The sequence below is a fragment of the Corythoichthys intestinalis genome, chromosome 20 (genome assembly GCF_030265065.1).
Source record: "Corythoichthys intestinalis isolate RoL2023-P3 chromosome 20, ASM3026506v1, whole genome shotgun sequence".
Classification (NCBI taxonomy): domain Eukaryota; kingdom Metazoa; phylum Chordata; class Actinopteri; order Syngnathiformes; family Syngnathidae; genus Corythoichthys; species Corythoichthys intestinalis.
In genome coordinates, this window is record NC_080414.1 from 36330442 (window position 1) to 36576187 (window position 245746).

Consider the following 245746-nt stretch of genomic DNA (forward strand, 5'->3'; position numbering starts at 1 on the left):
CTCCACCAGAGGGAAGTCATGTTCTATGGAAGAATAATGCTTCATTTATGTTTTTTTTTTTTCCTCTCGTCAGAATTCAATTTTTGTTGTTGTATTTATTTGGCTTAGTGTGGTTATGTAATGGGTTATTGTACAGTATCATTATCACAATAGTCCATACAGATACCGTAACTGTGCTCAGGAAAAAAATATCATTGTTTAAAAAAAAATAAATAAAAAAAACAAATCCAACAAAAATATAAGCAGTTACTCAGAATGTTACTCACAACTTGAGTATTCTTTTTACCAAATACTTTTTTACTTGTAGTTGAGTATTTTTTTGGGACGATTACTTTAACTTGAGTAATATTATTTTGAAGTAACACTACTCTTATTTTACTCCATTTTTGGCTACTCTACCCAACTCTGCTAATATTTCATACATCCATGTAATTGTGTGGGTCAGAAACCAAGGTGGGTACATTTACTCCGCGACATTTACTTGAGTAACTTTTTGATAAAAATGTACTTCTAAGAGTACTTAAAAAAAATGCACATGCACTATTTTAACTTTTAAATAGACGTTTTCACTGTATATACGCATTAGCTTTGTGGTTTTACAAAATACTGAATCCATTGTTGTATTTATCATGTAACGGAGTCAATTGAAACACTAATGAATAACCATCGCTTAATATATACGTAACATGAATTTAACTTATAAATACGTAGGTGTTTTTCATAGTATATACTAGTGCTGTTAAATTTATCGCATTAACGGGCAGTAATTAATTTTTTTAATTAATCACGTTAAAATATGGATGCATTTAACGCATGCGGGGAATGAACCACTCATGCATTGCCTCAAACAGGTTACAATGATGCACTTGAGAGCTCAGAGGCAGGAAAAGGTGTCTTGTTTTGTGCTTTTTCTTAACAAAGGTATACCACACGTGACGTGCTGGCACTTTGTTTCTTTATTAGCACATTCAGCTTCGACATATAATTAATATATAATATAATATTTATTTAGTTAGGCTATATATATAACATATACGTAATTAATAATAAATTGTTACTTTGCTATCAAAAGCTCTGTTTGTCTTGTTGTTTATGTTATTTCGTAGAAGGAAAACATTATTTAGGTGTTTGGGATGTCACAAAAGAAAAAAATAGCTGTGTTAAAGTCAATGTTATGTTTAAAATGTATGCTTTTACAAAAAGCTCAATTTCTCTGTTTTTTCACCAGAAATTGGAAAATTGCTCAAACTAAGCTTTTTTATAATGCTGTTTTCTAAAGAATGGAAAAAGATATGAACTTTTTTTCCTGCTGAAAGAATAGAGTCTAATCTTTTTTTGGTGGGTTCCATGTTTATATAGCAATAGAACAGAATTTTCTGTTGGCCTTGCAAAATCAGTCAAAATCCAGTAAAACGGCCAGGAGCGAAGGGGGTTGCACCGGTGAAAATGGCTGGGAGTGAATTAGTTAATGTTAGTTTTTAGCCTAGTCATGTTATTTTATATTTACTGTCATTTTCTGCCACACGTTGCCGGTCCATGAAAAAAAAAAACACCGGTCTGTGCCAAAAAGGTTGGGGAAGTTGTGCTGAGAAAAAAATATATACCATTATCTTCAGGAAAAAAAAAGACATTGTAAGCAGTTACTCACAATGTTACTCATTACTTGATTATTCTTTTCAACCAATACTTTTTTACTTGTACTTGAGTAAAATTTTTGGCTACACTACCCACCTCTGGTCAGAACAGACTTTTGGGTGACTTGAATCCTTCAGCTAATACTTCAGGTATGCGTAAGACATTACGCTGTAAATATCAACAAAATTCCAAACATCCAACCGTGTTTAGAATTTTCAAATATTTTCATTCACGACCTCGTTGCTCTTTCATTCCCAGAATGTTTGTATGAGATACTGTATTTACATACAAAATGCTTCGGTAAAACCTTGGAAGCATCTCTGCTGTATTCAAGAGAACATGGAAATGTGTCCTTCAAATTCACCGTAGTATGATGGAATACAGCAATATGCAGACTTTCAGACGTGAAAGAATTTGCATTAATAACCATGTAGCTTTTCTGTTTGTCCATTTATCCTCACACTGTTATGATTGATGTCTTTCATAAGAACATCCTGGGGTGGGGAATAAAATTGGTCAAGAAAATATTCTCGAATCAGAGGCGGGAAATGCTGCTATGATTATTAATTACTTTCCCGCGTGGGTCTTCATGTGTGTTATCCTGGATGCATCACAGTGGATGCCTGAGGCTGCAATACAAAATGGATCTCTTTTACTGTGACAAGCAGAATTCTTATGCTTTTTATGCCTGCTTTGGCTGAGTAAGTCGTATCAAAGTCCTCCAACTCCCTGGTTAGTCCAGCTCACTATCATCCACCATCTGCCAGCCATATCGTCTATTTATTGCAATCTCCTGATATTCAATTAAAAACTAATGGTTGATTCTCATGAAGCTAAACTAAACTTTGTCTTTGAAGCTTTTAGGGATATAGTCATGAAAACCTGAAATAGTTCATTTTTAGTTGAAAGATGGTTTTGACTATTATGTGTCCTATACCATGATTTGTTACTAAAGTAGTATTCTGTATGTACACATTTTTTAAAAGAAAAATCTAGTTACCTTCATATTTTAATGATAATGCATTATCTTTGTATAGAGAACACTTAATGCTACAGAAAAGAGTAAATACATATTTCCGACTCTGCCATTACCATTTTTCAATGTTGCGCTAGTCCGTTGCTATCCCAACCTTGTGTGTCTTACTAAATTTATGTTCATTGATGTGTGCCATTGTGTGCTTGGTTTAACTTAGCTCATATGTTGTGTCACAATGTAACAGCGAAAGCTGATGCTGATTCAACATAAATCTGGTATCATTTATTATTGTGGCCTATTGAATATTTTTTCAGAATGTAATATAATTACAATATATTATATACTAATAGAATACATTAAATAGTCACAGAATGTGTCAATGTTGTTTACAATTTATGGTTTTATGTTTTTAATGTAATTCATGCCCCTGTCAGTGCTTCAGCCTCCTCAAGTTTGGCTCTCACGTCTGGGATCTCCTGACGACACAGGCATACTCTTGGAAGGGTAATTACTTGATGGTTTACAGCAACACCTGGAAAATAAAATCGTTCTGTCATTTATTTTGAAAAACCAATACCATATCATTCATTTAGCCACATTTGGGCTAGCTTTACCATATTTAGATCGGTAGGAGCTGTCCCATTACTGAATATCCAGTTTTAGCTATGTGGAGAGCATGGAAAAATATACAACCATGTAATCGCATTCTCTCTAATAAAAAAATCACGATGTTGGACTTAGGCTTACCACTCACTCTCCCGTTCGTGAAGTGTCGATCTTTCAATTGGCGTCATGATGCCATCTGCTGTGTCAAGTAAATCGCCGTCATCTGACGCCTCAGGTTCAAACATGTAGGGATTAATTGTAGTTCATCTTTCCTGGGAGCCTTTGCCATCGGTAGCGTCATGAAAGAGCGATCCTGAATGGTTACCTTTGGTGGAAATATCACTGACATCGTTGTTGCTGCTATGCTAGCTAGTAGCTGTGGATAGTCTTCTCTGTTGCGTCGGGGAATCTACGTCACACTTCTGAGTTTGCGAAGGGACCATTAACGGAATGCAAAAAAAACTAAAAAAACGCAAATAATCCTTGCAATTACGTGTTGATAATGTCATGGTTGTTTTGACGAACTCGTCCAAAGTTTATATTCGTAAAATTACACCAAAATCCGGAAAAGTCTTCAGTTGCCCTTTACTTTAAGTGATTACAAAGTGTTAGCATCTGCAAATGCGGAAACAAGGTTGGACCATGCAGCAGACAACAAGCGGGGATGGCGTACAAGGGTTTATTAATCACAAACGAAAAACAACATGCGATTGTGGAAAGGTAGAAAAAAAAAAAAAAGGGTCCGTGACAGTAGGTCGACGGGGCTCTATAATACAAACTCGAGGGTAAATTAAGACAATAGGCAGAAAAAGGTAAAAAAAAATATACTCAAATACCTGCACAAGGTAGAGATTCAAAAGAGGGCAGCACACGAACAAAAATCCTGGGCAGGGGATGTGCGAATGTAATGAGACTATAGTGCGAGATGTCAAATAGCGATCAGCAAAGCAATATCTCGGCATCTTTCTTCAAGATCACTCGTGCTTAAATGCCGTGTTGATGAGCCTGCACGGTGAACAGAATGGCATACTTACTTTGTTTCGATCCAAAAACTCCATGTAGCATGTATTACCGAGTGTCAAGACACGGCTGTGAATGACCACAGCTGTATTTTTTTGGGATTTTATGGCTAAAACATGGTAATATAACAAGGGTCACGATGCAGAAATCGCAGACATCAAGGAGTGGTCGAGATTTTCTTTTTCATATATTTACCCTTTTAAACGTTTTTTTTTTTTCCCAACTTTTTTTGTTTGGATCGATTATTTATCGTCTAACATATCGGACAAAATGCGTTAGTTATGAGGTAGACATCCGTGACATTTTTACAGACGCAATTTTTTTTTTATTGTGATATAATTTGTTTAAAAGTTTAAAATATGTGAGTGAATATATATATATATATATTTTTTTTTTAACGGGGATCAGAAACAAGTGGGGCAATCCACATTAAGGAGGAAATCAGCAGTAGATGTGCCCATGATCAATTCATCAAATCCCCCATAATTTTGATTTTATATAACAAACAAAACAGAACAACCAACCCGAAAAGAAAATAACTAACAAAAAAAAAAAAAAAACATGACGAAACCCACACCCCCATCCTCCAAGGCCCCTGGCACAAATCTCCGAAAACATGTATTGTTGTTATTGTTCCCCCATTGAAGGGGAAAAGTACAAAGGCTACATAACAAAAGTGTACACATCTATTATGAGAGTTTTCAGGCATATTTCAAAAATCTACATCAAGATGATAATCTGTGCTCCTAACATATAACAAAAACGGGTTCCAAATGTTGTGAATCATTTTTTTAAGTTGTTTTCTTTTTTTTTTTTTTTTAAACGAAATATGAGACATCAATTAATGATTCTAAGCTAAAAATGACAGACATTTTGAATAATAAATATAATTAATTACCTTCGTTTTATGGCTGGGTGGGGAAAAAAAAGCGGTTGCGCGACGTCTGTAAACGGGGGTTTTCAGGGTAAAACGGACAAATTGAAAATAGTTCGGGGGCTTAATGCACCATGAATCTGCTATGGCAGCATATTGTTCTATCAACCTCAGCAGTTGTTTTAGCTTAAAATACAGCAGTTTCTTTTAAAGAGGAGTGCAAGAGCAGAAACTGCTTTTTCGGTCTTTTGTGTGTTTTCCGCCATATATATAAAAATGACTCCCTCTTGAAGCTCAGAATGACAAGAGTGTGCAAAAAGGTAATCAGAGCAAAGGTTGGTTTCTTTGAAGATCCTGGAATATTATACATGTTTTCAGTTATTTCACTTTTTTTTCGAAGTACATAATTCCACACGTGTCCATTCATAGTATTATTACTAGGGCTGTCAAACGATTAAAATTTTTAATCGAGTTAATTACAGCTTAAAAATTAATTAATCGTAATTAATCACAATTAATTGCAATTCAAACCATATCTAAAATATGCCATATTTTTCTGTAAATTATTGTTGGAATGGAAAGATAAGACACAAGACGGATATATACATACAACATACTGTACATAAGTGCTGTATTTGTTTATTATAACAATAAATCCACAAATGGCATTATTAACATTCTTTCTGTTTAAGTGATCCACGGATAGTAAGACTTTTAGTTCATAAAAGATAAATGTTATAGTTACAAGTTATAGTAATTTTATATTAAAAACCTCTCTTCATATTTTCGTTTTAATAAAATTTGGACAATTTTCAATCAAAAGTAGAGTTAATATGATATAAGAATAAAAATAACAATAATAAGAATTGAGTGACCAAACTCTGAGTAATGCCAGTTCACTTTGCATTGTTGTTTAGCTGTGTGAGAATAGGGCCTCATTACTACAGACTGAAGTGCTTTTCTTTTTGTGAACATTATTTTTTTTGACAGATAGCAATATTGTTTTTGTTGTGCTTTCACTAAATGATACTTCTGTTTGTTGTAAAGGAGTTGCAGAAGCTTATGCCAATAAACGGCGCAGCCCAAAGAACGCCTGTGTCCACTCGCCTTTATAACAGATATCTCTGTGCATATCTTACCCAAAATACAACAAGAGACACATAATTGCCACTAAAAGAAAGCAAATTTACTGAAATATGTGTGGAGCACAAAGCAACAGCATAAACGTCTCACAACTACTAATTCTCCCACTATTAGAAGGAATAACATTAGTATGGAATGGCGCTGCGCTGCCCCCAAGCGGCCAGTGGCATTCTCTTCACTCTTAATGTCCATAAACAGCGTCATTGAAATCTGTTTGAGGCAATGCGAGAGCGGCTCATTCAGTGCATGCGTTCATTGCGTCAAATATTTTAACGTGATTAATTTTAAAAATTAACACCCGTTAACGCGATAATTTTGACAGCCCTAATTATTAACTATAATGAGAATTTACAATGTAAATAGTCATGAAATAAAGACAATGCACAAAAGAGAAGGTGTGTCCAAACCTTTTGCCTGTACTGATTGTTTAAAAATAAGAAGAAAAAAAGCAAACGTCGTAAGCAGTGACTCACAATGTTACTCAGTAGTTCAGTACTTTTTTCATCAAATAATTTTTTACTTGTACTTGAGTGCATTTTTCATTTCTTGGATGACTGCTTCTACTTTTACTTGAGTAATATTACAGTATTCTCTGCACTATAAGGTGCATCGGAGTACAAGTCTCACCTTCAATGAATGGCCTATTTTAAAACGTTTTTTATATATAAGACGCACCACGTTATAAGGTGCAGTAGTAGTTGTTATACATCCATTAGATAGTGCTGCGCTAAAGGGAATGTCATGCCATGATCAACCAGTGTTGATCCCTATAAACAGTGGAATAAAAAAGTATTTGAACCTTTTGGAATTTCTCACATTTCTGCATAAAATCAACATTAAATGTGATCTGATGTTTGTCAGAATCACACAGATGAAAATCAGTGTCTGCTTTAACTAAAACCACCCAAACATTTATAGGTTTTCATATTTTAATGAGGATAGCATGCAAAAAATGGCAGAAGGGGGGAAAATACCTAAGTGAACTGCCTAAGGAGTCTAACAGAGCAATTGAAACCAATTTTTACCAAACATTTTTTTGTCAGGAGTGTGCCCAATCACTGATGAGTGGTTTAAAGCTGCCCTCACCCACTTTAAAACACACACCTGGTAAGGAACATATTGATGAGAAGCATCGTCTGATGTGCATCATGGCTCGGTCAAAAGAAGACCTGCGATCAAGCATTGTTGATTTGTTTAAAGCTGGGAAAGGATACAAAACCATCTTTAAAAGTCGATGTCCATCAATCGACTGTCAGAGAAGTTGTATACAAATTAACAAATGGCCATCCACCAAAGATGACGCCAAGAGTTCAGCGCAGAATACTCAGACAGGTAAAAACGAACCCTAGAGAGTCTACTAAAGACTTACAAAAATCACTGGCACAGCCCAATATCTATGCGCACACATCAACCACATATAAAACTATGGCCAAGAATGGTGTTCATGGGAGGACTCCATGGAGGAAGCCACTGATGTCTAAAAAAAAACATTGTTGCTCATTTAATGTTCGCAAAAAGGCACTTGGACACTCCACAGAGGTTTTGGTAAAATATTTTGTGGACTGATGAAACCAAAGTTGAATTGTTTGGGAGTAACACACAACATCATGTGTGGAGGAAAAATGGAAAAGCTGACTAACATCAACATCTCATACCCACCATGAAGCATGTTGGAGTGAGCATCATGATTTGGGGCTGTTTTGCTGCCTCAGGGCCTGGACAACTTGCAGTGATTAATGAAAGAATGAATTTAAAAGTTCATTAGGATGTTTTGCAGGAAAACCTGAGGCCGTCTCTCAGACCATTGAAGCTAAAAAGAGGATGGATGCTGCAACAAGACAGTGGTCCAAAACACAGAAGTAAATCAACTTCAGAATATTTTTAGAGGAAGAAAATACATGTTCTGGAGTGGCCAAGTCAAAGTCCAGAGTTGAACCCCATTGAGATGGTGTTGCATGACATAAAGACAGTGATTCATGCCAGACATCCCAGAAATCTGACTGAACTACAGCAGTTTTGTCGAGAAGAATGGGCCAAAATTAGTCCTGATCGATGTGCCAGACTGATATGCCGCTACAGGAAGCATCTGGCTGAAGTTACTGCTGCCGGGGGGGGCACAACATATTAAATATGACGGTTCACTTACTTATTTTTCCCTTTCTGTCATTGTTTGCATACTATAATCATTTAAATATGAAAACCTATAATTGTTTGGGTGGTTTTAGTTAAAGCAGACACTGTTTTTTCATCCGTGTAATTTTGACAAAGATAAGATCACATTTGGTGGGGATTTTATGCAGAAATGTGAGAAATTCCAAAAGGTTCAGATACATTTTCATTCCACTGTAAGACGCATTAGATTATAACGCGCACTGTCTACTTTTGAGAAAGTTACGTGCGCCTTATAGTGTGGGAAATACGGTATTTCGAAGTAACGCGACTCTTAAGTACAATTTCTGGCTACTCTAGCTACCTCTGCCATTATTAGACAGTTGGTTCTTTATCATTTAGTTTAGTTTTTTTTTTTATTATTATTCTCATTATTGTGATTGACATTTATTCCCAACTGCATTGTAATGAGCGCTTATGTTTGTGTTTTACAACTCTCATTTTAAAAACTGCAAACTCAAACAAACTCACAGAAGAAATCTTCATTTATATTTGGGTTTTATTTTTTAGAGGTGACATTGCCTACCACTAGTGTGGCATGATGTTACAGTTTTCAGTACTAGTTTTTTTGCTCCATTTTTGTCAACGTAAATAAAGTATGTAAAAGAAATGACCCTTAATAAACTCTGCACACTGTAAAATGCAAGCCTCTATGAGGACTATTTCTCAACCCCGAGCAAGTCGCTTCGTCCTGTTTCCCAAAGAATGTGCCAGTCTTCTATAAAACAACAGTATGGTGAGTAAGACATTATGCTTAGTAAAGTTCCTGCCTTTGTGCTGTAATTGTGCAGGCGAAACGGTTTCGTTTCAGAGAGCAAGTTAGGTCAAGTGTGGGTTGACTGACCCAAAGGAAAGAGCCAGGTAAATAATTAGTTTTTATAGACCCTGTCACAACACTGCGGACTAAAATGAGCCTGTGGGTTGTTATGTTCTCTTTGTATTTTTGCTGCAGGATCATTTATAACGGCCTCTCACTATTCATGTGGGTGCATAATGTGATTGGGATTTGCCCAGCTTTTCAAAGTTATCATTATGAGCTATCACTACCACTGGCGTTTGAGTATATTTTCAAGCCAGGTTTTGGTGATTTTATGTGAGATTTCAATTCTACACCACAGTAATCCTAGTGGCTTTGCAGGCACACTGTAGTGAATACCAAGTACATATGCCACGTTTAACAGATCCTTTTCCTTCTCAACCAAGCTTTGCCTTGAACAATACCATCCACCAAGTAACATCACACAAGGGCCCCAACTGACAGGACTGTAATTTACAGTCGTAACACAGGGCGACACACAATGCCTTAGGTCCGCCAGAGGTCTGTGATCTGATGGAATATATGTTTTTTTTGTTCAACTTTCCAAAGTTACTCACGTGTTTTCCTCATGGGTGTCGCAGAGCCAAAACATAATGTAATCACAGTGAATTTTAAAACACACATATTCAAATGCTAAGCTAGAAACAATCATATCAGTGAGAGTACTTTAGAGCAGCTTTTCTATAATCCATGCAAGAGCAGCTCAAACAGAGGCGCTGGAAGTCACACACAGCAGGGGGTGCTGAGGATCTTTTCTAGTTTTTCCCCATCCAAAAACCGCCGTTTCCGTCCATATTTGTCATGCTCGCGTTTGCTCCATACAAGGCGTGCAAAATGGCAGTACACATGCATGCTGGATAGTTGACGTACTACTACTAGGCTACTACAAAGACAACGTTCTATTTCACCTACAGTGTGTGTTTTTGTATTGGAAATCAAAGTGCCCGTGTATTATAATGCAAATACCCACAGCTAGACAGCGTAATGACACACGAACATATTTGAAAACTAAAAGGTCCAAAAAGCCTCAGTGTAACACCCGCTTTTCATGAAACTAAAATAAATTGCACACAAATAACTGACTGCCCTCTGCATGGCACAAGCTCAACAGCAACAGCTAATAATAATATGGCTATAATGCAAGCATGTCTTACCTATTTGAAGACACCAAAGATATATTTCCTTTCTGGACTCCACGGTCTACAACCCATAGCAAAAGGTATGGAATCACCAGTCTCGGTCGAGCACTCACTCAGACATTTAATCATGTAGAACAAACTCTGATAAAAAGCTTGAAAAAATAATGAATTAGTTCAAAAGTGCAACTCTTTAGAATTCAGAAACACTAAAAGAAATGAATAAAAAAATATTGTGGTGATCATTAAATGTTACTTTTATAGAGCAAGTGCAGGGAAATATATATGGAATCACTCCATTCTGAGGGTGGAAAAATGGATTCATGAGAAACAAAGAAATAACAATCAAAACACATCTCTGGTTTTTAGTAGCACCACCTCTGGCTTTTATGACAGCATGCAGTCTCTGAGGCATGGACTTGATGAGTATTCTTCATCAATTTGGTGCCAACTCTCTTTGATTGCAGTTGCCAGATCATCCTTGCAGGTCGGAGCCTTGCTGTGGACCATTTTTTTCCATTTCCAGAGCAGGTTTTCAATAGGGTTGAGATCTGGGCTATTTGCAGGCCATGACATTGACTGCATGAGTCTTTCTCCAAGGAATGCTTTAACAGTTTTAGTTCTGTGGCATGATGCATTGTCATCTTGCAAAATTACGTATTTTCAATTGAAGGGATGAGAATGCTGTCTAAAATTACAATGTAAACTTTTGCATTTATTGAAGATTTAACCACAGCCATCTCCCCAGTGCCTTTGCTTGACATGCAGCCCCATATCATCAAGGACTGTGGGAATTTTGATGTTTTCTTCAGGTTTTCTTCATCTTTGTAAATGTCACTGGAACAGCACCAAACAAAAGTTCCAGCATCATCACCTTGTTAAGAGTCAAGAATCTGCATTAGACAAGGTGTCAAGAGTCAAGAATCTGCATTGGAATTTCTGATGGGGTGCAACATTTGACAGAGCACCGGGCACACAAAGAGGGCAATAAGCCGAGTATAGTGCTCTCCAGGCGGGTAAGTGAAGAGGACCGAAGGGGTTGTGCGACAAGCCGCCGGTCATCGGCCGAGTGGCATTCTCTGTGGACAAGGAGCATTCTCAACTACAAAATACAAGCCACCTCCGTATTAAAACGTGTGCCTTGAGCCCAGTATTTGACCTAATACAAAACACAATCTTTACTCACTTCCTCATAAGTCCAATGGTCCCATAGTTGTCGGACTTGTTTTGGCCAATCTCTGGGTGAATGGGAACCTTTTGAAAACCAAAAAGGCTCACACGCCTCTCCCTGCTGCAGCAACAAAACCCTGCAGCACATTTGGCTGGCGTGATGTGAAAAATAAACAGATTAATCCGCAAAATCAGCTGAATCTGCAGTCTATCTGCATGCTATAAAGCAAAGCTGTATTGTGAGACGCTGACCCGGGTGACGTCACATTCGCATTCGTCCTCAACCTGAGACTGGAGCCGGAAGTCACTCATTTTCATGGCGCGGGATTTAAAAATTGAATAAATAAAACGATCGCTCCCACATATCTAAGCGGTCCATATTATTCAGGAGCATAAAATACCGCGTGAAATATGAAATAAACATGCTTTTTGATGTCATAGGCACTTTAAACCTAGTAATATCAAATAAGGGTGGTTTAATTACGCTACGTAACTAATTTGGTCAACATATCAACAATCTACTTTAAAGCTACCACAAGAAAACACAATGCTTAAAAGTATGAGAGCGAAACACATGAGAAAAAGTATTTGGAGGCAATGACAAGGTAATAAAAGACTCAATAAAAACACAAACAGTAAGTATTTTCCGCTTTTAACCGATGTGTGCATGTGTTGCACGTTTGCAGAACACCGGTAGTGTTCGTATAGTGACATTGACAAACTAAGTCATCACTTAGTCAATCAATGGCAATATTTTATATGTTTCTAATATCATATTTTAGTAAAAGAGAACAATTGTGGATTATTAGAGCCTACAAGTCTTTACCTCTGTGGTTCCCTTTAAGGTAGGATTAACAACACTGTTTAAAATATACATTTTCAAATGCTGAGCTAGAAACAATCATATCAGTGAGAGTACTTTAGAGCAGCTTCTCTATAATCCATGCAAGAACAGCTCAAGTATAATCTGCCATCAAATTTATAATAACTCTGCTTTTAATTGTGTGAATGCCGAGTAACCAGACTCCTACATACACTGCTGAGAATGAAACAGCATGCAACATTTCCAAACAGATTTATATTTGAAAATTTGAGTCAGTCCAGTCCAGCTTTGATAAACATTTAGCAATTATACAAGCATGCAGGGGAAATCTAGGAGAACGATTTGGTTCATGTGATCAGATAATGTTTTTTTTTCTGGTGAAGCACCATGTAAGTTGTATGATTTCCCGAAATAGAGGGGAAATAAATTGGTTATAAATGGCATACAGTATGCTATTAGTAGATGACTACAGCAATAGAACTTGAATGAGAAAGAAAGACTGAATGCAATGTTAAAACAGGATTCATAGCTTGGCCAGGAGCTAACAAACAGTGAAAAATAGATCAGCGAAATGCCGAGACGCACTTCAAATAAACATTTGTTTTACTGTGACACTTGAAGTTTACACTCACTCCTATAATTTTATGCCGGTAGGCCTCTTCTTCCCTGCTTTTGCCAGGTTGAGCCGCAAAAACAAATCTCATGCTTGGAAAATCGCTTCATCTACTGAACTTAGTACTATTTCAAAACATAGTTATTGATGCTTCAACTGCAGTGTTGGAACTAAAACCCTTCAAACATTAAATACTAGGGGTTTGAGAAAATATCGAAATGGTGATACACACTGCTGGCCAAAAGTATTGGCCCACTTGCAATTCGATCAGATAATGCTCAATTTCTCCCAGAAAATGATTTCAATTACAAATGCTTTAGTAGTAATGTCTTCATTTATTTTGGTTGCAATGAAAAAACATGAAAGAGAATGAAAAAAAAAATTATTATAATTTTACACAAAATTCCAAAAATGGGCTGGACAAAAGTATGGGCACCCTTTAAAAAATCATGTGATGCTTCTCTAATTTGTGTATTTAACAGCACCTGTTACTTACCTGTGGCACAAATCAGGTGGTGGCAATAACTAAATCACACTTGCAGCCAGTTAAAATGGATTAACATTGACTCAACCTCTTCCATGTGCCCTTGTGTGTACCACATTGAGTATGGAGAAAAGAAAGAAGACCAAAGAACTGTCTGAGGACTTGAGAAGCTATATTGTGAGGAAGCATGGGCAATCTCAAAGCTACAAGTCCATTATCAAAAACCTGAATGTTTCTGTGTCTGCCGTGCGCAGTCATCAGTGTCATCAGTAAGTGTAAAGCCCATGGCACTGTGGCTAACCTCCCTAGATGTGGACGGAAAAGAAAACTGACGAGAGATTTCAACAAAAGATTGTGCAGATAGTGGTTAAAGAACCCACTTCTGAACCAGAGACATAAAAAAGCCAGCCTGGAGTTGGCCAAAATTTGCCTGAGAAAGCCAAAATCGTTTTGGAAGAATATTCTCTGGTCAAATGAGACAAAAGTAGAGATTTTTGGGATAAGGCATCAACATAGAGTTTACCGGGGGAAAAACAAGGCCTTCAAAGAAAAGAACATGGTCACCACAGTCAAACATGGCGGAGGTTCTCTAATGTTTTGGGGTTGCTTTGCTGCCTCTGGCACTGGACTGCTTGACCGTGTGCATGGCATTATGAAGTCTGAAGACTACCAACAAATTTTGCAGCATAATGTAGGGCCCAGTGTGAGAAAGCCGGGAGTCCCTCAGAGGTCATGGGTCTTCCAGCAGGAGAATTACTCAAAAAAACACTACAAAAAGCGCTAGAAAATGATTTTAGATAAAGCACTGGAGACTTCTAAAGCGGCCAGCAATGAGTCCAGACCTGAATCCCATAGAACACCTGTGGAGAGATCGAAAAATGGAGAAGGCACCCTTCAAATCTCAGCGACTTTGAGCAGCTGGCCAAACAAAATTGGTCTAAAATTCTAGCAGAGCATTGTAAGAATCTCATTGAGTGGTTGTTTGCAGTTATTTTGTCTAAAGGTTGTGCTACCAAGTATTAGGCTGAGGGTGCCAATACTTTTGTCTAGCCCATTTTTGGAGTTATGAGTAAAATGATAATGATTTTTTTTTCATTCTCTCTTGTATTTTTCTCATTGCAAGCAAAATAAATGAAGATATTAAAACCGAAGCATTTCTAATGGCGTACCACACACTACACGTCACTTCCGCTCGTTAATATTCATGACGTTAGCTAATGTTTCTAAGGGGGGACACCCTACTGTTTGTCCCCAATAGTAAATGAATTGAAATAGTGTACGAAGGAAATGTTTACAGAGCTAAACCATCTGTCTGAAAATGATGTCCCTGGTGCCAAATTCACTGGTAAAGATGTGGAACATGCAAATGTTCAGTTAAAGAGATGGCTTGAGTGTCGAGGGCTGAAAAAGACTGAAAAAAAACGAGCCGACTTCAGCATAGCCTTAGCTTTTATCGACACCTGTTTCTTACGCCACTGACAATGACATTCTCCTGTTTCAACAATCTATCCTTTACCACCATATGCCCTGTCTATCTTATATATTATATCCTCTGGTTGTCTTACGTCTCTGACCGTTCTTTAGGGCAATTTACATTGCTATTTTTGTGTAGCGATCGCAAATGCTACTCGTTGACAGCCAACGAACACTTAATTTTTTCATTAATAACAAATCTTAATTTTAGAATTTATTTACACTTCCCCCTTACTAAAGTTGTTTTTTTACAACAGAAAAGGTGACAGTGTCAGTCAGATACCATTTTATTTCTTTTCAGGTCATTCATTGTCAGACAGAAGCAGCACAGCAAAACGCCACGCAAAAAATAAGTCAAAAATATCGAAATGGCTTACCTCTTTGTCCTCTGACGGACCATGCCAACCCAACAAAATGTTTACCGCATATGAAATGTGAATGGCTTAGCTAAATGTCTGCGCAAGTTGATCCATTCTTCACATTTTTTCCCTCCGAGTTTTTGGTTTCGGCAAAGGTTTCAGGAAACGTATGAAGAAAGATTTTGAAACATTACTGGAGAAAAGTAACAGAAATGTAATGATTTCTATGCGAGGGCGGGTCTATAACATCCCACTTCCGCTTTACTTCCGCTTTACGATGAGAGGTCACGGTCTAAAAATAGCATTCGTGCGGTACGCTATTGCAATCATTTTCTGGGAGAAATTGAGCATCATCTGACACAATTGCAGGGGTGCCAATACTTTTGGCCAGCACTATATATACATATATACATATATATATATATATATATATATATATATATATATATATATATATATATATATATATATATATATAAATGTTTTTTAACTACTTCAAATATACTAATTATGATACGTTTTAAACATGTTAATGTCCCACCGAATTATTTTTAAACAAGAATACAGTAGAAAAATGCTTGTCTTTATTAAATGTTTGATTGAGTGAGTCCACTCAGGCTACGTCTACACTAGGACGGATAATGGCCTTAAACGTGTAATTAGTTGGACCATATGGCATGTCGGCTACGCTAGTATGCATTTTATTTTTTCCCACTTGTTTTTTTATTCCCTTTTACAAAACCAATCACACTTACACCCAGTGTATTGAAATGACAAACAACAAACCAAGGCAAGATACACCAACAAATCAGAAAGAAAAACATGCATATATAAGTTAAATAAATAATAAATAAATAAATAAACAAATAAAAATAACACTAGTCTACAGTATCGTGGCCCAGCCTTCAATCTCTCCTGAATAATCCAGTCCACATCAAAGTTCTTGTTTATCGTTTGAAATTGGTGCCCTCTTTTATTATCTAAAGTCTCTCCATTTCTTCCATTTCTCTTCGAATTGACTTTCTTGTAGTCTTAATCTAAACGTAATTCTTTCCATTTCACATAGCTCTTCCAACGTACACATCCACTGCTCCTCAGTTGGCTGGTCCACTTTACACCACAGTCTCGTGATTGCTTTTTTACTTGCCGTCAGCAACACCTTAACAAGGTACTCATCCTCCTTTTGAATCATTTCCCGAGTTAAGTTCCCAAAATAAAGCACCTTGAATGTTTTCGGAATAGCATATCCTATTATTTTCCGCAAATCTTTCCAAATTATATTCCAATATTCTTTTATATTCTGGCAAGACCATAATATATGCAAGTGTCCCACGTCCTTATAGCCACATGCTCTCCAGCATGGTTGTTGAGTGAATATAATTTCTTTCTTTTGCATAGGACTTATAAAAAACCGTACGATATTTTTCCAATTAAATTCTCTCCAAACCTTGGAGCTAGTGGATGTGCTCTGTGTCTCACACATCTTTGACCATTCTCCCTCGGTTATTTGTGCTTTGAGTTCTTTTTCCCATTTTTCTTTAATGTACAGAGATGTGTGCGTCTGACATGACATGAGTGCTTTATAGAGTTCAGAAATAACTTTGCATTTTTTCCCATCATAAACTTTCTTGAATCCCTTGATAATCTCATTTTCAGTTTCACCCTTGACCTCTTTGTCATAGTAGTCTTTCAATTGTATATCTATAATTGTCCTCCTCTTCCGTTACCACTAGTATGCATTTTAACCGGATTAGTTGTGAGACGGATAATGTAGGTGGGTAATATTACACGCCGCTTAATATGGACTGCTGTCTCTGTACAACAATCGGATACTAAGGAAGTGACGTCATGCCGTCAGATAGATTAGTTGAATTTTTCTTTTATCCCAGACAATGTCTTTTAGGTTGTTTTAGTTACCTGACATGATTCAGAGGCGGAAGATTCGAGCTCTTTTTTTTTCCACATATTTTTCTTGAACCTTCAAACTACGTCCTAATAATATGCTTCAATTCAGTGCCCATTTGTGGTCCTCCCATCGCGGATGGCGCGGAGATGAGCATTTTTTATAGAGCTCGTCTGCCGCGTTGTCTCCAATCAGCCAACTGCGGGGCTGGCCCCTCCCATTCAATGATGACCGGACATGAACGAATACAAATGCGTAAAAGAAAATTAAACCCCGAAAAGTGATCCGCGTGGAACCCCCAGTCAAAGAGGCGCGCGATCATTTTTTTCCCATGAATTTTCTGCCTGTCAAAACTGCCTCCACTTCCAGGATTGCCACTGTTATGCACAAGCACGCCTGGTTACAGCTTCCAGGAAATATACGCAGCGCCACACCATATGCTTCTATTTGTTATTTTCCAAGTGGTGAGAGCGAAACTGAAAATCGATTGTAACATCCCAAGTAACGATGTCAGGCTTATTTCAATCACAACTCGATGACTGCTCTAAAAGCCGAGAGAGCGCTCCCTTTACTCTCTCTCCTGTATGATGCGTTCACGAAAAAAACAGTGATCACAAAATAATGACAGTCTAGATCGGTGAGCAATGAGTTTCCAGTTCAGAGGAAAACTGCGCAGGCGATGACATAACATATGAGGCTGCTCCTTTCAACTCATGCGTAGTTTGCGCAGATTGCAGGCATACCTTGCAGAAGCGGGCGGTGCTTAAACGGACTTTAGACTTAAGTGTGGACAAGTATGAAAATAGTTAGTAAAATACCCTGGAGAAAATTATCGGTCGTAGTGCAGACGTAGCCTTAAATCCGGTCAAGCTGCTCACTTTATGCACAATGAGTTGCCACTACAAGTGTTTGACAAGTTAGACGATGACTGACACTAGCCGCGCTTTGAAGTCTTGGCTTCCAGGCATCTGTGGCAAGATCAAGGTCTGTCAATCATCGTTAACTTTAATAAGAAATTCCAGCCCACTGCCTGACCAACAAAGAGCAGCAGGAGGGAGAGTGAGACTATGTGATTGGATCGGGACAGCTCATCCGTGTTTTTTTTTTTTTTTTTTTAAACAGTCTGGGATGGACTGAGGGCGGAAAGTTTGAAGCACGAAGTAGTGAGGGATCACTGTACAACCTTCCCACATAAGCTGTGCCATGAAATGTGCTGCTGTTTTAAACGGACTATAAGGAAGCCTATTTATTGTTGCGAAAGAGTCTAGGTTTTTGCACCTTTAAGTGACGTATACCACCTTCTTCCAAATCGCACCAAATGACTAAGCCTGGTCTAAAACGCCACTTCATTTAGTGCAGGCTCATAATGGTCGAGATAAAGACACCATATGAAAATGGGGCCCCAAGGCTGTAATGCTCCAACGAATCAAGTTTCCGAGAGTCTCTTTCATTTCTGCAACAGAATAGATCCATTCCATGGAACAAAGAGGTTGTTGGACGTTTGTGAGAGGGTTGCAATAATTGCACGTGTCGATTGGAAGGACGCGAGCGCTGATCTTCCTTCCTTTTGTCTCCTATGGGGTCAGACCGCGGCCAGTGCAGTTAATAGTGTTAATGTGGTAGCACTACTCAAGCGTGACTGACACAATGCAGGAAATGTTGTCATGCAGGCATCAGCAGCACTAAACAAAATGTATGGAAATTGTTTGTTTCTGATGATTTAGTTCTGCTTGACTGACAAACGGAGCCGCTATTCAGTGTGGGAATCTGCTATAGGTACTTAAATGTGCTTTCAGTCTTCACGAATAGGAGATTGGCCACATATACTGTACATTTGCATACACATTTTATATGTAATGTACATCGGCGTGATAAAATATGATCCAATGGTGAAAACCATTTATGCATTACAGTATACGTATACAGTGGTATGAAAAAGTATCTGAACCTTTTGGAATTTCTCATATTTTTGCATAAAATCACCATCAAATGTGATCTGATCTTTGTCAAAATCACACAGATGAAAAAACAGTGTCTCCTTTAAGTGAAACCACGCAAACATTTATAGGTTTTCTTATGGATGGTATGCAACCAACGAAATAAGGGAGAAAAATAAGTAAATTAACCATCACATTTAATATTTTGTGCTCCCCTCCCCCTTTGGCAGCAATAACTTCAACCAGACGCTTCCTGTAGCTGCAGATCATTCTGGCACATCGATCAGGACTCTGATCCTGGCCCATTCTTCTCTACAGATTTCTTGGATGTCTGGCATGAATCGTTGTCTTTAGGTCATGCCATAGCACCTTTATTTTGTTCTTCTGAAAACATTCTGAAGTTGATTTACTTCTGTGTTTTGGATCATTATCTTATTGCAGCATCCATCCTTCAACTGTCTGAGAGACGGCCTCAGGTTTTCCTGCAAAACATCCTGATAAACTTTTGAATTCATCCTTCCATTAATGATTGCACGTTGTCCAGGCTCTGAGGCAGAAAACAGCCCCACATCATGTTGCTCCCTCCACCATGCTTCACGGTGCGGATGAAATGTTGATGTTGGTGAGCTTTTCCAATTTTCCTCGACACATGACGTTGTGTGTTACTCCCAGACAATTCAACTTTGGTTTCATCAGTCCACAAAATATTTTGCCACAACTTCTGTGGACTGTCCAAGTGCCTTTTTGCAAACATTAAACGGGTAACAGTGTTTTTTTTAAGACAGCAGTGGCTTCGGCTGTGGAGTCCTTCCATGAACACCCTTCTTGGCCATAGTTTTACATATAGTTGATGTGTGCTCAGAGATATTGGATTGTGCCAGTGATTTCTGTAAGTCTTTAGCAGACACTCTAGGGTTCTTTTTTTTTCTTTTCTTGAGTATTCTGTGCTAAACTCTTGGCGTCGTGTTTGGTGAACGGCCACTCCTTGGGAGAGAAGAAACAGTGCCAAACTCTCTTCATTTGTAGACAACTTCTCTGAGTGTCGACTGATGAACATCTAGACCAGTAGTCTCCAAACTATTTCACATATGGCCGCAGGATTTCACTCTAACCAAACAAGACCACACCTTTTCACCAATCTGGTGTTTTATAAGTGTAATCAGTTGATTGCAGTCAGGTGCTGCTTGTTTTAGTACAAACCACATTAGTTAAAAGGTCTGTGCTTGATCGGTGTGAACAAAAACCAGACCCACAGTGACCCTCGAGGACCAATTTGGAGACCCCTGATCTTGACCTTTAGAGATGGTTTTGTATCCTTTCCTAGCTTTATACAAATCAACAATCCTTGATCGCAGGTCTTCAGACAGCTCTTTTGACCGAGCCATGATGCACATCAAACAATGCTTCTCATCAAGACAATTCTTACCAGGTGTGTGTTTTATAGTGGGCAGGGCAGCTTCAAACCACTCATCAGTGATTGGGCACACACAATAAGAATGGTTTAATTTGCTCGTTAAGTCTCCTTAGGCAGACGGTACACTTACTTATTTTTTCCCCTTCTGTCATGTGCATGCCATCCTCATTAAAATGTGAAAACCTATAAATGTTTGGTTGGTTTTAGTTAAAGCAGACACTGTATTTTTTTCATCTGTGTGATTTTGACAAAGATCGGCTCACATTTGATGGTGATTTTATGCAGGATTGTGAGAAATTCCAAAAGGTTGAGATACTTTTTCATACCACTGTATTTATTGTATCCAGAACTGTAGCAGATGCTGGATATAAAGAGTCCCGTGTAATTTTGTGACATCACTCGGTGTGCAGTTGATTTGAAGTGAAAATGGACCATTTCCAGTGGCTTAATGTCACACGAAAATGCCACGGTACAATTGTTGGAAATACCTCCTTTGAAGAAGTCTGTTTTATCTTTTTAAGAACCCCTATGATCAGTCTCAAACACACACATGAACAAAGCTGTTCCTGTGAAAGAAGATAGCGCTTTCACAGGCGTGATTTTGTTGCTGAACATTAATATTCCTTTTTCAATGCTGAAAGACCACAGCTTTCCGCGACCTTGACGAAGGCAGAATATTCTTACAAAGAAACTAATTGCTTGCTTTCCACTGCATGTATAAGCGTAATTTATGTGGAGAGGGTGAGTTGCAACCGACTCAATAATCCAAACCAGCCACCACAAGCCACTAAATATCATATCATAAATATTTAAAATGATTATTTGGCAGTGTTGTTTTCGTCAAAAAAGACGATAACAAAAATATTTCGTCGGCGAAAAGTTTTTTCATGACGATGACGTGATGAGCTAAAAACGTGGCTTGGGAGACTAGAACATAACGAGACGTCTGACGGGACGAAAATGCGACATTGTTTCAGTCATATGTTCACAATACGTGACATTTTCATATTGTAGGTGGAGTACGTCAGCTTGCTTCATGGCAGTGTTTGAGTCGTGTCACTCATGTGAGGTGCGGTGCGACACATTGAAGTTTAGGATGCTTCTCAAGCTAATCTGCGCTCCATCTTGGTTTTCTTATTTTAGAAAGAGAGAATATGCAATGTTGCTTTCGCCTTTAAAGAGCTTATGAAATTATTTTTTTTTTAAGTCTTAAATAGCATTATTATGTAAATTAGAATCATATTTTGAGACGATTCGACTATACACAACAAGTTGGCAAAGCGCAGAAGCTGAGAAATTAGTCTTTTAATCTGCCGTTTCGCCACGCCTTTCATATTAGCGCTCTAGCGCCCCCAGCTGGAAAAGGACGTAGTCAGGGTCATGATTTCAGCTGATTTAGAATTCAGCCTATTAAGAGGGAAGATTCAGAACGAGGAAAATCTGACAGAGAGCAGCAAAATGTAATCTCTCTACTCAAATATAAGATATTCTTTTTATCGAAGTATTTTCCCCAAATGGTATGGCCATGACAAATAACAGTCTTGTGTTAAATGGAATATGAAATATTAAAAATGCATTTATCTAGTATAACAGGGCAAAATTACTGCATAATGGTCAAAACTGGCAACTTTTCCTCTCCCGAATGGTATTTTATGCCACCGGAGTTAGTCCGGCTTTTGTCATTTCCCTGCACCAGCTTTGGAGATGGAGGAAAGATCGTAAACAAAATAGGAAGCGTGACAGCTAGCCGACATGCTAACCCAAACCGAGCGGCTTTTCCAAGTCTTATTCTCGCCCTTGGAAAACAAAAAAAAATCATACAAAACTACCCCAACTCATGTCACACATGGTGGCTGGGTTGATTGTCTTCACCGATTGGCCAGCCCCCTGCAGCGAGCAAGTTTCAGCTCGTCGTCCTGCTGCAGCCATGGCGGGTAGGCAGTGCTCATCACCGTCAATGAAGACCGAAAATATCCCATTCTCAGTGGACAACGACGTCAGAGCGGGGGGCTGCTCGTGGCCAAGCCGAGGATAGTGGTCTATTGGCGGCCACACGAAGAGGACCGAGGGGGTGGATGTGACCATGGTGTGTGACGAGCCGCCGTTCGTCGGCTGAGTGGCCTTCTCGGTGGACAAGAAGCATTGTCGCCCACAAAATGCAAGCCACCTCCTTATTCGCTGCTCAGCCTTCACCGCGTACAGACGCACTCTGAGCTTCTGAAGCACTCTCTTATCTTAACCGATAAGCGCTCAGGGCCAGCAAGCTCGACTCCCAGTATGGCTCCAAGAATCTGAAACCTGAAGACTTGGATGAAATAAAATCCTCCATACAGAAGTTGGAGGTCTCCTTGACTGGCTTGATTCAAAACCAGAATCAAGAAATCGTCAGAGAGCTCCAGTTACTTCGCGCTGAAAACGAGAAACTCAAGCAGGCGGTCGAGGAGAGAGATGTTCGCATCAAAAGGCTAAAAATTTTGGCTGACGATGACCAGTGCCGACACGTAGATGAGCTCATCATTTCTGGATTACAACTGACGCCTGGCCCAGGGGACACAATGGCGCAACTGGCAATTGCTAATCTGAAAGAGTATGGAATAAACATGGAACCGCTGGACATCCGTCGCTGCCTTCTGCTTCCATCTGGGGGGAGAGGACCGGGGACGGTGCTCATGAAGCTGGCAGACCACAAGACCAAGACTGCCCTGCTTAACCAGCGCCGCCACCTGAAAGGGTCGAAGATGTTTTTTGAATGACAACTTGACTCGCCGAAATGCCGAAATTGCAAGAAAAGCATGTCAACTCAAGAAAGCTGGGAAAATAGCCAACACCTGGGTCTCGGATTGCAGGATCCTTGTCAAGACGCAAGATATGAAGATAAAAGCTATCACGAGTCTTGACCAGCTAACTATAATAGCTAGATAACTGTAAATGCTACACAGCCGACCAGTATAACAACTCGTGGATGTGGACGGTAAGCTGAAACCTATCAACGGCAGGAGTCTCTACAAGAATCTCGAACACACTAAGGATTATCTACTAAAGATAACAAAGGCTCTGACTTTAATTTGCACGGACATAACATGACACGAATGAATCGGGCATCCAAGTGGAGGGTGTTGCAATTATGATTGACAATCTCCTTGAATGTATTACAATTGAGCTCCTAATCCCCAATTGTAAAAACATAATTATCTGCTGTGTCTACCGAGCTCCTGATTCAAATGTCTAGTATATGGAAAAGATACTGTATATAACGAATAATAAGCATGTTTTCATTGTGGAGACATTAATCTTGGGATAAAATATGTACAGCATGTTGTTTGATTTTATACATACAGTGCCTTGCAAAAGTATTCGGCCCCCTTGAATCTTGCAACCTTTCGCCAGATTTCAGGCTTCAAACATAAAGATATGAAATTTAATTTTTTTGTCAAGAATCAACAACAAGTGGGACACAATCGTGAAGTGGAACAACATTTATTGGATAATTTAAACTTTTTTAACAAATAAAAAACTGAAAAGTGGGGCGTGCAATATTATTCAGCCCCTTTACTTTCAGTGCAGCAAACTCACTCCAGAAGTTCAGTGAGGATCTCTGAATGATCCAATGTTGTCCTAAATGACAGATGATGATAAATAGAATCCACCTGTGTGTCATCAAGTCTCCGTATAAATGCACCTGCTCTGTGATAGTCTCAGGGTTCTGTTTAAAGTGCAGAGAGCATTATGAAAACCAAGGAACACACCAGGCAGGTCCGAGATACTGTTGTGGAGAAGTTTAAAGCCGGATTTGGATACAAAAAGATTTCCCAAGCTTTAAACATCTCAACGAGCACTGTGCAAGCCATCATATTGAAATGGAAGGAGCATCAGACCACTGCAAATCTACCAAGACCCAGCCGTCCTTCCAAACTTTCCTCTCAAACAAGGAGAAAACTGATCAGAGATGCAGCCAAGAGGCCCATGATCACTCTGGATGAACTGCAGAGATCTACAGCTGAGGTGGGAGAGTCTGTCCATAGGACAACAATCAGTCGTACGCTGCACAAATCTGGCCTTTATGGAAGAGTGGCAAGAAGAAAGCCATTTCTCAAAGATATCCATAAAAAGTCTCGTTTAAAGTTTGCCACAAGCCACCTGGGAGACACACCAAACATGTGGAAGAAGGTGCTCTGGTCAGATGAAACCAAAATTGAACTTTTTGGCCACAATGCAAAACGATATGTTTGGCGTAAAAGCAACACAGCTCATCACCCTGAACACACCATCCCCACTGTCAAACATGGTGGTGGCAGCATCATGGTTTGGGCCTGCTTTTCTTCAGCAGGGACAGGGAAGATGGTTAAAATTGACGGGAAGATGGATGCAGCCAAATACAGGAACATTCTGGAAGAAAACCTGTTGGTATCTGCACAAGACCTGAGACTGGGACGGAGATTTATCTTCCAACAGGACAATGATCTAAAACATAAAGCCAAATCTACAATGGAATGGTTCAAAAATAAACGTATCCAGGTGTTAGAATGGCCAAGTCAAAGTCCAGACCTAAATCCAATTGAGAATCTGTGGAAAGAGCTGAAGACTGCTGTTCACAAACACTCTCCATCCAACCTCACTGAGCTCGAGCTGTTTTGCAAGGAAGAATGGGCAAGAATGTCAGTCTCTCGATGTGCAAAACTGATAGAAACATACCCCAAGCGACTAGCAGCTGTAATTGGAGCAAAAGGTGGCGCTACAAAGTATTAACGCAAGGGGGCTGAATAATATTGCACGCCCCACTTTTCAGTTTTTTATTTGTTAAAAAAGTTTAAATTATCCAATAAATTTTGTTCCACTTCACAATTGTGTCCCACTTGTTGATTCTTGACAAAAAATTAAAATTGTATATCTTTATGTTTGAAGCCTGAAATGTGGCGAAAGGTTGCAAGGTTCAAGAGGGCCGAATACTTTTGCAAGGCACTGTACATGTCTGATGAAACTGTTACAGTGACCTTTGTGTGCGCCAATTGTTGCCGCTACTCTTACCAGCTGTGATAACACATAATCACTTTTACCACACACATAGCCACAACAAAATGTTCCACAGCAAACAGATGCAAAAATGTCAGGGACATGACTAAGCCATAACCTTGTACGCCCTGAAATTAATTGAGCTGCTTGACTGGATGCTAAGTTACTAAACTCAGATTGTTGATTGTGTTATTGTACAGTTTTGATGTATGTTCCATGCCTGAATGTGCGTCTTTGGTTGTATGGGGGACGGGAAACTGATAAGCATATGCTTCATCTCGTTCGCCTTTGTCTTCTTAATCGGTTCCCTCGGGCAAATCATATCACATTTTGTAATTGTCAATGATTGTCAATGATACCGATGATGATGACAATAAAATTCCATTCCATTCCATTAAAACGTGTGCCATGATCCCAGTATTTGACATAATACAGAACAAGTAGTTTACTCACTTCCTCATCTGTCCAACGGTCCCACAGTTGTCGGACCCATTTTGGGTGAACAGGATTTTTTTGAAACCCAAAAAAGGCTCACGTCTCTCCCTGGTGCAGCAATAAAAGCCTACAGCACATTGGGCTGTCGTGATGCGTAAAATAAACGAATTAATCTGCAAAATCAGCTGAATCCGCAGTCCAGCTGCATGCTATATAGCAATGGCTGTATTGTGAGATGGTGACCCGGCTGACATCACATTCGCATTCTTCCTCAATCCAGGAAGTCACTCATTTTCATAGCGCGGGATTAAAAAAGTTGGAAAAAAAAATAATAAATCGATCGCTTCCACACACATGAAAAATATATAAAATATGAAAGAAACATGCTTTTTGCTGTCTTAGGCACTTAAGCGTAATAAAACTTTTTTATTTAATTAATTTGTATATATTTGTTCTCTAATTTGTATCATAAATGATGCATTAAACATTACATGCAGTTCTCGTAGTAAAACAAATATAACTATAGTGAAATTGAACACATTAAGGTCCATCCATCCATCCATACATCCATACATCCATCATCTACCACTTAATCCGGGGTCGGGTCGGCAGGGCAGCAGCTTTAGCAGGGAAGCCCAGACATCCCGCTCCCCAGCCACTTCAACCAGCTCCTCCGGCGGGATCCCATGGCGTTCCCAGGCCAGATAGTCTCTCCAGCGTGTCCTGGGTCATCCCCGGGGCCTCCAGATAAGGTTTTATACGATTTTTTTTACTGCAATGGATGCTTGTCCCTGCTGTTTTTTTTTTTTTTTTTTTTTTTTTTTTTCATTTCTGTGGTTTTAGGAGGTTTGAAACCCCGCCCCACCAAAAAAGAGAAAAAGAAAAAAAAACTTTCAGCCAGGGAGTTCTGGCAAAAAATTCTAGCCACTTTCACCCCTGGGTACACACATGTTCGGTATGTACCTCGTGGGTCACGGTTCGATACAGGTTAGGCAAAAAAGGCTTTTTTTTATCACAGCATTTGAAAGTTTGTTATATTGGCTAAAACTAAAAAGCAGCTCCTATTAAAGTGCAAGATAAAATAGAAGAAAACATCAAACTTGTGAATTTGTGTTTTTATTGTTCTAACATTCTTTAATTCACAGTTTATGTGCAAAAATAGATCCCACACCCTTTTGTAGTAATCAACTGAGGTAACAGGTAAAGTCAGGTTGTGCTCGCCAGCTGGCAAACTTAAATAAATAAGATACAACCATTTTAAATGTTGGATTACGCAAATCAAACTGTAAACCGTTACCAGTGTGCATACACTCCCACGTAAGATATTGAAGGAATCTGACCTTTTAGCCAGATTGACGGAAAAACCCCAACCGAACTGCCGGACCCACGCTAGCGCGCTCCAACGACCCAGGCTAGCAAGAATCCGATAACCCGGCCAAAAGGCCAAACACCGCATGTTCACCTTAGTCTTAATCCATTGTACTGACTCCATTTTAAAAGCTGAATCAAGGCTTCGAAAGACCAGTTGACAATTTATTCAGGTCGACAGCGATCAAACGGCAAATCAAAACAGCAAAAGAGCCAGGCGAGGAGGCAGACTGGTTCCAGGATTCCAGTAGGGAAATTTGAAGGAGGAGGACTATCTCCGACATGATTTTTTTTTTTTTTTTTTTTTAACTCAGATGTATTGCCGTCACGAATATACTGGTGCACTCTTCATATCTATTATATACTAGTATATATGGGTTTTAAAAGACTTTTTCCCATGCAGGGTATGTCCTCAGACCTGCTAAAGATGGAAATCTCAACCCTCCCAAATTTCTACTCAAAGTTACACTCTTGACTGCATATAAAGTACAACACATGCACACATGCACATGATCATAATAAGGCCTTCATCCATCCATTCATTCTATCATGCATATCTTAGTTATAAACTAAAAATTAAGGTTAGACTGGAAGCGCCTACAACATATTATGTGTTCATAGGAAGTCAGGTTTTTCTGGAGGTCCGCCGTTTTTCGGGTTGATTGCACCAAGACACCAAATTTGCCATGACCTCATTTCCTTCTGCTAAGCGCTTATGGTTGCTAGGTTACACAATCCTCCACTAAAACTCCCATGGAAGTTAAATTTTGGTAGTGGATATGCTCGGCACGGGCTCGCAAAACTGCTATCGATCTATGTCTTGTGACCTACATCCATTTCAATTCCAGCTCCCTGCATGGAAGTGAGGGCCAAGGTTGCAAATTTTGACCTCACCTCTTCATTTTGACAGCTCAATGAAGCAGAACTGACAATGATGAGCGCTGCTGTGTCTCAGCTGACATACTATTTTTAACTAAAACTGCAGTGCCATTGAGTGCACAGTGGGGGTAAAAAAATGGGGTGTCTGCATTGCCATAATCAGCGCTTACTTTGAAATGATTTGCATGGCAAAAACAAACAGCACTTGTCAATCAACTGATATGAGAACCCGCAATGGGTTTTTACTTATATATTATGCCTTGTTACTTTTACAATGTCTTAGATCATTATTTAAGCAATCAATAGCTGCCAGTTTGACTTATTTTTTGTGCAGCAGCACTCAGTTTAAGCTAATATTGTATCTAATATTTTCTAGAAAACAAAGATTTATTGCTGGATAATGTAGTTTTTAAAACATACAGTACAGTGCATGCAGTGCAAATAAACATCGTGAAGTAGCAGCAGTTTGACAGTGAGGGATTGAATTTTGCACGTTAAAATTGCACGTGAGTAAGTATTGCACATAGAATATTGCATGTAAATGAATATTGGACATTGTGTGATGTGGTGTTACATATGGCAATTCAGGGTGGAGATGGCTTTAGCAAAGAAACTGTTCAGGCTTTCAATGGATGAGTGATAGAAGACCAGCAGCAGTTTCCTATCCAGCTTGTTCTTCCTGAGGATTCACAGAACTGCAGACTCTGCTGAGCCTTCTTTATAATAACTGTTATGTTTGCTGTCCATGAGAGGTTATCTGAGATCTGGACTCCCAGGAACCTGAAGGTGTGGACCCTCTCCACACACTCGTCATTGATGTACAGGGGCGGCGGATCGGTTCTGTTCCTCCTGAAGTCCATGATGACCTCTTTGGTTTTGGTGGTGTTCAGGGCAAGGTTGTTGTCTCAGCACCAGGCTGAGAGTTTGTGGACATCCTCTATAGACCCTACCCACGTGACGTCACAACTCCGCTCTCCTGAATGGTACCGCCCACTTGTCCGTCAAAACATAGTGTTAACCTGTTACGGCTACATACATTCCTCCTATTTACGGCGTGTTTTTCTGCTCCTTAACATTAATAATGTGTGTGTGGCTGTTGGTTGCACTAACAGAGAAGATGGAAGGAGCGACTTGAAGTTTTACCGTATTCCGAGGGATCCAAAGAGGAGAGCGAAATGGACGGCTGCAATTCGACGTGAAAACTGGGCACCAAAAAATCACCACAGACTATGTAGTAGTCATTTTATATCCGGTAAGATGCATTTAAGATATACTTAGAGGGTTTTGGGCTGACAAATAACCACAATTAAGATCATTGCGAGGCTAATCGCCGACAACATACGACGTAGTACGACATAGTTTCAAATTCAAGATGTTTGTGACTTCCCTTTCTTCCACCATCGTTATTTTTTGAATAATATTTAGCTGGTACCAAGTGAAAGAAACTGGCCTCATCTACGGGGCTGACAAATAACCACAATTAAGATCATTGCTAGGCTAATCGCCGACAACATACACGTATGTATGTAGTGAGAGTGCTATCGCTAACCCATATAAACATTAAAAGCCTTAACTCCATTGACAAACGACATGAAATACATTAGACTTGACAGTGGATGTTAGCAATAACAAAAGATTTTGAATTGAAAATTTCGTAACTCACCTTTCCAAGCACAAGATAGATTCCTGCCGAATTTTCGTGGACGAGGACCTGTTTCACCCAACCAGCAACGAAGTATTTATAAGCCTCCAAGCTCTTGAAGTTTTTCAAATTTTCGTGAGAATAGGCTGATTTTGTGTGGACAAGATAATTGTAAATATCAGCGTAGCAGATGTCAGGCAGACAGGGCGAAGACAGTGGGTCGAAAAACATCGATTTGGGCATCAAATATGGATCTGGCGACTGTATAGAACGAAGCTTTTCCACATAACGCCTTTTATGCAACACATCCAGTGAGTTTACGGCATCAGAAAGCACCGGGTCTTCAATGAAATGCATTTTAAATTCCTCGATCAATTGAAAACAATGCTAATACAGAGACAAAATGACGGACAAGTGGGCGGAACCACACAGTGAGCACGTGGTTTTGTGACGTCGGTGGGTAGGGTATATTACCCATTTCCCACTGGCCAAAAAACCTGTGTCAACCCACTAACAATGGGTTACAATACTGTCCTTGATGTGCCGGAGAACCAACCTCTCGAAGCACTCCATAATTATTGGGGTGAGGGCAACAGGGCGGTAGTCATTTGGGCTAGATGCTGGTGTCTTTTTGGGAACCGGGATAATGGTAGCAGATTTCAGGCAGGTTGAGATGGTTGGTTGGGACAGGTTGAAGATCCTGCAGAAGATATGGGACAGCTTGTCTGCACATACGCTAAGCCAGACATGTCCAAAGTCCGGCCCGGGGGACAAATCCGGCCCGTGGTCAAATTTCATCCGGCCCCCAGCCTCTGTCATGAAATCAATGACATCCGGCCCGCGCACAGACTTAATAAATTGGTCAACAGTACTGCTACCAGCATATGAAGTAGTTTACACACCAAATGCTGCTCCTCATTTACCCACTAAAAAGCAGCAGCACTCTAAGCTGTCATGTGATATATTAAAATTGTTCAGACCGTTTAGAGAATTAAATAGATTAAAAAAAAAAAACATCCTCACATGCTATTACAGATGTGACAAGAGAACATCGAGTTGTTTTTTCACCTGTCCTGCTTGGCTGCTTGCTCATGCAGTATGGTGTATGTGTGCACGATTTTCTCATGCCAGAAAAGTTTTGTTGTCCAATAGGGGAGTTCTGTATGCTCCCTCTCTATATGTATCTCAATAGTTGATCCAATAAGTGGACCAGCAGAATACAATCTGGGACTGCGTAGATGGAGTAAAAGAAGAACAGGGACAACAAACATTAACACCAGGAAACAAAATGACGTATACCTATTTGGTACAAAAGAGTACATTTTATAAAAAAAAAAAAAAAAAAAAAGAAAAATACGATTATAGCATGTCATTTATATGTGATACAACACTACAGGTTACAATGAGTTGCTATTATGACTGAATGTTGAATTTCTAGTTTCTATAAAAATTGCATAATCCTTGCAAATGTCAGTATTCACAGCATGATAATCTCCACTTTTCTGGAATGTTGCACTGTGAAACGCAACAATTTGGATCAATGGATTAACAACGCCATTACACTGAACTCACCCCGTGGGTGGAAAGGACAGCCAAGTGATGACGTTTTGGAAAAATGAATGACTGGGGGATAAAGGCTCAAAGGGCAACAAGGGAATTTTCTGAAGAATAACACAACTTCCTGGACTCCTATTCAAGATATATCTGAAAAAGTCTGTCACTTTCATTAGTGTGGTCTTGCTTTTTGCAGGTCTTTTGTTGTACTATTTTCTTAACATTGAGTGAGGTTCCCATCATCATGGATTTGGACAATATTCACTGAAATTAGCTTTAACCCTTTTTAAATGGATAAAACAAGGGGATAGTTAACAGCATAGGACCTCTGAGGAAGATCCACAGGGTTCCATTGTGTTTCTCTAGTGTAGTCCTTCAGGCAGGATGCGAGCCAGTGCTCAAAGCAAACAGCATTATCTATGTGTTTACACAACACATCTCCACAGGACCTTTCGCCCAAACATTAGATAAATCCAAACATCCTCCCCAACAACTGTAACACAGTAGTGAGAGACAAAAGGAAGTATGAACATGTACAGATAAATTTGGAATCTAGAACCAGTAAAAGCATCTGAGGAAGCATGTGGGCAGGGGCGGACTGGTAATCTGTAGCTTCTGGAGGATCACAGAACGGCTGGTGCTCTGGACGGCCGGCGGCCGCCATACATACAATACATACATCACTGTTTTTATCCCCCCATCCTCCATGATTATCTACAGTTTCTATCCAATCCGACAGGTGGCAGCAATGCGCCTGGCTGTTAACCGCCAATCTGATAGGAGGAGAACGAAGAAGAAGTGGGCTATTGCCGCAAGGCGCTGTGACTCTGAAAGACTTGTTGTGGTCCACGAAGGGGCAGGATAGAGCGATAAGAGCTTTGGCGGACTTTCTAGTTGTCACCGGGCTGAGATGGAATGAAGAGTTCCTGCTAGGTATATTGGCAATTGTTATCCACCAGGTAGCTACAATTTAAATGAAATAAATGGCAATAAATGGCTAGTGCCAGCTATTCAATGTCCCCGTTTGCAATCGTGTTAGTTACAGTATGCTAGTCCTACTATCCCTCTTCTAAGAAAAAACATTTTAGCTGTAAAATAACATATGCACATGCAGCAGCAATATTAGTTCAGAAGAAATATAACAAAATATTTTTAAAAAAGAATGGTTTTACTTTCAAGTTTAGGTAGTTAAATTGATATGATACAGTATATATTTTTAATCATTTATATATCGTTTTGTTTTCTGGTTAATACTTTCCAATGAAGGTTATGTATACAGGATTTGTCTTGAAATGTTTATTGTATTTTCATTGAAATGTATTATTTGTGTGGCAAGATTAATTATGGCATAAACAATGAAGTAATTTTATAGACACAGGGGATAGATGTTATTATAATCAATTGGATACATAAAACTTGCTTTAAAAAATAAATTCTTTCATTTGTTTATTCAGGTTGATCATAGAGCTAGGGCAGAAGATGAATCCAATTTCAGTTGAGCCTTGCATTACTTTGAGCGCCCCAAGTCAGACAGTCAAAGTCTAGACACATTTTCTTCATTTTTCCCTCAAAGTGCACGAAATTGATGCATTTTACAATAAAATGTTTTAAAAATTCTCCCGGGAGGGGCATGCCCCCGGACCCCCCTAGAGGGTCTGTGTTTCCCTTCGTACAGCCATTCTTGTGGGCTGGGCTGAGTCAAAGTTCCAGGGCTGCTTTTTAGTCCCAGTCCGCCCCTGCATGTGGGTAATAATTTTTTTAATGGAAAGTTGTTTCTGTGGCTTTCAGCACCACTTTAATCTACTTCGACAGGGTGTGACAGTCTTTTTTTACTATTCTGTTGAGATAAACATCAGTGAAACAGTTTGTGTTAAGCAAGAACAGGAATAAAGAAACGCAAAGAAAGATTAAACCATCTTCGCAGAAATCTGGCTCGGAATAAACTAGAGGACAGATGCTCCATGGATCTTGCCAGAATTTACTTGAAATGATAAAATGCACTTTGTGGCGGTGTGACGAATACACTTAGGCTGCGTTTAGATTGCAGCCATACAGTATCTGATTCCAACCTGATTCCTTCTCAAATCTGATTTTTACACTATTTTTAGCAAGTGTCCAAATCAGATCTGGGCCTGTTCAGACGGGGGCTCATTATTGACACACCATATAGGTTGCTGTGGCAACAAAGTTGTCATCCAGTGTGGAGTGACGTCACGGAAAGTCAAAAGCCATCTTGTCCATATCAGAGAGAAACTACCTTCCGTATGTGGTTTCTTTCTGGGGATTGTAGACGAGGTGGACCCAAACGCAGGGAAAATAAAAGGTGGCAAGGCAGGGTGGTGATCACCTCAAAAATGTTTTAATAACGGTTGGCAAAACTCAGAGTACAAACAAAAGCCCCAAAAGCAAAATGCAAACCAAATTCAAACAAAAGACTGGCTATGAAACTTACTGTGGGGCACAAGCACAATGGGAGCATGGACACAGACATAAGATGAGAACAGAATGACGCAACAAGGAGTGAACAAAAAATGGGAGTTTAAATACACAGACAAGTGGTAACGAGACAGTGAAGCACAGGTAGGTGATACATGGGATTTTAATGCTGCAACAATCCATAAGTTGAGTGACTGTTTGGCGCTTTTTATAGACACCATGCAATAGATAATTATTTTTTTTGGGTTACTCCAACAACACATGAATGTAGCATCAATGTTACGGTGCGTGTGCTAATTATATACAGTCGACAGTGCAAATGACATCTTCTTACCTGCAGTACAGTTTTTTGCCAGGTAAACTGCTCATCCTTGCTGTTCGTTTTTACCTCTGTGTTGATGTTTGGTCGCCTGTTCCCACGAATTTTGAATTTAAATGGCTCAACTTTACGTATCAGGCAGTTAACTGCAGTAGACTACTCTGGTCACAAACTGAAGTAGCAGATGATCTGCCGTCTGTTAGCCAACTGTCTACAAATACAGTGACGATAAAATGTGATTTAAGTGACAGGCACTCACTCAAGAGCTTTGTCTAATATTGTGTTAATATGATATAATGCATTTAGACCAGATATGTCCAAAATCCGGCCCGGGGGCCAAATGCGGCCCCTGGTCAAATTTCATCCGGCCCCCAGTCTCTGTCATAAAATCGATAATGTCTGGCCCGCACACAGACTTAATAAATTGGTCAGCAGTACTGCTACTAGCATATGAAGTAGCTTACACAATAAATGCTGCTCCTTATTTACCAACTAAAAGGTCACATTACCCCATGTGACCCTTAACTTCCAATTTTCTAATATGGTGACAATCAACACAAAAAAGAAAGTTGACTGCGACAGCAGACGCTTCAGTGATAGGTGGAAATTGGACTATTTCTTCACTAAAATACACAACAACTGTGTCTGCCTCATTTGCAAAGAGACAGTCGCTTTTTTTAAAGAGTTCAATGTGAGGCGATATTACCAAACAAGAGACGCTGACATGTACGACAAGATTACAGGGAAGATACGTAGCGAGAAATTAAAGCAACTTGAAGCTAGTTTAATTTCACAGCAGCAGTATTTCGCAAGAACCCGAGAATCGAAAGAGGACGCCACAAAGGCTGGTTGCGAGATTGTTGATATTATTAATCTAAAAAAATAATAAAGCAAATGTGACACACGGAATGGCTTGCTAAATTTTGCTTAAATATATTGTTCTACGTAAACGACGTCAACCAAGGTCGGCCCCCCAAATTTTTACCACAGCAGATCTGGCCCCCTTTGCAAAAATTGGACACCCCTGATTTAGACTGTATCAACTGATGCTATTTGTTGCTATTTGTTTATATGACAAAAATGAATAGAATCAATCTGTATGAATTAGTTGCCCAGCTTTGGGATTTAACCTCTAACAATTTTGTATGTGTGTTCATCATAATTTCCAGTTGTTTTACAAGCATTTTATTTGTTACTGCAGTCCCTGTAATCTGTAAAAAGCCCCAAACAGTATTAGTCTTGCAAATGGATATTAGAAAGTAATTTGCTCGCAGCAAGAATAAATGAGCAAGTAAGAATGATAGAGGGAAGCTAGGTAACCCACTTAGGACACAACACTCGATTGAATAACTTGTTTAACAGTTAAGCAGTGACTTCAAAATGCGATTATGACTTTCAATAAAGCACTTACCATAAAAATTTGTCGTCCACCGAGATGCTGTGTTCTCACTCTCGCGTGTTCTCCTGTTTAGTGTTGGAACACAGGTGCGTGCTGCTGTGACCTTTAAATTTCAGATTTTTGAGCGTGTCCGGTCTGCATGGGCCGCCCCGGAACAGTGCGTAACCTATCATTGGGAATGCCAGATTGATGATCTCGGCCGCATTTAGCGCACTGACGTTCAGCTGGCTTGATTTCATTGTGGATCTTGCGAGCTGAGGCCGGATCCGGCACAAAGTCATCTGCTATTGGGGCCTGGTCATGTTTTAGCTTTCACCTCTTTCTCCTGACCCGCTCGAACAACAGATGACCGGTGAAGTGGTTGGACAGTTGAGATTTGCAAGACTTTGCTGGGTGATGAATACATTGAAGGAGATGGTACCTTTTCTTGTAGGCACCGTCTAGCTGTTTTCTATATTCTAACACACTTAATATAATCAATCAGGGAATAGTATCATTTCTCGTATTTACTGTTTGACTGTTTATATTACTCTAACACACCCAATATAAAATAAATAGCACTTATACCATAGTTTAAGGAAAACAAGCACAATGTAGGGCATAAGAGATACATGACGCCTTCTTATCACGGAAGCCCAACATTTGTGTCATGCAACTGACTTAGCAAGATTGACGCTGACATCTACAAGCCCACATCTGCACTACCAACTCTCAAAATCATAACAAATGGCGGAACGTCCTGTCCCAACACAAGGAACACCGGAGAACACCCGTTATCCAACTGATAACACGACTGACAAGACTCCACGAGCGACTTTGGATGCTATGGTGGTAAAATCCACAACCCCCATTGCCCTGACAACAGTAACTCCCGAATCCTGCTGTCCAATCCACAAACAGACAATAATCCTAAACAATGCCCAAACACACCCTTCTTCCTGCCCACGGCCAAGACTGAATGTTTAACTAAGCATGGTCATTTTTTTCTCGGGATCCTTTTGTTGACTTGTGATATGGTGACTTTGGATCCTCGCCTGGATCCCTCTATGCTGTATGACTGCTGTGACCCTGATTGACCCAGAATAAATTGTGAACTTGTGTTTCGAAGCCTTTTTCCAGCTTTCAAAATGGAGTCAGTACAATGGGTTAAGACTAAGGTGAACGCACGGGGTTTGGCCTTTTCGCCGAGCTGTTGGTGTCTTGCCGACCCGGGTCGTTGGAGCTGCGCCAGCGTGGGTCCGGCAGTTTGGCTGGTGTGGTTCAGGCAGTCTGGCTAAAAGGTCAGATTCCTTCAACATGAATCAAGAAGTACCATCTTGCTTGTAAGACTAGAGGACCTGTATTACTTGCAAAAGCCAAGTTTGCACACAAGTCCTGTAATGTGAACTAATTTCTTCACATGCCAAATAGGGTCACAATTAAAGTAATTAAACATTGTCCAACAAATAAAGCATGAAAAAATAATTTATATGTTGTATATTTGACAAAATAACCGCGTTTCCGAAGTTCGCGCCTAAAAGGGGACGAACCCGGAAGTGATACGTCACACCGGGAACAGCGTTGGCAGCTCCATACATACGGCCGCCATACGAAGCCCTTCAAACAATGATTCAAACAGCGATATAAGCGATAGACCGAGCACAAGGGAGGAGATCCAAGTTTTTGAAGAGTTGGAGGAAGAAGAGGAGCTTGGAATTTTATGTTGGATCTAACATGTATTAGCCAGACGCTAATCAGAATGCAAACAATGTGCCTAGACTACTTGACATGGAATGGATACAAGACCCATCGAGATTACAACATTGGTAAGATATAGGCTGTTATTATTTTCATGATTTGAAGATGCAGGCATTTGCACATAATTTTATGTTTTTGTCTATCTGATGACATTGTTAAAAAAAATAATAATCAGACTTCATGTTCATTTTGGCAGATCCGGCAGCTCTCGTGCATATAAAATAATAATATAAAAACGTTGGAGGGAAAGAAGGAGATGAGTCTTCGATGGCTTTCTCCACTTTATTGTGGCAACAATAAGAAAACAAAATAATAGCGGACTGCCGCCACATTCGACCGCGAAGTTTTGCTTCTCGCCGATCTCCTCCTCGCCTCCCACTCCAGCGTCTCTTAAACGGATTGTGCATAGTGTCTTGTTATGAGCTTTTTGTTTACAAATGTATCGAACACACGGCGTGCTGACAACCTTGTCTCTTTATTAACACATGGAGCAGTTCTTATGGAAAAGTTAGAACACAGCTCGGCACAGCTCTCGGCAGGAATTGGCGTCTAATGGCGTGAGGAAATGTAGTTTTTTCACACAAGCGAACAGATTACAAAGCACCACTTCAGTGTTGTCCCGAGACTACATTTCCCATGATTCACTGCGTGACCTGCGCGATCGCTGATTCGCTGCGAGATTGACTCAATGGCTACACTAAACCAACACACTATTTGTCAGCTGTCACCTGTCAGCGGCTCTCATAAAACACAAACTAGAAGCCTATCATGCGATCACCGTGAACGCTGAACCGTCCAAAAGCAATGCAATGCTTGAAGCATGAAGGTGGAAATACATAATACAAATACAAATAAATGTGCACAAACTCACCAGCGGTGTGTGTCTCTTACAGCAACGTGACCGTGAATTACCGCGACGCCGACCCGTTTATATGCACATCCACACCCGTTTCCCGATTGACAGTGGATTAACCCTTTCGGACACGATGGTAGATGACGCACAATTTAAACACGCTTAACCAAGCGAACGCAACAACAACTATGATCGGGGATTGCCACGAGTTAACTTTCGGCTAACGTCGCTAGCTTATACTGTTCAATTCCATAACAGTAGGCAGCTATGCTTTGACAAAGTCATCAGTCATCTATCCAAAAATCACACTTACTTTTTGGCAAATCCTTGATCATAAGCAGACCGGTTAAGGAAGCAGGCATCTTCGAAGTGTTTGCAGCAGAGAACACTACTCGATGATGGCGTGAAATTCAGTCGCTTCGTGCCAACGAAAGATGTCCATTTACGTGCCCTGCTATCCTTTGGCCACTCAAACAACTTTTCGTTTGAGCGAGAACAAAACATCGCCACACACCGCTGTGGCATCTTACCGAGAAGCAATGTAACAAACAATACTGTTCTATGGCGGACTACCCGGTGTTTCCGAAGATTGCCGAAGAAAAGCATTTTCGTTGTCACAGGCGTTGCTATGGGTTAAACAAAGAATCTGGAAGGGTTGCGTTAAAAAAAATAATGAAAATATGCTTATAATTGTTTAGCCATTGATATTATTCAAAAACATGGTTGGCCAACCTTAGTTCAAAGTTCCCCTTTAAGCACAATCTCTGAAATAAAGCCAATGTTACATTCCGTGAGAGAACAAAATCAAGTAAAAAAATACAGCCCATGAAGCCCATCACAACAATCATCCATTAACCAGCTTTTCTACATGATACATGAGCAAGTATGCAACATAAACATGGCTATGTCACCAACGTGTCAACAGCGGTGCTGTGTGATCCCCATAGGAGAGGAGCATCTGCGTCATGCCTTTAGATGCCATTAGTCACATGCTAAGGGAAGCCGTCAAAATACTGTTAAGAAGACTCTTTGTTTACACAGCAGCACATTATTGGCCAGAGGATGAATTTTTCCACGCTTCCCGCTCACGATGCCATAAAATAGATATGTCTGACCTATTATGAGTTTGCAGTCTCTTGGGTGTTTCATAAGTTGCGAACAAGATGATGATAAACTCTGATATGTCACTGTGTGGACTCTATTTTATAACAGCCACTGAAACGGGTTTTCATGAAATAAAATAAAAATACAAACTCTTTGACATCAAAGTGGTAGTGAATTTAGCATGAAATTTGTGTTACGTGTTAAAATCTGCTGAAAAGACATTAAACTTAATGTTTCATTTTTAGACCTGGGTTAAAAAAAAAAAGGCTTCAGTGCTGTTTTGGACTGAAGAAAAGATTTCAGAAGTATATTGATGAAAGTTTTTAAATGTTTTAGCTGGAATGTTTTCAAAAGGGCAGCACTGTAGGATTGATTGGTTTTGCTATTTCGGAGTTTGAAGTTTGATATTCCTTGGAAACCTCACGAAAACGAACACAAAGCACAAACTGTGCAAAATAAGGTGCTGCAAAACAAGTGTGTTGTCAAGCCGTGCCAGCACTGTAGGATTGATTGGTTTTGCTATTTCGGAGTTTGAGGTCCGATATTCCTTGGAAACCTCACGAAAACGAACACAAAGCGCAAACTGCGCAAAATAAGGTGCTGCAAAACAAGCGTGTTGTCAAGCCATGCCAGTACCAAAACACCCAAAATTGATCCTGAAGCTGGAAAAGAGAGAATATTACCTCCCTGTTTTGTCCCCAACCACACAACCCAGGCCTGGAAACTAAAATTAGAAATTGGATACATAAGCTGCTGGCCAAAAGTATTGGCACCCCTGCAATTCTGTCAGATAATGCTAAATTTCTCTCAGAAAATGATTGCAATTACAAATGCTTTGGTAGTAATATCTTCATTTATTTTGCTTGCAGTGAAAAAACACAAAAGAAAATGGGGGGGAAAAAATCATTATCATTTTACACATAACTCCAAAAATGGGCCGGAAAAAAGTATTGGCACCCTTTGAAAAATCATGTGATGCTTCTTTAATTTGTGTAATTAACAGCACCACTTAACTGTGGCACATATCAGGTGGTGGCAATAACTAAATCACACTTGTAGCCAGTTAAAATGAATTAAATTTGACTCAACCCCTGTCCTGTGTCCTTGTGTGTGCCACATTTAGCATGGAGAAAAGAAAGAAGACCAAAGAACTGTCTGAGCACTTGAGAAGCAAAATTGTGATGAAGCATGGGCAATCTCAAGGCTACAAGTCCATCTCCAAAGATCTGAATGTTCCGGTGTCTACCGTGCGCAGTGTCATCAATAGGTGTATAGCCCATGGCACTGTGGCTAACCTCCCTAGATGTGGACGGAAAAGAAAAATTGATTAAAGATTTCAACGAAAGATTGTGTGGATGGTGGATCAAGAACCTTGACTGACATCCAAACAGGTTCAAGCTGTCCTGCAGTCCGAGGGTACAACAGTGTCAATCCGTAGGCTACTATCCGTCAGCGTCTGAATGAAAAGGGACTCCATGGTAGGATACCCAGGAAGACCCCTCTTCTGACCCAGAGACATAAAAAAGCCAGGCTCCAGCCAAAAACATTTTGGAAGAATGTTCTTTGGTCAAATGAGACAAAAGAAGAGTTTTTTTTTCTGGGAAAAGGCATCAACATAGAGTTTACAGGAAACAAACGAGGCCTTCAAAGAAACGAACACAGTCCCCACAGTCAAACATGGCGGAGATTCCCTGATGTTTTGGGGTTGCTCTGTTGCCTCTGGCACTGGACTGCTTGACCGTGTGCATGACATTATGAAGTCTGAAGACTACCAACAAATTTTACAGCATAATGTAGGGCCCAGTGTGAGAAAGGTGGGTCTCCCTCAGAGGTCATGGGTCTTCCAGCAGGACATTGACCCAAAACACAATTCAAAAGCACAAGAAAATTGTTTGAGAGAAAGAACTGGAAACTTCTAGAGTGGCCACCCATGAGTCCAGACCTGAATCCCATAGAACACCTGTGGAGAGATCTGAAAATGCCAGTTTGGAGAAGGCACCCTTCAAATCTCTGAGACCTGGAGCAGTTGGCCAAAGAAGAATGGTCTAAAATTCCAACATAGCATTGTAAGAAACTCATTGATGGATACCAGAAGTGGTTATTCGCAATTATTTTGTCTAAAGGTTGTGCTACCAGGTATTAGGCTGAGGATGCCAATACTTTTGTCCGGCCCATTTTTGGAGTTATGGCTAAAATGATAATGATTTAATTTTTTTCCATTCTCGTCTGTGTTTTTTCATTGCAAGCAAAATAAATGAAGATATTACTACCAAGCATTTGTAATTGCAATCATTTTCTGGGAGAAACTGAGCATTATCTGAGAGAATTGCAGGGGTGCCAATACTTTTGGCCAGGAGTGTAGATATAACAACTCCATTAAATGTATACATTAATTTACTTAATAATATGGTTGCATCTATCAAATATTTAAATAATCAGTGAATGTTTTGATTAGTTAGTTTGAATAATCAAGTATTCGGATTACAAATATTTAATGCCTTTCAGAATAAGTTTTAGAAGATGTAAAACGTTCAAAACAAGTGTTTCTGCATGCAATAATATTTATTTTAGCTTGCTAAGATTGCACCTTCAAAAGATCATTAAATGCATCTAAAACTAAATTAAAATACCTGAGCTTATCGTCAAATGGAATAAAAAATAAATGAGGATCGAAGTACAACAAAAGCTAAATTGGCTAATTTGCATGGAAAAACTCTGCTAGCTTAAATGCTATAAAATGCTAACTATTTTTACAAAGCTCTTAACAAAACGTTCAAACACATATTTCCACAAAAAAAACCTGCTAAATATATTTCTAAACTAAATAACGAATGCATTAACAAACATATTAGCTCAGACAAGAACATACCCTAGGTTGATCTTAACAGGGAGCAGCTGGATTCAGCCAAGTTAGATGAGTTATGGCATATTCACTGTTGCCACTAGAAGGCAGTGTCTCCACCCAAATAAGTAAAACTAAATGCATCACTTTCATAACAAATCATTAGAACGTCACTCTAATTAAACAAATACTCAAAGCAGCAAAATTTGATTCAAAGTGTTTTTGTAATCGAAATACTTGAGTTAATTGATTAATCGTTGCAGGAGTACTTGATAATATAGTACAACAGCACTATATAATTTCTTTTTATAGTCCTGTTGCACTTACTGATCAATAATTCACAGAGCTGTCACACTCTCACTGAGCATGCTTGTTGTGAACACTATCCATCCATTTAGCTTTCAGCTTTGTTCAGTGGGAAAACCCAAATGATCACACCCACACAGAGCTGTTTTTGAGTTAACATGTAGCATCATCTTTGCAGTTACATTTATTTGTATGCACTGAATGAATGCACTCCCTATCTTTGACAAAATGTCTCCAACAAGACTCTGAATGCAAGAAATGTTCCTGCTTATTATGAGGAATATACACACTGAAGAATCAGGGGCGTTACGAGACCTAATGCAATTCCTGGGGCACAAATCTATAAAAAATAAAATTTTTTTTAAAAAAGTCAGAAATAGCGTTTTAAACTACTGTATTGGCCCGAATATAAGACGGCCTTGATTATAAGACGACCCCCTCTTTTTCAAGACTCAAGTTTGAAAAAAGACTTTTTGAACACCAAATTAATTTTTATACAGAAAATAATTACAGTACATCTGAAACAAATGATTATAACAATGTATTTGAAAGAAAAAGCATGTTATTTTGCCTCATTCAAATCTTAATATATGAACATTTAAATATGTAAACTAAAGTGCAATCACATTTGTAAATGAATGGCTTCTGGTTTTTGAAATGTAAATAAACCAATCTATTGTGTTAAAACAACAAAATGGCAATAACTGCATTAACCATCAAAGTGAAGTCTAACTGTAACTGTAGTCTTGAAACAAATCTGAATAAGGAAAAACATTGTAATAAAATAATGCAAACTGGTTAAACTTGAGAGTAGCTGAGACTTGTCATGACAGAACATCGCTTCAATGATATCTGGCGCCATCTAGCTTCGTGAATGTTTATAACGTCTAGACCGTGAATATAAGATGACCCCCACTTTTTCAGTCTTATTTAAATGCAAAAAACACCGTTTTATATTCGGGCCAATACGGCATATATAACCGAACCAAAATACAAGTTTCTGTAAAAAAAAAAAAAAAAAAAAAAAAAAAGTGATGTTTTTTTTGTTTTTGTTGTTTTTTTCAGCCATCAGTATTCAAAATCAAAATTGGGACATCCCTTGTTGATAGTCAATTCACCTCAGCTCATGCTCATCAACTTCCATCTGTCCTTCACATCTTCCTACACTCTGCTGCTCTACTTTGTCTGAACAGAAATGGCCCGTCGCTGGCTGGGCTCCGGTGTATCAGCGGGGTGTTGCCTGCACCGGCGGGGGGCCCTGCCCTGCCTTGGGCTTAGTGGGCCGCTGGGGTTCCCGTGGCGTGCCGTGCCGGTTGGGGGGCTGCGACTATGGCTCGTGGTCCGGGTGGGCGGGCGGGGGTGGGGTAGACATGGGGTTGGTGGTGCGTCCCCTCCTGCCATCCCTGAAGGCCGGTTGATGGGTGCGCGGGTGGCCCAGGGGACCAACCTGGATCCCGGGGGGGGGGCGATGGCTCCTTTGCTGGGCTGCGGGAGGAGGGATGGGCTGCGCTTGACCCCCCAACCCCCCGCCCACCCTCCCTCCCCGGGCTGGCTGGGTGGGGGCCGTGGCCCTGGGTTGGTTCCTGCGCGGCTTCTGCGCCCGTCTGCGTGGCTGTCGCGCGTCCGGTGGGGCTCGCGTGCTGCTGGATGTGGTAGGGCATGCTCGGGTTGGGGGTCCTGGTGCCGGGATTGGCGATGGGGCGGCGTAGGGTTGGTCGCCAACGGGCTTACATTCATAAGAGATTCACATGATTACTGGGTTCTAGATCACAGAACTGATTTGTGTACACTCTACCTCTTTCAGTCACTTAGCTTATAGACACCCCCACCCCCGTCCCCCTCTTTCACTGGCCAATAGGCCCCCACATGGTGTAAACCGGAAATACATCTCGCTGACGATGTCACCAGCATATTAATAATTAGTCTAGAGCAGTGGTCTCAAACCGGTCCTCAAAGGGCCGCAGTGGGTACTGGATTTCATTCCAACCAAACGAGAACAATCCCTTTTCACCAATCTGGTGTCTAACAAGTGTAATCAGTTAATTGCAGTCAGGTGCTGCTTACTTTAGCAGAAACCTCATTGGTTGAACTGTCTGTTTTGGATCTGTTGGAACAAAGACCAGGACCCACTGCGGCCCTTTGTGGAATCGGTTTGAGACCCCTGGTCTAGAGGTTCTATGTATTTCTTGTTGTTGTTTGTGTATGTGTTGCTTTTCTTTCTTCTCTTGTGTTGCTTTTCTTCTGTCCCCCCATAATCCCTTCCTGTTCGCTGCTTTGTCATAATAAAAAGGTATTTTGAATGATCACAATGGGAGTATATCAGACTCTCAATGTGAAACATTAAAGCTGTTCAGACAACCGGGCACTTAGACTTCCATTCTCTGTGTCAAACAGCTGAACAGGACAGGTTAAAAAAAAAATAAATAAATAAATAAAAATAAAAAATAAAATCCATTTGCAAGAGTAATGCTGTTTTAGTCGAATCGAAATTTAAAAAACAATACATATTGTTACAGAGTACAGGGACTGCAGTAAGACATAAAATGCTTTTTAAACAGTTTTTTGTCATACAAACAAATAGCAATATATATTACATCAGTACTGATAGAGTTCAAAATTCAACATTTTTTATATAGGTATAACACAACTTAAAATGGCTATAAATGTTTCAAATTGTACACTAGATGCACAAAAATCACCAAATGCAGAGATAATCACTTATATTTTTGGGAATAATAGCAATATTTAACATATCATGTAAGTTTTTGACCAAAATAGCAAATTAATTTTTTTAAAATTTACTGCAAGGTTTCAACAGCTATTAAATCTCGCCATTTAACATCAGAGCCTTAATACTTGAGGAAAACATGCACAATCAATCATAAACAATATGTAAATCGATTATTAATCAATTCAACATACAATCAGAACTTATTATAGAATAGAATAGCCCTTTATAATCATTACACACTATAAACTGTTAGCAAACGAGCCTAGCGGCCGCCTGGTGTTTACAGAGCTTTTCTGGCGAAAATTCTTGTGACTAAATGCTTAAATCCCTGAATTCTTTATAGATATGGATGTAGAACAGTCTCAGTTCTTGGCTAAAAGCAAAAGAAACCATGCAGGTAGCATGTATTTTACGTAAATATGGTGAATATGCAGCTTGTCTTTAAGTCGCCTCCATGTTTAAAAAAGAAGAAAATTCTTGAGAATAAATGCTTCAATCACTGAATTCTTTAAAGATATGGACATAAAACTGTCTCGATTCTTTGTTGAAAGAGCTAAAAACCGGGCAGTTACGCTTCTATTGTCGAAGAATGACGCCAATGCCATAGCGGTTCTCCAATTGATTTTTTTCCACTTTTCAAAATGCATGCATGGTACGAAAAATATAATATTTGCCTTGAATCCTCGAACAAATCACTCCTGAGGCAATCCTTCCTGTTTGTATGCGGTACAGCTTTCGTAGTTCTTCCACAAACCAAGCTTAAACCCGGCTTTGACTGACTATTACTAAATGAAGATTCAAGCTCGGCCCCCTATGATAAGTGTCACGTCAATAGTAATGAAGTCTATGAGTTTACCGTATTTAACTGCTTGATTCGTAAAGAGTAAAGTTGAACCATTTAAATTTGCAATTCATAGGAATAGGCGACCAAACAAACATCAACACAAAGGTAAAAACAAACAACAAGGATGAGCAGTTTATCTGGCATTAACCTGTAAAGCCTGGGAAGATGCCATTTGCACCGTCGATTGTATGATTCGCACATGCAACAAAATATTGATGCTGCGTTTATGTGTTCGTAAGTAAGTAATCGAAAAAAATAATTCCCTATTGCATGGTGTCTATTAAAAGTGCCATACAGTCTCTCAACTTGTCTAGAAAAGTTGTAAAGAAATAAAGCAAACAACAAAAATGAATGAAATGAACAAAAAAAAAATATTTATAGAATGGGTCAAAATTATTTTTTGAACAGATCGTGTGACTAGCACCTTAGACAGTCATTTGCTTTGCTTTGCCAAAACCATCCGAGGACCGAAGAGGCAAGATGGAAGTAATTTTTTCGAGCCTAAGCTGCTGAGCAAGAACCAAGGATTGAAAATGTTGACCATGAAATGCTAGAGACCACCATCAAAATGGTGAACGGGGTTTCAATTAGCCCCAATAAAGACGCTAATTGTACAACAGAGCCACCAGCGGTGTCTTGTCAATGTAGTTACTCCCGTCAAAAAATTGTGTCACACACAAGGGCACACACAGTTAGTTATGAGTTATGTCGCCTTAAACAATTAATTGAAGCAAGAAAAGAACCACAGTTATATATTTTGGACATCGATGTTTCAGTTCACAACTGCTCTCTCCTTTCACTCTCATCCAAAACACATGGGGTGCGTTTTGTGCTCTCGGAAATTTCAGTCTCACAACCAATGACTTCGATTACGATGCAGAAACACAAAAGAAAACACAAAAATGTATTAAATCTCGTAAAATCAAATACACAGAGGGGGTGTGCATGTCAAACGGTGCATGTCCACCCAATCACTTCATTACATCGACGTTTATTAAACTGGAGAAACTCCAAACAGGGCTTGAAATACAGTAATAACAGTTATAGGCCATCATACGAGTAAAACAGTGAAACATTGCCTTTTTTACGTTCAGTACGTATGTTATGTTATACTACAGAAAAAATATATATATAATTATTTTTTTTATTTAATTTTTTTTTTTTTTTTTTAATGGACGAGCCATGTTTTAAAACCTTATCACCAAAACATGGAAATCAAGCAAATCAGTGCAGGACAGTGGCTCCACCTTGGGGTACAATTGTTGACGGGGGTAACTACATTGGCACGACACCAGCGGGCGTACCATATTCAATGAATGAAGACCTTGTATAGCTGTTCAAAGCAGCCTAAATTTAGAATTCCCTTAAAGAATGACGGGGAACAAATAACGCTCATTTTCAATTATTATTATTATAAATATTCTTGTACGTTAATTTTATTGTTGACAGTGCGTTTCAGGGTCATCAACATGTTGTGCCCCCCCTGCCCCAAATGTCAAACTCCGCCTATGGAGGTACTCTATACTATATTATACTGTATATGTCCTTTTAATGCAGATTACACATCGTGCAATCGGTTTTTGCTCTACATACAGTGACAATAACAGATTACTTGTTCTTTAACAAGATCGCGTGTTATAAAGCTTTATGGTATTTGGTACCCATGGCATACTTTTCATCATGCTTAAGAACCTTACCACGCACAATCGTGTTGTGTTGCCATGAAGCAAAAAAAAGATCTACAGAGTAAACACACTTTTAAAGGAACACAAACATGGGATCAGTTTGATTAACCTACTATATACAGTAGCAAAAACATGTCTCTCTGCTTCACATCTGCTCTGGTTGCTTGGTAACAGATGTGTAATAAGGTTTTTATTGGAGGATAAGAAGTGAAGTGACAGCTGGATGTCCATTGTATCACATTTCCATAGCAACTAAGGACACGTCCCTTCAGAGTGAGTGGTGCAGCAAGCAATTGGACAAAAAAAATTCTCGTTAAAAATGTATACTTTTTATTTTTGGTATGCGGCTGAAGTCAGCAGTGTGTAGGAAAAGTTAAACTGCAAAATCAAACCAGAGGAACCCATCGAATCTCCAAAAATGAATACAGCACAACGTAGAAGAGGCTTTGGACTTTCTATGCTTTGCGTGGTTGTGTGAACTCCTGGAAGCACCTATATAGTATATGTGGTTAGAAGTGGAATGTTTTGATCACCGACCAGCTACAAAGCGCCAGTGTGGATGTACCTCGTCATACGCCTTGAATTGAAAACAGCAGCTAACGATAAGTTAGGGATATGGCTTGCTGCCTTAAACTTAAAGGATCTACCTAAAAGATTGTATGTTTGTTCTTATCATGTCGTTGATTGTTCTTGGACAAAATTCCCACAATCTGTGAAGCCTGTGTTCATTGGCGGAGATTGAGGCGGGTCAGGAGGCAGTGTCCCACAGTTGTTGAAAAATGTCATTGCTATTAATTGACTTTCCTATAAATTTATTTTGAAGGGCAAGTTCAGAATTTTTTACATTAATCGTAATCTTCGATTTAGCGGGGAGTTAATTAGTCAGTGGAGTTGATTTCAACAAATTCCATGCAGTTTGTTAGTGATTTGTTAGTTTCAGGGCTATGTTGGACTGGCTAAGCTAGCGTGAATCATTGAGCCTGTGCTATGTCCCTTTGTGTTTCCCTACCCTAGGGTAGTTTGGAAAGGAGAATAGGTTTATGTTGAAGACATAGGCAATTGTTGATTCGCACCATCTTCTTTTTTTACCTTGTATTTCCGAGCATCCCATCCTTTATTCCACCTTTGCTAGCCAGCCCCCCCCCACCTTTGTGTTATGTTTATGCTATGTCTTATGTTTGTGTTGTGTTGTGTGTGTGTGTGCAGCTTTGTGTTAGTGGTCCAAAAACTCCCTTTGTGAGACGGTAAGCTTGTTCCATGCAAAGACTATCAAGAAAGAATGTAATAAGTGATGTAAAATATCAAAGGAAAAGCTAAATGTATGAATGTAAGGCGGTACGAAAAAGTTTCTGAACCTTTTGGAATTTCTCACATTTCTGCATAAAATCCCCATCAAATGTGATTTGATCTTTGTCAAAATCACACAGATGAAAAAACAGTGTCTGTTTTCATTAAAATAGTCAAACATTAATAGGTTTTCATATTTTAATGAGGATAGTATGCAAACAATGACAAAAGGGGGGGGGGGGGTAAGTAAGTGAACCATCACATTTAATATTTTGTGGCCCATCCTTTGGCAGCAATAACTTCAACCAGACCCTTCCTGTAGCTGCAGGTCAGTCTGGCACATCGATCAGGGCCCAGCCTGATTCCTGATTCCTTTAGGTCATGCCACACCATCTCAATGGGGTTCAAGTCTGGACTTTGACTTGGCCACTCCAAAATGTGTATTTTGTTCTTCTGAAACCATTCTGAAGTTAATTTACTTCTGTGTTTTGGATCATTGTCTTGTTGCAGCATCCATCCTCTTCTTAGCTTCAAATGTCTGACAGACGGCCTCAGGTTTTCCTGCAAAATATCCTGATAAACTTTTGAATTCATTCTTACATTAATGATCACAAGTTGTCCAGGCTCTGAGGCAGCAAAACAGCCCCAAATCATGGTGCTCCCTCCATCGTGCTTCACGGTGGGGATGTGGTGTTGTTATTGGTGAGCTGATCCATTTTTCCACCACACATAAAGTTGTGTGTTACTCCCAAACAATTCAACTTTGGTTTCATCAGTCCACAAAATATTTTGCCAAAACTTATGTGAAGTGTTTAAGTGCCTTTTTGCGAACATTTAATGAGCAACAATGTCTTTAGACAGCAGTGGCTTCCTCCGTGGAGTCCTCCCATGAACACCATTCTTGGCTATAGTTTTACATATAGTTGATGTGTGCACATAGATGTTTGGACTGTGCCAGTGATTTCAGTAAGTCTATAGCAGACACTCTAAGGTTCTTTTTTACCTCTCTGAATATTCTGCGCTGAACGCCTGGCTTCATATTTGGTGGACGGCCACTCCATGGGAGAGCAGCAACAGTGCCAAACTCTCTCCATTTGTAGACAACTTCTCTGACTGTCGTTTGATAAACATCCTGAGTGTTAGAGATGGTTTTATATCCTTTCCCAGCTTTATACAAATCAACAATCCATGATCGCAAGTCTTCAGACAGCTCTTTTGACCAAGCCATGATGCACATCAGACAATGCTTCTCATCAAGACAATTATTACCGGGTGTGTGTTTTATCGTGGGCAACACAGCTTTAAACCACTCATCAGTGACTGGGCACACACCTGAAATAAAATCCATCCATCGTCTTCCCCTTGCTCCGGGGTCGGGTCGTGGGTGCAGCAGCGTTAACGCGGAGGAGTAGCGGCTGGACGCAGAGTTCCTCCCAGATGACCGGGTTTCTCACCTTCTCTCTAAGGGAGAGCCCGCAACAATGAGTTTACATGGGTTTTGCCCCCCCCACACACACACACAAAACAACCTTGTATGAGGATAATGGTGGATTGAGATTCCACAGAGGTAGAAGAAAAAAAGGCATTCAAAAAGCATTTATTCCTCTACCCAACAATGATGCAGAAATGATGCATTGTATATTTTTTGACAAATGACAGCAGGTTTGTTCAAATAAAAAAAAAAACACATCAAGGCTAACATCGAAATGCATGGTGTGAAGGAGATGCTGTAACTGTTACGTCTCACAATACCTCTAGTGGTGTTGCAATGTGAAGAAAGAAAGTGTAAAAAATGGGTTAAGGCTTTATATTCTGCATGCGATTGATTCTCGTTGTGCTAAAGCCTTAAAGTGCCTATGACAGCGAAAAGCATGTTTATTTCATATTTTCCGCGGTATTTTATGCTCCTGAATGAAATGGACCTCTTGGATGTGTGTGGAAGCGATCGTTTTATTTATTCAATGTTTGAATCCCGCGCCATTAAAATAAATAACTTCCTGTTTTGACGCAGATTGCTAATGTGACGTCAGTGGGATAGTCATCTTCAGTATACAGCCAATACTACAGCATGCAGAACGACTGCGGATTCAGCTAGTTTTGCGGATTAATGCATCTATTTTTCGCATCATGCTGGCCACACGACTGCAGAAAAATGTTGCTACACCAAGGAGAGGCGTGTGAGCCTTTTTGGGGTTTCAAAAGATTCCCATTCACCGATGGATATTGGCCAAAACAAGCCCTACTACTGTGGGACCATTGGACTTACGAGGAAGTGAGAAAACATCGTGTTATGTGTTATGTCAAATACTCTGATCATTTTAATATGTAGATGGCTTGCAATTTGTGGCTGACATGCTCCTTGTCCAATCGACAGATGACCAGCGGCTTGTCGTACACCCCCCCCCCCGCCGGGAGAGCACTATACTCGGTTTATTGCACTCTTCATCTGCCTGGTGTTCTGTCAAATTTTCCGCCCGATCAGAAATTGCAACTTTGTGTTAAAAATGGCCATGAATACAGCGATTGCAAAGTAAAGACTGCAAACTTTCTTTAAATAAAGGACTATTTAATTATGTTTGATCATGTATGGGCATGTAGAAAAGCTCACCTCCACATTCTGTTGTGTTAGCTGCACAACAACTGCAGCCGCTCTCCTAAGACTGTGAATTTCCGCTTTGAAGACTTTTAGCATGTTTAGCATGTCGACTACCTGTCACGCCTCTAGTTATATCGTTCGGGAGGTGCGACAGTAAAGGTGAAGTCGACAGTTTTCACCATTATGGAGTAATTTTGCCATGTCGTACCGAATAAATGCATTTTTATTATTTCATATTCCATTTAGCACGAGACTTTTTTTTTGTCATGTCCATACCATTTATTTAGCTGTTGGAGAAAAATGCTTGGATAAAAAGAAAATCCTGTAAAAATATTTGAGTAGAGAAACTGAAACAATGACATTTTGCGGCTCTCTTCATCGCATTTTCCTTGTTCTGAATAATTCCCCCTCAATGGGCTGAATAGTAAAACAGACGAAACCTGTTTTACCTCTTCTCCTGCCAACGCCATCCACCTGTTGGGGACGCTAGAGCCCTATAATGGTAGGCATGGCTAACTGGCAGATCAAAATACTAATTTCTCGTCATCTGCGCTTTGCCAAATTGTTGTATATAGTCGAATCGTATCATAATATGATACTAATTCACATAATAATGCTATTTAAGACTTTTTTTCGTTGTCGTACGCACTTTAAATTCTTCTCTTAAAAGAACGAACATGAAAAATATGCGAGTAATGGCTTTGAAAGGCATGATGGACTTATTTTAGGTTTTTGTGATTCAGCTTGGTTTTGTCCCCCATTTACAGTCTAATGTAGCCTGTTCCGAGAACAATGACGGAAAGGTTCAATATGAACAACTGACTGGCTCATTTAGGCGCGAGCTGAGAAATCAAGGCCGCTTTTGCATTCCACTGGGGATGTCTTCCCGCTCAAATAATAGACTCCGAGGCGCTGAATGAGTGGATGATGTCATCGGAAATCTTGTTTATTATGCTACTTCAAGTGGTTGACTGGTACAATGTGTGAGGTCAAACGCGGTGTGTCAGTGTGCGTGTGGGATGCATGTCACGTGTGTGGGTACCCATTTCTTCTGTCAAACAGGTCCCTCTACCATATGTGAGTGGTTACATGTAAGTTGGTGTAAACAGGAAAATCCAACTGGAGGGAACTCTGCTTTTAGAAGAACAGCCTCCTTTGATTCCAGTTTTTGTACTCACTGCGGCAGGATGCAACGCACACAATACAACAAGGTGCATAATATCGACTGTAAAAGGGAAAAAAAAACGACTTCTGAGGTGAAATACTTGAATACTTATCTCCTTTAAAAGACATCAAACACTTCCCACAGACTCACCTGATGCTATTAGCTTTTCATCTTCTATTTATGTGGGAGCAAGTGCCGTAAAGATGTGAAGACACCTACACAGTAGTAGAGTTTGTTGTGGTGCTTAATGCAATAAAATATGGTCAATATCAGTGTCATTCAACAATATTTGCGTAGACTCTATGGAATTTCAGTGTTAACTTAAAATACTGAATTTTTCGCACTATAAGGCACACTTAAAAGTGTTTCATTCTCTCAAAAACCAATAGTGCGCCAACACTAGAACTACCAAAGGTGGATCAGTTGATACAAATCACTTTTATACCCAGAGAAGGGTCATCTGACTCTAATCAGCATATCTTTTGTGAGCATTGACGTCCTCATTAGTCATTCCCATTCAAACTCGCACAACCACAGGGCTGGATTGCTCTAATTTGCATCTTGAGTGTTTGCAGGGCAGGGCTACCTTGGCTTTGTCGGACAGTGGACCGCTCAGGCAGGCAATCAGGCGGACAACCATTTTACACTGCTGGCCAAAAGTATTGGCACCCCCACAATTCTTTCAGATAATGCTCAATTTTGCCCAGAAAATTATTGCAATTACAAACGATTTGGTAGTAATGTGTTAATTTATTTTGCTTGAAAAAACACTAAAGAGAATGGGAAAAAAATGTATTAAATCATGATGATTTTACTCAAAACTCCGAAAATGGGCAAAAGTATTGGCCCCCTCATCCTAGTACTTAGTAGCACAACCTTGAGACAAAATAACTGCGAACAACCACTTCCAGCGTCCATCAATGAGTTTCTTTTAATGCTGTGCTGGAATTTTAGACCATTCTTCTTTGGCCAACTGCTGCAGGTCTCTGAGATTTGAAGAGTGCCTTCTCCAAACTGCCATTTTCATATCTCTTTACAGGTGTTCTATGGAATTCAGTTCTGGACTCAATGCTGGCCACTTTAGAAGTCTCCAGTGCTTTCTCTCAAACAATTTTCTTGTGCTTTTGAAGTGTGTTTTGGGTCATTGTCCTGCTGGAAGACCCATGACCTCTGAGGGAGACCAAGCTTTCTCATACTGAGCCCTACATTATGCTGCAAAATTTGTTGGTCGTCTTCAGACTTCGAAATTCCATGCACATAGTCAAACTGTCCAGTGCCAAAGGTAGCAAAGCAACCCCAAAACATTAGGGGGACCTCCGCCATGTTTGACTGTGGGGACCGTGTTCTTTTCTTTGAAGGCCTCTCTTTTTCCTGTAAACTCTATGTTGATGCCTTTTCCCAAAAAGCTCCACTTTTGTCTCATCTGACCAGAGAACATTTCATCCAAAACGTTTTGGCTTTCTCAGGTCATTTTTGGCAAACTGCAGTCTGGATTTTTTATGTCTCTGGGTCGGAAGTGGGGTCTTCCTGGGTCTCCTACCCTTTTCATTCAGACACCAACGGATAGTTTGGGTTGACACTGTTGTACCTTCGGAATGCAGGACAGCATGAACTTGTTTGGATGTAAGTCGAGGTTCTTCATCCACTATCCGCACAATCCTTTGTTGAAATCTCTCGTCAATTTTTCTTTTCCATCCACATCTAGGGAGGTTAGCCACAGTGCCATTGGCTTAACACCTATTGATGACTGAAATGAATAAAATGATAATGATTAATTTATTTTTAATACCAAAGCATTTGTAATTGCAATCATTTTCTGGGAGAAGTTGAGCATTGTCTGATAGAAATACAGGGGTGCCAATACTTTTGGCCATCAATTAGTTAATCATAGCATGACATTCCATTTAGCGCATCTCCATCTAGTGGATGCATAATGCAACCCCCAACAACGACTACTGCGACTTATAATGCAGTGTGCCCTATACATTTTATGAGAGCATTTTTAAAATATGCCATTCGTTGAAGGTGCGCTGGTTTGATTGATTACGAAAATATTTCGTCAACGACGTCATGACGATGACGAGACGATAACAAGCTAAAAACGTGTTTTGGGGGACTAAAACATAACGAGCCTAATGCCAGTTTTTATCTGACGAGAGCGAATGAGACAAAAAAAATATGCAATGCAATACTTTCCGTCACATGTTCACAATGTGTGACATTTTATATGTAGTTAGCCTGCATCTTAGCAGTGTCTGGCTGTGTCACTCATGTGATGTGCTGTTTTTTTCGTGTTTTTCCGACTCGAGTGAGGCATTAACTTGGCGGTCTGAACGGGACACGTCACATAAAAGTGGACCATTTCAAATCCGATCTAGGTCACTTTCATATGTGGTTAAAATCAGATCTGGGCCCCATTTTTCCGGAATGTGGCTGCGGTCTGAGCTGTCAAGTCTCCTAAATAGGAATTCATGGAGCAATTACGTCAGCAAAGAGCAGGAGAGAAATCAATCCATATAAACTTTGAATATAAAACTAAACGGGGATTATTTACGTCTGTTATTTGTGTCCTCTTTTTGGAAATCAAGATATGATCACCCTAGAATAACGCAGAGTCAGCATGTGTAGTCATCAGTGTTACTGTAATCTGATTACTTTCTTCAGTAACGAGTAATCTAACGCGTTCATTTTTCCAAGCCAGTAATCTGATTAAAGTTAGTTTCACTCCTGCCTGTGCGTTACTATTTTGTTTTTGCCTCATAATGTATGTAGAATGAAGAATACTGTAGTCATGTACGAAGAGCATTTCTCATCGCGGGAAAAAAAAACAACGGGTCACGTGTCGTGTATGCTGTATGAGCGCTGTCTCCCACCGCCGTCAACAACATAGCATTCTGACGAGGCAGCGAGGCAAACAGTTAAAGGCAGGATATATACCGCAAATGGATGCCTTTGCTCACTGGAAATACAGCCATTACTTCACATTTCTGTCCAGTAAAGATGACAAAAATATCTCCGTGCGTTGCAAACTTTACGCTGGCTGAAAAAGACTGTCAGCCGCTAAAAACTCTACATCCAATTCAACAAGGATGCACTTGGAATTACAGCATAACGCGACGAAACTCGAAACCTTCAGGTAACAAGACAGCCAGCACTTCTACAGTTTGTAACCAGCCTTTATGCGCATTTTATTTTCAGTGTTTGTAACCATAGGCGGAGTTTTACTTTTGTGGGGCTGGGGGCAAAGCATGTTGATGAATGAATGAATGAATGAATGAATGAATGGTGCGTCCCAAGATGACTGAAACAAAAGTCAAAAGTTTGGACACATCTAAACATTTTTACGTTTTATATATTTTCACTACTATTGTAAATCTCTCTCTGAATACATCAAATCTATGAACGAATATGTGGAATGGCAAAAAAAAGTGAAATAACTGAAAACAGGTTTTATATTCTACATTCTTCAAAGTATACACCGTTGAGGTGTCGCCAAACTTTTGGCCAATACTGTCTATATACATAAATATAAAACTGTTCAAGCTCAGTTGTTGTTGGTTGTGTTTGAAAGCTTAGGTTTACAGAAATTCTAAATATCCATCCTGCCTCCACAGGTGTAGTTTTGGCTTAGCAAAGCAAAAGAGGTGGTAGTCACATGATCTGCTTGAAAAATGATTTTGACCCATTATGAAATACGTTGTAGGATTCTTGTTCATTTCATCAATTTTTGTTGTTTGTTTTATTGCTTTACAACTTTTATAGACAATATTTTAACAGCTAGGTCTTTATTTTAAAGGGGAAGTTCAGAATTTTTGGCATTAGGCTTTATCTTGGTGTTAGCAGGGGTTTATTTAGTTGTTGAAGTTGATTTTAACAAATTCCGTGCAGTTTGTCAGTTATCTGTTAGTTTCAGGGCTCCGGGGTGGCTAAGCTAGCGGGAGTCAATGGTAGTTGAAATCAACTCCATCGACTAATTAAACCCTCGCTAACTCAAAGATTAAGCCTTATGTGAAAAATTCAATTACATGTGATGACATTTTGTTGTTGTCATTTTTATGTTGAGGTAGCAAAAGGAGAAAAATTGGTAAAAAGTAACTGATAAGTTACTTTTAAAGTAACTTAGTTACTTTGATAATAAAGTAATCGGTAAAGTAACTAGATTACTTTTTTTAGATGTAAGAGTCATCTGTTTTGATGCTTCTGCGCATGCGGGTCAGTTAGCTCATTACGTGTCGGACTGCCAGTTACTGCGCATGCATGCTACATTTACGGGCTCAATGGAAAAAGGCAGTCTGAAAGGGCATGCCAAAAAACATGAAGAAAAATCAAAGACCTGCTGTATGAACCCAGCCTAAGACATATTAAGTATTATCGTTCAAAAGACTAAGACGAAAATTAAAATGGCTGCCAAAATCAACACTGGGGTGCGTCTAATAATCCGATGCGCAGGAGCAGCTGAGGGCAATGGGACCGCCGCATGGGACTTCTTCCCAGTCGCACATCCCACCGCCCAAAGCTGAAGCCTCCCCGGGGAGTATAATGTATGTGGTGCGTTAAAAGAGGTGCGGGAAAGCCGAGTCCTGCAGCAGGGAGGCAACTGTCACATCAGCCAACCACCCCAACCAGTCCTAGCCGGCTCACATCCTCGGTGTATGATACATTAAAATTAAAATGGTTAATTTTTCATAAATAATATTCAACTAATGATAACAAATGATATATTTCAATTGTGTATACAGTACATGTATATAGAAATGTAAACTATATAAGATCAACATATATAAAATCAAATACAAGCATTCGATTATAATTTTATTTTTCCAATGGAAACTACACAGGATCCATGCTTGAACCCTTGATCTCAAAATTGTTAGCGGACGTGCTAATCGCTCTGTGTTAAAAACTGTAATATATGATCATTTTTGCATTTAAAAAATTCAAACAAAATGCGATTAATCACAAGTTAAACATGGACTGCATGCAATTGATCTTTTTTTTTATCGCTTCATGGCGCTCGTATTAAAATTTGATGAAATAATCAAGGATTTTATTTTATTTTTTAACCAAAAAAAGGTTACCTTACCTAAAAGTTAACTATGAAAAAATGCAATTAATTGTGATTACAAATTTGTATTGCTTGAGAGCACTATGTTTAATATATATATACACAGTATGCAACATTACAGACAGGTTAGAGGAGTGCAAATGGTAGGTAAAGAAGAAGGTGGCAAAGTTCAAACAGAAGGTGGATGATAAGTACAAGAGGTTGGATTTAAATGAAACAGATTTATGGGTTGGCTGAGCACCGCGATCAAACTAGGAAGGATTTGACGAAGGTTAAAATGATTAAAAACAGACATGGGAATCTATTAAGTAAGAAAAGAGTGCTGATTAGATGGAAGAAGTTCTTGGAGGAGTTAATGAATAAGAAAAATGAAACAGAAACGTAGGCAAATGAGATGGAAATCGTGAAACTGTTGGTTTGCCAGATTAGAAAGGATGAAATGAGGAAACTAAGCATAGTAAAGAGTGTCAGTGCTGTTCGTGCTGATGAAAGAGGAATGGAACCTCATGGGAAATGGCAATAAGCATTCTTGGTAGGTTTGCTCAACAATATTTTAGTGTTTAGTCTAGTTTTAAGACAAAGTTATGGAGGTCAGATTGAAGAGGTTTGGACATTTGCAAAGACGAAAGTACTGTATAGGAGGGAGAGAGGTAGGTAGGTAGGTAGGTAGGTAGGTAGGTAGGTAGGTAGGTAGGTAGGTAGGTAGGTAGGTAGGTAGGTAGGTAGGTAGGTAGGTAGGTAGGTAGGTAGGTAGGTAGGTAGGTAGGTAGGTAGGTAGGTAGGTACCGTACGTACTGAACCGTGACATCTATATATTTTATATATAGACATCTATATATTTTATATATAGATGTATTTTTCAATATGCAGGTGAGGCTCGAGTCTCTCCTATCTTTGCTCTAGTTGTTTTGATTTTTTTTTTTTTAATCACACAATGTTTATGGATACATCATTTAAGAAAAGCTTAGGGTAAGTGACTATTTTTGGTAATAAAAATAAAAAATATTATTGTATAAATATTATTATATTGCAGCTTCTACAAGGACAATGCCCATTTGGTGATGATAATGCGTACTCAACAGGAAAACAGTCCATTATTTTCAATTAATAGTACCCACCAGAATGCCACAATCTGTATGTAAAAAAAAAAAAAGTTGCCCGAAAGTTTAAGATGACGCTCGGGGTTCTGCGCGGGAGCCAGTCCGGGGCCGCGGCCCTTCCCCGGCCGGCCGGGGCGGGGTGGACTGGGGTGGGGGCTGGGTGGTGTATGCGGCGGCCATAGTTCCCTCCCAGGTCGGCCTGGCCGGAGCCGCTTCTCCTTGCACCGGGTGCCAGGGAGGTGCCCCATGGTGTCATACCGCGCGCCCTTCCTGGCCCGAGGGTGGGTTGGATGGGGGTGCGCTTCCGTCCCCTTGGTCTGTCTTCGGCCCCGGCCCCCTCTCTGGGCCACGGCGGCCACCGCTGTGCTCCTGCCAGCGGGGTCATCGACAGGGCCTCTTGGGGCCCGCGTGGCCTTGGGTGAGGCTTGCTGTCCCTTGCTGGTGGGCTGGACGTCCCCTGGTCTCCGACGCTTGGTGTAGCGCCTGCTCAGGGTGCGGGGTGGGTGCTCGGGCAGCGTGGGAGGGGTGGGCGGTTGCGGGTGTGCAGTGGATGGTCTGGGGCGGGGGTTAATCAGGCTGCGCTGACACGGGGACGCTAACTTTCTGGAGCTAGCGATGGTCAGTGAGTCTTCTGCGGCCACGTGGTTTGCATGCGTGGAGGTGCACTCTGACCTCCATGGTATTTCAGATGATACCATTTCGCTTCTACCGCGTGGTGGCTGCGCTCAGGTACTCGACGGCAGTCAAAACTCAGCGCTTCATGGTCTTTCCGCCGAAGGGAGACTAGTATAAGGGGCTTTGGGTGCACCTTCTCAAGCTCTTTCAACCGTCATGCGCATTCACGACTTCAAAGGCATCCTCATGAGAGCCCTACTGCCGGAGGGTTCCTGCCGATGATGCCGGCGCTTCCGCTCTGGTTCCCTGCAGTCTTACTTCCATCCTAGTGCCCCTGCAGCCTCAGCTCGTTCTCGCTCCTGCTTCCCGACATTCCCATCTCATTTCTGGCACTTCTCGCCTCCGCCGCACGCATTCCTGGCCTTATCGACGATGCTCCGTCTGTTCCTTGCCCTCTTGACAACGCCCCGTCCATTCCTGGCCTTCTTGACGACACCCCATCCGTTCCTGACCTTTTCGACAACGCCTCGTCCGTTCCTGGTCTTTTCGACGGCGTCATGTCCGTTCCTGGCCTTCCCGACGGCGTCCCGTCCGTTCCTGGCTTTCTCGTCGACGCCGTATCTACTCTTGGTCTTCCTGATGACATCAATCCTGTGCCTGCATCTTTGGCCTCTGCTGACATTGCTCCAGTCCCTGGGGTCACTCCTCTGCCAGTGCCGCTGAATGCCGCCCCTAACCTCACTGCTTTGCCAGCGTCTCTTGAAGTCTCCGAGGTCGCTTCTCTGCCAGCGCTTGCGAACGGCGCTTCTAGATGACGAGGACGTCGCTTCGACTCTGGTTTCTGCCCTTCGCTCGCTCCTGTTTCTGGCCTTCTCGAAGCCGCCGTGCTCATCCCTGGCCTTCTCGACGCTGCGCCCGTCCCTGGCCTTATCAACGACGTCTCAGCCATTCCTGGCCTTCTCGAAAACGGAGCCTTCTCGAAAACGCTCCGTCTGTTCCTGGCCTTCTTGACGGTGTCCTGTCTGTTCCTGGCCTTCTCGACGGTGTCCTGTCCATTACTGGCCTTCTTGAACGGCGTCAGGTCCGTTCCTTTCTCATCGATGCCGCATCTGCTCTTGTTCATCCTGACGACATCAATCCTGTGCCTGTGTCTCTGGACACTGCTGACACCACTCCTGTGCCTGCGCCTCAGGAAGTCCCCTAGGTCACTCCTCTGCCAGCGCCGCTGAATACTGCCGTTATCCTTGCTGCTGTGCCAGCGTCTCCGAAAGTTTCCAAGGTTGCTCCTCTGCCAACGCCGCCGCCGCCGTCTCTTTTTGTTCGCCGCTTCCAGACAACGAGGACATCGCTTCGACTCCGGTTTCGGCACTTCCCTCGCTCCTGCTTCGACTTGTTTCGTTAGAAACGCTGTTATACTCCAATACCGTTATTAACAGCACTGCTCTTGAATAGATTTAACCTGAAAATGAAAAAGATGCCTCTTGCATTTTTGGAATACAAGCAGTTGCTGGCTTGTGAGAAAAAAAAAATCAAGAAAAAGAAGCAACAAAAGAAAGAATTTACAGTATCCTTGCACAAGTAAATTGCTTATAGTACTTCTATCTTTCACTTAAAGAGTGTCCATATATATATTTTTTTTTTTAAATCAAACATTTAAATTCAACTTCAGCTCCCGACATACCTGGATTTCCGTAAAAGACATTCCTGCAAACTGTAAAACTCTTACATAGCAAGGCGTGAATGACATGGAGTCAAAGCGGAAAAGAAAAAAGCTGTTGCATAACTAATGGATAGAACGCACTGACATAGCCTCAAGCCTGTTGATTCAAGCGGTAAATCATAGTAAAAGTAACCAAATTTCATAATTTGTGTCCTTGTAGGCGTGTGTGTGTGCCTGTGTATGTGAGAGACTGAGCCCAGCTGTGAGGTGAACTGGGAGTCCGACAGAGAGGGGCACTCAGGTCACTGGGGGAAAGGAGAAGGAAGGAGGAGGAGGAGGGAAAGACAAATATGAGAATAGTGAAAGTATGAAACAGAATTAAAATGGGTTCAAATTGTGCAAACATAGCTGATTGGGGGCATGAACAAACAGTATTTGTATATTTAACATGATGTGTTTACAGGGCGGAGCTTTGCAATTGACAATGGGGATATGGATATGTGTGATAATGTGTGTTAAATAGCTAAACTACTTTTTGCTGTAACTTTTTCCTTTTATTTGAAACCTTTCTGTTTAGCGGCTTGTCACGGAGAATGGGAATCTGAGTGTCCAATTGGTGTGAACAGTTTCACAGTATCACAGGGGAGTATGATATACTCTCATTGTGAGTATTCATTGTATTTTGTTTATTAAGAGAAAGCAGCGAGCAGGAAGGGGATTAAAAGGGGACAGATAGGCAAATAGAAAAGGAGAGAGAATGACAGAAGAGAAAAACAAACAACGACAAAAAATGCTTTAAACGCCTACACTAACTATGGATGTAGCAGTGCTCTCGTAAGCTAAATGAATTTCCGGTGACACCATGTGCGGGGCCTGATGACCAAGGAGAATAAGGAGGCTGAGGGGAGTCATTAAGCGATGTGACTAGGTGGGGTGGAGCGTACACAAATCAGCAGTGTGAGGTGTAGAACCCGGCATTATGTGAATCACTTGTATTATGTGAATGCTGCCTGATTGCTAATCCTGGCACCGATAGTTTCTGTACTTGAGTGTGTCTAATTGCACCAAATCATGCATAAATCCCATCAGACGTGTGATAGTCCTGCGGACAAGTGGAAATGCTACGCGGGGGCTGCCCCAAAACCCAGGCCCCTCCCCAGCCAATCAAGGGGGTGGCGAGCCAGCACAGCCCATCCCTCCTCCCGCAGCCCGGTGTGGTCCCCCGGACCATTCGCGCTCCCATAAACCGACCTTTAGCCCCCCCAAGGAAGACGTAAACATTTCGCTTCCCCCCTAACTCTGCCGCCACTGTAAATAGTATCATTTGTCTATTACTATTATAAGTACGCCTCTGCCTCACGTTGTATCCTTTTTTTCTATTAGAGAAAATAACAGAGATCAACTTATAAAGTATAACTTTATTAACATTTGTTTTGTTTGTAACAGAAAAGACTTAACACGCATCAATTTGCCTGAATTAAACAAAAAAAAAAAAAAGTCACATCCAAACTGTAAAAATACACTCGAGGTACATTTTTGAAAATTTGATACTGAAAAATAAAATCAGTAAAAATTAACAAATTCAAATTGATTAGAAACATTAACTCATGAGGACAATATGCCAAAAAAATTTGACCGAAAAAACAAAACTGAATGGAAGAAGAAGAAGAAAAAAATGTCTTTGGACAGAAGGACAGTTTTTATTTTCGCTGCTCGCTGCTCCCAGTATCACCTCCAGTTTGCAATGATGTGGGGTTATATTGCACTGAGCATGCTAACAGTGCTCACTGGTTTACTGCTATAACACTGACAAAGCGGGACGATTGTTGGCAATATTCGGCACGTTTTCGCTGAAAAACAACCAAGCAGCTTATCAATGAGATTGGGGTCTAATGTCTTTAAGTGGCGTCTTAATTGATTTGGCTTTCGGCCGTCCGCTATATTAATTTTTAGACATAGTAAACAGTGGTCTTTCCTCGTCTACCACTGTATTAAATGTCAAAGCCAAAAGGCAAACGGCCCGAAAAAAGCGCATTCTCGGCGGCCGAGGGAGAACCGTAGGTGAGGGCGGTCGTTGTGACGATCCCAAGCCGAAAATGTCACTTTTCGGGCGGACACGTGAGAAATGGAGAAGACAGTGGGTCGCTGCGTGAGTCCGGCCGGAAAACGGCTTTCGAAAACGGCGCACAGCTCTCCAGCTCTTCATTCATGAGTTTCTTCCGTGTGCTCTTGTTTACTTCAAAAATACTGCGCGCACTTTGAAAATGAGAGCGCCACTGCCACCCACTGAGTGGATGTGCAAGTACACTTTATTCTAGTACGGAAAAAAAAAAAGAAAAAAAAAAAAAAAAAAAAAGCATGTTCCCCGAGGTCACACGCGCCACCCCTGGCATCGCTCTGCGCCCCACTATTTGAGAACTACTGGATTACTGGAACCATGTCATATGGTCTGATGAGACGGGCGGGCTTTCTTGTGTACCATCTTTAAAAGAGGCTTCCTCCTGGGGTGACAGCCATGCACACCAAGTTGATGTACTGTAGAGTGCGGCGTATGGTCTTAGCACTAACAGGCTGACCCCCCCCCACCTCTTCAATCTCTGCAGCAATGCTGACAGCACTCCAGTAATGAGTCACATGACATTTTGGAGGGAAAATGACAAGCAGTACTCAATTTGGACATTTAGGGATGTACATATTTACTAAGGGGTGTACTCACTTTTGTTACCAGGGGTTTAGATAGTAATGGCTATATTTTGAGTTATTTTGAGGGGAAAATAATTTAACTCTATTATATAAACAGCACACAGACTACCGTATTTTTCGGACTACAAGTCGCACCTGAGTATAAGTCGCACCAGCCATAAAATGCCCAATGAAGAGAAAAAAAACATATATAAGTCGCACCGGAGTATAAGTCACTTTTTAGGGGGACATTTACTTGATGAAAATAGAACAGATCTGTCATCTTGAAAAGCAATTTAATATAAAAATACAATAGAGAACAACATGCTGAATAAGTGTACAGTGCATGAACAACGAAATGCGAAAATACTGTCCTCACCAGGACGCTACGGCTCGGTCCTGGCTATACAGCGAGCTAAACTCCCAAATGACGATGCTTGATGTCCGTATAATTTGCGGAATCAATTTCGTCCTCGATACCAAACAGATTCGCATCAGCGTAAATAAATGATAATTAGGTGCTGTTACAGAAATGACACGAACGGTTAGCATGCGTTCGCTAGCATTAGCAGATCGTTCAAACAACCACACAACTGGCTTTAAGTGTCTGATCGAGGGTAGAAAACACACAACAACAACAGAAAAAATGATACACAAAGGTGTTGCCTGTGTAGAGATATTTTACAAGCATAAACAATGAACGTAGGTTCGCAGCCGTGTTTCTCTCTCGCTAATTCTCCCACTCACTCAAGCTGCGTAGCTATCCGTCTTCTTCTGGCGTGGAATATATACCAAAACAAGTGCGAGTGCGCCCTCACATGGGCGTGAAAGCGCCACAAACTAAAAGCATGCATTTCAATATAAGAAAGGCAATAATACAATTGAACACACATTGCCAAAGGCAGAACGCGAACGTGGCCATAGCTATTAAGTTATTCAGATAACTATAGCATAAAGAACATGCTAACAAGTTTACCAAACCATCAGTGTCACTCCAAAACACCAAAATAATGTGTTAATAATTTCACACATAAGTCGCTCCTGAGTATAAGTCGCACCCCCAGCCATACTATGAAAAAAACTGCGACTTGTAGTCCGAAAAATACGGTACCTTTTATTGTGTCAAAATGTCATTTTGTCTGTGTTGTCCCATGAAAAGGTATACTTAAATATCTGCACAAATGCAAGGGGCGTACTCACTTTTGTGATGCACTGTATGTCATTCCTACCAATGTTAAAACCAAACCTACGCCCTTGGTATATATATGGCGGAAAACACAGACAAGACTGAAAAAGCAGTTTCTGCTCTTGCACTCCTCTTTAAAAGAAACTGCTGTATTTTAAGCCAAAACAACTGTTGTATTTGATAGAACAATATGTCTGTATGCTGCCATAGTGGATTCATGGTGCATTAAGCCCCCGAACTATTTTTAATTTGTCCGTTTTACCCTGGAAAACCCCGTTTACAGAAGTCGCGCAACTGCTTTTGTTTCAACCCAACAATAAAACGAAGGTAATTAATTATATTTATTATTCAAAATGTCATTTTTAGCTTAGAATCATTAATTGATGTCTATTTTGTTTAAAAAAAAAAAAAAAACTTTAAAAAATTATTCACTCTCATATTTTAAACTTTTAATCAAATTATGTCACAATGAAAAAAATGGAGTCTGTAAAAAAAGTCACAGACCTCTTAACTATCGCTTAAATGTTTTTTTTTTTTTTTTGTTACTGTCGCATTTTCTCTGACATGTTGGATGATAAATAATGGATCCATAATAGAAAATTTGAAAAAAAAATAAAACTTTAAAAGTGTAAATATATGAAAAAGAAAATCTCGACCACTTCTTGATGTCTGCGATTTCTGCATCGCGACCCTTGTTATATTACCATGTTTCACCCATAAAATCCCAAAGGAATCTTGACACTGGGTGATACATGCTACATAGAGTTTTTGGATCAAAAAGAGGTAAGTACGCGGTAAAATCTCGTTAAAATCGTGACCTCTTTAATTCTGCTCTCTGATGCTCTCACTTCCAGTTAGGGTTTCGATGTTTGAATTTTTTTTTTTTTTTTAAATGCCCTCCTGTTCATAAATGTTCATCCCCCAGAAAATTAAGATTTTAAGCTTTCCAATTATGTATCACGCATGCATATAGGACAATTTTGAAATGTAACCAAATTGGGGGTCTCAGAGCGGAACTTCAAGTCACCTGAGTGTTTTCTGCCATATATATATATGTAGTCCCTGGGTTCGACTTTAGTTTCGTCTGCCATTTTGTCTCCAGTCGTATTTTTTAAAAAATAATAATTTATTTATTTTAAGTCGCGTAACAGTGTCTTGTCCGCCACCTCTCAGCATTGATGGTAAGTACAGTATATTATTTGTCATTTAATTTTGTTATTTCTTCAGTCAAAATGGTTGATCTCTAATTGCTATGCATATCTGGTATTTCATAATACAATATGTATGGTCCTTTATTGGACTCGGACTTGTTTGATGCCACAACAGCGCTACTTTCTGTAGTTTTGAGCGTTGGTTTCACTTTGTGAAGCAGGGGTGAACGCCAGTTAACATTAGAAAAAGGCAGAGAAAGGGTAAACGACGTAGGCTCGGCGATGCCCCGTTAGCTCGCTATTAGCCCGCTAGCTTATTGAGCAGCGTTCTTTTCATCGCTGAACCAGTTCCACTAATAGCTGCCATTTTTCTTGTTGAATTGCCCAAGATTTGGACCTTATTTCCCTTGGTATTGTTGTGCGACCATTGAGGTATGCTTTTGTAAGCAAATATGTCTTATTGATTTATTTTATAGCATTATTGTAAGCTCTATCATGATTGTATTTCCTAAATGTGTGTTCATAGTTTGACGGTGACAAATAAAGAAATGTCAATTATAAGAAGGAGTAGGACTATTACTTTTTTGGTGGGTGGGGCTTTGGTTGTCGCTTAGTTGAAAGCCCTTGTCAACAATGCATGGCCAGCCATCGAATACATTGTGTATTATAATTAGTTAAGAGTCCAAAGGGAGGAATCAACTTGGCAGATGTCTTTGTAATCCTGTTGTAAAATTGAGGCACTGCCTTAAAATAAAGTGGCACGAGTGAGCTCATTCACCAGTCATCATTGCCTAGAATGAGGTGAAAACACTAGAATGAGAAAGATTAGGGTGGAGTAAAAGTGTGAGAGTGGGAATTTAAGCAAGTAAAAGATTGGGAGGATGTCCTGTTTGGGTCATGTGCCTAGGAGCAATGTTACTGTGGGAAACTGCGTGTTTGTGTGAGGTCTGCTAGTTGTGTGAACTGACTTTTTTAAGGGTCATTCAGGACAGCTGTCTAGGTCTTTTTTTTCAATCATTGGGGAAAGACCACCAAATTAGATTTAATATTTATTTCAGTAGATTTGTAAATATAGGACAACGATTGCAAAAAAAAAAAAAAAAAAAAAATGTAAAAACGGTAATGTATTCATTTGTATTTGGTGAATCTAAATTTTCCAGCTGACTTGAGGAAAAACTTTATTTTGTTTACATTTTGAAAGGTTTTCCTCTCACTTTCAGTGTATATTTTCATCACGATCAGATGAACACGTCCAAGGTCTCTTGACTGCAGTCACAAGAAAGCTTCAAATATGCTGTTTTTCTTTTCTATTTTAAAAGCCATGCTTTAAAGGGATCCTCGATCTTAAAGACATGTAGGCTCTAATTAACATCAATTGTTCTCTTTTACTAAAATATGTTGTTAGAAACATGTAAAATGTTAAATCAATGGCAATATTTTATAATATTTAGTACATATTTTGACTGATAGTTGGCGCCATGTTTTGCGGGCTCGGAGTGATGACGTAATTGGGACGTTTCTAATTGTGTACAACAATTGTGTATTGCTGCCTAAACTCGCTAAGTAAAATGCCACGATGTGCTGCTTTTGGATGCAATTTCCAGTCAAATGGAAACAAGGGGAGTGATGTGAGTCTCCACCAGGGCCGTGCAGAGACCGATGGAGGGGCAGGTGCTCATAGATCGAAAGGGGCACATGAACAAGTATTTAATACACCTTACTACAACATAACTTCCATTTTAACAAGCTTTACAGTTTAATTGGCAGTGACTGTGACAGACTTTAATCGGGAAGGGAGGAACAGAGAATAGAAATCAACACTGTCATCACTTTCTGGCTGTGGCTCAGTCAGTCTTTGCCTCTTTTCTTCCTTCAACCTCTACATCAAAACTTCCTTCCTCAACTTGTTGTTCATCTGAGAACAAATCGCATCAGATGGTCACTGAGCCACCTTCAGCAGTTTTTTCAAAACTACCATTTCATTATTATCCATATTAGACAACTGTGGCACATAATTAATAAAGTAATGACATTAAATGTTATCGAACAATAACATTGTAATTGTTTATAATTGTTGTATTCTATACCTGAATATCCTTGCAAACTGTTGGTCTTACAAATTGTGCTATTCACCCAGCTGATGAGGTATTCACTGCATTTAGCAGGCTCATCCAGCTTCCTGTTTTTTTAATCCCTCAACCTCCTTTCCTTACGAGGCATGCCTACAAAATGAAATATAAATCTTAAATTTAAAATATCAGATTCCCCAGTGGCTTTTATTTTTAAAGGTTTCTTAATTTCTTTCTGTCTCAATACCTATGGAGGTAGATTTGTGTCTTTATTATTCAATCAAAAAAAGTTGCTTCAATTAAAAAGTTGTTTCAATGAAAATACAGTGGTACCTCTACATACGAATTTAATTCGTTCCAGGACCTTGTTTGTAAGTCGAAATGGTCGTATGTCGAGCAGGATTTTCCCATAGGAATACATTATAATTCCATTAATTCGTTCCAAAGCCTAAAAACATACACTAAATTCTTAATAAATACTGCTGGCACTGTTACAAATGGCAATTAAACATAGAAAAACAAATAAGTTATAAATAAATAATTCAGAATAATATAATAATAAGAAGAATAATTAATAACTAGGCCTGCAAGCAGGACTGAACGGGCCCTCACAGTTTGGCGCAACTCGGACGCCACGCAAACTCGGACGGCATGCAGGTCGGGGTGGGGGCAGACAGCCCCCCTCTACATCTCCCTAGTTATGTCTGTTCAAAATATGTGGAGAGAGAAAATGATGACAGCCATAATCACTTTCCTTTTGGACCCTTCTGCTTCACCCAAACCTCAATAATTTTCATCAGCCATCTCAACACGTCTTAAGGCTTCCCTTATGCAGGTTTGAGGTTGATTGATTTTTTTTTCCCTTAGAGGAGGACTGTGTCCCGTAAAAAAGTGCATTTCCTGTTCCCACTAGGAGGCGCCAGGCACAATTGGTAATATTTTAATCCAGTCCTGTTCAGGCTGGGATACCTCACACACATGCCAGATTTAAAAGAGATTGAACGTTTTATGAGGGAGTTATCAGTCATTATCTGAATTTGGCGTTTAGCCGAAAAAATGGACGACTTTGGCACCCCGCCTAGGTCAGGCCCGTGAATGAAAACACACCATTTTGATGAATTAAGATTTCATATGTCTCATGAACAGTCTCGCCAATTTTGAGGATGATCAAACCAAGTCCATCGGTGCCAAGGTCTCGAAAGTGCACACTGTAAATCGATAAAAATTTCACATTCAATCCAAAATACCCGATTTCCTGTAGGATTTGGAATGTGTGTGCGAGAGACTTTTTGTAGCAGTTTTGAACAAGGTTTCGACTCTCCGAATTTCATCACTCTATGTTAAAAAAACCTAAATGGAGAGGCCTTTTTGAAAAATTCAAGGGGGCGCCACTGAGGCATTTTGTTACATTTTTTTGTAACATTGCAAGATTATCGAACGTTATCCAAAGCTGCATGTATGTGCAAATTTTGGTGAGTTTTTGTGCATATTCAAGCCTCCAAATGTAAACTGTTACTGTGAACCCATGAAAATTTCACATTCGATCCAAAATACCCGATTTCCCTTTGGATTTGGAATATGGGTGCAAGAGACTTTTTGGAGCAGTTTTGTATAAGGTATCTACTCCCCAAATTTCCTCGCTCTATGTTGAAAAAACCCAATAGGAAAGGCCTTTTTTAAAACTCCTTTCTGTCGCCACTAGTTGGCACTGTAGAGTTGATGCAATTGACCCCTACAAGAACCTTCAGGGTATGACTCTCAACAAATACGGGAAGTTTGGCGCAGATTTGTTGTATATCTGCCGGGTTATGACTGTTCAAAGTTTTTGGCGAGACAAATTGTTGACGGTCATTTTCACTTCCAGTTTGGACCTCTCCGCTTCAACGAAAACTCAATATTTTTCATCAGGCACCTGAACACATGTCTTGAGGCTCCCCTAAAACAGGTTTGAGGTCACCAGATTTTTTTCCCTTGGAGGAGGAGCCTGTCTCGTAAAAAAAGGCATTTCCTGTTCTCACTAGGGGGCGCTAGGCCTAATGAGTAATGTTTCAATGCACTCGTGTTAAGGGTGGGATACCGCACATACATGCCAGATACGAAAAAGATTGAACGTTGTGTCAAGGAACTATTAGTCATTTACTGAATTTGTCATTTTGCCGAAAAAATGGCCGACTTTGGCACCACGCCTAGGTCAGACCCGTGAATGAAAACGCACCATTTTCAAAACTTAAAATCTCATATGTCTCATGAACAGTCTCACCAATTTTGAAGATGATCCAACTAACTCCCTCAGCGATAAGGTCTCAAATGTGCACCCTGTAAATCGATAAAAAATTCATATTCGATCCAAAATAACTGATTTCCTGTTGGGTTTGGAATATGGGTGTAAATGCTTTTTTGGAGCGGTTTTGGACAAGGTATAGACTCCCCAAATTTCATTGCTCTACGCTGACGGACCCTAATGTTATAGGCGAATTTTAAAATTTCAAGGGGGCGCCACTGAGCCATTTTGTTACATTTTTTGGCAACGTTGTAAAATTATCGAAATTTACAATTTTCCGCACGTAGGTGCAAATTTTGGTGACTTTTCGTGCATGTTCAGGCCTCCAAATTGGCCGTTTTCATTTGCCCTGAATAAAAAAATAAAAAAAAAAATCCTTTGCAAAACAATAGGGCCTTCGCACGCTTAGTGCTCGGGCCCTAATTATTCCTGTAAATAATGTAACGAATCGGATTCTAATATGGCGGACACTTTTTACTGTCCCTGAACGCACCGCGAAGCTGACGTCTCAGTGAGATAGGTCGGTGCGGTAGAGATAATACTTTCGTTTTCTTGAGAGCAGTCAACTGCTTAAGACAATGGGCGTTTTGTGTTGGATAAGTTCTTAAATAAATGATAAAAACGTGACGAAGCTGGCGATTTCCTTGGCAATGTTACCACAATAATAATTGTCACCTTAACTTATAAATAGTGGCGAACGGTGGTCGGAAGAGGACCATGGAGCTGTATTGTTGAGCCAGTTCAGGGACGCGCACCCCAAGCTCATATTTTTCTATAACTTGCATCTTCATTTTAAAGGTAAGCATCACTTTTTTCCTTGTTTCTCGAACTGTATCAACTTTTTTTGAAAACTGTGTTGATTTCTCACACAAGAAACTCCACCGTGCGTTCGTTTGCAGTGCTGTCATGTCGTCGTATTTCGAGCAACTCGTCGGATGTAGAAACAAATGGCGGCTCAAATTTTACGTCGGATGTCGAAAAGATCGTGTGTCGAAGTGATCGTATGTAGAGGTACCACTGTATATATTTTTAATTTTAAAAAATGTCACTTCAAGCAAAAAAAGAAATGTGTTTGAATGCAAAAATAAATTTGAGACTCAAAAAGAAACAACATGGTGCTTCAATCAAAAAAATATAGTTTCAAATTTATGGCGGTGTTGCGGCACGCAGACCTTTTTTATTCATTTATTTATTTTTTTATTTTTTTGTTGTTGTTTTTTTAAAGGTGTTTTCAGTGGTCAAGTAAGTACACGTTGGCGTGCCTGCACAGTCGGCCAGCACACATATACGCACAAAAAAAAAAAAAGAAAGAAAAAAAAGCCCAGTCAAAAGGGGCACTATGGGCATGTAGGGGAAAAGGGGCAGGTGCTCAAGCACCCTCAGCCCCCCCATGCACGTGCCTGGTCTCCACAGATTTCGTACTGACAAGAAGAGGTGAAAGGTTTGGGAAAGTGCCTGTAGACTGACAAAACTTCCCATAGACCCAAGCTTTGCTCTTGCCATTTTTCTCCCACCGTGTTCGAGGCTTTTAGTCGACGACAACTTAGGAAAGACCTCACCTGAGAGGCTGGATATAAGCGGAGACTAAAATCAAATGCTGTTCCAACTATTTTCTCTCACAAGAAGTCTCAACACGCTCGGATAGCGATTGAAATGCACGCAATAAAGCGCCAAAGACAAACTGCTGGCCGCTCTCTTAAGCAGGCAAGCCGCTCCTGTCGCTACAGCGGTAGGCGAACCTTCTGGCGTACCACTAGTCACAGAGGAAGCTAATAATTCACTTCTACTGTCAGTTCATCAGGCAGTAAGTGTGTCTGTTCAGTATTCACCTAATATGAGTGATGCTGCCACTCAAACTGATCCAGACACGTCCTATGCAGCGATACAATGGCCAGCAGATGCGCTCCGAGCACTTAATATGGACCACCCTTATGTCGCTAAACGTGAGTTGGATGTACAAGACATGGAGGACACTCGATCCAAATGACGATTTTAGTTATTCTGATCCTGACTATCACACGTGTGCATTCATAGTTTTAGTACCTTCAGTGAAAGCTTATAATGTCAATAGTCATGAAAAAAAAATGCACTCATGACAAGGTGTGTTCAAACTTTTGGCCTATAGACCCTACCCACCTACGTCACAAAACCACGTGCTCGCTGTATGGTTCCGCCCACTTGTCCGTCATTTTGACTCTGTATTAGCATTGTTTTCAATTGATGGCGGAATTTAAAATGCATTTCATGGAAGACCCGGTGCTTTCTGATGCCGCAAACTCACTGGATCTGTTGCATAAAAGGCGTTATGAGGAAAAGCTTCGTTCTATACAGTCGCCAGATCCATATTTGATGCCCAAATCGATGTTTTTCGACCCACTGTCTTCGCCCTGTCTGCCTGACATCTGCTACGCAGATATTTACAATTATCTTGTCCACACTAAATCAGCCTATTCTCACGAAAATATGAAAAACTTCAAGAGCTTGGAGGCTTATAAATACTTCGTTGCTGGTTGGGTGAAACAGGTCCTCGTCCACGAAAATTTGGCAGGAATCTATCTTGTGCTTAGAAAGGTGAGTTACGAAATTTTCAATTCAAAATCTTTTGTTATTGCTAACATCCACTGTCAAGTCTAATGTATTTCATGTCGTTTGTCAATGGAGTTAAGGCTTTTAATGTTTATATGTTTTAGCGATAGCACTCTCACTACATACATACGTGTATGTTGTCGGCGATTAGCCTAGCAATGATCTTAATTGTGGTTATTTGTCAGCCCCGTAGACGAGGCCAGTTTCTTTCACTTGGTACCAGCTAAATATTATTCAAAAAATAACGATGGTGGAAGAAAGGGAAGTCACAAACATCTTGAATTTGAAACTATGTCATACTACGTCGTATGTTGTCGGCGATTAGCCTCGCAATGATCTTAATTGTGGTTATTTGTCAGCCCCGTAGACGAGGCCAGTTTCTTTCACTTGGTACCAGCTAAATATTATTCAAAAAATAACGATGGTGGAAGAAAGGGAAGTCACAAACATCTTGAATTTGAAACTATGTCGTACTACGTCGTATGTTGTCGGCGATTAGCCTCGCAATGATCTTAATTGTGGTTATTTGTCAGCCCAAAACCCTCTAAGTATATCTTAAATGCATCTTACCGGATATAAAATGACTACTACATAGTCTGTGGTGATTTTTTGGTGCCCAGTTTTCACATCGAATTGCAGCCGTCCATTTCGCTCTCTTTGGATCCCTCGGAATACGGTAAAACTTCAAGTCTCTCCTTCCATCTTCTCTGTTAGTGCAACCAACAGCCACACACGCCTTCACCATTTTGATTATTAATGTTAAGGAGCAGAAAAACACGCCGTAAATAGGAGAAATGTACGTAGCCGTAACAGGTTAACACTATGTTTTGACGGACAAGTGGGCGGTACCATTCAGGAGAGCGGAGCTGTGACGTCACGTGGGTAGGGTCTATACTGTATGCAAAGCACATGGCAGCTCTGGATGCTAACAATCTACATAATTATACTCAGGGGTGAAAGTGGCTAAAATTTCTTGCCGGAACTCCCCGACGTGAAGGTCGACACGGAGCCAGAAATTTGATGTATTTATTTTTTGTTTCTTTTTCTTTAATTTTTTTTGGGGTTGGGGGGGGGGGCTCAAACCTCTTAAACTACTGAAATGCAAAGAAAACTGTTTTAGCACAGTTATTTCTATAACACATACAGGAAATGATTTTCATTCAGAGTTGTAGTTTTTCAATGATTTGCAAAATAAAAGTTAACAAAAACGATAACAACCCAAACCTCCACCTAGTTTTTATTTTCCCTCATTTCCTCACATACTAAATGCCAAATCTAAATGTTAACTACTTACGAACATGGGATGTATATTAAAATTGAAGTTAATGTAAACATTTCCTTTTTTTTTTTAATGATAAAGATATAAGTAACATACATTCAGAAAAATAAGTACAAATGACTTATATTATGCAGAGTGAAATGGAATATATTTTGAAGATGGCGCAAACATTGACTTTTTTTTTTTTTAATCATAAGGAAATGAATAAGTAGCCTAACATAAATGAAAAATATAAGTCCAAAGTGCACACTGACAGCTAAGATGTTCTGAACCTCCCCATCAGAGGAAATAAAACTAAATATGATTAATAAGCCTCCTCAACTCTTTCATTGCTCTTAAAGATTTGATCCATTTAACCCTTGAGAGTCGAAGGACGCGCCGGCGCGTCCTCAGCGCACGTCGTCTTTGAAGCGCCCTCACGTTTTAATTACGTCACCCACATGCCGTTGGTTGGTCTCGTTTTAAAGTGCGGAAGTTGCGGTTTACTCTCGTTATTATTTGAAGTCAATCGACCAACTAGAACGTGAGATATTGTCATTTAAGTTTTATAGTTTTATTGTCCTCTCAAAAAAACATTAAAACGCTGCATGGATCATTTGTTTATGTCTATATTTCCATCATTTCTAGTCCTTTTTCAAAACGGAAGCTCCATGAAAAAAACACAAATCAAACGAACCCTTTCGAAGTCACAGTGGAAGCACAAAATGCGTTTTTTTTTTTTTTTTATACATATAACTGCGGTGCGAGGTTCAACCGAACGAGAGGGAGGAGGAGTGTTCTGAAGCAGCGAGGTGGCGAGCGACGGCCAGTTGGATACTGCTGGATCGAGCAGCGACTTTGTGTGACTTTGACAATGAACGGAAAACTAAATTTAGCGCAAGCAATTGTGCTTCTGATCAACTTGAGGAAGAGGATGGTCCAAATTCGTCATCATCGTCTTCTTCGGAAGAGTCCTCGAGTGAAGATAGTGACGGATTTGAACACGTGGGTGACGCCATCGACGAGCAGAGGTAAACCAACTCACTCTTTTTTTTCATGCTGAAAACGTTTCTTTTGAAAGTTTCTTTTGATATTGCAAGACAAAGTTAATTTTGATGCAATATAAGTGTGTGTTTGTGTATATAATAATAAAATGTGCATATCAGATCAAAGTCGTACGTGCACTGTGGGTATCCCAGGCAGGAATTTATAATTTGTGGTGTTCTTCTTTCTATATGAAGATTAGGGATGTAGCACATATTCAGCTATGGTATTCTTTCTATTGTCATACATATAGATTTCCATTATTATTTATTGCTGTATATATTTTTATTTTATACTTTATTATTTTCATAAATACAGACTTATTTTCATGTACATTTATAGTGACAATGAAAGCAAAGTGAAATGAAAATGGAAGAGGACCGACACCCCATGGAAGTGTGAGCTGTGTGATGTAGCCGTGTCTAATTCCAGGACGAAACTGCTTTTCGGAGTGGCATGACTGAAAAAAATTTAACTTGTTTATTGTAAATATTTTTGAAAATGCTTTTTTCCCCCCAATGTTATATATATATTTTTTTCCCACATCAATCTTCTCAATTTGTGTATATAAATGTGTGTTCAAGAAGCTTGATTGTGTGTACATAGTTTTCATCAGGCGATTGGCCGCAATACCTAAACTCATAAAGAGATGGCCTCTAAACACTTTTTGTGTTAGATGGTATATATTTTTTCACTGTTCTTCACTGTTAGGTCTGCTGTATATAACCTGTTATGACTGGAGCATGTATAAAGGCAAAAAACGCCTATGGCTATACCTGTTGTTTATGTTGAATTGTCAAATATAAGACTATTTATTCTAAATTTTTTTGGTTGAATGTTCATCCTAACATGTTGAATAAATATTACAAAGTTTCAAAATAGTTCGTTACGCATGTTTGGTTGTCAATTGGACATCAATATTAAAAATTTTGACAAAACGATTTTGGAATTTTTGGTCTTTTTGGGCCCAAAATGATGATTTATAATTGATCAGTGAAGGAAACAACAATTTGGACATGAAGTTCAAGGTGTCACAAAAAAAGGGACCAAACCAGGCCATCGTAAACAATTCTTTCTTTGAAATATAAAGGCAACTTCAAAGGCATGCAAAATCAGACAAAATAGGCCCAGACCTTAAAGGGTTAATGTTGCATTGCCCTCTTTTTAGTCGCATTAATTCAACGAGTCCAGGCGTTTTGCTTTGCTGCGTGCATTCGCACATTGACGTGACTCACATCGTCAAACTTAGATAACTGCAGCAACTGGGGAAACTTCCATGCCGTCCGTGGAATAAAATAAATAATAAATATTGGTGGAAACGGATTACGCTACACAAGCACTTCATTATGCTTGTTGTTAACACTTGTGTATGTAAATCTGATGTTGGTAGATTGTTTTCTTCTTGGAGATGAAATGCATGAGTGGCAGCTTAGCATTTAAAAAAAAAAAAATTTACATAGCGTTTTGACAGTTGCCGTCATATTTTCGCAATCAAAGCACCGTATACCGGAACAGCATTCCAGCCCTGAATCTTATACCGGAACTGCGTTCTGGCCCTGAATCTTACTGCGTTCCTGACCGTTCTGGCCCACTTTCACCCCTGATTATACAGGAATAAGTTTGATCACGCAATAGCTAACCTTGAAGATCTGCTAACAAAAACCAGAGTTCTCAACAGCATACACACTCTCGCTCCGTTGTCAGGCGCACTTGCCACGAGTACATCACCAGTTTAGCCCAACTCTTGTCTTATCAGGTATTTCCTGCTGTGCATTTGGCCTTTGCTGCTCATCTTGTGAACGACCGACAGTGCTGTCCTGCTCTTCACATTTCCGATCTGGTTCAAATTGGAAGGGCAGAACCGACGACTTGTTGGGGTAGCTAACGACTGACACGCTGGAAGTTCGGCAGCGAGCCCAGTGACATCACCGCACTGCGACGTCAACAAGAATGGCGACCTATCACTTAAAATAATTTTACAAATTTGATGAAAATGAAAACATTAAGAGGGGTTTTGATTTCAAATTATTATAACTCATACTAACATTTATCTTTTAAGAATTACTTGTCTTAAAGATCGAGGATCCCTTTAATTTTAATGTGGACCGTATTTCAGTATTAATTACCGTCACATTATATTGCATAACAACTGCAACAGTTGCACTATTGTCTCTATACTACAGTTATTGCACTTTAAGTCACGTTATAGTGTTGGACAACTCCAGTGTTAGGGTTATATTGTTTATATGTTGTAGAACTAAAGTGGCTGTGAATACTGTTAACAAATTCAATGTGTTTCTAACATAACACAGATTTATTCTGTGGGTTGTACAAGCACAGAAATAATCTATCAATGTTGCCAACTTAGCTCCCTTGTCGCTATATTGAGCAACTATTTTTCAAAATAGTAACTATACCAACAATGCCGGTAGCTGTCCTTGTGTTGGCAACATTATTATTTCCTGAACAGGGAATTGAAGAGAGGAATTTATAAGTGGTGAATAGCAGCTATATTTTGAGTTGTTGATGAGTCAGCTTTAAAAATATAGAGACAATCTAATGTGATTGGATACAAAAGCTGTAACATAAGTTCTGCTTGAGTAAAAATAACAGTATTTAGTTGATATTAAACTATTCAGATGAACATTTGGTTGTTTCGCGTTGGTACAGCCATTATATTGGGTCTCTTTGACCAGTGTTTTTCAACCTTTTATGAGCCACTGCACGTTTTTACATTGGAAAAAATCTTGCTGCATGCCACAAACCAAAAATGTTCCAAAATTACTTTCTGTACAGTATATTTAATGAAAAAATAATTTCTCTGTATTTACACTTACGCAGTGGGAAACTTGAGCCTGTTTAGATGAACACAAAAAGCCGATATCCTGGCAGGAATCTTCATCAACAGCTCTCAGTCTTTCTGTTTTTTTTTTTTTTTTTTTTTTACTGCAGTTAGGCTTGAAAAACTCAGATTTATCAGACAGGGGGACTTTAGCAATGTCTTTAACCGCATCAGGGCAGAGCGTCTCGCTGACAATTGCTTTGCAGGCAGGAGGTATTAATTTCTCTGCCATAGTGTGGGACTTTTTGAATTTAGCAACAAGTTCAGCAACAAAGTAACTGGCTTTGAAGGCTTTCTCATTTACCTTTGTAGTTTTTCTCAAAAAAGTTGCCTGTCTCTCTGTGTTTTCACATAGGCGAACAAAATAGTCCATCGACTTGTTTTGAAGCGACGTGTGTTTAGAGATGACGTCTAAGCTTGTTCGGCACCATAGCGCTGTTGGATAGCTGTTCGTGTGGCATTCAAGAACTGCTCTGATTTCTAGCCATCGACTAGACCTTGCTGTCCTCGACAATTTGTTGGAATAAACACGGGGAGGATTGACGGTCGTCACATATGGATAAAATAGAACACTTTCGTGTATATTGACACTTGACGAGTCTAATCCAGTGACGTACAGTAGACGTGCTGGGGTCCACATTGTCGCGGACATTAAGGTGGCTAGAAATCTGAGCAGTTCTTGAACGCGACACGAGCAATGCCACCCTTATTTGCACACAACCGAACCTTTCTACCTAGTCCTTCCTTACTTCCTTCTGCAACTCCGCCCGACAAAAAAAATGCGATACTGGGTCATTTCTTGTGGCACATCTGACAACCTCTCACGGCACGCTAGTGTGCCGCGGCACACCGGTTGAAAAACACAGTCTTAGACCCATGATCAGTCAGGTATCATCATGTATTGAATTAACACAGTAAGAGGGAAGAATCGCATGGTGACTGTGTAAAACAGTTGAAAAATGATCTAAATCGTTCCATGAATACTAAGAATGTACTTTATGGGCCTCAATTAACACATAGTGGCAATCTAGGGACTTGATGTTCTCTGAGATATTCAAACCAGTTGGTAGAGTGGCATCGCTAATATAACATAATGTATGCAAGGAAGAGAGGTCAGTTCTTATATGAAACTAGAATAATGATGTTAATAGTGTACCATAGGAAAATATCATTCAATATTTGATGAATACATGGAATCAGTGAAATTTGATGGAAATATATGTTGAATAGTATGACGGTACAAGGCACATTCTGTTTAAAAGGGTACCACAGATTGAAAGACATGTAGTTCATAAAAGATAAATGTTAGTATGAGTTATAATAATTTGATATTAAAACCCCTCTTAATGTTTTTGTTTTAATAAAATTTGTAAAATTGGTTTAACTAGTAGGTCACCATTGTTGTTGACGACGTAATGCATTCTGAGCGGTGACATCACTGGGCCATGCTGCCAGGCTTCCAGAGTGTCACTCTTTAACAACATAAACATGTCGTCGGTTTTGCCCTTTCAATTTAAACCCGAGCAGAACATTAATGGGTAGGACAGCCCTGTCGATATTTCACAAAACAACTGGCAACAGCAAAATGAACAAGACGGGATGAGACGAGAGTAGAAGTGAGAGGCCCCAAAAGCAAGACGAAAACAAATAATGCACTCAAATACTTGCACATGGTAGAGGACTCCAAAAACCAGGACGACACACAAATCAAAAAACCAAGGCCAGGATGCAACAAGCAACAAGTGGATCGAGAATACAAACTGTCAAATGGCAGCAAGTCATTATCTTGGCAAGCTGCCTAGGATCGGTTTAAAGACACTGCTGATGAGCTGAAATTGGATGCAGGTACGAGGTTGGGAACTCATCCCACAGCTCTGTAAGAAAACAATCCGACCAGCAGCAGAATTTGACAAAATCATGCCAGTCGTCATACCAGCTTTGCTTGATAGCTAGCACAGCTGTTATCCCAGTCCAGCCCAACAGCGTCATCATCCCGTGCATTGCGTGAATAAAACATGCCGCCCTCCAGAAGTCAAAACGTATTAAATATAATAGATATTTAAACCAATGCCAATAATATATGTGTTTTTAATAGCACATTTTAGAAAAAATGATCAATTGTAACTTATTAGAGCCTACAAGTCTTTAAGTCCGAGGTTCCCTTTAAGGTTTTTTTTTTTTTTTTTAGTTTCTTTCATCTGCACAGAAATGGGTTTTACAGATAGGGAAAATCAGAAACAAACTTTATAGGCTTGCAACTGAAATATATATAAAAAATGTAAAACTCTTAGGTATGCAAATGATACGTATGAAGCAAAAAAAGAAATACGGTTGTACCTCGAGATCAGAAAGCTTCAGAGAGCGCATGGATCCCGTCTACATTGGCTGGCGACCATGGTGTGCGGCAAGCTTTAAACCTAAGCTTTCAAAAGTTTCAATAACAACTGAGCTTGAACCGACGATTGAAGACGAACAATGTCAAGATGTACGATTATATATATATGTATATATACAGTAGAGGCCAAAAGTTTGGACACACCTCATTCAATGCAATACAAATGGTGTACAAATTATGTAATCCCAACCCCATTGAGAATTCCACTTAATAACCCTGATAAGGCATAACTGTGAAGCGAGAACCTTTTCAGGGTGTCTGCATCTTGAAGCTCATTAAAAGAGAGTCAAAAGTGTGCAAATAAGTAATGACAGCAAAGGGTGGATACTTTGAAGAAAGTACAATATAAAACCTGTTTTCAGTTATTTCACTTTTTTTTTTTTTTTTTTTTACATAATTTCACATGTTCATTCATACTTTTGATAAACTCAGTGAGAATTTACAATGTCCATAGTAGTGAATATATAGGAATGATGAGGTGTGACCATCACCCGTACGATCGATAAATTAACTACGTTGTCTTTCAAGAATTCATAAGCGCTCTCCTTACATGCCTAACCGTCGTTTCTCTCCCCTCACCCCGTTAAACCCTTCAGAAACCATTCACTTTAAAATCTAAAAAATATTTATATACAGTGTATCACAAAAGTGAGTACACCCCTCGCATTTCTGCAGCTATTTAAGTATATCTTTTAACAACACTGACAAAATGACACTATGACACAAAGAAAAGTAGTCTGTGTGCAGCTTATATAATAGAGTTCATGTATTTTCCCTTTAAAATACAGCCATTAATATTTAAACCACTGGCAACAAAAGTGACTACACCCCTTTGAAAAAACGTACATCCCTAAATGTCCAAATTGAGTACTGCTTGTCATTTTAGCTCCAAAATGTCATGTGACTCATTACAAGAGTGCTGTCAGCATTGCTGCAGAGATTGAAGAGGTGGTGGGGTCATTCCCCCCACCATGCTTGACTGTAGGCATGACACACTTATCTTTGTACTCCTCACCTGATCGCCGCCACACATGCTTGAGATCATTGGAGCCAAACAAATGAATCTTCGTCTCATCAGACCATAGGACATGGTTCCAGTAATCCATGTGCTTTGTTGACATGTCTTCAGCAAACTGTTTTCGGGCTTTCTTGTGTACCGTCTTCAGAAGAGGCTTCCTCCTGGGGTGACAGCCGTGCACACCAATTTGATGTTGAGTACGGCGTATGGTCTGAGCACTAACAGGCTGACCCCCCATCTCTTCAATCCTTTCAGCATTGCTGACATCACTCCTGTAGCGAGTCACATGACATTTTGGAGGGACAATGACAGGCAGTACTCAATTTGGAAATTTAGGGATGTACGTTTTTTTCTAAGGGGTGTACTCACTTTTGTTGCCAGGGGTTTAGATATTAATGGCTATATTTTGAGTTATTATGAGGGGAAAATAAATGAACTCTGTTATATAAGCTGCACACAGATTACTTTTCATTGTGTCAAAGTGTAATTTTGTCAGTGTTGTCCCATGAAAAGAAATACTTAAATATCAGCAGAAATTAGAGTGTTGTACTCACTTTTGTGACACACTGTATTTAAACGTGAAAAACTTTGTTATAACATACAAATTTTGTAGTTAGTCTTTGATCAGATCTACGTAAGAAACAGTGTTTTTGTAAAAATGCACAAAGGCTTCAGAGTCCTATATTTGCATATGTGAGTAGCTTTTATTTATTTATTTATTTATTTATTCTTAGCTGATGTTCTACACATGTAGATTACATACAATAAAAAGGTTTAATGTACTGTTCATTTGTACTGAACATTCACATTTAGATTTAAACTGAATATTTAGCTCTGGATTTAAACATTTAAGTGTAACGCTTCCTATTTATAAATAAATACTTAAGTTACTGAATATTTTTTTAAATATGCAAGAAATGAGTGATTTTCACACCACATTTTAAACACTGTACCGGCATTAAATGTGATAAAATGTTGCCGTAATCTTCGTGCCACTTTACAAACAGTCATTCGAGGTAAGGTTCCACATTTTCTTTTTGTTCTATTATCTATTAATGACAGGTATTAACAGTTTTACTTTTATTGAATAATTCAAATGTGTTTGGATCTTATTTTATTCTGGTTTTACCCTTTAATGTGGTGTTTCAGTAGAGCTTGGAACATATTGGGTAATTTACATGTAAAGTGCGATTTATTATATGAAAAATTCATAGACGTCATAATATTTTGTTGGAATGCGGGGCCGATTGATAGGGGGCCTATCTCCGACAAAGCTGACCGAGTCTCAAAAACAGTCTCAATACTTAGTTAAAAGCAAAAAAAAACGGGCAATTAGCATTTATTTTACGTAAATATGTCGAACGTGCTGCTAGTCTTTAAACCACTGTGGCGCCGCCTAATCACCACAAAGAGCTCTTTCCATTGAAAATTCCTGTGAATACATGCTTAAATCCGTGAATTCTTTATACAGGTAGATATGGATGTAAAACAGTCTAGATTCTTGGTTAAAAGCACACAAAAAATGTGCTGTTAAAATTTATTTTACGTAAATATGTTGAATGTGCTGCTTGTCTTCAAGCCACTGTGGCGCTGCCTTATCAACACAAAGAGCTTTTGACGATTAAAATTCTTGCGAATAAATGCTTAAATCTCTGAATTCTTTATAGATATGAACGTAAAACAGTCTCAATTCTTGGTTGAAAGCAAAAAAAAACAGGCAGCTATCATTTATCTTACGTAAATACGTCGAATGTGCTACTAGTCTTTAAGCCGCTGTGGCGCCGCCTCATCACCACAAAGAGCTTTTTACGTTGAAAATTCTTATGAATAAAAGCTTAAATCCCTGAATTCTTTATAGATATGGATGTAAAACAGTCTTGATTCTTGGTCAAACCCCCCCCAAAAAATGGGCAGTTAGCATTTATTTTACGTAAATATGTCGAAGTGTGATGCTAGTCTGTTAGTGAATGTGGCCTAATGTAAATAGTGCTTTTCCAGGTGAAAGTTCTTGTGAATAAATGCTTAAATCCCTGAATTCTTTATAGATATGGACGTAAAACAGTCTAGATTCTTGGTTAAAAGCAAAAGAAAAAAACGGGCAGATAGCATTTATTTTACGTAAATATTACGAGTTATGACGCCAATCCCGTAGCGGTTAATTTCTCCCATTAATTTTTTACACGTTTCAAAATGCATGCATGGTATGAAAAGTATAATAATTACCTTGAATCCTCGAGTATTCACTGCTGAGACAATCCTTCCTGTTTGTATGGGGTACAGCTTTCGTACTTGTTCAACTTAAATCCAGCGTTGCGTTGGTTTCAAGAATTACTGCGACCGACTGCGAAGCATTACTTAGCCTTAACTGAAGCTGAGTGTGGGCAGGCCCCCTACTGTAGGCATGGCGCAGGGTCTGGCAGAAGTCTCACGTCAATATACAATATAATGAAGTCTATGGAAAAATCCTGATATGAAATTTTTGTACCAATGTATAAAGTCTGGCTTGAAATCAAGTCCTTTCCTCGTAACCTTTAAAAAAAAAAAAAAAAACTGCATGGTTATGACAAGTCTTAGCCTCATAAGTGGATTTTAAGAGGGGGCCAGGCCACCCCTGGTGGCTGAAAAGTGTCATTGCATGTAACTGACTTTGCTATATCCATAAAAGTTGTAAAGCAATAAAACTGCAACAAAATATGAATGAAATGAACAAAAAAATATATTTTTACAATGAGTCAAAATTAATTTTCGAAAAGATCATGTGACTAGCAACTTAGATGGTCATTTGCTTTGCATATAATTTTCAAAACAAAAAAAAATAGGGGAGGGCAATTTTATTTTTCAAATTATTTTTTTCTTTGATTGAAAGTATTTATTTTGATTGAAGCAACTTTTTGGGGGGATTGAATGATTTATGGCGTTATGGTTATGGTGTTATACTTCAAATGTCCTACCCATAATATGGCCCATAAACAAAAAGCATTGCTTCAATCAAAGAAAACTTTTTCAATGAAAAATTAAGTGTTCAAATACAAATTTTTCAATCTCGAATATTTTTTCGCATTCAAAAACTTTTTTCTATGATTGAAAATGTTATTTTTTTGATTGAAATGATTTTTCTTTTTGAAAATATATTTTTTGAAGCAATTTATTTTTTGATTGAATAATAAAGACAAAAATATCCCAGCCAAAATGTGGCCCAAACACAAATCAACATTACATTACGTCAATCAAAAAAGTTGCTTCAATCAAAAAAAAAAAAAAAAAATAGCTTTCACGTGCTTTTTTTTTTTTTTTTTTTTTAATTGACTTTTATTGACTTTTTTTGGGGGGGGATTGAAGCGACTTTTTTGGGGGGTTGAAAATATATATTTTGATTGAAGCAACTTTTTTTTTAATTAAAGCAACTTTTTTTGATTGAATGATAAAGACACAAATCTACCTCCATATGGCTCTGCCCACGGAATACAATTTTTGACTGGGGTAACTACATTGGCACGAGACCGGCAGATGTACCATATTCAATGGATGACGATCTTGGTGAAAAGTATTGCCTAAGCAAAAATTTAGAATTCCCCTCAAGAATGATGGGAAACAAAAAGCGCTCATTGTCAACTTATTATTATAAATATTCTCGTAAGTAAATTTAATTGCTGACACTGTGTTTCAGGGTCATCAACATGTTGTGCCCCCATTGCCCCAAAAGTCAAACTTCGCCTATGCTTACCCTGTACATTGATCAAGGTCAACATGGAACACCATACACATTATCACATTAAATGTATAATAAATTGTTGCTTTAGGTCACACTGTATACCAAAGAGATGTAAACATCTGCACCATAATTCTGGAAAGCTCCATCTTCTTATTAAGCTTTGTCACTGGTTGGTTCATCAAACCTCTGCATGGATGTTGAATGGCACCCTCATACTTCCTGTGCCGCTTTTGGTCAAAAAGCACTGGGTCAACCCACTTCCCTGTATTCTTCTATCAACTCTGGGAAAAAGTTTGAATATCCTTCCTGCCTACAAGTGGCTGGGTATGGAGGCCTTGTGGAAAACCATCCTTCAGGGAACCCGCACCGCTAGGTCCAGCCTCTCGTGAACTACAGTCCCTTCAGTGTGCGTTTGTAAACATTGTTGTTTCATGTGACTGAAGAAACAAAATCTTTCCGCTTCTTTCCTGGAGTTCTAGTGGAATAAATAGTGACCGTGCATTTGTTTAGATAGTAACTTTTGATACTGGCGTTGTATTGTGCTCACTGAGTTTGTGTTTTCCGGTTTTGTCCTCTGGGTCCACTCATTCGGGATTAAAGTGGGTGTCTAAAACAAAACCAACATCATTGACTGTCGGCAGTTGCCAGTGATGATTGCATTGTTTGCCTCTGTATTTACACGATACGATGAAAAGATGTCATCAGCATTTTCTTCTTATTGTTTAAGCGGTTTACGCCTAGCAAATTTGTTATCTATTCAGATGTTTGCAGTGTTGATTTAATAACAGAAGGATGTTACTGCTTGAATACGTGAACAAATGCCTGAATAAACACTCCCAGAAAACCAATGAGCCAATACAAAACAATGTGTTTCCCAGAAGACATTCTCTGGAGGATGAAAAAATTCATCCACTCCCAAATCTACAAGGTATTGTTCACATTACAGAACAATTAATAGCAATGAAGGAAAGGATTTTATACGGTACATTTCTAAGTGAAAATCAGGGAAGTCATTGTTTGTTGGCTTCCATTTGCCATTATAAAACATTTGGAAGAGATCCATATCTCATTACCAACGACTGCATACTGCTAATGCAACACCCAGATGCTTATGATTTGATGATCTCTTTTTATTCTACACTGCAAATTTATAACGTCTTAATCAGATTATTTTTCTTAATCCGCTCAAATAATTTTCTTAAACACTAGTTAACAGTTTTTCTTAAAAAGCCCAAATATCTAAAAGTTGGTCATTATTCACTTATATCGAGAAAAAACGGCTTTCAAATAATGTTTTAAACAATATCTATTGTTCAGTTAAAAAACATTTCTGACAAACAAGCTTTTTTAAAGATTAAATATACTAATTTATTGCTTGAAATAAGTCTATTAAGCTTATTTTCAGCTTGCTATTTTTCTTATTTCAAGAAATCTAAGTGAGTGTAATTTACTTGAAGCACTAGCTTAATAATGTCTTAATAATGTCTTATTTCTAGTAGATTTACACTGAAAACAAGGGAATTTAACTAGTTTTAAGGAGGTGTGTTTTTGCTGTGGTATGAAAAAGTATCTGAACCTTTTGGAATTTCTCACATTTCTGCATAAAATCACCATCAAATGTGATCTGATCTTTGTCAAAATCACACAGATGAAAAAAACTGTCTGCTTTAACTAAAACCACCCCAAAATTTTAATAGGTTTTCATATTTTAATGAGGATAGTATGTAAACAATGACAGAAGAGGGAAGTAAGGAATAAGTAAGTGGACTATCACATTTGATATTTTGAGGCCCCCGCTTTGGCAGCAATAACTTCAACTAGACACTTCCTGTAGCTGCAGATCAGTCTGGCACATAAGATCAGGACTAATCTTGGCCCATTCTTCTCTACAAAACTGCTGTAATTCAGTCAGAGTCCTGGGATGTCTGGCATGAATCGTTGTCTTTAGGTCATGCCAATGGGGTTCAAGTCTGGACTTTGACTTGGCCACGCCAGAACGTGTAGTTTGTTCTTCTGAAACCATTCAGAATTTGATTTATTTCTGTGTTTTGGATCATTGTCTTGTTGCAGGTTGTCCAGGCCCTGAGGCATCAACCGGTAGAGGCCAGTGTATACACTGAAATCAATAAAACTAAATGCAAACACTTTCAAAACAAACTATTACAACCCCACTTTAATTAAACGAATACTTAAAGCAGCAAAATGGAATTAGAATCTTTTTTTCTAATCGAATTACTCGAGTTATTCAATTAATCGTTGCAGCACTAGCTGCCTATGGAGGACCAGGAGTGCAAAAATTCAATAAATAAATACACAATTAAATAAATAATTAAAAGTGTCATTAAAATGCTTTTATTTCAATATTTATTTATTTATTTCAATTTTTATTTCAATTTTTATTTATTTATTTCAATTTTTATTTATTTATTTCAATTTATATTTATTTATTTCAATTTTTATTTATTTATTTCAATTTATATTTACTTATTTCGATTTATATTTATTTATTTTCATTTATATTTATTTATTTCGATTTTTATTTATTTATTTCAATTTATATTTATTTATTTCAAAATTTATTTCGATTTTTATTTATTTATTTCAATTTTTATTCATTTATTTCAACTTTTAATTTATTTTAATTTTTATTTATTTCAATTTTTATGTATTTATTTCATCATTCATTTATTTATTTCAACTTGTATTTATTTCACTTTTTATTTATTTCATTCTTGCACTCTTGTTCCTCTGGAGGTGCAACCATGAAATAATTTTATCTATCAGGTTTGCTCGTCAAAGTTTCTAACGTCTGATTGGTTGCTCAGCAAAGCAAGTCTTAACTAGTCGATCTCAGACAATAGATTGACGCCTGAGGCATTGGCTAATTTTTTTGTACACCCGATACATAAGGTGGCAGTGTAGATCCGTATAATCTGAAAAATAATTGCTCCCTCAAAATCACAAAGACGACGAAGATTAGTAGCGTGGTCAGTGTAGCGGTAGTAGGCTTTGACGCATTTCGCGTGTTGTCCAAGCAAAACATACATATGTCCAAAATGTGCCCAGAGCTGCTCAGAGAAGCAGCAAATTTAATCGAGGACACTCTGAGGAGAACTCCACCAGCAGCCCATGGTGGAGTCCAGTCTGTGGCTTCTACATCGCGCGGGCCAGCGCCTTTAAACGGGCTGATGTCTGCATACGGGAAACTCTAGTATAACTCAGAAGTGGAACGGTCCTTGTATATTTACCAGATTTTATTTATTTATTTATTTTTTATCAAGTTTGGAAATAAGGCTAAATGACAGAAATAACTAGCAGTTTTCTAAGTAGTTTTACTCTGAACTCCGACATCATTTTTACATGATAATGATTTAGTTTGGGTCTAGGGGTGCTCCAGTCAAAGGCGGTTTTTGCTTTGGGCAATGTGGGCGACCGCCAAGGGCGCAATCTATTTGGGGGCGCACAAGCACCCTCGAGGAAAAAAAAAAAAAAAAAAAATCCGCTAGTTTTCTAGACTAATACCGCTCATTTCCACGTCAAGTGAGTAGAGTGGGCGCTTACTATCATGTCAACTGCTGCTGAGAGTCGTGTGTGTCAGAAGTAGAGGTTAGATCTTGTGCCCGAACCCGAACCCGACCCGACCCGACCCGGTGCCGGACTAATAAATTATATATTAAAAAAGAAATTTGAGAGAGCAGGCTCTCTGTATTGCGCTTTTGCTTGTGCATGCACGCACATGAACGCCGTGGCGCCGCCCGCTTTTTCTTCTTGTCCTCCCGCTGTAGCACTTGCACACGGCCGAGGCACCGCCCCCTTTTTCATTTTCTCCTGTTCTGGCGTCTTGCGCGTGTACACAACTCCACAACTCCTCATCCTCGTGGTACTTCTTTTTCAATATGGAGCAGTGAGAAGTTAAAAACAAACTAAAGACGGGCGAATAGAAGAGGCAAGAATGCACCGGTAGGAGTGAGGTGTGGAAAGAATTTCAATTGATCGTGGAAGATGCAACAAAAAACTGTCGGCTTCGTCGAATGCAACAAATATATACCCAAAACTTTCCAAGTTGGCAAGAAAAAGTGTTGTGCATCCCTGCAAGCACCAGCCGCAGCAGCTGCGAGAGAGTTTTCAGCGCTGCAGGCCGCACAATAGATCAGCGGAGAATGTCACTGAAACCTGCCAGTGGACGCAATCTTATTTCTGCACGACGACGACCAAAAAATATAAACAGTGTAAGTAAGCCATAATATCCTGCTTTTCAAATCGCCATTTTTAGCCCGAGCCGGTCTAGTTATTTCCCTTATTTCACAGGAATAAAGAGCAGGACATGAGGCCGCAAGTTGCAGACTGCAGTCAAGGCCAGCCCGCAGTTTAAAAGCTTTTATTTCATTTGTATTTTTTTTAATAATTTATTTTTGGTATCGTTGTCATTACAATAAAGAATGTTATTTCAAAGCATTTGTAGTTTTTTTTGTTGTTGTTGCTGCTGTTCCCTCTCGTCAGAGAGGCGCGTCCATGTGAGAACAATATCCCACACACTCAGAAATATATTTGACAAACTTTCCCAGTGTTATTTTGTTGTATAAATGCTTTTATAATTCTCATAAAAATATGTAGACTATTTAGATATTGAGTAAACTTTTTTCTTTTCTGACAACTGTGAATTCGTTACGAAAGACACATATTTATGCACACAAAGGCAACACAAATGTGATCCTTTTGAATCTTGCGTTTTTTTCTGCCAACTCGAAGAAATGAAAATAAATTGATGCGTTTTTTTTCGCGTCACTCCAACAAATTAAAAAAAAAAAAAGGGTTTTTTCGGGCTCGGGCCTGCAAATCTAGTTATTTGATCGGGTTCGGGCCGGGTCGGGCCTCAATACCAGCGGGCTGTGTCGGGTCGGGCTGGATTTTTTTAGGCCCGAACTAGGCTCTAGTCAGAAGAAAAGGCAGGGGGAGACAGGAGGTACGTAACACATTCTTGTGTTTCATGTCGCCGGGGGGGGGGGGGTGGCGGGGGGGGGGGGGGGTTAGTTTGTGGAGGCTGGCTTGACCGCAGTTCTAAACTATCGAAAACTCTTCGATCAACACCTTGATCTGACAGAGCCGAGATGATGCCAATAACGTTAATTAATCGCTCTGTTTTGTAGGACACGTACTCAGGGTCCAAATGTCCTGCTTCAATTTGTTCTGAGAAATCTAACATGTCCCAAGAGAGCTCGTGCAAAGTCTCAGATAATGCCGCCATGTTGGGAAGAAATAGGACGAAGCAATCGCATATTACTCGATCAACTCAAACCCCGCCTAGTTCACGCCCGCCCACCGAGTTTGATGAGCCAATGACAGATAAAATTATTTCATGCGGCCACACGGGGAACAAGAGTGCAAGAATGAAATAAATAAAAAGTGAAATAAATAAATGTTGAAATAAATAAATAAATGATGAAATAAATAAATAAAAATTGAAATAAATAAATAAATTGAAATAAATAAAAGTTGAAATAAATGAATAAAAATTTAAATGAATAAATAAAAATTGAAATACATTTTGAAATAAATAAATATAAAATGAAATAAATAAATAAAAATTGAAATAAATAAATAAAAGTTGAAATAAAAGAATAAAAATTGAAATAAATAAATAAAATCGAAATAAATTTTGAAATAAATATAAATTGAAATAAATAAATAAAAATTGAAATAAATAAATATGAATCGAAATAAATAAATATAAATTGAAATAAATAATTAAAAATTTAAATAAATAAATATAAATCGAAATAAATAAATAAAAATGGAAATAAATAAATATAAATTGAAATAAATAAATAGAAATTGAAATAAATATTGAAATAAATAAATAAATATTGAAATAAAAGCATTTTAATGACACTTTTAATTATTTATTTAATTGTGTATTTATTTATTGAATTTTTGCACTCCTGGTCCTCCATAGCTGCCACCCTCCCAGTTCAAATGGATTGGTGATAAACTCATTCCATTTCACAGCAGAAGGATGAAAATAGCTTGTTTTTCTGTTTATTAGTTGTTGTTTTTTTGTAAAATATGCTAGTCTGATTTCTGACCCATGTATCGATATTTGTTGTATTACCATGCTGTGAGTTCATCATTATCGTAAGCCTATTAGTGCCAATGAAGAGGCATGTACACTGCTGGCTAAAAGTATTGGCTGCCCTGCAATTATGTCAGATAATTCTCAATTTCTCTCAGAAACTGATTGCAATTACAAATGATTTGGTAGTAATATCTTCATTTATTGTGCTTGCAATGAAAAAGACAAAAGACAATGAAAAAAAATTAAAATCATTATCATTTTACACAAAACTCCAAAAATGGGCCTGACAAAAGCACTAGTATTGGCAACCTTTGAAAAATCATGTGATGCTTCTCTAATTTCTGTAATTAACAGTACCTGTTACTTACCTGCTGCACATAACAGGTGGTGGCAATAACTAAATCACACTTGCAGCCAGTTAAAATGGATTAACGTTGACTCAACCTCTGTCATGTGTCCTTGTGTGTACCACATTGAGCATGGAGAAGAGAAAAAAGACCACAGAACTGTCTGAGGGCTTGAGAAGCAAAATTGTGAGGAAGCATGGGCAATCTCAAGGCTGCAAGTCCATCTCCAAAGATCTGAATGTTCCTGTGTTCACCGTGCGCAGTGTCATCAATACGTGTAAAGCCCATGGCACTGTGGCTAACCTCCCTAGATGTTGCCTGGCACGGCCAGACTGTTCTCCCTGTATTTTTCAAACACCGTGAGAAGAGTCTGGGACCCACTGACAGCACTAGAAGAATTTCTTTTAAAGAAGATGTGCTTCTTCATGCTAGAGTTTCTTGTCGCTTTACCAACATCACGTCCACCCGTCGCTGATTGGTCCACTCCGCTGTCTGTTTGCTGTGGCTTGCTCAGCCCTGAGAATTTGATCCGCGGAATGATCGCTGGAATCGGGGTGAGTCTGGAGTTCCAGGCAACCCTAGATGTGGACGGAAAAGAACAATTGACGAGGGATTTCAACGAAAGATACTGAGGTAGGTGGATAAAGAACCTCGACTTACGTCCAAAAAAGTTCAAGCTGTCCTGCAGTCCGAGGGTACAACAGTGTCAACCCGTACTATCGGTCGGCATCTGAATGAAAAGGGACTCTATGGTAGGATACCCAGGAAGACCCCACTTCTGACGCAGAGACAGAAAAAAGCCAGGCTGGAGTTTGCCAAAACTTACTTGAGAAAGCCAAAAACGTTTTAGAAGAATATTCTCTAGTCAGATGAGACAAAAGTCGAGCTTTTGGGGAAAAAGAATCAACATAGAGTTTACAGGGGGAAAAAACGAGGCCTTCAAAGAAAAGAACATGGTCCCCACAGTTGAACATGGCGGAGGCTCCCTGATGTTTTGGGGTTGCTTTGCTACCTCTGGCACTGGACTGCTTGACCGTGTGCATGGCATTATGAAGTCTGAAGACAACCAACAAATTTTGCTGCATAATGTAGGGCCCAGTGTGAGAAAGCTGGGTCTCCCTCAGAGGTCATGGGTCTTCCAGCAGGACAATGACCCAAAACACTAGAGCTGGGAATCATTGGGCACCTAACGATTCACCCCCCTCCTTTTTTTATTTTTATTTATTTATTTATTTATTTATTTATTTTTATGTTTTGTACATTAGTTCCAAAATTGTTCAAAAATTCTCTCAGGCTAACCCAAACTACTATTTCAGTATCAAGTTAGCATATAATAGTAAACAAATATACAAAAATAACAGTAAATAAAATACTCCAGTCCCCATTCTGTATCAGCAGCTTTAAACTACATTCAATTAATTTAATGTTGTGAATTAACTGTTATAGTTGTAAGACAAGATTCGTCCGATTTAGGAGTATTTTAGATAAAAAGTTAATTAGGTTCGTTACAACAGAGCCTTCTAGAGAAGTCACTGCTTTAGTACTGCTTTAAGATGGCGGCTGTTTACTAGTCTGTCATTTCGCATCTCGGTTCAATAATACATGTTCTAACACAGCCGTCGTCTGTCATTTTGCATCTAGTTCTACATATATATGATATCTACTGTAGCCGTATGTTTGTAGCAACTAGCAACTGGACATTGTTTGTAGCGGCTGTCGGCCGCAGCCAGGTATGATTGTTTTTTTTATCTAGCTGCATGAGTTGAACATGATATTTACTCTCGGTCCGTTCTTCATTGCGTCCCAAAGACCGCGCTGACTGTGTTTTACTTCCGCTTTACCTGGTATAATTCAATAATCGGAATTTGGACGTTTGTAAATCGTTCTTGAATCTTCCACGGCCGAATCGCGAATAATCTAAGAATTGGAAATTTCGTATGCCTCTACAAAACACACCTAAAAAGCACTAGAAAAGGGTTTGAGGGAAAGCAATGGAGACTTCTAAAGTGGCCAGCAATGAGTCCAGACCCGATTCCCATAGAACACCTGTGGGGAGATCTGAAAATGGCAGTTTGGAGAAGGCACCCTTCAAACCTCAGGGACCTGCAGCAGTTGGCCGAAGAAGAATGGACTAAAATTCCAGCAGAGAATTGTAGGAAACTCATTGATGGATACCAGAAGCCGCCAAGTATTAAGCTGAGGGTGCTAATACTTTTGTTCGGCCCATTTTTGGAGTTTTGTGTAAAATGATCATGATTAGATTTTTTTCGCCCATTCTCTTTTGTGTTTTTTCATTGCAAGCAAAATACATGAAGATATTCCTACCAAAGCATTTGTAATTCTTTTCTGGGAGAAATTAAGCATTATCTGACAGAATTGCAGGGGTGCCAATACTTTTGGCCAGCTGTGTACATTAGACAAACTAATACGTACAACGTCTCAGTGTAGTAACATAATTTTATTAATCAGTATCTCATAAGTTACACTGTTATAAAACAACCACTAGAGACTCAAATAGATGAATCAGAGTGTTGTCTCATGTTTGTTTGTCTTTTCCAGTGATGACTGTCCCTTGAGTAACTCAGCAGTGAGTGGAAACTTAGAGAATCCCTTCAAGTCCCACTTTGGGGTCCTTTTCATCCTTTTGAAAATGTCGTCCACCGGGAATCTTATTTCCCATGAGTTCAAATAGTTCTATCACTGGATACTTTGGCCTTCAGCTACAATACAGTGCTTTGAATGACTAGAATGTCCAAGTTTTTCCGGCCAGTAGATTCATCCGACGAAATGCTTCCAATCAGAAGAAGTAATATTATTTCGCATAGGAAAAACACATATAACTCCAAGGCAAATACAATAAATAGACAGAAATTTTGGCAAATGTACATGAACTCTTTTCAGAGTTAGGATTTAGCAACCAGTGCCTAAAAAACAGCTTCACATAAAGCAAAAAAAAAAAAAACTCAACCTTAATGATTGGTTGGCAATCGGAATTTACCAGTTTTGATAAAGCATTTTAACATTTAGAGTTACAAAATCATTTATAATATCAAATGTCTTAATCTCGACCTTTAGCATCCCTAAAAGGCTCAAAAAGGCTTGAGACAAATCCCTTTATGGTGGTTATATTTGGGTGGGAGACCATTGTTTCTTTTATGGTTCCCGGCATGTTTTGCAACTGCAAATAAAGACAATGATCACGATGCTTTGGTATGGCATTCACACCATCAACTGTTTCTGTGGGTTTAGTCGTAAAAAAAATCACTGGGTTGATCGCAAGGTTATGTTTGAAAGGGGGAAAAAAGACTAATAATAGAGGAACATCTATCATTGCTTTTGACTGGTTTATGTTGGCATTAATTAAAAGCCCCTTGTGTCTTTTATGATGCTAAGGGACAACGGTGTCAGTGTTCTAAGATTTCCAGGATGACATACTGCTCATCAAAATGTTTTATTTGTTTCTTATTTTACGTAACTTGAGCCAAATAAATCAAAACATACAGATAAAAATCTAACGTTAACATTTTAGGATGCTTTCACACAGAAAATTTGCATTCTCTGGAAAATCTGTCTCTTCACCAATGTATTTATTTCCACAAGATAGAAAAACAATACACAAACCAAACTTGATCTCAACAAATCGTGTAAGATAACACGTTTGCATTCATAGGCGGAGATTGAGGAGAGGCAGCGAAAAACTTCATCTCATGTAGTTGACTCTCCTATAGCCTAAATAAATTTAAAGGAGCAGTTCAGAATTTTTGACATAAGGCTTCATCTTTGAGTCAGCGGGTGTTTAATTAGTCGTTGGAGTTGATTTCAACAAATTCTGTGCAGTTTGTTCGTTGTTTGTTAATTGCAGGGCTCTTGAGTGGCTAAGCTATCGCGAGTCATTGGTGCCTGTGGTATGAAAAAGTATCTGAACCTTTTGGAATTTTCACATTTCTGCATAAACTCACCATCAAATGTGATCTGAAATTTGTCAAAATCACACAGATGAAAAAACTGTGTCTGCTTGAACTAAAACCACCCAAACATTTATAGGTTTTCATATTTTAATCAGGATAATATGCAAAAAAAAAAAAAAAAAAAAAGTACAGAAGGGGGAAAAATAAGTAAGCGAACCATCACATTTAATATTTTGTGGCCCCCCGCTTTGGCAGCAATAACTTCAACCAGATGCTGCAGATCAGTCTGGTACATCGATCAGGATTAATCTTGGCCCATTCTTTTCTACAAAACTGCTGTAGTTCAGTCAGATGCTGGGATGTCTGGCATTAATCGCTGTCTTTAGGTCATGTCAATGGGGTTCAAGTCTGGACTTTGACTTGGCCACGACAGAACGTGTAGTTTGTTCTTCTGAAACCATTCTGAAGTTGATTTACTTCTGTGTTTTGGATCATTGTCTTGTTGCAGCATCCATCCTCTTTTTAGCTTCAACTGTCTGACAGACAGCCTCAGGTGTCCCTACAAAACATCCTGATAAACTTTTGAATTCATTCTTCCATTAATGATTGAAGTTGTCCAAGCCCTGAGGCAGCAAGCAGCCCTAAATCATGATGCTCCCTCCACCATGCTACACGGTGGGGATGAGGTGTTGATGTTTGTGAGCTGTTCCATTTTTCCTCCACACATGTCGTTGTGTGTTACTTCCAAGCAATTCAACTTTGGTTTAATCAGACCACGAAATATTTTGCCAAAACGTCTGTGGAGTTTCCAAGTGCCTTTTTACAAACATTAGACGAGCAACAATATATTTTTTAGACAGCAGTGGCTTCCTCCGTGGAGTCCTCCCATGGACACCATTCTTGGCCATAGGTTTATGTATAGTTGTTATGTGTCCACAGAGATACCGAACTGTGGCAGTGATTTCTATAACTTTTTAGAAAACACTCTAGGGTTCTTTTTTATCTCTCTGAGTATTCTGCACTAAACTCTCGGCGTCATCTTTGGTGGCCAAACTCTCTCCATTTTAGAGCTGTCCCGACTAGTCGACATAGTCGACGTCATCGATGACATAAATCCGTCGACGAGCACAACATCCCGTCGACGGTTAATGAAGGGTTAAAAAAATATATGCGTGGAGAGTTAGAATGTCGGATGCTCTGTTTGCAAGCGGGGAAAGTGGCACAAAGCCAAAAAAAGCGCACCAGAGTGTCCAAAACATTGCCTTATTTCAAAGAAACAAAGGAGAGTACACTCTTCTGTCCTGTCTCTTCAATGCCAAGCTTGGCTGCATGTCGGCCGTGAATAAATACCTCAAGCGCCTTCATGCAGTTTGTAATTTTTTTTTCTTTTTCATTTTTTGTACACCAGAGGGTGCTGTCGCCTTACTAAATAATAATGTTTCATTGACAATGGGCCTATAAGTGCTATTAGTATTGTTCTTCATGCTAATTGAAAGGTTTATTTCATGTTATGGTTTATTTTATGGTATAGAAAATTATATGAGGTTAAAAGGTCATAAATATATACAGTATATACAGTGATTGCACTCAAGGGAGAGATTGTCAATGATAAGGTAATAAATTAAGGTAAAGGCAATTCATATAGGCAATTCATTGGTATATAAATAAGGTTTAAAAGGAAAAAGGTGAAAAGTTTTTGTTAATTTCTAACTGTGTTGCTTTATTTGTGTGCACCGTAGCTCTTACGGTGTGTTTACATCAAGGATGGAATAAAAGTTGTAAACCATCAGTTTAAGAGACCGTCTTTTCAATCGGGATGCTACACTAGTTAATTCTATCAGCATTTGAACTCATTGTTTATTTGTGATTTATTATTGTTATTTACGTGTTTATTTGTACTTTAATAAATAATTTGAGTGTTCCAATATGTTTTTTGTGAATTGATAAGCGTCAACAAAAATGTCATTGCTAAATTAGTAAAAAAATAATAATAATAATAATTATTAGATTAGTCGACTAATCGTAAAAATAGTCGGCTGACTAATCGGGAGAAAATTAGTTGTTTGGGACAGCCCTACTCCATGACAGATGAACATCCAGACTTTTAGAGATGGTTTTGTATCCTTTCCCAGCTTTATACAAATCAACAATCCTTGATCGCAGGTCTTCAGACAGCTCTTTTGACCGAGGCATGATGCACACCAGTTTTATTGTGGGCAGGGCAGCTTTAAACCACTCATCAGTGATTGGGCACACACCTGACTTAAATTGTTTGGTAAAAATTGGTTTCAATTGCTCTTCAAGTCTCCTTAGGCAGAGGGTTCACTTACTTATTTTTCCCCTTCTGTCATTGTTTGCATGCTATCCTCATTAAAATATGAAAATCTATAAATATTTGGGTGGTTTTAGTTAAAGCAGACTGTTTTTACATCTGTTTGATTTTGACAAAGATCAGATCAGATTTGATGGTGATTTTATGCACAAATGTGAGAAACGTTCAGATACTTTTTCACACCACTGTAGTAATGTAATGCTAACGCGAATGCTATGCTAACGCTAAGTTTGTGATGATCACTCAGCATAGATCTTTAAAGGCTAAAGCAACATTGCTTATTCTCTCATGCCAAGATAAGAAAACAAATCTCACTGTGACTGTGTGTTTCAAAACAAGCAAGCCTCGAGAGGAGAGGTGAGTCGAGGGGGGGGGGGGTCGCAGCACGTCATATGAGTGACACAACCAGATACTGCTATGATGCAGGCTAACTACACACAAAAATTTCACACTTTGCGAACATGTGACGGAACTTGTGGCGCATTTTCGTCTCGTTGTCGTCTGACGGAAAATGGCACTCCTCTCATTATGCTTTAGTCTCCCAAGACACATTTTTAGCTCGTTACCGTCTCGTCATCGTCATCAAAAAAATTGTTCGTCGACGAAATATTTTCGTTATAGTCATTGTTGACAAAAACAAAACTGGTCCTGCAGAATGAAATGAATTACGTCACTTTGGTGTTGCATTGTTTTTGCCAGTATTTGGAACAATGATCTGCATTTCAGATTTATTTGACTACATTACATCTGTTAATATCGTTTTTTCATTGGCATGCTAAGCTAGGGTGACCAAGCGTCCTCTTTTGTCCGGCCATGTCCACTTTTTACATCATGTCCGGGGCGTCCGGCGGGGTTTTATAAATTCATCAAAATATCCGGATAGTTTTTCACAGGACCAATTAGCGTGTGTTGAAATTGACTGGCACTTTGCACAAAATACTACGGTACTGTGCTTCCTGTGAAGTGTTCCTAGAGAACAAAGAAAAAAAGTGTTTAAACATAAAAATAAAACAGAATTTTACTTTCCAGACGGAGGAGGCACACTCTTAATAGTGTTGTATCCGTCGTGAAAGATTCGTTCTTTTTGAACGAATTGTTTGGGTGAACGAGACCGAACTAATCACCATTTGCACTGATTCGTTCTATGAAGTTGGGGCTTGTTAGCTGCGTGGGAGGGCGTTGAGCAAGTGGCAGTGTCTTCTGACATCGCACACAACCAATCAGACACCAGCCTCATCGCGGGCAGGGGAGGGAGCGGAAACAGAATCAGGGCGTCTGTCACCCACTTCCAAGTGTGGCCAATAAGCAGCCAACATGCAAGCAATGGGCAAAACTGAGTTATGTCACTTCCCGTTCACTTACTCGCTTGCTGCTGACTTAACTTTCCAGTCATGCGGTGAACGAGTTAAAAAATCTAATTTACAGTAGTATAAAACTCTTTCGCGGGTAGCTACGAAGCAAGCAAAAGCTGAGCTGCGGTCGTGTGACGGCAGTGCAGGGGGGAGAGAACTGTGACTGTATGGATGCTTCATGGCAGCGATATTTACCTCATATGTGCACAGAAAAAAAGAATATTTAGTATGATCACCATAATACTGATTTGCAATGAAACTGTATATACATGTCAATTTTTTCCAAGTGTTTTTTTTTTTTTTTCCCGTGTCAGAGCGTGTCTGGTGTTGGTTGGTTTGACAAATTATGTCCATCCGTCCATCATGTGCTACTCAAGCGCCCAAAAACAACGCACACGGGCACGGGAGATGTCACAATATGTCTACATTTTTCTTAACAGACTAATGAGAGTAGAAAGGCGACATCGTAAAGAGCAAACAATTATTTCTCGTCAGCATTTGACGATCTGAGATGAGGGGACAACAGGGGTGCTGACCGGATTATTTTATTTATTAATACCAGTGCAAAAATTCAATACGATCATCTTAATACTGATTTGCAATGAAACCGTCAAATATCAAAATGTAGTATTGTTTTCATTTCAGAGCAACAAATTTGACAACTAGCTATTTACACTTTAGTTTTAACAATAGTTACCAAAAATAATAGTGATGAGCATAAAAACAAAACACAACAGAGCGTGAGGTAAATATGATGTGTTGGTCGTCCCAAATTTAGAAATTAAACTTTCGATTTATTTCTATTTTCGTGACAGCAAGCATGCTGCGTTGGGTGGTAGCACCAGCATTGTATATGTGATCAATATCATGCTAAAGAAAGTACGTGCGCCCCCGACCCCAAACCCCCACTCCCGCCACAAAAGGAAAATGTTTAACCGTGTCCTAAATCGAAATGCAAGCACGAGCTATGACTTTGATCCCATAGAAATACGACAGACGACGCGGAAGTTCTCCCTCGCTTCTGCAGCAGCGGGAGGGAGACGAGGCTGGGAAAGCAGAATGATATCGTCTGTCACTCATTTCTGAAACTACGACGAGCGGTCAATGAGGAGCCTGTCTGCAAGAGAGGGAGGGACCAAGCAATGACACTTCCCATTCAGTTATACTGTGAAGCGGTCTTTGGTGATTCGTTCGGCAACGTCACTTCCCGTTCACTAACCGAACGATTCATTTGGGCGGGGAGGGGGATGAGGGGGGCGAACGATTCGTTGAACCATTTGTTTGAATGAGTCTTTTTACTGAACGAACTGGAATGGATTCGTTTCCTCAAGTGAACGACAGATCCCGTCACTAACTCTTAAATATATTAACTGATAAGGCATCTTTGAGTGAACTTTAATTTAAAATTTAAGTATCCTGAGTGTTTTCTTTTTTGGATATCAAAATATGGTCACCATAGCTAAGCAAGCACCATTGACTCGCACTAGCTTAGCCACTCTGGAGCCCTGAAACTAACAAATAACTGACAAACTGCGCGGAATAGTTGAAATCAACTCCAACGACTAATTAAACCCCCACTAACCTCAAGATTAAGCCAAACGTCAAATATTCTGAACTTCATCTTTAAAATAAAGACCTAAATGTCGTCTATAAAGGTTGTGAAAGCCATAAAACAAACAACAAAAATTAATGAAATGAACAAGAATCCAAGTATTTCATAATGAGTCAGAATTATTTTTCAAACATTGCGATTTGGGGTCATCAACATGTTTGCCCCAATTCCACAAAAGTCAAACTACGTATGCATTATTGGTTGAAGAAATATGAAAATGTTTTGGCGGACAGGCAAAAACAGCACAAATGCAGGCATGGTGATTGTCGATGTAACATGCTAACTGCGAACATGCTCACTATGCCATTTGGGCCAAAAACGATTCAGAACAACATTAGATCGAGTTCTCAACACATGCCAGAGTTCATTTGGAGATCTAACCGATCAACTACCACAAAATTTCTTTAGTCACACCTGGCCAATTATTTCATACAACTTGAGTTTGATGGTAACTAATAATTATGGAAGCCCTGAAGTGTCATAATTAAATAAATAAAAACAACAATTTAAAATAAATACCCTTTTGATGAAATAGCAGACGACGAAACTTATTTAATTTTATTTTTGTTTTACTTTCAGTCTGCAAGTGTTAATGTCATGAGCAGCTGAATAAAGTCAGCAAACTACACGGTCATTTAGCTTGCTGTCTAGCTAGGACTGAGCTCCAAAGTCTTGGCGAGGACAGTACAATGTCTTATTTTACATGTTGTCGGAAAGTTTTTTTTCTAGATTTAGGGAGTATTTAGGAGTACAAAGGGCACTGTAGGAACGGAATTCTTTCATAACCCGGAGACTACCATAATTTTTGTACTATAAGGCGCACTTGACTATAAACTGGTACCCACCAAATTTGACACGAAAATGGCATTTGTTAAGAGATATGCTGCACTGGACTATAACCCGCAGCTGTCCTTGCTGTATTATGGGATATTTACTCCAAAAGATATTAACCGGTGACACTATATTTGACAGTGGCATCAAAAGACTGTCATAAGATCAAATGAACCACCATGAAGCTTTGAACCAATAGGCTGCAAAGCTTCATTGCTTCAAGAAGCTTCATTTGGGCATCACTGATCCCTTGGGGGTGAGAGTCAACTTCGGCTGCCACCTTATGTGTACACTTGTCGTCCCATATGCCTCCTAACATGCATTGCAGCGCTATAGATGCAAATAACGATCAAAATTTATGTTCTGTGCTAATTATTTCTTCAGTTACTGTTCCAGTTGTTTCATTAATTGCTCGTTATGGTATTTGGTAACACTTTATTTGACAATGGCGCCATAAGACCATCATAATTATTACATGACACCACCATGAGCATTAGTGAATGTTTATGACATATGTCATTTTGTGTCAAAGAAAATGTTTCCTACTAACCCAAATTAATCTACAAATAAGCTGCACTAGACTATAAGCCGCAGGATTCAAAATGAGAGGAAAAAAGTAGCGGCTTACAGTCAGAAAATTACGGTACTTGTATTATGAAATATATTTATTTTTCTTTAATTCCTTTGAATTTTTTCTTATTACATCTTTTTGTAATCTTTATTTTAAAAAAATGTCATCATTTTTTTCCAAGTAACTTTTTTGTTATTTTTACAAAATTTCACAAGATAAAAAGTGTTTTGTACAAAGTATTTTTTTTAAATTTCATAATATCTATCTCAATGCGCTTCAACACAATGACTCTGTCAATTAAATACATAAGGCAGAGGCAGTTAAGCAATTGAATGATTTTTGACACAGACATGGGCAGCATCAAGTTGACGGAGACGCCGCCAGGAAGGGGACATTTTTTTCATGATTGCACTAGAAAACAGTGACAAGGAGTAGGAAAGATGAGATTATATTAGCCGTGTAAAGAGTTTTACTAGTCTCGGCGAGAATGTGAATAGTTTTTTTGTTATTTGTGAACTACAGTTCCACACAAACATACATCGAGATATCAATTAGCTTAGCAAGGAGAGTTGTGTGAGCCATTTTTCGAGTGTCCCAGAGCTCACAAAAAGTGCAAGGTTTCTTCGGCCTTGACTCGTGCGTATCCGCCTGCTGAAACAGCACCTTAGCACAGATATAAGTACGCCTGCCCCTCTGCTATTGGATGAGCTCTCTCCACCTTATATATTTGATCTACAGAGACCAAGTCTTTGTGCTGAAAAAATGACATTATGAATTAAAAAGGCCATTTTGGAAAAAATTACACTATGAAAAACACTTTTTATATTGTAAAATCTTTTTTAGATAGTTATTACCTTATTTTACAATCTAAAGGCCATATTCAACATTTGTCTGCTATTTTATCAAAATGGTGTTTATTTCAAAATGCTGTTTTTATGAATTTAATTATGACTCTGTTGGGCTTCTATAGATAACTGCATGCAAGTGTGAAAGCACCCAAAATGTTTGAACTTTTTCTTGTCTGAAGATGCTTAGGTACTAGATTGCTGGAATGTGTTTGCAGATCAAATGATCGTGAAAAGCAAACTCCCACAACTTTTGAACGCTGCTTGAATTGTACAGTGATCTTCTGATGATGTCTTTTCATTCAGAGTCCATCTCTCTGCCTTCCCTTCTAAGCCAGGTTGTCGCTTCGCTTGCTGCACCACACCACCAAGGCGATCATGGCCAAGGTGAGGGAAACAGGGATTAGGATAAGGATGGTGAGAGTGTTGTCCGGGGGATCGACCCATACCACTTGCTCCAAAGTGCAGTTGGAGAAAAAGTGCTTGTGTATGCGGATGATGTAGCTCTCCACCAGGGGATTCGGCCAGTAGCAGTGGACGGTGAGAGATTTGCTCTCTGTGCAGAGCGTGAAGATATGGTACTCACTGTGGAGGACATGAGGAAGAAAAGGATTAGAAGAAAATCATGATTTTGTGTCACTATGTCTCCTATTTATGTCAACTAATTTGTTTCAGTCTTTATGGGTTCGTTGTTGTGTTTTGCCACATTCTCTCTAATTTTCCTTATCTCTTATTTTGAATGTGACATTATACCGTCTCTCCTGTTTTTCTTGTTTGGTTTTCCGTTTTTGAGTCCACCATTTTTCCACTTCCACCATAACTCGAGTTGTCCGAAAATGACTTTTAATGGTTCTCCCGATGTTGTCCAACTCCAAAATCCAATACCGCTTTACATACTATTGCTAATTGTATTGTAATGCCCCACTGGTTGCAAAATGTAAAAACTTCAAGGTGTACTAAATTTAATAAAAAATAAAAATAAAAAAAAACATTCTGTGAAAAATAAGAGAACAACTTCAACTGAAGCTAGAGAAAAAGTGTGAAAATAAATGAATATGAGCCAAAATACCCATAACTAAATAAAAGGAAGAATTGTGTAAAATTTTTACACTACACTAAAACCTCAGTTTGCGAAATTAATTGGTTCTGGAAGTAGTTTCTTAACTTGAAAATTCTGCAAATAGAGATCTGTTTTCCATGTAATGCCCTAATCTGCTCCGAGCCCCCCAAAATTCAGACATAAATCCTTTATAGACAAGTTTCCGAGGTACTTCCGCATTTTTGCTCGCGACTTCCATTTTACATTTTCTCCATCCCAAAAAAAACAGTGGAGCTAGAGTAACATTATTCATCAAAACCCCTAAAAAGACAAATTGGAAATATCACATCCATCTGCCATCATCATGACAGGGGAGGACATCATGTTCATGAAGGCAGATGTGGAACCAAGCTTGTGCCACCATGTTGCCGCTGTGTTATGGAAGGTATGTTCTTCCTATCCCGTTGAAGCTGGACGCTGTTCAAAACATTCCACTTCAAACCATACATATAGACCCCATTCACGTGACGTCACAACTCCACCCCCCTGACTTGACCCGCCATGTTGTCTGTCAGCTCATCATGTTTACATATTACCCCTACGTACATTCCTCCTATTACTGCGTGTTTTTCTCCTTGTCGAAGGAATCACCGCCTAGTAAACGAACCCAAAAACGTTCCTGACAATCGTTAACATTGGTTAATCAAAATGGTAAAGGCATGTGTGGCGGTTGGTTGCAGTAACAGAGGAGATAAACGGTCATTTGTGTGCCCATTGTTAAAAGGGCAAATCTCTAAAGTAGGGCTGTCCCAAACGACTAATTTCCTTCCGATTAGTCAGAAGACTATTTTTACGATTAGTCGACTAGTCTAATATATATATATATATATATATATATATATATATATATATATATATATATATATATATATATATATATATTTTTTTTTTTTTTACTACTTTAATAATAAAATTTTTGTTGGAGCGTATTAATTCACAAAAACATTTTTGAACACCTAAATTCTTTATTAACGTATAAGTAAATAACATAAATATCAATAATAAATCACAAACAATGAGGTCAAATGCTGCTGGCATTAAGTAGTGCGATAAAAAATGTAAACGGAAACACTAAGACTTCACCTTTTTAACAGGAGTCAAAACAATTCTTACTCTTTTTGTGGTATGTCATTGTCTATATTGTTCTAAATGTTAAAATGAATTGCAATATCCGGGACAACCATTTTCAGAATACTTTGTGTGAGTTCAGATGTTTTTTCTGGTGTGCATTCGCATTTTTGGGGGAAAGAGAAAAACTGTTCAACTTTTGTTTGTTTTAACCTGAAAATAGATCAAGTAGAAGGCACACTGAAATATTACCACAATTATTTTGAATGAGAGGCACATATACTCACAGTAACAAAAATTAAACATATAGTTTTTTTTCTTTTTTTAATATAGTGTACTACTATATGTATATACACAATGATACTTTATAATATAAAGTAACTAACATTAGTGCAGTCATGGACTACAGTTAGCAGACCAGTGCTGTTTCCATATATATTTTTATTATATTATGTATATACAGGATATATGTATATATTTTCCCCAAGTGGGAGCTTCCATGATCCTAATAAATTTCATAATAATTAAAATATATATATAATTATATAATATATATATTAATTATTTTATTAAATAAAAATGCACGTTGATACGACGCACATAAAGGTAACTTCCATTTTTAAAAAATTGTTAGAATGTTGTATGGACTTACAAACCGCTAGCTTGTTTTTTCTTGTTGTCTTCTACTTGGGTGACGGCGCTTCAAGTGTTCGTTCTTAGCCGACGTGCTACTGTGGTATGCGAGCTCAGCTTAGCAAAGAGTACACACAGTGGCACCCTCCATATTTTCCTTGAAATAATTCCAGGCTCTGGCTATTCTGGTCCGCTTTTTTGGCTTTATGCCACTTTCACGTGTCACCAATTCTGCCCTTTTTGGTAATTGGCGGTGTTTTCAACTTCTCGCCGTAGTGAAGCGTGAACCGGCGATTCACTTGGCTCGTTGTCGTCGGTTCGTCCGATTTCCTCCTCAGGAAGACAGCGGCGTGCATAAAAACACCGTGAGGCGTCGGATGGCTCTTTATAGATACTTTTATTGACCAAAACAAAAACGTGGGGTATGCAGCCACTGAACTCCGCGGTACCCACGCACTTTCTCAACTCACCGATCTCGCTCCCTCTCTCTCGCTCGCCCACTTTCTTCCTCTTTGCTCAATCTGACAATGCCGGTCACATTGAAATAACAGCGGCCCCCTTGGGGGTGCCAGTAAAAACCGCTTGCATCGCGAGCGCCCGCCATTCTAAACTTTATCCGCATGTAATTTTTTTTTCAACCCGTCATTACCCGTCGACGGTATGTTTTGCCCGTCGACGCATTTACGTCATCGATGACGTCGACTAGTCGGGACAGCTCTACTCTAAAGCAGCACGGTTTGTTTATCTCGGTCCATGATGCGTTTGGGTCGACAGCCGTCAGACAGTGGCGAAAACATTAGTAGTCGTGATGCCAACACGATCGCAGACATCATCAGACGGAGACTATGAAGCTCGTCGCCACGGTTGCACAGCAAGAAGGTGAACGCTACAACTAGGCATGTGCCGGTATGAGATTTTGACAATACGATAACCGTGGGCAAAAATACCGCGGTTTCACGGTATCACGGTATTGCAATTATAGCTCCAAAATGTGTTATTTTGAGATGTATGGGTTAAAAAAAAATTTGTTTCTATTGAACAGGATTTTTTTTTAATTTTTCAGGACATAGTTGCAAATTGGAACATGAATATATTGTTAAAATATATTATCAATAAAAAAACAACAAATATTTTAAATAAAATTAAAATAAATGTAACTTGGCGGCACGGTGGCTGAGTGGTTAGCACGTCTGCCTCACAGTTCTGAGATCAAGGGTTCAATCCCGGGCTTCGGCCTTCCTGTGTGGAGTTTGCATGTTCTCCCCGTGCCTGCGTGGGTTTCCTCCGGGAACTCCGGTTTCCTCCCACATCCCAAAAACATGCATGGTAGGCTAATTGAACACTCTAAATTGTCCATAGGTGTGAGTGTGTGCGTGAATGGTTGTGTGTCTCCTTGTGCCCTGCGATTGGCTGGCAACCAATTCAGGGTGTCCCCTGCCTACTGCCCGAAGTTAGCTGGGATAGGCTCCAGCACCTCCGCGACCCTCGTGAGGAATAAGCGGCATGGAAAATGAATGAATGAATAAATATAACTTATAGACTATACCCACAGCCACAGCTCAAGTTGCTCAAGATTAGAGCAAGAACAAAATAAGTTCCATAAAAAAGTAAAAACACTTCTGAAAAATTTTTTTTTTAAATTCTACTGCATGACTTTTTTTTGAGGGTGGAAAAGCTCAAGTGAAGTTTCGCCATTTTCAGCCACTGTGTCAGCTCTAGTCTACATGATGTCATGCCTATGTGTTAAAAAAAACAAAGAATTCATAAGTTAAAAGGTTAAAAATGCATAAGTTAGTTTAAAGTGTAAATATTGTTGTGGAAAGGTTTCATCTAAACAAAAAACAAAACAAAAAAACATTGGGAGTGAGACCTCTCCTTGATCCAGCGAACGTGGATTTGTGCTTAGGGCAAGAGCGTCTTTCACAATTAGCTATCTTTGATGGTATCCCCTTTTCCTCTTCATTCAAGCGAATCAAGCTTGTTTTCTCACTTTGCGGCTGTAACACTCGACAAAGTTGCTCTCCCAGCTAAGCCTAGGCTAACATTCGTCTTTGTAAGCTTTTAGTTAGTTTGTATATTGAATTTGAAAGGAAAATGTGTGTTTTGTTTTTGGCGAACTTTTCATGGTGCTAATCTGTCTAAGCTACTCACACATGGATAATACAATTGTACAATGTTTTAAATGTATTCATTTTGTATATTCCACTTACCATGATTTGAGAGCTCAATAAATTGAAGAAAAGTACGCCTTATGATTGGAGTATTTTGTTTTTGGGTTCACTGGCTGTCTAGCCGATAGCGTCACTTTCACACACAGCAACAAACGGGAGGGGGTGAGCGCTGCCGCGCCAAGCCACTTCTGGCTGCATTTTTGACACATGAAAAATAGCAAATACCGTACTACGGTCTGACGGAAAATTTTAGTGGTTTTGAAACCGCGACGTTTTCACACCACGGTAAACCATGAAACCTGTAACCGGCACATGCCTAGTTACAACAGGTGTTGTGCCGGAAAAAAAAAAGCCGCCGCGCGTGAAATGATCCCGTGACGGGAGCGCCTACACGGAAACGACTTTCTTGTTCCGTGAATATGTATTATTTTACTCTGCTTGAACTAATAAATCTTGTACTGTGAATATGTATTATTTTACTCTGCTTGAACTAATAAATGTCATACCTGTGTGATTGTCATTGGGATATGGTCGTGAAAACCTGTAGACTAGTACATTTCTGTTCATAGATGGTTATGTGGTCCAGTCAACAACCACGATTTGTTACTTAAATACAGTCCTAACATTTTGTGTAATTTAATTATTTATTTAAAACTGATTTTATAGTCGTAAATCCAAAACTGTAAAGCGTCCATGAAAACATTTCATGTTTTCACTTCAATAAAGCTTTATAAATAAGCGCGCCCGTTGTCGAACCGCCGATCAAATTTCATTTTACAATCGTGACAATGGTGACGCTCAGCTGCCCAAACGTCGGTATATATTCGGGCCGTTGCCGATTTTGGGTACCCGACGCCTCATCATAACATCAACTGGAGTATGACTGGAGGTTTTTGCACGGGACGGGACCGGACGGGAGGAAACATCGATTTGGGCATCAAATATGGATCTGGTGACTGGAGCGACCAAAGCTTTTCCAAATGACGGCTTTTATGCAACTCATCCAATGAGTTTACAGCATCTGAAAGCACCGGGGCTTCCATAATTTGCAAGTGAATCCACCTTTAGAAACTACGATCATTGACAATATGGACACACGATGACGGACAATATGGCGGCACAATACAGCGATCACGTGATTGTGTGATGTTGGTAATTGGGGTCTATAGGTACTTCCAGGAGTTCACGCACAGCACAGAAAGTCTCGGATTCTCATCTACGTCTTGCTAAATCCATTAGATTCCATGGGTTCCTCTGGTTTGATTTTGCAGTTTTAACTTCGTCAACACAGTGCTGCTTACTTCAACCTTCAATAATATAATAATAGTAATATTAATGCCTGCAATAATACAAAAAAACAGGTTTTAATGTGGCGAATGGGTTTTGTGTGGTATAACTGAACGCACCGTGTGGCTGTTGTGACAAAGAGAGCGAGGACTTTTTACTTTCACTTTTCACGTTCAGCTGCAGCGGACAGTAGGCACAGGTTCTGAGATATAAATGATTAAAAACCTGACGAAGCTGGTGATTTCTTTGGCGATGTTACCACAATCATAATTGTCACCTTAACTTACAAAGACTGGCGAACGGAGGTCGGAGGAGGACCGTCGAGATCTTAGACACTCTCCTATTGTCAAGCCAGCTCATGGACACGCACACAATGCTTATATTTTTCTATCATTTCCATCTTCATTTCAATAGTAAGTCTCACCTTTTCCCGTTTTTCATTCGTTTTTCACCACCTGCACTAACATCCTATGTTGATTTCTCTCACAAGAAAAACCGCCGTGCGTCTGTCTTGCGAGAAAACAAAGGAAAAAGCGGCGCTGTCATACAGTGGTATAATAAAGTATCTGAACCTTTTGGAATGTCTCACATTTCTGCATAAGATCAGCATCAGATGTGATCTGATCTTTGTCAAAATCACACAGATGTAAAAACAGTGCTGTAACGAAAACCACACAAATATTTATAGGATTTCATATTTTAATGAGGAAAGCATGAAAACAATGACAGAAGGGGGAAAAATAAGTGAACCCTCTGCCTAAGGAGACTTAAAGAGCCATTAAAACCAATTTTTACCAAGCAATTTAGGTCAAGTGTGTGCCCAGGCACTGATGAGTTGTTTAAAGCTGCCCTGCCCACTATATTGTCTGATGTGCATCGTGGCTCGGACAAAAGAGCTGTCTGAAGACCTGCGATCAAGGATTGTTGACTTGTATAAAGCTGGGAAAGGATACAAAACCATCTCGAAAAGTCTGGACGTTCATCCATCGAAAGTCTGAGAAGTTGTCTACAAATGGAGAGAGTTTGGCTCTGTCGCTTCTCTCCCAAGGAGTAGTCATCCACCAAAGATGACACCAAGAGTTCAGCGCAGGATATTCAGAGAGGTAAAAAAGAACCCTAGCACCTTGGCACAGTCCAATATCTCTGTGCACACATCAACTATATGTAAAACTATGGCCAAGAATGGTATTCATGGGAAGACTCCACGGAGAAAGCCACTCCTGTCTGAAAAAAACATTTTTGCTCATTTTATGTTCGCAAAAAGGCACTTGGACACTCCGCAGTTTTGGCAAAAAAAATTGTGAACTGATGAAACCAAAGTTGAACTCTTTAGGAGTAACACACAATGTCATGCGTGGAACAGAGCGTGCAACAAGACAATAATCCAAAACGCAGAAGTAAATAAACTTCAGAATGGTTTCAGAAGAACAAAATACACGTTCTGGAGTGGTCAAGTCAAAGTCCAGACGTTCACCCTATTGACATGTTGTGACATGACCTAAACTCAGCGTGTCATGCCATACATCCCAGGAATCTGACTGAACTACAGCAGTTTTGTAGAGAAGAATGGGCCAAGAATAGCAATGATGGATGTGCCAGACTGATCTGCAGCTACAGGAAGCGTCTGGTTGAAGTTATTGTTGCCAAAGTGGGGGCCACAAAATATTAAATGTGATTCTTCACTTATTTTTTCCTCCTTCTGTCAATGTTTGCATACTATCCTCATTAAAATATTTAAAAAAAAAAAAAAAAAAACTATAAATGCTTGGGTGTTTTTAGTTAGCTTTTTCATCCGTGCGATTTTGACGAATATCAGATCACATTTGATGGTGATTTTATGCAGAAATGTGAGAAATTCCAAAAGGTTCAGATACTTTTTGATACTACTGTACATCGTCGTATTTCGAGCATGTCATCGGATGTAGAAACAAATGGCAAGTCAAATTCTGCGTCGGATGTCAAAAAGATTGTGTGTTGCAGCGATCGTATGTCGAGTTATCACTGTACATGTTACAGTTACATTACTGCACAATAAACATAGAGAAAGGAATCAAAGTTAATACACTCATGTAAAGCTGTCTGAACACGAGGGGCGAATAAAGAGGACGCTGGGATACACACATACAATACCAGTAGAGGTCCCGCTTAGCCAGTTGGATGCCAGGAATGCTAGGCGATCGCCAATGGCAGGGCAGCTATAAGCATGTTACATTCAGTAAACTCTGGGAGCTGCAAGTACCAGCCATACTGTATTTTTGCCATTCTTATCCTGAAATTTCTTTCGTAACAAGAGGCAAGATTTTCCCGTTGAGGCCTGTCTTAACTGGAAAATTCTGTATGAAGAGACATTCGTAAGAAGTACCACTGTAGTTACCCCAAAGAGCCACTAGGGGGCGATGAAATCATTACAAATATAGGCAGGCGGTCATACGACATCCCAAAGCAACGACATTTCCGAAGATGCTTTTTGCTGGGATTTGCACGTAATTTTAGTTATGATAATGTGTTGTATTACTTTTCTTACAAACTGTTTCTTTCTGGTGACACAGTAGTTATATGTGATGTGTTTATAATTAACTGTTTTTCATTTAATTGTTTATTGAATAAGTGCACCATGAGTGATTAGGGTCTCTCCCTCCGTGAACAAATTCCAAGCATTTTAGATTAGAGATCATTCTAGCCACATCTGCTGTGCTAAACTGTGACCAGCCCATGCACAGTGGGTGCAGGCTTGCACATTAATTCATAAACCAAGCATACATATTGGCACAGAACTGATATTGATATTTTCTTATTTCAAATGCTTTAATCATAACTTGATCAATCATAACTCTAACCATAGAAAAAAATCAGGTACACGTACAGAAAATATAATTTCAAATTACTTCAATATAAAGTTTTTTCATACAAATCTAATTAACACACCAGTGATTTAGTGACTGGTATTGCGCGCAACAGACAGCTAGAAATCCATCATTGTGACATACTAAAATGTTATTGCCTTTTACTCCCCTTTTGGCTCAGCAATCCTATTTGTCGCAACGAGCTTCCTGGGGGATTCAGAGGCTTCATGGAGGCTTTGAGTTGAACTCTGATAAATTCATTATAACCACCCTAATCCCTCTGTCTCTGTCCGAAATGGCAAATCCTTCAGGTAATTTTCTTGTTCACCAGTAAATTTAGCAACAGTTGAAGTGTTTTAATTTACTCCACATGTTGGGAGTAGTGATTTACAAATCATAGTAATGTCACCAAGTAGAAGTGGATTTACTGGAAGGCTGTTGATTCATGATGAAGCAGGTATAGACGATAATCACAGCAGCCCATCTGAACTCATCACTCTATAATTAATGGGTCAAAATTTGTTGTAATTCCTTCATCGTGACCATAAATATCTGGAAAGCTAAATTATGAGAACAGTATTTTGCAAGTATTTAACAATTCATTCATGATATATTCATTTATGACAGTGGTCTTAACCTGAGGCCCAGGGGCCAATTGTGGCCCACTGACAATATTTTGCGGCCCCATATTTGACATCCAGATATTTTGTGATGGGCAGTACAAAATAAATATAAAATTTTAAATAAATGATTGAATTCATTGAAGGATCTGTTTTTTTGGGGGGGAAAAGTATATATTGTGTATGTATATCAGGGGTCGCGTTAACCGAATATTTTCCGTCGTTGACCGGTTTTTTAAAACGGTGACGGAAAAAACTGAAGTCCATCAGTCATTTTGACAGGTTGCAATTCACACCCCAGACCACAGGGTGGCGAGTGAGCATATTAATTAGCTATTGTCTCTCTTGATGCATGACGTCATTGGCCTTACTCGGAAAAATGTCGAGGCAACTGAGTGTCCAAAGTTTCTTCAAAAAGCCCCAAAACGACGATGGTGTTGATAAAAGAGGTGAAAAAAGAGGGACTGGTGCAGTGGAGGATGAAGGATGACAACGAATCAAGTGAATCGCCGGTTCACTCCTCACTGCGGCGAGCAGTTGAAAACACCGCCAATTACTAAGAAGGGCAGAATTTGTAACACGGTGAAAGCGGCATAAAGCCAAAAAAGTGGACAAGACTAGCCAGAGTCTGAAATTATTTCAAGGAAAATATCGAGGGTGCCACCACAGTGTGTACTCTTTTTGCTAAGCTGAGCTCGCATACCACAGTAGCACGTCGGCTATGAACGAACACTTGACGCGCCGTCACCCAGGTGTATTTCGGAAGACAACAGGAAACAACAAGCTAGCGGATTGTAAGTCCATACAACTTTCTAACGATTTTGTTTTTAAATTGAAGTTGCCTTTATGTGCGTCGTATCAACATGCATTTTTATTTAGTAATCATATTACATTAATATATATATATATATATATATATACAGTGCCTTGCAAAAGTATTCGGCCCCCTTGAACCTTGCAACCTTTCGCCACATTTCAGGCTTCAAACATAAAGATATAAAATTTTAATTTTTTGTCAAGAATCAACAACAAGTGGGACACAATCGTGAAGTGGAACAAAATTTATTGGATAATTTCAACTTTTTTAACAAATAAAAAACTGAAAAGTGGGGCGTGCAATATTATTCGGCCCCCTTGCGTTAATACTTTGTAGCGCCACCTTTTGCTCCAATTACAGCTGCAAGTCACTTGGGCTATGTTTCTATCAGTTTTGCACATCGAGAGACTGACATTCTTGCCCATTCTTCCTTGCAAAACAGCTCGAGCTCAGTGAGGTTGGATGGAGAGTGTTTGTGAACAGCAGTCTTCAGCTCTTTCCACAGATTCTCGATTGGATTCAGGTCTGGACTTTGACTTGGCCATTCTAACACCTGGATACGTTTATTTTTGAACCATTCCATTGTAGATTTGGCTTTATGTTTTGGATCATTGTCCTGTTGGAAGATAAATCTCCGTCCCAGTCTCAGGTCTTGTGCAGATACCAACAGGTTTTCTTCCAGAATGTTCCTGTATTTGGCTGCATCCATCTTCCCGTCAATTTTAACCATCTTCCCTGTCCCTGCTGAAGAAAAGCAGGCCCAAACCATGATGCTGCCACCATCATGTTTGACAGTGGGGATGGTGTGTTCAGGGTGATGAGCTGTGTTGCTTTTACGCCAAACATATCGTTTTGCATTGTGGCCAAAAAGTTCCATTTTGGTTTCATCTGACCAGAGCACCTTCTTCCACATGTTTGGTGCGTCTCCCAGGTGGCTTGTGGCAAACTTTAAACGAGACTTTTTATGGATATCTTTCAGAAATGGCTTTCTTCTTGCCACTCTTTCATAAAGCCCAGATTTGTGCAGTGTACGACTGATTGTTGTCCTATGGACAGACTCTCGTACCTCAGCTGTAGATCTCTGCAGTTCATCCAGAGTGATCATGGGCCTCTTGGCTGCATCTCTGATCAGTTTTCTCCTTGTTTGAGAAGAAAGTTTGGAAGGACGGCCGGGTCTTGGTAGATTTGCAGTGGTCTGATGCTCCTTCCATTTCAATATGATGGCTTGCACAGTGCTCCTTGAGATGTTTAAAGCTTGGGAAATCTTTTTATATCCAAATCCGGCTTGAAACTTCTCCACAACAGTATCTCGGACCTGCCTGGTGTGTTCCTTGGTTTTCATAATGCTCTCTGCACTTTAAACAGAACCCTGAGACTATCACAGAGCAGGTGCATTTATACGGAGACTTGATTACTCACAGGTGGATTCTATTTATCATCATCGTTCATTTAGGACAACATTGGATCATTCAGAGAACCTCACTGAACTTCTGGAGTGAGTTTGCTGCACTGAAAGTAAAGGGGCCGAATAATATTGCACGCCCCACTTTTCGGTTTTTTATTTGTTAAAAAAGTTTAAATTATCCAATAAATGTTGTTCCACTTCACGATTGTGTCCCACTTGTTGTTGATTCTTGACAAAAAAATTAAATTTCATGTCTTTATGTTTGAAGCCTGAAATGTGGCGAAAGGTTGCAAGATTCAAGGGGGCCGAATACTTTTGCAAGGCACTGTATATATATATATATATATATATATATATATATATATATATATATATATATATATATATATATATATATATATATATATATATATTCATTTATATATTTATTTATTGTATATGTATATGACTAATAAATTTTTGTAAAAAAAAAAAAAAATTTAATTAAAATCAATTTTTAAAAAATTAAAACTTAAAAAAATAAAGCAAATTCTAATCAAGTGAAAAGAAGGACGCCAATTGATGTCCAAGCCATTTAAGCTAGGAATGTGTGATGCTTACATTTGTAATACTAATACTTGTTAATGGTAATAGCTGGCTTACATACAGTGGGAGAAATAAGTATTTAGTCAACCACCAATTGTGCAAGTTCTCCCACTTAAAAAGATTAGAGAGGCCTGTAATGGTCAACATGGGTAAACCTCAACCATGAGAGACAGAATGTGGGGGGAAAAAAATAGAAAATCACATTGTTTGATTTTTCAAGAATTTATTTCCAAATTAGAGTGGAAAATAAGTATTTGGTCACCTACAAACAAGCAAGATTTCTGGCTGTCAAAGAGGTCTAACTTCTAACGAGGTCTAACGACGCTGAACTCGTTACCTGTATTAATGGCACCAGTTTTAACTCATTATCGGTATAAAGAACACCTGTCCACAACCTCAGTCATTCACACTCCAAACTCCAGTATTGGCCAAGACCAAAGAGCTGTCGAAGGACACCAAAGACAAAATTGTACACCTGCACCAGGCTGGGAAGACTGAATCTGCAATAGGAAAAAACGCTTGGTAAAGAAATCAACTGTGGAAGCAATTATTAGAAAATGGAAGACATACAAGACCACTGATAATCTCCCTCAATCTGGGGCTCTATGCAAGATCTCACCCCGTGGCGTCAAAATGATAACAAGAACGATGAGCAAAAATCCCAGAACCACACGGGGGGACCTAGTGAATGACCTACAGTGAGCTGGGACCACAGTAGCAAAGGCTACTATCAGTAACACAATGCGCCGAATCAAATCTCAAATCTTGCACTGCCAGACGATTCCCCCTGCTGAAGAAAGTAAACGTCCACGCCCATCTGCGGTTCGCTAGAGAGCATTTGGATGATCCAGAAGAGGACTGGGAGAATGTGTTATGGTCAGATGAAACCAAAATAGAACTTTTTGGTAGAAACACAGGTTCTCGTGTTTGGAGGAAAAAGAATACTGAACTGCATCCGAAGAACACCATACCCACTGTGAAGCATGGGGGTGGAAACATTATGCTTTGGGACTGTTTTTATGCAAAGGGACCAGGACGACTGATCTGTGTAAAGGAAAGAATGAATGGGGCCATGTATCAAGAGATTGTGAGTGAAAATCTCCTTCCATCAGCAAGGGCATTGAAGATGAGACAGGAATGGGTCTTTCCACATGACAATGATCCCAAACACACAGCCAGGGCAACAAAGGAGTGGCTTCGTAAAAAGCATTTCAATTTCCTGGAGTGGGCTAGCCAGTCTCCAGATCTCAACCCCATAGAAAATCTGTGAAGGGAGTTGAAAGTCCGTGTTGCCCAACAACAGCCCCAAAACATCACTGCTCTAGAGGAGATCTGCATGGGGGAATGGGCCAAAATACCAGCAACAGTGTGTGAAAAGCTTGTGAAGAGTTACAGAAAACATTTGGCCTCCGTTATTGCCAACAAAGGGTACATAACAAAGTATTGAGATGAACTTTTGGTATTGACCAAATACTTATTTTCCACCATGATTTGCAATTTTTTAAAAAATTTTATTTTTTTATTAAACAATGTGATTTTCTGTTTTTTTATCCACATTCTGTCTATCATGGTTGAGGTTTACACATGTTGACAATTACAGGCCTCTCTAATATTTTCAAGTGGGAGAACTTGCACAATTAGTGGTTGACTAAATACTTATTTGCCCCACTGTACATCTTTATGGGCCCTAGCACCAAATTGTGCTTGAGCCATAATGTAGTGCAAAGGATTATTATTGTTTATTTTTACTATTTGTACTATTCACAATTTTTTTCATGGAACATGAAACTGGACAATTTGGAGGCCTTAACAAACTCAAAAACCCACCAAAATTTGCAGATACATGTGGCTTGGCATAAATTCAGATAATTTTGTGACCTTGCGAAAAGCTGTAGCAAAATGGCTCAACATCGCCCCCTTGAATTTTCAAAAAGGCCTCTCATATTAGGTTTTTAACATTGAGCAAAACTGCACCAAAAAGTCTCTTGGACCCTTATCCCTAACCCAATAGGAAATCAGGTATTTTGGATTGAATGTGAAAAAATATGCAATTTTAGTGGTGCACATTTGAGACATTGGCTCCTAGGGAGTTAGTTGGATCCTCCTCAAAATTTGTGAGACTGTTCATGAGATATATGAGATATAAAGTTATCAAAATGTTGAGTTTTAATTAATGGCCCTGATCTGGGCGGGGTGCCAAAGCCTGGCCTATTGTTCTTTGGGCAACAATCCAAATTCAATAAATAACTTATAACTTACTAATACAAGGTTCAGTCTTTTTCATATCTGGCATGTATGAGAGGTATCCCAGCCTAAACATAACTTCATTGAAATGTTACCTGGCGCCCCCTGCGGGGAATAGTAGATGCCCTTCTTTTTTTTTTTTTTTTTTTTTTTACTAGAAAGGTTCCTCTTCCATGGAAAAAACATCAGTTGACCACAAGAAGGGGGGTCCAAACAGGAAAGTGAAAATGACCGTTTTAATAGGGATCTGGCTGCACGGCTCACCAGCGCCTCCTTTGTTATAGGACCCTCTTCAATAGGGTTTTTTTTCCACTTAAGTGCCGGAGTGTATATATACAAATACATCTCTGTCAGCTATGCCCAAAACACAAAAGAAGTTCCACGATCTGACAATCTGCCACCACCCTAAGCTGCGTGCCATCCGAATTGCGCCAAACTGCAAGGGCTTATTTAGTTCTGCTTGAAGGCCTAGTTATTATTATTTCTTATTTTTTCCATGGCAAATGAAAATGGACAATTTGGAGGCTTAAACATACTCAAAAACTCACTAAAATTCACGGCTACATGTGGCTTGGTTTAAATTTAGATAATTTTGCGACTTTGCGAAAAATAGTAACAAAATAGCTCAACATCACCTCCTTGAATTTTTCAAAAAGGCCTCTCCTACTAGTTTTTTTCCACATAGAATTTGGGAGTCGATACCTCGTGGACTAATCCCAAACCCAACTGGAAATCGGATAATTTGGATTGAATTTGAAAAACAATGCAATTTTAGTCGATTTACAGGGTACACATTTGAGACCTTGACGCCAACGGATTAAGTTGGATCTTAAAAAAATATATTTGAGACTGTACATCAGACATATAAGAGCGATGGTTATAAAAATTATGAGTGTTCATTCACGGGCCTGACCTGGGAGGGATCCCAAAGTCGGCCTTTTTTTTTTTTTTTTTTTTTGGCAACAAGCCCTGCTGGGAATAGGAAACACCCTTTTTTACAAGACAGGCTCCTCCTCCAAGGGAAAAAAAATCAATTGACCTCAAACCCGCATTAGGGAGAGCCCTAAGACATGTGTTGAGGTGGCTGATGAAAAATATTGAGTTTTCGTTAAAGCAGAAGAGTCCAAACAGGAATGTGAAAATGAAAAAAAAAAAAAAATTTTTTTGAACAGTCATAACTTGGCAGACATACAAAAAAAATTCTCACCAAAAATTATGAACAGTCACAACTTGGCAGATGTACAACATATCTGCATCAAACTTCCCGTGCTTGAGGAGAGTCATGCCCTGATGGGTCATGTAGGGGTTATTTGCATCAACACTAAAGTGTCAACTAATTTGCCTGGTATACCAGACTCACCGCTGTTCCAGTGATTGAGTCTGGCGACCGTCCGGCGGATCGAATTCTGAGGGCGGAGCAAGCCACAGCAAACAGACAGCGGAGTGGACCAACCAGCGACGGGCAGACGTGACATTGTTAAAGCGACAAGTAATTAGCGTGAGCAGAGAATGGAGAAGTTTATTCAACATGGCTAGCGCGAGCCATGTTGACTTGTTTCGATATGTTTATGGTAATTTGAAACTGGTTTTACCGTGGATTGGAACATATTCTCGGCTCTCCCCTTCGCCATTTGTTGTTGTAGAGGCGACTTTCGGCGCGCAAGAGTGACGTTACTCGTTAAGAACACGTCACGCAAATAAACGAATCTGATTGGATGATTGATTTTGTACCTTGCTCGAGCGGCCGTTAATGGGCTGGGTCCCAGACTATTTCTTACAGTGGTTGAAAAATACAGGGAGAATAGTCTGGCTGTGCCAGGCAACCAACTAATGGCAACAGAAAGTCACTAATTTTACTTATACATGTCCAGTTCTTTTCAGGTTGGTCAGTGTAGTTACGAGACCTTTTATAATACCACATTTTAAGGCCCATGTCCCCATGTCTCTGTCTGTTGCCATGACAACCCTTTGTTCACCATTAAAAGGAAGTTCCAGGTAGATTTCTTCAGGGACTTAGGCAGCTTTTAGAGCCACAAAATTTGACAAACTTGGTTGAAATGGCCCAATTAAAAGATTCATTTTGGTTTTGAATAAGGTGTAGCTGCACAGCTCAGTAGCACCTTCTTTACTGTAGGACTCTCTTCAATAGGGTTTTTTTTTTTCACCTAAGTGTGAGAAAGCATTTCTCATCTCAGAATATACAAAAAACAGCTCTGTCAGCCTTGCCCAAAACAGAAAAGAGGTTCCACACAAACAAAGAGGCGAATTTCGAGCAGAGTTAGTTTCTGAAGAAATAATGACAGGGGGACCGTCTGCCACCACATCCGAGTTGCGCCAAACTGCGAGTGACCGTTCAGTCCTGCTTGCAGGCCTAGTAATTATTATTTTGCAATAATTGTCTCCAAATAAAAACTACTACAACTACAGTACAAGGTCTACATGGCCCCAAATAAATGAGCCATCGCACACCATTTACCCAACAAGTACCAAATAAATGTGTGTCCTCTGACGTCAAGGCATCACTATTGCTTTGAAGACACTTTGCTTAACCAATGCTGATCAAATTAACTCTGTTGCCTGTAGGTTATGTGTTTCGTCCGTGTGTCTGGCGTGTGTTGTATATAGATGTACTTATATTCAGCAGAGCCTCCAGATGCCATTGATAAGAGAAGTGTTTTTCTTCCTGTCGAATCGGAAGTCAGCATTGGTGTGTGTAAACAAGGTGAGATTTATCAAATTTTAATGCATGCTGGTGCGTTGAAAAAGGAAATGCATTTGATAAGTTTTATTATTTAGAGAGGGTTTCCTTTAAGATTGGAATATAATATTTGAGGTATATCACAGTATATTACCTGTATCAGTCACATTCCTATCTTTAATGTATCACAAGTCCAGAGGCCAAAGCACTTGACCTGGTTCATGTTTGACGCAACACCCTACATGTAATGTTGAGAGTCACCGGTCGGTGAGTCTGTGTAACCCATTACGTCGTGAAATATTCAGTGTGCCCTTTAGCTTGTGCTCCCACTTACATCGAACATAAAACATGGAAGTGGGACCACTGAGGTTGAACAAAGTTCATTCTCAAATGCTCGTCGACCTCAAAAGAAAATGCCTGTTGTTCATGAATCCTTAATTACATACCACACCATTTTACAGTTTAAATGTCATTCATATGCTTAAAGGAACAATGCGGAATTTTTAGTGTTATTTAAAGTACTTTTCTACTCTATGCATGCTTCAACAATGCCCTGGTGAGTACACAGAGCCCTGACTTTTTAACTGAGACTGCCCTAAAAAGTCCTTTTTCTTCCCTTCAATAGAGAGACTTTGGGTTGAACTCACTGGGCGAGCACGCAGTTGTGCAGTGTTGTTTCACCTAGCCTTTGCCTAGTCTCCGCTTGGCAAAAACACTTTTGTAACCCACTTAAGACTTGCTAATAACCGTTAACAATCACATATGCTGTTTGGGGGGTTTTGGTGCTAAGTTGATGGCCAAACGCTCGTTCTGGGACAACCATGCATTAACTTAACACAGGCTGCACTTATGCGATAGGCCGGAGGTGGCAGAGTGGCCACAACGTAAACATCTGATGTTGCTCACAGTGTTCCTCAGTGAGCTTGTGTGTCTGCTCAGATAAATAAAAAAATAGATGGAAAATTGGATAGAAATCTTGAGTTTAGACTGTTTAACTGCATATGCTAATGTTACCAGGACAACTTGTGAATGTCCTGTCTTTTAGAAGAACAAATATAAGTTGAACAGGATGCACCTGGCAGGTGAGAATGGTGCACGTTAAAGATCACATTTGACAGATCAATACCATATTTTGTTTAACCAATAGTAACAATGCATTGTGATAATAGCCATGTAAGGTCATATATTTGTGTTTGACTCCTCCCAGGAACTAGAAGCGTATAAAAGCAAGTAACGCTCCCCACTCAGGGTAGTCGCTGTGTTACAGACATAACTGTCTGTCATATTGTTTTCTCCAAAGTGCAATTTTTAATAAAGAAATCTTATCATTGCACTGTAAATGCTAATGTGGAACTTAAATAAATATGATTAGTGAACCAAACTCAATTTTTATCAACCCTATTGTGAACACTATTTTTTTAATAAGTAAGAAGTAATTTGGGGACGGAAATCATGCCTAACTTGATGCATCTCAGTTAAATTAAATTAGAAAAAAAAATTGTTTTTTCAGACAAAGGTCAGATCTGCCTTGTCTATTTTCACCCTTTTCTGACACCAAAACATTCCCGCACACGTCCACGGTCATCCGCGCCGTCAACCAGTGCTCTCTTTAGCACCTTCACTTACGTTACTTAATTGATATCAATTCGGTAAGTATGGATTTTATCTTTTAAGGCAATGTGACAGTTGATAAAAGAGTCAAATATAGTAGTGACTATTATTTATCTGTGCCGCCGAAATGGATGATGGGAAGTTGTGACAACCATGACTGAGAGTAGTGATTGCTGTTGTGATGTCATATGAAAAATAAAGAAGAAAAATGTAACTACTAGTGTAGCCCAAACATAGACTTCATAATGTAATGACAGGACACAGGGAGCGGAGCCGATAAATACGGGGCCTGCATTGTTGGTGAGGTCATCAAAGCTGACCGAGTGGAATAACAGACAAAGAGCTTTTTCATCGTGAACTCTTGTGAACAAATGCTTAAATCCCTGAATTCTTTATAGATATGGACGTAAAACAGTCTCTTTGTTTGATTAAAAGTTAAAAAAAAAAAAAAAAAAAACGTGCAGTTATCATTTAATTTACGTAAATATGTCGAAGTACAATGCTAGTCTGTTAGTAAATGTAGCTAGCGGCCGCCTGATGAAAACAGCTTGTCAGGTAAAAATTCTTGTGAATACATGCTTACAGTGCCTTGCAAAAGTATTCGACCCCCTTGAATCTTGCAACCTTTCGCCACATTTCAGGCTTCAAACATAAAGATATGAAATTTAATTTTTTTGTCAAGAATCAACAACAAGTGGGACACAATCGTGAAGTGGAACGACATTTATTGGATAATTTAAACTTTTTTAACAAATAAAAAACTGAAAAGTGGGGCGTGCAATATTATTCGGCCCCTTTACTTTCAGTGCAGTAAACTCACTCCAGAAGTTCAGTGAGGATCTCTGAATGATTCAATGTTGTCCTAAATGACCGATGATGATAAATAGAATCCACCTGTGTGTAATCAAGTCCCCGTATTAATGCACCTGCTCTGTGATAGTCTCAGGGTTCTGTTTAAAGTGCAGAGAGCATTATGAAAACCAAGGAACAGACCAGGCAGGTCCGAGATACTGTTGCGGAGAAGTTTAAAGCCGGCTTTGGATACAAAAAGATTTCCCAAGCTTTAAACATCTCAAGGAGCACTGTGCAAGCCATCATATTGAAATGGAAGGAGCATCAGTCCACTGCAAATCTACCAAGACCCGGCCGTCCTTCCAAACTTTCTTCTCAAACAAGGAGAAAACTGATCAGAGATGCAGCCAAGAGGCCCATGATCACTCTGGATGAACTGCAGAGATCTACAGCTGAGGTGGGAGAGTCTGTCCATAGGACAACAATCAGTCGTACACTGCACAAATCTGGCCTTTATGGAAGAGTGGCAAGAAGAAAGCCATTTCTCAAAGATATCCATAAAAAGTCTCGTTTAAAGTTTGCCACAAGCCACCTGGGAGACACACCAAACATGTGGAAGAAGGTGCTCCGGTCAGATGAAACCAAAATTGAACTTTTTGGCCACAATGCAAAACGATATGTTTGGCGTAAAAGCAACACAGCTAATCACCCTGAACACACCATCCCCACTGTCAAACATGGTGGTGGCAGCATCATGGTTTGGGCCTGCTTTTCTTCAGCAGGGACAGGGAAGATGGTTAAAATTGACGGGAAGATGGATGCAGCCAAATACAGGAACATTCTGGAAGAAAACCTGTTGGTATCTGCACAAGACCTGAAACTGGGACGGAGATTTATCTTCCAACAGGACAATGATCCAAAACATAAAGCCAAATCTACAATGGAATGGTTCAAAAATAAACGTATCCAGGTGTTAGAATGGCCAAGTCAAAGTCCAGACCTGAATCCAATCGAGAATCTGTAGAAAGAGCTGAAGACTGCTGTTCACAAACACTCTCCATCCAACCTCACTGAGCTCGAGCTGTTTTGCAAGGAAGAATGGGCAAGAATGTCAGTCTCTCGATGTGCAAAACTGATAGAAACATACCCCAAGCGACTTGCAGCTGTAATTGGAGCAAAAGGTGGCGCTACAAAGTATTAACGCAAGGGAGCCGAATAATATTTCACGCCCCACTTTTCAGTTTTTTATTTGTTAAAAAAGTTTAAATTATCCAATAAATTTTGTTCCACTTCACGATTGTGTCCCATTTGTTTTTGATTCTTGACAAAAAATTAAAATTTTATATCTTTATGTTTGAAGCCTGAAATGTGGCGAAAGGTTGCAAGGTTCAAGGGGGCTGATTTTGCAAGGCATTGTATATTCACAAATTCTTTACAGATCAGGATGTAAAAAGATCTCGATTCATGGTTAAAAGCAAAACAAAAAAACAACAAAAAAACGTGCAGTTAGCATTTATTTTACGTATATTGCGAACTATGATGCCAACGCAGTAGCAGCTAATTTCTACCATTGATTTTTTTTCACAACGTTTCAAAATGCATGCATGCTACGAAAAATATAATAATTACCTTAAATCCTCGAACGGTTTATATGTGGTACAGCTCTCGTACTTTTTCAACAGAAATCCGGCGTTAGATCGCTGCATGGGTGTTTGTGAATAGCTCCTCTTGATGTGGGCGGCCCCCTACTTGAATGCGAGGCCCAGTGCATGACCGATCTGACCCGTCAATACGCTATGAAGTCTATGGCCCAAAGTAGCGGAGTAAGAGTGGCGTTTCTTCTTCACAAATCTATTCAAGTAAAAGTAAAAAGTATGGCTTAGTAACACTACTCTTCGAAGTACATTTTTCTCAAAAAAGTAGTCAAATAAATGTAATGGAGTAAATGTAACGCTTTACTACCCACCCCTGCTCCTGTATAGCAAATTATCATACAGTTGTATTAGTGGCTGCCGGAAAATGACTGCAGAATCACATCTGGCCTTCGCCAGTGCCAGACATCTTTACATTATCTCAAGTCCGGATAAGGCGGCACCACAGCTCCTCAAGACATCCTGCTCCTGTAACGTGAAGCCTCTCAGTACAACAAATCAATTCTAACAACATGATCGATTCCCATAAATGCAGGCAAAACATGGAGTCTCTCAGCATTTCATCCAATTTACAAGCTAAAAACATCCGAACATCATTTGAGCTGTTTGTGCAGCCGCAGTGCACATTTGTCAAACAGAAGATGCTCTGCAGGGGTCACTGCTGTTTAAACATGAGGTTCTTTACTCTCACAGCCTGATCCCCTCTCACAGTCTATGCTCACTTGTTTGTGGCTATCTCTGCCTTCCTCTTGATCCTCATTGCTGCGCGAGCTCACATGCATCGCCACTAAATTGCAATTGGAACGCGTCTCAGCATGGGTCGACGCTCTTGTGACGGTTCCCGTTTCCTCTCTCTGATTGCAAGCGAACACATCGGTGTGTCATTTCCCTAAGTGAGGGCATCATTGTTTTGAACTAAACTAAAGTGATGCAACAGTGTGCTTCCTGTGTCAAGTTCGCTGGAAATTAGAAGGCGAATGTCAGAGGGGACTTTAAAATAATATAAATTTGGACCACGTTCAAAACTTGCACTCTCCCACGACTGCCGAGGTCAATTCATGGCTTGTTTGAGACAAATCCTAAAATGACGAGCTTGTAAAACACATTAATATGATGTATCAATGTGGCCTCTGCTTTCCCTTGCCGGGACCACCCTTCAGAACCAAAATGGAGACCGAGACAACTTAAATTAACAACTTTTAAGTGTGTCACAGAACAGATTGTGATGAACTTCATGTCACACACTTAGAATAGAGTTGGTAAAATGATGTCTCTGTGCACATTATCTTTGAAAAGCAGTCTTGCTGACAGCTTGTCTTGGCCGTTGTGTTCCTCGCCATATTTTCAGATGCTTCAGAGCATGCCTCAAGTCAAACAGATGTCTTTGTGAAAACGCATGCCGGGGCACCAAAGTTAAAGAGGCTAATTTTAGCATGTGAACCGTCAGTCATTTTTTTCTCCTGGATTTATGCCATCATATTCAATTTGAATCAACCACAGTTGGGCGCCAAGTCAGTTCTTGTCTTTCTCCTCTCTGTCAGTTCGTTGTCACAGGAAAGTGGAGTTCAAAGGTTAAGGTGCAGGTGTCAAACTCAAGGGCTAGGGGCCAGTGCCGACCCACCACGTTATTTTCAGTGATCCATGAAAGCAAATCACGTGCATCAGCTTCATGTTTTCGCTCCCAAATGCCGAAACCAAGGTTTCGACAAGTTAAATCAAGAAATTCATCATGAAAATTATTACTTCTAAAGAGTTTATCAAAACCACGCAGCATCAGAATTTAAGGTGCCTGTGACACAAAAAAGCATGTTTATTTCATATTACACCCGATATTTTATGCACCTGAATGAAATTGACCGATTGGATGTGTGTGGAAGCAATCGATATACAGTGCCCTCCATAAGTATTGGCACCCCTGAAAAAGATGTGTTTTTTTAGCTTCTAATATTTTTTTTTTTAATTCAAATAATATGGGACCTTAATGGAAAAAAAGAGAAAAATCCAACCTTCAATACAAGTGCATTCATTCAGTGGGGGAAAAATCCCACATAAAGAAAAAATTATTTGACATCAAATAATGTGTGTCACAATTATTAGCACCCCTGGTGTTAATACTTTGTACAACCCTCTTTTGCCAACAAAACAAGGTCTGGGGACTGAGATGGCCATGGGAGGAGCTTGATTTTGTGTCTGGTGAACCATTTCTGTGTAGATTTGGCCATATGTTTAGGTTCATTGTCTTGCTGAAAGACCCAGTGACGACCCATCTTCAGCTTTCGGGCAGAAGGCAACAGATTTTGATTTAAAATGTCCTGGTATTTCAAAGCATTCATGATGCCACGCACCCTAACAAGGTTCCCAGGGCCTTTGGAAGCGAAACAGCCCCACAGCACCCACCCCCATACTTCACAGTGGGTATGAGGTGCTTTTCAGCATGCACATCATTCGTGGCACGCCAGACCTACTTAGAGTGTTTGTTGCCAAAAAGCTCAATCTTGGTCTCACACAAAAATACACACGGTCCCAGGCTTCAACTGGGACCGTGTGCTTTGGTCAGCATATGGCAATCAGTATGTCGCGTTATTGGGTATCTCTGTGTGAGTTCTCTGAAAGCTTTCATGATGGTAAAGCACTCAGCATAAAGTATAATCCAACAATGAAGCCTGTAATATGCCTGTATGTAATATGACAGTGTAATGGCCACAGCTATTTTTCTGTATGTGTTTGCTTTATTCTGCTATCATAAAATTTCATATGTTTCATTGGCATCAGAGCAATACAGCTTTAATCTGGTTGGGTCTGTGTGGGGGGTGCATGCATTAAAAAATGTTCTGGAAAAAAAAAAACTGAAACCTGACGTAAACACTTGTGTTGAATTATGTCACAGCAGCCATTACCAATAAGTTGTCTGAGTGTACTGTTAAAGCTGCAAGTCATTTGTGTTACAATGACATGTTTGCACAGTAGTCATATAGATTTTTATAATGTACATTTTTCAAGTCATACAAGCTGTTATAAATGTTCAAACTAGAATTCTTATTGTTTACAAGATTTTTTTTTATATACTTAATGTTTAGACTGCATGTGCAATTGTTAAAATAAAAGCTGGTAAATAAATTTAACGAGAAACGGTTAATTTGTATTCCATGCATTGATTCAAATTTTCAAATTATATAACAGTCCGCTTGGGCGAATTTATCGTCATTTATCGTTATCGAGGTAAATCTGCTCAATTTACCCTGATACGTACTGAAGGCCATATCGCCCAGCCCTAACTTGAGTGTGTAATTGCGCCTAGTCGTGCATGAATCCCATCAGGCGTGTGATAGTCTGCAGACGTGCAGAAATGCTGCAAGGGGGGCCAGGACTTCAAATGGATTTGACGTCTATTGCTGTCAGTGGCAGATGATTTAAAAATGTTGACATATTGCAATATTTTGTTTATCACGTTTCAGATTTCAAAACAGGAATCATTCAATTTGCTGCACATGCAATCATTTTAGGCGAGCATACATTTACATGGGTTTACAGTCATGATAGTGATCGTTTGTTGAGGTTGAAATGCTTTTTGAGTTGTGGTTGAGGGAGCGCAAAACTCATTGACACAAAAGTAGACTAGATATGGATTGTGTGTGTGCATGAAAACATATTTACTGTGAAGTAGTACCTGATAAAGTGAGTGAGGTTACACCAGTACTGAGGGTCTATGTGAGCCATGTCACGCTTGAACTCTTCACCACAAATCTCCACTTCCCACTCCAAGCGGGACTCATTGCAGGCTCTCCTTGGTCGGGCAGAAGTAGGTTCGATGTTGAAACTCTCAGTAGCTAGGATGTGCAGAGGCAAGAAAATCATTCATTGGTTAAATCCAAGGCTGCTCGAACTTTGATTAAATAGATAGACAGGGGTGTAGCGGTACACATAAATCACGGTTCGGTACGGGGGTCACGGTTCGGTACGGGTTTGGTGCAACAGAAAACCGGGAAAGCTTTTTCATCCCAGCACTTGAAAGTTTGTTCTATTGGCCAAACCCAGTGGTGGAATGTAACAAAGTAAAAATACTTCGTTACTGTACTGTACATACATTTTTGTGTATCTGTACTGTACTTGAGTACAAATATGAAGTGGTACTTTTTACTTTTTCTTCACTACATTTTACAGCACGTACAGTATTTGTACTTTTACTCCACTAGTTTTTCAAATTGTCGCCTGCATAACACGGTACTTTTGTTTGTTTTCTTTTTTTGTCATTGTGAATTGATAGTTTCGTTTTCATGCCGCCAGCACAATTGATAAGCCCCGTGCAACTATACAATAATCAAGCACTAGAGGCAACAACACATGTACAAGCAAGATTAGGCAGGGGAACAAGATAACTGACCAACAGCAAGCAGCGTGCCTTCAGGTGGGTGGGTCCTGTACACTCTTGTACAGTAGGTTTGGGTACGCATTGGACGAAAGCCTTAATTATTTCAGGAAATCTGGCAGGACATGGGATGGGAATAATAATCAACAGGAGCAGGAACAGCTAAATAGATGATAGATGATGAATTTCCCCAGTGTTAAAATACCTAGACGACCGAAGCGTCCATTTTTGTAGTTTTTATTTTCGTGGGCCAACACTGTCTCGACTTGCGTTGGCACGTCAAACGACACATTCCAAAGTCCCAAGTTTCCAACGCTTCGACTTGCGTTTAGTATATTTATGTGGACTCAACATGGCAAACGATGGAGGTGAAAACCCGAAGAGAGAACTACACATGAAACTGGGAAATAATGACCCATCGGTTAACTGGAGGAGGAAGGTCCAAGTTATTATTATTCTTGAGAGTGAAAGGCGACGATCTGCTACAAAATAAGTGGCGTGTAAAAAATGCTTGGGCATAGACTTCATAATATATTGACGGGGCGCGGGGCCGATTAATAGGGGGCCTGCATTGTTGGCGTGGCCCTCAAAGCTGACCGAGTGGAATCATGGACAAAGAGCTTTTTTCGTTGAAAAGTCTTGTGAATAAATGCTTATATCCCTGAATTCTTTATAGATATGGACGTAAAACAGTCTTGATTCTTGGTTAAAAGAAAAAAAAACCTGTAGTTAGCATTTATTTTACGTAAATATTGCGAAGTATGATGCTAGTCAGTAAGTAAATTAGCGGCCGCCATATCACAGACAAAGAGCTTTTTCCGTTGAAAATTCTTGTGAATAAATCCTTAAATCCCCGGTATATATATATACATATACATATACCTTTTACTTTTTACTTGTAAAGCAAATTCTAAAGCAAGTATTTTTGTACTTTTACTTGAGTATTTTTTCCCTCCGTCTCTGTACTTTTGATTAAATAAGAAAAAGTGAGTACTTCATCAACCACTGGCTGAAACTGAAAAGCAGCTCTTGTTAAAGTGCAAAATAAACAGAAAACATCAAACTTTTTTTTTTTTTCTAACGTTCTTTAATTCACAGATTTTTTTTTTCCTAACGCTCTTTAATTCACAGATTATTTGCAAAAATAGACAACAAACACACCCTTTTTGTAGGGATTCAGTAAGGTCACATTTAAAATGAAGTAGTACTCGACAGTTGTCAAACTATTTATAAAAGTAAAATACTACCATTTTCATTGTTGGATAACACACAGTTAACTGTAAACCATGAGCAGCAACATACAATCCTACAAAAGATATATACTGTATTTCTAATTGGCTAAAACAAAATAAAATGTGCAAATAGTTCCCAAACAGAAAAAGCATCTTTTGAAATAGTGCAAAAATAAACATACACAAAGTATTCCAATGACTTCAGTATTGGAAGATTAACTACAACATGGATTTTTTTTGTTTGTTTTTACTCAAACATATCCACAGTCTGATTGCGTGCACTGAACCGTGATGCCTGTACCGGGAACGGTACGAATACAAATGCCATTATACTCTTAATAGATGCTTACCTGTCAATTCTCCCACCATCCAGGCATTGACTGCAAAAAAAATAAATAAAGAGAAATTCATTAAAGGCTTCTGGTGAAAAAAATCAAATTTTTTAATACATTATTAGAGATAACCCATAAACGGCTTATTTCTTTTTTTCTTCTTTTTTTCATGCGCATCTGTTTTCCTAACCTTTAGCCTTACATCTTTTCATCCTCTCATCCCCCACATCTAATCATCATTATGGTTGCGTCACAGCTATTGCTGTTGGATCATTGTTCCCAAGCCAACAACAACATAAACACACCTTTTTAACAAACATCTATCACTTCTTGTAAATTGCCCAACTAAATTCCCATGAGAACGGCCTCGTGTGTTACTTGAAGAGGTGTTTCTCTGAAAGATGCCTAGCATTCTTACTTGCTGAATTCAGACAGCGATTGAGTCACCACTGAGGTTGACCTTCATTACATTACACCCAAACGCGATTGTCAAAATGTTGAATAGAGATTTGAAAAAATGACATCCTCGCTGCAGTAAAATGTAAATCATACTGTGAAAAAAGCAGTTACAAGTGACGAAAGTCAAACAAGCACGGGAAAGGTGTGTCTATCTATTTTAGGTGCCAAACTTCAAATGCAGATCTGTTATAAAGACAACCCACTGGGTAAAGACTGTATACAACGGACGTGATTGCTCTAACACTGTAAGGGAAGCTCAGCTTCCCCAAAATGTAAAAAAATAAGCAGCAGGGCCGAGAACGAAAAGTGGTATTTGCCATGTGGCAAAATGGATTTTGCCATGTGGCATTTTTTTTTTTTGCCATGTGGGAAAATTGATTTTGCCATGTGGCATTTTTTTTTTTTTTCTTGCCATGTGGCATTTTTTTTTGTCATGTGGCAAATTGGATTTTGCCATGTGGCATTCTTTTTGCTGTGTCACATATTTTTTGCCATATAGCTAAATTGATTTTGCCATGTGGCATTTTTTTGCCATCTGGCAAAATTGAATTTTCCATGTGGCATTTTCTTGCCATGTGGCATTTTTTTGCCATGTGGCAAAATTGAATATGCCATGTGGCATTTTTTTTGCCATGTGGCATTTTTTCCCATGTGGCAAAATGGATGTGCTGTAATTAGGGGTGCAACGGTTCAATTAGTCCACGGTTCGGTTTAAACCTTGGTTTTGGAATCACGGTTTCGGTTCGGTTTCGGTTTGCGGTTTGCGTTTTGCTTTTTTTTTTTTTTTTTTTTTAACTACCTTTATCTTGCTTTTAAGAAAATGAAATAAAAACTTAAATGTAAAAATTTTCGACTGTTAAAATGCCTCTTAGCTCTTTGACTGACTACTGAAATACACACACAGTAGTAAAAAACTTACTTGGCAAATGAACTGGTGTTACCTTTCATGTTTTTTTTTTTTTGTTTTGTTTTTTTTCATTTTTTCAAAAAAAAACAAAACAAAAATATAGTAACCTTTGCTATGTTTGGAGGTCATTTAATGTTGTGACTCAACCGTTAAAGTTGATAAAATTGCTCCCGTTTTTGCATTAGTTCCCCATCTGTCTACTTTCGACATGTGAAAATTTTAAATCTGTTTCGTCCTTTAAAGTTAGATTCAAGTCAAGATTTTGCCGATTTAGGAGTATTTTAGATAAAAAGTTACTTAGGTTCGCTGGGAAGGTTATCTACAACAGAGCCTATCTGAGAAGTTTACTGCTCTAAAATGGCGGCTGTTTACTAACGCTAGCGAGTCTGTCATTTCGCATGTAGTTCTATATGCATGAGTTATCTAGGCGTAGATTGTAGGCTGTCGGCTACAGTCAGAAAATATTGGAGACACCTAGCCTAGCATCGCGTTTGCTACAGCACCACAACAGTCACTATTCCCTCTCCGTGTCTCTGACTTTTCTCGCGTCATTCAACCTACGTATTAACGCACATTGTCTCGTTGCCAAAACGGTGACAAAATCCAAACGGAGGGAAAAAAACGTAATGCACGAAAAACGTAGATTTTGAACGTAACGTATGGCGTACACATTTAAAAATCAGAGCTCACTTGTACAAATTACGCAGAGACCGTACAACTTGACAGGTATGAATTATAGTGGACCGTCACAGTTAGGTAGTAGCACTCTGTAGCACGGGACGTCCAACTATCAGTGGTCAGGGGGAAACTATGTGTTTGAAATCATCTTCGATGGCTTTGCATGCCATTTCATAAATGTCGGGGATAACGTAGTTGGAGAATATGTCCGCGAGGGAACAATGTAACGCGGGTCAAGCGTTGCAAATAAAATTAACGAAGCCCGCCATGTGTTTTCACTGGTGTCATCTTCGGGGTTGTCCTGCTCTGAGAAAGTGATATCTGTGGGTGATGCCGGCTTAGGTGCCGGAATCATGTTATAAGTGTTGCCATTAGCAGAGGGAACAAGCGCTGAGCAATGCTTGCAAATTGTTGTTTTTTTTTTTTTTCAATATTTTCTCTCCCTCCGCATTGTAGTCCACGGGGAAACTGAAATGTTGCCACACCGCAGATTTGAAAGAAGCCGGTGCTTCCTCAAAATTCGTTCTCTCCACTCCTCCGCTCGTCATAGCTATTTGTTTTCTTTCTTGTTTCACTTTCACTTCGCTCCTAAGCGAGAGAGGGCGTTACTCGGCTTCTATTACACAGGTGCTTGACAGCGATCCGACATTTACTTGCGGGGCGGGAATTTTTCCACAGCGGTGCTTCACGTCACACACAGGCACACAGAGCTCGACCAATTCATTCCACAAGCGTTCAGAATAAATTAATTGCAAAACCGAAAAGGCGCGGTTAATAAAGGCGTATGGAACAGTACAGGGCGAACCGTACGGTTCAGATTTGAACCGCAAACCATTGCACTGCTAGCTGTAATGTAAGTGTATGGTCAAAAATCACAACCACATGTTTTTCTGCCATTCAAAATGAATGGAACATTTGGACGTGCAGCCGTCAAAGGCATAGCCTGACTGTGGTGCCTGTTGGATGTCAATGCACTGTAATGGTAAGTGTATTGTAAAAAATCACAGCCACACATGTTTTTTCTGCCATTTAATACGAATATAAAATTTGGACGTGCATAACAGTGAATGGCATAGCCTTACTTGTGTGCCAGTTGAATGTCAATGCGCTCTAATGGTAAGTGTATAGTCAAAAATCACAGCTACACGTTTTTCTGCCATGAAATGAAAAGGAAAATTTGGACGTGCATAAGCCGTCAATGGCATGGACGTGCATGACTTGCAACAATGCCATATACCCCAAAAAATGCTACATAGCAAAAAATATATATCTACCACAAACCAAAATCCATTTTGCCACATGGCAAAAAAATGCCACACTGCAAAATCCATTTTGCCACATTGCAAAAAAAATGCCACATGGCAAAATCTATTTTGCCACATGGCAAATAACACTTTTGTTTCTCGCTGTTTCTCAAAATAAGTGATCAAATGTTGCGTTAACTGTTGTGTGTAGGGTTGCCAATCGTTCCTTGAAAAACAGAATCATCCGGTTTTCAGAAAATAAAGTACGTGTCCTGTACATAGGCGGAGATTGAGGAGAGTCGGCTGGGCAGTGCCCCCCATAGTGCCCGAAAAATGTGTGCAATTGACTTTCCTATAAATGATTTTAATGGGGAAGTTCAGAATTTTTGACATAAGGCTTAGTATTCCAGTCTTTGTTAGTTATTTGTTAGTTTCAGGGCTCCTGTGTGGATAAGCTAGCGCGAGTCAATAGCGCCTGCTTAGCAGGCCAATAAAAAACAACATATGCATGCATGAGAATCACCGATAACCAATGCAATCAATAGTGTTGGCTATGTTTTCAGGATAAAGTTATTAAAACTTACCATTGGATGTCAATAATTGGGTATGAACAGCAACATTTGTAATCCAGTAGCTCTGCAGGGAGCAGGCTGTCTACGCAATTAGAGCGGAATGATATCACATCGTTTAACTGCAATTTTTTTGTTTTGTTTGTGGGAACGAAAGGGACTCCCCAGCAGACTGAGTACGAGTGGCTGAAGCAGTCCTCTCTATTGTGGTAGCATTACGCATCTTAAGAAATAGTCCCACTGAATGAAATTAATTATGGCAGTTTGGTGTGACATTGTTTTGGCCGCATGGGTATTTCGATCAATTAACTGTACTCTGAATTTATCTGATATGTTAGATCTGCTAATATCGTTTTTTTATTGGCATGCCAAGCAGGCACCATTGACTCGCGATAGCTTAGCCACTACGGAGCCCTCAAACAAACAAAAAATTGACAACCTGCACGGAAGTTGTTCAAATCAACTCCACCGACGAATTAACCCTACCCTAACTCGAAGATAAAAGTGTATATGACACCAAAAAGCATTTTTATTTCATATTACACGCTGTATTTTATGCTCCTGAATGAAACGGACCGCTTGAATGTGTGTGGAAGCAACTGATATATTTATTTAACATTTTGAGTCCCGCACCCGAGTCTCGCGTTGAGGAAGAAGGCGGCTGTGACATTGGTGAATGCAAGGGCCCGGTGCATCCTGTCTATCCGTCCTGGGAGTGGATCTCTCCTGACTGTGGTACTCCCCAAGGTTTCTCATTTTCTCCCAAAGAGCTTGGAGTTTTCGGAGTTTTTCCTTGCCGACATGGCGGGTCCAAGGATAGGGGATGCCCAGGACTTGAACTTTATTTATTCATCTTTGTTTACTTTATTTGCTGTTTCTGACTGTGTATCATATTGCCTCTGCAACGCCCTTTGAGACAACCTTGTTGTGATTTAGGGCTATACAAATAAAATTGAATTGAATTGAATTGAAGGGCGCAGGTATGGGCTCAACATTGGTAAGGACAATATGGCCTAACCTGCATGTACACATTTTACTGGGAACGGGACATTCTTAATGATCAATGCAAAATAAATCTGTATTGACTTATACTAACTTTTATATGTATTGGTTCAGCCTATACCGTTCAATTCAAGCCTTTGTTTTCAAAAATTACCAAAGAAACGTTTTGAAAACTTTGAAAACAAATTTAAATTGCATTATTTGAACATAAATTATATTAACATACACAATAAATACAAGCTTGTTACCAGAATTTTCGCATTATAAGGCGCACCTGACTATAAGCCGCCACCCACCAAATGTGACACGAAAACGGCATTTTTTTCATAGATAAGCCGCACCGGACTATAAACCGCACCTGTCCTCACTGCATTATTGGATGTTTGCACCAAAAGATATTAACTGGTAACACTTTTTTTGACAGCGGCATCATACGACTGTCATAAGACCAAATAAATCACCATGAAGCTTTGAAACAACTGGCTTCAATGCTTCATTGCTTCAAGAAGCTTCATTTGGCCATCACTGCTCCCTTGGGGGAGACAGTCAACCTCTTCTGCCACCTGCTGTCAACACTGTTGTTGTCCCACATACCTCCTAGCATGCATTGCAGCGCTACAGATATAAATGACAATCAAAATTCATTTTATGTTCTAATTATTTCTTCAGTTACTGTTTCGGTTGTTTCATTAATTGCTAGTTATGGTATTTGATAACACTTTATTTGACAGTGGTGCCATAAGACTGTCATTAGACAATCATTTATATGACATGACACTGTCATGAGCATTAATGAATGCTTATAACAGATGTCATTTGGTGTTATCTGGCAAATGATCACACTTTTCAGTGGATTTAAAAAGATCCAATATGGACATAAATGAAGTTCGTGACTTAATTTGCCGGATGACACTTAATGACATCTGTCATAAGCATTCAGTGATACCCATGATGGTTTCATGTCAAAATTATGACAGTCTCATGACGCTGCTGTCAAATAAAGCGTTACCTGTTAATACAAATAATAAATCAACAAATAAGCTGCACTGGACTATACACCGCAGGATTCAAAATGAAGGAAAAAAGTACCGGCTTATAGTCCAAAAATGATGGTAATTTGAAGTAAAGCTAATCTTACTTGAATAAAATTTTTGTCTACTCTACCCATCTCTGGGGGTGTGTTCCCCACACACCATTGACGTCTTTTTACAAGTCATCAGCCAATGGACAGGCACATTCAGCAAGTGAAAAGAGGTACATGTAAGTCTGAACATAATCAAAATAATTCACTTTATAATAGTGGGGTAAATTACAATAATTAAAACATATGGGAAGACAATCTAAATAATCCATATAACTGAAGTCATTATATAACGCAAATAAGGTTGCTTAAAACTTGGTGGGGACAATTTGAGCATCCTAAAAAGTTGCTAGTGTTTTGTCCCTACCGTCCCCTCGCTAAGCTACGCTCTTGGGTGAATGAGATCATCTCTACTATACAGCCATACAATTCTATGGAGAAGGACAGCGGATTCAGCTGATTTTGCGGATTAATTTGTTTATTTTTCGGGTTACGGCAGCCCAGTGTGTTGCAGGCCTTTGATGCTACACCAGGGAAAGTGGTGTGAGCCTTTTTGGGTTTCCAAAAGACAGTGTTCAGCCAAAAAATGAGCAAAACAAGTCCGACAATCGAGGGACCATTGCACGGAAGACGAAGTAAAAATAAGCGTTTCTATATTATGTCAAATACTGGGATCATGGCAGTGTTGTTTTTGTCAACGACAACGACAACAAAAACATTTCATTCAGGAACATTTTTTTCATGACGATGATGTAACGATGATGAGCTGAAAACGCGTCTTGGATGACTGTAACATGACGTAAAGATTGCCAATTTACGCCTGACGAGACGAGAACGAGATTAAAATGTGCCATTGTATCCGTCATATGTTCTCAATGCGTGACATTCGATAGTTGTGCACGTAGTTGTTTTTTTTTGTGTGTGTGTGCTCGTAGTTAGACAGTCTGCCGTGTATTGCTACTTGCACATACCCCCACCCTCCTCCGACGCAGTGCACATGAACAGTGATCTAAAATCAACAATGGCAGCCTGCAACGGAGCGAGGATTTATGGTCGCATTTTAACTATAATCTGACTGAAATAAGGACGCTATGCACTTTTCCTGTTGGAGACCAAGGTGAAAAGTGTGGCCACAATAATACTGCGAATCTGAAGCGCCACCCTTAAAGTTTGACACGCTGATATTTACGCAAAGGTAAGTTGTTACAAGTCATTTTAAGATATCATAGACCTATATTTATTTTATTCAGCAAATGGTCCGTTATCATTTCAATATGGCGGAAAACACTCAGGTGAGTTGAAGTTCCACTGTGAGACACCCAATTTGGGTGACAATTTTAAATTTGTCCTATTGTCCTATATGCATGTGTGATACATCATTTGAAAGCTTAAAATCTCAATTTTCTGGGGGATGAAAAAATTTGAACGGGAGGACATTTAAAAAAAATAAATAAAATTTTTAAACAGCAAAACCCAAACTGGAGGTGAGAGCACGCGAGAGCAGATTTAAAGACGCCACGATTTTAACAAGATATTATCGCGTACTTACCTCTTTTCGATCCAAAAACTCTATATAGCATGGAGCTGTGAATGACCACAGCCGGATTTTGGGGGGATTTTATGGGTGAAACATGGTAATATAACAAGGTTCACGATGCAGAAATGGCAGACATCAAGGAGTGTTCGAGATTTTCTTTTTTATATATTTACCATTTTAAAGGTTTTTTTTCTTTTCTTCTTTGTTTGGACCGATTATTTATCATGTAACATATCGGAGAAAATGCGACAGTAACAAAAAAAAAAAAAATACAATTAAGCAATAGTTCTGAGGTAGATATCTGTGACTTTTTTACAGACACCATTTTTTTCATTGTGACGTAATTTGTTTAAAAGTTTAAAATATGAGAGTGAATAATTTTTTTAAGTGTTTTTTTTTTTTTACAAAATATTAGACATCAATTAATGATTCTAAACTAAAAATGACAGACATTTTGAATAATAAATAATAATTAATTACCTTCGTTTTATGGCTGGGTTGAAACAAAAGCGGTTGCGCGATGTCTGTAAACAGGGGTTTCCAGGGTAAAACGGACAAATTACTACGCCATGAATCTGCTATGGGAGCATATAGACATATTGTTCAATCAAACACAACAGTCCTCATCATGTTATGGGGAGAACATTTGGCCATATTTGATCACGCAGCACGTGGTTTAACCTGTATTTGGACTATCTTGACATGTTGTACTCTGCGGCATATGTGTATAAACAATGACTGAACATCAATCTTTATTAAGCACATTGCTGTGTGCTACATGGGATTATCATAACAGTCTGTAACAGAGCCCATTTTTTTCCCCTTGATTGATAGTTATCTCATTCACTTGCATTGACGGTAATAGACGTCTAATCGTTTGACTTTTTTCATCCTTTGACTTTTTTCATCCGTCTGCTGTTAAGTTGTCAGTTTGTAGACAGTTTGTAGTTTGGGAGTTAATATTAAGATTCTTTGCCAGCCCTCACACTTTTAATGAATTTGACGTCTAGCGTTGTCAATGGCAGCAAATGATTTTATATAAAACACTAAACAGGCCATTTACAGACTCTTTACATTAGTCTTTTACATGGTCTAGCCAATATGTGTTGAATTACAACATGGACACTACTGTAAAAATAAATATTCAAACACTTGTCGTGTATAATGCTGAATGTAAATGGATTTGTAAACGCATCCCTCTCCCCTATCCAGATCCCTGAGGTCGAAATGCCAAAAGAGAGCAAGAAAAACAACTGGATACGGTCTTCTAGTACGACAGTTTTTGCCACAGTGTCCAACAACAACCCAGACTCGTTGGAACAATGTGCTAAAAGAAAATGTGCTTGCTCTTTGGATTGGGCATACCGGGCTACCTGCTTCCACGGGTGAGTTAGTGCAGTGCAATTCAATTTGGATTTGTTCAGAGTGGGCCAAGAGTTGGTTATTAGTTTTGTGTTGTTTTACAGTTATCAGGGTTCAGCCTGTTTTAATTTCCAAACATGTTATGTACGTTCCTTACAAATGGCAAGCTACATATGACTTGTACCTCCCTGCACAGCAGGAATTTTTATCTTACTGCATCCATTGTGTAAATTTCACCAAAATAAAGATAGTGTTGTGAAAATAAGAGTTTTCTTGACCGTCAATGTTCATTCGAAATTGTTGTAAACCTTTTGTTTTTGTACTAAAACGTTGTGTACCCGTCACCCAATACTAGTCTAAATGTTTTCGTCAGCTAAAACTAGACTAAAACTTGTTTGAATATTCGTCAACTAAAACTAGACTAAAACGAACACATTTTGTAATGACTAAAATATGACTAAGACAAATTATTTTCAAATTATTTTAAAGTATTTTCATCCAAAATACTAAGACTAAAATTAAAAGGGCTGCTAAAAACATATTTCATGGCATACTTTTTAATAAGGAGGTGGCTTGAATTTTTTGGGGTGACAATGCTTGCTGTTGGCAAGCAGACAGAGCTTTCCTTCATCGGCCGGCGACCATGGCGTGTGACAAACCGCCCGATGTCGGCCGGTTTGTCCACCAAGAAGGAGCCACTTTCAGCGTTCATTCCCTTGCTCTGTCCTAGGCGATGAAGGAAGAGCGTAAACAGAACAGGAGGCGTGAGAGCTAGGCTACATGCTAACCCAAAACGAGCGGATCTTCCAAGTCTCTTCCTCGCCTTTCAAACACGAAAAATCACACAAAACTACCCCGACTCATGTCACACACGGCGACGGAAGTAATTTCCTTCACTGATGGGCCAGCCTCCGGCAGCCAGCAACTTTCAGCAGACTATGACTATGACTGATCTTCATTCTCCTGCTGGGGCCCCGGCAAGCAGTCCCAATTGGACACTCAGTTGTGGAAGCGTCGGCAGGGCCGCGGTAGCCGGGCTGGGGGTCGATGGGATGGAAGCTATTCCCCCCTCTCCCTCCTGGCGCCCACGGTCAAATGCTCCGGTCGCGGAGCGTCTGTCGGGACTGCTGTATATTTCTATTAATATTTACAATTTCTTTAAACTAAGCTTTTAAAAGCTTCAACAACAACTGAGCTTGAACCGAGGACTGAAAATGAACAATGTCAACATGTACTGTAGATAAATAAGATTTACATATACATAAAACACAGACCAGACTGAAAAAGCCGTTTCTGCTCTTGCACCCCTCTTTAAAATAAACTGCTGTATTTTAAGCCAAAAGAACTGTTGTGTTGATAGAACAATATGTCTATATGCTGCCATAGCAGATTCATGGCGCATTAAAGTGCTTGTGACACGAAAAAGCATGTTTATTTCATAATACACGCGGTATTTTATGCTCCTGAATGATATGGACCGCTTGGATGTGTGTGGAAGCGATCGCTATATTTATTTAGTTTTTTGAATCCCGCGCCAGGAAAATGAGTGACTTCCGGCTTCGGTCTCGCATTGAGGAAGAGGGCGCTGTGACGTGTACGGTAGAAGACGTCCTCTTCACGCTACAGTGTACTGTTGTGTATGAGGACGAAGGATTCAGCTGATTTTGCGGATTAATACTTTTATTTTTTGCATCACGCCAGCCAAACGGCTGCAGAAAAATCATTCTGTATGCGGGAGAGGCGTATGCGCCTTTTTGGAGTTTCAAAAGGTTCCCATTCACCGTGGATATTTACTGTGGGACCATTGGACTTACAAGGAAGTGAGTAAACATCTTGTTTTGTATTATGTCAAATACGAATACAGTGATTACAAAGTAAACACTATAAAATTCCTTTAAATAAAGGACTACTTACGTTTGATCATTGATAGGCATGTAAAAAGCTATCCTCACGCTCATTAGCAGTTAGCTGTTAGCACGTTAGCTACACAACAATTCCAGCCACCCTCCTCCAGGGAACGAACTGTAAATTGCTCTCCGCCGGGCGGTTTGCCGATCCGCAAAGAAACTCGACAACCGGGTCGTCATGTCAAATAATCCAGGCTAGTTATGTGTGATTTTCCACTTCGAAGACTTTGAAACATCCCTCGGTTCGGGTTAGCATGTCGGCTAGCTGCCACTCCTTCTGGTCTGTTTACATTCTCCGAAGCCGGGGAAGGGAAATGACATATGTCCGATTTAGGTGTCATAAAATATCGTTCGGCAGGTGTGACAGTAAAGGTAAAGTCGACTGTTTTGACCATTATGGAGTAATTTTGCCATGTCGTCTTGAATAAATGGATTTTTATTATTTTATATTCCATTTAGCACAAGTTATTTGTCATGACCATGCCATTTATTTAGCAATTGGGGAAAGTACTTGGGTAAAAAGAATATCCTGTAAAAATATTGAAGTAAAGAGACAGAAACAATGACATTTTGCCGCTCTCTTCGTCGCGTTTTCCTCATTGTGAATAGTTCCCCCTCGACGGGCTGACTGGTCCTTCTCAAGCCATTTATATAGCTATTGGGGAAAATACTTGGATAAAAAGAATATCCTGTAAAAATATTGGGAGTAGAGAGACTGAAACAATGACATTTTGCAGCTCTCTTCGTCTCGTTTTCCTCGTTCTGAACAATTCCCCCTCAATGGGCTGAATAGTAAAACCGATGAGCCTAGTCTACCGCTGACGTCATCCACCTGTTGGGGACGCTAAAGCCCTATAATTGTAGGCGTGGCTAACCGGCAGATTAAAAGACTAATTTCTCGTCATCTGCGCTTTGCTAAATTGTTGTATATGGTCGAATCGTCTCAAAATATGATTCTAATTCACATAATAATGCCATTTAAGACTTTTTTTCTGGTGTCGTATGCTCTTTAAGCCCCGAACCTTTTTTTAATTATTCCGTTTTACCCTGGAAACCCCTGTTTACAGATGCCGAGCAACTGCTTTTGTTTCAACCCAGCCATAAAACGAAGGTAATTAATTATATTTATTATTCAAAATGTCTGTCATTTTTAGCTTACAATCATTAATTGATGCCTAATATTTTGTTTAAAAAAAATACAACTTTAAAAAATTATTCACTCACATATTTTAAACTTTTAAACAAATTACGCCACAATGAAAAAAATGGTGTCTATAAAAAGTCACAGATATCTACCTCATAATTATCGCTTAATTATATTTTGTTGTTGATGTTGTTACAGTCGCATTTTCTCCGATATGTTAGATGATAAATAATCAATCCTGCGGGATGGAGCGGAACTTCAAGTTACCTGAGTGTTTTCCGCCATATATACATACATATATGCATTGTAAGTTAATTTTCTTACTAACACTGCATTTCGGGGTCATCAACATGTCCCCCCACCCACAGACACACACACACACACACACACAAGTCAAACTCCACCTATGGTCTTGTATTAAGCTTACAAATGACACGCTTTGTCCCATATTATCATGAAAGTCAAAAATAGTGTTTTTTTCGTATAGTATACCGAAACTGGAATGGTGCTTTTCAAAAATATGTAGGGGAGCCTTTTCATTCCGTTGCGTTGAACTGGAGGCTTTGCTTTGATACTTTGCTTTGTTAAAAACGACTAGCGAAAAATTATGCTTATTTCTGGTGGGGGTTTTTTTTCCATTCTAGCTGCTTGTGTTTAGAGACTTGACTTCTTGCACTCTAGTTTTTTTCCCTACCGAGTAGCGGGTGTCACTGAGCCCCTTCCCCTTCACAAAGCACTCACAGGCAGACACACTTTGAGCTTTCCCTCATTGAAAGACCGGCAGTGGCCACTGGTATACAACCACATCCGCTCAATTTAGAACTCCACTGTAAAGGTTTAAAGGGCACATGGTGGTCAATTTACCCACGACAAGTTACTACATTCACCCGACATAATAATAAATGAACAGCAGAGAACACATTGCTCAAGCAATAATAGAACAACCTGAAATCAAGTTTTCTGGTCAACCAGTTCCATGCAACCATGTTGGCTTGTGAAATTCACTCAAAAATGAATTGTGAATGTATTGCAGAATAACGAATGATCTGGGTGTGAAAATGGTCAATTCAATCGTCTAAGTTTGGAGCATAGTGGTGCCTCAATATTATTCCATGATATCCATTTTAAGATTTGTGTAGTTAAATAAATGTTCTTAGGCTTTTAATAAGAAGTTGATGTATTTTAAGGTGTTGTTCAAGGTACAATAGTAAAGAGGGACCTGAGCCAAAAGTGACAGGGGTGATGTACTGAATTGGGATCGAAAGGACAGATATTTAGATTCAAGTGGTGGAAATGAGTTACTTCCGTCCGTCCGCTGCCCGGGTGTCTGGGTTCACCTTTACAGATAAGCAGTGGTGGTCAGTCAACCAGGATGGCCTCAGAGACTGAGCAGATGAACATTCGAAAAATGGGTTGATGTCTCAAACTGTATTTCTCCAATTGTTTCATGATTATTTTGCCTAAAATGTCTTCAGATTTCCGACAATCATCAGTTTGTCTATAAGATTTTTTCCCCCAGAACCATTTGGTCATGAAACCTTCCCGTGTGTTTACATTTTCACGTTTTAAAGCACTGTGAAGCTGAATAAGAAGCAAGCGTGTTGTAAGCACTGATAAGAAGCTGATTCTGAACGAATGTTAAGCGCGTTGTATAGCATTATTAGTCAATGACAGGCACACACAACAGTATACATTTGATGACTTACTTTTTGACATTTTAGGGGAAGCTGAGCTTGCATTCTCAAAGCACTCTGGTCAAACCCTTGTCTCAGTCTATTTTTTTGACTTCCCAATTAAAGTACCTAATACTGCAAATTTAATGAACATTGGCAACATTTAAAGCTTAAGCCTTCAACCTGTTCAAAACAGATAAACTTGGATGTCTGCCATCCAGCCCCAGCAGGTTTTCTCCTACCTTTAATTTCCACTCACAAAAATCCTCACACAGTTGAGTCCAAACACATAACTGGCGGTCGACCAATTTAGGATTCTCAAATGCCGATGCTGATACAGCTATCCAGAAAAATTTCAAGCCGATTGTCGATATCAAAAGCTGATTTTATAAGCCGATATTTGAGGCCGATACGCTTATTTTTTAAGCATGTAGATCATTTTTTTTAAATGCATCCTGTTCCAAATTTTTCTTCCCCCAGAAAATTGAGATTTTAAGCTTTCCAAATGATGTATCACACATGCAATTTTGAAAGTTAGCCAAATTGGGGGTCTCAGAGCGGAACTTCAAGTCACCTGAGTGTTTTCCTCCTTATGCGAAGAACACACAAAAGAACACAAAAGAAAATCGTCACACAGGGCACAGACCTCACTATCAGCTGACAGGACAAGGGGCACGGGGCCGATCCATAGGGGGCCTATTTTCAAAAACTTCAAATTCTAATATTTTCAAAACCAAAGCCACTAGCGACCTAAAACTAAAACAGGCACCTCCCTTAGGAAAACATGATTCTCCTTGAGCTGCGACGTCAAAGAATTCAAAGTCGTTCCGAATTAAAATCCTGATTATTTTTTTTATACAAGTATAACAAAACTTAAAAAGGCTATAAAATTTTCAAATTTTACGCTAGATGCACAAATATCACCAAATGCAGAGGTAATCACCCATATTTTCCGGATCAATAGCAATATTTAACATTTCACATACGTTTTTGCCCGAAATAGCAACTTAATTTTTTATTTAGTGCAAGTGTTTAACAGCTAATAAATCACTCAATTTTCATATTAGAAACTTAATACTTGAGGAAAGCAGGCAGAATCGTCTTTAATTTTACTCAACAAAAGCAAAATTTGCATTTTTCTATATACAATCACAAATTATTTAGGTTGAATTACGATGTTACTATTGCCTCAGCACAGGGACACATCTTGCCCCGTCTATCTGGCCCCAGTCATTTTTAGATTGAAATGTTACATAAAATAAAACACACAAAAGGCGAACTTTTTTTTTGTATGGACGCAGAAATGTCTAAATTACTACTTTTTTTGCCAAAAAAAACCAGGCAGTTGGCCGAAAATTACCTAATCATTTCAATGTAAATTTACGCTACTGTGTATGGATCTAACATGGCGGCCATCACAAAACAAAGAGCTTTTTAAATTGAAAATTCTTGTAAATAAATGCGTACATCCCTGAATTTCTGTAGATATGAACATAGAACAGTCTAGATTCTTGATTGAAAGCAAAAAACAAACAAAAAACGGGCAGTTATCATTCATTTTACATAAATATTTCGATATTACGCTACTGTGTAAATCCAACATGGCGGCCATCACAAAACAAAGCTTTTTAAATTGGAAATTCTTGTAAATAAATGCGTACATCTCTGAATGTTTGTAGATATGAACATAGAACAGTCTAGATCAGGGGTGTCCAAACTTTTTGCAAAGGGGGCCAGATTTGGTGTGGTAAAAATGTGGGGGGCCGACCTTGACTGACGTCCTTTACGCAGAACAATATATTTAAGCAAATTTTAGCAAGCCATTCTGGGTGTTACATTTGCTTTATTATTATTTTTTAATTAATAATTTTAACTATCTTGCAACTAGCCTTTGTGGCGTTCTTTTTTGACTCTCGGGCTCTTGCAAAATACTGCTGTTGTGAAGTTAAACTAGCTTCAAGTTGCTTCAATTTCTCGTTGCGTATCTTCCCTGTAATCTTGTCATACATGCCAGCGTGTCTTGTTTGGTAATATCGCCTCACATTGAACTCTTTAAAAACAGCGACTGCCTTTTTTGCAAATGAGTCAGACGCAGTTGTTGAGTATTTTAGTGAAGAAATAGTCCAATTTCCACTTATCCTTGTAGCGTCAGCCATTGCTGTCAACTTTCTATTTTTTGTTGATTGTCACCATTTTAGAAAATTGGAAGTAAAGGGTCACACGGGGTGATGTTGCTCAGAGTGCTGCTGCCTTTTAGTAGGTAAATGAGGAGCAGCATTTAGTGTGTAAGCTACTTCATATGCTGGTAGCAGTACTGCTGACCAATTTATCAAGTCTGGGTGCGGGCCAGGCGTTATTGATTTTATGACAGAGGCTGGGGGCCAGATGAAATTTGACCACAGGCCGCATTTGGCCCCCAGGCCGGACTTTGGACATGTCTGGTCTAGATTCTTGATTAAAAGCAAAAATTTAAAAAAAGGGGAGTTACCATTCATTTTATGTAAATATTTCAAGCGAAAGTTATGCTAATTTTTTCCATGGTTTTTTTCACAACCTTTCAAAGTGCATGCATAGGGCTATTTTATATAATAATTACCTTGAATCCTCGACCAAATCACTCTTGACACACTCCTGCCTGCTTGTATGCAATAAGACTTTTTTCCGTACGCATGCGCACATTGGTTAAAAGCGACGAGTACTCACTATTTTCGTTTTTCTTGACTTTTTTTATTACGTTTTCATTGCCTCAAAAATGGTTTTTGCATGTATTTCCCTCTCATACTTTTAACCATTGTGTTTTCTTGTGGTAGCTTTAAAGCAGAGTGTTGATCTGTTGACCACATTAGTCACGTAGCGTATTTGTACCATCCTTATTTGATATAACTACATTTAAGTAATTTCTTAAGGCATTTTTTAGTATGTTGTGCCAGTATGCATCTAACAAAACAAGTTGAAAGCGCACGGTACTACTTTGGATATCAAATTGGCCTCTTGTAGGACGTTTCGCCGATGTAGACATTTTGGCAGAACACCGGTCCTCCTCGTGTCCCACAGTATTTACAATAAAGTCAAGCGCTAGATAAGCTTCGTCGTATCTCCTCATCTTAGCTTTTGGGAGACTTTCATTTGTCTTTTTTAACGTCCATCTCTCCTCGTCTTTTCCTTTACTGTTAAATATTTCTTTATGGTATCCCTCGAGGTGTTTGTTAGAGACCACAATGACAATGGCCTGACGACAGCTTAACTTTTATACTGCCGGCGTCAGTCACCGCTAAATTGCTGAAAGAAGTTTGGTAAGGTTAACTCCATAGTTGCCGTCCACACCATACTGCCACACCCACTGCCTGGAGGCGCATAACTGCCCTACTTCTGGATTTCGGCCGCATCACAGTACCGAGACTGTGCTTATCAAAGTCCTAAATGATATTCGTCGGAATACGGATGCAGGCAAATCATCTGTTCTGCTACTATTGGATCTCAAAACAGCATTCGACACGCATGATCACACCATACTACTCGGTCGATTGGAACTGTGTGTAGGGCTTACTGACACTGTTCTTCAGTGATTCACATCTTATTTACATGATAGGGATTTCTTTGTGTCAATCGGAAACCATCAGTCAGAACGAACCAAATTCACGTGTGGAGTCCCTCAAGGGTCCATTCTTGGACCACTCTTATTTAACATCCATATGCTTCCCCTAGCTCAGATTATGGAACAGTATGACATCTCCTATCACACCTATGCAGATGACACACAACTCTACATTTCTGTGACATATGATTATAGTCCCTTAGTCTCCCTGAGAAAATGCATTCATAAAATCAATGAATGGATGTGCCAGAATTTTCTTCAGCTATATGTGGAGAAGACAGAAGTGATCATTTTTGGGCCAAAAAAGGAAAGGTCAAAGATAAGCTGGCACCTTAGCACAATGTCATTTACAGCTACAAATCAAGTCAGAAATCTTGACTCAGACCTAAAATTTGATCGCCATCCAAAGTCCGTCACTAAATTTGCTTATTCCTACCTAAAAAATATAGCCAGAATTAAAGGGCTTCTGACTCAACAAAACATGGAAAATCTTATGCGTGCATTCATTTTCAGCAGATTGGACTATTGCAACAATACATTTACATGTCTTGATAAAAAATCAGTCAGGAAGTTGCAGCTAGTACAGAATGCTGCAGCCAGAGTCCTCACAAATACAGGAAACTGGACCACATTAAACCAGTTCTGAAATCGTTACACTGGCTTCCAGTGAGTCAAAGGACAGACTATAAAATACTACTGCTCGTCTACAAAACACTTAATGGCCTTGAACCAAAATACATGCTTGATTTGTTAGATTCCTATGAAACATCTAGACCCCTAAGGTCGTCTGGAACCTTTCTCCTGTATGTTCCAAGAACAAGAACCAAGCAGGGTGAGGCAGCATTTAGTTATTATGCTCCTCACCTCTGGAACAAGTTACCCGAAGGTCTGAAGAATGACCAAACTGTTAGCTCCTTTAAATCAGGGCTATAAACGCTTTTGTTTAGCACTGCATATCCATAACTGTCTATATATTTCAATCTATTTGCTTTCTATTCCTCTTGTGCTTTATCTCCATTGGTGATTTCAATTATTATTAGTAGTAGTGGTAGTTTTTTACTTTTATTTTTATTATTATTATTGTTGTTTTTTTGTTTTGTTTTTTTCTATTCGTGATTTTTCTATTCGTGATTAAATGCAATTTTTATGTATAATTTTATTGCCTATTTCGATTGTCTTAGTTTTTACGTTCTATTGATTTTAATGTGATTTTTATATGATCTCCATGTGATGTAAAGCACTTTGAATTGCCTTGTGTTGAATTGTGCTATATAAATAAATTTGCCCTGCCTTGCCTTGCCTTACTTGCTGCCTTGGATGTTTAATTACACTGTACACAGCAAAAGAAAAGCCTGTTTCACATGGGCCATACACGCCATCCCTGGCATAGCATCGCCCCAAGGCCCACTGTTTGAGAAGTCCTGGTCTAGTCTAAGCCAAACCAACAAACACAGCACTTCTTTTTATGATTACACACACTCAGCAAGAACAGTACACTTTTTTCAAATAATTAAACCCACCAGGACGTCACGACGAGATGTAAACAAGTGAGACTAGAAGAGGATGCTCGCCATGCTAAAGCTAATGCTAACACGAGTGCTATGCTAATGCTACAAGTTACACTTCGAGTGAAAGGATCACTCAGTAAACACCTTAAAAGGTCAAAGCAACATTGCATATTCTCTCATGCAAGATACAAAAATATTAATATAAAATATTTACAAAACAGGCGAGCCTCAAGCTTCCTGTAGCAGCCTGCCTTCCAGCTGCTGCGGGGTCCTCCTGGGGTTCTAGCATCAATCAGCGGCAGCCACAGTTGCCCATACAGATGCCTGATCAAAATTATTTTTCATATTGACGTTTTTTTTTTTTTTTTTTGTACTGTATGTTAATCCGACGACCTTTTTTTTTTTTTTTTGTTAATCGGCCGATGTTGGAAAACAGTCCGTATATCGGCCAGATATATCAGCCGGCCGATATATAGGTCAACCTCTACACATAACGGCTTAATATAAATATGTTTTGTTCCAATGGCAGCAATAAATCCAAACTTTCATTTCTACTTACTCTCAAAAATCCTCACAAAGTTGAGTCCAAAAACATAACGTCATAATACAAATACATTCTGCTCCGAAGGCAGCAATCGGTCTGACCAAATATCACACCTTTTTTTGATAAAATACCAGCACAAAATATTCAAGGACAGGTCGCATTCCCAAAATTGCCAGCGGAACATATAGTTATTTCATAATGTCCAACCATTGCTAAAATGTTTGCTAAATAAAATATGATTTATATAAAATGCATCATTGAAGACCAGTTTTTTTAATCACGTTAAATTCAATTACCGCATTTTCCGCACTAGGAGGCGCATCGGAGTATAAGGCGCACTTTTAATAAATGGCCTATTTTAAAACGGTTTTCATATATAGGGCGTACCACACTATAGGGCGCACCACATTATAAGGCGCAGTGATAGTAGTTGTTGGTGTTGCGTGATGCATCAACTAGATGAAGCTGCGTTAATGATTGACCATTACTGATCCATAAATAAGGTGCATCGAATTATAAGGCGCACTATCGGCTTTAGAGAAAATTAAAGGCTTTTACGTGCACCTTAAAGTGCGGAAAATACAGTACTTATAAGGTGAATGGACGACAGTATTTTTTCAATCAGTCATTGCATTAGACTAGCAGCCCAAATGAGAACAACTGCATTAAAAACTGAAAGGGTGATCATTTTTATTACTGTTTATTATTTGCCATGATGAATTCAAAGTTTTCTTGTTTGAAAAATGGCACCACTTCGAGATTGTGCATATGCAAAATGAATAAATCTTTCACATTTTCATCTGCGTAAGACAGCAGTGATTCTAAATCCGCTCCTCTATCATAAGCTGTAAGCAAAGCAGACAGAACTGGCCTGAGCACCAAGAAGTGTGTGTGAGTGATTTGCTTTACTCATTGATATCATGCCAGTTTGGGACTTATTGCATTTTGTCTCAGTCACTCACAGTTGAACAAACAGCCGAGTTGAGATTTGCATTGTGGCAGAGCGTGACAGAAGAGAGATTTTCGCAGCAGGATATGATTTAAACCAGACAATTAGAGATAATGAAACGCAAAGTTGGTTTGTCAAATACGAATGAGAGCACATTCGCATTCAGGCGGAATCAAATTAGTGGCCATTAAAGTTGTGCGAGTGGAAGCAGGTGCAGGCCAGACAGCAAAACATCGGTACTTCACAAGGGATGGATGACATGTTGATGCCGAGGCCAAAAAGAGGACCGCTCTGAAATAGACGTTATTATTATTTAAATTAAATTATTACGTGAAAAAGGGAAGAGAGCAAGAAAACCAGCCTCTTCATCAGTTCAAGTGGAGGGTTTAAAAAGTGAATTGGCTTCATATTCGCCGTTATTAAAACACAACGTAAAACAAAAAAAGCTCAACTGGGCTATTAAATATAGCATCGATAGGAGTGCTTGTTTTCACTCAGGTGAATAATCGACTGTTGGCATCATCGATTATTCACCATTTGCTTGCCTAGCAAGGGATATGAGGAAAGGAAATGAGAAAAAGGATGATGTATTCATGTTTTGTTTCCAAATAGAACTGAAGTCGAGCCAAACAGGTGCTTCTTGTTTATCAGTCTAGGTTGTCAGCTTTACTAAAGTTTCTTTTCCACTAGATGAAATCTATTCATTGCAATAGTCATTTACCAGGCATTGCAACATGTTAGGTACAATAACTAAAGTGCAAGCCTGAAAGCCCCGCCAGCTGTGAAAAAGACCAAAATACTGTAATTAGATTGTGATTTTTTTAAAGTAACAATCGTAACTAGAGATGTCCCGATCGATCGGCATTTTCAAAGTATCGGAATCGGCAAAAAATATCGGCCATGCCTTTTTTCAATATATATATCATTTTGAATTAAATCATTTTCTAATTGTATTTAACGTTACAAACATAATATGTTACGCTCATCCAGAGTCTTTAGTTTAGGCTTAAGGTAGGGTTATCAAATTTATCCCGATAACGGCGGTAATTAATTTTTTAAAAAATGTATCACGTTAAAATATTTCACGCAATTAATGCATGCACCCACGCATTGTCGCGCTCAATCTGTAATGGCACCGTTTTACCTATATAGAGAGATAAAAAGCAGTGTAAAATGAGTAGAGTGAATTTTGGCAGCCTTTGGAGCCTTTTTTTAATTGGCTAAAGCTTTACACTCCCTCTTCCTACGATTATAAATATCATGGGAAGCAATGTGGGGAAGCAAGGTAATAAATGATCTTTTTCTTAACACCTTATATTATTTCCCAACGCAGAGAAGATATATCAATTGGTAGCACTACGCACAGTCATGGTTCCACTTCCCATCATGCATTTGGGCATGGCTACAGTATCATTTACTGAAAGCTCAACAAATACACTAGATGGCAATATTTAGTCACAATATACAAAGTCACAAGTCTTTCTATCTCTGGATCCCTCTCACAGAAAGAATGTTAATAATGTAAATGCCATCTTGAGGATTTATTGTCATAATAAACAAATACAGTACTTATGTACTGTATGTTGAATGTATATATTCGTCCGAGTTTTATTCATTTTTTTCTTAATGCATTGCCAAAATGTATATGATCGGGGAAAATCGGGAATGATTGGAATTAAATCGGGAGCAAAAAAAAGCAATCGGATCGGGAAATATCGGGATCGGCAGATACTCAAACTAAAACGATCGGATCGGGACCAAAAAAAACATGATAGGAACAACCCTAATCGTAACATTTTTCATTTTGTGTATAAATTCAAAGTTTCTATTAGTTTAAACCAAGGGCGTAGGTTTGCATAGGGACAGTAGGGACATAACACTACCAACTTTTCAGGATGCTCAAATTGTCCATACCAATGTTTAAGCTTATTTGCACTATATAATGAGTTCAGCTAATTTAGATTGTCTTCCCATATGTTGTTAGGATAGAATGTACCCTACCATTATCGAGTGAATTCTTTTCATTATGTTCAGATTTACATTTACCCCTATTCACTTGCTGAATGTGCCGGTCCATTTTTTTCCCCTCAAACACACGTTTGATTGGCTGATGACTAGAGCCCCACCCCACGCATGCACACAACCCTAACCCTAACAGAAATACATATCAACATGCCACCTCCTCCGCCACCATCGAAGAGAAGGGATATTCGAAGTGTTTTTGTTTTTGTTTTTTTTTCAGCCAGCAGCAGCAGCCACTGTAAGTAATGTGAAAAGATGTGAAAATTGTGGAGGTGGAGAACACGCCTTTAATTTTGCTACTAAAAGTCTGACCTGCATCAGAGTTAGCATAACATTAAAGTGTGTGTACTTGCTAACCTACAAAACTCTAGTAGGAAGCTGCTTGGAGAGAAGTGTACTCCTGTATGTGTTTTCTACTGTTAATGTTGAATTGTAAGAAATGTAGTGAACTCTGCTAGAAAACTATAGAACCAGCAAAACGTAAGCAAGAAGCTGCTTAGAGAGAGAGGTCCCGTTCTGCTTCACAGGAAAGTGTTGACAGTCAAAAAAAAAAAAAAAGCATTCTGCTGCTTTTCTTCTTGCTTGTTGTGACTTATGTATGATTATCTGAAAAAATGCCTGCATAAGCTGCATATATATATATATTTTTTTTTTTTAAGAAATAATGTAGAAAATAAATGAATACATTTATTTATGACTAAATTCAATATGTGTGGAGCGCAAAGCAACAGCATAAACGTCTCACAACTACTAATTCTCCCACTATTAGAAGGAATAACATTGGTATGGAACGGCGCTGCGCTGCCCCCAAGCGGCCGGTGGCATTCTCTTCACTCTTAAAGGGTATGTCATGCCCTGGGAAAATGTTAATATTCCATCATTTATCCATAAACGCATGCCTTTAGTATTCATATCATGCCACTTCGTGTAATTACACACAAGAAAATGAGAGAAATTTGGCTCGATTGTCAAGCTAAAACGACCGGTGCCCGAGATCTGGCAGATTGTGTGCGTGTCGTCACGACAAGTGAAGAGAGTGCCACCGGCCACTAGGGGGGCAGCGCCTGTCTGCATCAATATAATTCCTTCTAGTGAGGGGAGAATTAGGGGTGTTTTGAGCTGTTTATGCTGATGCATTGTGTTCGTCCTGCACATATTCCAGGTTCCCTCATGAAGAAACACCCCTCGTAGTCAATAAAAGAGAATTCAGAATTGACAGTGAGGGGTGTTTCTTCAACAAGAAAAAGGCTCAGTGCTTTAATACTGAATGGCGGCGATGATGGCAGACAATTTCGTTTCTAGTTTCAGCGACGAATCCGACGTAGAAGGACGTAACGAATGTTCATCTAATGGTGACGAGGAGAGTTACGAAGCTTTAATCGGTGTTTTAGGTTACCAATTTGAGCCCAAACGAACGCCAATGCAGCGTAATGAAACGGTCATTGAGGGGAGCAATGACGCTGATGAAACATCGGCAGCAGATCATGTGGGTTTGTGAAGCTGATACACCGTGACTGCAAAATAAAGGAATGCATAGGAATAATTATCATTTATTGCGCTATCATAGCTTTTCGCTCTGCCAACAGACACAAATATGAATGGGATCAGAGGATTTGTTCTATATATTTTACGAACGATAATTTATACATGTGTCCAGTCCTGTATCCAATGCGTGACATTTTTTTATATAAAAGAGTACTCACTCTGGCCATTTTGAGCTTGGCTGCTCCCCTCCTTTGCTTAGCCTTAGCCTCCTTTGCTAGTCATCGTCCTCTTTCTTGATATCTCGGGACATTTAGGTGGCTGCGCGTGTATGGTCGGCACCGCATCTCCTTTGAGCAGCAATCTTTTAGCAAAACCCGATTTCACTGGTCCATAGTTCGAGAAGCTTTCAAGTGGAAAATGCGCACCATAGAAAACCGTGCCGGAGGCTGTGTCTAGAAAAGTAGCCCTCTTTGCACGGACAAACTTTACCCATTGTCTGCGTAGTCCAGCTTTTTTTTTTCGCGTTCAGGAACTCATGGATACTATATTCCGATAAATAGCTATTTGTACACCACATAGCACAGCAGTTTTGAACCATTCTAGTGATGTTTTGGTCAAACAAACCCGAACGCTACTCTCTCGTCGATAAAAAACAATGGCACCTGGCTCCGCCTCGACATTCATTCACTTGTCGTGACGTCCCCGCCCCATTCGGCTGTTTCCGGAACACTTTCGGAAACGTTCGTCATTTTCGATCTATTTTCGATAATTGCTCATTAATGTGATTGATTTTTTTGTTAACTTTATCAATATTTGTTATCTTGGCACATAACAGTTCTATTGATGTCTCACACCCCCTTTGCCGCTACATACCCTTTAATGTCCATAAACGGCCTCATTGAAATCTGTTTGAGGCAATGCGAGAGAGGCTCATTCAGTGCATGCGTTAATTGCGTCAAATATTTTAACGTGATTAATTTTAAAAATTAATTAACGCCCGTTAACGCGATAATTTTGACAGCCCTTATATTATATTTTAAAAATATAATATATACTAATAACTAGTATTAGTTAATAATTACTAAAAACCTATCATTACAATTAAACCAAATTATTTATTCATAAATTTACATACATTATATTACATATATTTTTTCCCTAAATATTATTTGCAGCCTATGCAGACATTTTTTTCAGATAATCATATATTAACCATAATCGAGGTAAAAAGTTTAATTAATCCGACTTAGTTTTTTTCCATAATTGTTCAACCCACTGATGCACTTTAAATATGAAAATAAGGGAGAAAAATGTGTAAGAGACAACCAATTAAAGTTTCACAAGTGTAAGCATCATGGGACTTGTGCAATGCTCTCCAAGAAGAATATGAAGGCCAGACTGAAGATTGCCAGAGTGAATGTAGACAAAGACCAGGACTCCTGGAATAATGTTCTTTGGACAGATGAATCTAAAATTGAATTATTTGGACACCAGAACACAGGACATGTTTGGCGTAAACCCAATACAGCATTCCAGGAAAATAACCTCATACCAACTGTGAAGCATTGAGGTGGAAATGTCATGTTTTGGGGATGCTTTGCTTCAGCAGGACCTGGCCAGCTCACCATCATAGAATCCACCATGAATTGTATCAGAGGGTGCTTGAAGAACACGTGAGATCATCTGTGAAAAAATTAAGACTGAAGCGAAACAACCCTGCAACAGGACAATGACCCAAAACACACCAATAAATCCACAAAGGACTGGCTGAAAAGGAAGAAATGGAGAGTCTTGGAATGGCCGAGTCAAAGCCCAGATCTTAATCCCATTGAGATGCTGTGGGGTGACTGGAAATTGGCTGTACATGCAAGAAACCCCTCAAACATCTCACAGCTGAAAGTATGCTGCATTGAGGAGTGGGGCAAACTTTCTTCAGACCGATGTCAAAGACTGGTAGATGGCTACAAAAAGCGTCTGACTGAAGGTATTTCAGCCAAAGGGGGTAACACTAGCTATTAGGTGGTAGGGTGTCCTAACTTTTTCCTCAGAATATTGTTGATATGTTTGGTTTAATGAGTAAAACAATGTTAATTTTTGTTGTTTAACTCCAATTAAATCTTTTTTTTTTTTTCAGACATAAAGAAAAACAGGCGGCACGGTGGCTGAGTGGTTAGCACGTCTGCCTCACAGTTCTAAGATCAAGGGTTCAATCCCGTGCTTCGGCCTTCCTGTGTGGAGTTTGCATGTTCTCCCTGTGCCTGCGTGGGTTTCCTCCGGGAACTCCGGTTTCCTCCCACATCCCAAAAACATGCATGGTAGGCTGATTGAACACTCTAAATTGTCCGTAGGTATGAGTGTGTGCGTGAATGGTTGTATGTCTCCTTGTGCCCTGCAATTGGCTGGCAACCAGTTCTGGGTGTCCCCTGCCTACTGCCCCGAGTTAGCTGGGATAGGCTCCAGCACCTCCGCGACCCTCGTGAGGAAAAGCGGCATGGAAAATGAATGAATGAATGAATAAAGAAAAACAAGATCAGACTTTCATATGTGAACATTTCTTAATAAAGAACTGAACATTTATTGGGGTGTCCTAATTTTTTCAAGTGACTGTATATTGTAAATTCGTTTTATTGCTGACATTGTGTTTCAGGGTCATCAACATGATTTGCCAAACTAACTTTAATCAGATTACCGGTTTGGGAAAATGAACGCGTTAGGTTGTTCGTTACTGAAAGAAGGTAATCAAATTACAATAACGCATTCCTTACTAACGCGTTAGTGACAACACTGGTTGCAGCCCTACCGTTCACCCAATCTGTTTAGTCTTATCCATCCCCAGCAAAAAGGGTACATGCAGGTGATGCTGTTATAGCGTCCCTACCAATTTTGAGACCAAACCTAGGCCCTTGGTTTAAAAACAGAGAAAGCAAGAATGTAAAACACATCCTGAAGAGGAAATTAAGAAGTCGGTATTAATGCCAAAGGCGACATTGTCTCCTGTGTTTCTAAACTAATTAGTTCATTAAGATAGGAAATAAAGACAGATACTCACTAGACTTCCTGAACAACAAGAAAACATGCATGCTTCAGCAAATATTGAAACCTAAAGATAATGTTGCCTCTCACTTACTGGAACAATAAGGAAGAGAATGCAACAAGAGTGTAAACACAACCAATTTAAGATGAGAGTGATTGCAAAATTTAGAAGGAATTAGAGTGCTGCGACATGTATGTGTGTGTGTTGTTGGAGTAGAAAGCATAGGACATTTAGTCCGTTTCTCAAAAGTTGCATGTACTGTCGGCATAACCTTTCCAACTCCTTATTCAAAACATATGATGGTTTTACAGATTTGCTGGTGTAGAGTTTGTGATTTTATTTTTTTTATTTTTATTTTTTTTATTAACTCAAGACGCTAAATTGCCTCCTGTATACAGTATGTGCCCGGCAGTGACTGGTGAGAAGATAAGAATGTGTGCGTCGGCTAATAAAGTGGCCGGTGAGTGTATGTATATATATATATATATATATATACATACATATATATATTTAGTCAACCACCAATTGTACAAGTTGTCCTACTTGAAAAGATTACAGAGGCCTGTAATTGTCAACATGGGTAAACCTCAACCATGAGAGACAGAATGTGGAGAAAAAAAAAAGAAAGAAAAAAAACAGAAAATCACATTGTTTGATGTTTAAAGAATTTATTTCCAAATTGGTGGAAAATAAGTATTTGGTCACCTACAAACAAGCAAGATTTCTGGCTGTCAAAGAGGTCTAACTTCTTCTAACGAGGTCTAACGCGGCTCCACTACCTCCACTACGCTCCGTTACCTGTATTAATGGCACCTGTTTTAACTCATTATCGGCATAAAAGACACCTGTCCCAAATCTCAGTCAGTCACACTCCAAACTCCACTATGGCCAAGACCAAAGACAGTCGAAGGACATGAGAGACAAAATTGTAGACCTGCACCAGGCTGGGAAGACTGAATCTGCAATAGGTAAAACGCTTGGTGTAAAGAAATCAACTGTGGGAGCAATTATTAGAAAATGGAAGACATACAAGACCACTGATAATCTCCCTCGATCTAGGGCTCCATGCAAGATCTCACCCCGTGGCGTCAAAATGTTAACGAGAACGGTGAGCAAAAATCCCCGAACCACACGGGGGGACCTAGTGAATGACCTATAGAGAGCTGGGACCACAGTAACAAAGGATACTATCAGTAACACAATGCGCCGCCAGGGACTCAAATCCTGCACTGCCAGATGTGTCCCCCTGCTGAAGCCAGGCCCGTCTGCAGTTCGCTAGAGAGCATTTGGATGATCCAGAAGAGGACTGGGAGAATGTGTTATGGTCAGAATCAGATGAAACCAAAATAGAACTTTTTGGTAGAAACACAGGTTCTCGTGTTTGGAGGAGAAAGAATACTGAATTGCATCCGAAGAACACCATACCCACTGTGAAGCATGGGGGTGGAAACATCATGCTTTGGGGCTGTTTTTCTGCAAAGGGACCAGGACGACTGCTCTGTGTAAAGGAAAGAATGAATTGGGCCATGTATCGAGAGATTTTGAGTGAAAATCTCCTTTCATCAGCAAGGGCATTGAAGATGAGACGTGGCTGGGTCTTTCAGCATGACAATGATCCCATGGCATTTTTTTTTGCCATGTGGCATAATGTATTTTGACATGTGGCATTTTTTTGGTATGTGGCAAAATGGATTTTGGTTTGTGATTTTTTTTGGGGGGGTATGTGGCATTTTTGCGGGCCATGCACACCCCTGCCTTTGACGGCTATGCACGTCCAAATTTTCCATTTATGGCTGAAAAACGGGTGGCTGTGATTTTTGCCTATACCCTTACCATTACAGTGCATTGACATTCAACTGGCACCCAGGTAAGGCTAGGCCATTCACGCCTATGAACGTCCAAATTATCCATTCATTTTAAATGGCAGAAAAACGTGTGGCTGTGATTTTTGACTATACACTTACCATTACAGCGCATTGACATTCAACTGGCACCCAAGTAAGGCTATGCCATTGACGGATATGAACATCCAAATTTTCCATTCATTTCAAATGGCAGAAAAACACATTTTTGGCAAAATCAGTTTTGCCACACATTTTTGGCAAAATCAGTTTTGCCACACATTTTTGGCAAAATCAGTTTTGCCACATGGCAAAATCCATTTTGCCACATGGCCAAAAAATGCCTCATGGCAAAAGGCATTTTGCCACATGGCAAAAAAAATGCACATGGCAAAATCAATTTTGCCACATGGCAAAAAAAAATCCACAGGGCAAAAAAAACTGCCACATGTCAAAATCCATTTTGCCACATTAAAAAAAAAAAGCCTCATGGCAAAATCCATTTTGCCACATGGCAAACACCAATTTTCGTTTTCGGCCCTGCTGCCCATTAGGCCCAGTTAAGGTATGAAAAGTTTTCAGGTTTAGAAAGAGAAAAAAAAAGAAAAACCTTTGATTTTGGTATCAGTAGATACAAATCTGGTCCATTTCAAATTTGAATCAGACTCTGATATGAATCTGCTAATGCTAATGCAGCGTGTCAAGAAGGATTCTGAAGGATAAACTGTTTCTGACATCACTTGACATCACTTGCATATAGCATAACCTTCAAGATATGTTAGAGAGTTTTTTTTTTGTTTTTTTTTTAAATACTTTACTCTGTTAAGTGTTATTTCCTTCTCCACTCCAGGGGCGTCACTTGACGTAATACAATACTGGGGCACAGCGGGGCACTGGTAGGTGACGGAGGGAAGATGTAATTTGCACCGTCGACTGTGTGATTGGCATACACACCGTAATATTGCTGCTGCATTCACTTGTTGTCATAGTAATTGAAAAAAGAAAAGATTCATACTGGGGCACTGCAAATCAATACTGGAGCACATGCCCCAGTGAAATATGTCTGGCGACGCCCATGGTCCACTCTGGACATGAAATATCAGACTTTTTCTCTTTATAGCTCTTTTCAAGTGACCCCAATTATGCAGTACCATACCACACTGTTATTTTTATTGAATATCTGCAAATGCTAAAAAAAAAAAAAAGATAAATGAAATAAATGGACTCAGGTTTCCTTTGCCCAGACTCGGGTTACCGGGGCCCCGCTCTGGAGCCAGGCCTGGAGGTGGGGCTCGAAGACCAGGCTCGAGCGTCTGGTGGCCGGGCCTGAACCCCATGTGGCCCGGCCGGGCACAGCCCGAAAAGGCAACCTGGGTTCCCCTTCCCATGGGCTCACCACCTGTGGGATGGGCCAAAGGGGTCGGGTGCATAGGGAGTTGGGCGGCAGCAAAAGGCTGCCTTGGCGGTCCGACCCCCAGCTGCAGAAGCTAACTTTTGGGACATGGGAATTCGGTCCCAGCGAGGGTTGACTCCACTAGTTTTAAGTTTAAGTTTATTGTTTATTGTCTCCTAAGAAGGGGAAACTTGTCTTACAGCAGGTAAGCATACAGATAACAGATAACACAACAACTCATACACATACAATAAAATAACACAGACTACAAATTTAAAATGCCACAGACAGTTTTGCATCTAAGTGCAAGAATTGTGCAAATTTAGCAGCAGAATTGCACTGGGTAGGAAGGAGTTCTTTGTCCTATTTAACTTAAATCAAGGGACTCTGAATCTCCTGCCTGAAGGGAGGACCTCAAACGAGCAATCAAGGGGATGTTGTGCACAATTCAGTATGTGTATATATATATATATATATATATATATATATATATATATATATATACAGGGGTGCACATAAGTGGTGCGCATGCGTACTGGACGTAGACAAACGCGCTGGCCCTCAAAGGTTTACATATGCTTTTGCGTACCGATGGCTGACCACTGTATTTGCGGCGGACACGAGAAAATAACTTCTCAAAATGTCGAAGAGGCAGGCCACACTGAGTAATTACTTCCGTGTTCCCCCACTCCCGTCAAAAGACAGACAGACGACAGAGACATCACCGGAGCTACCGAAAAAAGGACTTTAGCTGAAAAGTTGCTGCAGGAGGTACCATGGCTAGAAGTAAATGATTCTCGCACGGAAATGCGGTACAAAATGTGCCGTGAGAATCCCAATGTCGCCGATAAGAGCAGCGCATTTTATGTAGGGTCAAAGAATTTCAGCCATCCAAACTTTGAAAAGCACGAAAAAAACAGAGAGCATGTGGCAATTAAGCAAACTATCAATGTCAGACAGCACCGTACTCGCCCTATGGACAAGTGGCGGAATAAAGGTAATGAAAACAGCGCCGTGCACTGACAAACGTGTTTTTGCTCGTATTTTACAAAGCTAAACATGCACGTTCAATGAGGTCTTATGAGGAGGACATCCCACTTTTATAAAGGCTTGGCGTTAATGTGGGAGCCGCATAATGCCCTTTATTTTGAATTGGTGCGTTTATGTTTATTTCTTTACATTTCACTTCAAAGTAATGGCAATTTTGTTGTGCCAGTTGATGTTAATCAGGCATTAATTGGTAATATAATTAATTAAAGTTAATTGGCTCTAAGTAAAGCTTGTCATAAATTTATCGCATCAGGCGGGTCGGCTCTCAAGCTCAATGAGGACCAAGTCACATCTCCAGGTCCTCCTCTGAGAACCTGGGCAAAAAAATTATGTGCACCCCTGTGTATATATATATATATATATATATATATATATATATATATATATATATATATATTCAGGCATGAAAATGGGTCAGGGGTTAAAAAGGTGAGAAGGGCGTGGAGGAAATATGTTCCAGTACACTGTACACCCCAACAAAATATTGAGCTCTGTCGACCCATACTGTGTTTCAGCAGGGCCGTGCAGAGACCGGTGGAGGGGTGGGTGCTTGTAGATCAAAAGGGGCACATGAACAAGTATTTAATACACCTTAAAATAACATAACTTCAATTTTAACCAGCTTTAGATAATAATTGGCTGCGACTGTGACATACTTTAATTGGGAGGGGGCAACAGTGAATAGAAATCAAAACTGCCATCAACACTTTCTGGCTGTGACTCAGTCAGTCTGCCTCTTTTCTTCCTTCAACCTCTGCATCAAAACTTCCTTCCTCAACTTGTTCATCTGAGAACAAACCACATCAGATGGTCACTGAGCCACCAACAGCACAGTTTTCTCAAAACTATTATTTCATTATTATCCATACTTAACAACTCTAGCACCTAATGATTAATAAAGCAATGACATAAAATCTTATAGAAAAATAACATTGTAATTGTGTTTATAATTGTATTTAATACCCGACTATCCTTGCAAACTTGTTCTTACCAGGTCTGCTATTCACCCAGCTGATGAGGTATCCACTGCCTTTAGCAGCCTCATCCAACTCCTTTTTTTATCCCTCAATCTCATTTCCCTACGAGGCATGTCTATGTAATGAAATATAAATATTTAAAAAATAAAATAAAAACAGCCTCCCCGGTGGCTTTTAGTTTTAAAGCTTTCTTAATTTCTTTCTCTCTCAATAACGATGGAGGTAGATTTGTGTTTTTGTTATTCAATCAAAAAACAAAGTTACTTCTATCAAAAACAAAGTTGTTTCAATCAAAATACAGGATATACTTTTAATCCCCAAAAAGTCACTTCAACAAAAAAAATTGTTTTTGATTGCAAAAATGAAATTGGGACAAAAAAAAGCATTTGAAAACTATTTTTCTTGACTGAAACAAATTTTTCCATTGAAGTAATGTTGTTTTGCGTTTGGGCCACATTTTGGCTAGGACATTTGTGTCTTTATTATTCAATCAAACAAGTTGCTTCAAACAAAAATATATATATAAAAAGAAAAACTTTGCACATGTGTCAATCACCGTTTAACAAAGCCTGAGAGGGTTTGAGTAGACTCACTATGAAGCATTTAATAAAGCCAAGCATTTTCTTACAACTTTATTCTTGTTTAAAAAATAATTTGGTGGGGCAGTAACATGTTTAAAACTTATCTTAATTCTTACATTTTGAAGTGCTTGAAACCCATTTATAAAAGATACTTTGGTGAAAAAAGTGAAAAAACATGTCTTATATATATATGTATCTTTTTTCCAATGTAAAATCTGAATAAATACATTGAACACGCACAAAAAAATGGGGGGGGGGGGGCGCTACTTCGCGGTTTTCACTTATTGCGGCGGGTTCTGGTCCCCATTAACCGCGAAAAACGAGGGATCCCTGTATTTCTGAAAAGCTTTAAGAAGCCAGAGTCATTCCCACCACTCGTCGGGCCGGTGTTGTGCCGACACCGGCCGTCAGCTCAAGTCCCAGCCGAAAATAACGTGTCTCTGGCGGACGACGGGAGCGATGCGAGGCGCCCCACTCCATCTGAGAGCATGCCGCTTAATTTGACTCAACAGTGCGTTTCTTCGTTAATATTACCGCTAAATACACGAGCTTGACGCCAATTTAACGGGAGCTATTTTTTCACGGGAGATTTGGCTAGCTCTGGCAGTGTTCAACGCAAGTTGCAACGAATAGCAGTAACTTTATTATATCGCAAAATATGAAAACGATTGAAAGCATTACTCACCAAATTCAATCTGCTGGCAAATACAGGCAAGTGTGTATGCTGCGCTTTGTTCTGCCCCGCTCTGGATTTGCAATGCAACCAAAGGCTCTCCAAGCACTCCATGTACACGTAAAGAGTGCGCGCGATTGGAATAATGGAACGCAGTTTGGGCCGATGATTGGTTCTCGTCAGTGAAGCATCTAGAAGGATTTGCTGACTGGATTTCTTAAGTGCTCAGTTTACGTACTAAGTTAATCACATGATGATAATAATAATAATAATTGAATAAAACCTCCCGACCCCCCCCAAAAAGAATTTCTCCTCGGATCTACGCAATTCACGTAGATCGCCCTTTTTGACTTCAAAACGGCGAATTTCGCCGAAAGGTGAGAGATTTTCATGCCTGATATATACATATTTTTTTTGTCAATTTAGGCAAGGCTGCCCTTTGTCAAAAATTCTGTTCATAATTTTTAGGGACAGAATTTCTAGGCACAGCCGAAGCTTTGAGGGGGTCCGGTTTGGTGACCTCAGCATTGCATCTCTGCTGTTTGCAGATGATGTGGTGCTGTTGGCTTCACCAAGCATTGACCTCCAACACTCAATGGAGCGGTTCGCAGTCGAGTGTGAAGCGGTTGGAATGAAGATCAGCACCTCCAATCCAAGACCATGGTCCTCAGTCGGAAAAAGATGGAGTGGCCTCTCCAGGTCAGGGATGAGATCCTGACCCAAGTGGAGCAGTTCAAGTATCTTGGGGTCTTGTTCACGAGTTAGGGTAGCAGGGAGCGGGAGATCGACAGGCGGATCGGTGCAGCGTCTGCAGTAATGCGGACTCTGCACCAGTCCGTAGTGGTGAAGAAAGAGGAAAAGCTCTTGACTTACCAGTCGATCTACATTCCTACCCTCACCTATGGTCACAAGCTATGGGTCGTGACCAAATGAGCAAGAGCCCGGATACTAGTGGCCGAAATAAATTTGCTCCTCAGGGCGTCCGGGCTCTCCCTTAGAGATAGCGTGAAAAGCCGGGAGGGACTCGGCGTTGAGCCGCTACTCCTCTGCGTCGAGAGGAGCCAGCCGAGGTAGCCCGGGCATCTGGTTCGGATGCCTCCTGGACGCCTCCCTGGAGAGGTGTTCCGGGCATGTCCCACCGGCGGGAGGCCCCGGGGATGACCCAGGACACGCTAGGGGGACTATGTCTCTCTGCTAGCCTGGGAATGCCTTGGGATCCTGCCGGAGGAGTTGGTTGAAGTGGCTGGGGAGAGGGAAGTCTGGGCTTTCCTGTTAAAGCTGCTGCCCCCGTGACCCGACCCCGGAGCAAGCAGATGGACGGACGGACGGACGGAAGGAAATGCCCGCAACCTGTCGCAGACTACATATAGTTATTCACTCGACTCTCTTGGATTCGATTCCCAACCAGTGATATTGTGAATGATTGACCTGATTGGTAGCCTGCATTCCACTGGTTGACAGCTGGAAGAAGTTCCAGACTCCTGCCACCCAAAACAAGATAATCAGTAAAGAAAATGAGTTGATTGATGGTATGCAATGGAATGTTTGAAGTAGTATCAGTTGCCGATGAGGTTGCTCTTAAGGTGCTATACAAGTAATGAGTTGATTTGCATAAGAAGTAGGAAATTGACTAACTTAAAAGCCTGCCATGACGATCAATCAACAGCGATTTTTTTATTTCTGTTTTTGAAGGGTTCCCTTTCATCTTATTTAATACAAACACCCCCAAGACAGGAGGGTTGAAAAAAAATCTACATGAATGAATTAACTTGTGACTCCTGCCTTTCCACTGTGCTCTTTGAAAATACTTTTCAAGCCCTGTTGACCATCTGCAGAGGAACAAAAGAGGCAAGGAGATCAATGAAAGGGCGAACCTCAAAGAGGAAGTGCTTACATTGTTTGTAGCCCTATGGAGACTAGATCTTTATTTTCTGATTAGAATAGGCATTAATGGGGATGTAGACTTCTTCATCTCTTTTCTATAGTGACTAATTTCAGGAATGCAACCCATTTTTGAGCGTGCATGACGCCAGACATGTCTGAAAAACAATATATGAATAGCATTTGAACCCAAACATCATAGCTGTCAGGCAGACAAACCAACCGCTAGTCCACCATGCTAACAGGAAAATGTCTTCCTTCCGCATTTGTGATTCCTTCTCTTGGGAGTAACAGCTGCTCAAACAAAGCCTAGAGGTCATCTGCTTGAGGTCAATAAGGCAGATCGCCTATGGTGGCTGGTGTTTAAAAGAATTCCCACCACGGCAGATGTCAGTAAAGGCAGCTTTGGAGTTGAGTGGATGTGAAAACACTGAATTAACATTCCAAATATGCTTTCCGTTAAATCACTGGAAAATAAATTCTTTGATGGCCTTCAGGGGATCTATTATGTCCCATAAACCTCTTATTCAAATCATACCAGCATGTACTAGTTTTGGAATGGCTACTGTGATTTGAACAGTATTTTTTAAGTTACTTTTGAAAAGTAAATTCATCGTTACTTCTCTGAAAAAGTAACTACTGTAATTTCTGGACTATAAGTTCACCTGATTATAAGCCGCACAGGCCAAAGGTCACAGAATTTTAGAAATATATCCACATATACGCCGTACCTGACTATAGGCCGCAGGTGTCCACATCTTAACATTGGATATTTACATAGATGTTACACAGAAATATTTGTTAAAAAATATATTAACCAGATAAACGTGCATCAACATCACCGATTCGTGTTGTCTGAATGCTTCAAAACAAACTAACTTTAAAAAACAGGTCACTATATTTACAAAGATAATATATATATATATATATATATATATATATATATATATATATATATATATATATATATATATATTTATATAATCCACTTTACCTTGCCTTCTGAACTTGAAGTGGATGAAATCCTCTTAAAAACGGTTAACAGCTAGCGCTAGCCCTTTTATAGCAACTTTGTTGTAGCATACTGTGGCAATAAAGTCCTCTGAGTGCCAGTTGCAAACAGATAATCAACGCTAGCATCGCATTTTCTTGTCGTAACAAATAGTGGATGCCCAGAGTTTCCCCTACATATAAGAGATTGTGGCGTACCGCCACACCAAAATAAAAGCCGCCCGGCTTGCAAATGAGATGTTTTATTTTTATTTTAGTTTTTCATTTTTTTAAGGCCGTTTCAAACTAGCAGCTGCCGAGTGTGAAGAGTTCAGCAGCAACCTATTTATTGTTTATTGTAATGTCCGTAACTAAGCGCAGCCCCTTTAAGAGACAATCGGACTGGGGAGCTGTGACGTAGGGGGAAGCAAGTAGGAAGAATGGGAGAACGGGCGAGATAGCGAGCGATAACGATCACGGCAGCCCGCTGTTATTGTGTTATTGTTTTTCTTTATTATTGTTACCACAATAAAGCGGGTAAGCCAATACCGGCTCCTCTCCTCCTTCCCCATATCCGGGGCATTACAGTAGTTTGGATCGGACTTTTCGGCGAAAGTGAGCAGTGGACAGCTGTCTTGGAAGGGACAACAAGTTTGAATGAATTTGCGCCGAGAGGCGGGGCCCAAAATAATGCCAGAGCGCCAATGCGCTAACGTCAACAACGAGGGGCAGGCGTACTTATATCTGTGATATCAGGCTGTTTCGGCAGACGGATATACACAATCATGGCTGACGAAACTTTGATAAATGCACATTTTTTTTCCAAGTTTCGCGAGCTCTGGGACACTCGAAAAATGACTTTCATGCATCTCCTTAATATTCCCTTGATGTGCGTTTGAGTGTAAATGTAGTTCACGAACAACAAAAAATACTATTCACCTTCTCACCGAAACTAGTAAAACTCATTACAAGGCTATTAAAATTTCCCCCCTATTCCTTGAAATGGTTCCGTTAAGTAGGACTATTATTGTTGTGGTAATGTAGTACGTATTAGGGCCAAATAAAAGGAAAAGAAGGACCAGGATGGGGGTATGCAACCCGCGGTTCTTTAGCGCTGCCCTCGTGGCTCCCTGGAGCTATTTCAAAGATTTTTGAAAAATGGAAAAAGATGGGGGAGGGAAATTTGTTTTAATATGGTTTCTGTCAGAGGACAAACATGACATAAACATTCCCTCAATTCATTAATATGGTAATGAAGTTAAGCATGAGGTGGAATCGTACAACCGAGTCGTCACATGGTGCGTCATTCTCAATAGGATCCAATGCAGGGAAAATAAACATTTAATCATGAAGGCTAATTATGTATTTGTAGCCAACTTAGTCATTTAGATAGTAGGCTAAAATAGCTAATATAAATACATACAGCCGGTGTTGCTTTCATTATAAGGCTTATAGAAGGCTTTTAATTTTTTGCGGCTCCAGACATACTGTATCAATGTTTGTGTTTTTTTGGGTCAAATATGGCTCATTTTGGGTTGCCAACCCCTGGGTTGTATCATTACCTAGAGTAACGTAGCTGTAATCAGCTACGCATTTTACGTACATGTACCGTTGCTCAGAGTTACGACATTAGCTTGGCTAATGAAATATTTCAAATACGTATATCTTTGTTATGGTTCTTCTTCGGTTAAAAAAACATGAACAAAAAAATCACCGTGGAACGACATGGTGAGGTTGTCAAACTCCGATGCAGCCCACCACCACAGCTTCAAAAAATCCCAGGGAAAACCCTGGATGCCCATCCATTTAATTGTAAAACAAATTGTTCTTTTGTAGCAGCATATAGTATCAGATGGAGCCATATTCATCTATAAAATCCTGAGTTTTGAGTAAGTAAGACGAGCTTCTGGCAATAATTCTGGCGGTAATTACTTGTTATTCAATTATGAAAGTAACCTTACTTAAAAATAACAATGTGAAAAATCATTTTTAAAGTTAAAATAATGTTTGCATTACCAGCCTGAAAAGCCTCCACTCTCATGCGCACTTGCCATTGCAGCGTGTGTTATTGTTCATTCAACCGGAGTTTTGTGTGTGTGCATAAACGAGGTTTGTGTGTCTGTGTTTAGTACAGCCCAGAGCCATTTAGAAAGAGAGTTGCGACACTCCCATAGGGATCCAGTATATGATTTTACTTCTGGGTAATGGAGCCTTAAATAGTTCCAAACATCACTTTGACGAAAGTGGACCCCATTTTTTTAAATGGCTGGCTGTCAAGTATAAATGGAGGTAACTTGATGAAAAAAACGACCTCTTTTGAATTTTAAACTGTCTGTATATTATCAGAGGCACTTTATGATGTACTGTATTTATTTGAGCTTTATTTGTATGTGCAAGGCGTAATTATATTTTATCTTGGTTGACGAGCGATTTTCTCTTACTTTTTAAGCTGACTCTGCTAATTGGGAAGGTTTCGGCAGGAAGAAATTGATTCAGTCACTATCTTAAATCGCCAACTCTTTTAGAGGCCCTTTGTGACGCATACACTTATCTGTAATTGTGAGTATTGGTGAGACAACTTAGGCTGTATTGGCCCTTTGTGACGCATACACTTATCTGTAATTGTGAGTATTGGTAGACAACTTAGCCTGTATTGAGAACATGGAAAAAGTGCTTAGAAATGGTTTCCGTTCCACTGAAGTGGATCTACATGAACTCTGCTTTATAACAAATATCCGTTTCTTAATTAATACCCACAAAAAAGTTCTACTCACGGTTTTCAGTCATGTTTTTATAATTAGTAGAGATGTCCCGATCTGCCGATCGATCGGGTCCGATCACGTCATTTTCAAAGTATCGGAAACGGCAAAAAAATATCGGCCATGCGTTTTTATAATATTTATATATATTTTAATTAAATCGTTTTCTAATTGTATTCAACATTACAGACATAATATGTTACACTCATCCAGAGTCTTTAGTTTAGGCTTAAGGTAGGGTTATAAAATTTATCCCGATAACGGCAGTAATTAATCTTTTTAAAAATCACGTTAAAATATTTAACGCAATTAATGCATGTGTTGCACGACCCACTCACGCATTGTTGCGCTCAATTTGTAATGGCGCCGTTTTACCTATAAAGAGAGATAAAAGGCAGCGTAAAATGAGTAGAGTGAATTTTTAATTTGAATTTTTTTTTAAATGGTTAAAGCCTTACAATCCCTCTCCCTACGATTAGAAATATCATGGGAAGCAATGTGGGGAAGCAAGGTTGCAATTGATCTTTTTTTTTAACACCTTATGTTATTTCCCAACGCAGAGAAGATATATCAATTGGTAGCACTACGCACAGTCATGGTTCCACTTCCCCTCATGCATTTGGGCATGGCTACAGTATCATTTACTGAAAGCTCAACAAATACACTAGATGGCAATATTTAGTCACAATATACAAAGTCACAAGTCTTTCTATCCGTGGATCCCTCTCACAGAAAGAATGTTAATAATGTAAATGCCATCTTGAGGATTAATTGTCATAATAAACAAATAGAGTACTTATGTACTGTATGTTGAATTTATATATTTGTCCGAGTTTTATTCATTTTTTTCTTAATGCATTACCAAAATGTATATGATCGGGAAAAATTATCGGGAATGACTGGAATTGAATCGGGAGCAAAAAAAAGAGCAATCGGATGTATATATTCGTCCAAGTTTTATTCATTTTTTTCTTAATGCATTGCCAAAATGTATATGACCGGGAAAAATGATCGGGAATGAATGGAATTGAATTGGGAGCAAAAAAAAAAGCAATCGGATCGGGAAATATCAGGATCGGCAGATACTCAAACTAAAACGATCGGGATCGGATCAGGAGCAAAAAAACATGATCGGAACAACCCTAATAATCAGCGTTTTTTGTGTCGGGTCTTTTTTTTTTTTACTGTGGCGCAGTGATATTGATACGGCGGAGTAGTATAGTCAGTGTGTGAAGCTGTTTTTTCTCACGTGCACCAATTGTTGCCATGGTTTAAAAAACACTCAACATGGCGTCAACCACGTCCAGCTCCGACACGAGCGAATATGAACTAAAGATAAGTAAACTGCATTCCAACTTTAGTCAAAAGGCATCGTAACGATGCTATATGCATCTCTCATCTGTCCAAGGGTGAAAAACTGCAGGAAGGTAGACGAAAACGGCGGGAAACTTGCAGAACCTGCAAAATACAATGGCTTACTCTCCAGGCTCCGTCGAAGGATCTTGCTGAAAATGATAAAGATTGCGTTGACATGGATTTTTATTGACACTGACTACAGGTCAGCCACACACACGCCTTTTTTGTTAATAATAATGGGGGTTGGAGAGCTTCTGGTCAGATCACATATAACTGTAACTGTGATGGTCATTTCAAGAAGTCACCATTATTATGTTTGATTGTTTTACATTGAGCAAAATGAGACTTGTATAGCATTGCCATTAAATAACTAAGAGGGAGTCCATTGTAACTGTGATGGCCATTTTAAGAAGTAACCATTATTATGTTAGATTGTTTCACATTGAGCAAAAAGTTTAGTTTTTGAGACTTGTATAGCATTGCCATTAAATAACTGGGAGGGGGTCTTTTGTGTTTTGAAATGGTACAGAGGCATTGACAAACAACATAGTCATTAGTTTGTTTAACTATAGTTTCAAACACCTGTTTGATAATTTAATTCAGGAAAAATTGGCGGAATTGACAAGCTTAGATAATTTTGTTTGAATGATTATGCAAATATGACATGGATGAAACTGTTCCCACATGGTTTATGTGTGTGTGCATGTTTTTAGGACCTGAAACACCCTTCACTGACAGCTACAATTTCTTCTGTGAGACCATTAATCCGTCAAAAGATTGTAGTTGACCAGGAAGTGCTGCGAATGGACATGCTACAAAAGACATTCATGGACATGATGAAGAATTACGATCATACAGTGGGGCAAATAAGTATTTAGTCAACCACTAATTGTGCATTTTCTCCCACTTGAAAATATTAGAGAGGCCTGTAATTGTCAACATGGGTAAACCTCAACCACGAGAGACAGAATATGGAAAAAAAAACAGAAAATCACATTTTGGTTTTTAAAGAATTATTTGCAAATCATGGTGGAAAATAAGTATTTGGTCAATACCAAAAGTTCATCTCAATACTTTGTTATGTACCCTTTTTTGGCGATAACGGAGGCCAAACGTTTTCTGTAACTCTTCACAAGCTTTTCACACACTGTTGCTGGTATTTTGGCGCATTCCTCCATGCAGATCACCTCTAGAGCAGTAATGTTTTGGGGCTGTCGTTGGGCAACACGGACTTTCAACTCCCTCCACAGATTTTCTATGGGGTTGAGATCTGAAGACTGGCTAGGCCACTCCAGGACCTTGAAATGCTTCTTAAGAAGCCACCCCTTTGTTGCTCTGGCTGTGTGTTTGGGATCATTGTCATGCTGAAAGACCCAGCCACGTCTCATCTTCAATGCCCTTGCTGATGGAAGGAGATTTTCACTCAAAATCTCTCGATACATGGCCCCATGCATTCTTTCCTTTACACAGATCAGTTGTCCTGGTCACCTTGCAGAAAAACACCCCCAAAGCATGATGTTTCCACCCCCATGTTTCACAGTGGGTATGTGTTCTTCGGATGCAATTCAGTATTCTTTCTTCTCCAAACATGAGAACCTGTGTTTCTACCAAAAAGTTCTATTTTGGTTTCATCTGACCATAACACATTCTCCCAGTCCTCTTCTGGATCATCCAAATGCTCTCTAGCAAACCGCAGACGGGCCTGGATGTGTACTTTCTCCAACAGGGGGACACGTCTGGCAGTGCAGGATGTGAGTCCCTGGCGGCGCATTGTGTTACTGATAGTAGCCTTTGTTACTGTGGTCCCAGCTCACTGTAGGTCATTCACTAGGCCCCCCTCTGTGGTTCTGGGATTTTTGCTCACCGTTCTTGTCATCATTTTGACGCCACGGGGTGAGATCTTGCATGGAGCCCCAGATCGAGGGAGATTATCAGTGGTCGTGTATGACTTCCATTTTCTAATAATTGCTCCCACAGTTGATTTCTTTACACCAAGCGTTTTACCTATTGCAGATTCAGTCCTCCCAGCCTGGTGCATGTCTACAATTTTGTCTCTGGTGTCCTTCTACAGCTCTTTGATCTTGGCCATAGTGGAGTTTGGAGTGTGACAGATTGATGTTGTGGACGGGTGTCTTTTATACCGATAATGAGTTAAAACAGGTGCCATTAATACAGGTAACGAGTAGAGCCTCGTTTGACCTTGTTAGAAGAAGTTAGACGTCTTTGACAGCCAGAAATCTTGCTTGTTTGTAGGTGACCAAATACTTATTTTCCACTCTAATTTGGAAATAAATTCTTTAAAAATCAGACAATGTGATTTTCTGTTTTTTTCCACATTCTGTCTCTCATGGTTGAGGTTTACCCTTGTTGACAATTACAGGCCTCTCTAATCTTTTCAAGTAGGAGAACTTGCACAATTGGTGGTTGACTAAATACTTATTTGCCCCACTGTATGTGGGATGACCAGAAGCCCCCCCAACGTCCATTATTATTCACAACAAAAGGCGTGTTTGTGGCTTACCTGTAGTCAATGTAAACTTTGTTAAAAATCCACGTCGATGCAATGTTCATCATTTTCCGCAAGATCCTTCGACAGAGCCTGGAGAGAAAGCCATTGACTGACGCAGGCTCTGTAGGTTCCCCACCGTTTTCGTCTAAATTCCTCCACTTTTTCACCCTTGGACAGATGATAGATGCATATCGCATTGTTTTGATGCCTTTTGACTAAATTTGGAATGCGGTTTCCTTATCTTTTGTTCTTATTCGCTCATGTCGGAGCTGGATGCGGTCAACGCCATGTTGTGTGTTTTTTGAAACCATGGCAAAAATCCTAGTCTCTTATTGGTGCACGTGACCTAAAACACCTTCACACACAATATCACTGCGCCACAATAATAAAAAAAATAAAAAATAAAAAAAAAGACCGACACAAAAAAGCTAATTATTAAAAAATGACTGGAAACCATGAGTAGTACTTTTTTTAGGGGTACTAATTAGCAACATTTATATATTATAAAACATAGTTCATGTCGATCCATTTGAGTGGAACGAACCAACACAATTTCTCTCAGCCAATACAGCCTAACTGGCTTTCATGTGCTTGTTAGCTTGATTTTGTAAGCTTTGAAGGTATCACCCTTATCGTAGAGTACCATGTTATTGCATAACAACCTGTATTCCCTAAATCAAAATGTTGAAGATATATATAGTATATTTAAGTGATGTTTATAGATCGAAAAGTGATCTAAACAAATAATAGACACAAAGTTATAATAGAAAACTAATTTAATTTATATTTTTATTAGGTCAGACATTACATTTTCATTATACACATCATGCTGCAGCTTGTGCTGGAACAGCTGATGCCGACTGTTGGCTGTGGTCACCGAGTCCCTTTTTAAACAGAAAAAAAACACAACACAAAAAAACTTTCAAATTCATGTTTTGACAGCTGACCATCGCCATCCATTTTTTCTGCTGCTCTTGGTCCTTGGCAAACCACACATATGATTGGTGCATCCAAATACTGCACAACCAACCATCACAGCCCACTGAGCTATAAAATGTAACTAGTTGTTGAATGCACGACATTGGCAAGTGTGAAGTACCTTACTTTCCACACTATAAGACACACCTAAAAGCTACAGATCAACAATCTGTTTTAAAGCTACCACAAGAAAACACAATGCTTAAAGGTATAAGAGGGAAATACATGCAAAAAGTATTCTGAGTCAATGAAAAGGTAATAAAAGACTCAATAAAAACACATAGAAAGTACTCGCCGCTTTTAACCGATGTGCGCGTTTCTTGGACGTCTCACTGCGTAGGAAGGAATCAACAATCGAATAGACAAACTACATCATCACCCCGAGCGTCTATTGCACTCATAAAACATGGCGCCCTCAGCAGGTCAAAACATGTACTACATGTTATAGATTTTTAAATCAATGGCAATAATATATGTGTTTCTAATAACATATTTTAGAGTAAGAGAACAACTGTGGCCTTTTAGAGCCTGTAAGTCCTAGATTCCCTTTGAAATAGGCCATTCATTGAAGGTGTGCCTTCTAGCTACGCCTTATAGTGCGGAAAATATGGTAGTTAAAGTCAAGGCTTTGCATTTACATGTGGAGAAATGAGGGGGAAAAAATAGGAGATGCAGGCTGGGCATTGTTACACGCAATAGCCTGATGCATGTGTCAGACTTGTGATTTACAGTGTTTTTAATAACGGCATTAGAGTATAACGGCGTTTCTAGCGGTGTTATTTTTTTCAGTAATGAGCAACCTAATTAATTACTTTTCACATCTTTGCAACACCGTTACTGAGGATGCGAAGGGGTGCCTTACTACAATAGGGTTGAATGAAGTGCAAGTTGTCTGAGGGACATGAACAGAGCGGAGAAGAGAGCACAAGCAGGAGTGAGGAGGAGGGAAGGGTGTGGTGACGCCATTGCAAATGCAATGATGATTGGCAAGGTGGCTCGGAGCATTAACATAGCATTCGCGTTCTCGTTAGCATTAGCATATAGCGTGGACAGCATTTTTTTTACATCCAGTTCGTGTCGTCCAGGTCGGTACAAGTAATTGAAAATAATGTACTGTTTTCCTGCTGAGTGTGCATTATCATTACCTAGCTGGCGCTGTCCTTGTAGACGCTACAATATAATAATAATTGGGTTTTTTTTTTTTTAAATACGAAAACTAGTCACCTGCACTGAACTTTTCTTGAATGACGTATCCATGAACCTTGTGTGATGTTTTTTATTCAAATAACTACAGTAAACACAGGAGAAGCAGTAGATTCAGAGCGGTACCACTAACTGTATGGAACCCCTAAAGCAGGGGTCTACAACCCTGCTCCTCGCGAGGCGCTATTCAGCTTGTTTTCCATGTCTCCTTCCTTTAACACACCTGAATCAAATAATCAGGATCGTTATCAGGCTCCTGCAGAGCTTGCTGATGAGATGATCTTTTGATTATTGCAGAGTAACAAAATTTAAAAAGTAAAGTTATATGTAACTGTAGCTACAGTAATTACTTTTTTAAAGTAAGACTAACAACACTGGTGTTTTCTATGTATAATTGTATGGAACCCCAAAACGGTCAAAATTAAATAAATAAAAACATTTTTTAAATGAATACAATTTTGTTAAATAACAGACAAATTGTGTTATATGGCCCTTAAATTGTAAAAGGTAACATTATTTTAAAAAAGATAAAACGCATTTTTGCCAAAAGCGGGTTTTTTTTCATAATGCCTTTTTACAAAATAGCCATTTCATAATGTTGTTTTTCACCACAATGACATTTTACAAGATCAAAAGCATTTTTCACAGACATATTTTTTCATAATGTCATTTTCCACAATGGCCTTTTTTCGTTTTCCAGCACAATAAAGTGTGTGCTGTCAAACAAATATATATGGCGGCGTCAGTTAAGAGATTGTCTGGATCGTGGAGTCTTGCTAGCTGCGCTAGGATTTGGTAGCGTCACTTTCAGAGTTATTCAGAGAAGTTGCGAACTAGTTGAATAGTAACGAAAAGCATTTACCTCAGCCTGAGCAAGGATTTCAGTAGCAGTGTGTGTTTGATGAGATGCTTTCTAGAAGTTCAACCTAACAGTTTATCAATGCTACCAAATGCTAACAGCCAAACGCTACCAAATGCTAAAGGCCAGACTCCGCCTAATGTGTATGACTGACTGAACACAATTCAATGTGCTGAAAAACGACATTATGAAATAAAAAGGCTATTATAGGGAAAAAAAAAAACTTTTATTTTTTTGTATCATGCCAGCCCAATGTGCTGCAGGCTTTTGTTGCCAAATACTGGGATCATGGCACATGTTTTAAGGAGGTGGCTTGCATTTTGTGGGTGACAATGCTCCTTGTCCTCCGAGGCTACTCGGCCAACGACCGGTGGCTTGTCACACACCATGGTCACTTCCACCCCGACGGTCCTCTTCGTGTGGCCGCCAATAGACCACGATCCTTGGTTTGACCACGAGCAGCCCCCCGCTCCGACGTCGGCCGGTTTGTCCACCGAGAATGGGCTATTTTCGGCTTTCTTTCCCGGTGACCAGCAATGCCAGCCCGCCGTGGCCGCAGCAAAACGACGAGCCGTAACTTGCTCGCTGCCGGGGGCTGGCCGCTCGGTGAAGACAATAAACCCCACCACCCTGTGTGACATGATTCGGGGTAGTTTTGTGTGTTTTGACCATTATGCAGTAATTTTGCCCTGAATACTGAATAAATGCATTTTTAATATTTCATATTCCATTAAGCACAAGACTGTTATTTGTCATGACCATACCATTTATTTAGCATTTGGGAAAAAAATACTTTGATAAAAAGAATATCCTGTAAAAATATTGGAGTAGAGATTGAAACAATCATGACATTTTGCTGCTCTTTGTCGTATTTTCCTCGTTCTGAATCTTCCCCCTCAATGGGCTGAATTCTAAATCAGATAAAATTTTGACCCTGCCGACGTCATCACCCAGCTGGGGACGCAAGAGCACTATAATGGCTTGGCTAAACGGCAGATTAAAAGACTAATTTCTCGTCAGCTTCGCAGTCAAATTGTCTCAAAATATGATTCTAATTCAGATAACAAGGCTATTTAAGATTTTTTTTAATGCTGTCATATTACACAATTTGTCTATTATTTATCAAAATGGTATTTATTTTAAAATGTTGTTTTTATTTATTTAATTTTTTCCTTTTTGGGGTTCCATAACTGTGCCAAAAGCATTTTTCTCTGCATTTCAGTGATTTTAAGAGGTTTGACCACGCCCCCCCCCCCCCCCCCCCCCAATTTATTTTTTAAATCTACCTCCGTGGCAGATGTCAGAGAGTTCCGGCAAGAAATTCTACCCACTTTCACTTCTGAGTATAATACAGATGATTCCATAAAACTTTAAAAGGAGTCCAACTTCTAGTTATGAGAAGTGCTAAGAGCAGACAAATTATCTATAAACTCTAAGCTATCTTAATGTAATAACATGCAAATGCAGCTTATTAAAGCCTTAAGGTAACAGGCACTTATAATAGGTAGAGGCGCATCCCATAATATGCCACTTAGCACCGGTATGACCCTGCTATCAAGCTGCTAAGTACCTCATCAACATTCAATTGTGGGAAGTCCAAGAGAAAATGTTCTGTTACGGCATTAATTTAAGCAAGCTGTGGATTATAGATAAGGAGAAGCCATATAATTATGACAAAGTGAATTGCCGGTGAAGGCTCAGTTATTGTTTTTGGCGTGATTCTGACTCTTTGGAATTCTCCTACACCATAACACAATTACTCCAATGTACCATACAGTTTCAAAAACATGACGCACAAATACAAACGTCTAACATTTCTTGTTTGCTATTTCATCAGGACGGTCAATCACCAATGTTCCACTAAATGCATTTCACAGTTTTAAAAGTTGCAGATGTTGAGAAATAACACTATTGGCATATATGAAATTAAACATCAAATATTTTCCTATTGGAGACCAACTCACATAAAACATTTTCCCTGGCTACTCCTTGAAAGAAACAACATCACTTCATCGTAATGAAGGACATTGTCCCCCCACGTTGTCTGTTTGTTAAAACGGAAAAGTCAAGCTGACACAGTGACACACGCAGTGACTCTAAAACATAGCACTGGATAGAATAAATGCATTATCACTCTCACTTTGGTAAAAAATGAACATGCTAATAACAACCATGAATCATCAAATATTTAAAATCCTATTTGAGCACTGTTAAATACTCACCATTTAATACAATCCTGCTGAATTGTTAGAGCTCATTGATTGTGTGCTCACACCAAATTACAACTATGTGGAATCAAGCATCTAAAGTCAATACAGATCTTGTATTGAGGTGGGTAGCCAAAAATGTGACTCAAGTAGGAGTAGCGTTACTTCAAAATAATATTACTCAAGTAAAAGTAGTCATAAAAAAAAATGTACTAAAGTACAAGTAAAAAAACATTTGGTCATAAGAATACCCAAGTCATAACAGCAACAGAGTAACATTGTGAGTAACTGCTTATGATGTTTGATTTTTTTTTTTTTTTTCTTTTTTAAACAATGGTATTTTTTTTCTCCGCATAATGTTATCTATACGAACTGCTATTATTATACTGTACTATAACCTATTACAGTACTGGCCAAACGTATTGGCACCACTGCAATTCTGTCAGATAATGCTCAATTTCTCTCAGTAAATGATTGCAATTACAAACGCTTTGGTAGTAATACCTTCATTTATTTTGCTTGCAAAAAAACACAAAAGATAATCAAAAAAATTAAATCATTATCATTTTACACAAAACTCCAAAAATGGGCCGAACAAAAGTATTGGCACCCTCAGTCTAATACTTGGTAGCACAACCTTTAGACAAAATAACTGCAAACAACTGCTTCCGGTATCCATCAGTTAGTTTCTTTCAATGCTCTGCTGGAATTTTAGACCACTCTTCTTTGGCCAACTGCTCCAGGTCTCTGAGATTTGAATGGTGCCATTTTCAGATCTCTCCACAGGTGTTTTACGGGATTCAGGTCTGGACTCATTTCTGGCCACTTTAGTCTCCAGTGCTTTCTCTCAAACCATTTTCTGGTGCTTTTTGAATTGTGTTTTGGGTCAATGTCCTGCTGGAAGACCCATGACCTCTGAGGGAGACCCAGCTTTCTCATACTGGGCCCTACATTATGCTGCAAAATTTGTTCGTAGTCTTCAGACTTTATATTGCCATGCACACGGTCAAGCAGTCCAGAGCCAGAGGCAGCAAAGCAACCCCAAAACATCAGGGAACCTCCGCCATGTTTGACTGTGGGGCCTATAGGGACATAGTTCTTTTTCTTTGAAGGCCTCTTTTTTTCCTGAAAACTCTATGTTGGTGCCTTTTCCCAAAAAGTTCTACTTTTGTCTCATCTGACCAGAGAACATTCTTCCAAAACAAGTTTTGGCAAACTCCAGCCTGGCTTTTTTATGTCTCTGGGTCAGAAGTGGGGTCTTCCTGGTTATCCTACCATAAAGTCTCGTTTCACTGAGACGCCAACGGATAGTAAGGGTTGACACTGTTGTACCCTCGGACTGCAGGACAGCTTGAACTTGTTTGAATATTAGTCGCTGTTCTTTATCCACCATCCGCACAATCTTTCGTTGAAATCTCTCGTCAATTTTTCTGTTCCGTCCACGTCTAGGGAGGTTAGCCACAGTGCCATGAGCTTTACACTTAATGATGACACTGTGCACGGTCGACACAGGAACATTCAGGTCTTTGGAGATGGACTTGTAGCCTTGGGATTGTCCATGCTTCCTCATAATTTTGCTTTCAAGTCCTCAGACAGTTCTTTGGTCTTCTTTCGTTTCTCCATGCTCAATGTAGTAAACACAAGGACACAGGTTGAGTCAACTTTAATCCATTTTAACTAGCTGCAAAAGAGATTTAGTTATTGCCACTACCTGTGATGTGCCACAGGTAAATAACAGGTGTTGTTAATTACACAACTTAGAGACGCATCACTTGATTTTTCAAAGGGTGCCAATACTTTTGTCCGACCCATTTTTGGAATTTTGTGTAAAATGATAATGATTTAATTTTGTTTTCCATTCTCTTTTGTGTTTTTTCATTGTGAGCAAAATAAATAAAGATTACTACCAATGCATTTGTAATTGCAATCTTTTTCTAGGAGAAATTGAGCATTATCTGACAGAATTCCAGGGGTGCCAACACTTTTGGCCAGCACTGTATATAACATTATTAAGCCAAAGAAATACAAAAAAAAAAAAAAAAATTCAATTCCATCGCAAGAAAAAATAATACAAAAATGAAGCATCATTCGCCCTTGAGTGGAGAAAACATATTTCCTATTTTGAAACTAAAATGATAATATCTCCAGTTTTCAGTGGTGAATCGGTGCCAAATAAAAACTTGGAAAGATATTAAAATCCACACTTTCGAGTCATGTTGACGGCAGCCCTCTATTTTAAATACTGCATTTTTACTGTGCTTTAAAACAGTGCGTGATTGAACAGGCATGGGTAATCATAGAACGGCAAGCTTGAGTCTGACTGGTATAATGGAGTCATGTGATTATTGTTGTGACGTCTCATTGGTGAAACTGGTAGCGCCACTGTTGGCGTCACTGGCAAAAAAAAAAAAAATAACCATTTTTTTGGGATGACTTTTTTTAGTTGAGTGACATTATTTTGAAGTAACGCTACTCCTATTTGAGTAAAGGTTTTTGGCTACTTTACCCACCTCTGGTTAACTCATTTGCTCCCAAAAACGTATGAATACGTTCTATATTTAATTGTTTCAGTGTCCCAAAGACGTATTCACGTGTCTTTTACATTTTTTTTCCCAAGAGACATCTCTAGGTTCTGATTCATCTCCAAAGCACAATGCTGAAAATCCATTTCAAAGCAATAAAACTGGCCACTGGAGGTCAGTAGCGCATTTGGTGAGACTCCAACCCGATTCAACGGAACGAACAGCCGGGCTGCACGGCCGGGGCGCTGGCGGAAGACGACCAAATGAACGTCCAGGATGCCAGGCGGCGGACGACCGAGCAGAACGACCGGGACCACCAGTGCAGCGGACGATGCCGTTGAGTCCATGCTGCTCGGCGAGCAGAGCCCGCGCCGCCGTGGTCAGCCGCTCGCGTTTCCCGCACCCTCCAGTGTCCCACACGGAAACGCGCACGGCCAAAACAGTTCCCCCCCAGGAACACACGTTCCCCAGGCGAACTCTGACACGAGGCAGTGGTCGCCACAAAAGAAAGACTTTTTAAAAATCCATCTTTATGAGACAGACGGCAATGAGGGAAAGGTTTTATTGGCTGTCGCGGCCAGAACAGCGTCATCTTTCAGTTAGTTATGTGTAAATAAATTGTTACTTTGCTGTCAAAAGCTCTATTTTTCTTGTTGTTTATATTACTTTGTAAAAGGAAAACATTATTCAGATGTTTGGGATGTACATAACTAAAGCAAAAAAATAGCTCTGTTAAAGTCAAAGTTATGTTTGAAATGTATGCGTTTACAAAAAGCTCAATTTCTCTGTTTTTTTTTCATCAGAAATTGGAAAATTGCTCAAACTAAACTATTTTCTAATGCTGATTTCTAAAGAATGGAAAAAGATATGAACTAATGTTTTTTTCCTGCTGAAAGAAGTGAGGAATGTTTCTTTTGGTGGGTTCCATGTTTATATAGCAATAGAACAGAATTTTCTGTGGGCCTTGCTAAATCAGTCAAAATCCAGTAAAACAGCGAACGGGGTTGCACCGGTGAAAATGGCTGGGAGTGAATGAGTTAAGTGTAATAGAAAGTCCCTTTGCCCACCAGTTTTTGTCAAATTATTGGCGAAAAAAGGGCAGAAGAAGACATGGCCTTTCAGAAAAGGAGAGCTAAAAATTCCTTTCTGCCATTGAAAACACTTTCAGCAGAGGAGAAGCACATGCACTTAAAAGCACATTTTGCTACACTCTTTGGAAGTTAGACCAAGACACTGCAGGATAATAATGAGAGGGAATGAAACACATTATAATTAATTAGGCTTGTTTTTTATAGGGAGCGTCACCCAGAGACAAAGTGACAAGAGGATAGGGGGAGTTGAGTTCAAGATGTAATAATGAATCTCAGGCTTTGTTGTGGGCCTTAATAAATGGAGCCTTTTTTTGTCCTTTTTAGTTCACACAGATGCTCAACAGTCTTCCAACACCAAGACTGTCTCAAGTGCATTCTTTGGTCACTTTAAGAAATCCAAGACAAGTATGACATCTGTATTTTTAAAATGCCTTTTATTGAGGTACTGAGTTCATGTTCACTCTTTTAAACACGATAGTTTTTTCTTAAAATAATTTAAATATACTAATTACAGTATACAGTGGTATGAAACAGTATCTGAACCTTTTGGAATTTCTCACATTTCTGCATAAAATCACCATCAAATGTGAGCTGATCCTTGTGAAAATCACACAGATGAAAAAAACAGTGTTTAACTAAAACCACCCAAACATTTATAGGTTTTTTTTATTATTATTATTATTTTAATGAGAATAGTACGCAAACAATGACAGAAGGGGGGAAAATAAGTAAGTGAACTGTCACATTTAATCAATTGTGCTTGATGTGTGCACAGAGATATTGGACAGTGCCAGGGATTTCTGTAAGTCTTTAACAGACACTCTAGGGTTCTTTTTTACCTCTCTGAGTATTTTGTACTGAACTCTTGGCGTCATCTTTAGTGGACAGCCACTCCTTGGAAGGGAAGCAACAGTGCCAAACTCTCTCCATTTGTAGACAACTTCTCTGACTGTCCATTGATGAACATCCAGACTTTTAGAGATGGTTTTGTGTCCTTTCCTAGCTTTATACAAATCAACAATCCTTGATCGCAGGTCTTCAGACAGCTCTTTTGACCGAGCCATGATGCACATTAGACAATGCTTCTCATCAACAATTCTTACCAGGTGTGTGTTTTATAGTGGGCAGGGCAGCCTGAAACCACTCATCAGTGAATAGGCACACATCTGACTCAAATTGTTTGGTAAAAATTGGTTTAAGTTGCTCTTTAAGTCTCCTTAGGTAGAGGGTTCACTTACTTATTTTTCCTCCTTCAGTCATTGTTTGCATGCTATCCTCATTAAAACATGAAAACCTATAAATGTTTGGGTGGTTTTAGTTAAATCAGAAAGTTTTTACATCCGTGTGATTTTGACAGAGATCAAATCACATTTAGTGCAGAAATGTGAGAAATACCAAAAGGTTCAGATACTTTTTCATACCACAGTACTTAGTGAGTAAACCATTTGGGTTCTGCAAAACCGCCTTATTAAGAATTCAGCTCATTACAATATTCCCCTATTCTTTACTCCAAAGCGGACATTTGAATATTTTCCTCATTCGGCTTCAACGTAATAGGTCGGCTGGCGTCTTTCCACTCAAGCTCTTTTGCTTTGCACTGGATGGTGGTGCCATTTTGTATACGAAGGCTAATATTTTGGTCAATGCCGACAGGGAGTAGAAGCAGTCTACCTTTTTGGCCGGCTGGAAGAGAGACTGGTGTCAGCAAGACCTTGGGTGTCAGATTTTGACACAAGCAGGAGGAGTAATGAGGAGAAAGTTCAAGCCTCTTCTGTTGCATAAAATTTTAAAAGTCTTGTGAAAGATTAATCATGCTCTTAAAAGACTTTCACTGCTATATAGGGTAGTCACACATTAGTCATACTAATGTAACTAATAGAACATATTTGCACGCCTGTGAATTCTCTCCATTAGTTAAATAGATGTACTTAAACATACTTTTTGAAGGCTGTTTAAAGCAAAAGACTGATTTTATGAGAACTTAATAGGAAACAGAAATAACAAGCACAATGTTATGTCAAAAATGTACTGTTTATGTGCAACATTAACGTGAGCATGCAAAGGCTGCGTAAACATATGCCATTCCTCACAGTGAGACAAGCTATGAATGAATGAATGAATGAATGCTTTATTTGGACATGAGAAAAAAATAAAAATAATAGACAAACATAACAAACGAAAAACAAAATAAAAAATGTTTAAAAAATCAGACAGGACCAATGATATTCTCGAGATAACAGAAACAATAGTTAAGACAAAAATAATAATGATAATAATAAACAAGATCAGAATTTATTCATTGTGTCCAAAAAGGAGTAGGATGAAGCATTTCCTTATTAAAACCTACCCCACATTTCTATTCCTTAATTATATCTGTCCGCCCTATGTAACTAGTCCTCATATTAAGAATGAAATAAACGGAATAACCATATACATAAGATGCAAGATAAACAACAATAAACAGGACTTAGCCAATAACAGATATGTGAAAGCCCCCTATAATTTAACCCCTTCCTCTTCCCTATACCCAGTGAAAACCATGTGCTTGTACCATTTCCTAAACTGGGTCATGCCTGGACATTGCTTGAGCCCCTCATCTAGTTTATTCCACAGCTTCACTCCACAAACTGAAACACAAAAACTTTTTAATGTAGTTCGTACCCTCTGATGCTGTAAGTGAAGCTCCCCCCTCAAACTGTATTGTCCTTCTCTGTTAAAAAATAATTTCTGTATATTGCCAGGAAGTGACCTGTGTAAAGCCTTATACATTAGCTGAGCTGTTTGAAAATGAACCAAGTCCATGAATTTTAATATTCCGGAATTTAAAAATAATGTATTTGTATGATCCCTATAACCAGCGTTATTTACTATTCTTATGGCTCTTTTTTTGTATAATGGATAGGGAATTTATTGTACATTAATAAGTATTACCCCAGACTTCTGCACAGTAGTGTAAATATGGCAGGATTAAAGAACAGTAAAGTATGTAGAGTGATTTATGGTCAAGACTGTGTTTTGCATTACTCAGGACTGAAATGCTTCTTGATCATTTACTTTGTATATGTTTTATATATGCTTTCCAGTTAATTTTTTCATCAATAACTACCCCAAGAAACTTGTTTTCATTGACCCTTTCAATATTTACCCCATCTATCTGTATTTGTTCTTCACTGTTTTTATTGCATCTGCTAAATAACATGAATTTTGTTTTACTTAAGTTTAATGATAATTTGTTTCTGTCAAACCATGTTTTAAATTTACAAATTTCATCAGAAACCCTACCCAGGAGCTCATGTAAATCCCCCCCAGAACAAAAGATACTTGTGTCATCTGCAAATAAAACTAATCTTAGTATTCTTGAAACTTTGCATATATCATTTATATAAAGAATAAACAGTTTTGGACCTAACACTGAACCCTGGGGGACACCACAAGCAATGTCCAAGCGTGATGATGAGTAGTCACCCAACTTCACAAATTGTTTTCTGTTACTTAAATAACTCTTCACCCAGTGTAGTGCCACAACAGCTACAACACCATCCATAAATTTGGCCAGCATGCCAACCTCACATCACCGAGCTCTCGTTCTCCACCCTGAACCTGTGTGAGTGGGAGTCGAGCGTCCTGACTACTGAGCTAAAAGCCCAGGCTAGCAGTTTCAGCAGGCAGCAGGTTTCTCTGGCATGCGCAGCACCTACTTGCACCACAGATAAGTGATGGTAACATACAGTATACCACAAAAGTACACCCCTCGCATTTCTGCAGATATTTAAGTAGATCTTTTTAATGGGACACCACTGACAAAATGATACTTTGACACAATGAAAAGTAGTCTGTGTGCAGCTTATATAATAGAGTTAGTTTATTTTCCCCTCAAAATAACTCATAATATAGCCATCAATATCTAAACCCCTGGCAACAAAAGTGAGTACACCCCTTATAAAACTACATCCCTAATTGTCCAAATTGAGTACTGCTTCTCATTTTTCCTCCAAAATGTCATGTGACTCGTATATCATGTGACTGGACCTAGTATCACTAACAAGTCACATGACATTTTGGAAGGAAAATGACAAGCAGTACTCAAATTGGACATTTAGGGATATAGTTTCTAAGGGGTGTACTCACTTTTGTTGCCAGGGATTTAGATACTAATGGCTATATTTTGGGTTATTTTGAGGGGAAAATAAATTAACTGTAATATATAAGCTGCACACAGACTACTTTTCATTGATTCAAAATGTCATTTTGTCAGTGTTGTTCCATGAAAACATATACCTAAATATCTGCAGAAATGCGAGGGTGTACTCACTTTTGTGATACACTGTAACTGTTTTCCAGCTACAAACATTTGTGAAAGTTGAGACACTGACGACTGGACCGAGAGCTGTAGACTTTGGGGAAGGAGGGCAATGGATTGTACCGGGTCGACAATATAAATGGCCCGGTGGCCCGGACATACTTTTGAAACCGTCAGGGCTACCAGAATGCTCCAACACATGGCCCGGTGGGGCCAGTAAAAATAATGCATCGATTTAAAACAAGATCTTATTTCACATTAATTTCCAGTGGTTCCGTGTTTTGATGACGTTACGCTATCCCGATCAAAGACAATCTCACAGAGGCGTAAACACACCTCGTTCGCGCATTCTGATTACTGCTGCTGATCGATTGTCAGCAGTGCTTAATTTGTAAATCATAAGGTGGCGGAACGCAAAGTACATCTGACAGCTCAGGGATGACGAGACGGGCACAGGTCCCGGAACATGCGCAGAAAATGGCGCTGAAAACAGCACGCAAATGCCCACTAGCCATGCTGTGGGACTTAAAAGCCTCTATTTCAGATAATATCCATGGTGTACATGTTATGACAGAAATTTACAATTATTTAGGCTACACTCTTCACAGCACGGACAATTGCCCACATAACCACAGGTGGGACTCACAGTAACGTACAGTCTAACTTGTAAAACATTAAAAAAAAAAAAACAAATCTGAGATAACAATAAATATCACAAACACATTCTTTTGCGAGTTTCATCCCCACAATCTTCTCTGGCCCCAAAGTTCTCACCGCCTTACAAACTGTGCAGCCTACACCCAAATTTCCCATAAGGGTTCTGGCCCGTTGCTCCGGCTATTGGTGGTCCACCTGGCTGACTGCTGGCGCTGTAGCTGGCCCCCACTCCGGATGGCGCTGAACCTGACCAGCTACTGCCACGGTAGCAGCCTCCTATATGATAACTTTTATGTTAACTGTTTGGGTGGTGATCTTTCTTATAAAAATCGACCAATATATCGGGGCGATAGATGGACTTTTTTCAAGATAGGCCGATATCGTTCCATACCATGCCATGCCATACCATACCATACCATACCATACCATACCATACCATACCATACCATACCATACCATACCATACCATACCATACCATACTATACTATACTGGAGTGATAATGGAACTGGAACTATGATTATTTGCACTAGATTCATGTTTTTGCACTGTTTTGCTGCACTTTTCATTAAGTCTACCAAAAAATAAATAAATAAATGCTCTTCATGGTATTCCAGCTAACTGTTGTTTTTTGTAAATATTGGAATCAATAGCTGATGTGTTGACCTGGGCCAGTGGTTTTGATAGTGGGGTCAGTGGCTAATTTCCTGTTTTGTATATCCCTGCAGTGCTTTGTGGGGGAACCTACTGATCACTAAAAATACCACCTAATCAATGTGTGTCTTCATGGGAAAGCTAACTTGTCACCATCATTCTTTATCTTCTTGCCAATAAACTGAGCGGGAGCATCAGTTATTCAGGTTTTCACCCCCTTCTGACAAAAGAATTGCTTTGCCACCGTCTTGTGACCTCGGCTCGGACGTGCTCCCTACGTAATTAAATATGACAATGTGCTAGTACATCCTTTTTTTACGCCAGCGTGGATGCCAAAAGCCAAACACGACAAGATTTGTCATCACTTGATTTGCTGTTATCCAAATATGCAGCAACACTTAGTTTCTTGATTTAAAGTGCATAATACATCAGAAAGCATGTTTATTTCATATTACACGCGGTATTTTATGATCCTGAATTAAATGGACCGCTTGGATGTGTGTGGAAGCGGTCGATATATTTATTCAACTTTTTGAATCAAGCGCCATGAAAATTAGTGACTTCCGGCTAGAGTCTCATGTTGAGGAAGAGGGCGGATGTGACATCAGAGAACGAGATCATGTCCACTCTACAGCCATACTATTGTGGGCAGAAGGATGCGGTTACAGCTGATGTTACGGATTACCGTATTGGCCCGAATATAAGACGGCCCTGATTATAAGACGACCCCCTCTTTTTCAAGACTCAAATTTGAAAAAAGACTTTTTGAACACCAAATTAATTTGTATACAGAAAATATTTACAGTACATCTGAAACAAATGATTATAACAATATATTTGAGAGAAAAAAAGCATGTTATTTTTCTGAACATTCAAATATGTAAACTTAATTGCAATCACATTTGTAAATGATTGGCTTCTGGTTTTTGAAATGTAAATAAACCAATCTATTGTAATAAAACAACAAAATTGCAATAATTGCAATAACCATTAAAGTGAAGTCTAACTGTAACTGTAGTCTTGAAACAAATCTGAATAAGGAAAAACATTGCATAAATAATACAAACTGTTAACTTGAGAGTAGCTGAGATCTCTCATGACAGAACATCGCTTCAATGGTATCTGGCACCATCTAACGTCGTGAATGGGGAGAGTAGCTGAGATCTGCCATGACAGAACATCGCTTCAATGATATTTGGCGTCATCTAGCGTCGTGAATGGGTATAATGTGTAGACCGCGAATATAAGATGACCCCCTCTTTTTCAGTTTAATTTCAATGCAAAAAACACCGTCTTATATTCGGGCCAGTACGGTAATTTGTTTATTTTGGCGTCACCCCAGCCTAATGTGCTACAGGCTTTTGTTGCTACACCAGGGAGAGTGGTGTAAGCCATTTTGAGTTTCCAAAAGATCCTGTTCACCGCGACGAATGGGCAAAACAAGTCTGACAATCGAGGGACAATTGGAGGAAGTGAGTAAGCTACGTGTTTTATATTATGCCAAATACTGCGATAATATCACACGGTTTAATTTTGTGGGTGACAATGCTCCCTGTCAGCCGGTGAAGGTGGGTGTACCCGTCCTCATCAGTTGGCGACCAGGACGTGTGACGAGCTGGTTTGTCCACCGAAAAGACCCTCGGCCAGCGACCGGTGCCTTGTCGCATAACATGGTCGCTGGTCGATGAAGGCGGGAGCGCGCATGCTCGGGCAGCCACGCGCTCTCGTCTCTGCTTCTCGATTGTGTCGAGACTTCCACCCCCCTCAGCTCTCTACAGGTGCCCGCCTGAGCTATATACTGGGCTGAATGCGCCATTTTCGCTGTTCATTCCCCTGCTGCGTCTCCGGTGACAAGCATTCCCTTTTGTTGTACTTGGATACCCCTTTAATATTTTTTTTAAGCTCAGGTATTTTAATTTATTGTTAAATGTATTTATTACTCTTGTGAAATGAAAGTGCAATTCTGCATAATTTGAAAAACACTCGTGAATTTTATTTTGTATTCGCATTTAGAGTGCCTGCGACATCCTAAAAAAAAATCTTAAATAGCATTATTATGTGAATTAGAATCATATTTGACAAGAAAAGCCTTTTAGTCTGCCTGTCATTATAGCGCTCTAGCGTCCCCAAATGAAGGATGACGTCGGCAGGGTCACGATTTCATCTGATTTAGAATTCAGCCCATTGAGGTGGAATTATTCAGAATGAGGAAAATGCGACGAAGTGAGCAGCAAAATGTCATTGTTTCAATCTCTCTACTCCAATATTTTAACAGGATATTCTTTTTATCTAAGTATTTTTCCACAATCGCTAAATAAATGGTATGGTCATGACAAATAACAGTCTTGTGCTAAATGGAATATGAAATATTAAAAATGCATTTATTCAGTACGACAGGGCAAAATTACTGCATTATAGTCAAAACTGTCAACTTCTTGCACTTCCCAAATGGTATTTTATGCCACCGGAGTTAGTCCAGCTTTTGTCATGTCCCAGCCCCAGCTTTGGAGACAGCGGAAAGAGCGCAAACAAAGCAGGAGGCGTGACAGCTAGCCGACATGCTAACCCAAACCGAACGATGTGTCCAAGTCTTATTGACGCTTTTCGAAAACAAAAACACAAACAAAATTACCCCGGACCATGTCACACGGCGGAAGCGTTGACTATCTTCAACCAACAACTTGCAGCAAACAAGTTACAGCATGTCGTTCCCCTGCTGTGTGCAGGAGCGCTTGCTGAGGGAGAAGCAGCTGGAGAATGACTACCGAGCGGCTGTTCCAGTCTTTTTCACCTTTCGAAAATGAAAAAAAGCACAAAACTACTCCCAATTCATGTCACACAAGGCGGCGAGGGTGACAGCCTTCACCGATCGGCGGCGAGCAAGATCGTTGCTCCCCTGCTGCAGGCAGAAATTCCCATTGAGGGGGAAGCAGCTGGAGAATGACTGCTGGACAAAATGGCTGAAGTTCGAGGAGCGCGTTGCTGCTTGGCTAGATTGATGCGAAAAATAAACGAATTAATCCGCAAAATCAGCTGAATCCGCAGTGCATCTGCATGCTATAAAGCAATGCTGTATTGTGAGATGCTGACCCAGGTGACGTCACATTCGCATACCTGTCAACCCGAGGCGGTTGGCAATCTTACAAATAGTGACGTATGCCCTTACAAATTGGTGACTAATCTTACAACATTGTATATAGCGTGCAATATGAAACAAAAATAAAACTCAATTTTTAAAATAATATGAATTTATTGGTAATATTGTAACATATAACCTGGAGCAATCAATCGACTATCAATACCTAAAGCTACATCATGATTACTAAATTTAACAGTGACTTTTGTTATAATTGTATGCAGCACTTTTGGCAATTTCTGTCATGTCTTGATGGCTGCACTTCATGGCACTTCAGCTCGCAATTCAGTTTCACTTGAAGGTAGATCGTTAGTGTGTCCAATTATAAACTAAAAAGGTCAATTGATAAAATTAACTCACCGATGCAATCTTTGAATCAGGTAACATTTCTTTTGCTAATTCTGAGAAGTGATCAGCAATAGTTGCAGGCAAATTGTGTTCGACAACAAATTCGCAGAATTGGCAGTATAAAATCTCCGCTCTTACTTTTAAAAAGTAATTAATTAGTTACAAATTACTTCTCCCAAAAAGTAATTGAGTTAGTAACTCAGTTACCTGAATGGAAGAGTAGTTAGTTACTTGGCAAACTAACTGGTGTTACCTGTCATGGTTTTTTTTTTCATTTTTTACAAAAAAAACAAACAAACAAAAAACAGTAACATTTGCTATGTTTGGAAGTCATTTATTTATTATTTCATTTTGACGTGAAAGTTTGAAAACAGTTTCATCATTTAAAGATAGATTCAAGTCAAGATTTTGCCGATTTAGGAAACTTTTGGATAAAAAGTTACTTAGGTTCGCTAGAAAGGTTCACTACAACAGAGCCTTTCTGAGAAGTGTACTGCTCTAAAATGGCGGCTGTTTACTAACGCCACCGAGTCTGTCATTTCGCATGTAGTTCTATATGCATGAGATAGCTAGGCGTAGATTGTAGCCTGTCGGCTACAGTCAGGAAATATAGGCGCCACCTAGCCTAGCATTGCGTTTGCAACAGCGTCACAACAAACACTTCGCTCACAGTGTCTCTGACTTTTCTCGCGTCATTTAACCAACGTTGTAACGCACATTATCTTGTTGCCGAAACGGTGAAAAAATCTGAACGGAGAAAAAAAAAAAAAATGCACGAAAAACGTACAGATTTTGAACGTACGGCATACACATTTGAAACCACTGCTCACTTGTACAAATTACGCCGAAACCGTACAACTTGACAGGTATGCATTAGCATTCATCCTCAACCCGAGATTGGAGCTGGAAGTCACTCATTTTCATGGCACGGGATTAGAAAAATTGAATAAATGAAACGATCGCTTCCACACACATGCAAGCGGTCCATTTCATTCAGTAACATAAAATACCATGTGAAATATGAAATAAACATGCTTTTTGGTGTCATGGGCACTTTAAGCACAAAGAATAGTCACATATTAGAGACTACAAGCAGCCAAAACTTTGCAACAAAAGATTAACTCTACCTTGCACATAGTGTTACTTTCCCATGTCAGTGGCACAGAAAAGGCCCAAGGCATGTTCCCTGACTGAAAGTGAATGAGGAGCTATTTATTGGCCCAAGCAGATGCTTTGCACTCAGTGGGACTCCTTTTTACTCTGTAGTGCAGATGGAGACCTTACACTCAAGAAAACTGTGGGCCTCAGCGTGAAAGCAACAAATTACACTGTGATTCTCCTGGGTTTTTTCTCTTGAACAAACTGCGTTGAACTTTCTTCTTCCCAACAGGGATGCTTGATGTGAAAATCTTCTTGTCTAGACATAATGTGAGGAAATCCCTGCTGCTTGTACAATGTTAACTGTGGTCTGAAGCGACCATACCAATATGTTCTACACTCATTTTTCGTTTTATCAGAAACAGAGAAAATACAAAGACAAATGGAAATGCAAGCATGATGTCGGAGCGTTGCCGTGAGGGCCACAGCTGTCACATGGCTGAGATCCATGTAGGGGAGGTCCCAAGTGAAAGCCAAACAGACCACATCCTCTTGTCTACAAGGCGTTTTTCAATCAGCAAAAAGTCTTCCTCAACGTTGTCTTCCCACAGTGAAGCACCATCTGACAGCAGTGAAAAAGCCGAAGCATAATGCTTGAAATTGAAATCCTGCAACTTGTCAAGTGTGGACGCCACAAAATGTCGGTCAGTGACAGGTATTGTGGCGCCAAGGCTTGACAGGAACACAATCAGACGCTGATAGTCACATCATGTTGGTGACTGACCCCTCTCCCCTCCTCTTTATCACTATCAATCCCTTCTGCTCTCCTGATAGCTCCTTAAAACTGCTACACACACTTGCACTGCTCTGTATTTAAAACAGTTTACGTACAGAAAGGAAAAACCTAGAATTTACATTACTATAATAGTAATCTTGTCATCAACACGGCATTATGGTGACATATGCAAGCACCTCAAGTATCTGCTCACCATCATGCCAACCAATACAAACCTTGTACGTACATGAAACATACTTTCATACATGATTTAATCCTTTTATCACCAGCTAATGAGCCAGATCCAGAATGTCCCATTGGCCTCGATATAGGTCAGCTCTGTCCACTGGGGCGTGATACGGTATACTCCCACTTCGGGACTGGTAATAGAGCGTTTGTTCATGATATGTTTGATGAATATTTCCTGAAGCTTAACTCATTATATAATATTTTGGCCAAGTATTGTATTGGGAACGTAGCTATGAATCAATTTCAAATACTATTAAAAGCGTTAAATTGTGTACTGTAATGGCATTTCAGATCATTTTTCTCCCAATACTTGGCAATGTAAAAATGTACAGTATCTAAAAATAGTATTTGGCAATGAGCATTTGAACATAATAAATGCATCAGAAAATAAACAATATGACTTAGACTTGCAAAATCCGCGGTGCTCTATTCTGTACAAATGTTGCCTTGACACATTGCTTCTCAATTACCGTATTTTCCGTTGTGCCCAAGAATTTTTTTTTTTTTTAATTCATTTTCTATCCTTTACACAAGTGCTAAAATTAGGACAACATTGCACTATTTCCATCATGTACATATTTCATTCTAAGTAATCTATAATTATGCACTTATAGCTCTAGAGCAGACATGTCAAAAATCCGGCCCGGGAGCCAAATGCGGCCCGTGGTCAAATTTCATCCGGCCCCAGCCTCCGTCATAAAATTAATAATGTCTGGCCCGCACACAGACTTAATAAATTGGTCAGCAGTACTGCTACCATCATATGAAGTAGGTAACACACTTAATGCTGCTCCTCATTTACCCACTAAAAGGCAGCAGCACTGTAAACAACATTACCCCGTGTGACCCTCTACTTCCAATTTTCTAAAATGGTGGCAATCAAAAAAAAAAGTTGACTGCGATGGCCGACGTTTCAAGGATAGGTGGAAATTTGACTTATTTCTTCACTAAAATACGCCACTGTCTGCCTTATTTGCAGAGACAGTCACTGTTTTTAAAAGAGTTCAATGTGAGGCGATATTACCAAACAAGACACGCTGAAATGTACGACAAGATTTCAGGGAAGATACGCATCGAGAAATTGAAGCAACTTGAAGCTTGCTTAATTTCACAGCAGCAGTATTTCACAAGAGCCCGAGAGTCGAAATAGAACTGCACAAAGGCTAGTTGCGAGATTGTTAAAATTATTAATTTGAAAAAATATTTAAGCAAATGTGACACACAGAATGGTTTGCTAAAATTTGCCTGAACACTAAATAAATTCTACGTAAAGGACGTCAGCTAAGGTTGGCCCACCACATTTTTACCACACCAAATCTGGCCCCCTTTGCAAAAAGTTTGGACACCCCTGCTCTAGAGCATATATTTTCTATTTACTTATTTTATTTATCAAATACATATGTTTATACTAGAGTGCCACGTTCAATTTCGTTGTTCACAATGTTCTGTTGTTGACGATAGCAATAAGGACCTATTCTATTCTATTCACTGTAAATAGTAATAAATTATTTCTGTAAAATTATGCTTATTATACAGTAAGTACATCTCTGCATAACATGGTGTCCTTTTTAGTATCAAAGGAAAAAAATGAATGCAGATCAACTTTCAATAACGTATAACCTATTAACATTGTTTTGTTGGTAACAGAATAGCGCATCAATTGGCATGAATTTAAAAAAAAAAAAAAAAAAAAAAAGTCACATCCAAACTGTAAAAATAAACCCAAGCTACATATTTAGCACCATTACCTCATGAGGACAATATGCCAAAAAAATTAGACCCAAAAACCAAAATTAATAGAACAAAAACGACAGTGTCATTGGACAGAGGGATAGTTTTTATTTTTGCTGCAGGCAGTAACAGCTCCTTTGCTATGGTGTGGGTTATTTTGCACCGAGCAACTTGGTATAACACCTTATATGATACTAACAATGGTTAGCTGGTTGGCTGATGTAACACTAACAAAGAGGGATGATTGTTGGCAATATTCAGCACGTTTTCGCTGAAAAAAATCAAGCGGCTTATCAATGTGATTGGGGTCTCATGTCTTTAAGTGATATCGTCATTGATTTGGCTTCCTGCTGTCCGCTGAAAACATTTTTAGACACAGTAAACAGACTCACTCATCTTTCCTTGTCTCCCACCATATTAAAAGTCAAAGCCAAAAGCCAAACATTACATAAGCTTCGTTATACAGCGGTACATGTACTTACAAAATTAATTGGGTCTGGAAGTAGCTTCTTAACTTGAAAATTCTGTAACTAGAGGCGTGTTTTCCAGGTTAATGCCCTAATCTGTTCCAAGCCACCCCAAAAATCAGACATAAATATTTTCTAATGCTTGAAAATGCATTCAATCATGTAACAAAAACATGTTACAATTAGGTAGTTTCATACTGCAGCACAAATCCGATTTTTTTGTCATATCTGTTTTTTGGGTGTGCCTGATTAGACTGTCTTTGTCCATTGAGCCCGTTCAAGTATCACGCATACACTAATTCGCAGTCCGAAATGCACTGAGGAAACTGACCCACATGCGCAGGAGCATCAAAACAAATTACCACACATGCTGGCTCTACGTCATTCAAAGGTAATCGTATTTTGATTTCCAAAAAGTGGACACAAATAACAGGCATAAATAATTCCCGTTTAGTCTTGTATTCAAATTTTATATAAATCGATAGCATGCGCACACTGTCCGTGCATGACACGCACACATATAGACAGTTTGCCCTGACTCTCGGCCGTGTAAGCAATCTTGAAATATTGCTCATATGGAACAGAGAAAACCGAGCATTTTCAGGCTTATCCTCAACCCATTTTATTTTTTAATGACTGTTATCAAGCCCGACCCTTCCCCAAAGCCGTGTTCAAGGCAAGCTAGGCGCTAACGCACAGCTGCACTGCTACCGTAGCGCTCTGTCTCACTCGCTCTTTGCTGAAGTAATTGCTGGATGAATTCCAATTTGGGAGACTTGACTGTTCAGACCGCCGCAACACTCTGGAAAAATGTGACCCAGATCAGATTTAAACCACATACAAAAGTGACCCAGATCAGATTTTAAATTGTCCACTTCTATGCGACTTGTACCATTCAGACCGTCAAGTTAATGCCTCACTCGAGTCGGAAAAACACGAAAAAAATCAGATTGGTGTATTAAGACCTGCAATATGAACCTGGCCTTAGATTATTGCACAGTAAACAAAAAATGTGCATAATGTTAAAAACCTAAATTAGAGTAAATAATAAAAGTTAATACACTCATGTACAGCTGTCAGAACACGAGGGGCGAATGAATAGGACGCTGGGATACACACATACACATACAGTAGAGGTCCTTCTTAGCCAATTGGATGCCAGAAATTATAGGCAATAGCTTATGGCAGAGCAGCTATAAGTATGTTACGTTCAGTCAACTCTGGGAGCTGTGAGTACCAGCAATACTATATTTTTGCCTTTCCTACCCTGAAATTTATTTCCTAACAAGAGGCAATATTTTCCCATTGAAGCGTGTCTTAACCTGAAAATCCCATATGTAGAGACATTCTTAAGTAGAGGTACCATTGTATTTCCTTGTCTTGTCTCCAGTGCTCTTTGATGTGTGCTTTTGTTTGGTTTAAAAATATTGTGCACACTCTGAAAATGAGAGCGCCACTGCCACCCATTGAGTGGGTGTGCAATTACACTTTATTCCAGTATGGCTAAAAACTATGTTCCCCTAGGTTGGGGGCCCCCGGGGGCGCCACAGGGGGCACTCCACTATTTGAGATGTACTGCTTTAAAAAGAGTGTTAAGTTTACTAATTTCGGTAAATCATTCATTCATTCATTCATTTTCCATGCCGCTTATTCCTCACGAGGGTCGCGGAGGTGCTGGAGCCTATCCCAGCTAACTTCGGGCAGTAGGCAGGGGACACCCTGAAATGGTTGCCAGCCAATCGCAGGGCACAAGGAGACACACAACCATTCACGCACACACTCACACCTATGGACAATTTAGAGTGTTCAATCAGCCTACCATGCATGTTTTTTTTGGGATGTGGGAGGAAACCGGAGTTCCCGGAGGAAACCCACGCAGGCACGGGGAAAACACGCAAACTCCACACAGGAAGGCCGAAGCCCGGGATTGAACCCTAGATCTCAGAACTGTGAGGCAGACGTGCTAACCACTCAGCCACCGTGCCGCCTCGGTAAATCATTTGTAATATATTAGTTGAGCAAATTTCACAGTACAGGTAGTCCCTGGGTTACGACGTACCCAATTTACTGTACGTGATTTCAACTTTACAACGACTGAGTCTTTTTTTTTTCTAATAATGTTGACTTTTGGTCTGTGACCATGCTTTTAGCTGGGCGCAGGAAGCGTAGAGCAGGTAGTTCTAATGGCACGCGGGTAAGAGCGCATGTAACGTACTTGCGCACAAGAATAAGTGCCACGAAGAAGTCGCGCAGCTGAGTGAGCCAGAGAACAGACAGATTACAGCTGCAAGCCTATGCGCACATTTGTTACTTGTGAAGCATCCACAGAGGCATACAAAACACCTTTTGTCCTGTTTATTGTGCGTTTTCAATTGTGGTCTTCTTCATGATGTGCGGATGCTAACTAATACATGCTAATCGTTTGTGTGGATTGTAATTGCTGTATCAGCAGCTACTTATAAATGCAAATTTGAATTGCTGTCATTTAAGATGAAGCTGATTTATTTTCATTTTTATTTTAGATTCATTCTGCAAATGTTGAAATTATGAGCAGCTGAATTAAGTCAGCAAACCACACGGACGTCTGACATCGTCATTTCGGAGCTTAGTTCGCTGTCTAGCTAGGATTACGTCTAGCGAGGACAGTACAATGATGTATAATACATGTTTTTGGATAATTATTTTGAGATTTTGGGGGTATTTAGGGGTATTTAAAGGGTTCATTCAGATTTATGCGGAAATTCGGGTAACGTTGCCAGCATAGGAACGGAACTCATTCATATCCCGGGGACTACATGTATTATATATAGTTCATTGGATGACAATGTGGAATTCTATGTTCAAGACTGCCAACCCATGTGCGAATTTGCCATGCTGAAATTAGCCAATTTCACATCATTGGTCGAACCTCGTTCACTATCTGTGCCAGCAGTGACATACAGAGCTACATGCTGGACAACACTTTCCTTAATGACAGCAGATGAGTAACCTTTTTGTGATGTGCTTGTGGTTTGTGATGTACTTCAGCTAGGTAGGTAGGCCATATTTTTTTATGTATACTATTGTTATGTTAATTGTACCCAATAGAGTTTTTAAATTTTTTTTTTGTATTTACTATCTACATATAAACGTATTTCAAATATCTTCATCCTTATTTTACTATGTCGAATTTTGAGCATTAATGTATTACAATTTGAAAGGTCAAGAATAGTGCGAGTGTACTTTGTGCCTCCTCAAATTGTACATGTGCATCTATTATTTGTGGCCTGTGAGTGTTTATACGTGGGGGGGAAATGCATAAAATAAGTGAAATGTATATATTTTGTATTTTCCGGTTTTTAAAAACAAGAGTACTCACCCAAGATCCCAACAATTAAAAGTTTCAGCACTGCAAACTCATTCGTATCCATCCCGCTGTGTGGATCCAGTTGGACTCCGAATGAAACCTCAGCTCCAGCTCAGTAAAGATGTACATTTGAAGCGGACCATTATTATCCTTAAAAGGCGAGAGCAAGTTCCGTCATGCTGCCTGGAGACTAGAGGCAACCGTCGAAGGCGCGACAATCCGAGAAAGCAGCGCACACGACAACAACAAAAATGAAGATTCCTGTGCGTGATTCCCGTGCGTCCGGGTGATGGTGATCGAGACTTGTCTGTAGTGAGGAGTCAGAGCTCAGCACCAGTCCTGCATCCCAAAGAGGAGGAGGGGGTGTGACAGAGCAAAGGAGGAGTAGTGCTATTCGACTGCTTTGCCATACGTACCCTTTCAAATACGTCCCAATAACTGCTATACAATATGGCTTAATGTCAGACGCCAAATATTGTATATTATACATTGTATTGTTCCGTCCCAAAAAATGTTGCTTTATTCACTTGAAGTCTTTATTTTTGTCACGCAGGGGACTGCCTAAATACAACAAGGAACTGCTGTGAAGTCATCTCAAAAACTAATATGACAACACTGACCTCATGTGGTCATTTATTCCAAGAGCGTAGGTTTGGTCTCAACATACAGTGGTAAGAAAAAGTATCTGAACCTTCTGGAATTTGTCACATTTCTATGTAAAAATCCTCATCAAGTTGGCTGGGCGCCGGTGTATCAGCGGGGTGTCGCCTGCACCGGCGGGGGACCCTGCCTTGCCTGGGGCTTGGTGGGCCGCTGGGGGTCCCGTGGCGTGTCGTGCCGGTTGGGGGGCTGCGGCTGTGGCTCGTGGCCCGGGTGGGCGGGTGGGTGTAGGCGTGGGGTTGGTGATGCGTCCCCTCCTGCCATCCCTGAAGGCCGGTTGATGGGTGCGCGGGTGGCCCGGGGGACCACCCTGGGTCCCGGGGGGGGGGGGACGATGGCTCCTTTGCTGGGCTGCGGGAGGAGGGATGGGCTGCGCATGGCCCCCCGCCCCCCCGCCCGCCCTCCCTCCCGGGGCTGGCTGGGTGGGGGCCGTGGCCCTGGGTTGGCGCCCGCGCGGCTTCTCCGCCCGTCTGCGTGGCTGTCGCGCGCCCGGTGGGGCCTGGGTGCTGCTGGAGGTGGTAGGGCATGCTCTGGTTGGGGGTCCCGGTGCCGGGATTGGCGATGCGGCGGCGTAGGGTTGGTCGCCAACGGGCTTACACTCATAAGAGATTCACACGATTACTGGGTTCTAGATCACAGAACTGATTTGTGTACACTCTACCCCTTTCAATCATTTAGCTTATAGACACCCCCACCCCCATTCTCCTCTTTCACTGGCCAATAGGCCCCCACATGGTGTAAACCGGAAATACATCTCGCTGACGATAGCACCAGCATATTAGTAACTAGTTTAGATGTTCAATGTATTTCTAGTTGTTGTTTGTGTATGTGTTTCTTTTCCTTCTTCTCTTGTATTTCTTTTCTTCTGTCCCCCCATAATCCCTTCCTGTTCCCTGCTTTGTCATAATAAAAAGGTATTTTGAATGATCACAATGGGAGTATGTCAGACTCTCAATGTGAAACATTAAAACTGTTCAGAATCCGGGCACTTAGACTACCATTCTCTGTGTCAAACAGCTGAACAGGACAGGTTTTAAAAAAAATAATAAATAAATAAAATAAAATAAAATAAAATAAAAATCCTCAACAAATGAGATCTAAACTTTTTCAAAATCACACAGATGAAAAAACAATGTCTGCTTTAACTAAAACCACCCAAACATTTATAGTTTTTCATATTTTAATGAGGACGGCATGCAAACAATGACAGAAGGGGGGAAAATAAGTAAGTAAACTAGGGGTGTGACACCATATCGAAATGGTGATATATCATGATACGTTGTATCCCAAACGGTTATCGATATGCTCCTGTCAAGAATAAAAATATCGTTTTCAAAAGGTGTCAATTTAAAAAAAAATTAAAAAGGCTGCCATTGACGGTACTCACCGCCCAACCCATTTAGACTGGGAACGTTCGTTCATTCAAAAACAGAGGTTTTACAGCCATTCGGTCCGATTTTCGGGGCATTTACAGGTCACTTGCTTTTCATTTTAGGGCATTTATAGGTCAATTCCTGTTGAGTTTGAGTCATTGTCTATTGATTTGGGTGATTCCCAGGTCACTTCCTGTTCTGTAACGCAAAATAAACAGCAAGTGACCCATAAAATATCCCAAAATAAACAGGAAGTAACTGAAAATCAACAGTTTAATGACTTTAAATGGCCCAAAATTACTCATTGCCTGGCATTGGCTGCAACTGAGAGCCATAGACGCTCAATCCGTTTGAAGTGGGAGGGATGGCAGCGAATGAACATTCGTTCATAGTGATAAACTCATTCCAATTCACAGCAGAAGCTTGTTTTTCTGTTTATTAGTTTTTTTTAGAATATCCTAGAATGATTTCCTGACCAATGTATCGATCATCGTTGTATCACCATATCGTCAGATCATCGTTATCGTGAGCTTTGTCTCGCGAAGTAAGGAAGTGTCTGGTTGAAGTTATTGCTGCCAAACGGGGGAGACAAAATATTAAATGTGATGGTTCAGTTATTTTTCCGCCTTCTGTCATTGTTTGCATACTATCCACATTAAAATATGAAAAACAATAAATGTTGGGGTGGTTTTAGTTAAAGTTTTTTCATCTGTGTGATTTTGACAAAGATCAGATTATATTTCATGGTGATTTTATGCAGAAATGTGAGAAATTTCAAATAGTTCAGATAATTTTTCATACCACTGTAACACTTTGATAATTATGAACCTATTGTGTAAAAGCCCATAAAAATAATAGTGAATACCTTAGCATATTTAAATCGAATCTTCAAAAAACTGTTACTGCCTCCTTCCTCAAAATGATGTGTGAATTTACACTAAAAACAATAGATTTATTTTTTCTGGGCACAATTAAGATCATTTCAATACTAATATTGTGCAACACCATCCTCTAGCGGTCGAGTTATAGCAACTCTGACAACCACCTAATCGGACAACACACCCCGTTGGCCCCTATAGTTAATGAGACTGAAAGGGTACAAAAAATATATTTATTTATTACTTTTGTGCTTATTTCAGAGTCTGTATGCGAAGAACCGTCTTTCTTTACACGAGTATATGTACTTTCACAAAGTGTGAGTACTTTGGCCACCTCATGTTTACTTTTATACTTTTACTGAGGGTGAAAGTTCCACGCCTGGGTGCACTTGACCGACAGGTCGTGTCCTTCGTCCTTCTGTCTGCGTAGTTGCCATTGACTCTTGAGGCGTTCACGTAGCTAGTGTAAATTCCTCACGGCGTGTTTGAGATACACTAGTCGAGTCGACCTGGATCCGAACCGGTTGAAATAGAATGTCAACAAGTGACGCAGTACATTTCGAGCTGACAGTTCGAAGAGAAGCAGCGACGCCTCCGCACAGGCAAGCACACGTAGAAACAGCACGGAGTTCTACAGCAAGGTGAGTCAAAACAGATTCGAATGTGTATTTTTACTAGTATTTTTTCACGTTTTATGTTACATTTGCCGTATTTTGTGTGGTTTTTGATCATGTTCGAGCGCGACTGGAACACCGAGCTGCCGCTGTCACACTGAACTGCATGTAGAAAGTGCGTGTTTATAGATTCAACTTGATTATAATGCTCCTGCATCATCTGTAGCTGGTCAAAATCACGTTTAAAGGTCCGTATAGTTCATTCAAGTCGTTCGGCATTAACATTATTGAGTTATTAGTAAACATTTGTGGTTCAGAGCTCGTTGCTTGCAGCTTAAAGCGAGAGAGACGTTCAATTTCTCTATTACTGGATACGCTTAAATGGGTAAATATTTTAATGGAGTTTCGTGGTGTGTCATTTTCATTCATCCCTTTAGAAAATGAAAGCAAATATGGTCTCTTCGTCATGTTTTACGTGAAATATTACTTCACAGAAGCTTCTGCTGAACACTTTAAAACATTTTAATTATATAATGAGTGTGGATTCTAATATTTTAGCAAATTACTCTACCGCCCTCTTCTCATTTCAGTTATATTTTGCAGGTGTGTGTAGTACGTAATTAATGAACGTATTATGCAGTGTTTATGGCAGCCCTTTTAATTTTTTTGTCTTAGTCTTTTTGGTCGGGCTGCAGCTATCGATTATTTTAGTAATTGATTATTCTATCAAGTAGTTCGAATAATCGAGTCATCGGATTAGGAACATTTAATGCGCTTCAGAATAAATTTTAGAAGATGTATAACAAAGGTTTGCTAAGATTGCAATTTCAAAAGAGCATTATATTCGAGCAGATGTTCCATTTCCACATAAATCAGAACTAACCCTTTAAAAACCCCGACAAAATAACTATCCAAAAAGTCCCAAAATATTGTATTTTGTTTAATGATGGAGGATACACTGCCCTGTGGTGGCAGCGTTGGGTCTGGGTGGACTGTAGCCTTGTATAACTAAGAGGCAGACTCAGATGTTTATAGATAATTGATCGCTGCGCTCTGGTTTAGCCCACCTGAGGCTGGAAGTTGTTTCAGCTAATATATGTTCATGTATGCATTTGTAATTACGTTTACAGCTACACTTTGTGGAGTTACATGTGAGCGATTTGCTTTTAGAATTGTAAATACTTTAGCATTTGTAGCATTTATGCCAGCAGGCATTTGTTAGGCAAGTTAGGATAACTTAATCTACTAAATTTACATATGTATAAGACTAGATGGATGTTTGAACACCAATCATCTGTCATCTGTTTTATTGTCAAAATTCGTGTTGTTTTGAACATAAGTGTACATATGTGTGGTACAGCTTTACAAATTGTCAAAAGTGAAGGAAGTAAAAACTTCCAAAAGCATAATTGCCTTGTTTGCCGTCTGTAAAGCTGAACAATTTCACATTAAGATAGGACACATCATATCAATAAAGTAAAATAAAAAATAAGATAATGTGAGGTATAATTATGGGACGAAAAAATTTTTTTTAAAACAACTGGAGACAAAATGGTGGCCGAAACTCCGGCATCGTAAACTAGAAATCGTTTAAGTCGAGTACATCATAACCCGGGGACTACCTGTACAAAATAAAATGAGTGTTTCTTCAAAGTATGCAGCATTGCACTTTCATTTCAAAAGAAATTAAAATACCTGAGCTAGCCACAAACGGTATAAAAGAAAAAATAAACGAGATACAGCAAAGGAAGTACAACAAAAGAACGACTGGCTAACTTGCATCGCAAAAGTCTGCAAGCTTAAATTCTATAAAATTCAAATGTGTTATTTTTTTACAATGTTCGTAATAAGTTGTTGGTCTCAATAGTGATCAGCTGGATTCAGCCATGTTAAGTAAGTTATGCCATATTCACCGTTGCCACTAGAGGGCAGTGTATCCACTTTCAAAACAAACCACTACAACACCACTCTAATTAAACAAAACTTCAAAGCAGCAAAATTTGATTTGAAGCGTTTTTCTAATCGAATTCCTCAATTTAATCGATTAATCGTTGCAGTACTATCTTATGAACAATAATACTTAGTCCTAGAGTCATCTTAAAATGTGTTTGTCTTCTTTTAGTTTTCGTTGACGAAAACTCAGAATAATTTCGTCTACTATTAGTCAACGTTTACTTAATATTTTGTCTATAAATAAAAATAAATGTATAAATAAAGGTTTCCGATTTCCAACTATTTCGAATGAACATTGACAGACAATCAAATACTGTATTGTAGCATTTACAAACTTCTACAAATCTATCATGTAATAATTCACACTCGGGAGGAAAATAGCACATTTTCAATGAATTATACCCACCTGGTTGCCATGAACTGCATGTAAAAAAAGTTGTCCGAGAGTTCAAGAGGATGCTCGACATTAGCAATAGCCTAACGCTTACGCGAATGCTATGCTAACGCCGCGATTTACATTTAGTGTGTGATGATCACTCACCACAGACCTTCAATGGCTAAAGCAACATTGCATATTCTCTCTTGCCAAGATAAGAAGAAAAATCTTACCGTGTGCATCTCAAAACAAGCAATGAGTGTGTGAGTTGCAGCAGGTCACATGAGTGACACAACCAGACACTGCTACAATGCAGGCTAACTACATATAAAATGTCACACATCGTGAACATGTGACGGAAACTATGACGGATTTTCATCATGAAAAAATTGTTGGTCCAGGAAATATTTTCGTTCCAGTTATTGTTGATGAAAACAAAACTGATGTCATGTATGTATGTGATGGATTTTTAAGTTGATTGATTTAAAAGCATGGGTAAAACATGATGCACATTTAGATCTGGAAGAGAACTATCACCATGGATACACAAAGCGACTGGTTGCACTATTTCCCTTTTATTTCTACTTCATGACATTTACAGGCTGAAAGATTTGCTTAAAGTGTGACAGAGTGAAGGTGCGGGGTTACTCAAAAACAAGTCTGGTTCTGCCCTGGCCTCACTTAAATGTTGCAAATCACTGCAAGATTATTAAAATACATTGGGAAGAACTGTTTAGCGTGTAAATCATTTGCAGTTGAAACATCTCAATTACATGTTTGTCCGAGTTGAGTACACACCCACTCTTAGTTCAGGCGGGATCCTTCTGGTTATATAAGAGTTAGCTGTCAGAAAAGGCCACACACCCACTAGTAGTGCGGCCCTTAATCCGAGCCAACATACCTCACACGCAATGTTTCAGACTTAACGAGCCTGTCAAAGAAAACAATTTGCCATCTCCGAAAAGCCATAAAAACAGATGGTGACATAATTTGTACAGTCATGATAATGTGCATGTTACAGTGCTCAAATGCTCGGATCAGCTCTTTTAAGTTTTTGTACCTCCGTGAAGTTGGCCCCCTTCAGACTCAAATTTATATAAAAACTAGACACTGCAATTTCTGGAGAATTTACTCTAGGTCTTTGCTAGGTGGAGATACAGATCTTAGCCCTGCCCAGGTTTGTTTGGGGACATTTCGGGGACAATATCAGGTCACTTCCTGTTGACTTGGGGACATTTGGGGGACACGTCCTGGTCATAACAGGTCACTTCCTTTTGATTTGGGGACATTTCGGGGACGTGTCCTGGTCGTTTGGGGACATTTGGAGGGGGGGAGGGGGTCCTGGTCCCATAAGGTCATTTGGGAGGTGTGTCCTGGTCATATCAGGTCGTTTGGGGACATTTGGGGAGTGTGTCCTCGTCATATTAGGTCATTTGGGGACATTTGGGGGACACGTCCTATTGATATCTGGCCATTTCCTGTTGATTTTAGGACATTTGTTTTTTTGCCATTGAAAATGAATGGGAAATTTGGACGTCCATGGCTGTCAATGGCATCGACTTACATTTGCGTCAATGGAATCCGAGTTCATTGGCATCAATAGAATCAACAAACATGGCCGTCAGTGGCATTAAACAAAATAAATGCCATTGAAAAGGAATGGGAAATTTGGATGTCCACAGCCGTCAATGGCATCAATGCAGTGTAAATTCTATTCAAAATTCCAATGGAAGTGAATGGGAAATTTGAACCAACGTTGCATCCCATTAAAAATAAATGGAAAATTTTATGCAAATTTCCGGGGAACCATAAATTTTTTCCAAATTCTGTTTACAACTTTTATGCCCCTCACCGTCCTGGAATTTTTGATATCCAAATAATGTGATTTGGTCAGAAATTGTAGAACTAGATAGATTTTGAAAATTTGTTTGTTTGTTTTTTGTTTTTTTTTTGTTTTGTTTTGTTTTTTCAAAAAATTGGTGAAAAATCGGCGCTTACGGGCAAACGGAAATTTTATTGGGTTCGTTCGAAAAATTTCCTACCATTTCGATATTTGAACGGTGCCGATCGGTCAAATGGTTCGGGCTGTGCGGTGCGCCAAAGAAATCCCATTAAAAAAAAACACACACAGAATAACACTATCTGGGTCTTTGAAAAAGACAGATAATGATGTCAATCGTTTGTTTCTTCTGTAAAAAGTTTTGTTTGTGCTGCTATTGTTTTTAAGATATTTACAATTCTTTTATTGGTCAATCTGAGGTCAACCAGCCCACCCATTTTGATTAAAAATGGCTAAAAACAGTGTCAATCGTTTATGCTTCGTTTGTGATATAGAAAGTGTAGTTCGCACTGATATCTTTCTATAGATATTGAGATATTAATTTCGAGTGATGATGTCACGCAGCTCCCCATTTATTACAAAATGGACCCGAAATGTTTGGTGGGGCTCACGTGCGGCTGGATGTGATTGGGCGCGCTCGGGTGGGACTTCCGGTGCCGGGACTGGCGGTGGGGCAGCGTAGGGTCGTTTGCCAACGGGCTTACACTCACAAGGGATTCACACGATTACTGGGTTCTAGATCACAGGGCTGATTTGTGTACACTCCACCCCTCCCAATCATTTAGCTTATAGATTTCCCCACCCCCTCCCCTTCTTTCCCTGGTCAACAGGCCCCCCACATGGTGTCAACCGGAAATACATCTAGCGGACGATAGCTCCAACATATTAATAGTTAGTGTAGGCGTTCAATGTATTTTTCTTACTGTTGTTTGTGTTTCTTTACTTTCTTTTCTTGTGTTTCTTTTCTTCTGTTCCCCCATAACCCTTTCCTGTTCGCTGCTTTATCATAATAAACGAGATATGTTGAATAATCACAATGGGAGTATGTCATACTCTCAATGTAAAACTTTAAAACTGTTTAGATCAACCAGACACTTAAACTTCCATTCTCCATGTCAAACAGCTGAACAGGACAGGTTTAAAAAAAAATTTTTTTTAAATGGGGCCATTCGTTTATACTATGTTGTTGTTGTAAAAAAAAATGTTTATGCTGCTATTATTTTATAGATATTGAGATATTCATTTCGAGTGATGACTTTAATCGCAGCCCTTCCGTCTCAGCTGACGGAGCGTACCAACTCTCTCAGTAACAGAGGGTTGTCCCAAAAACGAGCGCAAATGTAGCGTAAACGAAGGGCACCATTTCGGGTCTGGAGCCCTGAAAATTAATAAGATTATTGTGGTTGAAGTTTGTCTTTATGTATCGTCACATTTTCCTTATCTTTAGTATAGTAAGGAAATTCTCTGTCCTTACAAAGTTCATTCACAAGCACTTACGTGCATGATAAAACTACAGGCCGCGCAAGAGGAAAGTCGTTACTCAAGCGTGATTAATTGAACCCTTGTGTGATGCATTACAGTTTTAAATTGCAACCACAATAACGGACATACCTCTTTGTCTGTCAATCAAAATCAGCATTCTGTATGGCAAAGGCATAGTATTTAACACAGCAATCTATCATTATATTTGTGTTTGCAATATCACAGCAGGCGGTTGTATAAGACAGGGGTGTCAAACTAATTTTGGTCCGCAGACCAGATTTATGACAATTATATCAGACTAGCTTTTTTTCGGCCGAATAAGTTAACTCACTGGCTGCCATTGACGCCGCTCGACATCCAATCCATTTTGACAGCGCCGTCAATAGCACTGGAAGATGGGCATTCGCAGTCAGTCCTTGAATTATAATGACGAATTAATAATAATATATAAGTTAATTTGACTTCTACGGTAGCGTTGTTAATGCCAGGCAATGAGTTTATTTTATGTCACTTATGGGTCACATCCTATAAATTTCTGGGCTGCTTCCAGCAGATTTGGTGTCACGTCCGGGTGGTTTTGGGAGATATTTGGTCACTTCTTTGTTAACTATTTGGCTGCCGTTGACGGTGCTAGACGTCCATATTAACTGGGAGAGCGCAAATGAACCAATGTAACTGCGGAGACGAAAGTGAACCAAATCCAGTAACCTGATCACATAAATCACAAATTCACGGTTTTACGGCGCCGATGTCAAAATAAAAGTATATAAAGTTCTATTTATAATAAGGCTGCAACAACTAATCGATGAATAAATTAGTTGCGAACTAATATGATTATAGATGTTTGCCGGCAACTATGAGCAGTGCCGTTTGGGTGTCATGTGAGGCTGAGCGCATGTACTAGTAATTAGACCAAGAGAGAGAGAGTTTACTGCTACACTCAGGTTCAGTTGATGAATCAATAATATTAATAAGTGTGGAGAGTTAGATTGTCTTTTGTGTTGTTAGATCCAATGTGCCTCCGTCAGAGGTGAGTAAATGAAGGCAATTAATATTTTTTCTATTCCTTGTTTATGAGACGTTACTACTTAGCACGAAGCGCTAAGCTAGTTAGCGATTATACTAATCAGTGTCTGCAATCAGTGTATTGTGTTTTGGAGAAGCATATTAACACTTGAGTTATTGTTAGATCGTAAAGTTGTCTCATTTCTTTTTTATAAAGGAACCACACACATAATCCCATTTATATAACATTTTTGAGTCTTCTTTCAACACAAACTCCCATTCAGACTGTAAATTGTCATACAAGAGAGTGTGCCTTGAAATTGGATTTGGATTGTATTTATGAACAACTGTTTGATAAAGAAAACTGATTCATGGCAGTCTGCCTCCTCCTTTTTTAATTTTGTTGTTTAGCTTGTCCAAAGAAATTGAGTCACAATTTCTATCAGCGCTTTGCCCACAAAAAAAAAAAAAAAAGTCAATCAACGGCACTTTTTTTTTTAAAAGTTGAATTAGGAGGATTTGTCTGATTTATATACTAAGAAGTTCTTTGCATGTTTTATACTCAGAACATTTATTAAAAACAAGTTTTCTGTACTTGAAACAGTACAGTTGTAAACTAGTTAAGTCAGGAAACTGTAATAAAACATTATTGCTGAAGGAAATAGTCATCCATTTTGTCTTCATTGTTACTTACAACATGGCTAAAACAATTAAATATTAAATTGTGAAGGTAATTGTAAAAAAGTGACATTTATCCAATTCATCAATGAATCGTTTAATTAATCATCCGATTAATTGTTAGTTGCAGCCCCAATGTATATCATGAATGCCCTACTACTTGCCTGTCAGGCAGAACGACCCCGCGGGCCGGATTGGCCTGAGGGGCCACTTCTGGAACCTGTAAATAAACAAAATACATTTAAAAAGTCATCTCACATAAGAATACAACAAGCCTTTAAAATTCAGGGTGGTTTTTTTCAAACCACACTCAGGCCAGGTCTCCAGACTAACATTTTTTTATTAGGAGCACAGTGGCCCCTAACTTTAAATTTTAGGGGCGCAAGCAGAAGATTCAGGGGTGCACAGTGTAAATCGTCATGCCAAGTTTTCCTCCACTTTTCACTGTTTAACCGATACTTTCATAATAGATGCTTAAAACTACAAACTTCGAAATCTATATTTTATTCTCTATCAGTTTTTACATCAGCCAGTATACTAGAAATTAGAAGTTAGATTAACATTGGAATTTTGTTCTATTTCTATAATTTATATAATGCCCTCCAAATTCATAGCTAATCAGATCTGAGCGATACGTACAGGTAGAGGGCAGTGCGTGTCGCTTGCCGCTACAATCGCATCGGGCCCCGTGTGTTAGCTTTCAGCTCATCACTCATCGCTTCCAATGTGTTGAGCCCCTGACCCACTCCACATATCGCCCACCTCCACCTTCATTTACTTATGTTGTATTTTCCCTTGGCAAACCAGCTCGTAACATTATAGCCAACTAGTGGATTTAACCATAAAGAAAGTTTCTCATCAATAAATAAAACCCTGCAATATTACTGGTTTCTAGATGGGAAAAAACAGTGGTACCTCGAGATACGATAGCTTCAACACACAAACATTTCGTAAAATTTGACTCGCCATTTGTTTCTACAACCGACAACATGCTCGAAATACGAAGATTTCTGACAGCGCCGCAGTTTGTTTTCCCGCAAGACAGATGCACAGCGGATTATCTTGTGAGAGAAATCAACATGGCTTCCAAGAATGTTAGTGCAGGTGGTGAAAAAAAGGAGAAAGGTGAGGCTTACCATTGAAATAAAGATGGAAATGATAGAAAAATATGAGCGTGGTGTGCCGTCCGTGAACTGGCTTGACAATACGGCCGTAGAATATCTACGATTTCGAGGGGCCTCCTCCGACCTCCGTTCGCCAATCTTTATAAGTTAAGGTGACAATTATTATTGTGGTAACATTGCCAAAAAATGGCCAGCTTCATCAGGTTTTTCATCATTTATTTCAGAACTTGTGCAACACAGCATGCCTACTGTCCGCCGCAGTTAAACAAAGTGAAAGTAAAATGTCCTCTCTCACTCTGTCAAGTCAGCCCGCGGTGTGTTCAGGTACACCACGCAAAACACATCCCCCACATTAGAACCCGATTCGTTACATTATTACTAGGGCTGTCAAAATTATCGCGTTAACGGGCGGTAATTAATTTTTTTAATTAATCACATTAAAATATTTGACGCAATTAACGCACAAATGCCCCGCTCAAACAGATTAAAATGACAGCACAGTGAAATGTGTACTTGTTGTGTTTTTCGGAGTTTTGTCGCCCTCTGCTGGCGCTTGGGTGCGACTGATTTTATAGGCTTCAGCACCCATGAGCATTGTGTAAGTAATTATTGACATCAACAATGGCGGGCTACTAGTTTATTTTTTGAATGAAAATTTTAAAAATTTTATTAAAACGAAAACATTAAGAGGGGTTTTAATATAAAATTTCTATAACTTGTACTAACATTTATCTTTTAAGAACTACAAGTCTTTCTATCCATGGATCACTTTAACAGAATGTTAGTAATGGTAATGCCATCTTGTTGATTTATTGTCATAATAAACAAATACAGTACTTATGTACCGTATGTTGAATGTATATATCCATCTTGTGTCTTATCTTTCCATTCCAACATTAATTTACAGAAAAATATGGCATATTTTATAGATGGTTTGAATTGCGATTAATTGCGATTAATTACGATTAACTAATTTTTAAGCTGTAATTAACTCGATTAAAAATTTTAATTGTTTGACACCCCTAATTATTACAGGTATTATTATTATTATTACTATTATTATATAATTGTTTCCATTTTTATTCATAATTCATTTGTTTTTCTCTGTTTAATTGCTATTTGCAATAACATTTATTAAGGGTTTAATGTAGGTTTTTGGGCTGTGGAACAAATTAATGGACATATAATGTATTCTTATGGGAAAGTCCTGCTCGACATACGACCATTTCGACTTTCAAACAAGGTCCTGGAACGAATTAACTTCGTATATAGAGGTAGCACTGTAGTTGTAAGAGTAGTTTTACTAAGCCATAATTATTCTAATTTTAGTTGTAAAATGCCACCATTCGGTCGCAATCTGGAGCCCTGCTGTTTTTCATGTGAAATACTAATACTTTTAAAACTCATTCCATCTAAGATTTCTAAGAGCGATATGGCACCGATCTCATAAGTTGTTGCGAAATTTCACGTAAGCGTAAGTAAACATTGTCCCTATCAAAATGATGAAATTCAACAAAGAATTTTGACTTTGCAGGTCTATTGCAAGTAATGGTTATTTTATGGTAAGCAGGGGTTCATTTGTCCTACCGGAAACAAGATCCGGCACCTCTTGATTTTGGCCTCCCTGTGTTCCGGGACTTATTTGAGCAGATCCGGCCCCTCTCGTGTTTAGAAAATAATAATGATATAAAAACGTTTTTAAAAAGTGTATTGTAATAGCCCCGAATGGAGGGAAAGAAGGAGAGGAGTTGTCGATGGCTTTCTCCAATTTATTGTGGCAACAATAGAAAAACAATAAACAAAATAACAGCGGACTGCCGCCACATTCGACCGCTAACTTTTGCTTCTCGCCCGTCTCCGCCTCGCTTCCTGCTACCTCACAGCTCTTCAGTCCCAGCGTCTCTTAAAGAGATGTGTGCATAGTTACGGACATTACAGTATAAAATAAAATAATAATTCATTGACAGAACAAATCCCAAGAATTGCATGTTGTTTATAAAAATTTCACATCATATGAAAGTCGGAGATTTGTTGATGAGGCTGCTACCGTGGCAGCAGCTGGTCAGGTTCAGCGCCACCCGGAGTGGGGGCCAGCTACAGCGCCAGCAGTCAGGACGGTGGACCACCGACAGCCCGAGCAACAGGCCAGTACCCTTATGGAAAATTCATGTTTGGGCTGCACAATTTGTAAGGTGGTGGGAAGTTTGGGGCCAGAGAAGACGGGGGGGGGGGGGGGGGGGGGGGGGGTGAAACTCGCAAAAGAAAGGGTTTCTTATTTATTGTAATCTCTGATTTTTTTTTTTTTTTTTATGTATTACAAGTTAGACTGTATGTTACTGTAAGTTCCACCTGTGGTTATGTGGACAATTGCCCGTGCTATGCGGAGTATAGCCTAAATAATTGTAAATTGTTGTCATTACATTTATACCATCGATATTATCTAAAATTGAGGCTTGTAAGTCCTACAGCATAACAGGTGGGCATTTGCGTGTTGTTTTCAGCACCATTTTCTGCGTACGTTCCGGGACCTGTGCCCGTTTCATCATCCCTGTGCTGTTATACTGTATGTACTTTGCGTTGCGGCACCTTACAATTTAAAAATTAAGCTCTGGTGGTAAGAATAACACAGATGAATCAAGCGATATCACTGCTCGATACTCTGTTGTTTACGTGGCTCCTCTTGCCGGATGTCATACGATTGATTGGGCGTGAATTATAGCAACAACTAGATCACACTACTTGACGTCCCGTTGTGCCCGCCTTTGCCCACAATTTTGGTTTGTTGTCAAGTTGGTCTCATACAACATTAATAAGTCTTGAATTTAACTTTCCTTGAGCTGGAGGAACCCTGTCAATCTTTTCATTTCCACTCATTTTTACTAAATTACTGATACATGCAATGCTATACTAACTTATTTGGGCATTACTGCCAACAATCAGTCAGCCATGAAAAAAATCAAGAGTCATATTTTTTTTGTTTTGTTTTTTTAATTAAATCTGCTAAAGTCGTACTTGCACAGGTGCAAGTAGATTTACTTTTTTACTTACTAAATTTAATTGCGTTGATGCAAATTGTAGGGATGAAATGCCCCCATTTAGGAGCAGTCTGGGAGACCTGCAAACAGTTTTGCATTTTGTGTATGAACAAAAGATGAAATGCATAATAAAAATAAAACGTGCCCTCAAGTTGAATAGATTGCTTCTTTCAAGTCTGTGCTTGGTAGGCTTTTAGCACCCATTAAAGACAGCATGAAAGTATTACATCGATCCCTGAGGGAAGTTGGCATGTTACGATGTAGAAAATATCATTCTAAGAATAACGTCGCAATCTAGTGAAAATCCTTCAAGGTTCTGCAAAGACGTAGTTGACCTTGATAGCAGATTATGGATCGACATTAATCGGCAACTGTTAACAATGTACATTTCATCATCATGTTTTATAGGCTCAGGACATGAAATTGGATAATTGCCAAGAAGTGTTGTGAGTTGAGGTACCATGTTGGTGGTTGGGTGTGCGTGTGTGATGTGTTTTGATTGCTTCTAATGGCCTGTGGGAACATCAGCACCAAAGACAGCTGCATGAAAGGAGTGTCGAGCTTGGCAGCAAAGCTGCATGAAGATGGTCCTCCTTTCTTGTAACTTTCTCTCCTGTCAGGTCATGCAAGTCTTCTTTTATAACTAAGCCAGATGTTATCACGCATTATTATAAAGGGTGAAGATCAACTCCAATAATCGATGTGACCAAGCCAGGCAGTTATTTTGTGTGGGAATTTACGATATTGTAAGTCATATATTGATATTGAGCATTCTGTGTAGCTTTTGCAGTAACATATGTCATATTTTCGTAAATACATAATCTTTATGTTGTCACGTGAGTGGAGGCTCAGCATATGCACGCTTTAGCAGCAATGTTAGTGGGTGTTTTTGTTGTGTTATCTGTGCAAGAGAAAGTGTGGTGAGTGCACAGTTGGATTATATAACTGCTGCTTATCAGTCACACTGATTACATGAGGAAGCTGATTTATGAGATTTATAAGGACGGTGCATGACATTTATTGGACGATAGTCATCGCAAGCATATTTGCACACTTCATTCAATGCACTTACAAAATCTGTTAAGGGAGTAATGCAAGAATCTAAGATAATAGAATTCTAAAGTCAGTGCTTTAACACTATTTTACTTATCAGCTTTTTATTTCCTCCTCAAACAAGGAAATGGAGTTTAAGTGAAGTGACCTAATTTCAGTGTGAAACCCGCCACAACTTCAACAATGAACAGGAACTCCACACACTAAACAAAAGCCAAAGATGGAAGAAATCCAGCATGTAATGTTTGTTCTTGACATAGGACTTTTAATTGTTAAAGGAACACAATCTTTATATTAGAAAGGTCTGATTAATGAACTGACAATTCTGGATCTACTGAAACCAGAAAACGCAGCATAAAGTGCATAAAATGCTGTTGTTGTCATATGCTATTTTAATAAATTCTTATCTGACTGTGTCCCTCACTGGCTTTTAAAAGATATTGGGGCTCTTTAAATATTGACAAGTATCTATAAAGTGCAGTCGGGCTGCTTTCTCAGTACAAAAATCTCTCTCTCTCTCTCTAGCTCTAATCACTGGCGCGCGTGCAGCCTCACACTACACACAAACAAGGACGCAAACAGGACTGCTCATAGCTGCCGGCAAAAAGCTGTTATCAAATTAGTTGGCAACTAATTTATTAATCGATTTTAATCGATTAAGTGTTGCAGCCTCAATTTGCAGTGAATATAAACTAAATTCATTATTTTCTTTGACTTTGCAGACAGGTGAACAGGCACGAAACTCCCCATCCGCAGCACTCTCGCCGTTGTGCCTTCGCATATGAAAGGACTCACAAAGGTGAAACACACAAGTCTGAGATGTAACAAAAATTGATAAAGACTGTCACCACACAACAAATATGTATGCGGCTTAAAAATCAAAGGAACACTGAAACTGTACATCCCAGATGTCAATGAATGAGATATTCCTATTCCCTGAATCTATTGCAGCACTAACATTCGGAGCAGACAAACCAGCAAAAGAGGGGGATGTTGGGTGTGGACCCAGATACACCACCTACCTTGTGTTGACACGCTCCAAAAACCTGGATCTGGATAAACCTGAGCTCAGACTCAAGAGGAAGCAAGACTCCTGTGTGTTTAGGTAAACCCAAACAAGGTTGACATCATGTCAGTGCATCAGTCGGAATTTCACATACGTTGAATGCGCGCAGTTTAGCATTTGAAGAATGCGAAGGATGTTGCACACGGAATTTAGAACTATCCTGAGGCAGGCATTTTCATAGTTGGAACAACGTTCCTGTTCACCCTCTAATGTAGGCGCCTATGTTGTCCGATTTTGGATGCCTTTGATGTTGCCTCTATATTTCGAAGAATTCTTCACAATGCCCTGGTTGGGTCCCTTTTTAGGGCACCATAACCTTCAAGTCCAAATAGTTGTTTTCTTCACTGTCCAATTACATCAGTATTTTGGGACCATAAAGACAAAAAAAATCCAAAATTTGTAATATTGATGTCCTATTGACAACCAAACATTCTCAACGAAGCGTTTTGAAACATGATATTTATTCAACTTGTCAGGATGAACATTCAACATTAAAATGGGTTTATATTTGATCATTTAATAGAAACAGCAAGCATAGTCATAGGCGTTTTGGCCTTTATACTGTGGTCAAAACAGGTTATATCATCCTCTTCAACAAGTTGTTTAAATCAGTGTTGTTTTCGCCAACAGTGCGAAAACGAAAATATTTCGTCGACAAACAATTTTTTTCATGACGATGATGTGACGATGACGAGCTAAAAACGTGGCTCGGGAGACTAAAATATAACAAAACAAATGCCAATTTTGGTCTGGCGAGACGAGTACGAGACTAAAATGCGACATCGTTTCTGTCATATGTTCACAATGCGTGACGTTTTCATATTGTACGTGGAGTACGTTAGCTTGCATCGTAGCAGTGTTTGGGTCGTGTCACTCATGTGAGATGTGCTGCGCCTCTCCCTCACTCTCCTCACCAGAGTTTAGGATGTATCTCAAGCCAGGCTGCGCTCTGTCGTGCTTGTTTGGAAATACGGTAAGATTTGTTATCTTGCCAAGAAAGAAAATGCAGTGTTGCTTTAGGCTTTAAAGCTCCTGGCTCCTGGCTAACTCCTGGCGTTAGTGTAGCATTCGCGTTAGCATTAATTCCAGAACGAAGAGCGTCTCTTAAAACACTGCCCAGTCTTAAGAAGAACCACATGGCGTTTCTTATCAGTAAGTATAGAGGATTTTGAACACTCGGACATTTACAGTTTGCGGCTTCAGGTCGGTTTAATTCAAAGTTATGTACAGGTAGTTCCCGGGGTACGATATACCCGACTTACATGATTTCGACTTTACGTTACCGGAGTCTCATCCGCCGTTTTGTCTCCAGTCGTTTTCTTTTTTTTTTCTTTCGCATAAACAGTACTTAGTTCCCATTGCAGTTCTTCATGTCCATAGTTCTCCACGGCGCTTCCCAATTACAAAAAGGACCAGAAACAATGAAGAAATGGTCCATGTAGCATTCTAATGCTTACTCATGAGGGCTAAAAAAACAATAAAACTCAAATGGCATTATCTCTCGTTTTAATTGGTCTATTGACTTAAAGCAAAAACGAGAGTGAAGCTCCACTTCTGACCTTTCGAATGAGGTGTACTGCAAGCACGTGGATGACGTGATTACCAAGTTGCGTGGCTGGAAAGATTACCTGCGCCCTGACCGTTGAGACTTTCGGATCTTTACTTTAGGTTCACAAACAGCATATGGTACATGGTACAGCATATGATACACCAATCAATAAAACCAGATATGTTTTGATGATCATCTAAATAACTTATTATTAAAGTTATTGTATGATTACATTTTCAGTAGGCCAAATTTTACCTGACTTTGCATGAATAAATAATTGTCATAATCAGAGGTTGCACTAGACATTTTCGTTGTCTGTCATTTTGACTGACAGGGTCATAAAAATCCGGTCATAGTCTATTTTTACCCGTCACTTAAATTTTTAAAATGATAATGATGACATATTCAATAGTATTTAGTATTCATTCATTTTTAATTAATATTGTAACGCTTGCTTGGCGGCGAAAAATTAGACACGGAAGTCGTGGTATTTTTCTCCCTTTTTACTCTGCTTACCGCCAACAACTCCGCCCCCAAAGAAAAAGAGGCAACGATATAGACCCCAATCACCAACGTCACACAATGATCTTAATTGTGGTTGTCAGCCCAAAATCTTCTAAATATATATTAAATGCATCTTACCAGATATAAAAAGACTACTACATAGTCTGTGGTGATCGTTTGGTGCCCAGATTTCTTGTCGAATTACAGCCGTCCACCTCGCTCTCATCTTCGGGTCTCTCAGAATACGGTAGAACTTCAAGTCTCTCCGTCTATCTTCTCTGTTACAGCAACCAACCGCCACACACGCCTTCACCATTTTGATTATTAATATTAACGAGCAGAAAAACACGCCGTAATAGGAGGCATGTACGTAGCGGTAATGTGTAAACATGACGAGCTGACACACAATATGGCGGCTCCGGTCAGGGGGGCGGAGTTGTGACGTCATGTGATTGGGGTCTATACACAGGCGGCAATCTTGTCCATCAATTGGATGACGCGCTGGCACACCGGGTGCACCAATAAGAACCTCGCGTTGATGTGTCAATCACGGTGCCGCCGCCAGACCCCGGTGACGCTACAATATTCTGACAGAAGAGCCAACGACGTCATGCATTAAGAGAGACAATAGCTAATTAATATGCTAACTCGCCACCCTGTGGTCTGGGGTGTGAATTGCAACCTGTCAAAATGAGGGACGGACTTCAGTTTTTTCCGTCACCGTTTTAAAAAACCGGTCAACGACGGAAAATATCCGGTTAACGCGACCCCTGGTCATAATTCAAATGTAAGCTCAAAATGTTGAGTGTTTTCATGCCTCCCTACTTCATTGAAACCTTGGGATATTGTGATTCAACATTCCCTGAACTACTATGTAACAAGAGCTATAATAAGAACCTGTTCCGCCCTTCATGAGAAAAGACAGGCAGACAGGTGTTGTTGTGGTCAGATTTGGATTTTTTTTTTCTTTATCTCATGCGTGAAAGGAAAAAAAAATTTGGGAAATCCCGTAAGAAGCCGTTTTAATCTTAATTGCATGCCGAGCATTCAGTACAATTTGCCCCACAGTCTGCCTATAAAGTAATTGCGTATGTTCAATCTTAATTGCATAACTAATTGCTTAATTGTTTGATCCTTTTTAACCTTGTCACAGACATATGTACATGCCTTCTAAATGTTTTCATGCCACGAGGTGCAACTGAAGTGTGTGAAAACAAAATTTACCTGACTTTGCATGAATGAATAATTGTCATAATTCATCTTAAGATTTTGAGTGTTTTATGCCTCTCTACTTCATTGAAACCTTGGGATATTGTGATTCATCATTCCCTGTACTACTATGTAACATGAGCTATTATAAGAACCTGTTCCGCCCTTCATGAGAAAAATCCCTCGGTCAATTTCTCCGACACGATTACGGTAAATGTGTTATTTGTGGTCAGACTTTTATTTTTTCACATACTGCACTGTCTTTCTATCTATCATATGTGTGAAACAGTTAAAAAAAACAAAATTGGAAATCCCGTAAGAAGCCATTTTTAATCTTAATTGCATGCCGAGCATTCAGTACAGTTTGCCCCACATTCTGTCTATAAAGTAATTGCGTATGTTCAAGCTTAATTGCATATAGAATTATGGAACGAAAGGGTTCGGTAGAGAACCTACGTAGTATAGTGTGATCCTTTTTAACCTTGTCACAGACATATGTACATGCCTTCTAAATGTTTTCATGCCACGAGGTGCGACTGAAGTGTGTGAAAACTGTTTAGTGAAGGACAGGAAGAAAGGAATGCTGATCTTCATGTTGCTCAGCATTGGTGCGCTAAATGTTCGTCTTCTAATCAGTCCAAAACTTTAGAATTCTTGTTCATAAAAATCCTGTTTCCTATTTCTGTAAATTGTAAATCGGGCTCAGTTGCTCATTTAATTAATGACATTTTTTACTTGTTGAAAACTCTGTTCTTACATTCAAATCTGATCTGTCTCCTTCAGATCAAATGAGTCACAGAGGAGTAAAACTGTGGGCTACAGCTCTCAGGTAAGCCATCAGTTATCATGGAAATGTAATAGGATTTGTGATTTGGCTTGTATATTACAATAAGATCAATGTTGAAATTTCATAGTTTTATCACCATGTTTCATACCTCGAATGACACCTTTTGGAAATACCTCGTGATTCAAGTATTTTTATTTCTTTATGATCAGATCGTGAACCTTTGTGACATTGTATCCTCTCTAAAGCATAGAACAAGAAAGGGAAGGGTGTGTATCTACTTCTCAACAACCTGTTTGTCAAGACTTGAATATTTTAGTGTAGTACACCTTGGGAACACTTCTTGCAGACTTCCATTGCTCTGAAATTGCTGAAATTCATACAGTGGAACCTTGGTTTTCTTGTGACCTAGTTGTTGTTGTTTTTTACGATTCAGGAATGCTGAAGTTTTCAGCTCAGTCAGGCATCAAGTTGCTTTGAGCTGAGCACCGTATTCATCCAGCAGCTTCATAGGCACTTGAAAGCAGCCCATTGTGCAAAACGTACCTTGATAGCGGTGTTGTTTATGGCAGCCCCTTTAATTTTCGTCTTAGTCTTTTGGTTGAAAATACTTATTAGTCTTAGTCATATTTTAGTTCGTTCAAAATGTGTTGGTCTTCATCTAGTTTTTAGTCAACGAAAACTCTCAAATTTCTTCTAGTTTTAGTCGACAATTCTCAAAATGTTTCCGTCTATAAACTTCAAAAGTTTTATTCCATGAGTAAAAAAAAAATAATAAAAGGTTTCCAACAATTTCGAATGAACATTGACAGACGAGCACATAATTGTAGACTCTACTATAGACTATACTATATTGTTGGCGAGGCCATCAAAGCTGACGGAGTGGAATCACAGAAAAAGAGCTTTTTTCGTTGAAAATTCTTGTGAATAAATGCTTAAATCTCTTAATTCTTCCTAGATATGGACATAAAACAGTCTCAATTCTTGGTTAAAAGCAAAAAAAACAATGCAGTTAGCATTTATTTTATGTAAATATGTCAAAGTACAATGCTAGTCTGTTAGTAAATGTAGCTAGCGGCCGCCTGATGTAAACAGAGCTTTTCCAGTGAAAATTCTTGTGAATAAATGCTCAAATCCCCAAATTCCTTATAGATATGTAGGTAAAACAGTCTTGATTCTTGGTTAAAAATAAAAATAAAAAAACATGCAGTTGGCATTTATTTTACGTAAATATTGCGAACTATGATGCTCATGCAGTAGCGGCTATTTATCTCATTGATTTTTTTTTCACAATGCTTCAAAATGCTAGCCTGGTACACCAGACCCAACGCTGTTCCAGCTATTGAGTCTGGCCACCCTTCCCACGGAAACAATTTCCAGGGCGGAGCAAGCCACAGCATACAGACAGCGGAGTGGACCAATCAGCGACGGGCAGACGTGACGTTAGTAAAATGGCGACTTCAGGATGATGGACTTGCGCGCGGAAGTAAACATATGAAGAGAGCGGAGTTTATTCGACATGGCTAGCGCGAGACAGATTGTTGTCAGTGACTCGTGTCGATGTGTTTTTGGTCATTTAAAACTGATTTTACCGTGGATTGGAACATATTCTCGGCTCTGCCGTTCACCGTCTGTGTTGCTGAAGGGACGACTTTCGACGCGCAAGAGTGACGTTGCTCGTGAAGAACACGTCACGCAAATAAACGAATCTGATTTGTCGATTGATTTTGTATCTGCTCGAAAAGGCCGTCAATGGGATGGGTCCCAGACTATTTCTCTCTGTTTGAAAAATACAGGGAGAATAGTCTGGCAGAGCCAGGCTATCAAAATGCATGCGTGGTACAAAAAATATAAGTCACTCCTGAGACAATCCTTCCTCTTTTTATGCGGTACAGCTTTCGTACTTTTTCAACAGAAATCCGGCGTTTGATCGCTGCAGGCATATGTTTGTGAATAGCTCCCCTTGATGTGGGCGGCCCCCTACTTGAATGCGAGGCGCAGTGCATGACCGATCTGACCGTCAATACATTATGAAGTCTATGACTCTACAATTATGTGCTCGTCTGTCAATGTAGAGTCTACAAGGACATCAACATCTTCATGATGATAATACACACTCAGCAGGAAAACAGCACATTATTTGCAATTAATTAAACTCACCTAGACGCATGAACAGTATTCAGAAAATTACTATTAACTCCCTCATACAACGTTCAATCTTTTTCATATCTGACATGAATGTGAGGTATCCCAGCCTGAACACGACTGCATTGGAAATACTTACATTCGTTCATGGACTCACAGATTAATCCCCCATCAGGTGGGGTGGCCGTCCTCTGCTCGAAATGCGCACCTTACGCTTACGCCTATTCTCGTTCTCAGAATATGCAACGCTTGTGACGTAGGACAAAAACAGGACTGCTATGGGAACGTACGCAGCGGCATACCGCATAGCCAAGAAACCTTGCTAAAAGCAGTTTTAAAATTGCTAATAAAATCGTTTAGGATTATTTTAGATGCGGATATGTTATATTTTTATTATAGAGTATTCAACGAGGAATACGATAGACCCATTAATGGACTTTCTTGGAAAAATCCCCATTTCTTTAAATAGTCACATGAATAATGAGGTGGCCCGTGAAAGCCATCACAATTCATAGCAGGAAAGACTTCTCACATGATTTATAATGATTCACTCTAAGCACATACATGCAGATCTAAAACTGATTGGACTTGGTTAAACAGTTATGCAAAATGAGTCTGACAACAGAATAGAGAAACAGTTAAATAAATCTATGATATTACACAACAACCAATACTTGTATCAACAATGCAGTGAAGGTGAGTGTGCTTGCTAAGTTTTTATGTGCTAAATTTGTTGGCCCTTTGGGGGCCCCTGGTAGCTGGGGGCCCTAGGCAATTGCCTGCGTATGCTTAATGGGACGCTACGCCTCTGGTAAAGAGTAAAGTTGGACCATTTAAATTCACCATTCATGGGAATAGGCAACCAAACAAACATCAACACTTAGGTAAAAACTAAGAAGAAGGTTGGGCTGTTTATCTGGCACAAACCTGTAAAGCAGGTGGGAAGATGTCATTTTCACTGTCGATTGTATGATTGGCGGTTTGGCACACGTACCGTAATAATGATGCTGCATTCACGTGTTGGAGTCATCGAAAAAAATGAATCTCTACTACATGGTTTACCCATGCTGACAAATACAGGCCTCTCTAATCTTTTCAAGTAGGAGAAATTTTGGGGAGCAATTGGTGGTTGACTAAATACTTATTTGCCCCACCGTATTTATATACAAGTTAAAATTAGCCCTGTGAGAAGTTCATTTAATATAAAATATAAATATAATATAAAAAATCATCGTGAAGTTAAGACTTTAATATAAACAATGCATTTTTTTTGGACCCTGCATATTTTTTGTTTACCCTGCCTCTTAAAAGAATCGGAATCGAGAATCGCTCGGAACCAGAATCAAAACGTGGAATCAGAACCGGAATCGTTCAATTTCAAACGATGCCCAATCCTAATCAGAAGTCATGCATTTTAGAGGTAATTTGGTTTTTCTAAATATGCCTAAATATGTTTTTGTTGTTTTGTTTTGACAGTTGAATGAACAGACTTCAGTCCCTGACACATCCAGAGATGTTTCTCCAGATTCTCCATTACCTGTGAAGATACAATTTCTGGCCGAGAAGGACGAAGACATTATCAAAGTTATATTCAGTAGTCGGAAATCCAGAAGTAGTCTTCCATGTGGATCACAACTAGGAGCTGAACTAGAACCAACCGCAAAGGGCCGTGCCAAGCTTCAAAAGCAAACTGACTTTGAGCTGTCTCGATCCGATGAAGTCATGTTGTCTTCTGCAATGGTGACTGTACTTGCACCCACATGGAGTGGCCGACTTCGACGGTCCAAAAGGCTGGAGGCAACAGGCAGTTTGGATACTTTGGAAAATTTACCAGGTGTGGAAAACTCTGAGGCAACTCCTCCACGGGATTACTCTCAGGGCTGTCAAAGTGCTATGGGTACTGTGTTTAACATATCATCAACCCAGTCAAGAGCTCCATTTCTGAGCAGTAGGCAGAACACTACTGGCTGGTCCACTAAAAGTGGTCCTCAAACCCTCAAATACGAAGCAGAGAGTAAAGTCACTCGAACGGTTTCGTTGGATGGACGCTCTTCTGATATGAAAAAAGCTGAAGCAAGCACCACCTGGAATCAATATGGGCAAAAGAGGAATCCACAAGACTGTCATCCAGTGCGACGCTCGTCTTTGAGTTCAAAGCCAACAACGAGCAGTCTTCTTCTATCGTTAAGAAAAATTAACAATCAAAACATGAACTCTAATATTCCTACTCCATCTGAGGTCACGCCAATGCCGCTCAGCAGTGATCAAGATGTAAAACACTACCCAACACATCCGTCCCAACCCAGTCACAAAACACTTGAGAGGGAAAGGTTTAAGTTGCTCCCATATTCTTTGTCCATTTCTTCTAGGACACCTGAGACGCAACCAGCTAGTTCTCTATCATTAACTAATCAAGGTAAAAGAGACGTAATGAAAACAAACTTGTTTCCATCCACAGACATAAACAAAGTTACAACTGACACACCCAAACAACCACAAGTGATGAATAGAGAGCAGCCAAGTCTTTCAGGCTCTAGACAAGCACTTTTCATTCGACGAACCTCAGAGAATGAACAGAATCGGAGAGGTTCAGGGAGAAGTTTGAACATATTTTCTGACAACACTGTATCATCGCATAAACAATGTCAATACGAGGCGGGTCTGCTTTCAGAAACTGGTGTATCTCCTAGAAATGCATCTGAGACATCCTCTTCCAGGTGGCATTCAAATTGCCAGAAGGGCAGACTAACTCCAGTTCTCACCGACACGCCCAATGTCGTAAACAAGCCAAACACTCCCTTAATTCCTCTTTGTAACAATAATTGTGACACACCAGCTCTAAGTCCAACTAATAACAAAAGTCTTGACTCTCAAATTTCCAACAATAGCCGCAACAGTATCACAACAGAGTCAGTTTGCAACGGTAGCATCAATTCTTTGAAGCCACAAAAAGGCGGATCTGGTCCTTCCAAAGAGAAACATACTGACTATTCACTTGACAAAGTCAGGCTTGCCAAACAACTGCACGAGTCCAGTTTGAAAAGACCAGAGGCACGAAAGTCTCAAAGTTTGCTTGACGGGCAACCTACTATGAGTCACCAAAGAAATTCCATTAAGCGTGATGTAAGTAACGGCTCATTTCAAGCACATGTGAGCGATTTGTCGACAGCTATGTTAAGACCGAATAGCCCACCCCCTCCTGAGACCAAAACCAGAAATAATCATTTTTTACTCACAAAAAATAACACTAATCAAAGCCAGACAATTAAACAGTTTCCGTCTCTTGATAGCACTCACACTTTCAAGAATCAGGTTGTTGGCTCTAAAAATGTCTGTGGTTTCTCACAGAATCAAAATTCCTGTCCTTCATTTCAGTCCAAACCAGATTGTTCTCAGACCAATGTTAGCACTTCATTGATTAGCTCTACAGCTCAAACATTAAAAATCTCCAATACAGTCACCACCACCACCTCACCTCTGGGCTTCACTAGAAGTTATTCTGCCACCCCCAGCGCTTACCAAGCAAAAGCTGTGTCCTGCCTTGTTCCGATGGCGAAAGACACTTCCAAAACAAACTGTAGCCTCGCTTCTACGTCCACTTCTCTGGCCACAACAACTACTCCCACCCAGAGTAGCAGCACTCTTGCCATGACATCACATCTCCAAACACCGCCTGCAACCCCAACCAGTCCAAACCTAAAAGCGGGAGGAATATTAACCAACCGATCAGAAAAAGACAATAAAAAACCAGGCCAAGGACAAGGAAAGAGAGTGAAGCATGTCATGTGGGAAGACTCAGAGAACTTTGAACCTACTAAAAGTCCAGATACGTCTGTCCTAACCATCCCTTTATCTCGCTCAAGGTCTCAGCGACTCATCAGAGCCCCATCTATCTTCTCGTTTCTAAGATTGGGCAGTCAAAACACAAAAAACACCTGTCTTACCACGTCACCTAAGACGTCTAACTTGCAGGTGGGAAAAGGAGAGAAGTATAGATCTCTCTCTTCTGACTTTGCAGAAAGAACATCAACTGAGGGAGGAGATTCTCAACAAAACCATACCAACTTGATGGGCTCTGACCAAGAGAAAAAAGATGCAACCCTGTGCCGACTGCAGAGGTCACTGTCATTGCAAGGTGATGAATTCCTGCGTCAAACAACTCCTCTCACGCCCCTTTCTGACTTTTCAAATGGATACAAGATCCGCTACAGTCCCCCGCCTTACTCCACTCTAATCTCCAACCGTGGTGAAACTAAGAAGTCTAACCTTAGGATGCCACTCTTCCAAAATCCATATATAATTTCAAATAATTCCCCCCCAAATTCCTTACAGTCTGATCCAGATGTGACCACATCTAACCTAAAACTGACACTTAAAAATTCACCGAAACAATTGTCTTCCGCCCTCCAGAGCAAAATGTTATCGCATGAAAAGTCAGTGGATAGTGTTCCAACAGATGATATCAACAATAACAACTACAACAGTATATGCCGTAATCAACAAAATGGATGCATGCTTGCTGAAAGTGGAGTTAATGCCACCTCGCAATCTCTGCAAACCCACAAAACGAATACGTGTGCTACTGCTCCAAAGAATGCAAGGCCTGAATCAATGCAACTTCACACAAAGACTGTCCCTTCTTTGATGGCAAAGTCAAATGAGCAGTCACACAAAACTCTGAGTCATTCAAATCAAAGTTCAAGTGGCAGCAGCTCAACAGAGAGTCAGTCTGCTGGTGACGAAGTCGGCAACAAAAGAATGAAGGAGAGCGTGATCGGCAAATTCCGACTTTTCTCAGCTGAGAACAACAATGAGCAAAGCCCTAAGAGACGTCGTTTTGGTCTGAAGAAAAGTCTCAGCACGCCAAACTCAGAACCTGAAAAGGCCAACAAATCTTCAAACAAAATGGACCAGGTTATCAGCATACTGAGGCATACATTCAGCACCAAACGCCCTGATGATGAGCTTCCTCCAAGCAAATGGAGGCAAGCTTATGATACACCCTCTGTCGGGGAACTGAGCGATTGCAGCAGTACCCATGATGCCACAATTGAGAGCCAAAGAAATGCAGTGCGTGACCAACAAGAGAACGGACTGCAGGAAAACAAGGCAAAACAAGGTGAAGATTGGATACAGAAAAGATATTCCATAATACCAAAATTATCCATCCAAAATTCCATGACAGAAAATGAGTTCTTCATTTATCCTGACCAGTCCAATACCAAAGACCAAAACAAACTAACCACTGCTGCAAAAGAATTGCCTGACCAGAATGGAGTGAAGAATAGAGACACAGACCAGTTCCTTCTTTGTTTGGATCATAGTACCGGTACTAAGGTGAGGAAATCAACTTCCAGTTCCAAGAGTCCATTCTCCCCCTTCTCCTCTCTTTCCACCCACTCACCATTTTCTTCACCCGATGCGGCCAATGATAACGTCTTCTACAGCCCAAAGATTCAGCGCCGAAGAGAGAGCTCATCACCATGTGAGCCAGGGGAAGGAATAAGTCTAGTGAGTTCACGGAGAAGCCGGGCCTCCACTGGTCCACCAAGTATAGGTCCGGTACAGGACGACGCCTCGTGCTATGCTGATTTAAAATACGGTATTGAACCAGGGAGGTCAGTTTCTGTGAGCTCTGTACTCTCCAGTCGGCCGTCAGGACCTGGACGAATCTCCACCGGTCCCAGATTCATGAGCGTGGGTGACCTATCGGAATCAGTCCAGACGCACGGACAAACTGATGAGGAATTTAAGCAGTGGTTAGAGAAGCATTGCAAACATAGACCGATCAGGCAGATCCAGTCTTACTTACCCAGCGATGCAGTAAAAGCCAGATCAAGATCTCTTCCCAGATCGCTGACACGGCGTTTGGCTCAGTGGAGCTCGGGTGTCTCTGTTTGTCCTCCTGCAGACACCGTATCATCAATGTCACCCCATCATTGGAGCCCCAAGATGAATGTTTGTCAATTTGACTGGGAAACAGTAAGCCCCCCAACTCCTCCTCCTACACCTCCACTGTCACCACAGCCCAGACGCATGTCCAAACCTCTCACCCCTTCCCCGCCTAATTTTCCCAGCTCACCTGGAGAAACACTGGACAGCCACTCTCCCAGAGGGCATCTACCCTCGCGAGGTTACATCTCCAGCTTAAGCACATTTGAAGAGTCCTCTGACAGCAGCTCAGATACAACTACGGATGACGAATATTACATCGAACGAAATGATGATGGTGAAGAAAAGGAGACCGAATTGTGAAAGCAGTTAAAATTTGAATCTTGATGATACAGGACTTGATATGGTAAAAGTAAGCAGGGAGGAACATGAAACGTGTAAAACAGTTTGTCAACGATGACAGTAATGAAAATATTTCGTCAAGGAACAAATTTTTTCATGTTGTTGGGTTGGGTTGAGAGACTTAAACATGATGAGACGAATGCCAGGTTTTTCATCTGATGAGACAACAACGAGACAAAAATGCAACATAGTTTCTGTCATATGTTCTCAATGCGTAACTTTTTCTTATTGTACGTGGAGTATGTCAGTCTGCATCGTAACAGTGTTTGGGTCTTGTCACACATGTGAGATGTGCTACGCCACCACGCCTTAATACTCATCGATGTTAGGCTGTGCCTCAAGCTAGTCTGCGCTCCAGGCGTGCTTAGTTTGAAACACATGCTAAGAATTTTTTTCTTATCTTGGCAAGAGAGAATATGCAATGTTCCTTTAGTCTTTAAACGTCTGTGCTGATTGATCACACACTAGTCAGGGGTAAACAATTAGGGAAATTTGATGTTCATTGGCCCCACTATCAAAACCACTGGCCCAGGTCAACATATCAGTTGTTTATCCCAATTATCACGAAAAAGACAACAATTTGCTTAAATAGCATTTATTTTTTTAGGTATTTTTGAGGTAGATTTAATGAAAAGTTCAGCAAAACAGTGCTTGGCTGGGTGCTGGGGGTTTCAGAAACATGTCGTCTTGTTGTATAACATTAATGGGGTAATGAGACACTGACAATATATCAGCAGCAGTAATTAGGTTGCACCCATTTATGCGGGAGCGAGCGAGGTGTGTTTACGCCTCACGGAGATCAACGATTGGCTGCATAAACTATAAGGTTGTCTTTTATCGGGATAGCTTAACGTCATCAAAACACTATTTTTAATGGCCCCATTGAGCCAGTAGTTGGAGCATTCTGGTGGCCCTGACGGTTTTCAAAGTTCGTCCAGGCCACCGGGCCATTTATATTGTCGACCCCTGCTAATGTAACTCATACATTTAGCATAGTGTTTGTGTTAGCTTTTACATTTAGCGTGGCAAGTTTCGTCTTTTCAGACAAGTAAGTAGTGTTGTTAATAATGGCGTTTCTAACAGAGTTATTTTTTTTAAGCAATCTAATTACTCTTCCAATCTTTGCAACACCGTTACAACGTTAGCATTTAGCATGGCGTTCGTCATCTAAAACTCTCGGGCAACTTTTTTTTTTTACATACAGTTTTGGCGTCCAGGTGTGCTTAACTAATTGTAAATATTTTACTGTTTTTCTTCTTCTTGTGTATTATTATCATGAAGTTAGCGTTGTCCTTGTAAACGCTGCAATATATGTATGTCTGTCAATGTTTATTTGAAATTGTTGCAAACCTTTATTTATTTGTTTTTGGACTTTTATAGACAAAGTAATTTTGGGTAATCGTCGAACATAAGTAACGTAAACGAACACATTTTGAAATGACTAAAACATCACTAAGACTATTAGTTATTTTCATCCGAAAGACAGACGAAAATTGAAAGGGCTGCCAAAAACAACACTGGTTTAAAAGATATATAAGAATGTAGGCTGACAGTTGTAGCAAGTGACTTAAGTGGCTCGTCGGGGTTTGAACAATTATTTGCGAAAGAACGGGGTAAACCAAGCGTTTAGGAATGTATGTATGTATATACAATTACGCTCTGCAAAATTTATAATACAGTAAAAATGGATGCTTAGCACACATTTTGAGCAGCTGCATGGCTTCAGTTTGGGTTTTGCCTCAGTGGAGTTGTTTTAATCCTCAAGTTTTATGTTTGGTACATTAGCAATGCATGTGTTTTATGCCACTGAGATTTCTGGTCGTCGGTCCGATCATGGTTTTATGTATTTGTTGTGTTTGAAACAAGGGCGTAGGTTTGCATAGGGACGGTGGGGACATAACATGCTCAAATTGTCCCCACCAACTTTTAAGTTACCTTATTTGCATTATATAATGAGTTCAGTTAAATTGGTCATTTAGACTGTCTTCCCATAGACTTACATTTACCCCTTTTAACTTGCTGAATGTGCCCCCCCCCCCCCCCCCCAAACACACGTTAGATTGGCTGTTGACTAGACCCTCCCCCCACACACAGTCACACAACCCTGAAGTACAGTGGTATGAAGAAGTATCAGAACCTTTTGGAATTTCTCACATTTCTGCATAAAATCACCATCAAATGTGATCTGATCTTTTTCAAAATCACACAGATGAAAAAAACTCTCTGCATTAACTAAAACCACTTAAACATTGATAGGTTTTCATATTTTAATGAGGATAGTATGCAAACAATGACAGAAGGGGGGAAAATAAGTAAGTGGACATTCACATTTCATATTTTGTGGCCCCCACTTTGGCAGCAATAACTTCAACCAGATGCTTCCTCTAACTGCAGATCAGTCTGGCACATCGATCAGAACTAATCTTTGCCCATTCTTCTCTACAAAACTGCTGTAATTCAGTAGTCATTCCTGGGATGACCGGCATGAATCGCTGTCTTTAGGTCATGCCACTGCATCTCAATGGGGTTCAAGTCTGTACTTTGACTTGGCCACTCCAAAACGTGTGTTAGGTTCTTCTGAAACAATTCTGGAGTTGATTTACTTCTGTGTTTTGGATTATTGTCTTGTTGCAGCATCCATCCTGTTTTTAGCTTCAACTGTCTAACAGACGGCCTCAGGTTTCCTGCGAAGCATCCTGATAAACTTTTGAATTTATTCTTTCATTAATGTTTGCAAGTTGTCCAGGCCCTGAGTTAGCAAGACAGCCCAAAATCATGATGCTCCCTCCACCATACTTCACGGCGGAGATGAGGTGTTGATGTTGGAGAGCTGCTCCATTTTTCCTCAACAAATGATGTTGTGTGTTACTTCCAAACAATTCAACTTTGGTTTCATCAATCCACAAAATATTTTGCCAAAACGTCTGTGGAGTGTCCAAGTGCCTTAATGCAAACATTAAACGAGCAACAATGTTTTTTTAGACTGCAGTGGCTTCCTCCGTTGAGTCCTCCCATGAACACCATTCTTTGCCATGGTATTACATATAGTCGATGTGTGCACAGAGATATTGGACTGTGCCATTGATTTATGTAAGTCTTTAGCACACACACTAGCGTTCTTTTTTACCTCTCTGAGTATTCTGCGCTGAACTTTGATGGACGGCTACTCCTTGGGAGAGAAGCAACAGTGCCAAACTCTCTCCATTTGTAGACAGCTTCACTGACTGTCAATTGATGGACATCCAGACTTGTAGAGATGGTTTTGTATCCTTTCCCAGCCTTATACAAATCAACAATCCTTGATCGCAGCTCTTTTGACCAAGCCATGATACACATCAGACAATGCTTCTCATTAAGACATTTCTTACCTGGTGTGTGTTTTATAGTGTGCAGGGCAGCTTTAAACCACTCATCAGTGATTGGGCACACACCTGACCTAAATTGTTTGGAAAAAATTGGTTTCATTTGCTCTGTAAGTCTCCTTAGGCAGAGGGTTCACTTATTTTCACTCCTCCTGTCTTTATTTGCATGCAATCCTCATTAAAATATGGAAAACTATAAATGTTTGGGTGGTTTTAGTTAAAGCAGACGCTGTTTTTCATCTGTGTGATTTTGACAAAGATCAGATCACATTTGGTGGGGATTTTATGCAGAACTTTGAGAAATTCCGAAAGGTTCAGATACTTTTTCATACCACTGTAACATGTAATTCCATGAATAGGTTAAGTAGTATAAATAGTACCACTCCTCCTCCCCCCAACAAAAATAAAAAGGAAACGCACAAAAACAACCACTGCAAATTTCTTTTACATGAAGCAAGGGGGAATTCCCCCATTTTAAAAAACGACTACCTCCCATGAAACAACAATTGTAACTCTTTTCATTTTTACATAGTAAACACATCAGCATATTCGTGAGAAATGTAGCCCTGACCCCCGTTCACCTGATCTGTTTGGTCTTATTAATGTCTCGTCCCCAGCAAAAAGTGTACATGCGAGTTATGCTTTTATAGCAGCGTCCCTACTAATGTTGACACCAAACTTAGGCCCTTGGTTTGTAAGTATGTACTCCAGATCGTAACGTGTGTTAAAATGGTATTGCCCGCCACACTGTAATTGGGATTTGCTGCTGGAATCCATCGTGGTTGTATAGAATAAACCTTATTTTTCCTATGCTGCCAAGCAATAACCCCACTGGTAAAAAGGAAAATGATGTTTAAAAAGATGTTATATTTGTGTGTGCTTGAAATTGTTAATGTTTTAAAGCTGATGTTTATTTTTTTAACCACTGTATTTTATTGGGTAAAGAAATCATGATGTACTGGACTGTCTCAGAAAATTAGAATACACAACATTCTAATTTTCTGAGACAGTCCTGTATATTGTTCTATGTAAAGGACGTCAGCCAAGGTCGGCCCCCCACATTTTTACCACGCCAAATCTGGTCCCCTTTGCAAAAAGTTTGGACACCCCTGCTTTAAATGGTGGATTAATGTACAGGACTGTCTCAGAAAATTAGAATATTGTGTATTCTAATTTTCTGAGACAGTCCAGTATGTGGTCATTTAATATCTGTCATTCAAAATTATCAAGTGTTTTATTCGGTGCCTGATATGTTTTGTCCAAAGTAAATATTTGCACAGTGACAATTTAACATCTTAACATATGAGTTTTATAAATAAATATAATGTTTTCAACAAGCTCTCTCAGTATTGAATATGTTCCATTCATTCAGTCAAGTAGTGTCTCCTGTGTGTGTTCATTGCAACAAGGGCGTAGGTTTGTATAGGGACGGTAGGGACATAACACTAGCAACTTTTCAGGATGCTCAAATTGTCACCATCAACTTTTAAGAAACTCTATTTGCATTATACAATGAGTTCAGCTATAAAGGTAATTTAGATTGTCTTCCCATGTGTTGTTAGAATAGAATTGACCCTACCGTTATTAAGTGAATTATTTTCATTATGTTCAGACTTACATTTACCCCTTTTCACGTGCTATTAGTCGGCCCTTTTTTTTTTCCTCCCTCAAACGCACGTTTGATTGGCTGTTGACTAGAACCGCCACATTCACACAATCCCGACAGAAATGCATGTCAATATGCCGCCTCCTCCATCCCCTTTGAAGAGGAGAGATATTAGAACTTGTTTTTTTTTTTTTTTTTTCCGGCCAGCAGCAGCAGCAACTGTAAGTAATGTAAAAAGATGTCAATGTTGTGGAGGTAGGGAACACACCACTAATAAATTTGCTACTAAAAGTCCAACCAGCATCAGAGTTTGCATCACATTAAACTGTGTGAACTTGCTAACCTGTAAAACTCGAGTAGAAAGCTGCTTAGCGAGGTGTCTTCTTGTATGTTTTCTACTGTTAATGTTAATTCAATTGTGCATTTATTCATTAATTAAAATGTATTTATTTTCTACATCATTTTTTAAAAAACATTTTAATTTGCAGCCTATGCACATTTTAACCCCCCCCCCCCCAAAAAAAATCAAAAGCACAACCACTCTAAATTTCCTTTATAAGCAAGCATTTTGAAAAATGACTTTCTCCCTATGAAAATAATTTTAACTTTTTTCATTTTTATGTAGGAACCAGCCATTTTCGAGAAATGTACCCAATCTTATTAATGTCCCGTCCCCAGCAAATTTGAGACCAAAACTACGCCCTTGCATGTGGGGCGCCGTTTGTAAAGCAGCACATGCTGAAAATATGGGGGAAATTTCTCACATTTGGCGCCACACCGTGTTTAAAATGTGGTGTAAAATTTTTAGAGTCACTTTTTTGCACATTTACATTATTTAGCAACTTAAATATTTATTGTTTATGGTAAGTATTAAACCTGAATGTTTAAATCCAGGACTAAATATTTAATTGTAAATTGTAAATATAAATCTTACATGTATATCCTAAATATAAATCTTAAATATATATATATATTAAATCTAAACCTTGAATCTAAATGTTAAATATAAATCTTAAATCTAAATGTTAAATAGAAATCTTGGATATATTTCTTAAATCTAAATCTTAAATATATATCTCAAATGTAAATCTAAATTTATATCCTAAATATATAAATCTTAAATATAAATCCTAAATCTAAATACTAAATGTAAATGTTAGATCTGGAAATGGGTGAAACTAAAAAGCTGGAGCAGCTCAGTCGGTGTTAGTTTACGTTGCTTGAAAATGAATAAAACCTACTCAGCGGTGGCAGTCGGCTCTTAGAAATGGACCATTGTGATGATGATAAGCTCTAAGTAAATTATACATTTAGGAGAAACATTATTGAAACAGTATTTTGTGTTTTTCGTGTCACTTGTACATACTTGAGCACAGTAAAGTTTACTATGAATAGCCACGAGGGATCTCTGTCGGACTGGAGAGCAATGTTGATTAAATTAAGAATATAAATTTAAGATTTACATTTAGGATATAAATTTAAAATCTGCAATTAAGATATGTATTTAAGATTTCGATTTAAGATATGTATTTGAGATTTATATTTAACATTTAGATTCAAGATTTAGATTTAAGATTTATATTTAACATTCAGATTTAAGATATACACTCACCGGCCACTTTATTAGGTACACCATACTAGTAACGGGTTGTACCCCCTTTTGCCTTCAGAACTGCCTCAATTTTTCATGGCATAGATTCAACAAGGTGATGGAAACATTCTTCAGAGAGTTTGGTCCATATTGACATGATGGCATCACACGGTGCAGATTTGTCGGCTGTAAATCCATGATGCGAATCTCCCGTTACATCACATCCCAAAGATGCTCTATTGGCTTGAGATCTGGCAACTGTGGAGGCCATTTGAGTACAGTGAACTCATTGTCATGTTCAAGAAACCAGTCTGAGATGATTCCAGCTTTATGACATGGCGCATTATCCTGCTGAAAGTAGCCATCAGAAGTTTGGTACATTGTGGTCATAAAGGGATGGACTTGGTCAGCAACAATACTCAGGTAGGCTGTGGCATTCCAACGATGCTCAATTGGTACCAAGGGGCCCAAAGAGTGCCAAGAAAATATTCCCCACACCATTACACCACCACCAGCAGCCTGAACCGTTGATACAAGGCAGGATGGATCCATGCTTTCATGTTGCTGACGCCAAATTCTGACCCTACCATCCGAATGTCGCAGCAGAAATTAGGCCTGTCGCGATAACAAATTTCAGTGTGCGATAATTTATCTCATAAATTATTGCGATATGCGATATTATTGCGCCCCCCCCCCCCATTTTTTTAACCAATTTACAATTAAACAGTGAGAATACAGTATATTAATAGATCAAGTACACCCATTTAAACGCGATAAATGTTTACTCTTAAATTCAAAAATACTTTTTAAGAAATCACAACTAAAAACAATAGATCACGCCTCTTAAGTAAAAGACAACAATATTAATACCGTACAGAAACACAGAATAAATAAAATGTCTTTTTCAAGAAAAAAATAAAATGGCACTTAACTTAAGCATTTAGGCAAATGAAAACTTTTCTCCTCATAGCTTCTGCTATGGCGTTCCATGTGTAATATTCTGATTGGATGTTTTTCGAGGCACCCTGAAGCGCACGCAATGGTGATGTTGTTTTGTTCATGTGATGCGGCAGTGAGAGACACACAGCCTGCCAAGAGCCTCAGGTTGAGGAAGTCTTGATAGCGCTGTGTGTTAATAAAAAAAAAAAAAAAGTTGTCAGCACATCGTGTGTTTGATATCCTTGCCAGAAAAACACACATAATAGGACACCATACAGCTTCCTTTTTAATGTTATCCTTATAATGATGATCTGCTGTATCATAAATCACTTTGTGACTTTCTACCTCCATGATGGAGCGTTCTTCGTCCATGCTCGCTGGTTAAACCGTGAATAAGCAACTGGGCTGTTGACTCCAGGCACGGCTCAACCCATTTTGACGGATGCGTCTCCGGCAAAAATAGAAAATAGCCTCAACCATCCAGCGAGCTCCGGCACGCTGGAGATGGTCTGCAGTCAATCCGGAGCACTGCCGCGGCCGGTATACGTTGAACAATAGGATATAATGGGAACGGATTGGCTCTGCCGCTATTTTTTGCCGGACCCATATCGAAGATGTAACAGGGAAGCCAACTTTTAACAGATGGTCCGCCGCACGCACATGCACGCGAGGAGATAAATCGCAGCGGAAAAATTACCGCCTTCATTTTGATTTATCGTGCGATAAATGGAATTATTGCATATTACGACAGGTTTAGCAGAAATCGAGACTCCTCAGACCAGGCAACGTTTTTTCAATCTTCTATTGTCCAATTTCGATGAGCTTGTGCAAATTGTAGCCTCAGTTTCCTGTTCTTAACTGAAAGGAGTGGCACCCGGCGTGGTCTTCTGCTGCTGTAGCCCATCTGCCTCAAAGTTCGACGTACTGTGAGTTCAGAGATGCTCTTCTGCCTACCTTGGTTGTAACGGGTGGTTATTTGAGTCACTGTTGCCTTTCTATCAGCTCGAACCAGTCTGGCCATTCTCCTCTGACCTCTGGCATCAACAAGGCATTTCCGCCCAGAACTGCCGCTCACTATTTTTTCTTTTTCGGACCATTCTCTGTAAACCATAGAGATGGTTGTGCGTGAAAATCCCTGTAGATCAGCAGTTTCTGAAATTCTCAGACCAGCCCTTCTGGCACCAACAACCATGCCACGTTCAAAGTCACTCAAATCACCTTTCTTCCCCATACTGATGCTCGGTTTGAACTGCAGGAGATTGTCTTAAACCATGTCTACATGCCTAAATGCACTGAGTTGCCGCCATGTGATTGGCTGATTAGAAATTAAGTGTTAACGAGCAGTTGGACAGGTGTACGTAATAAAGTGGCCGGTGAGTGTATAGTTATGATATATATTTAATATTAAGATTTAGATGTAAGATTTATATTTACCATTTAGATTTAAGATAAGGATTTAAGGTTTAGATTTAAGATTTATATTTAGGATATAAATTTAAGATTTAGATTTAAGATTTAAATGAAATATTTACTCCTGGATTTAAACATTCAGATCTAATACTTATTATCTAACAATAAATATTTAAGTTGCTAAATAATGTGATAAATGTGAAGAAAAAAGTGACTAAAATTTCCACACTACATTTAAACGCTGTGTTACGCTAAATGTATTAAAATGTCATAATTTTCAGCATGTGCTGCTTTACAAACGGCGCCCCATACTGGCATTGCAGTACAACAGTCGTTCCATCAGGGGTCGATTTTTGCAGTGAAAACACAGCCTGCTATGGTGATCGTTGTGTAAACACGAGTGTTGTGTAGAGCAGGTCATAAAATACTCACTGGTCACGTAATAAATGTTAGCTGTCGGTGCTCTTTGCACCCTTGACTTTCTCGCTCATAGTTTTTGCACCAAACAGATGTTACCCTAGAGACAACAGAGGTGACATCATGCGGGTGTGTCTGCTTTGACTGAAGAGATGTGTCATCATTTGTAAAGTACAGCTTTGGTCACTGTGTGGAACTTGAGTAGTACCTGAATAAAGTGGATATTTAGCAAGTTAAAATTGGACTTAATAACTATGAGCAAACTTCTCAGGAAGGGGGGGCGGTGTCAGTCAAGCATACCTAGCTGCTAAACAAAAACGACACGTGCAAATGTCAAAAGTATTGGCTTTCACTCAACAATAAACTAATGGGGAGGTGCCGCAATTAACATTCAGTACAATCTTTCCCAGCTGGCAGTCAAACATGGGGAAAGTTTCCTTGTGACTTTCAAATACAATCCTTCCAAAATATTCACTGATTGACCTTTGTTGTTTCAACTAAATCATTTCAAATGAGCTTACCTTTGAGCAGGGCATACATAATAACATCTTCCGGATGGGTCCTGGCAAGATCCTTAGCACTACCGCCTAACTACCTCATATGATGAGTAATACGGAACAGAGAGACATACCGGCCCAGACGTCGCCAGAGTTAAATAAGGTCTGTGTCATGTGCTGAGGAACCAGCAGATGTGGGTAGAGTCGCCAACAATTTGACTCAAGTAAGAGTAGCGTTCAGTGCTTATTTTTTGTAAATCATAAGGTGCCGGAACGCAAAGTACATATGACAACGCAGGGATAACGAGACGGGCACAGGTCCAGGAACATACGCAGAAAATGGTGCTGAAAACAACATGCAAATACCCACTTGCCATGCTGTGGGACTTACAAGCCTTAATTTCGGATAATATACATGGTATAAATGTTATGACAACAATCTAAAATTATTTAGGCTATTCTCTGCACGGGCAATTGCCCACATAACCACAGGTGGGACTTACAGTAACGTACAGTCTAATTTTTTTTACAATAAATAACACAAACCTATTCTTTTGCGAGTTTCATCCCCACCGTCTTCTCTGGCCCCAAAGTTCCCACTGCCTTACAAATAGTGCACCTCAAACCCGAATTTCACATAAGGGTACTGGCCTGTTGCTTCGGCTGTAGGTGGTCCACCTGGCTGACTGCTGGCACTGTAGCTGGCACCCACTTCGGGTGGCGCTGAACCTGACCAGCGTCTGCCACGGTAGCAGCCTCCTGGCCCGGCTTGGCTGACTGTCCGTGAACCTGCTACCGGCGCTAGCCTCCTGCTGCACCCGGTCCCGCCCGTTAGCATGATCGCTGCAGCTGCCCTCATCGCCGGTTGTTGCTTTTCTGACTCATTTAGTACCATCTTCCTTCTTTTTGAAAAACAACAGTAAATGCAACTGTCTTTTTGGCATGTTGAAATACCGTTTGATCCTGGCTGCTTGCTCCCAGATGCCGCAAATATCCAAAGGGTTTTTTTTGTTGTTTTTTTTTTTTTTTTTGTCAGGGGCATGATTTGTTGGTGCAGCTTTTCAGTTCATCAACAAAACATCTTTCAAATGATGTTACATTTTTTATAAAGAATATGCAATCTTCTGATTTGTTCTTTAAATGAATATATGCATATTTGTATTTTATTTTATACTGTCATGTCCGTAACTGTGCACGGTCCCTTTAAGAGACGCTGGGACTGGAGAGCTGTGAGGAAGTAGGAAGCGAGGGGGAGACGGGCGAGACGCAAAAGTTAGAAGTCGCCTGTGGCGGCAGTCAGCTGTTATCTTGTTTATTGTTTTCTTATTGTTGCCATGATAAAGTGTAGAAAGTCATCAACGACTCCTCTCCTTCTTTCCCACATTTCGGGGCTATTACAATACATTAAAAAAAATGTTTTTCTATTATTATTATTTTCTATACACGAGGGGTGCCAGATCTGCCAAAATATTATTTGCAAAAGGTTTGGACACACCTGTTTAACTGATGATCCATAGACGAGGCCGGCTTCTTTCACTTGGTACCAGCTAAATATTATTCAAAATGTAATGATGGTGGAAGAAATAAGCATCTTGAATTTGAAACTGTATGTTGTCGGCGATTAGCCTCGCAATGATCTTAATTGTGGTTGTCAGCCCAAAACCCTCTAAATATATATTAAATGCATCTTACCAGATATAAAATGACTACTACATAATCTGTGGTAATCGTTTGGAGCCCAGTTTTCTTGTCGAATTGCAGCAGTCCGTCTCGCTCTCCTCTCCGGGTCTCTCGGAATACGGTAGAACTTCAAGTCTCTCCGTCTATCTTCTCTGTTATTGCAACCAACCGCCACACACGCCTTCACCATTTTGATTATTAATGTTAACAAGCAGAAAAACACGCCATAATAGGAGGAATTTACGTAGCGGTATTGCGTCAACACGACGAGTAGACAGACAATATGGCGCGGAGGCGTGGTTGTGACGTCATGTGAGTAGGGTCTATAGTAAGCCTTTTTTTTTTTTCATTAAAAAATAAAACATAACATTGGTATGATATGTTGTTTAATTTTGCTATATTAGAAATGTGGTCTTTTTATATGTTTAAAATACTGTACAAACACACACAACAAATATTTACGATCGTATTGTTTTCACTCTATCGAACCGTATCGTTCTTACACTGTATCGAATCGTATCGAATCGCTCGGCCTTAAAAATGTATCGTTTTTTAATCGAATCGTAACCTGTGTATCTAGATACATATCGATTCAGCTTCTTGCAGAGATTCTCAACCCTACTAAATAAGTCCCGAAACACAGGGAGGCCAAAATCAACAGGTGCCGGATCTTGTCCCGGCAAGATCTGGCACAAATGAACCCCTGGTAGCGTTACTTCAAAATAATATAACTCAAGTAAGAGTACAAGTAGTCATCCAAAAAATGTACTCAAGTACAGGTTAAAAAAGTATTTGGTGAAAAGAAAACTCAAGTAATAACATTGTGAACACTGTTGTCAGTAACGCGTTACTTACTGTAATCTAATTACGTTCTTTCAGTAACGGGCAATCTAACGCGTTCATTTTTTCAAACCAGTAATCTGATTAGTTTCCTTAGTGCCTGTGCATTACTATTTTGTTAATACCTCATAATGTCTCCTTCACTCACTTATTTTTCCCACTTCAGTCATTGCTTGCATGCTGTTCTCATTAAAATATGAAAACCTATAAATGTTTGGGTGGTTTTCGTTAAAGCAGACACTCTTTTTACATCTGTGGGATTTTGACAAAGATCAGATCTCATCTGATGTTGATTTTATGCAGAAATGTGAGAAATTCCAAAAGGTTCAGATACTTTTGCATACCACTGTATCTTGAGGCAACACTGTTTTAAATAAATGTCAAAACAGCCATCGTCAGGATTATGTGTCCACTTTATAAGTGGAATATACTACACATAAAACCCCATCTTTCCTGTCTCATACATGTCAGCTTTCACAACCTTCCACACTTCTGTGTTAAAAGTGTCTCTCGGGCCTTGCGGCCATTGTTTCATGGCCAGGGTGGAACATTCCGGGCCTTGTTGTGATTTATCCATCTCACATGTCTTCCACTTATCTCACACTTTGCTTTATTTGGTCACAGACATTATGAAAGCATCATAATCTTCACGTGCCTTTCTCGACATGTTTGTGTAAATACTGTGCCTAAACATGTTAGTAAATAGCAAGGGCTTGTTGGCCACTTGCGTATTGCCAAGTTGTTTTTGATACATTTATTTCCTTTGTGAGTTCAGCACCTGCTTGGTTGCTGGAAAAGCACACTCCCCGCTGCTGAATAAACAGGAGATAACTATGGGATGATAATAACTAGTTTTATGTGGCTGATTGAAATTCCTCCACATGCGTGATGTTATTACATCAGAGTAAATATGCACGTTAAGTTTAACATTAAAATGTTCTTGATGCTTTTGTTCTTTTTCGTACTTCCTTGGGTAGTGATTTGCTGTTAGCTTCAGCCAGCTCACATTTCACTGTGAAAGCGAGATTCCTGAGCAGATTAGAGGGATTACTTTGGAGTTGGCACCGTGATGGGATAAGGCTTCAGGCTTTTGTCGACCTCAAATCACACTGAAATGAAAGTTACAAATTTGGCCTCGGGAGCCCAAATGAATACAGTGCCAAACAAACTCACCAACGAGTGTTTGTTTCACAGGAAAGGATTCACTTAGTGGCGTCATTGGGCCTCCCTAAATAATTTGGTGTTGTTTTATTTAAGTAGAAAAAAAAAGCTAGGGCTGTCAAACGATTAAAATTTTTAATCGAGTTAATTACAGCTTAAAAATTAATTAATCGTAATTAATCGCAATTAATCGCAATTCAAACCATCAATAAAATATGCCATATTTTTCTGTAAATTATTATATATATTCTGTAAAATAAATTGTTGGAATGGAAAGATAAGACACAAGATGGATATATACATTCAACATACGGTATATAAGGACTGTAGTGGGCATTTCACTCTACTGTCATTTAAATCTGTCTATGCTATCCTCACTCCGAAGCGTCTACTTTTTCCAAAGCTAGACAGCTAGTGAACGACGCCTTAATAATCAGACTTCTTCCTTTTTCATCTGATTTATTAATAAAATGGCCTCAAACCATTGTTCTCTTTAGACCGTAGTGAAACTACAAAAAAAAAAAGTACACAAGCATTGCATTAGCAACAACGTTAGCTTAGCACGCTATACAGGTTCACTAAAGATAAACAAAAAGCGTCTCATACAGAAAATATAACATTTCGCTTACTAACATAATATGTACATTCTTTACAACAACCATACTTACGGACAAATCTTGTCCAAAGATCATATAAGCACAACATTACAATGTAGGCGTCAGCCCGAGACGTCATGCAGCCATATTGAACTGGCAAGAAAGCAATAAACCATGTCGCAAAGCGACCACAGGAGTTCGCTGTTAGACAGCACAAAAAACCTTGCTGTAAAACTTACCAAAAGGCAGAATACTGTCTGACATGGGACAGTGCGGGACATGTGCGTTAATTGCGTCAAATATTTTAACGTGATTAATTTAAAAAATTAATTACCGCGCGTTAACGCGATAATTTTGACAGCCCTAAAAAAACACATTACAAAAAATGCTGACATATTCATTATGAAGTTGCCAGACTATTAGTTTAAATCAATAATCATATAACCTGTCATTATTAACTCTTTCACTCCCAGCCATTTTCAACGGTGCAACCCCCTTCGCTCCCGGCCGTTTTACTGGATTTTGACTGATATTGCAAGGCCCACAAAAAATTCTGTTCTATTGCTATATAAACATTGAGCCCACCAAAAGAAAGATTGGACTCTCTTCTTTCAACAGGAAAAAAAAAGTTAGTTCATATCTATTTCCATTCTTCAGAAATCAGCATTAGAAAAAGCTTAGTTTGAGCAATTTTCTAATTTCTGATGAAAAAACAGAAGTTGAGCTTTTCCTAAAAGCATACATTTCAAACATAACTTTGACTTTAACACAGCTATTTTTTGCTTTTGTGACATCCCAAACATCTGAATAATGTTTTCCTTCTACAAAATAACATAAACAACAAGACAAATAGAGCTTTTGATAGCAAAGTAACAATTTATTTACACATAACTAAAATATTGAACTGAGAGATGACGCTGTTGTGGCCGCGACAGCCGGGGTTAACTTTTCCCTCGTTGCCCCCTGTCTTATCAAGATGGATTTTTTTTAGTCTTTCTTGTGTGGTGACCACTGCCTTGTGGCGGAGTTCACCTGGGGAACTTGTATGGGGCATGTTGTGTTCCTGGGGGGGAACTGGTTTGGCCGTGCGCGTTTCCGGCTAAGTCGCGGGACACTGGAGGGTCGCAGGGGACGAGAGCCGCCGAGCACGACGGCGCGGGCTCTGCTCGGCGAGCAGCACGGACTCAACGGCATCATCCGCTGCACTGGTGGTCCCAGTCGTTCTGCTCGGTCGTCCATCGCCTGGCATCCTGGACGTCCTCCTGGTCGTCGCACTTGGTCGTTCGTCGCCTGGCGTCCCACTTGTTCATATAGACCCTACTCACCAACGTCACAGAATGACGTGTCGCTGCATCCGGCCGCCATATTGTCCGTCAGTGTTTATCCGTATTCTCAATGGTTTCAATTTGTCGTGCAATTTATAGTGCAATTCATGGAAGCCCCGGTGCTTTCAGACGCTGTAAACTCATTGGATGCGTTGCATAAAAGGCGTTATGTGGAAAAGCTTCAGTCTATCCATTCGCCAGATCAATATTTGATGCCTAAATCGATATTTTTCGACCCGCTGTCTTCGCCCTCTCTGCCTGACATCTGCTACCCTGATATCTACAACTATCTTGTCCACACAAAATCAGCCTATTCTCACGAAAGTTTGAAAAACTTTAAGAGCAGCACTCTAAGCAACATTACCCCGTGTGACCCTTTACTTCCAATTTTCTAAAATGGCGACAATCAATAAAAAAAAAAGTTGACTGCGATGGCCGACGCTTCAAGGATAGGTGGATATTGGGCTATTTCTTCAATAAAACACGCAACAACTGTGTCTGCCTCATTTGCAAAGATACAGTCGCTGTTTTCAAAGAGTTCGATGTGACGCAATATTACCAAACAAGACACGCTGACATGTACGACAACATTACAGGGAAGATAAACAGCGAGAAATTTTAGCAACTTGAAGCTAGTTTAATTTCACAGCAGCAGTATTTCGCAAGAGCCCGAGTGTCGAAAGAGAACGCCACAAAGACGATATTGTTGAAATTATGAATTTAAAAATTATAAAGCAAATGTGACCAGTGTTGGTCACGTTACTTTAAAAAAGTAATTAGTTACATTACGCATTACTGAGTTAGTAACTGAATTACTCTATAGTAAAAGTAACTAGTTACCAGGGAAAGTAACTATTTCCGTTACTTTAAAAGGAACTTGCTGTATGTCAAAGAATTTGAAATTTTCTGAGCAGTATTCGAGTCAGTGGAATAGAGAAGAACAGACAGGTAGTTAACTTGTTAGGTGCTTCAGCAGATTTTAATTGCTTACCACAGATGTTGACAAAAGCTTTGCCCCGGGACATAAATTACACATTACATGCAGGTTCTTTCCTTTAATTTCGACAAACTTGAAATAGTGTCTATATCTCCACCTTTTAAAGGACAATTTTTGTTCTGACTACTCTGCCATCCCGACCCTGTGTATCTGTTTTGCGTGTGTGTTTGCCGCACGCGCTGTTCCGGTTTACTTGTGAAATCACCGGCTCTGATTGGCTTACCACAACACATGACTCTAACCCTCAGCCAATCACAATCACTTCCATCGCATCTCTCGAGGGGCTGCATTCAGGTAGGCTCGTTTCCGACAATTCACTTCAAAGCGTCTGCCATCCTCAAGATGGAAGCAGAATTATTGCTGGCTGACAGTGGGAGATGGGAACGAGGCTAGCATCAGGTGTAGCAAACACAGAAATGTTACCAAACTTTGGAAAGCATTGTCTAATTGAATGAGCAGGGACATACAGCTTGGAGTCAGAAGTGCGTGCGCTATTCTCGAACCTGAACGCACCCTAAGTCTTGGATGACAAATCAACAGAGCAGATAGTCGACTCGGCACGGCTGATAGTTTCTTCAATTTATTCAGAGTAAGTAACGCTCCGCTTTTGACCGTCAGTAACGGTAACGGCATTGTAAC

At 39.5% G+C, this 245746-nt stretch overlaps 2 protein-coding genes across 2 annotated transcripts; one reads left to right on the forward strand and one right to left on the reverse strand.

Moving 5' to 3' along the window:
* Positions 1-93920: 93920 nt before the first annotated feature.
* On the reverse strand, positions 93921-199366 carry LOC130908894 (receptor activity-modifying protein 3-like). Its single transcript, XM_057824817.1, has 4 exons — positions 199077-199366; positions 130753-130782; positions 128472-128631; positions 93921-103864 (listed from the first exon to the last, which is right to left on the reverse strand). Exons 1-4 carry the CDS (start codon positions 199126-199128, stop codon positions 103609-103611), a joined length of 498 nt encoding a protein of 165 aa, XP_057680800.1. The 5' UTR covers positions 199129-199366; the 3' UTR covers positions 93921-103608.
* Positions 199367-202334: 2968 nt separating this feature from the next.
* On the forward strand, positions 202335-233510 carry zmp:0000000991 (mucin-2). Its single transcript, XM_057824814.1, has 5 exons — positions 202335-202616; positions 215858-215934; positions 216087-216240; positions 220247-220292; positions 223869-233510. The coding sequence occupies exons 1-5, from the start codon at positions 202510-202512 to the stop codon at positions 228645-228647; spliced, it is 5163 nt and encodes a 1720-aa protein (XP_057680797.1). The 5' UTR covers positions 202335-202509; the 3' UTR covers positions 228648-233510.
* The last annotated feature ends 12236 nt before the right edge of the window (positions 233511-245746 follow it).

Coding starts and splice junctions, on each gene's coding strand:
- zmp:0000000991 (XM_057824814.1), top strand. CDS start 202,510: ATGTCAACAAGTGACGCAGTACATTTCGAGCTGACAGTTCGAAGAGAA. Junction 216,241..220,246: donor CAAGACTCCTGTGTGTTTAG/GTAAACCCAAAC, acceptor TGTCTCCTTCAG/ATCAAATGAGTCACAGAGGA. Junction 220,293..223,868: donor CTGTGGGCTACAGCTCTCAG/GTAAGCCATCAG, acceptor TTGTTTTGACAG/TTGAATGAACAGACTTCAGT.
- LOC130908894 (XM_057824817.1), bottom strand. CDS start 199,128: ATGGATACGAATGAGTTTGCAGTGCTGAAACTTTTAATTGTTGGGATC. Junction 130,783..199,076: donor TTTAATTGTTGGGATCTTGG/GTGAGTACTCTT, acceptor TTTTTTTTGCAG/TCAATGCCTGGATGGTGGGA. Junction 103,865..128,471: donor AACCTCACTCACTTTATCAG/GTACTACTTCAC, acceptor TGTCCTCCACAG/TGAGTACCATATCTTCACGC.